The sequence below is a fragment of the Podarcis melisellensis genome (genome assembly GCF_964234715.1).
Source record: "Podarcis melisellensis genome assembly, chromosome: 5".
Taxonomy (NCBI): Eukaryota; Metazoa; Chordata; class Lepidosauria; order Squamata; family Lacertidae; genus Podarcis; species Podarcis melisellensis.
Genome location: NC_138537.1, coordinates 15,688,144 through 15,974,507, shown reverse-complemented (window position 1 = coordinate 15,974,507; position 286,364 = coordinate 15,688,144). Strand labels below are relative to the sequence as shown.

Genomic DNA, 286,364 nt, shown 5'->3' with positions numbered 1-286,364 from the left:
TGCATTCCAAGGGCTTCAGGTGGGGAAAGCCTGGGCTCGAAGGACCAGTGGTCTGACTCAGTGTGAGGATGCTCCATATACAGTATATTTATCTGTGCCCCTCCACTACTCCATTCCCTTCTGTTATCCTGTCCCATGGCCAAGTGCCCAACAAAACTCTGTAAAAAAATCAAAACAGAATAAACTATTCAAATTAAATAAATGTATGTGATGATTATGCTTAATTTGAATAATTCATTCTGGTCACAGGATCTGTGTTTCTTTGATAAAGAATTTGGACTGTTGGCAGGCAGAGATTGCCCACAGCCCTGAAGTATGCTATATATTTATTTGCTTTACATTTTCCATCATCTTGTACCAAATATTTTTGTACTAAAACTGGAACATATGCCTATAAATTATTGCACTCTATGGATTAGGTTTATGGTTTATAAACAAAAAAGAATGTTCAGTGACTTTTTATTCTACTGTTTTATGTTTAATGCTCAGCACATTAGCAAAGTAATAATCAATAGTAGACAAAACGACCAGATATTCTAATGTTCCACACTCCTGTCAACTTCTCTGCAATTAAAGTGGGAAAACTAAATATTTTGAAATGCTATGCATAATTGGAGACTCATTCACCCAAAGCAACCACTTTGCAAAGGTCTCTCCCTTTTGGTTTACAACCGATTACAATCAAAAATTGGCACTCGGCATCGTACTGATATGCTGTTTTGTGGGATGCAAGATTATGTTATGAAGCTATAAAATGAAAGGTTGGTTTTATTCCCGTCATAAATATGATTTGTCATGGTTTTCCAGTCATTGAGAAGGTTTAGAATTTACGCTAAAGCTCTGGAAACCAGTTCAATGGAAATAATATCTCCTTCCCAAAAAATTAGAATTAAATAGAGCCGTAATAGCTTTGGTTTATGTATGATATGAAGTGGAGGAATTGCCTTTTGGTTTTGAGTAGGGCAGAATTTGCAACTAGTTGATTATGGCAATCTAAGCTGCATCAGAGAAAGGAGTCCTTAAACCCTCTGTTGTCCTCACCAACAATGCAGTGATGGAGGGCAGGCTCCTTTGCTGCTCTAAGCAAATGCAACTTGCGCTGGGTTGTGTTTTAATCAATTTGGCTATGTACACATTACTTACTGGCTTAGAACACAGCTAGGTCATTATTTTTCTAAATTTGGAACTCACTGGCATCCATGCATTTGGTGCATCTTTTGAGAGGAGGAACCTATGCAGTTGTAGCTTGTATGCTTTTCTTTTAAGATGCTGCACTGAACATGCAGACAACAGTGGTAGAGAGGCCAGGAAGTGTGGTCCCCCTTAATACATTCAGTAAACACGGGTGTGTGGGTGAACAGAGAAGAAGCAAAAAAAGAAGACGCAAAAGAGGATGTAGAAGACAGAATAAATTAGGATGACAGCAGATGCATAATGCAGATGCATCTGACAGCAGATGCAGAATCAGATCATCGCCAAATCCCATAATGAGTGTGTATGTGACTTAAACCCTATATTGGGTAGTGGGGGGGGAGCGTTACTGAATCTTTCCACTTATAAGAATAAGAATAATTCATTTTTTATATCCCGCCCATCTGGCTGGCTTTCCTCAGTCACTCTGGGCGGCTCCCAACAGAATATTAAAAACACAACAAAACATCAAACATTGAAAACTTCCCTAAACAGGGCTGGCTTCAGATGTCTTCTAAAAGTCAGATAGCTGTTTATTTCCTTGACATCTGATGGCAAGTGCCACTACCAAGAAGGCCCTCTAGTGGTTCCCTGTAACCTCACTTCTTGCAGTGAGGGAGCTGCCAGGAGGCCCTCGGAGCTGGACCTCAGTGTTCGGGCTGATCAATGGGGGTGGAGACTCTCCTTCTGGTATACTGGGCTGAGGCCATTTAGGGCTTTAAAGGTGCTCAGAAACGTACTGGGAGCCAATGTAGGTCTTTCAGGACCAGTGTTATATGATCTCAGCAGCCACTCCCAGTCACCAGTCTAGCTGCCTCATTCTGTAGTTGTAGTTTCCGGGTCACCTTCAAAGGTAGCCCCACATAGTGTGCATACCAGATGGAGCTGGTAGACAACCTCCCTGGACTCAGAATTTATCAATACTTTCCTTTGACACCAACACTCACTGCCTCTCTCCCCTTGTTTTTCTTTCAGTTGGACTCTGAGAACAGAAGTACCCTCTACCGTGAGACATCAATGTGGCATAGTGGTTAGAGTGTTTGATTAGGACCTAGGAGACCATAGTGCAAAACCCCATTCAGCAATGAAGCTCATGAGATTGTCATTGTCTCTCAGCCTAACCAATCTCACAGGCTTGCTGTGAGAATACAGTAAAGAGGGAAAGAAGCATGTGCATTACTTGAACTCTTCTGATGAAATGTGGGATAGAAATATAATACATAAATAAAATGAAATGAAAATAGATGTGAGGAAGCAGCTCAAAAAGGGATCCTTAACCACGATTACTGAGCACTGAATTGCCCAGTCACTTGCTTTATAGCAGGCTTCCTCAACCTTGGCCCTCCAGATGTTTTGAGACTACAATTCCCATCATCCCTCAACACTGGTCCTGCTAGCTAGGGATCATGGGAGTTGTAGGCCGAAAACATCTGGAGGGCAGAGGTTGAGGAAGCCTGCTTTATAAGGATTCATCAATATCACTGTAACATCTAGTTTAGGTTTGAACCCTTATCTTGTGACCACTGGATATATTATTCAGCATCCCATCTAATTACTGAGATTTCACTGCCCATTGTGCCTTGCATTTTACGCACTTTGAAAAATGCATCACATTTCTCAGGAAACAGGATTCCGCAACCAACATCACAGCCTGCACTTGCATAGAACTGCAGCATATCAAAAGCAACCACTTTCACATCACAATGTACTGACCAGAAACACAATTAAGAGAAAGAACAGTTTGTTACTACAGCTGAGTCTGTCTTCCAACATGACCTCTCCCTGTCCCACCTCATAGTTGTTGTTCAGAGAGGAAATATATACAAAGCCTTTCCATGGTGTGCTTAGAAGTAGCAGTTAATAAACTTGTTGAATATAAAATACAATGAGTTGGACAGTTATTCTGTGGAGTTATTCTCATCACTATTATAATTACTGCAGTGACTCTTGTGTTTAAAGCCCTGGCCATTTTGCAAATTAGCACACATAGGATTGCACCATAGACAACTGATGTTTCAGTGGATGGTGTTTGCACAGGAGAACTTCCCAGTGATATATTGGGATTTCACACAGTGTAAGAAATCTTAACAAATTGTGTTTTAATTCATTATGAATATGAATGCATATAAATTAAAGTACTCATCCTGAAGGGGAGGGGATCTCCTTTCTTTTGAATAGAACTGAAACTTTTAACTGATTCATCTATTTGACCAATCTGTTTTTGTTCTGTGTTGTTGTTTTTTAACTTTTTAATTGACTTAACAAAGGTTTTTCTGGTGGGGTTTACTTCAAAACTATTACTTTGGTAATCTGCAAATAAATGAAGATTACATTTATTACTTGACTGACTGAAGAAAACTGATTTGATTAGCTAGTTTTGTTTGTTTATAAAGGGCATCAGCCATAGTTTTTAGAACATTATAATAGGAACACAGTGCTGCAATATTTTATGGTCATTCTGAAACCAAGATGTCAAGCCAACTTGCTCACGAAGTGGTGTGTTGTTTTTTAAGGAAGAAGGAAGAGCAGCATGTCTGTCTGTGCTTGCTGTTGCCGCTGGAATCATTCCTGTTGTGATCCATAAAACACTCCCTCTCTTGAGTACTCGGGAACAGGCTAAGCCAGGGCCTTGAGTATCTTGGATGATGTGGGAGCAGAACCTCTACCCCACTGCTGCTGATACCTTTCCTGCCACCACAAACATAATATACTCACACACTGCTACTCAGGTGAAGTTTTAGAAGAAGGAGTGCCTCTTTTAACAGTTACCTGCCATTTGTTTAGAAGGATGGGTGGTGTCTTGCATCCATGCATAGCATCACAGCAGACACAGTCTTTTCTCTCTGGTTTTTTTAAAAGTGTTTTTCCCCTTCTCTCACACATGACAGAATGCCTCTTCTAATACTGTCATGCAGTGCCCGCCTAGCCCTAACCGTATGTTGGGGGTGCAATACTTGCCTTGCCCTGGGTGCTGGCAACCCATGTTACGACACTGCAAGCTTTCAAGGACCCATCCCAGCCGGGGGCGGGGAAGAGGACACTTGCAGAGAATCCAGAGCAGGGCCATTCAGGGGTTTGTAGCCTGGTAATGGGCATGGCCCAGGAAGAGTCCCAAGGGCCATTTGGAGAGGTAGGTCTTAAGGGGCACATTTGGCCACCGGAACCTGTGATTCCCCCACCCCACTGCAGCCTAACTGTTCTGATCAAATAGTTCTGAGAGGATGGTTTTAAGAAAAGAATTATGCTGACTCTGGTAACAACCTCAGCATTCCCAATTCGTATCAGCAACTCCTGAGCTTGAAACAACAAGAGTGAAACGGACACAAATCACCATTTATGGCAATAGGAATGAACACTGCCCACAGGGCCTGCCTCTTGTTCAGTTATCTGCAGGGTATTGCCAAAGAGATGGCAGACACACAGGTCTCCTTTTCCAAAGGATTAATATTTAACTGACTTTCTGAACCTGTCTCTGGTGTTAGCTCTGACTAGATATGCATCTGACAGCCACACACTGCCCATCCCTCTCTTCACTTCCCACCCTATGCAGTTACAGGTTGGGTTTAAGTATATATCTGCTGCGATTCTCTTTGTTTAGAAAGAGCCTGGAAGAAAAAGCCAGGCAGCAAAGCCAGTGTAACAGGACTCCGTCACTTTTCTACTCTTTTTATTTTTACAAAAGAGGTGAAATAATTTTAAAACACAGACAGACAATGAGTTTATTTATTTAGAAACTTGTTAAATAGAGTCTGGGAATTCAAATAGTCAGTGTGGACATTGTACAGAACTGGCGGGGAGCCAAATATTCAATTCCCAAGGGAGAACCTATGAGCAGGAGCCTTCTCCTCTCCCACAAGTGGGGGAATATACTGCAATTAGTTATACGCACAAGCAATATCTAAATTGGAGCCCAACCCTGCTGCTTCAGCCAGAGAACTTCAAATGCCTGTAAGAGTGTTTAACTTTTTAGTGCTGGAACTAGAGCAATATGTCACACTTTTCAAAGGCCTGTGTAAACAGTTCTTTCCCTTTTGCAGAAACATTTCTTAAGTTTTCCGTACCCCTGTGTAAACAGCATCCATTTACAAGCCTGCCATGTTTCATCTGAAGATAGTGTGGTGGGGAGAAGCCATCCCTGAGCCTTCCTCCCCCACCCCCATTCACCATATAGGTCATTCCAACTTAAAACGAGTGTAAAAGAACAAATGCACATTAAGGAGGATGATTGACAGTAGGCAGCCAAGGCTGGAAGGGGAATCTTGGGGAAAGAACATAGGAGGAAGCTGGCTTGTGCCAAGTGTGAACATTGGTCCGTCCATTCAGCTCACTACTGTTATGTTTACTGGCAGTGGCTCTCCAGGGATTCAGGTGGGAGTCTTTGCCAACCATACCTGAAGATGCCAGAGATTGAAACTGGGACCTTTTGCAAGCAAATCACTGAGCTATAGCCCTTCCACAAAAGGAAAGATGTTGGCAAGGTAATTTAATGTTTAACGTCTGGGAAAATTTACACACACACACACACACACACACAGAGAGAGAGAGAGAGAGAGAGAGAGAGAGAGAGAGAGAGAGAGATATTAGTGTAGAATATATAGGGATATTAGTGTAGAATTAAAGGAGCTATGTCAGCCTCAGTTTCTTCTAGGTGCCTCTGGAAACATACACCAAACCTTTCCACATAGTAATAGAAAGGCTTATTGCCAAGAACCTTGCAAAAAAATGCACAAATTATTATTATTATTATTATTATTATTATTATTATTATTATTATTATTAACATTGGTCTTTATTGTGTTTTTTTAATTAATGAATTAAACAAAATGTGTATACTGCTTAATTTTGACTAAAAATTCTAAATGGCTTACAGATGCTCTCCCTTTTTCATTCAGATACAAAGTTTGCCATGAGAAAATGAGAGGCAGCCAAGGTCAGGGATTGGGGTACCTGTAGCTTTCTGGATGCTGGTGGCTGACATCTCCCAACACCCCTGCCCAGTGGCCATTCTAGCTAAGAACTAATGGGAACTGGAGTCCAATACCTGATGAGCCAAAGATTCCCCACTCCTGGCTAGAGATGAAGGGGCAGTAAGAGAGAGAGAGAGAGAGAGAGAGAGAGAGAGAGAGAGAGAGAGAGAGAGAGAGAGAGAGAGACCATTCTGTTACATCTATCATTCTAGGTGTGCAGTACATTGTGTATCTATGAAATATTCAACTTTCTCTTCCAATAACTCTACACTGTATATGTCTGTTACAATATGCCCATTAAAAAGCACAATAGATCATACAAAAAGGAAAAGTTACTTGTAATATAATTACAAATGCATTCATGGATCAAGAAGATAATTTTATTCGAGTTTCTATGTTTTACACACATACTTCAGAAACACAGTATGGTACTACTTGTACTCTTCAATATTATCTGACTTTCATGAGTCATTTATTCCAAATACCCATGTATGTGTGCAGACCCGTATTATTGTTTCTCAATAAAGTATATGTAACGCAGATGTGTATTTTACGACAGAATAGCTTGCCATGTATTGTATAGTACATTTGCTATATATAGCATATATAGTTCTAATATATGTTATAGGATATAACATCTACCAGGAGGAAGGAAGTCCCAGGGGTGCTTAAAGGGTCAGTTTCCTTGGGAGAATAGAGCACTGGAGATTTGCGGTATTTTTGGCTGTGCCTATTTATTTACAAAGATGCAGGTAGAGCAGATGGGGAGCAAGGCAGCAAATGCAAGGCAGGGCTAATGTTAAAACAACAATAACTTATCAAAAGTTATAGCATACCCCTAAGGCTCCTCAAGGCTGCTTCTTGCCAGGCAGCTCCAATTTTTTAAAAAATTTAATTCAACGTAGTTACTGTTTTCCTAGGATAAAAGTCTAGCCCTGTTTCAACTTGCACCCAGGCAAGTGGGTCTGATCCATGCCTGGCTTTGATGCCTGGCATTCATTATTAGCGGGCAATGCTCGGTCTAAAAGCAGAAGGACAGCATGGTCCATAACAGCTTATATTAATGCACAGCTGTGTTTCGGAGCACATGTGATTATTGTTCAGAAACGAATGTCCCTTGGCCAGCTCACTAGTTCTACACTCTCATAAACAACGAAACAGGTCTGTGTTCTACCTATGCATGTCAAAGGCATACGCCTCTTTGCTTACAGTAAGCTTATTGCTTGGAGAAGAGCCATAGCTCAGTGCAGAGCACACACTTTGTATGCAAATGGCATCAGGTTCAGTCCCTGGTAGGACTGCGAATAACTCTTGTCCAAGATCCTAGAGAGTCGCCGTAAGTCAGTGTAGAATACATACAGTACTGAGATGGATTGGTCAGAATGCTGAGCTGGATTTATCAGTAGCCTGTTTCAGTATAAGGCAGCTTCTTGTGTTCCTTATCATTACATACTTAAGAATGAGTCACAGCAAATACTCTTCCAACACACTACTTTCTTTTGCAGTTTAATATTGAACGTATCCAACAGCAAGCCTTTGAATCTTACTGCAAATATTGATCCTCCCCTCCTGCAATCTCACTTTAACCTCAAATGCCACCCCTGAATTCACACAAGCTAATCTTGCCTGGGCCAGGTTACAACTTTAACAAATGTTGAACCATCTAAAAGACCATGTTGAAATGCATGCATATCACATATCATGTTAATCAGAATGAATTTTAAAATGTTATACAAGTCAGCCCTTGTAGCAGACGTGTGCTAACCTTCCTTCGTGACAAAAGAGGCTTCCCTGTCGCTCAGACTGACTGCTGTCTCACAAACATTACTATTTGAGTGGTTCTTCACATACCAAAAGCAAATGCCAAATCCTGTTAGGTCACAACTCTCTAGTCATCTCTGATTCCCGATACCACCCAATCTAATCTAATCTCACAGCAAAGCGGAATAAATCAAGGGGACAGGCTGAGGATCAGTAGTAGAGCATCTGTTTTTCATGAGGAAAGTCCCAGGTTCAGTCCTGGGCATCTCTGGGTAGGGCTGAAATAGATCCCTGCCTGGAACCCTGAGGAGCTGCTGCCAGTCAGCAGTGGCGTAGCGTGGGTTGTCAGCACCCGGGGCAAGGCAAGTAATTTGTGCCCCCTAACCCATGGATTTGCGCCCCCTAACCCGTGGATTTGCACCCTAACCCGCAGATGTTGCGGCCGGCCCCCCCTGCACCCCCCACGCTACGCCACTGCCAGTCAGACAATACTGAGTTGGATAGACCAATGACCTGGATTCAGTACATACTCTGCTCCTTAGGTTGTTCTCATGGCCCCTTCACTGACTATATTTCTCTATCCACTTTTTCTTGTAGCCTCCTAAACTATATAGTGTACCTGCCCATGTGAATATTCCAGCGCATCCCAGTTTAGGAAAAGGCTAGTCCATGCTCACTTCAGGTCTGTAGGGAGAGCATCATGTACATCAACCTGGATAGCTCAGTTGGTTATAGCGTTTGGCTGATAACGCCAAGGTTGCAGGTTCAAGCCCCGTATGGGACAGCTGCATATTCCTGCATTGTAGAGGACTGGACTACATGATCCTCAGGGTCCCTTCCAACTCTACAGTTCTCTGATTCCATGATTCCAACCATAGCTTTATATAATATGCCCTTGCTAAGCCATATTTACAGTGGGTTACAGTGTGGGACCGAAAGCCAAATCCACTATTTGCCAGTGTATGCTCATTCACATGCTCAGTGTAGCAGCTATACACATTAAAAAAAATACTTCTTAACTACCTATCACCGAAACATGCCGGAGCAGCATGCAAAAGTGTGCATAAAACTTATTTGCAACATAAAAAAATTTAAATCAGCATATAATGAAATACAGCATAGCAGGGGGTAAATACAAACCTGAAAAACTACTAAAACAGAAGAAAGCAAAATTCCAACAATTATTTTTAAATGCCTGGGCAGATAGGAACGTGCTTAAAAACTTGCAAAGTCAGCACCAGACTTGTCTCCTTGGGAAGGACATTCCAAAGTCAGGCCACCACTTCTGAAAAGGCCCTCTCCCTTTTGGAAGGACTGTAGCTGAGTGGAAGGACAGATGTGTTGCATGCAGAAAGTCCCAGGTTCAATGCCCTGGGGTTTCCAGGTAGGGCTGGGAAAAGTTCCTACCTGAAATCCTGGAGAGCCACTGCTGGTCAGAGTAGATGGATGAATGATCTGACTCAGTATAAGGCAGCTTTTTTATATTCCTAATAATATTGTCCCTTGACTAGAGGAGGGAAAAGCAGAGCAGGGCTTCTGAAGAAGGTCTCCAGTGTGCTTGGGAACTCAGGCCAAGCAAAGTTTCTCCCCATGGCTGTCTTGAACCAAATGGGTCATAAAAATAGCCCCAGCAATATCAGAATCTATTTTCAGGTGCTGTCCCTAAAAAGATCCCGCGAACTCCCAGCCCTCACCTCTCAGCATGGCCCTTACAGCATCTCTATTAGTTAGATAGAGTCTTGGTGTTCCTTATTTTTAGTTCCTTCCACTCAAGGTATTCTGCCTCCTCTTGTTTGTAGGGCTTCTCTGCTACCCCTTATTTTAAGGCCCTGGGCTGGAGAGGTTATTAAACTTGTTCCTTAGATCTCCAAAGACTTTACGTAAGGGATCCATGCACACAGCAGTTGTATGTGTGGGATTAAAAGCAGAACGATCTTGCATATGCAAGTCCACTGGCTCAGTTCATAGTCACTCATAGTCAGCCCCACAACCACCAGCATAATTTACCTGCAGTTAATTCAAGATCACTTAACGAAGATGAATTATTTCCTAACAGGCTCAATATTCTGCCATATTCAAATAGGAGCAGCTGGAAAAGGTGGATTCTGCACACACTCACACACTCATTCAGTGCATTCTTATGTGGTTACTATGGCTACTGGGAAAATGCACTTGGGGAAGTAGTTATTCTGGGTTACAGTAATTAAAGTGGAATACAAGAATAGGATTTCACAATATTTTTGCCATTTTTAAAATTGGGAATAAAAGGTAGACGTTCCTGAAGGCAACTGGTTGGCATGAAGAGATCTTAAATATGTTCCACTGTTGCACCTGGGATTTTTGTAGTTTCACCTCCATCTGTCTCTCTTCTGCTCTTCCTTTGAGTTATACATTGCTCTAGCAGCTATACACAGAGAAACAAGCAAACAATAAACCAACACAGATACAGGTCTGTGCCTCAAGGATCATACAGTCTGAACGACCAGAAAGCAGCAATAGGGAACCTTTCTCAACCCTGAAGGCCAGGGACAGAAGTAAAAGTTGGCAGAACAAGGAATCCAAATGTTGCCTTTGTGTTGTAGGCTGATTTCTACACACATTCATGCATTCCTCTTTATTCAGGCAAGCAAGAGGCATTACAGTATCAGAGTTCATGGACACCTCCCAGCCAGGCAGACCCATGTATGGAGGGTGCAGAGCAGAGCCAATGAGGGGCATGGCTGGCCGAGAGAGTCCCAAGGGCCACAGAGGAAGCCCTGAAGGGCCACATTTGCCCCTGCCGCCCTGTGCCTAGGGGTTGCCCACCACACCGCCATAGAGGAAAGAAAAGAAAATGGGAGTCAAGGAATCCCAAGGGAAAGAATTCCTAGGAAAGGTGGGGTTTGAGGATAGCTTTGAGGGAAGAGACAGCCCAGCATGCGATCTGGGCATAAGGAGAAGAGAGGGAGAATAAGCAGGTCCAAGAGACTCTGCGGCGCAAGAAGCAGATTCAACAAGCCTTCAACAGCAAGCAATATAATGGGGGTTGGTTGGGTGAGTGTGGCATTAAAAGACTGGGTTTCCAAGCAGTCTCAACTGGGCTAAGGGGGCGGGGGAGGGCGGAGGCGGATGGTTCAGCTAAGTTCTCGCCCAGTGTGCAAACTAGCGAGGATGCGCGCTGCGGGCGCGAGGTCTTCACGCTAGACGCCTATTGACTGAACGCCTTGGCATCTTGCTAAGCGAAGTGATGTTGACACGGAGGGATGCGCCTCTGACTAGGGACCAAGTTCTCCATCAGCGTGGGAGCCGGCGGTGGCGAAAACACGGGACGCACCCCTCCCTAGTGTCTCGGTCTCTCTCCGCCCCACCAACACCGCCCGCGGTCCATCTTTTGGCCAAGCTCCGCTTTCAAACAGAAAGAGACTAGGAAACCTCCGTCCCCACTTCCAAGCGGCGAAAACCAACAGCAACGCCGGATTGTGTTGTTGTTGCTGCTGCTGCTAGACTTTCTTTGCTTGTTTGTACGAAAGGAGGCTATTTGCACACAAGGTGGCCAATGCAAAGATTTAAAAAAATTAAGCTTGAGAGGATAGCAATGGCAAATAAACAAGCCTTTCCACAAAAGCCTTTGGTCGCGTGTTTGGGACTCATCAGATAGCCCAATATGAGGAGTCCTAACAAAGCGAGGAAATAAAGTCTGGTTCGTCCGCTTTGCTTTTTACTCAAACGAGGTGTGTGTTTTTTCCCTCTTCACCCTTTCCTCTTAAAAAAACCCCCTCACAGGCAGAGGGCAAACTCACAAGCGTCGAGGGGGGGGGGGACTTGTTGAAACTTGGTAAAGTGTTAGCTTACTCTCTCAAAGGGTTGGAGAGACCAGGATCCATCGCGGCTTGTTCCAATTGCCTGGTTTTTTTGGGTGGTGTGTTGCGTGTTTTTTTTTAGACTGGTGATAAAGTGTAAAAGTACAAGTAACTCCTTTTATAAGGCACGGGTGTTCGCCTAATCTGATCACCTTCTGCTTCTTTACGGGGCTATAGGGTGTCTCTAACCACTACCAGCGGGGCTTGCGCTGGCCGCCTAGTTCGCTTGCGCGGAGTGGGATTTTTGTCTGCAGAAAGTCGCGCTCTCCTCCGTAGGGGATTTTAGGCCCGGGCGGGTGGGGAGAAGAAGTGGGGGAGAGCCCTAACCCTCCCTGAGCATCCCCTAGAGCCGGAGCAAGAGCGTCGATTCCAGCTGGTTCTCACGTGCAAGCAGAGGCGCCAGAATAGCCCGCGGGGAGAGCCCGATCCAGCCCAAGTGAGACGCGTTCAAAGTCCCACTGATATTTTTTTTATGGGGGAAGAGATCTGAACACGTGCTGAACTCTGCCGTCGAAGTCAAGACGTCCTACTCTTTGCTTCGCTAGTAAGTGCGTTGTGTGGATTGGCACCTTGCAATCGGAGTAAATTACGCGGACACGTAAAAAGTGCGCCCCACTCTTGTTTGCTTGCTCCCGGGTAAAGTGTAGGCTTGCGACCCCCAAAAGCGCTTCTCTTTGCTCGGATCGTGACCACGTAACGGTAAATGTCACACAGAGGCTGCACATTCTCTGCAACTGTTACAGTCTCAGAGTGGCTAGCATGTTGCGAGTTCATTTTTCAGCGACTTAAAATTATGCTTTTCCAAATAATGCGGCCGTTTCCGACTTGCCCCATCATCCACAAGCTTTGATGCTTTTCTGATGCTTTTAATTTTTTTTAATTAAAAACAGCGAATATCTTTAATATGATCAAGGTTAAAATCAGGCCACATAACCTTAAACTTGCGTTGCTTTCTAAGAACAAACCATTTATCACCTAAAGTGTCTCGCTTTGCTTAAGGAACAGGCCGGACTTGACTGAATTTGGGCATAGACAGCTCGGTTTACATAGAAATAAGTAAACGGGTTTCACGGGTTTCAGTTGAACTTGCTTCCAGGTAAAGCGTGCGTATCTTCCAACCTGAGAATCACATTTACAGAACAGCTTGATCGTGGTTTCTCCCAGCCCCAGGCAACCTCATATAACTTCGTAAATGAATAGTAAGTTTATTTGATGGGGGGGGGGCGTAGGGAGGTGCGCAAACGGAAAAAAGGGAGAAAGCTGAAGACATTTTTAATAAATAAAAATCAACGATTTAATTCTGCAGGCGCCAGCGAAATTGACGTGGTGATCGAAGGCGAAAAGAAACAGGGTTTGTAAACGTGGGAAAGCGGTTTCTGCTGCACTTATTCCCTCCGTTTGCAACCTTTGGGTTGCAGAAGGCGGACCGCGCAGCTTCCTAAGTGTGCATCTGCACTGTCTTGTACATCTCAAGGCACGTCAGAAAGTTTTGGCGAATGCTCTGCGCCGTATCTAAAGGCAGCAACAGACTATCTCACAGCTGCGGTGAACATCAGCCACGGACCGCGCCAGAAATAAGATCCCTGCTGGGTTTGCTACCGGACTTAACTCGGTGCCTTTAGATAAGGGGATCTTTACGCATCTGCTGCGATCGACGCATCTGCAACTTTCCTTTTTTTTATTAAATGAATAACGGATCTGTTTTCAAATTGTGTCGACTGGATACATCTGCTTTTGGGGGGACAAAACCCAGCTAATCAAACGCAGGCGAGGTGGAGGAAGAGCGGGGGGGTGTTGGTCTGTTTCACAGAAAATTAGACAGTAATCCAATGAGATCTTGTGCTTTCCTCTTTCCTCTTTCCTCCCTCCTCCCTCCCCCTCCCCGCGCGCGATTTTCTCCCCAAACAAGCAAATAATCGGCCTTTTAAAAATGTCACACAACTTCTGCAACGTTTTGCCTGCCGTTCTCGCCGCCACCTTTCTCTCTCCCCCCCCCCCAAGTTGGAAATCAAAGTAACAATGCAGGGAAACAAACACAAAAATAGCATGAAATAAATAAAGAGGACTTGTCCAAGGGCTAGGTAAATGGGGTGAGGGGACAGCATGCACAAGAGATCAGCTCTCTTGCAAAAAAACGAAGCAAGGCTGCATCTGTTGCACTGCGAGTTGCAGTCAAGAAAACGATTCTTCCCCAGCAGCGTAAAAGAGGTAAATTTGAAATAACCGCGCGGTTTGCATTCGCACAAAGCCCGATGGTGCTTTGAACGTTTGCTAGGAAGTGAATCCCAATTCCCAACATGTTCAAGTGAGTCTCAAGCCCAAGCTAAAGTACAGGAGTGCAGCCCTGAGCACATTTTGTATGTAAGTTTCCATAGCGGTGGAGTCAATGGAAATTTCAGTAAGTTGTATGTATGGCCGGCTGTGCGAGGGGAGGAGGAGAGATGGAGAATCGCACACATAATGTTTGATCGGCTCGTAAGGATAGATGGAGACTCCGGCTCCAAGATTGCCAGCCGCCACTGCAGTCTGCAGCAAACTGTTAGAGGAGGTCGCGTGAAATTGACACGATCATCGTGGGTCTCCAAAGATGCCAGAGCAAGAAAAGAAAAGTGCGGCCCAATCGCTTCCACCTCACCGAGCTCGCACTTCAAAACATGCCTTGTAACTGCATCAAGTTAAAATTGAAACTGTCCAGCTCTAGCTGCTTCTTGAGTGGATATTATTATTATTATTATTAGTTTTTTAAATATGTGAAATAAACAGACAGGAAATTAAGGAGATTTAGCAGGGAGCTGCCGCTGAGAATCTCAGGCAGGCCAGTTTGGCCACCTCAACCGAGGACTACGAAGCGGAAAGAGCCGGAACTCCCAAGCGAAGGAAAACTTTGTAAGTCTCCCTTCCGCGACGGAACATATTCCTTTTATTATTGCTGCTTTTGTTATTATTTTACGCTTTCAACAAGGAAAAGGAGACCGTTACTGGTAGGGAAGCCGAGATCGCTCGTTCCTGCTTTGTTATGTAACTCATACACTTGCCCCCACTTAAAAAAATATAAATAATAGCACCAGAACTAGAAAAGGAGGACTCGTCGTTGTTTAGGCAACCTTTCCTGGAATAGTATTCCAGCCTGTACACGTGTCTGCTGCGGGTTGTTCCCTTTGCACGTGCCACAGGAACGGGAGACGCGTGTGCACAGGTGGGGGGAGGCAGTTGCACACGTGCGCGCGCCGAAGAAGCAGCGCTCACACGCGCAGAGCGCGAGTTTGTTTGGCTAAGTTGCATGTACGGGGGGGGGGGAGGTCTTTCCGCGCTGACCAGGCCGAGTCGAGCCAAGGAGGTTCACCCAAAAGCCCGGCGGCGGGATCTTGCCCTGGTGTTGTTGGGGGAAGGGGGGGCTCAGCTTGAAATGGACAACCCCCAACTCGAGGAGGAAAAACAAAAAATCCCCATCAGCTGGCGAGGAGCCACCTGCTGCTGCGTTAAGTGCATGCATGATTTCTCCCCCTGTGTCTTCTCCTTTGCACCCAACCTGTCCCAGCAAAGCCATCGCTCCAACTCCTGGGCTGCAGGTTGCTACCACCGTCTCCTCCTGCTGCTGCTGCTGCTTTCGCGGCCTCCCTTCCCTTTCCTTCCCCACGCGCTTGTTTTTAATGTTTATTTCACAGAGCCAGCAGCGCCCACTAGGGGCGCTCGGCGTCCTTGCAGCCTCTGGCTCCCTCCCTCCCTCCCTCGGCGGAGCGAGCGAGCAACTTGCGGCGCTCTTCTTCTTCGGCGCGGCTGAACTTTTCCTCAACTCTTTCGCCGCCTCGGCTGAAGTTCACCAGCGATCCTTCCCCGCCCCCCTCCTCCCTCTCCCCCTCGCCGCCACCCCGGCAGACAAACACACAAACAGCGCCGGGCACAGCCAAGCCGAGCCAGGGAGCCCAGCCCGGACCTCTCCCCCCCCCCGGTCCGGCTCCCCGCGTCCGAGGCGAGGAAGTGGGGAGAAGAGAGAGAGGAGAGAAACCCAACGCGCCGCCGCCGCCGCCACTGCGCACCATCTCTCTCTCTCCGTCTCTCCAGCAAACCAGCCGCGAGGTGGATGGATGTTGGGCAGCGGAGACTCTCGGGGGCCAGTTCTGCGCCGGGGGCGGGCCGGATCTGTGGGGCCAGTGGCTGACCCCCACCCTCCCCGCCCTCTCCATCCCACCCCACCGACCCACATCTTTCCCGGACGTCTAGCGGGGCACAGAAGGGAGCGCGGACGGCGCAGGGGGGGCGCGGGGGGCGCGCAACAGAAAGAGCGATTGCACCTACTTGCGGCCAGTTTCCTCGCTCTGCCTTTGGATCGCATTGCTGCCAAATCCCGCGGACGTTGCTTGGATGGTTGCTTTGGGGGGGATATCTGGGGTCGGGGTGGGGGGGTGGGGATGGAAATCAATGGAGGGGCTTTCCCCCCCGCTATCTCTCTCTCTCTCCCCCTTTCTCTGTTGTTTTTTCCCTTTTCCTTCCTGCTTCCCCCACTCTTTTCTTTCTCTCTTTCTCACTCACTCTGTTTCTCTCTCTCTCTCCCAACCCCAAAGCTTGCTATCTTCTCCAGCATTGTCAGTTTGGACACCTTCGCACATGCGCAAGGGCGGCTTCTCCCTCTCGCTCTCCTCTCGCTCGCCCTCCCCCCGCGCAATTCCCCCCCCCCCACTTTCAACATCTCCCGGGCGCCGCCAAAAAAAAAAAAGTTTGGAGCGATCTTTCACTTTTGGATTTAAGGGATCTTGGGCAGAAGATCGCAGGAAAGGGACTAAGGCGGGGATGTGTGGAGATCTCTCTTTTGCTCGCTTGGGGGAATCTAAGCCAGGCAGAGAAAACCAATTGACATGAGCGCCCATGCAGACTTTTTAAAGAGAGGGATAATGCCGGATGATGAGCGGATACAACCTGCGATTTATTAATTGTGCACGGCGAATCTTCTTCGTGCGCCCTTGGCCCGTGCGCTGCCCCCACCCGCAGACACACACACTTTTCTCACCAGCACAACAATTATTTCGCTTATGTGCAGTGGACCAACCCGGCTTCCCCTGGATACATCCACCCACCCATAGAGACAGAGAGGTTGGGGGTTGCGGGGGGGGGGCTCTCCGATGTCGAGGCTCGCAGCCTCTGTCTTTTCAGACGGACACGGGACCTGCCCGAGTTTCCTCGAGGGAGTCTGGGAGAGTCTCTCCTCCCCGCACCACGCGCGCCCCGCCGCCATCCCGGAGAGGCAGAGAGAGAGGGGAGCCCAGTTTTGTATAACCGCAAAGCCGCTTCCTTCTGACACCTATATATCTAAGCGGAGAGGGAGGAGAATAAATATTTATGATTCTCGGTCATCCCTATAGGCCTGGCGGTGCAAACTCCCGGGCTCTGAGATACACTGCACTGACACTTTCCTGTTAGTGTTTGCAGAAGGCACCGTGAGGCGCGCTAAGTGGTCGCACCGTGACTCCAGAGGAGACCCATTGACTCCAATGGGGTCCGTCCCCCCGTCCTTTAGCCGAGTACAAACGAAGGGGGTTGTATGGGGAAGAGCTGATCGGCAGGACTATCCCTTCCAAGCACATTTCTGGCTCTGATCCTCCGCTCCCCTTACTCTAGAGTAGTCCCTCTCTTATCTCATCCCGGTGGGACTTGCGGTGGTTTCCGCGACCTTGCTTTTCTCGGGTTGCAATGCCGTCCGTCGCATCCCAGTGCTCGGGACCCTTAGGTCCCGATCCTAAACTCGTTTACTTGAAAGTAAGCGGCCTTTTGCTTCAGTCGGACTCGCAGTTGAACGCCGCCTCACTTTGGAAGTCAATTCGGATCGAACTCAGCCAGGAGTAGCCTGATCCTAAGCATATTTACTCAGAAATGCCGTGAGGTTTACTCCCAAGTAAGCGTGCATAGGGACTGTAGGAGAAGTCAGCCTTCTTTAGGGCCGAAAGGTTCGTTCAGTCCCCCGATGAATATACAATTCATAGATGCATTAATATTAAAGCTTACTAGGAGGAAAGTCCCATTGAATTCAGTGGTCTTACTTCCGAGTAAACGTGCTTAGGCTTGTGCTGCGCGGCTGCTGTCCCGGGCCCCCTTGTACCTCCAAGAAAACGTGCAGAATCGCGCAGCAATGCAATTCTGCAATATAAACAACACACCCATGATGTTAAAAAAATAATAATATAAGGGGGTGCATTTAAATCACCTGAAGATACTTCAAAAGTAATAGATGTAGGATCGGGTCAATGGATGCAGATTGGAGCGGGGTGTATTTGCACACCGCTCCTAACCCTTGTTTTGTCACAGGGATCCTATCATATCTTTAATCTTCCCCTGGATACATATTTAACTAGATGGCGATCATGAAATCAGATTCCTTTCATTCGCTTTAATGACAAGGGATGGTTGAAGCGGGGAGCGGCGGCGGGGGCGGGGTGCACATCTATCGAAAACATCCATCGAAAACATGCTTGGGAGAAACTGGCTCCTGTTTGGGGAATGAATCAACCCAAGCAACATAATGATTTTTGCAAAAAAATAAAAATAAAATAAAAAATTGCTCCAGAACAACCTCCTTGCACTAAACAGTTTTGTTCAATACCTTCTCGGCGCTATTTATGTTCCCATTAATATCTGTAGCAAAATCCTGCCAGACGCCATAAAAGAAAATTACGGTCTCTCAGCCCCGATGCTGAGCCAGTTCTGCGCGAGCAAATTGTTTCGGATTTGGGGGTGCACCTTCTCCTCTGGATTCCCCGTCTCTCCACCCGCCTGGGGGTGGCCCCTGCCTGAACCCTAGGACAGGAGAGGCATCCGATCCTAAACACAAGGACTGGAATCCAATCGCTGGAATTTGCTTCTGAATTGATGGTCACAGCCCAGCGTCGGAATCAGTCGCTTTCAAGCCCTGCTCCATTTCCAATAGGATTTAAAGCCACATCGATTTAACGCAGATTGGATCATTTGTGGCCAGCTTTAGCATCCTCTGCATTCTTGACTTGCAAACAAGTGGGACTTGTCTCGGAGTAAGCATACTTAGAGTCAGGTGCATTGGCAGCAAATCTAAGCACTTGCATGGGCCTAGGTTTCATTGAAATCAGTGGGATTGATTTCTGAGCAATTTTAATCGGATCTAGCTGTAAAAGTGGGTCGGGGGTTTTCACTTGTAGCAGCGACCAGCTCGGCAAAAGCGCAAGATCAAAAGCCGAGGGGCGCTTGCTAGGAAAGGACAAGTTTTCTACATTCTTTCCTGAGCGACCTTTGTCGTTTGCTAGCATGGAGACGGCCAAGAGCGCTTCCTAACCCTCAAAGAGGCCGTGGAATATGGGAAGGGTGCTAAATATACATTACTAAAATCCCTGCGAGGTGTTGCTTTTTTAAAAATTGAGAACAGGTGGTCTTGCGGGGGGGAAACGAGGGTTCCTTTTAAAAAAAAAAAGTAAGAATCGCCTTCTCATAAAAAGGAAAAAAATGCATTGGAATTGAAGCCTATTTGTGTACATAAATATATATATATCTCTAAAGGGGAAAAATTAAATGAATTGGCAACTCCCTCTAAAGCGTATTCATTTGAAGTGAAACAAATAAGTCGAGAATAACTCGACCAACGGGGGTTGGGGAGAGGTTGAACGAAGTAAAACCTACATATACAGGGGCATTCTACCTCCGAATAGCAACAACGGGAGGGCTACTGCCTTCAAGCAGGTGAGAGGTGAGTTTCTCAGCGGCATATGGCCTGGCTGCTTTTGAAAAGAGGATGCTGGGCGTGATCCGTCGAAATATGTTAAGGACCACCGCGGGAAAGATGCAAAAAGCAATTGAAAAGGGATCCCCTACAAAGGGAATTATTGAGGGGGGGGGGGAGGAACTGCTGTAGGTAAACCGAAAGTCCCTTTGGTGGGACGTCAGCCCAAGTTCTAGCCTGAGCTGACCTGCGAGCAAAATATTTCCCTTTGGAAAGGCTGCACTTCGTGTCATAATTACAGTGTAAGTTTTTGTGTTGATGTCAAATACTACCCTCCCTAACTTCCAGAATAGAGTTTCTTTATTTATTTATTGGATGTTGTTTTTAAAGAGCTAGATGAGACAGAAATCTACACACCGATTCAGTCTAGAGTAAAAGAGATGGAGGAAAAGGAGACGGCGTGGTCTCCATTTCGGAAGAAATGGGTGACGTCTAAGGTGAGGAGAAGCAAGGAAACAGTTAACTGTGCCCCTCCCTGGCACATCAAAATGCACCTTCTGCTTATCTCTCATTTTTCTTTCTTTTTTTTTACAAGGGATGCTATTGCCACCTTTCAGATTCTCCGAGCGGGACTCGCGTGCCTTTTAACAGCCCAGGGCAGGATGGAGAGAGATTCAAACAGGTGAGGTGTTTCTCTCCATTTCTGCCCTACCAGGATTCCTGGAGCTGCTTCACCTGTTGAATGTGCAGCTCTTAAAGGCACAGGAGGCCAGCCGAAGAGGAGGAGGAGGAGGAGAAGGAGGAGGGGCGGCGACGGAGGCGGAGAGGATGGCCGTCTTTCTTCTGCCTGAGCCGCCGCCACCTGTTGGCTTCCCCCGTCGCCTGTGTAAACGGAGGCAGACTTCCAGGATTATCACCTTGAAAGCCTCCTCTCGCAGCGCCTCTTCCGTTCGCCTCCCTTTCTCTCTCGCTCTCTCCAGGCCCGGGCAGACTTTTGGCTGGAGTCTGCTGCGTGGCCGGGAGAGTGGGGCAGGATCCGTCCACTGAAAGCCCCTCTCCCCTTGCTCTCCTGCGTGCTTCAGCTGCCCAAGCCCATGTTGTCCACCCGGAGGTCTCCTTTGGGGAGAGCGCTTGCCCGGAACGAACCTTATAGACTTCCAGCCTGCGGCGTTCCCGATGTTCCCAAGCGCTGCGCAATAACGCAGTCTGGTTTACGCACCCAGCAAAAGAGCTGGCGGCTGGCGGGCGCGCGTCAGCGGATCGTGGGAGCCCGGAGGCAGTCGGGCATAGTGGGCAGCGTCTTGGGTCTTGACCTAGGAAAGTCGCTGCTTACACGGGAGGCGGGGTGTGGGAGAGATCCGGGTTCAAAGCCCGGTTCAGGCACGACGCTCACTTGGGCCAGTCGCTCCCGCGGCGCTCAACCAGATCTACCTCGCAGGGTTGTTGCGATGATCAAAATGAGGAGGGGGAAAGGCGGGGTGGGTGGGCTCTCTGCCTTGAGCTTCTTGGAATCGGATGAAAGGAGGGACATAGATTCAATAATATATAATTTATGCAGAGAGTCTGACCCCCTTATTGGGTGCTCTTGGCAAACGGGCATTGCCTTTATTTTGACCACGATAGCAAAAGGCTGCAATCTAAGTGCACTGACAGTCGGATCCTATCCATCCTCACCCAGAGGTTCAGTTCAGTGGGCTTACTCGCAAGTAAATGTGCAGGATGGTGGGCAAACCCTGTCGTGGGCACCCTTCGTTACTTGGAAGTTAGACCGGCTGAACTGGAGGGGGCATATTTCTGAGTAATGGTGCACAGGATCTGGCTTTTAGAACCCAATCCTAACCATGTTCTACTCAAGCTCCGTTGAGCTCAATGGGATTTGCTACCAGGAGAATTTTCTTACAAATTTAGCTTTCCTTTGTAGTATGTCACTGAGACCAGTGGGACTTACGTTCTAGTTAACGTGGTTTGCCCTGGTGTGGGGTTGGACTCTGCAGAAATGATTGCGGATATTCTTTCCCCTTAGGCATATTCCAGATACTATACTTGGGAGTTTTTTTTTAAAAAAAAATATGAACATGTCCTTTTGGCTGTGTCCTTAACTATACAGCAACTACGTTTGCAACAGTTGTCGCGTGAGTTACCTAAGCCGACGCCGGCCGAGCCTTCTATTGTTCTGTCATATGGCCCTTATGGACTTATCCACAGCGCTGTTCCTCGAATTTAAGTCCCACTGAATTCAGCTGAGGTTTATACCCGAGTAAGTGTTCACAGAAGTGCAGCACTGGGGCGTGATTTACAATATATTTAATCCGGAGAGTAAATCCCATTCAATTCAATGGGACTTGTAGCGCCTGCAAGACTGGGTTCCTTAACCCAAAGGGCAGGATCCACCCAAAATCAAGTATAGTATATACTCTATACTTTTGCCTCACTGATTCGAGTTCGTGTTTGAAGTTCCCATTGAAATCAGTGGGGCGTGCATCTACTAACACCGAGCATGTTTTACTCAGCAAAAAAGAAGAAAAACAAAACTCTCAATAAGGCTTCCTTGCACGTGGAGCATAAGAAGGTAGCATAAGTGGCCAAAGGTGTCCTCCTTATACTCTCGGGTTTTCTGAACTACCCTTGTGAGCGTTACACTCTTCCCATTTCACAGATGAGGAAACTGAGGCTGGGAGAAAAGTCGCTCGCCGGGGGAGTTTCCGACTTGACAGAGGGGGCCACCTTGCAAAACGTCAAAGGAGGAGGTGGGAGGGGAGCGGGCCTTGAAAGCCCACCCACCTTTCACTTCCCAATCCAAGATCAAAGGTGAGGGGAGGTTGGTGTGGCAGCGCACGCGACGCATTTGTAAAGCGTTTCTTCCGACGGCCGAAACACCCAACCAGGAGGCGGTGGAATGCAAGGGTTATATACATATATAAACTGTCTCAGCTAAATGCGCAAACCCTTGACCTTTCCCCTCGCCCACCCGCTTCCCGGTCCCCCGGGCAGTACAGACCCTCCTGCGGCGCAGAGAGAGGAGAAAACTCGGGTCCAGCTCCAGGCCCCCTGCGCCGGGTCACTTTCACCTGCTCCGAATCTCAGGCGACTTGCAAGCGAGGGAGCCCCAACCAGACGTCGGCGAACCCCTTCATCTCCCCTGCACGACTCTCCCTTTCGATTACAGAGCCATCAGGCGGACCGCTCCGGTCTGCATTTATTTCTCGCGCGCCAGAGCCATATCCTGACGCCTCGAGAGATCCCCAAGCCCCGAGGAACGCGAGGAGGGCGCCGTCCAGCGCCTTCTACCCATCCTTCCAATCTCACCGACCACGAATCCGTTTCCATGCCGCTTTTAGGGCAAGAGAGGCGGCGTGGGTTTTTCTGTTTGTTGTTTGCTTTTAAGAATATAATATATATATATATGTGGCTTATGACGCTACTTCTCAAACGCCCGAATTTGAGAGGGGTGGTTGGGCGGGTGCAAGGAAAGGATCGATGGTGGCGGTCATAAAGGCTGGGCGCGTTTACTGCCCGACCGAAGGAGACACCCCCCTCCCGCCTCCTCGCTTGTAAAAAAAAAAAAAAAATACTCCGCCACGTGGCTTAAAGAACGGTGCGCCGTCTCCCGAGTTATAATCCCAGGTTGTTGGAATTGCGGGTACTGGCGTGCTTTTAAATGCCTGTTACAGGGAAATGGCCCGACGTCCAGAGTTTTCAATGCCTTCTGCTATGGAACAGGAAATTTTTCTTTTCCTCACATTGAACTTAATTGAACATGCCCCGCAGTCTGTTTGGAAAGCGCGGCGGAGAGAAAGCGAGAGAGAGAGAGAGAGAGCCGGTTCTTTTCTCCTCTTTCTTTCTTCCTTTCCTCCCCTTGATCATGGCGTTTGTAGCCCCCCATTGTTTTTGTGCAATGAACTCTACCTGCTGCTATTCAATCTCGTATAGATATATATTCTCCTAGCTACCAACGCAGGGAGATTAATTTAATCGTTGTAAGGCAATTATTAGTACTGTTTACCCAATGCTTGATTTCAGGTTTTTGCTGTTAAGAAATTAAATCTCTCGCGGGCTGATCGCAGCTGATACTGGGAAGCCCCCCCCCCCCAGCCCGGGTAGAAAATAAACTTTTTATTTTTTTAAAAAATGTTTTTATTATTAATATTAATATTAAAAGTCTCGGGACTCCCAGCATTCAGCCATGGGGCTCAATTAGGCAAAATGGAAACAATTTCCAGCCGCTGCAGTAATTCAGTCTCCTACAGATCGCTTTCAAAATACACACTTTTATTATGATATGCTGACCTCAGTGGCGTGAAGTGGCATTGGCTCGGGAGGGGTGGGTGGGAAGGAACTCACCCGCCCCCAAGCCCCCTTGGGCTATAATTATTAGAAATTAATTGGGTTCAGGACCCTGGGTAGCATTGGGTAAATTAATAGCGTGTCTGGTTGCTTACAGTTGAATGTGCAGACCACAGGAGAGAGGGAGAGAGAGTCACAAATGGGCCATTCAGACAACACTTTCACCTCCCCCAGGCTCTGGGGTGGTTAAAAGAATTTTTTTTTTTAAGGGGGTATCTTTTTCCTTTACAAGACCCTCCTCTGTTTTAACCTTACTGATCTGCTTCAATGGGCGTAGAGGGCTGGTGAGGAAGCGGGGTATGAAACGGACCTTAGCTGGCTTTATTTACCTCTGATTTTTCTGCCTCTGCATTGTGGGCTTTTCTCTCTCTCTCCTCCCCCCTCCCTCCCGCCCCCCTACTCTTTTCTCCTCCTTCTTCAGGGGGCTACTTAGGGGTTAAAATCAAAGCGAAGGCCCCTGTATAGTTGGAACTGTCGCGCTCAGAGTCAAAGTGGGAAAAGGGAGCCCTGGGCGAAAGGAAATTACTGCGAGCTTGCGTGACCTTTCCGAGAGGTAATCAATCAAGTGATCAACAGGGATATTTATCATTTCTCGATGGGGCTACTTTACAAATGCACAAGGAAGGGGTGGGGGGAACGAGAAAGGAGTGAGGCGGAGGGGGGGGGGGCGAGAGAGAGAGGAAAGTTTGAATAAACCCCAGATGCCTAAAGACAAATATGGAGATTTTAATCAATGGGAGGAGGACTCCCCCTCCCTCCGTCCGCCGCCATCACCCACATCACTCTGGAAACTTTTGGAGTGGCAAAAACCTCCCGGAATATATGTTGAATCTCCTGCTCCTCCCACCCCGGGTAGCAAACCGGCCTGGTAAAGCCTATAAAAGGATGGAGGCGAGAATCCGATCGGCTGATTCCGCTTTCGCTTCAGACGTTATAAGGACCGGGGCAATGCGAAAAGATACTGCCCTTTAAATACATGCATTTTTCAAAACAAACATGTATGTATATGCGGTATATTAAAGATCCAGGGGCACGATCCCCTCGATTTGAATGGGCAGCCCGGTCCTGGGTTCAAGAGAGCGCTTCGCACCCCGGGAGAAAGCGCGCGTGTGCAGGAAGGGGGTGGCTAGAAGTGCACGCTGCCCTCCCCCGAAAGCAGAGGCCATTAAACAGCCCGATCCTCCTGCCTGCTCAGAAAGTAGTACTCAGTGGGGCTTACTCCCAGGTAAACTAGAGAGCGCACGCTTCCTTCGGAGCAAAGGCCCTTTGAATTGAGCGGGACCTACTCCCGTGCTGCGCCATCCTGTGCGCGGAGCAGCACCTCTCGAATTGTGGCTGGCTGGTGTGTGTTTGTTTTTACTCCCGAGTAAAGCCCGTGCCTGGGCTCGCGTGCACGTGCTTGACTTGGGGCTGGATTGCGGCCTTCAACCTCTCCTCTCCCGCGGAGAGAAAGCGAGCGAGCTTTCATTTGTTCTTGGAGAGGATTGCCTAATCCGGGTTTCAGACTTTCTTTCTCCGCCGCGTGTTTTACCGGCACCGAAACAACGCCCCCGGATTCGCACCCGCGGCCCTCCAGTCCCCGGGAAGCTGGCCATCCCCTGCCGTGCCAGCAGCGCCCCTTCGGCGGAAAGCGGCGCCTCGCCCCGCGCGCTCCCAGGGAAGCCAAACCCGTCAACTGCTTCTTCTTTCTCCGGCGGCTGCGCAAGAAGAGGCCTTCCTGGAGCTGCCCGCCCTTCGCCCGGCTTCCTCTTCGCCCAGGGCCTTCCAATCCCGCCTCACCTTCGGGCCTTCGGGCGAGTCCCATGCCGCTTGTGGGGGCGCAGAATTCATGGCCCCCTTTCCGGGGCTGTTTTTAAAGGTGGAATGAAATAGATGGAGGCTCTGGCAAGGGCAGGTTTCCCCAGAACTTCCCTTGGGCTTCGCGCCAGGCAAATCAGGGGCAGGCTAGGTTTGCAGGCGTGCAATGGGGCCCGAGGTTGGTTTCCTCGACGGCATAGGAGCCAACCCCCCCAATAAAATCTTTGAGGGTGCGGCCCCCCTAAAGTTGATGGGCACTGCCATTCAAACGGTGCATCATGCGCCTGCATCATGTGATCAGTTTGCAGGACGGGGCTTACCTGGGCCACCCCAATATTTTATTCAAATTGGCACCCCCCCAGTCAAGTTGCACGTGGTCCCTGCACGACGCCTGCTCCCCAGTAAGTGCGCGCAGGGTTGACACCTTCGATGCGTACATGTGGCTCGCCGCGTAACAGAAGACGACCGACAGTCGAAATGGACCTTTGGCGAAAACTGGGGCCCCAAAAAGAGGGCGATAGTTAAAAGGGTAAAAGGCGGATCCAGCTGATTTTAAACGGATCCTCATAAATTCATATGATCTTTTCATTCAAATTAAATAAAACCACCATTATACTGTAGACCATGTCTTACTCTGTAGGCAGCATCAAAAAAGTCATGCATCCACTGTTTCGTGGGGCCGCAGTGGCGGAGAAACATGGTTAAAAAACACGGATCCGTTAAAAGCGCCTCCATAGGCTCTTTCTTACAAGACACATTTTCCTGAATCTCGTTTAAAAGCAAAACAAAAAACCAGGGGCACTTACTCCCAAGTAACATTACTTATATTCTGGCCTTGTCTACTCTAATTATTCGAGGTGGAGTGGGGGGAAATGCCTCCGATTGCGATGGTGATTTAGGAATCTCGCCCCCCGCCCCCCCTTTAAGGCGAATGAATAAATCTCGGGCTAAATTATTATGAGAAACGCCCTGTGTACGATTTGCGGCCAAAATTCAATCAAGTGGATATCAGTGCGGGAGAGATTTCAGCTCGTGCTTTAACTCTTCCCTTGGAAGTATAAGAAGCTGAAAAGACCTTAGTTTTATTGCCCTGGGTGATATTTTGAATTTCATATAGAGACCTGGGTTCTTCCCGTGTGTGTGTGTGTAGACGGAGCGAGAGAGATTTCGGGAGCCTCTGTATAATTCGAAGGAAAATGGAGCCCTTCTGATTCGCGGTGCTCGCGATCTGCGCATCCTAGATAGCGAGAAGAGAACCTCGTCCTGTCTGCCCGCCGTGGGAATGATGCCTCGTTGCCAAGTCTGCAATGGATCCCGCCAGATGCGGTTGTGTGGCCCGACTTATTTTCCTTTCCTTTTGCAAGAAACAGAACCGTCTCGGCTTCACACGCTACTGGTTGAGCGCAAACGGGTTGGTCTGCGCTGCCCCCTCCCGGCCACAATGCGGAACTGCAGGTGGAGGGATGGCAGAAGCGTGAGACTTGACGAGGCACCGTCTCTCGCCAGGAAGGGAGTGATTTCTACCCTGTTCCGGTGGGTCTTTCCAGAATTTAATTTCTAAAATGAGTGGTGCTGAAGGCTTCCTAGGGTGGGGGCCAGATGTGTGTGCATTCACAGACGTTATCTTATTTACATTTGCTTCTCAGGTGCTAAAAGGAGGTTTGGAGACAAGGTGGGTGTCTGGACTAATCCTGATTTGTGGCTCTGATAAACCCAACAGTGTCTTTGCATTGTCCCTGCCATGTTTTTCGTCTTCTTAGGCACTTTCTTTTATGCACATAGGAGGAATGGGGGCACATTTCACATATTTGCACAGCAGTGCTTTAATTCGCACTTAACTTTTGCCAGGGGTGTTGAAAAATAAACCAAAAATGGAGAGTGGGGCAACCAACTAGTTACTACGTCAGAGCATTTTCTCTAAAGGACAATATCGCTGGGGTTTTTGTTTTCTTCAGATTTTTTTTTTTTTACAAAGGCAGAGGGACAGAGTTTAAAAAGCGATGTGTGTGGCAGTGCATTGGCATTTAAGCACCGCTTTCCCTACGGTTCTTGTCAAAAGACATTGGAGGGCAATAAATCGTACCCCTTTCCTGATGAAATTCAGTGTTAAGCACATGGTGAAAGCTAGACCTGTCCTCTACCCCATGTTATGAATGTGGTGTGGTACGCAGGCATTTGTGTCAAGTATTCCGCAAAGGTTATTTCTCCCCAGCCCAAATGATGGTGAAGTTCACTCTTGGAGCACATTTAAGAATCTATATTAAGCCAAAGAATTGATGCTTTTGAATTATGGTCCTGGAGGAGACTCTTGAGAGTCCCATGGACTGCAAGAAGATCAAACTCACCCATTCTGAAGGAAATCAGCCCTGAGTGCTCACTGGAAGGAAAAATCGCAAAGCTGAGGCTCCAATACTTTGGCCACCTCATGAGAAGAGAAGACTCCCTGGAAAAGACCCTGATGTTGGGAAAGATGGAGGGCACAAGGAGAAGGGGATGACAGAGGACGAGATGGTTGGACGGTGTTCTCGAAGCTACAAACATGAGCCTGACCAAACTGCGGGAGGCAGTGGAAGACAGGAGTGCCTGGCGTGCTCTTGTCCATGGGGTCACGAAGAGTCGGACATCTAAACGACTAAACAGCAACAAATTAAACCTATCAGTCCACCATGCTCACCTGTTAACCTCTTTCGTTTGCCTGCAAAGCAACGCAAGTCCCAAAGTTCCCTGGGAAGTGGGATTGACTGCTAACCCACTCTGGATGTTGTAGCTCTGTGAGGGAAATAGGCGTCTCCTAACAGTCCTCAGCACCCTTGAAAGACTACCCTTCCCAGGATTCTTTGTGAGAAGGCATGGCTCTTTAAAGTGGTATGATACTTCTTGAAGTGCACAGTGTATATGGGGCCTTTGGTCTAATCCCTTAGAAAAACAAAACACCCCATGTAAGTCTCCAGCTACCACCACATCTTGAGGCAGTAAGTTCCATAGTTTACTTTTATGTCTCTGAATAAGAATGTTCCAGGTTTAGTTTCTGACATCTCCTGTTAAGATGATTGAGTAGCAAGTAACCGGAGTGTTTGCCAGGCATTTGGCAGCTTGCAAGACATGGTTTCTAGGGACACAGGTGGCGCTGTGGGTTAAACCACAGAGCCTAGGACTTGCCGATCAGAAGGTCGGGGGTTCGAATCCCCGCAACGGGGTGAGCTCCCGTTGCTCAGTCCCTGCTCCTGCCAACCTAGCAGTTCGAAAGCACGTCAAAGTGCAAGTAGATAAATAGGTACCACTCCGGCGGGAAGGTAAACGGCGTTTCCGTGCACTGCTCTGGTTCACCAGAAGTGGCTTAGTCATGCTGGCCACATGATCCGGAAGCTGTACGCTGGCTCCCTCGGCCAATAAAGTGAGATGAGCGCCGCAACTCCAGAGTTGGCCACGACTGGACCTAATGGTTAGGGGTCCCTTTACCTTGACCTAAGACATGGTTTAGGGGGGCTTCAAATCAAACTGCAGGCCTCAAACCATGCAAGCTGGTTAGGGTTAAGTGATTAACAGTTTCTCTTTCATTTTTCCAGTATTAAATTCATTTTTCCACATTTCCACTTCAGTTTGCATTAAAAAAAACAAAAATCCTCATGAAAATTCAGCAGCATTTTACTGCAAAATTCTCCTGATATGCACAATTTTGTTTGCAATTCTTCCAAATACAGGGAATTTTGCAACAGTTTTTCCTAATGTAACACATTTCTCCACGTTGTTTTCACGAATATATGCATGAACACTTTCTCCTAGTATCGGTGCCAGATTTAGGGTGATTCCCCCATACAGGTTGTCAAGTCAAGGGGGAGCAAAACTGAGGCGATCCATAATTGGGAAGATGCATTAGGGAGTGCTGAATTTTGGCTTCAAACAGAGCACCATATTATGAAAGATGGTAAAAGTCTGCCTCAGCTGGTATATGCATTTTGTACACATTAGTTGACTAGAAAAGACTACTGAAAATTCAGAGGACATGCAAATTACAACAGTTGTCCGTGTTTTAGTCCTTATTGTTTCAGAAAGTGTGAATTGGTGTAGGTTTGCCTTTAAATGTGAACCAAGTTGAATTTCTCCCCCATTACTACTTAGGCTCTTAAAGTCAGCTGGAAGCCAAATAATGTCTCTGACCAGAATGCCCATTTGAGGATATCACTATTGCAGGCCAAGTAATAGCTTGATGTACTGCAGTCCACCAGGCATAACACCTACAACTACAACTCCCATCATCTCCAGCCATTGGCCATGCTTGCTTGAACTGGTAGCAGTTGTAGTTAAGCAACATCTGTAGGGCCAAAGGTCCAGGGGTGAACGGAGGCGTTGTGACACCCAGGGCAAGCGTCGCTATGTAAGGCACATGAACGGCGTTGCTATATACAATGCATGTGCTGTATGAAGCCTTCATTCGATCCTCCGTTTGTGGCTGTAGCGGTGACAGAGGGATCTGGCACTGACTGTACGGCGCTGGAGCAGTGCTGGTGGCAAACCGCTAAGTACAGTGCATGTGCGGTGTCATTACATACAGCGCATGCGTGCGAAGCCACACATGCACTGTACATAGCGGTTTGCCGCTGGTGCCGGGATCCTTTGCTTGTGGCTGCAGCCACGAATGGAGGATCCTCCACATGCTGCTGCGGTAGCATGATGGCTGCTTGCGCTACTGCGAGCCCCCATGGCGTGCCTTCTTGTCACCCCTGCAGACATGGCACCCGGGGCACACCGCCCCCCCATTGCGATGCCACTGCAAAGGTCCCCTAGACCTGTAATATTTGAAGAAGACATTGTACTAATAAGCACAATCTCAGGGGAAGGCATGCGGACTATACACAGCTTAACAACAAATGCACTCCACAAAAGTGGAGAAAAGCATGGAGTGTCTCCATCTATCCTCTAGTTTCTTTCAGCAGAAGATGAGGGCACTCAGCACCTCTTAAGAAACCATCAGCACCTAATAGATGGGGAGGGTGCAGTTACCCAGTACTGTCTCTGCAGAGTGAGCCTGCTCTTTTTTCCTTCTCTTTTCTTAAATACAGCTAGCCCCAAACTCATTTCACCAGAGGTCAAATTCACATATGTGACCCAGGTGCCCTTTGCTGCTCTCTGGTGATAACATCTAACATAACATAAGTTGAACTCCTGATCCCTCGGCTGTCCGTGAGTCATCTAACAGTTGCAGGAAAGCTCCATAAATAATACAAATGCATAAAGCTTCATGAGATGGATGACAATGGTAATTAAAATGGTCTTGCCACTGGTGGACACCATTAGCCCAGCAACAGCTGTAGGTAAATTGTTAACTGTAGTCAACGTATTAGAGTTTGTCAAATATATTCCTTGTGGCACTAATACATTCTGGAGATTAAGTAGTACCAAATGAGGGTTAATAATCGGGAACATGCTGCAGTCGGTGTTGGTTACGACTTTTCTTCTTCATATTTTGTTCCTGAGGTCTTACTTTCTTTAAAAATTCACTCTTCTGTATGAAAAGAGAAAAACACTTGGAATCCAGCTTCTTCAGCTTACAAATTAAATTGTAATTTTCAGGGGTGACGTACCCCTATTCATCTCTGGAGGCAAAATGGAAAGTGTGGTCCTGCCTTGCTGCTGCTGCCGCCGGCGCCACCATACCTAGTGCCGTCAATGCTGCTCTCCACTTGTCCTGTTGCCTCTTGCTGCTGGTGAAGTGGTGGCCAAAATCGATTTTGGCCAACATCAGTGCCACCTTGAGGGATTCTGCCACCTGAGGCAGGCTCCTCAATCTGCCTAATGGCTGAAGCGGCTTGGGTACTTCCCTAGAATAAGCTTGGAAGCATTCATTGGAGTGGGTAAGAAGTGCTGGATTTCAGAAGCGGAGACCAGGGACCAAATCATCAATAGGGTTTGTTACGTTTTGGGTGAAAGGAGAGTAAGGGGAAACATGATAGAGGAGAAAGTGGTTAGAAAGAACTCCCCCACACCGCCAGTAATAGAACCTGCAGCCATCCAAGAAAGTGGAGTATTGGAAGGTTCAGAACAGTTATAAGTATTTTATCACATAGCATGGTCAAATTAGGGACTCTGCTACCAGAAGATGGACGACAGCTTGTGGCTCTAAAAGGAAGTTAGAGTGATAATGATGATGATGTCGTCTCTATCTTGGCTGAACCCCAAAGTTCATTGAGTGGCCTTGCGCAAATCCTTGTCTTACAGCCTCACCAGCCACAGAGGATTGTGTCAATTCTCTAACTCATTGTCTTCAGCCATCAATATGCAAATCAGAGGCAGGATATAGATAAAGCGTCTTAAACTATACCCAGCGCTTAATCTCGGTACAATCCTAACAAAACAAAAGATGGACCCAACTTTTTACAAACCCGTTCTTGCTCCACTGGAGCCAAAAGAAGCATTAACTGCTTGCTTCAACAACCAGCTGTTATTTTGAAAACAATAGTGCTTTGCTTTTTATTCTTTTCAATAGCATTCTTTTCAGATGCATTTTTTCCCCATATTTATTTTCTGCTTCAAAGGCTAAATTCCAGCCTAGCATAATGTTCATCACTGGAAAAACACACTCAATAGTTGTGATGTGGTTGAAATTGTGTCCATGGTTCATTTAGCATGATCGCTATTTTTTCAGATGAAATAAGTGGTCATAATTAATTACATATCCTTTAGTGCCGTGGCATTATTTACTCTCCTAAATCCATTGAGGCTACTTTGAAGCCACACATTTCACTGTCGCATTGGGTAGTATAAGCAGGATGAGATGGGAGGGGTCTGCTGGCTTTCTTTGAAGAATAAGTCATGTCTATGGTCCTTTACGTGCTTTGACATAATTTGATGTTATTTTGGCACTCAGATACCAGTCACATTTAGAAACATATGCCTTATGCTGAGTCAGGTCATTGGTCCATCTAGCTCAGTATTGTCCACACGGACTGGCAGAAGCTCTCCAGGATTTCAGATTGGAAGTATTTTCCTGCCCTACCTGGGGTTGTTCCTGGGACCTTCCATATGTAAAGCAGATGCTCTACCACTGAGCTATGGTCCTTCATGTTATAGAATCATAGAGTTGGGACTCCAAGGGTCATCTAGTCCAACTCCCTGCAATGCAGGAATCTCAGCTAAAGCATCCATGACAGATGGCCATCCCACCTCTGCTGAAAAACCTCCAAGGAAGGAGAGTCCACAACCTCTCAAGTGAGACCGTTCCACTGGCAAACAGCTCTTACTGTCAGAAAATTCTTCCTGATTTGATCCAGAATCTCCTTTCTTGTAACTTGAAGCCATTGGTTTGTGTCCTACCCTCCAGAGCAGGAGGAAACAATCTTGGCCGTCTTCCATGAGATAGTTGAAGATGGTTATCATATCTCCTCTGTTTCCTCTTGCTAAACAAACTCAGCTCCCTCAACCACTCCTCATAAGGCTTGGTTTCCAGACCCTTGATCATCTTGGTTGCCCTTCTGTGCACACTTTCCAGCTTGTCAACACCCTTATTAAATTGTGGCACCCAGAACTGGGCACAGCACTCTAGCCGTGGTCTTACCAAGGCAGACTAGAGTGGTACTATTACTTCCCTTGATCTGGACTCTGTTGATGCAGCCTAGAATAGCAGACTTACGGAACAGACTGATGATTAAGGCAGTGCTACAAGATTTCAGTGGAAGTGACTCCCACAAAGGCTTGACCTCCCCATGACCAATAGCTGAAAATTCATTTCAGGTCATTGGTAAACAGTGGTTCATTACTGAATCTAATACAGATTCTCACATTTCCCTCCCTGCCCTCACAACACACTCCTTTTAGTCAGTATGGTGTTAGTGTTAGAATTTGAACAAAGAGGCCCTGTTGAACATGAAGCTTACTTGATGACAGAGCTGGCCCAGGATATTTTTTTCCTGCCTGAGGCAAAGGACAGGATGGCAACCACCTCCTCCATTTTCCATGAACAGCAGATGACTGGGTTGACTTTGACAGGACAGCATCCTCCACTGCACCTGATGGCAGCAGGATAGCTGTCTTCCAACAGTGGAAGACAGTGTTGACTCACAACATCTGTTACCTGAGGTGCTTGCCTCATAATGACTAATGGCAGGGCTAGCCCTACTGGGTGACATTAGAATCTTCAGCTTACCTTAACTCATGGGTTGGTGCTAAGCATGAAGAATGAGGACGCCTGACATGCAGTCTTCTTGGGGGAATAGTGGGGTTTCAATGTGATGAACATGAATTGATTTTAAAAGGTGGAGGGGGGGATTGAATATGGGCAAACTGGCTATTCACTGGATCAAACCAGAGCCCACTGGGCTACCATCTGATGGGCTGCAGTGGGACAGAAAATTGATTCCGTACTGCAAAGGAAAGGTCACATCAATTGTGCATGGTACTTTTTTGTGTATGTCTCTTAAAAGGGTAATCAAAATGATTTTATTTTTGAAAGCAACTGGGATCTTGTCCCCTATGTAGTTATTGATACCAATGGAACAGCTTACTTGCAAATAACTTTAACCCCTTTATTTTCAAATAGTCTTACTACAGCAAGATTTGGGCTCAAAACTATCATTGTAATTTGCGGGAATGGGGTGGGGATGTGTGTGAGGATATATATTGCATATGTTCTATGCAACAGAAGCCTGCCAAGCTGGAATGTTAGTCAAGGAGAAATAGGGGATAATGTTTTCATAAAAATAAATAAATAAATAAATATTTCCCTGGTTGCTATATAAAATTCAGTTTTATTAGTCTGAATCTTCTGGGAAGGATCTATTTTAATAAGGCATAAAAGAACTGTCTAGTAGTTGACTCTTGGCATTTGCTTGATACTTAATGTAATCTGTAATTACTCTAGTTGTTTCAGCGTTGGCTAGCATGCTGAGGTCATTGGCAAGCTATACTATGTAGTACTTGACGTACAAGAACATCCTTACATTGATTAATGTTTAGGCTTTACTGAAGTGTTTTGATTTTGTCCTTGAAGTATGTCTTAAGAAATGCTCTCAGTGTGCATCCTTTCCTATCAAATACTGCACAGTACTTGGAAATCTGGAAACAGATTATGAACTATGAGTGCTCCCGCAAGAAAATCAGGATGAATTGCTCTGTATCGTAAAATTAGAAGAAATGCTCAGTTAAGACCTCATATAATCTAACTGCACATAAGCTTTGTACAAGGAAATCAGGATGGATATACAATAGATAGGTCATCTGGAAGGGATCTCAGGTCTTGCTAGCAGTGTTAGTACATGCTACAGTGTACAACACTAGAATTTACAAGACTTTTAAAAAATCAGCAAAGTATACAGCAATGTTTTCCCCTTTAATGTTTAAGAGCATGAGGCCTGTATCTTTCCATTTCATAAAATTAGAATATGGTTATTATTTAACCCAACTAAATCAGTGGCTCTCACTGTTCATTAATCAGGAGCAAAATGTATTGGGCTGATCCTCAGAACTTCCATAGTACCTCAAACACAATGGTGTTTATTCTAGTCAGTTTTCACATGTCCAGGAGTTAGTTGTCAAATGAACAAGTAATCAAAGAAACCACCAAATAAATCCACAAGGTATTTCAAGGATAATTGACTAACCATTTTCTTTCCTTGTTTCCGGATACCAATGATAAAATCTTTCCTATTCTGAATTTCAGAACAATTCTAGTTCTCTTACACCTTGGAAATAAATACCTCAGTCTGGTGAAGGGTTAAACACTTCTTTTTTTTTACACACACAGCTGAATATGTTTTACACACACCCTAATATACCATGACACAGGATGGATGTTTAAGGAGGGCATCTGTGTTTAAACTGTACTTATAAGCAAAGAGTTTATTAGAACAGCAATCAATTAATCTTAGGCCTTATCTTAAGCCTGGACTTGATGCAAGGCCAACACAGATGGAAACGAAATATATTCTTGGTCACCTGTAATGAAAGAGCAGCCCATGTTTACACAATGCTCTATTTAACTTCTAACTAACAATTCTGTGCATGGAAAGCCAACAAGCTTCTGCCCTTGAAGGAACCGTTTGACGGTCTTTGCTGAAAAATGTGTTTTGTTCTGCCTGTCAGCTGTGTTGCATCATTCTCTTCAGGAACTGTGACAGCACCAAGAACAGGCACATCAAAATAATGACATACAATCTCTAGTTAACAGGATCAAGATCAGACATGTCCAAGACTGAAAGATTGCCCATTTTAACACAAAGAAAAATATACTAAAATCAAGGTAATTACAGGAGGGGCGACTTCTACTCAACCCAGCACCGAAGATCTCCCTACTTATCTGTTAAGATTCCTGCTGTAATCCCAGATAATTTTTTGGAACAGGATCAGAGAGGTACACCACTCACTACCAAACGGCCAGGGAAAATATATATTGAAAAAAATGAAAAAATAAAATTTCTTATGTTTGGTTTAGAAGTGCTCAATTAGCACATGAAAAGATCCAGCACAATTTGTCTTACTATTTGAACACTCTCTTGTAAACATGCAGATAAAGACATTTACCTAAGGGAATGGGTTATGGGGCGGGGGAAACAAAATTAGGAGATTTCAGTTAGTTCCTTTAATTTCACTTTTGCAATGATAACTAAAAACATAGTATGAAGCATTTACTAGATTGTAATATAATATAATGTTGGATAATATTTACACATACTTGTCTTTAACCACAGCTACACCTTCCTAGGCAGCACAACAGAGACATTGTGAAAAAAGGCAAGAGTATTTACTTCACAATTTCTAAATTACTCTGGCTGCTTCCTGCAGAGAACATACATCTTGTAAATAAACTACGGGTAAATATGAATAATATTTGAGTGGTTACCTCTTTGGTCTTGAATATAAGCATACATTGGGTTGGACTCAGACATAGCCATGCTTAAATTCACAACCCACTGAGATCAATGAGTTCTATCTACCCCTAAGCATGATGAAGTCTAGATCCAACCTATTACCTTTTTTTTTTAGTTAGGGGGTTAGCATGCTCTATTTTTCAATTATATATCCCAGTGCAACATATCCACACCTTTTCTGAGACAACAGCAGCAGATCATCGCATCGTTCTTTCAGGATGAGACACCTGTTATTTGACAGCTCAAAAAAACCAAAGGCAATGTTTAAATGTCAATACATGCTTACCAGAGCTGCTTTATTGCAGCTGTCCAGTTTTTCACTGAAGATGAACTCCACCCAGCAGTGTTTTTCAATGATGCATTCCACAGTACAATCAATATCTTTATAGCTATGGCAAAAAGAATTATTCCAAAATCTGTTCACTGACATTGTTCAAAGTACCTACTCTTCTGAAGTAAATAAAGTAAATAACTGGGATGGGGTGGGGGAATAGGCAACAAATTCAATTACTCTGCTGTTTATATGTCAGGCCATTCATATAAGCACAACAGAAGTACTTAGACAAGCACTCTTACTATAAAAGCCAGCCTTCACCAACCTGGTGCCCTCCAGATGTTCTGGAGTACAGCTCCCTTCAGCTTTGAGAGTTGTAGCTCCAAACATCTGGAGGGCATCAGATTGGCCAATGCATCTGCCTGCCATACCCTGCACTTTGGAAAGTCTGTCTTGCACACAGACTTGTAAATTCCAAATGACTGGTTGATAATGGACAAGTACAGGCACACAAAATGGAATCCATAGCTCAGAAAACTGGATCAGCAGTGGATCGCACTAATTTGACTTTGCCAAGGTCAGTGCTAGAGATTAAGGTCTGGATATGCTGTTCTAATCCAAGGAATATGTTATATGCAATTCTCTTAAAAGTAAAACACAACTTCTGATTAACTATCATGCTTGCTTGCTCAAGGAAGCAATCCTGCACTACTACACATATAGTAAGGTGGACTTACTATTGCATGATACAATCTAAGGTCGGCAGCTGGAAATAACTGTGCATACATGGAGCAGTCGTGTGATCATAGTTCTTAATCCCACTGCAGTCTATGGATTTTAAGAACAATTTAGCAGGTGCTTCCTTAAGCATGTTATCTTGATATTCACTTAGAATGCATTTATTATTTCTTTTCTGACATTTATATCCTGCCCTTCTTCCTTTATGGAACAAAAATTTGCTTCCCAAGAGGTTAGCCATCACTGGCCAAACTCAGAATGGCTTAGCTTTAGCAAGGGTGTGTGTCTTGTGTGCATTCAGACAATACCTTGTGAATGTATGCATTCATATATATATATATATATATATATATATATATATATATATATATACACATACACACACACACACACACACACACACTCAAATAGACACCTAATTTCAATGGGCAGAAATGGGATTTCATAACAGTGTATTTTCATCTCACTTGTTTTGGAACAGGAGACATAGCAATTATTTTATTATTTGTAGTCTGCAAAAAATACCCCCCAAATCTGAGCTCTTCATAGTTTGCATTAGCAACTACGTAAAGGTTTAGAGGGAAATATGCTATCATGATCAAAGAAATGTATTTTAAATGTTTAACTGTTTTAAGTACTGTACGGTATCTTCAATCTTGCGAGTTCTGTGAGATCTACACTTTATTTCTACTTCTAGTGAAAGTATGTTGCCATCTGCTGTTGGGAAAAAAAAATATGCTCATTCAAAACAGACTGAGTTGAACTTAGTTACCATTGAAATCAACAGGAACAAAATCAATTCGTAACTTGTCCCATTGGTTCAAGGGGAACTAAGAGCAGCTAGTCTTCTGGCTCCAACCCAATGGCATACGAGTGTGATTCTGTTTGCAGGATGGTGCTTCCCCTTCCTCTCCTCCACTCTGTGCACTACCAAAAACTGCTTCCATCCTTCTGAAGCTGGTTTTTACAGGCACATACAGGGTGGTCCAAAAGTAAGTATACTGCTTTAGAATCCACTTTGTTCTTGACTCGTTTGCTGTCATCATTTATGGTATCAGTAAAGAAAAATAATCATTTTATCTGACTCCACTATTCTTTCCACCAGCCTGAAATTTAACTGCCACTTTGTTGTGTGTCAGTTATGTGTACCCATTTCATCTGTTGCTGATGAATTTCGTTGATTCAACTGTATACCTACTTTTGGGCCACCCTGTATAGGAGATTGCAGGAGGTGGTGAGAAATCAGTTATGTCAGTAGTATTCCATTTCACTGGCATATTGGCACTATTGGATTTCACCCATGTTTTTAAAAATGCAGTGTTCCATCATTTCATTAATAGCTATTCCTTTGTTGTTTCATGAATACATGGTACTATCTTACGCTGTCTCAAACCAGTAATCCATGTAGCCCAACATCATTTATAGAGTGGAAGCAAGTCCTGGGCCTCAGGCAAAGATCTTCTCCAAGCCAATTCCACGCCCTCCAACTGGAGATGCCAGACTGAACCTGGACCCTTCTGGTCAGCTGTTGTCTGACACCATGTCAAATGATATACAATCCTGAAATAATGCTAGAGCAGAATGCACCCACTTAAGTTGTTAAACTATTATACTTGCACATGGTATGCCAATCATGGGGTATTCTACTATAAAAGTGCTGTGGTTTTTAGATGAAAGCTAGGCAGACTATGCATAGTGGATATTTACTTAGAAACACAAGGGCCTTGCCCTAAGTTATTTGATGATTAATTTGCACAGTAGATCAGGAGCTTTGCCAAACAAACTTATACACCAGCAGCACAATTTTGTACCTGCTTCCATGGGAGTAAGCTCCGCAGGGGTTGATTGAGTGAACACATGCAGGACTGCGTTGGACAGCACTCAGATGTTTTAGACCAGGCTTCCTCAACCTGGTGCCGTCTCAATGCTTTGGACTATAACCCAAATCTTCCCCAGCCAGCAGTCAAACACAATGATGGAAGTTGCGGATCAAAAATATAGAGAGCACTGTATGGTTTTCCAATTGAGATAAATGTTTATCATTGCCAAAACAGACTATATCTTCCCTGGTATGGCATAACTCTTCTCATGCAAAAGTCAACAAGATTGCTGCTCAGACTCTGTGCCTCACACCTCACCTGTAAAAACAGACAATGGATAATTGAATTGCAGGTGTCCCTCCCCCCACTTACGTGTGATTGACTAACACACGGCACTGGGAAATAAATCTAACCAGGAAATGGAGAAAGAGAGCTGGAGGGTCCTTGTGGCTCACAAGAAGACCCTCTCCAGAGCCTAGAGAGGACTTCAGTGAGGGTGGGAAATGTCTGAAAGAGACTGGAGGTGCAGTGAGGCTTTGTTTAGGCTGCTCAGCTGCCCCGCCTAGCAGCAGCCACTTTTCCGTGTGTCCTCCAGCTGGCTCCTCCAGGGCTTGAATAATCAGGATGTTCATTTTTAAATGTACAGCTCCAACATCAGAGTTGGAATTGAACTGAAACATCATTTGGACTAATCACCTGCAAAAGCAGAAAATCTACAACAGAACCTCTGTTAGGATGCTTTCCAGCCTAGAATTAAAACCAACGAATGAGGTTGCCTGTTCCACTGTCTCCAGTCACTTACGGATTCAATGTTAAGACTGTGTTCATGGAAGACAATCTAACTTGGCTTCGAGTGATCGCCAAAGTAGTAGTAGTCAGTCAACAAGTGCATTCTTTCATTAGCTGAAATTTCCTTCTTGTAATTTGAATCCACTGGTTTGAGTGCCACCCTCTAGAACAGAAAACTAATATAATCCAGCATGTGACAGAAACTTAGAAGAAAATATACACATATTTGGTCTCATTTTCTTTAAGTAAACTGGTTTCCACCTCTTTACTTATGTTAATATTACAGTATACCACTAGATGACAGCATACTCAAGAGCATACTCCTTGCAATTAGTTGTATTTGATTTTTTATTTTTTAAAAAAATACAAGTTAAAGGTGTTGAGACATTAAGTTTGGTATCTTCTAAATAAAATAACACTTTCCTAACTTAAACCAGACCATTCCTAATTGTTCTTAATTCTAAAATTAGCAATTTTTATACTATCTTTCTCCAAATTTTCATATTGATAAATTGGCTGCCAGTATGTCAATGTAACTTTATAATGCATTACACCAGTAGCTTATCATAGCTAACAAGCAGCAAAGTCATTAGGAAAATCACATGAGCCCATAGGGAATTAAGTTTTAGTACTGGTCTGCAGGATCTTGATATACTGTGAAAGAAGTATTCCAACAAGTATCAGACACGGCACAATTTTATATGCATGCACAACTGTCTAAGCACACAATTCACAAGAGCTAATGCCATTTTAACAAACAAAGAGGAACAAACATCAGAAGTGCAGAGAAACAAGTTACAAGTTGGGGCAACAGGGGGACTGAGAATTGACGAAACAGCTCTGGTGTTTTTTGATGATTTTATAAAATTCAAAATATATAAATATATTTGCATAGACTTACAATTTGGTTGCATATGAACATATAACATAAGAAACAAAATTTCAAAATAGCATCATTTTTAACTTGTAGACTGAGTAAAAAGCTCTGTTCTATAGAGATCAGGGGAAGAGAAGGAGCAGGAGAGAGATAAAAATGTACCGTATTTTTCGCTGTATAGGTCGCACCCAACCATAGGACGCACCTTGTTTTAGAGGGGAAGAACAAGGGGGAAAAAATCTCCCCCTCTCTGCTCAGCGAAGATGCAGGAGAAACGGAGCCCCTTCCATTTCTCCTCCCGCTTGGCTGAAGGGGCGCTGCACACTCTCCCTCTCTGGTGAAGCCAGGAGAGTCTTGCTCTCCGGGCTTCAGCAAAAGGAAACTGAAGCCTCCGGAGCGCAGCGCGAGTTCCCGCTATGCTCCGGAGGCTTCAAGCACCTATCCCTGAAGCCTGGAGAGCGAGAGGGGTCGCTGCGCACCGACCCCTCTCGCTCTCCAGGCTTCAGCGAAAGCAACGCAAAGCCTCCAGATTTTCTTCTTTTTAAAAGGCCTTTATTTTGGAAGACTAGTAACTCTCAAGCGCTGTGGCGTTTGCCTCCTAGGATGGGTCAAGGAAAGGGTTAAAATGGGTGTGATGTGATTAGCCAGTGAGAAGGCAAGGGGGGAGTAAAAGATAGAGTGGGAGGTTTTGAAAAGTCAGTTGAGGTTTGGGAGTTGGGAGTTGAGGTTTGTCAGTTGGGAGTGGAGGCTTGGGTGTTGGAGAAGGAAGAGGGTGGAATAGGCAGTGGGTTGGTCGAGTTGTATTGTGAGAGAGTGAGAGGAATTCTTAGGGAGTTAGATAGTTGGGAATAATTCAGATTGAAGTTGTTAGGAACTAAGATTTAAGAAACTGACAAGAGAAAAATAAACCGAAACCATACGCTTATTCCTGCACTTAAAAATAAACTTGATTATTTGTTTATATTAACAACTGTCTGGACTCCGTATGTCCCCATGAGAAGGGGGGTGGTGGCAGCGAAGAAAGCAACCGCAGTGGTGGCACAGGGTCAATAGATCGTGAAACGTCCGGGGGCCCTGTATGATCACAAGCGCCTATACAAGAAAATGTAGAATGCTCACGTCAATGCTCCCCAACCCATCGACGCGCTTCCTATTTAAACGGTGGCAAATTTTCTGAAGTTGCCTCTGCTTGGTGCCCATGCCGGCTGGCTCCGCCCCTTTAGCCGCATGCAGGGCGTGCTCACTCTCCGTGTCACGGGCCTCACGTCGTCAATAGGCGACGGTGATATGTCAACAATGCAGCCCCGCCCTGTCTGAGGGCTTGTCACAATGACCGCCCTAGCAACGGTAGCACTAGGGGTGGTAACCAGGAGCATGCAAGTAAATATCCCCCATCACCCTCAAACTATATTGAGCTTCGTCTCTGCGGGCTTCTGAGTGAGGTTCTGCTTGTGGCTGCGGGAGGAAAGGTGGAGACTGAGGGTTACACGGGACTTTGCTGGTTTCATACACATGTCTGAAAACTACCACCGTTGCTCGATATGCCGTCTGGGCCTCGATTAACGCGTCCATTATTCCCGCAAATAAAGGGATCCAGTACCGTCAGAACCGGCTGAGCCATGGTGCAGCGGGGATCGAGACCCTCTGAAGGCGGCGGATCTGCAACCGCCCACCTCATGGGCCTTGTTCGCAGGAACTATTATGTGCGTGAAAGTTCTGGTGTGCTCTGAGTTTGTCAAATTGCAAGTAGATAAATAGGTACCGCTCTGGCGGGAAGGTAAACGGCGTTTCTGTGCACTGCTTTGATTCGCCAGAAGCATCTTAGTCATGCTGGCCACATGACCCGGAAGCTGTATGCCGGCTCCCTCGGCCAATAAAGCAAGATAAGCGCTGCAACCCCAGAGTCGGCCACAACTGGACGTAATGGTCGGGGGTTCCTTTACCTTTAGTATTTCCTGCTTGCCAGCAAAGGAAAAGAAAGCCATAGCAACAGAGCTAGAGATGAAGAAAAGAGGGTAAACTGTCTCATCGCTTTTGACACAAAGTTGTTAAAATGGCAAACGCTAATTAGCAACATTATCTCACCTCCTTTTTTTGTGCTTCTAAAATCAGAAATTATTGATACCATTTCTCATGCTGCAGAATATCCTCCCTTGTTCTGTCAAGAAGATGATCAAGGACTTCATCAATGTACGATCGTTTTCCTTTATGGTTTGTCCACAGTTTCAAAAATTCTTGGTGATCATATACATCCCAACCTCCTTGCTTCCCCCCGTCTGTTGAAGGAATTTATCAAGCTCAACTACTCCAGGAGGCAGGTGATTTTGTGTCTTTTTATCCACTACAAGCATGCCTTGATAAAGCATATTTCCTGTTGTTGAAGTACTTAATGGCCAGAGCTCAATTTTTCTCTCCAATGAATTAATCTCATTGGTAGCTGTTTTCTCCTCTCTCAGAAGCTCCTCAGATCTTAAATAAAAGCATAATTAATAAACCATTAACAATTAGCAAAATAATTATCCAACAATCCTAAAGGCAGTAAGATCTGGATAACTATGTGACTAGTACCAACCATGCTTGCCTGGAAAAATATGTTTGAAACTGAGTAGATTTGTAAAAGTAGTTTTGGAAGGCATGCTGATCAAAGTCAAAAATCCCACTGAGGATGCCTACATTATTGGATGTGTTCAACAATTGGAGCCTGATATTGGCAGCAAAACGTTGGAATAGTACGTTTTCAGACAGTATTTATGCCAAAAGGTCATATAAACACTCTTGTCTATGTAGATGTAGGAAAGCATGCAATCCTGAAAACTGGGAAATACCGTTTAAAAATCACCAACAATACAATCCTATCCATAGCTACTCAGAAGTCCTACTGAATTCAAACGGACTTACTCCCAGGTAAGTGTGTATAGGACTGTAGCCTTAAAATCTTAGGTAAGGAACCAAATAATAAACAAAGAGTTCTTTTAAAAAAACCTATTTATATACATTTCAATCTTTACAAGATGGTACCAGGTACCGTATTTTTCACTCTATATGACACACCTGACCATAAGACGCACCTAGTTTTTAGAGAACAAGAAAAAAAATATTCTGAATCAAATGTTGTTGAAGAGGCTTTGTGCAACTATCCCTGAAGCCAGAACAGCAAGAGGAATTGCTGCGCAGCAATCCCTCTTGCTGTTCTGGCTTCAGGGATAGTTGCGCAAAGCCTCTTCAGGGAAGCGGGAGAACGTTCCCGCTGTGCTGAAGAGGCTTCACGCAGCTATACCTGATCATGGGCTGCGCAGCCTGCATTCGCTCCATAAGACGCACAAACATTTCCCCTTACTTTTTAGGAGGGAAAAAGTGTGTCTTATAGAGTGAAAAATATGGTAAGTATTATTCTTAATTAAATTTATATACTGCTTTTCATCTTAAGATCAAGTATGGTTTACAGTATAAAAAGGGTGGTTTACAGTATAATGTTAAGAATACAGAAATTGAAGAAGCCTTCGCTGCCGCCCGCCAGCATTTTAAAAAACCCCGGGACAGCGGAGAAGTCCTCTGCTGTCCCGGGGTTTTTTAAAATGCTGGGGGTGGGAAGAAAAGCCCTTCCCCCCCCCAGCCTTCAGAAGAGGTCGGGGGACAGACTGTCCCCGGACCTGGTCGGAAGGCGGTTTCCATAGGAACGCATTGATTGATTTTCAATGCATTCGTATGGGAAACCGTGCTTCGCAAGACGAAAAACTCGCAAGACGAAAAAACTTACGGAACGAATTAATTTCGTCTTGCAAGGCACCACTGTACAATTGCAAGGCGCCTATGAACAATTCCTAAGCACTGAGCCTATATGAACCAGCAAAGCACTCCCTTGCCCATAGACTTTGCTGACAAAGATACAAAAGGAGGAGGAAAGAGAAAAGCTACCAGCAGAGAGCAGCACCTGTACCAAACTTGTCTTCTTACCATCCTGCACCAACAGAGCCTCCCTCCCTTAAACTCTATAGTCCCCCCCCCCATGGTGGGCGTGGGGCTTCTTTTAAGCCAAACTTGAGGGGCTAAGGACACAACTTTCTCCCCGCATTGCTTCTTAAGGCGCATTTATTCCGCGCTCGCCTCCATCATCAGCTCCTTCCCTCTTCCCCTTTCGAGTGGGTGAGACGGGGGGGGGAGCGAGGATAACAGCAATAGCAACAGTTTTGTGTGTCCGGGCGGCGTCGGCCGCGCGCCCCACTGCTCAGGAGCGCGCGGCACCGGCTCGCGGGGAACCGCAGCACCGCCCGGTTGGCTTGTTTTGCTCTGGCGCCGGTCCCCGCCCGCAAGCTCCTCAACCGCCCTTCAGCCGGCCGCGCCGCTCCCCAAGGCTGACAGGGCCGAACCCTTCGCGGCAGCAGCGGCCCAGGGCCAGGCTGACCGCGGCCTCTTTACCGGGGGTCGGGCTCTGGCCGCTTCAGGAGAAAGGAGTTGGGCGAGAAGGCGCGGCAGGCGGAGGAGAAGGCACCTCTCCGTTACACGGGTGACGTTTTTTGAAAAAAGAATTCGAATCGCTGAAAGTCAACGGTCAAAACAGCGAATGTGGGCGAGAGCCGTTAAACGGCTAATTAGGGTTAGAACGGGGGGGGATGAGCCCCACCCGGGGGAGAGAACCTTTCGGCCGCCTGCGGAGTGAATGTTGCCGACATGCGGTTTTATATAGCCGGTCCGCTTCGGGCGCTTGCCCCGCCTTCCCGTCGTTTGATTGGCTTCTTCCGGCGCTTGCGCGGCCTCCGCGGCGCTTGATTGGTTAGCAGGCGGAGCGCGCGCTGCCTCTCATTGGCTGCGGGTCGTGGGCGGGAACATCTTCTGGCGGAAGTTCATGGTGAGGTCGTTCTGCTTGTAGCAGCATGCCAGGACATGCTTGCTTGCTAGTTTACTGTGTGGTGTTGCTCCTATTTTACAGCCCCCCCCCGGTTTTCGTAGGCTTTGCGTTTGGGGCCCTTATTCGAACTGTTCAGACATGCACGGAGGCACGTTGCAGCACGCCCGTCTTTATACCACTGTTCTCCCATTTCCTTCACAAGCAGGCATGGGTCTTGCGAACATAATTTAAAGTCTAACAAACGTATCGCAGTATAAGCTTTACCTCGTTCACCTGATACATTAATGTTAACCTTGATTTGTAGGCATATATACACATCGTTGAAGGCTTCGTCTGCCCTCTTGCTGTATTGATTTATCCCCTCCCCTCTCCTCAGTTAAAAGCCATGTGGACGGTTCTTTTTGTTCAACAACAACAAACATAAAAAGCCACTGTTGTTGCCGAAAGCATTTTGCTTTGCAGTGCTTCATGGTAAGTCCATTCTGGCTTAATGGTAAAACATGCCAAACTGGGATCTTATGCTGAATGAGGTTGTAAGAAAGGACCTGGTGAACTATATGAAAGAAACATTTAATTAAACCTATACTTGAAACAAAAAACTAGTGCCTTAGTTTGCTTTTTACAACCTTCCTCCAAGTCATTTTTTTCCTTATAGATTGCAAGCATGTCATTTTTCATCAATAAACAAGTAGTCTTGAAGGGACAGGATACCCAAATCCTGTCTGGGAAGTCACCCCAGGCTTCAGAATCACCCCAGGCCTAAAACTGTAGCTAGGCCCCAAAATTGCCTTTCCTCTCTTCTAAAATCCACAGCTTCAGCTTTTCTCCCTGTAAGAACTTGTACTTGGTTGTGAGTGATCACACAGGTTCCTTTCCTGTTACTCCAGATAGCAGGAATAAAAAGCTCTTTCTCTGGTTAACCCTTGAGTGTCTGTTTGACTCCCACTTCCCTTCCCGGGTGCAATGCTCTTCCCACCCAAAGACAAAGCCTGAAAAGGCTACAGTCTATTCTACAGACAATCCCAAATTTGTACCCTAAACAAGTATGCATGGAAGTGTTACCTTTATTCATCTTTCAGAAAGCTGTGAGGCTAAAAGCCTCACCAAGGATGCCATGAATTTGTGTTTCTTCCCCACAGCTTTTTAAATAAAAATGTTTCAATACAACAGGAATCTAGAAGCACTTCCTGTGTACTATATTGGCCCCAACTTCAGCATATTCTTCCTTGGATATCCACATCTCTTGGAAGGCAGAGAGAGAAGCCAGGATAGATCCTCCCATCCAGACAGAGATCTTCCTGTCAGAAGGTGCTTGGACTATCACCTCTGTGTCCTTGGGAGCCATACGAATCAACTCCTTTGTGAGGCGATCAGAAATGCCAGGAAAGAGACTTGAACCACCAGAAAGGAGTATGTTGGCATACAAAGTGGTCCTCAAATCGATATCACATTTCATTATAGTGTTGAACAGCAGTTTATCAATACCTGGGGCTTCCATGCCAATGTTAGATGGGCGAAAGAGGGTCTCAGGGCAGCGGAACAATTGGTTGTGGATTTTAATTATTTGCCCATCAGGCAATTTCCAGGTTTTCTCAATTGAAGTAGGTTTTTTAGCCATCTCTTCCTCAGGGTTCAAGCACACGTAACACAGAGCCTCCTTGATGATTCGCACAATTTCCCTCTCAGCTGTACTCACCAACGCAATGCCACTCTCCCTCAGGATCCTCATGAGATATTCTGTAAGATCCCGGCCTGCCAGGTCAAGCCGAAGAACAGCATGAGGCAAGCAGTAGCCCTCAAATATTGGGACAGTGTGGGTGACGCCGTCGCCAGAATCCATCACACAACCTGTTGTGAGACCTGCTGCATAGAGTGCCAAGACAGCCTGGATGGCCACGTAGAGAGCTGGTGCCTCAAATTTTTCAAAGAGCAGCTTTGTCATTTGTTCACGGTTGGCCAGTGGGTTGAGTGGTGCCTCTGTTATCAGAGCTGGTCTTGTGCAGGAGTTTAACCTCAATTCATTATCATAAACGTGCTTCCATATTTTCTCCATGTCAGGCCAGGAAGTGACAATTCCATGTTCCACTGGATATCTATAGAATAAAAGAAGATGGTGGTATTATATTATCATAATCTGTCATGCCCAAAACCTTTAGCATTCCCAGCTTTAAAATGCAGCGTGCCTATGTGCCCTTGTGAAAGCACATAGCAAACTTCTTGTACTACTAAATTTGCCAGCATCTTATGTACTCTCTATGTATTGCATGTGCAAGTGTATGTAAAAACACATTGAATCAGAAAATAACCAAAGTGCTAAGTGTGTCTAGTGTTGCACTTGAATCTGGAACATCAGGTTTCAAATTCTTTATCAGCTGTGTGGTTCATTGGGTGACCTTGGGCCAGTCACTAACTTTACACCTAAACTACCTCTTAGGGTTGTTTTGTGGATGAAATGGAAGGGAAGGAGGAACCATATATGCTGCCTTGAGGACAACTGTAGTAAATGAAAATAAATACCTCATGAAGAGTGTGGCTCCATGCTGAATCAGAAGCAGTTTCAAACTTTTTTTTTTTACTGTCATGGATTTAAGGATTCTTTTCTAGATTGATTGATTTTACTTATATGCCACTTTCCCACAACAAACTATGCCCAAAGCAGCTTACAACAAACATTCAAAACATTAAAATAATACACAACATATGGAACATGTCAGTTAATTAAAAATACAAAAATCAACAATTTAGCAAACACAGAATAAATTCAGCATCCCCCCAATACACCAATTTAGGCTCAAAGCAAAAACAAAAGTTAACCAACAATAAAATTTCTGGTAGTGGTCTTGCTACTTTCCAAAGGAGCCTCAATAAGGTTCAGAGTGGGGATAAAGATGACATACAAGCAGGGCTCCCACATCTCCTGCAGAGGAGGCTGGCGGCACCAAAAGGCTATTGTCAGGCAGAGCAATGGTGGCAAGTCTCTTTTCCAGCCTCCTGGAAGTGCCAACTGCAGTTGCAGGTCTTATTGTACTTCAATGTACACCTCAGCAGCCTGCCGTAGATGCTGTTCAGTAGGGAAGAGTCCTCTGACCAGGTTAGATGACATACAGCTGAATCCCATATCCTTACTCCAGAGGAGACTGACAGCAGCAATGATGGTAAATGCACTAAAATGCTGATGCATTTACATGAGAACTTCATATTTTTTTTTAAATGCCAACTGATGTAGAAATGTGGAGAACTGAATTTAAGACTGGAAAAACTAAAAACTGAGCAAAACCAACATTGATAGATTCACACATCCCTCATGGGCCCTAGCTAATAAACCTTGGGAACTGTACCTGTGCCAGCGTGCTTCTCAGTGGGGTGAGGTAGTCATGACTGTTAAACCAATTTCATTTGTAATATAGATGTGTACCAAAGACCTTTAAGTGCCAGCCCTTCTACCACCATTTTAAACACAGTATGAGAAAACAAAGCCAAACTGATCTTAGCTACCTTATGCCTATCTCATATGTGTGGTGGAGTTAAGGTGAAAAGTTCAGTGTGAAACTGGATACACTGCAAACCATAGAGGAATGCTCCAGATAACCATCAATCCATTATAAGCTGAGCTTTGAAACTCACTCTACCCTGTTACTAGGCATTGCATTGATAGGACCATGACATTTCCAGAACAAATTGCACCCGGACTGTAGATTGCAAAATTAGCTCTTTCCCCCCTGAGTCTGGCCATTTTGAATTTGACTATGAATCTTCGGCAAATAAGTCAGTTTGCATGTCAGATGCTTTTACCTGTGAACTAGTCCTATTCATTTATGTTGACCTAATTAGTGCAGTTAGATGACAGCCTAAATTTTGAATCCTAAACATGTTAACAGAAGCCATGTTGAGGTAGGGCTTCCACACACTGGCTTCAGCCTACAAAATTTGGTTAAGCCTATAGCAGTGGGGCTTTTCATAATTTACCAGACTCATGCATTTGAATAAAATTTCAGGACAACTCTTTGGATCAGGACCAATGTGTTTCTTATGGTGAAGCTCTCCCAAAACCTGTTTATCCCGAATAAGACTATTTTAGCTTTGTTAATTTGGAAAAAAAAAATCTCACAGTGCTCCTATATGTAAAAAATAAAAATATGAAAGTACCAATCAGTGAATAACCTTAAGGTCAAAAAGGAAAATGTAAATTTCAGTTGTATTGGGAGGCTAAGTATTTACAAGTGAGCAGATATCCTGAAGTAATAATCACTGATCCATTTTGATCTCTAATTTGTTCATTTTCAAGAGTGACTCACAACTGCAGATAAAGGGATGCAGCTGTTTCAGCTGATGGGCACAGCCCCTCTCTCATTGCTCTTAAACCCCTCCTCCTGGCCATTTCCCCTGATGCCACTGCCCTCCTCCCTGGGCTGCTCCTATCCTTTTTTTGGTAACCTTCCATGGGCCGCATGCTATGTGTGACTGGAACAAAAGGGAAAAGTGGGTGGAGCAACAAATGCAAACATTTGCCTTTAGCTAGTTTCTGCGCACATTCACACACCTTCTCTCAGGAAAGCAAGAGGCATTATCAGAGTTAAAGGGCACATTCCAGCCAGGCAAAAACACTCAATGCCAGTGTGAAGCAGGGCCAGTGAGGGGGTGTGTGTTCTGGGCAAAGTCCCAGGGGCCAGATAATAGAGGCTTGGAGGGCTGCATTTGGCCCCCAAGCCTGAAATCACCACCACCGTTCTACCCTATTGTGACACTATAGCCTTCATGAGCCTGAATCACTTTTTGCATGACCTGGCCACTCCCCTTCTGTGTACCATCTCAGGCCACTTGTTTCCTCCCTAGACACCCCCACTCCTAAGAAACTAGCTTAGGCAATATGTATTGCTTCCCTACGGTTCAAAATCCCCCACGTCTTCCAAGCACCTGAGGGAGAGGATCCCTCTCTTGGCTTGCGCTTCATCTCCAATGTAGAAGTCCTTCTGGCCAGCGCCCAACATCACAGACTTGGCCTTGGGGCGGCCTATGAGGTTGGTGAAGATGACACGCGGTTCCTTGTCCCCAGCCACGCCAGCCTTGAGCAGACCTGAGCCATTGTCTATCACCACAGCTGGTGGCAGCTCACCCATCCCTGAGAGTTGGTTCTGCTTCTGCCTAGTTCCTGAGCGGTGGTTCCCTGAGTGATGGTTCTGCTGCTGCCTGTTTCTGCTCAGGGCACTTGACTCTCAGTGGGCTTGTCTTATTTTGGGGGAAGAGTAAGGCTAACAATCTTCCCAGGCATGTGTGGCTGGCTCTATTGTGACTTACATGTTGCTATGATACCTTCTCCTGAAGCTTTGTAAGGCTGTGAATATCTATATGAATAGGAAATGGGGAAGGATTTTTGTTTCATTTTGCTTTCTGTGCACATACTGTGAATCATTATTCCAAGCCTCAAGAACCCAGTGGGAGCTGATAATACAATAAGGGTGAACAGGGCAATGCCCCACCAAGTTGTTAATAATAATAATAATAATAATAATAATAATAATAATAATAATAATAATTTATTTATACCCCACCTATCTGCCTGGGTTTCCCCAGCCACTCTGGGCTGCTACCTTCAGCCAGCCGCCATTATGCAATATAAGCAAAAACAAGACTATGTTCTTAACTGTTAATGAATTTTTGTTGCAAACTGCTATACGTAGTTCAGTAGTGTCAAGCATGAAGCTTCTGGGACAAAAGGGATTCCTATGCCTGGGACTACTAGACGAGATACATTTGAAATCGTATCAGGCTCTGTTTAGCTTTGCAAGTGTGCTAGCAATTTTATTGCTGCACCACTAGGAGGCAATATGAGCATACAGTACTTTGAACAATATGTCCTGTCTCCATAATTCAGCTACTTTTGGGGCAGAAATAAAGTTACAGTGATCCAGATTTGCGTTTTGTTTTATGCATCTGTTTACATATTTGTAGATTTTTCTATGAATGAGAGAGCTGTAAAGGTGTTAGGGGAAGGTTCACCTGCTGACTAACATGCTCAGCATATAATGCAGATTTGCATGATCCACAAATGAGAGAAGAAATGAACAAGGTGTTTGAAGATGATGGAGTTTATGGAGCTGACTGACCTCACCGGCAGAATCCGCGACCAGAAAGAAGAGGAACACCAAGAAGACTGGAAGAAATTTAAAGACTATTTGAATAAATATTGTAATATTAAAGATATGTAACCTCTTGAAAGAAACAATTAGGCCTAGGATTAAAATGGAATTAAATTTATAAATAAGAAAATGTACGATAAGGAAAGCTATGTAATATGATTAGGACTGTGATATGGTCTTTTGAAACACTGATATTGGAAACTGCTACATATAATTACTAAGAAATTCGGATGGAAAAGATTTGAGAAAGTCAAATACTATGTCTATGAAGATGGATGGCACTTAATTTTAATTAATTAAGTGGTAATATGTTGTATGTATCTTTTTTCTCTTTTCTCTTTTTCTCCTATTTTTTGTTTGTCTTTATTATTGTTAATCTTTTCTTTTTTATTATGTTTATTTACTGAAAATAATATTTGGGGGGGGGAAAGAAATGAACAATGTGTGACATGATGAAGGAAGGACAACCAACAAACAGTTCTGCACAGAATAACCCTAAATTTACATAGTCAGAATTAAGTTCCAATGAGTTCAATTATAAGCTCTATAGTCTGGAAATTTGCTGAGTGTTTGTCCGGCTTCTGGGTGCAAGCCTCTACCTTGGTCCACTGCAAGGTTCACCTACAAATTTATTAAGGGCTTGCAGTAGGTTATGCCTAGCTCCCTGTAGCTGGATAAAATCACTTTGTGAATGTGTTCTTAATGGCTGCCCAAAACTGCACAAATTCCTCTGTCCTGGAGGATCACCTCCTTCCTGGTCACTGTGCCTTAATTTCTTTGAATGTTTGTGATTTATGCATTAGTTCTTAAAATAATTTATTAGCTGCTTTTCAAGTCCTCAGAGAAGAGAGGCACCACAGGAGAATTTCAATAACTTTTTTCAAAACCGCAAATTTGGTATATTTTTAAAGAACAATGCAGTTTTGGAGATCAAGGTCAATTCAGGCTACTGTCTATGCACACTTAACTGGGAGCAAGCCCAACACAGAATACAACTGAGAGTATAACTCACGAGGAAACATACCGAAGATTGAGCTGTCAAATCTTCCTGCATGGACATGGCTGATTGATCTCCAATGATTTCAAGGAAGAAGTTTTTTTTTATAAAAAAAAAAACCTTTTCCTGTTTCCGCCCGGTTTCGAACCGGGGACCTTTCGCGTGTTAGGCGAACGTGATAACCACTACACTACGGAAACCTGAATACAAGGACATCTGCTTCCTCTTCCTCCAGTAAGTACAATTGCTGTTAATTTCAGTTGCGCGTCCTAAACAAATAAAGAAGATAATTTAAGTGGAGGATTTTGTTATGGGAGAGCTAATAAGCACCATTTCCACAATTAAGATCCCTGGCAAGGTTTTACCTTCTCATTCTGCTTGTGGAGATATATACGTATAAATTAGCATACATCAGGTAACCGCTGGGGTCTGCTGTAGATTGCTACAGCATCCCCTGACAAATGCATTGGTCGTTAAAGCTAGAAAGGAGACAAGAGCAACCTTAGTAGTTTTAACTGTAACCCAGCCTCCCCACCCCCCGGCATGCTGTCCGGGACAGATAGGAGTTGTAGTAAGCCCTTTAGAAATATATGCAATCATAAGTAGAAGGAAAAAAACCTCAAAAGCTGCCATTGCAATGATCTACTGTAATCGTTTCATTTAGAACGCACGCCTGAGATTACAGCAATGGTACTTACTAGGGAAAGAGGAGGCGTGGTGAGCTGTATGCAAGTTTCCGTAGTGTAGTGGTTATCACGTTCGCCTAACACGCGAAAGGTCCCCGGTTCGAAACCGGGCGGAAACAGGAAACGTTTTTTTAAAATATGTGTACACTGTTGGACATCAGCATGTTCACGCAAGGAAATCTGACAGTTCAGTCTTTGGCATGTTTCCTAGGGAGTTGTAATCTCATTGAGTTCTGTGTGGGGCTTGCTCCCCATATGTTTGGGAGTTCTGCGCATATCTATCTTTGGGCTTGGCCATTCAGGATTATAAATGTACTTTTGGAATAATAGTTCAGTATTAAGTACCATGTATTGTGCTGATGTTTCTATTCACAATCTCATTAAGCCACAGGCATATATATAGAATAATTTCAAACGTTTTCCTATAGAGGTTTCCGTAGTGTAGTGGTTATCACGTTCGCCTAACACGCGAAAGGTCCCCGGTTCGAAACCGGGCGGAAACACGCAAGTTTCTTTTTCTTGAATTTAGTTTGAACCGTTTATATTACGGATTTGGGATGACACTTTATTCGCTGCCAAAACGTGTTTTATTTAGTTCAATCTGAAATTGCCTAATACTGGTTTGTGGAGGGAGGGGGCAGAACTGGCTGGTAAATCTATTTCAGATAAACCCGAGTGTGCATTTGTAACCGAACTTTCAACTTTATATCTGCAGCCATGAGGGCCACATTGGAATCACATTTCCTGCAAAACAGCATTTAAATGGCCGTTATATATCTTGATGGCAGTCCAGTCTCGGGATTTTCATTTATTTATTTCCCACTTCTGCCCAGCATTGCAGTGCCTTCAGCATAAAAACCGCAATAAATGTTGGGGAAAATTATCTTATGCAGCTTTGCGGGTGAGGGGACATTCCTTTGCGTGCTCTGCTGATACAACCTACTTCCTAACAAAGCCTATTCCGATCCGTTCTCATTTCATCCTGTCCTTGGCACCCAAGCAGTTAACCTCGGCGAGGCACTTAGGAACTACATTTCCCCTCACGCTGAGGAAAAACTCGGCCGCTGGCAGAGTTCATTTTTGGTGCTAGGCATCATGGGAAAGGTAGTTTTGTCAGGGGAGGTGGGGGGGAAGAACTTCCCGGCCGGAACCTAATTCGGCCCCGCCCTCCATTTCCACCTTATTTTTTTCCCCGCCCCTCCCTCCGCCACTCTTTAGTTGCCAGAGTTCATTTGAGAACGGAAGTGAGATTTCGGCCGCCGGTGCAGGTCGCGTCATCATAAAATGGCGGACTGAGGTGAACAAGGTTCCGCGTCCCCCATCCCCCCACCCCACCCCTGCCCCTCTCCAGGTGTGTTTCCCCCTAGTAGTTCTGAGGGGAGGGAAGAATGGGCGGCTGGACGGGACCAATTTGGCGCGGGGGGGGGGCGGTTCGGGTAGTGGAGAGAAAGGGTGTTTTTATGTGAGGAAAGATATACAGGAGGTGTATAGGAAGGGCTGCCTCGACGAAGTGCAGGAGGAATGGTGCAGCGCAGAGGGCAGGGGAGGCAGGGCTGGGGCAGTAACTGTGCTGAGTGGTCCTCAGACAGTCAAATCTGAGGGGCGGGTGGAAAGGGGCGCTCCTCGCCCGCAGTCTTTTCTTTGGCAAGACTCTGTCCCGACCCTGGAGTAGATCAGTCGGTAGAGCGTGACGCTCTTAATCTCAGGGTTGTGTTTTGAACCCCATGTCGGACAAAAAGATTCCTTCCTCCATTTGGAGGGGGTTGGACTAGATGACCGTAAGGGTCCCTTTCAGCTCTGTGATTCTGGGAAGTAGAGCTGCCATCCTAAGCACGATTATATCTATTTATTTCATCCAATTTATAACCGGTGGATTGGTCAGACAAACAAACCTGCCAAACCCCTCCGAGTGATTTGCAAAAAAGAATTAATAAGGAACAGGAGCCACTGAACACAATGGTGACTGCTGCCTCCAAAGCACTGAGTGAGCTTGTTGGGAAAAGGCATAGTTGGTGTAAGATTACAACATGCGAGTGCAGTTGTGTACACGCTTAGGGCATAGCTGTCCATTTTCCCCTTCTCTTGCGAGGAATCTTATTCGGAATAAGGGGATTTCGCTTTTAAAAAGGGAAACATTGACAGCTATGGCTTAGGGGTCATCTAAGCAAGCTGAGGAATTTACCTGCTAGCTGAGCAGGCTGAAATTTATAGTTCAGTTGTGATGGTAACAGGATTGGACCATGTTGCTCTCCACTCTACAGTATGGGAGGAAAATGATGTGCTAAATGGGTGGTAGAATTGATGTAAGTTTTCAGGAGTAGGCTGGCAGAGGTTATTGGGGGGGTGTCAGTAACCATCCGCACTTGGTTGAACTGGGAAGGCTGGAAGGTTGGTGATAATGATGTATGTACTGTATATAGATAATTGGGTAAAGGGAGAGTGATTTATAGGGAGCCGGCACCAAGGTCTAAATCTTTGGGCATAATAATATGTGGCATAATGACTCCTGAACTCATTCCAACTTCTGTATTGTTTTTATGTTCAAGTGTTGAAAGAGAGGCAAAAGCCCAGAAATATAAGGGATTCTTCTCTCCCCCCACCCCAATTGATATAAGTGATTGTGTATACTGAAGGAGAGTTAAATTACCCCTGGTGGTTTGAGTGTGTAGTTTTAGACAAAGGCAGTGGTCTGTTACATACTGGATTTCTTTTTGTCTTTGGGGATTGTTGAATTAGAGTCCAATTCATATTTTACAAAGGTTCTATTTAGGAAGTACTTATGATTACTTATTTTGAACACTTGTACCCCACTGTTCAGCTCAAAAGGCTCCCAGAGTAGCTTACCTACAGTCAGTTATTCTGGACTAGAAACTACATCTAACACACCTGTAAATATGTGTGTTCTATATGCAGCATAGCCATGCAGATTTGCATCCGATTGGATCTTTATCCTAGCAATTTATAGTTGGATACCATATTATTTTCTTTATGGATGTGCCTTCTTTGTAGGAACTACACGCTGTATAGATAATAACTATGGATAATATTTCTAGTTACAGGTAGGTAGTCGTGTTGGTCTGCTGTAGTCAAACAAAATAAAAAAATTCCTTCCAGTAGCACCTTAGAGACCAGCTAAGTTTGTTATTGGTATGAGCTTTTGTGTGCATGCACATGAAAGCTCATACCAATAACAAACTTAGTTGGTCTCTAAGGTGCTACTGGAGGGACGCAGGTGGCGCTGTGGGTTAAAGCCTCAGCGCCTAGGACTTGCCGATTGAAAGGTCGGCGGTTCGAATCCCTGCGGCGGGGTGCGCTCCTGCTGCTCGGTCCCAGCGCCTGCCAACCTAGCAGTTCGAAAGCACCTCCGGGTGCAAGTAGATAAATAGGGACCGCTTACCAGCGGGAAGGTAAACGGCGTTTCCGTGTGCGGCTCTGGCTCGCCAGAGCAGTGATGTCACGCTGGCCACGTGACCCGGAAGTGTCTCCGGACAGCGCTGGCCCCTGGCCTCTTAAGTGAGATGGGCGCACAACCCCAGAGTCTGTCAAGACTGGCCCGTACGGGCAGGGGTACCTTTACCTTTACCTTTAATGTGCTACTGGAATGATTTTTTTTATATGGATAATAGCTATGAAATACTAATCTTTAATTCTTGACAGAGTAACAAGACCTACATGATGCAGTCTGGGACAAAAAACCCCCACTGAAATGAGGGATATCAAATTTTCAATAAGCTATCATATAAAAATGATAGTTGTGACCCAAACCAGTCTGTGAATTTTAATAATCTGGTTTTAGTGGCAAGTAACAGGAAAACTCACTGCATGTGATGTTATTCACATAATTTGTCCTTAAGTGCAGGATCGCTTAAAAGTTTAAGATCGTTGAGTGGCAACTATAGTACATCTATATTCTATTCTGAGCCTGGCATACTGATACTAAATATGTTCCTTTGCCTTCTCAGACCAAAGCAAGGAAGTTGTGTCTCAATACCCAAAATGCAGTATTCCCATCACTGTGAGCACCTACTGGAGAGACTGAACAAACAGCGAGAGGTGGGCTTCCTTTGTGACTGCACCATCGTTATTGGTGAATGCGAGTTTAAAGCTCACCGAAATGTTCTGGCTTCCTTTAGCGAGTACTTTGGGGCTTTTTACAGGGATACTTCGGAGAGTAACATATTTTTGGATCAGAATCAAGTGAAGGCTGATGGATTTCAGAAACTTCTGGAGTTCATATATACAGGAGATTTAAACCTTGACAGGTAATACAATAAGGCTGGGCATTTGTCTGCAGAGTATTCAAAATAAGACATTCACAGAGAACTAAAAAGACAGGTTGCTGCCTGACAGCTTGCAATTTAAGTAGACATGTCACAAATGGAGAGAGGGCAAAGAGGTCAGAAAATACAACTAGGATATGCAAGGATAATGCCACCCACCTGATAGTTGATGTCGCTGCGGTTTCAGGCTCCTCATTCAAGGGAGTAACTGTTTCATAGGTCAATATTATAATATAAAAGGAGGCAAACACTAATTTTAGTTTTGCCAGAGATTATTTACGGGAACAGTTTCTCACCCTAGCTCTCCCTTGCCCCCCAGAGGGATTTAAATAGCAAATGGAAGGGAACTGAGGGCTAAACTATAAGTGATGCCCTTGAGTGCATTATTTTTCTTTCAGAAATAACCAGCATGATCCACCAGATCCAGATCATGACCCTGGTTTGGGGGGGCTTCAGCCCTTTACTTCCCATGCCTGCAATTTACACAGAATACAGTTCCCATTGGACTGTGATCGTCTCAGGCCTGCACTGCCTCTGTTTTAGTATTATACTGCAACCTCAGTTGTTGCATTGCAAGCAGCTGCTTAAAGACGTTCCCTATTTCCACACCCTCCCCAGGGACACAGGTGGCGCTGTGGTCTAAACCACTGAGCCTCTTGGGCCTGCTGATCAGAAGGTTGGCGGTTTGAATCCACACTGTGGTGGAAAGGTAAACGGTGTTTCCATGCACTCTGGCTTTTTTCATGGTGTTCTGTTGTATCAGAAGCAGTTTAGTCATGCTGGCCACATGATTTGGAAAACGTCGGCTCTCTCGGCCTGAAGCAAGATGGGTGCTGCACCCCATAGTTGCCTTTGGCTGGACTTAACCGTCCAGGGGTCATTGACCTTACCTTTTTTATTACCCTCCCTCCACTGTGCATTTCAGCCATTTTCTTCCATGCATCCTGAGGCAAAGGCAAAAGTTATAAGAAGTAAGCGGTCACTGAGGTAATAGAAAAGGTAAGCAGAATTAGAGGCTTTTGCAAAGACTATTCTTGCCTGAGTCAAGACACAGGGAAATTGTGAAAGGAGGGGTGGGGCTTTTCATGAATTTCAGTTGATGTCACGGTTGTGAAGGAAACGGGCTTAAGGGGTCTTTTGTGCAGCAGCAACGAACCTGTAGGTGAGACGAGTGTTACCTGTCCTTCAGTTTTGATCAGTTTCAAAATATAAACACTTGATCATTTTCAAAATATTAGCATTACTGACTGTGGTCTTGAGTTGTGGTGGCTCATACCTAACACCTTTCCTAGGATTTAATATATTTATTTAAATCAAGTTCTTAACTTTAGTTCTCATGTTTTATTATGGAAATCTTATGTTTCTAATAACCTGGTTATAAACTGCATCTGAAGGGCACCTTTTGGATAGTGGGATCTGAACCTGAGTCTCTGTTGTGCAAATTAAATGTTCAACCACAGCACCACACTGGAAAAGAACAGTGGTTGATGAAAATTCTATTAAATTCAGCTTTTAAACTAGATTATTTTTAAAGGAATATGTAATACATTTGAATTTTTTAAAAAGATGAAAAATCCCAGTCTAAATTATAAAAATCTGATTTCTAGCTTTATCAGTTTTTATCCACTTAGTATTTATACTAATTCTATAAGACAGCCTGTTTTCTTCAGCTGGTACATTCCCATTTAACCTTTTTCCCTTGCAGCTGGAATGTTAAAGAAATACATCAGGCTGCCGACTATCTCAAAGTGGAGGAGGTGGTCACTAAATGTAAAATAAAGATGGAAGACTTTGCTTTTATTGCTAATCCCTCTTCTACAGAAATCTCTAGTATCACTGGGAATATTGCATTGAACCAGCAGACTTGCCTGCTAACCCTTCGTGACTATAACAGCCAAGAAAGATTGGATGCCCCTTCAGTGGACACGGTGCAGTCCCCAGTCTTAATAGCAACCACAGGGAAAAAATCTGTTCAAACCAAAAAGCGAAAGAAGGCCTTCAGCTCTCCCAAAAACCTGCCAAACAAGCCAGCACAATATCCAAGTGATGCTGCAGAGAACTCTGCAGTGGAGATGTTTTTAGATGCAAATAAGCTCGCCACAGAGATCACGGAGCAAGCTGCCCAAGGTGGGGATAATTCTGAGCTGCAGCTTACACCTGTGGTGGAGAGTGAAACCTTTGCTGCGCAGGAGATCCTTGTCCAGACGATGACTATGAAGTCCAAACGTGGTAAAGCGCAGCAGGATTGTGCTTTGAAAGAACACTGCTTGTCCAACATCGCCAGTGACAAGAACTCTTACCAGCTGGAAAGCTCGGGAGAGGAACTGGACCCGAAATACCCCAAGGCCAAGCCAGTGTGTAACACCTGTGGCAAGGTGTTTTCCGAAGCTAGCAGTCTGAGGCGGCACATGAGGATCCACAAAGGAGTCAAACCGTACGTGTGCCAGCTCTGTGGGAAGGCCTTTACGCAGTGCAACCAGCTGAAAACACATGTAAGAACCCATACAGGTAGGCTCCTTGCTTTGTGTTGGGAGTTGCCTCTTGTGAAAGTCAGCAGAAAGACCCTCATTCTCTCCCAGAGAAGTTGCTTTCCCTTCTTCAGTATTGTGAGTTGATAGTTGCTTTTGAACAATTACGGCAATATTATGAGTGGAATATTCTTTCCTGCCAGTGTTTTATTTTTAGCTGTTATCCAATTTCTACAATTACCATTTTTAAAGATTTTTTTTTTCTACACTGGCATTGCAGGGGACTACGTTCTTCCACATCAAGTTACAAATACCCATAGCTTGCTCATTTATTCAAGCCATAAAGGGCCATATCTGTGCAATAGAGAACATGCTCTGCATGCATAAGGTCGATTTCTGACATATCTAAGTAGGGCTGTGGAATACTCTGGTCTGAAACCTAGGTGAGCCAGGGTCTATCACTGTACAGTAACAGATGAAAAATGGTCTTGCTCAGTATAGGTCAGTTTCATATGTTCATTAACCATATTAGGCATGGATTGTGTGACTGTACACCATAAACCATATTCATTTTCTTTTGCCTATAGTACAAGCCTGAAGACTTGTGACCAAGCAGCCACGTGCTGCTGGCTTGATAAACACCTTTTATTGGTGGCCAGCTGCAACTACAAAGGCGGTGGTGTTAACATACCTCTGCGAGGCGTCAGTACGCAACTATGGTGATGTGCTCAGCTTGATGACACACAAGTTATGTTGGCTGGCTCTGGTTTAAGCATTAAGTTTACCATTTGCCACAAAAGAATTTAAGAGACAATCATTTTTTGTGTTTACCTTTTCGATAGTCTTTTAAAACTGTTTGTTGTGGGAGCTGCAATATAACACCACCACCCCGCCCATCTGGGCAGCTCCCAACAGAATATTATTATTAATAATAAAAGCAACAACATCAAACATTAAAAACTTCCCTAAACAGGGCTGCCTTCAGATGTCTTCTAAAAGTCAAATAGTTGCCTATTTCCTTGACATCTGAAGGGAGGGCATTTCACAGGGCGGGCGCCACTACCGAGAAGACTCTACCAAGAAGTATGTAGTCCCCACTTCCATACTTTTCTCATATACACTTAGAATAAAAATAATAATGTGAACTTCCTACTTTTCCTTTCATCCTGTGGCAACCACTGGTGACATTTGGTTTTGAACAGGTATTTCTGGTGGAATCATCAATAAGCTAATAAGCCCATCAAAGTGGACTCTTTCTTTGTTTCTTTTTAGTCTTGGAGAACATGGTGCATTTTAGGAATTCAAATGTGGCAGTGATTATTTATTAAATTTATATCTTGCTGATTCTCCCAGAGGAACCGAAGGCTATATTTACAGTGGTGCCTCACAAGACGAAAAGAATCCGTTCCGTGAGTCTCTTCGTCTTGCGTTTTTTTCGTCTTGCGAAGCAAGCCCATTAGCGGCTTAGCGGATTAGCGGGCTTAGCGGATCAGCTGATAAGCGGCTTAGCGGATCAGGGGATCTAACATTAATGGTTGGCTGGTTTGGAATAGTTATTTAGGGCCCTCCCAGCTTAAATTTAGACATGGTCGAGTAGTCTTTGACATACTTTCCATTTATTCCGAACTTTTTGCCCCCATCCTCCGGTTTGCTGTCAGTTCTCATCTGAAAAACCTCATCCTTCACAAGACACTGCTAAAGCAAGCAGCTCAATTCTCTACACAGGTGAAAAGCCATACAAATGTGAACTCTGCGACAAAGGCTTTGCTCAAAAATGCCAGCTGGTTTTCCACAGCCGCATGCATCACGGGGAGGAGAAACCGTACAAGTGTGATGCCTGCAACCTGCAGTTTGCAACCTCTAGCAATCTGAAGATTCATGCCAGGTGAGTAAAAGGACTTCATCTGAAACTGACCGCTTAAGTTAGGGAGATTAGTTCCCCTCCCAATGCATTCAGAGAATGCATATGGGTATACAATGTGAAGGGGGCACAGGCTGTGTGCATGCACACCATCTGTACCCGTAGTTTCCTTGTCCCCTCTCTGACCTTCCCACATTGAACGGGAAAATCTGAAGGCGGATACTTCCTGCTTTCATCTGAGTGTGTGAATAATCCTTCCCATGGTCACAAATCCTGATAATGCAGGGGTTCCCATTCAAGGGGAGGACTCTCAAGTACATTCACCTGAGCACACAATCCCCCTTCGGACCTTCCTGGTCAATGCAGGAAAGTTGGGGGTAGAGCCAACTGGAACATGGAATACTGGAGCTAGCCTGCGCAGCCTGGCATCCCTTTTGCTATTTATGCCTGCATGTGTTCTTTGACTGTTTTAATAGGGCTGTTGTCCAGGGAAACCAATTGGTGCACCAATAGAATCTTACCAGCTCCTTTTCCTTTTAGGAAGCACAGTGGAGAAAAGCCATATGTCTGCGATAGATGTGGGCAGCGATTTGCACAGGCAAGCACACTGACATATCATGTGCGGCGACATACAGGAGAAAAGCCGTATGTCTGTGACACCTGTGGGAAAGCCTTTGCAGTCTCGAGTTCACTCATCACTCATTCAAGAAAGCATACAGGTGAGATCCAAAATGGAAGACATGAGAGAGGTGGCGCAACCAAGTTTGCATGGAGTGCAAAAATATGGAATGGGAAGAGTATGGCTTTGTAGGGCAGTGCAACAGGCAAGAAAATCTGCAAATTGCAAATGAGTTGACCTGTTCTTGCCTTCTTTATTGCTTGCTGAGAAGAACACCGTGATAAGCCCAGCTTTCAGTTGGCAACCATGCCACTTTGAACACACCTGATATTAAAAGTTAAGGCAGGGTGGAGATAGTTAGACTGTTTGAGAATACCAGGTGCTTTAGATGTTAAGATGAGGTTCCTGAGGTCAACAGCAGAGCTCAGCAAAAGAACACATGCTTTGCATGCATGATTTCCTAGAAATCTCCCGTGAACGAAGCTTAGGCAAAACCTCAGAGATGCTTTAGAACTGCTGCTAGTCTGGGTGGATGTATGTGTGATGTATATCAATCAGACCTTCCAACTGGTGAGCCCAAGGGGCTCAGTGGTTTAGACCACAGCACTAGCCGCATCCGTGTCTACTAATAGGGGAGACTGAAGTGTGTCCATACCCTTGAGATTTCATGATGTCTTCACACGCATTGTTGCTAGGTCGTGTACTGAGTTCATCCACTTCTTTTTCTCTATAGGAGAGAAACCTTATATATGTGGAATTTGTAGCAAAAGCTTCATTTCTTCAGGAGAGCTCAGCAAGCATTTCCGGTCCCATACAGGTTGGTTTTCAGGCGTGCTCCTCCCTCCTTAACTTTTCCATGCCTTGTATGCAGGTATGTGCATACTCAAAGTCATTTAATGTCAAATAGTTAAATGATAGTATACTACACATCATCTAGTTTCAATTAGCATGATCCTCCTACCTGCCTTTCTAATTGTCTGTCTGTATTAGAAGGGCCATAACTTAGAGGTAGAGCATCTGCCTCGCAAGGAGGAGGTCTCAGGTTCAATTCCTGGCATCTCCAGGCAGAGTTGGGAGAAACTTCTGCCTGAAATCCTGCAGCTTCTGCCAGTCAGTGTAGACAATTCTGAGCTAGATGGACCAACAGTCTGACTTTGTATAAGGGAGCTTCCTATATGTATGTGAACTGGGGATTATGACCTTTATATGTAATTCTCTAATAAAGAATTGGGAAATGATAGCCTTTCCACATTAAATGTGCTCTTGTCCTCTGATATTGGACACCAATTTTGAAGGAACCGAAAAGCTTTATGCCTGAGGATCAAAGTCACTTTGTAACTTGTTATTTCCCAAACATGTAGTACAGCCTTAAGCTACTTTCCCATAGAAATCTGGGTGGAGTTTGAGATGCAGTGGCTATAGAAACTTGTGTTTGGTTGTGGGAAGCCCTGGTTTAGATCCTAGGATTGCAATGCACATCTGTGAAGTTTAATTGACATTTTTTGTTGAAGGTGAAAGACCGTTTATCTGTGAGCTGTGTGGAAACTCCTACACAGATATAAAAAACCTAAAGAAACACAAAGCAAAGGTTCATGCGGGTAAGTGCAGCTTATTTAAGAACTAATATCTACTACTCAAAGAATCATAGGTAAAAAGGTTAGCTGTTCAGCAATGCTATCCAAAGGCTAACTTAGCCACACTAAAATGGTGGATTCTTTGGACTGTGGCTCAGTATGCTCTGTGGTTAACCTAGGCTTCAAATTGCTGTCAATGGGAGACCCGCTATCCTTTGTCAAGAGTGTCAACTCCATACGTTAGTAAAGTGATGAAGGAATGGCATTGCCTAGTAGCTGTCATGTATGAAGATGCACTTGGCTTTAGAGGGCAGATACCTGAAATGAGCTAATCTAGTACCAAGTTCTGTCATAATGAAAATATTGGTTTTGAGGTGCTGGTTCTGAGATTCTCTCTCCCTCCACCCAAATCTGTAATGAGATTAGTCCCTGAAGTCAGGGCCATCAGCCATTCAGTTATCAAATTTTGCTGATAATTCTTGTAGCCCAAATGTGAACTTTAAATCCCAGTTATCAGTTTTGTTTTCAGGTTTACAATAAACATCTATGAAGGCTTGAAGACTAGTAAATAGTAGTGAGTGTCCTTGAATCATTTGCAGGGGGAAATCATATCTTCTCTTCCTGTGCCTTCCTGTGCACAACTTTTAGCAATGAATGCAATTTTAGTTCTTTTTGCTTTCACAGGTTCTGAGAACCCCCTGGATCCCATCACACTTGACCATTCCTTCAATGATCAAGACTCCATTCCAAATGAGAAAAGCCCTTTGCTGGAATCTGCTGATGTGAAGCCTTCAGATATAGCATTACCTCTCCCCTTTGGAACAGAGGACCATCAAGTTCTGTTGCCTGTCACAGATAGCCAGTCACCCCAGTCAGACACACTTCTGAGGTCTACCATCACTGGCTATTCAGAACCTCAGTTTATTTTCCTCCAGCAGTTGTATTGACGTCCTGCACATGATGAAAACTTGCAAAAAACTTTGGCCATGAGAGCTTCTTTGGTAAAGGGAACGTAATCATGCAAGCTGTTACTGAGTCATATGGGTTTCAAATAGGGACATTTGAAAATGCACCTGTTTTTCTTCCGTTTATTTTGTTACTCTAGAACAATGGTTGCCATTCTTTTTGTCATGTAACAAAATCAGGATAGAATTACAGTGGTACCTTGGGTTACATACGCTTCAGGTTACAGACTCCGCTAACCCAGAAATATTACCTCGGGTTAAGACCTTTGCTTCAGGATGAGAACAGAAATCGTGCGGCGGCGGCACAGCAGCAGCAGCAGGAGGCCCCATTAGCTAAAGTGGTGCTTCAGGTTAAGAACAGTTTCAGGTTAAGAACGGACCTCTGGAACGAATTAAGTTCTTAACCCGAGGTACCACTGTATTGTATTTCTAGAAGATAGATACTTCCTTTTTTCTTTAGTAACACATGCCTTAAGAATTCTCAGCCAGTTCATGCTGGAGGTCTCCTTCATTGTTCATGCAGAAGCTAATTCTATGTAGCCAAGATGTTTGATCCATGTTGTCCCCCCTCCACCACATTGGCTTCCTTCAAAGTGAAGATTGCAGATGTGCATGATTTCTGTATTTTGTGTAGATTTTGGTTAGTGATGAGGAAGGGCCAGAAACTATATGTGAGCATTAAAACTGTGTCCCAATGCCTGGAAATCTTTAGTAAATTCCCTAACTTTGGATATTTTTGTAGCTATTGCCCCCTACACAGTTTTGAATGTATTTTAATAGCTATAAGGATTTTAAACTTTTTATTTACAAGAAAAAATGAAAGTTGAGATTCTCAGGAAGCTAGATTCTGTACCCAGCACCGTATTTTGACCCTTTCTCACACTCCTCAGCAGATCTGCAGCAAACGCACAACCTTCCGAATATGTAGCTGTTTTATACAGGGATTCAGATTCCTGTAGTTACGATCAATGTTGGATTAGTTTTCTGTTGAATGATTTTTAGGAAACACTTATGGAGTGGTTCTTGGCCTTCAAGTTCAGTATTGTAGGGCATGGAAATGCCCATGTTGTCTCATCATTTTACAGTGCAAATACCTTCTTTTTTCTTTTATGTAACAGCATGTTCAAGGTTTCATATTTCTCACCTTCTGAAGTTCTGGGATTAGAAAGGTCAGTTTTGTTGCAGTGTCAGTGGGAAATCTACCTTCAGAAGGCCCCCCTCCTATGAAAGGGGAGCCTGTTTGAGATCAGGAAGCTCAAAGCAGCTTAAGGGGAGTGCAGGCAGTGGTAGAGTGTTGGCAAAATGTTTCATGGGAAGAAAACAAACACACACTTTGCTATGATAAATCAAGCCCCTGCCCATTATTAAATTCTAAAGTGCCCTGCAAAAAGGGACAGAAAAACGGAAGCCTCATTTGCAAGTAAGAAACATTTTGAGAAGCTGGAGGACAGGTTTTTGCACAGCACTACAGAAAACATTTGTTGGGTTCATATTTTAGAGGAAGTCTGATGGCTCTAGCAAGTTACTATCCCGACTGGTCTAGGATTCTGTTCCTAGTTTTGGCTAGTAAGATGCTTTCCAAGAAGCTTGGAATACCGTGTATAGTTCTGGCCTCTTCGCTGCCAAAATGATATTGTACAGTTGGAAAAGGTTCAGAAAATGTGGAAGGGCTGAATAGAGCGACTCTTCTATGAAGAAAAGTTGCAGCATTTGGTGTTTTAGTTTAGTGCAAAGGCAAGTAAGAGATGGCATTATAGAAGTTTATAAAATGGTGCATGGCATGGAGAAAGAGGATGGAGAAGTTTTGCTTCTGTCATAACACTACAGAGTTTGTGGACATCCGGTGGAGCTGAATGTTGGAAGATTCAGGACAGATAAAAGAAAGTTAGTGCCTCACACAGCGTATAGTTAAACTATGGAACTCATTCCCATAGGAGGCAATGATGGCTACCAGCTTAAATGGCTTTGAAAGAGGATTAGAGAAATTCACGGATAAGGCTATTGATGGCTACTTGCCACGATGGCTATGCTCTGTATCCATGAGCAGAGGCAGAAACATTTCTGAATGCCAGTTGCTAGAAAACTGCAGGAGTGGGAAGTACTCTTGTGCTTGGGTCCTGCTTGTGGGTTTCCCACAGGCCTTTGGTTGACCACTGAGAAAAGGATCCAGCAGGCTTTTGCGTTCTTAAGCTGCACAGCAGGGCCTGACGAAGATGGCTATCCCTTGTTTGTTCCTAGCTTTTGATAATTGGAGGTATACTGCTTCTGAATACGGAGGTTGCATTATCAGCTGTTGTATCCAATAGTTATTGATGGTCCTATTCTCACTCAATTTCCCTGGAGGTACTCTGAATTAAGTATTGCAAAGTGGAAGTGTCGGAATAAATGGATGGTTATTTTTAGTGGTTCATCGGCATCCATACAAGATCACTTAAAAGTTCCAAGTTACACACTGTCTGAGCACCCAAAAGAAACTTTTTGATCTCCCATGAGATATTTTTTTAAGTCGAAAAAGCAATTTTATCATGTAGCTCAGCCAGTTACTATTTACTGTGCTGCTTCATAGGTTCTGCTTCCTAGTCTCTGTTGGGTGTTTAGGAAGCAAACCAGGTGGCCTAATGGGATAGAAAAGCACCCTTGTAGGGTGCAGTTGTTTAAGAGCTAATCCAGTGCAACAAATGCAAGTTCAGTGTAGAATACAAATAATGAAGTTGCCTGTTATGGAGCCAGTTTGGCACTGAAGGGTCTTGAAGCAATCAGCTGGGAAAGAGATAAAATCCAATATCTGTTTGGGACGGGTTAGTGGTGTCCCCTGGAATAGGACCGCATGTATGCTGCCCAAATTAAACGCATTTCTGTTGAAAGGTCACCAAATTCCAACATCTGAATACAAGAAGCTATTTCACCTGACATCTTCCCAGTGGTTTCTCTAGCCTGGCAAGCAAGTAGCAAGAGCCCTTAATCATCGCTGCACCTTCTGTCTCTCTAACTGCATGCCAGCTATTGAACCTGGTTTAATATGCAGAACATACTCTTTGCCATCTGATTGTCTTGCCAATGTTTTCAAGATATTTGGTGACTTTTTGGCATGAGTGAAACCAAGATAAATAGGTGAATGGTTTGAAGCTGTCTGCAAGCATTTCTCTGCAGTCGGGGGGGGGGGGTTATATTTGGAGAGAAAGGCTGTAGCTTAGTGGTGGAGCCCATGTTTTGCATGCAAAAGGTCCCAGGTTCAACCCCTAGCATCTCCAGAGAGGGCTGGGAAAGAACTGTCCAAAATCCTTTAGAGCCACTGCCAGTCAGTGTAGACAACACTGAGCTAGATGGACCAATGATATTAGCCAGCTTCCTATGTTCCTATTCGAGCTAGAAATCCCCCCCTTCTCCCTATGATGCTTCAGAAACCATACCCCATGCATGCTTGCCTAGTAAATCCACAAGGTATGCAGAATCCTCAATAGCCTCTGCCCCTTGCTTCCACAGCTTCAAAAGAGGTTGCAGCGCATGTCAGATAAGACCATCTTGTAGCAGCCCAAGTTCTGTCCTCTTAGGCCACAATGCAAAGACTTCAGCACAGCAGCAGGTTGTTCACCTGTATCTGCTTTTGGGGATACTCTTAACCTCTGCTCTAGTTAAAGCGCTTAGCAACTCTTTTGACATGGTTGGGGGAAGAGAAAGTGGGTTGCATTTACACCAGTTTTCTCCAAACAGGTGATCAGCTGCTGGAGCTGATCATCTTTGTATAGTGCTGGAGTATTATGCATGTGACTCCATGGGGGTTAGTTATGGTTGTATCTTCTTTTCCACACCATTTTCTCCAGCCACTTGCTTTTCTGATGAGGGAAATTAAAAAAACACACACCAAAACCTTAAATTTGGGTGGAATTTTGTTAAGACCTGATAGTACTAAGTTGCTGTTAGCACAGACAGGCTGTGTCTTCTGCAAAATATTCTGGACCTATTTCTCCACAATATGACTGCAACAGCTAACCATCTTCTGAAGAAAGCATACTGTAGTGTATGCATATTTGATATGAATGTTTTGAAATTTTTTGTGTGTCACTTTTAAAAATGGTTTTGGACTTTTAAAAAACCTGTTCTTAGATTTATAGTAGACCTTACTTAGCTATTTAATATTTATAAAGATGTTTTACTTTGTAGAACTCATTTGTCTTTTGTACATGAATATATTTTTTAAGAAACCATTGTTTGACCCCTCTTATAACACTACACAGACTCTGGGAGAGCTAGAATCTATTGCAGCAATAATTGAATAAACAGCGCTTTTTGTTTCTAAACTGTTTACCTGTGATATTAAGAAATCTTGGGCTGTTAAGCTAGAGTGACCTCTTAAAAATACTTATTCATTAAATCATGACCTACTGATAATAAAATACAGTAGTTAAAAGAGTGTGATCAGCTTGGTTCTATAAAAGTTGCATCTTAGTAAGCAATATAGGGGCATGTTACACACATCCTTTCTGTCGTTTATTGCTCCTAAGTTTTGTTTGGGAGTTTCAAGCTTTCCTGCAGTCATGGAGACATGTTTAAGAGAAGGGAATACTTAAAGCTTTTTTTGGTTCTTGGAATGTTACTACTAGTTCTGGCACCATTAACAATTCCAAGACTGGACATTCTGAGGAGCTATTGTGAATCCTCTCTGGTTTAAATTATTTCCGAAGTACTTTGTCATGGGTATTTGCGTGTATATAGCTCACCTCCTGCTTTTATACTCCCTTCTGAGGGATTATGTACATAAATTTGCAACATTTTAATGTTTAGACCTGAATAAAACTTTGTTTTGTAACCCTTCTTTGTTCCTCTTGTTGCTCATTTAGCTATAAATAACTGAAGGGAACAAGTGGTTTGAAAAAGCTTCGTCCCAGAATGATCTATGAGTGAGTCCTAAGCAAAAGCACAACAATAATTTGACAGGAAAGTAGAATAATTTCTTACAGCAGTAAAGTACTACATTCTGTTATTGCTTTGACTGTAACAGGATTTTTCCTCAATCCCATTTAATACCATTGTGGACAGCAGCTGAAGTAAATCAAAGAAACTCTGGCATTTTGGTCTCGTGTTTTGAAAGTGAGTTATTGGGGAACATTGGTTTATAGAGACTTGTATAAACATTACCATTGTGCGGTAGGCTGGTTTCTGCACATACACAGCCAGGCAAGGAAGAAGCAGTATCAAGAGTACAAGCAGGTATGGGGAACCTCTGGCCACTCGCCATGCTTGCTGGGGCCGATGGAACTTGCAGCTCAACATCTGTAGGGACAAAGCTTTCCCATACCGGCAGCCAAGAGCACATTTCAGGCACCCAAAAACCCTTAAAGGACCTGGGGGGGTGGGGAGTGGCCAGATTAGAGAGGCCTAAAGGACTACATTTGGCCCTGATGCTAAACGAGAAGGGTGCCTGTGACCCTGCCAGAGGTCTGGTTCACACATCTAAATATGCAAGTGTTGAAAGAACCACCAATGTTCCAGCACCACAGCTGCATCGCTAACAGTGACCGAAACATGCTTGCCAATGAAGATGGCACATTCAGTATACCAAGGCTTGAGAAATCAAATGATGCATTTGTACCAGTCCATAGATGGCTAATAAAGGTAAAGGGACCCCTGACCATTAGGTCCAGTCGTCACCCACTCTGGGGTTGCGGCGCTCATCTTGCTTTATTGGCCAAGGGAGCTGGCGTACAGCTTCCGGGTCATGTGGCCAGCATGACTAAGCCGCTTCTGGTGAACCAGAGCAGTGCACGGAAACGCTGTTTACCTTCCCATCGGAGCGGTACCTATTTATCTACTTGCACTTTGACGTCCTTTCGAACTGCTAGGTTGGCAGGAGCAGGGACTGAGGAACGGGAACTCACCCCGTCACGGGGATTCGAACCGCCGACCTTCTGATCGGCAAGTCCTAGGCTCTGTGGTTTAACCACAGCGCCACCCGCGTCCCAAATAGATGGCTAATAATTTGGAGTAAATGGGCAGGGACTGTGAAAAAGAAGAGGGTGCTGCAAGCGAGTCTCATTGTACTAATCAGACCCTACCTGGTCTCTTGGAGCCTGTATAGCAGGCGTAGGAAACTTGCCGTCTTCTGGATGTTGTTGGACTCCCAACTGCCATCAGCCCCAGCCAGCATAGGCAATGATCAAGGATGATTGGAGCTGTAGTGCAGCAACACTGAGTAAGTCACAGGTTCGCGCCCTCCCATGCGCTGTTAATGATGGGCTCGTCACTTAAGATCTTGTCTCCAGCCATGAAGTCTATCTTTGTACAATTCTAATAGCTTGCAAAATAGGATTAACGGGAGCATAATGCATTCACTGAAAGCCAGTGTCGATGAATGTATAAAATTCAGTGCAGTTCAGACAACAGATCAGAACAAACTTTATCGAACGTCATTTAGATTACCCCGCCTCCAATGTAGCTCATTTTAAAACAAAATTTGTCATGCATAATACCTGGAGTACCTATATTCTTTGCAAATAATGTTGTGTCTCAGTCTAAGTCATGAGCCATGAGCCTTGCACTGCTGCATTGTCACAACTTCCTTCTTGACATGCTCCCCCACCCCACAGTCAACTTGAATGAATTCATTTGCTTAGAAAAATGTTAATATAAATAATCAACATCTTAAAAACACTTATGTTGGCATCATGTTGATTTATATGGCGTTTTATTTCCAAAGAACCATGCCTAGCATAGGAGCCTTACTTTCAAGTTATCAAACATTCCTTAGTAGTCTTTAAGCGTTGTATGAAATCACTTCTACAGGCTGCTTTGTATTATCACAGTAAGTGTTGCTCATGACAGTCCCAGTGCAGTTAAGAACCTATGGAACTCACTGAAAGCTCTGGAACTAGGGAGTCACAAGTAGTTAAAGTTCTGCTTTCAACAGGACCTGAAATTAGCTGCTGCTAGACTGGGATCCAGCACTTTCCCAGTTCTGTTTAATATAGTATTTATGGTTCAAAACCTTTTAAAATCAGTTCTCCAAGTAACTACATGTAATTGGTTGCAGGTTTGAGGCACACATTATTTTAAAAAAACAACCCCAAGATGCAAAGGCTTAAGAAAAAATATGTTGGCATTTACAAGTTTTCTGCAACAGGAGTTATTGCCAGAGAGGCATTCTCATCGTGGTTATCAGGCTGTCCGTAACTCGGTGTCCAGTAATAGTGCCTCTTAAGGCCATGGGAGACTTCAGCAAAGTACGTGTTCCCATCCACTTCATACGGATCGACATCTGTGCCGGTTGGTTTCAGGCGACCGCTTTTAATTAACTCTGCAAATGCCTGAAACACACAGGGTAGATAGATATCTCTTGATAAGAGATCCTTGTTCTTTTAAGGGGAAATGCAGCCGTGGGTGGCTGCAACACTGGGAGAAGGAGATCAAACCCTCCCCTCACCCCAGCATTGCTTTTCTAATCCAAATCCCTCTTCCTCTATTTTTTTACAGTGTTAGAAGGATGTCAGCTATTTCATTTCATAAGAAGAAAACAGATGTACCACACAGCAGTCTTCATCAAATTTGTTTCCCCATATGTAGATATAGGAAAGAACTAGGTTTGTTTTCATTGACTCTGCAAGGGCCACCAGTCCTTTCCCAGATATGTTGTTGTTTGTCACTGCCAGCCTAGAGAGCACAAGGATTTAAGCAAAAAAACCAAGGTCATTGAGTAGATGCAGACAGCCAAGCAATCATAAATTACATAAATCCATATATGTGAGCCATTCTATTCTTTTCTCCCAGCAGCTACCAGCCATGAAGTCCACCCAGCTCCTCCCTTAACAGCCTCTGCTTCTTCCTGCCCACTAGCGAACCCGGGAGAGGAAGGATGTCCTGTTCCTCGTGACTAGAAAACCCTCTGCTGCTGGTTTTTGAGATTTGAAGCAGTTGTTCTCTTCTGTTTTCAACTTTTCCTGATCTACTGTCATATCTGTTTACTGGGTTCACAGCAGGGATGAGGAAGAAGAGTGATTCAGTTTGCATCTCAAGGCAAACTTAAACGTGCAAGAAGAAATCCTTGCACTGATGGGACTCAAGAATTGACAACTGCCCCAAATTCCTAAGACAGCCCCCCCCCCCCCACGCAGGCTCTGTGACCCAAGAACTTACTTGGGGAGAGCAATACTTTTATGGTAGTTGAAAGCAGCAGGTGATCTGAAAGGTGCAGTGTAACAGAAGTTGCTGTGGTGGGCCTTTTGGATTGGAAACTGCTTTCCCAGTGATGTCACCATCACCTCAACAGTTTTCTGGAGCTAGACCCATGGGTCATTGTTGTGTTTACTGCAGACATATTTTGGTCTGAAGTATGGGCCATTTTGCTTTGAAAATTCTGTGCCGCCTTATCCAAATGCCTGCGCTCACAGTAATGCATTATGGGAGTTAAGAGTTCTGTATACTAACGCTTGAAGAGTCCGATTATGTGTAGTAAGGGCCTCACTCAGATAGAAAGCACCATCGTCCTCTATCCTGTTAAAATTAAGGTCCAGGATTTCCAGGGTGGCGTTGTGTTTTAACAGCTTTCCCAAAAATTTAATACCATCCCGAGTAATTTTGTTGCTGAAAAGAGACAAGCGTACACATTTGTTTTTGTTCAGAAACATCTTTCAGAGGACAAAGTGGACTTTGTTCTACAAAAACTTAGGTTGCTATAAGCGAGCTAGTCTTCGCTGTGCCACAAAACTCTTGTTTCTTTTAACTGTTAAGGGGCATTACTTTTTATTATATTTATCAGTCGCCTTGTAAAATAAATGCTGAAGTCATTGTACAAATAAAATGTGAATAAAAACATGACACTAAAACCATACTAAAGCCACAATAAACTTAAGAGACAACTGGCATAAAAACCCAAATGCAAAATCTGCAAAATAAAATACTATGTATGTGTAGCACTGAGCAAGAACAGCCATCAAATATTTACAATAAAACCACCAACCACATTACAGGGACTTAAAACCAGGAGCCAGTGTAGTAGATATTGTAATTAAGAGCGTGTGCTGGAGAGCTGCCAGTTCAATCCTGTTACTGTCATGAATACATGAGGTGGCCTTAGACCAGATGTGGAAAATCTTTGGCCCTCCAGATGTTGCTGAACTGCAAGCTCCCATCATTCCTGGCCATTGGCCTCACTTGCTAGGGCTGATGGAATTGTAATTTAGAGACATATGGAGAGCCAAAGGTTCGCCATCCCTGCATTAGACAATCCATTATTCTCTCAGACTGACCCTGCTCCCTCCATTCTGCAAAATGGCCCACTGCAAGAATTACCAGAATAATGTATGTGAAGCACTTTGCATATTTAAACTGCATGATCTAAATCTTAAGCATTATTATTAAACATTGTACAGTCGTACCTTGGTTGACAAACGCCTTGTGAGTCAAATGTTTTGGCTCCCAAACACCACAAATCCAGAAGTGAGTGTTCTGGTTTGCGAATGTTCTTTGGAACCCAAACGTCTGACGCGGCTTACGCGGCTTCCAATTGGCTGCAGGAGCATCATGCAGCCAATTGGAAGCTGCGCCTTGGTTTCTGAATGTTTTGGAAGTCGAATAGACTTCCGGAATGGATTCTATTTGACTTCCAAGGTACAGTTGTTTGAAATACTCAGTTAAAAATCGATCTTAGCTTATTTTGAGAAGTAGGTATCAAGTGCATCAGTTTTCATACACTGCATATCATTCTAATAGCTAAAATGCTATCTTTATAACTCAAGCTTCTCTTACCAGCTGAGATCAAGATATCGCAGGGTGCTGTTTTCATACAATGCATCACACAGGCGTTCCATGCCAAAGTTCTTCATTTCGTGTTTACACAAATGCAGTTCAACAAGAGTGCAGTTGACTTTCAACATGAGGGCTGTGTGGACCGTGGTCTCTTCCTAAAGTTCCGTATTATTGAATTACAACTTGAACATAAGATGTTCTAGAGCCAGTGGGGATGTGTACCCTGCTCACATTACAAAATACATCTGGTCACTTCTATGGGGATAAATGCAGGTGTGATGCACATTATCATTTGCTTTGCTCCACAGGACAGGTATATTCCATCCACCAAATTTTATTGTGCGAACATGTAGCATGTAATGCTAAGCCAAACCATTGCTTAGCTTGAATGTGTGAAGATTCCCAGAGAGGAGCTTGTGGCAGCTGTGCCCCTTCCCCAGTCCTTGTGCTCTCACACTGTTCTGAGCTAAGCCATGGTTTGGCTTAGTGTGTCATCTCATGTATTCTGTTGCTCCAGATAAACCATGATAACAGAACAAACCTTGATGACGGCCCGTGAGACAAACCATGAACCTGGGTTCAGAGGGCACACTTAGACAAACCATGGCTTAGTTCAAAGCAGAATAGCATCAGTAGGGCCAGAGAAGAAGCCAAGCAGCTGAAATCTCCTTTCCAGGAGCCCACATGGTTGCACATCTCCGCTAAGCCAGTTTGGCATAGCATTACAGTATGTGCAGACCAGCTCTGTATGTAACTAGCTATCCACAACATGAAGGTGTTTGGAAGTGGAGTTGCCCTGTATTTAAATTCAAATACGCCTAACTCTAGGGTCCTGCTTTATGCTGAACAAAGGTTAATTGAATTGAATATGAAAGCATCCCCTTGTACTGCACCTGAGCATACAACACAGCTCTTGCTGAGATTAACAATAACATCTATATTAAGGAATGGGGAAAAGCAGAACTGGAGACTACTTACAGACAATAGGGTTTGAAAATTCTGCTGCCTAGTTTAATCTTTTGGAGATATGCTTTCTGCCATTTACCTTGCAGTAAGGGTGGGCGGATGTCAGGCTAGTGGTGTGTGTGTGTGTGTGTGTGTGTGTGTGTGTGTGTTTCTAGATCTCTAAGATCCACCCACTAGAGCCAAGAGTTTGCACAGTGGGGCAGATATACACTTCAAATAGAAGGATAAAGGATACCTCTGAGAATTTGTCTTTAATATCAACTGAGCTCTCAGCCATCTCACACAAAAATCTATTCCTTGTTCCCATCCCTGCCAAATTTTCTTCATTTCAGTAGCCACAGAGAGAAAGAGAATTTTAGCTGTTATTGTTAAAACTGTTGAAAAGCTTTGTCAATGCTTATTCTTATTCCCTAGGCTTGTTTTCGATGCATCATTCCTGGCTCCTGGCTCCCCATTTCAAGGGAAACAATGCAAAATGTTGCTTACCTCTTCGCTGTAGAGTATTGGCCGATTTAGATTTATGGCTTTGATTGCACTATTGTAATTCAAAACTGTTGCTAATGCTATGAGACTCTGTGTGCGCTGGAAATAAAAGACAAAAGACACAATCCAGAGTAAGGCAGGTGCATTTAGCTCCCACTGAGTAAACCCTCCATCTACAAGCAAGATTATATTTTGTCCCACCAAACTCACAATGATATGTTTGAAACAGGCTTACATTTCTGTGCCTGTAGACGTGTCCTAAAATGGCAATTTTACTCACCAGATCTGTGTCTCCCAAATCTAACTTCTGTAAAGTGTTGTTAACTTGCAACATTGCTGCAAAATACATTCCTCCCTTGTTGTCGATCTTGTTGCCAGTCATTCTTAAGTGAAGCAGTGTTTCATTCCTCTAGGTGTGAAAAGTCAATTATTTCCAATATAACCGTAATCTAAACTCACCGAAATAGTTATCTCCTAGAATACTGTTTATTTCTATGAAAAATAATAACCTGCTACTGCTACAATCCTGTAACATGCTTAAGAATCATATTTGGGCAGCAGGGGCGGGGAGTACTAGTGTTAAATAATCCCACAGCTGGGAGGCAGCCTGTGGTTTACCTAATTGATCCCCATTTCCTGAAACCAAGACAGCCTACACCCAAAGCACTGCTCTCAGTGGCAATTCTAAATAAATATGCTTCTGACTGCAGCTTTAAGCATTAAACAATTTAGTTCTGCAAGCTGATTTCTGAGTTCCAAAGTATTTTGCTTCAAAGGGGAAACTCGTGTAGTGTTCTTTCTTATCCAGCTGAACAATACTTACATGCAATGATTTAGCTATGAATTCTGCTCCCATGGTACCAATGTCATTAAACATCAAGTTCAGGTACAGAAGAGTATGATTATCCTGGAATAGAAGGAAATTCAGTTTGCTGTCAATGTGTGGGTTCCGCCAGACCCTTCCTTCCCATTCTACCCAAAGCCTGGTCATCTGAAAACTGCAAAGCCATGCCCTTCCCAAGTGGATGTACACTGCATTCCAAGAACACCAAACTCCAGGCAGGCACCAGGACCCGAGAAACCTCTCTGTGCTCTGAGTCTGAGATGCGCGTAGCAATGCCTTACCAACGACATTGATTAAGTCGCCCTGCATTTACACATTTCGCTAAACTCCGTTAAGTTCTTTATAATACGGTTTGTATTTCTTGTTTAAAATAAATTTTTAAAAAAAGATTTACAAAAAAACCCAAAACGATGTCCTGGAAGGAACGCAGCGCATCGTAAAGGAGAAAGTTACACGTATAAAGCTCACTTTTTGAAGAAGGTCAACTTAACAAATTGCAGCTACAAAATCCACAAATATCATTTAGCCCTGCCCCCCCCCCCTGCAAGAAGTACCTGAAGGAAAGCTGCAATGTGTACTGCACCAGCGTCACTCAAAAGATTATATCTCAGGTCAAGTCCTGAAAGAGCCGAGGAATACAGAAATGAGCAGGCTCCATGTTAACCTTAATGGATCACTTTTCGCCCAGTCCTTTTGTCTTAGCCACCAAATTCTCTGCACCTTTTCATCTACTGTAATTGCATTTCCATACATGAGACTTAGGATAACTGTCAAAGGAAAGAATCCTGGGAACCGTAGTTTACCTCTCAAGAGCTACAATTACCAGCACCTTTAATAAACTACACTTTCCGATATTCTTTTTTTGGGGGGTGGGGGGAGGATATGCTTTAAATGCATGGTGAGTACAAAAGTCGTCTTTCAAAGAAGCAGGTTTGTTACACAATACCTCCAAACCAACTGCAATTGCATGCGCTGAATTTGGCATGATGCGCCTGAATCCCACTCGAAAATAGTGACGGTCTGTAAGTGCCCTTCAAGTGGCTCTTGCTTCCTTTAGTTTTCTAATGTGTATATAAAACCCAGCCTCTCTTTTGCTTCCACTTATGCAACCCACATAGGTTGGACACTTTCACTGGAGGAAAAAAACAGAGCTTCATTATTGTGTGACTCTGAAATTCTGGAATGCCCCCCCAAAAGCCTGATGTCAAAGTTTAGTGCTCGTTTAGCGTCATGAGCCCTGTGTTTTGTGCCACCCACAAACAGAGCAATTGACACAGAAAATCGAGGTTACAAGTTAATGCCAAAAAAGTTCAACCTTCCTGCTTTAGTTGGGCTTGTCAACTGAAGGCAAAACCTTCTCCAGGGAAGAACACTCATTCATGCGGCAGGTGGCTCTTCTCTCTTTGTCTATTCAGCATGAAATAATGCCTGCAGCTAATATAAGTAAACTATGGGAAAGACTCAAAGGTGATTTAAGCCTCCCTTGGCAAAATGCCCCATGTCCTGTTTGCACAAGAGCTGGCTTTTGCTCCAGCCCTGGGCTTGTTCTGTAGAGAATTCATAGGAAGAAAACCAACTCTCAGTATCCAAGGCTTAGGTTGTGCCTGCATCACGTTTCATTTCAGTATTAATTGCATCCAGTGCTATTTTCCTAGAAAAAGAGGCGGCAGAGCTCACCATGAACACCTCTCTTCTTCTCTTAAAATGGTAATGGCGCCCACCTGAGAGGTGCCGGAACTGAGTTCCAGCAATTTCCGGCTGAAAAAAGCCCCGATTACATAATAGGTAATACTCTTTTTTTCCTTTTTTGGGCAGGGGGTAAGGAACCATTTCTCACCTGAGCGCCACATGTGCTTCTGGGAAATTTTCCAGGGGCTGCTTGCCCAGAAGCAACAGTGGGAGGAGCAAGGAATATAAATGTTCAACGGTAACATTTATGCTCATTGCTCCACCCACATGCTCCACATGCTTGCATGGCCTCCTCTACCCTCCACCCAGGGAAGCGTGAGGCATTATCAGATTTCAAGGGCATATTCCAGCCAGGCAAAATCACCCGAGGAGGATGCAAAGCAAGGCCAGTAAGTGGTGTGGCTTGGAAGATTCATTAGCGCTAAAAACAGAGGCTTGGAAAGTGGCCCTCAGTAGGTGATGTTGCCTTTGTGCTGAAAAAGGTTCCCTATCCCGGTAAAAGACTTCTGGGAGAAGATTTATAACGCATTGAAAAAAATGTTGAAATATACATTTATTAAGAAACCAGAGGCCTTTCTTCTTGGAATAACAGGTTTGGAATTGCCCAAGAAATATGTCAAATTGTTTTTGTATGCCACAACTGCAGCAAGAATTTTGTTAGCTAAGAACTGGAAAACACAAGAAGTTCCAACAGTGGAAGAATGGCAGATGAAAATGATGAACTTTTTGGAGCTAGCCGACCTGACTGGAAGAGTCCGCGACCAGAAGGAGGAGGAGTACCAGGAGGAATGGATGAAATTTAACGACTATTTAGTTAAATATGTTAAGATAACTTAACTGGAAAAGCTTGCAATTATCAGATAGGCTTAAGCTTTAAATATGTAATGTTAGGAATTAATATGTTTTAAGCTAAAATAGAAAGAAAGAAAGATGTTAAGTGATTAAGTTAATTACTGTATTTTTCGCCCTATAGGACGCACTTTTCCCCCTCCAAAAATGAAGGGGAAATCTGTGTGCGTCCTATGGGGTGAATGCAGGATTTTGCTGAAGCTTGGAGAGTGAGAGGGGTCGGTGTGCACCGACCCCTCTCACTCTCCAGGCTTCAGGAAGCTATCCGCAAGCCTGGAGAACCCGAAACCCTAACCCTAACCCTAACCCTGCTGCCCGGAGCGCGCTGAAGCAGAGCGCCCTGCGCTTCGGGCAGATATCCGCAAGCCTGGGGAGCCCGCGGGAGTTTCTGCAGGGCTCCCTAGGCTGCGGATAGCAGCCTGCTGCTCGGAGCGCGGGGCGCGCTTAAGCTGTGGCAGGGGGGGGATATTTTTTTTTCTTTATTCCCCCCCCCCAAAAAAAACCCCTAGGTGCGTCCTATGGGCCAGTGCGTCCTATAGGGCAAAAAAATACGGTATATGAGAAAATTGGTTTTGGAAAACTGTTAAAATGATATACACTGAAATTCAACTAGGGGGATTTAAGGAAGTCACTTAACAATGTCACTAAGATTGGTTCAAATACAGCTGAGATTTATGTCTGTCTGTTTGTTTGTTAAAATTCTTTTTGGAAAATCAATTTAAAAAAATTGAGGGGGAAAAAGAAAAAGGTTCCCTATTCCTGGCTTAGAGAAAGGGGGGTATGTGAGTCTGAAAGGCAGTTTCTATAGTGGATCTTGTGCACAAAAACTGCTCTGTGGATCAGGTTGCAAATCCAAAATAAAGATTCTTGATGGTTCTTTGTTTGCTCAGTCCTCCACCCTGGGCTAAGTGCAGGCATGGGTGTGATAAGGAATGTTTTCAGTGCTCACCCACAGCACAGAATAAGCAACAGAGAAAAACTGCCTACATTAGTAGCTTAAGATAGTTAGTAGCTTACCCCCTGGAAGGCTGAATATTTCTCAATATGCACGTATGAAAAGGCCGACAAAGGAAGTGGGCAGAGAATGGAACTAAAGCTATCAATTGGTCTGCATTTCAAAGGTTCAAATAAAAACAAGACATACCTGTAAGAAACATATTATTTGTAAAAATTGTAGCCAGGATTTGAAAATCGTCATCTGTCACCTTCTGCACAGGTATCAAGCGGTTATTTCCAGCAATTTTTATAGTGATTTTCTTTTTCAACCTGTTACGATGTAAATGGGAAAGTTGATTGTTGTTGTGGTTTGGTTTTTCTTAGTGCTTCAAAAATTACTTCTGGACTCAAAGAAGCTCCTCTTCAATAAAACTTTTAGTAGAAAGTGATCAGTTTATATAATCACAATGTGGATGGCAGTTTAAAAGGAAACTTTATGTACAGAATTAACAATTTAGCGTAAGGTTACGATTTTTTTCAATGAATTCGGGGACACTTTTCAACTTCCTACTAAATACCGTATTTTTCGTCCCATAGGGCGCACCGGCCCATAGGACGCACCTAGTTTTTTGGGGGGAAAATAAGGGGGGATTTATTTTTCCCCCCCAGGCGCAGGGCTGGGGTGGGGGAAGCCTGAGCTTCCCCCGACCCCAGCCCCCAGAACACGCAGCTCTCTGCAAGCGGTGGGAGAGCTGCGCGAAGCCTGAAGCCTGGGGGATGCTGAGCTCAGCGCCCCCCAGGCTTCTGGGTGCAGGCAGCTCTCTGCAAAGTGGTGGGAGAGCTGTGTGTTCGAGACCAGGGAAGAGAAACCGCGGAAGAGGACTGGGAAAAATTTAAGGACTATTTAAAGAAATATGCAAAAATTGGTGAAAGATAGGTTGGTGCTGAATGGGAAGATAGGGGTTAACTGCGGTAATAGATAAGAGAATGAAAATGAGAGTTATTAAGATTAAGTTGAAACAAGCTGGGGATTTGCTTAAAATTTATTGACAGGAGAATGCAGCAAGGGGAGGTATGAGGAAGTCGAGAAAGTAAGGCACATGAAACTAAGATTCAGAAGTATATCTGTTTTACGTTTAATTGTTTTGTATTTGTTTGTGTTGAAAATGTTGTGGAAACTTTAATAAAAATTAATTTTTTTTAAAAAAAAGGGAGAGCTGTGTGAAGCCCGAAGCCTGGGGGCGCGGAGCTCAGCGCCCCTCAGGCTTCTGGGTCCAGGCAGCTCTCCACAAAGCTGTGGGAGAGCTGCGTGACTTCCTGCAGCTCTCCCACGGCTTGCGGATAGCTTCTTGAAGCCTGGAGAGCGAGAGGGGTCGGTGCGCACCGACCCCTCTCGCTCACCAGGCTTCAGCGAAAGCCTGCATTCGCCCCATAGGACGCACACATATTTCCCCTTCATTTTTGGAGGGGAAAAGGTGCGTCCTATAGGGCGAAAAATACGGTAAATGGGTTTTGTCAGGGGGCTGATTTGTAAATCCGGGGACTGTCACCAGGAAATGGGGACATCTTGTAACCTTAATTTAGCTGCTTCAAGGGGAATGAGACCATGATGCAATCTGCCTCCCTTTCTTTTGCATTTTTATTGTACATTCTAGGAAAACTAAGTGCTTCACATCTCAGTAATGGTAAATATATCTCAATAATTTTACAACAGCCGAGTAAAGAAGCTCAGCAGAATTTTATCCTCATGTTACAGATGGGGAGGAGGCTGAAGCAAGGTTTCTAGTTATCATGACTGCTGTGGTAATACCTGGTGAAATCTCAGAAGCTGGTGGTTGTGTGAAGAGCAAATGTGTGTGTGTGGGTGGGGTGATGGCTTCAGAAAGATGCAAAGTTTCCTCTCTTTCCTCATACCTAGTAGTGTACAAAATAATAAAGTATAGGCAAGTCTGCATAATTTGCATATTCTATAATGTATCTATATGGGTTTTTTTTGTTTTGCTTGGTTGGTTGGCTGGTTGGTAGTAAGTCGCTTTGGGTTGCCTTGGGCAAATAAAGCAACCAATAAATTTAATAACAACAACAACAACAACAACAACAACAACAACAACTTACTGATTGCAGAAGCCAGCTTAATTGCTGCAGATTTTGGTTTTATCTCAGCATATAATGTTTGCATTTTAAAGCACAGCATATAAAAGCCCAACTTAACAGTTCAAAATCGTATTGGTTTAGTCTCCACAACGTAACTATTCACTTACACTTCTTCGTCCTGCTTCACTTCTTGGAGAATGCGGACTATGAAGGGGTTCTCAGGGTGTTTTAGTTCTTCACACGCTAGAGAATATTGCTGGTCAAGGCTTATGTATTTTGGCATAGTATCTACCTGAGGGAGGGGGGAAAGACAATTGACTACACATCATGTATGAAGAGAATAATAACAATGCATACAGCAGCAGGAGAAAACGTCTGTCAGCCTCAGGGCCTCATTTCCTTCTGCACAAGTTTGCAAAGGTCACATGCGGCAGCAAAAGTAGGTGGAGCAATGAATGTACATTTTACCTTTGTACAGTAGGCTAATTTTTACACATGCTCACACATCCGAGACCATATAACACCGGTCTTGAAAGACCTACACTGGCTCCCAGTACGTTTCCGAGCACAATTCAAAGTGTTGGTGCTGACCTTTAAAGCCCTAAACGGCCTCGGTCCACTATATCTGAAGGAGCGTCTCCACCCCCATTGTTCTGCCCGGACACTGAGGACCAGCGTTGAGGGCCTTCTGGCGGTTCCCTCACTGCGAGAGGCCAAGTTACAGGGAACCAGGCAGAGGGCCTTCTTGGTAGTGGCGCCCGCCCTGTGGAATGCCCTCCTACCAGATGTCAAAGAGATAAATAACTACCTGACATTTAGAAGACATATGAAGGAAGCCCTGTTCAGGGAACTTTTTAATATGTGACATTTCAGTGTATCTTTTATCTTTGTTGGAAGCCGCCCAGAGTGGCTGGGGAAACCCAACCAGATGGGCGGGGTACAAATAATCTATTATTATTATTATTATTATTATTATTATTATTATTATTATTATCCCTCTCTGTTCTACATCCAGGGGAGCAAGAGGTATTATCACAGTTCAAGGCTACATTCCAGCCAGGCAAATGAGGCTGGTGAGTGGCAGAGAGAAAGACAAATTAGGAGGCGCTTTCAGAGAGAGAGAGAATGCAGTGGCCCTGCCCATGTCAACATGCGGCCTCCAACAGAGAATGCAATTCCCCTCCCTTCCGTAAGACATAACAACAAGGGAGTTGCTTTTCTATGCAGCCCAATTAGTGCCATCTCTCCAATACAAACTGGGCATTAAAGTCCTGGCGGCAGAGTTATTTTGTGTGCACGCCCACTGCTTCATCCAGGGACATAATAACCCCAGAGGAAGTATGCATAGGGTAGCCAAGATGGTGCCATTCATACGCTGTGGGTCCCAGCTAGCTTGGTCAATAACCAGGGATGATGGGAGTTGTAGTCACCAACACCTGGAGGGCACCGTGTTGGGTAACCCTGAAGCTGACCGGGCAAATGCTGCTTCCAGTTACCAATTCTTCTTCACATAGGAGCCAAGGTCCCTTCCTCCCCCCTCAATAAAATATTTTAAGGGGCTGCCCCCCCATCAAAGTTGATGGGTATTGCCATTCAAACAGTGTGTGTCTGCTGTGTCATGGGATCAATTATGTGGGACGGGGCTTACTTGCCCCCCCCCCATATTTTTTTCAAGTTGGCATTCCTGCTTCTGCATCCATACAAACAAAATGCTAACAGACCAATTCTAAACACAATTGTTTGGAAGAACATAAGCTGGTTCCAGAGGAATTTTTTTTCTAAGTAGCTTTGTTCAGGGTTACACCTAGAGCATGGAAGGAGAAGGAGCGAGAGGAACACTACTAGGGGAACACTACTGGGGGGGGGGTCATATGATCCCAGTTAATCCCTTTGAGCTGAGTAGTAATTGCTTCCAAGTAGGCAAGCAAAAGACTCAGGCTGCCTGCCTGCCCTGGGCTCAATGGGAATATATACCCCGTGGACAAAGGGTTTTTCCAGACAAATGTTCATTGTGGTACAGGTGCTGCTCATGCACACAAGTTTTCTCCCAGCATCCACACAATAATGTCTTCAGCATCAGGATACCAGCTTGTATCCTTCCCCATTCAATCAGGATTTGCCCTATCTGTACACAGAAGCAGTGGGAATAGCCTTTCCCCATGCACCCTTCGTTTAAATATGTCAGGGAGGACCAGGTCACTTTCTGTCAGCTGATGCCACCCACAGGATGACAGAAACCCCATCATCTCCTCTCCTTAATCCCCACCCAAAACCTGAAAATAAATTTATAGCAGCTCCCAACTAAAAATATTGCCCTCCGCTCCGTTCTAATACTGTATTCCGCGTGGCAACGATTTTCAGATTAATCCCACAGGAGCCAATCCTTTGCACAGTTGCTTGTGAGCAAACCCCACGAAAAGCAGTACAGTACTTCTGAGTAAGCGCGCGCAGATTTTGCATACCGACACTGCTTGAAGAAAAATAATCCCTTTTTGTAAATCCAATTCTGCTTTGTCGATCGTAGGGGCAAAAAGTCAGGGCACCGCTGCCCAGAGCCTGGCACCCACCGCGCCTTTGGGGAACCGTGAAACCACAAGATTAAGACCGCCCCCCCCTCCAATTGCGCCACTTACCTCCTGCTGCTGTTGCCGCCGAGACGCTTTTTATTTATTTTTTAATTTTTTGCAGAGCGCGCGCGCCAAGACAACCAACTCCGCCCCGATCGCGGTTGCTATAGTGACTGGGCACGCGCTTCTTTTTTCGCCTGCGTCCCGGGGGATTCCTGAATGCGCCTGCGCCCCTACAGTTCCAGCGTACAAGTTCCCGGGTAAGAAGGGACTTCGCGCCACCCGCCTTTCTCCCTACAAAGGCAACTAGCAAGAGGGCCTGGCGACCGCCTGTTTTCGGGCTCCGTTGTAATTCAGTAAAGCACCACAGCGCGCCTACACCCCGGGTCTCCTTTGCAAAGCATGCAAAGTATTAGCAAAATAATGAGAAAGCGGCATAGCTCAGTGGGTAGAGCATCTGCTCTGCATGCAGAGGATCTCAGGTTTAATCCCGAGCATCTCCAGGTAGGGCTTGGAAATGTTCGTTGTATGGAACATGGTAGATCTGCTGCCAGTCTACCATTTGTTTCGTTACAATGCAGCTTCCTTTGTTCATTGATCCGAGACGTCTTTCCTTCATAATGCATTTCCTTTGGTTAAGGTTGGTGGCATCTGAGCCCCAGTACATGGAAAGCAAAGCTAAATGGTGTCCCTGAACATGTACAAGGGCGCCTTTCCTTTATTAGTGAGTTAGTACAGCTAGTGCCCCTCCTGCCAACCCAGCAGTTCAAAAGCACATCAAAGTGCAAGTAGATAAATAGGTACCGCTCTGGCGGGAAAGTAAACGGCGTTTCCGTGCGCTGCTCTGGTTCGCCGTAACCCCAGAGTCGGTTACGACTGGACCTAATAGTCAGGGGTCCCTTTACCTTTACATTACAGCTAGTGCCCACACAGATGAGGTTAGCAAGAAGTGCTCACGTGAGGTTGAGAGAGGATGACCTCCAAACTACTCATGCTATAAAACACATAAAGGGCTGAGCCCATGCCCTTAGGACTTTTAAGGGCAGGGGTGAGTAGCCTTTTTCTCTCTGGGTACCCTATTCCCTCCGGGGTGGGGTGGGCACGTGGCGGGGGTGTGGGGGGTAGGATGAGATGGAAAAGTGGGCAAAGCAGCAAATGTGATTTTTACCCAGTAGGCTAGTTTCTTCAAACTTGCATGCCCTTCTCTATCCCCTAAATAAATATTCCAAGCAGTCAAATATACTTGATTGTGCAAAGCAGGGCAGGTGAGCGGTGTGGCTCAGGAGGGAGGGTAGAATGGGTAGAACCCCAAGGACCAGATAGCGAGGCTGAAAGGGCTGGATTTTGAGCCCCAGCACCTGGGACCGGAACCCTGTTGCCCTCCAGATGCTGTTGAACATTCTTTGTTGGCATCCGTCTGTCTCTGGAAACTATGGGAGGGAAGTCGAACTGCAGGAGAATCGCAGTGCCTGAAGTGACCTGTGTGGAGTGCAAGCCTGGGCAGTGTGTATGGAGGTCCTGGGCTGTCTAGCCCTAGACAACAAGACCCACCCCCCAGCCTGGCTGATGTGGTCCAAAGGAAATCCAAGCAATACATTTGGCACCAGTATGGCTACAGCTCTCCTTATCCCTCTGACCATTGGCCATGCCAGCTGGGGCTGAGGGAAGTTGAAGTACAACAGCCTCTGTCTGGAGGGCCACTGCTTCCCCATTCCTGCCTTACATGCTTCAGAAGGTTCTGTGAACTATTCCCACAGAGCACATTGAGTTAATGCACTGGGGCTAATCATCACTTGCAAGGGAATATCAGTAATGACAGACAAGGTGCCCATCATGAAGTTTGTCCACAGTTACTTATTTTCAAATTGAGGAACCATTGAGGAACCATAGAGATCCTGGGTTGCACAGTGGGCTAGTATGCCTGGCTCTTAACCAAAAGGTTGGCGGTTTGAGCCCACCCTGGGATGGCTGTGGGCAGGAATTCTGCATTGCAGGAGGTTGGACCAGATGGCTCTCGGGACCCCTTCCAACACACAATTCTATGATAAACATCCAAAGAAGTCAGTCCTCTGGAAAAGTTTGAAACCCACTGTTGCAGACTATTGCCCTGTTTTAGATGGGGGTCTGCTGTGCAAAGACAACCGAGGATGGTTACAGGCTGTGCTTTCAAGTCCAAAGATGGATACTGCACCCCCTTGTAAGTTATGCCAATTTAAGTTACAGATAGGTAGCCGTGTTGGTCTGCCATAGTCAAAACAAAAAAAATTCCTTCCAGTAGCACCTTAAAGACCAACTAAGTTAGTTCTTGGTACTGTATGAGCTTTCGTGTGCATGCACACTTCTTCAGATACCATGCACACGAAAGCTCATACCAAGAACTAACTTAGTTGGTCTTTAAGGTGCTACTGGAAGGAATTTTTTTTGTTATGCCAATTTAACACGTTTGTCCATATTTCTTTATTTGGCACTATTAATGATGCTTCTGTTTGTTGGGAAGCAGCAGTGAAATGATGTGCAAGCCACTGCAGCCACTTATTCTTGGCCACTGAATATTTTTTCCTCTTTCCCTTGCCCTAGCTTGTAGCTGTTAATATAAAATTCCAGTCAAATCTAGACAAAACAGCAGGAGATGCTTGCAAGATAGTATGAATCAGAAGACATACTATGAAGCTGGTGAACAGCAAAAATTTGGACACAGGATGTCTCTTCCTGATTGGGAACTCTTACTCAAAGCTATGAAAGCCAGTCACCAGGGCACAGATTCCTACCATACATTTAAAGCATATCCAACACACATTTAAAGCACACAACTTCCCTCAAAGATTCCTGGGGGCTCTGGTTTCTTAAGGGTGCTGCGGCTTGAAGCTCTGTGAGCAGAAAGGTACAGTTCACAGGATTCTTTGGGGGAAGGCATGTACCGTATTTTTCGCTCTATAGGACGCACTTTTCCCCCTCCAAAAATGAAGGGGAAATGTGTGTGCGTCCTATGGGGCGAATGCAGGCTTTCGCTGAAGCCTGGAGAGCGAGAGGGGTCAGTGAGGTTGCGCAACTCCGCCATCGCTCTCAGACCCGTTCTGGGGGCTGGGGTTGGGGGAAGCTCGGGCTTCCCCCGTCCCCAGCCCCGCAAGCTCCGGGAGCGATGGCGAAGTTGCGCAACCTCACCTTTGCTCCCGGACCTCCAGCCCAAGACTAAATAAACGAAGCCAGGACAGTGAGCAGGATCCATCCTGCTCGCTGTCATGGCTTCTTTGGGGCTGGGGGGGGGAATAATTCCCCCCCTCTATTCCCCCCCCCAATAAGTGCATCCTATGGGCCGGTGCGCCCTATAGGGCGAAAAATATGGTATTTAAAATGTGAATTGGATATGCTTTAAATGAATGGAGTGGATCTTCTACAGGTCCGTTTGTGCCTCCAACATGGACCTGTCTTGGCATTAAACAGTATGCTAATTAATTATTTGTGTTCAGTAGTATAATTAGGTTTGGGTAAACAGAGGAACCTGCTCTTGAGACAACCTGGACAAGAGGTATAAAATAGCCAACAAAAGTTGCGTAATACATTGGCAGCTGTTAAAAGATCACATTAAATTATGTAAGGCTTTCTTTCCTGTTTGTAATAACTGGACCTGTTTTCAAGGTGCCAGATGCAAGGCTGCTTGGAGGTTTCGTACAAGCAAGGAATTCAGGCAAAACAACAAGAAGATTGTGCCTTCTCGTTATGGAGGGTTATTCTCCCATTCCTCCCAGGAAATGAATGTGGTACATATACCTCAAAACCAACCTGTGAAGTAGATTAGGCTAGGAGAACACAACTTTACATAATGCCACAGTGAGTTTCAGGATCTAGACAACGTCTCCGTGGACCAAGGCTCTACCCACTGCACCATATTGCCAGTCATTATGAAGTAAATTAGGCTAGGAGAACACAACTTTACATAATGCCACAGTGAGTTTCAGGATCTAAACAACGTCTCTGTGGGCCAAGGCTCTACCTACTGCACCATACTGCCAGTCATTATGCTGCCGCCAGGATGCAATTTGGTTGCTATATATTAAATTTTCTCTGATCCTACAGCTCCCCACCCCTGCTTTTACTGTTACCTGGGAGGTTGAGGCCAACTCCAAGAGGAAGCTGTCCATGGTCGTGGTGGTGGTATTATTATGATATCTGAGGTAAATGTGAGCTCATCAGCCTCTCCTCCTCACAGCTCTCCTTTCCTCTCATATCGGAGCCTGCCTATTGAAGATCAGACAGAGCCATCCATCCCAAGTACTTTTATGACATCAGAGGTACGTGAACGAATCACATTCACTCCGTTTGAATTTTGACAGTTGGGTCAGAATTCAGGAGGAAACTCTGCGGTTAGGGGAAACTGGGGTGGAAGGCAACCTCTGGATGCTACTGCCAGCGATTCCCAGCGTCGCATCCATATCAGACATTTAAAACACATGGCTCCCCCCCCTGCCCAAAAGAATCCTGGGAACTCTAGTTTAACCCTCACAGAGCTACAGTTCCCAGCACCCTTAACAAACTACAGTTCCCAATACAAAAAGGGTGGCATTCAACTTAAGTTTTGCTCAGAGAAGACCTATTAACATTAATGGATCCCAGTCAGGGTCATTAATTTCAGTGGGGTCTACTCCGAGCAAAATTTATTTGAAGATCATTCCAAGTTTGCAATCAGCCATGCTCCCTCCTCCTCCTCCTCCTTCTTGCCATTGTTTGCTATTTTATACAGTAAAGGTAAAGGTACCCCTGACTGTTAGGTCCAGTTGCGGACAACTCGGGGGTTGCAGCACTCATCTCACTCTATAGGCCGAGGGAGCCGGCATTTGTCCACAGACAGCTTCTGGGTCATGTGGCCAGCATGACTAAGCCGCTTCTGGTGAACCAGAGCAGTGCACGGAAATGCCGTTTACCTTCCCGCCGAAGAGGTGCCTATTTATCTACTTGCACTTTGACATGCTTTCGAACTGCTAGCTTGGCAGGAGCTCACCCTGTCGCGGGGATTTGAACCGCTGACCTTCTGATCGGCAAGCCCTAGGCTCTGTGGTTTAGACCACAGAGCCACCTGCGTCCCTATGTTTATACAGTAGGGTGGCTCAAAAGTAGGTATACTGCTTCAGAAGCCATTTTCTTTTTTCTTGATTCAAGTTCTCATCATTCACAATATCAGTAAAGAAAAAAATATTTATTTATTTGTTCGTTTGTTTGGATATACTTTATAATTTATCCTGCTTCTGCTAGTCACAATGTGGAAGAAACCTACTAAATATTATTGTGGGCCTTCCTTTATTAGTTAATGGTTCAGAATGGTTGGTTGACATTTCCTCAGTGAGAGTGAACGAATGGTTAGGAGATATTTGGAGATTAGCTGGAAGTTGAGGCATTGTGGGGTATATACATCTCTCTTTTGGGATCTGTGATGTTTTCCCAATTTTACTGTATTATTGCTGTCTGGAAGGGAACTCTTGCACTATTATGGAACAAAAGCAAGACAAAACACACACATTTGTGGTATGAAATGTTTACAGAATTTCAGCAGGAAGCTATAGGACCTGCACTGACTGGAAATAAAGCAGAATATATCCACCCTGAAACTCTTGTAGGGACAGACGATATTGAAAGTAAGATTGCATATAATTACCTCAATGGCTTCATGACCACAAATTATCATGAGTGCACTATAAACAGGACACCTGGAGGGGCATCCAATGTTACAAAAATGCTCCCTTCTCAATAATAATAATAATAATAATAATAATAATAATAATAATAAATTTTATTTATATCCCGCCCTCCCCAGCCAAAGCCGGGCTCAGGGCGGCTAACAAAAATAAAACAGTACAAAAGCACAGTACAAACAACACTCGAAAATCATTCATTATAAAATTGATTCAAATCAAGCCACTGGCAACCATTGTGCCAGAGCTCCACGAAGATTGCCGAGAGAGGGAGTCAGGCTGTGCCCTGGCCAAAGGCCTGGTGGAACAGCTCTGTCTTGCAGGCCCTGCGGAAAGATGTCAAGTCCCGCAGGGCCCTAGTCTCTAGTGACAGAGCGTTCCACCAGATCGGAGCCACAGCCGAAAAAGCCCTGGCTCTAGTTGAGGCCAGCCTAACTTCTCTGTGGCCTGGGACCTTCAAGATGTTTTTATTTGAAGACCATAAGTTTCTCTGTGGGGCATACCAGGAGAGGCGGTCCCGTAGGTACGAGGGTCCTAGGCCGTATAGGGCTTTAAAGGTTAAAACCAGCACCTTAAACCTGATCCTGTACTCCACCGGGAGCCAGTGCAGCTGGTATAGCACCGGGTGAATGTGGTCTCGCAGCGAAGACCCCGTAAGGAGTCTCGCTGCAGCATTCTGCACCCGCTGGAGTTTCTGGGTCAGTCTCAAGGGCAGCCCCACGTAGAGCGAGTTACAATAATCCAGTCTGGAGGTGACCGTCGCATGGATCACAGTGGCTAGGTCAGGGCGAGAGAGGTAAGGAGCCAACTGCTTAGCTTGGCGGAGATGAAAAAATGCGGAGATGAACTTTTCACTGCTTGGCAAAGTAGGGAGCATGTAATAATATAACCCAAAAATCTTGATTTGGTTAAGTTCATGTGATTAGATTCTTTTACTTCAGCTCAAGAGTAGGTTAAGTGCCAAAAATTCCTCCTACATTTCTCGCACAACCATTTCTCCACAACAACACTGGTTCAAGCACAACATCCCCAAAATTTGGGAAGAGATTCAAATCCTACCTGAATCTTCCTGGATTCAGCGCCGTATCCTAAACATCATTTACACTGCCCCGTACTCAAGAAATAGTTGGGATTTATGAATGAAAACAACCTATTTTGTTTATTCTTCATAAAACGTGGTTTAAAGGAATGCCTCCAATTTCATTCCACTTTTTTTTGCAGCCAAAACCAGGTTTACAATGATTGCTACCTCTAAGAGTTTTGTTACCACCGAAATAGTGTCCCAACTCTCTGAAAAATGGGCCACCATTCCGGAAGAGGATGACGCGGAAGAGACACAAGAAGAGGTTAATGTTGTTGTTGGTGCTGATGTTGGTGTTGAAGAGGTAATAGAGGAAAGGTTGGCAGATGAAGAACCCAAAGAGGAGGTGGTTGTGCCAGTGCAGATCACAGACCGCATCTTTTTTCTTGATTTGGCCAACAAAAAACTGGAAACCATCCCATGGCAGGTTTTTGAACTGGAAGACTTGGAGGAATTGCATCTGGAGAGAAATATAATCAGTAGTATCCCAGAAAGTATAAATCGGCTTAGAAATGTGAAAGTCCTTTATTTGAATAAGAACAACATACAAGACCTATGTGAGGAACTTGGAGAACTGAAAAGTCTTCACAGCTTGGATTTAAGCAGTAATCCACTCCCTCTGAGTTCACTGAATATCATTAGTAAATTGAGGGCACTTTGCCAGCTCAGATTATATGATGTCAGCCTGGAGGAATTTCCAGTGGAAATTTGCAAACACCTCCATCATCTAGAATTGCTGGGACTCTCTAGTAACAATCTGAATTGCCTTCCCAAGGAAATTGTCAATTTGACCAAACTGAAAGAGATTTATCTAAAGAAGAACAAATTTGAAAATTTCCCACCAGAACTTTTTCAACTCTCTAATTTAGAAATAGTAGACCTAGAAGAAAATAGTCTGAGCCTCATTCCAGAAGAGATTTCCTCCCTGCAGAAATTATCCCAGTTCTTTGTTGCAGTTAACAGCCTAGCATCTTTACCCGATACAATGAGTAAATGCCCGAACCTATCTGTGCTTGATTTGTCCAGTAACCTCCTGCGCAAACTTCCACGATCGTTTAAGGAACTGACAGAGATGAAGGAATTTTCAATGTCTCGGAATAGCCTGGCAACTTTTCCGCGCCAGATTCGCCGCTGGAGGTCGCTCATTGTGGTTTACTTGAAAAATTGTGCCCTGGAAGCGCTGCATCCTTCTTTCGCCAAGCTAACCAGCTTAATAGTACTAGATCTAAGTGAAAATCTTCTAGAGGTGTTTCCAATAGAGATTTGTTCGTTGGAAAATCTGGAAGTGTTGTTACTTGATGACAATTTACTATGTGAGGTAATTGAAATTCAGTTAAAACCTTATTTTAAAAAGCAGGGGCACCAGGGCAAAACAACACATGTTGGCAGCAGATGTCACTCACTGGGATGGGTGGGCCATTATGCTAGCATCCCTGGAGCAGTGTTGCAGAGTGATACAAGCAAAAAGAAGAAGAAGAAAAAGCCTTAGACCAAGGAGTTTATAATTTAAAAATTGTAAACTGCTTTTAGAAATCTCTCTTTAATGTTTGCATGCCTATTTCTTTTCCAGATTACCTGAATCCAGGTAATCCACTTCCCGAACTTCTGTCAGTCTTGGCTTCTCTAAGCAGGCAATTAGACTCTGAGATGCCCTATTATTACAGCACCATCTATGTGGGAGGGGCTCCTCATAGAGATCCCCAACCTTCATCTTCACAGACCTTCCCAACCTTCATCTTCCCAACCTTCCCAACCTTCATCTTCACAGAGTTAAGGATTTGCAGGCTTGGGGAAACCCAATATTTGAGGAGTGGGGTCTTAAGGGGTAGGTTGGTGTGGGGAGAACTCAAACAGCACGCTCTGTGGGCAGGAGATACTGACTTGACCAGGGGATGGCAGGGTTTACCTTGCCTGGGCCGGTTCACTTCAGTGGAGATCCCTCTGTGGGCTGGAGCGTGTGAGCGCATGTGCCCGCGATTTCTGATGTCTGCATCTGCACAGACGTGATTTCCGGCACCGTGCTGTGCCGCGCCGGTTTAGTGCAGCGCGCAGGAACTCGCCAAGCGGGCGGCTCGGTTCAGTTGTGGCTCGTGGGCTGGTTAAACAACCCCCGTGGGCCGCTTGTGGCCCATGGGCCTTAGGTTGCCGACCCCTGGACTTGACAGTTGGTTGTGTGTGTGCATCATAGGTACCAACTCCTTGAAGGGGCCGGGCACCCACAAATTTCTGTGCGAGGGCCATGCATGCTGCATGGCACGCACAGTGGCAGGGCCAAGCTGGCACTCCTTACGTGCATGCATGTGTATAAGTTCAGGGGGAGCCAATAATGGGGGGAAAGGGAGACAGCTGGCTAGCTGGAATTCTGTACAGGAGCAGTCCATTTTGTAACATTTTGTTGCAGGTCCCACTTCAGCATACTAATAGTGATCTAAGTTCCCCCATTGCTGGTCCCGCTATCAGCAGCCATTCTTATTTATATATTTATTGCTTTATGATTAGCGGTGTACATACAAATAAATCATGCATATAATAAAACAATAAGAAATTAGGGAAATGTGGGGAAACTCAAGGTTTGCCTAATTGCAATCAAATGTCTTGTGGTGGTGGAGAAGCCATCTGGGGAGACACTCATCCCTGCAAAACCAGCCCAGGGGGCATGGAATATACTGACAGCTGGGTGTGTGTGGAGTTTTGCAGGTGGAATCCCAAGCAGCAGAATTCCCACTTCTTGTCCTAAAAGGAGTTTGAGGTTTTGTCACAGGAAGATTTGCACGCAGCTTTCTGTACCCTGCTATGGGAGGATAATAACGCTCATTTCTTTGACTTGTAGTGGAGTGTTGCAGTTTGAGAAATCTATATATTTATATGTTTCAATAAATTGTGTGTGAAGCTATCTCCAGCAGTGTTCAGGCTTTGTAAGCTGAAATGCCTTAGTCTGACCGGCAACAAGTTCACCTCGTTCCCGGAAGAAATACTTGTAATTGGATCGCTGGAGAAACTGTACATGGGGCAAGACCAGGGAACCAAACTTACAGCAATACCAGAAGGCATCAGTAAGTTAGAGGTAAGAAAATGAGCAAGTTTCGGATCTCAAAAGTAGCCCTCCCTCGTTGCCCAAAGAAATATATATGTATGTGAATACACAGACAACATATAACATAAAACCTTTTGGGACCAGTGGGCACATTTGAGATTTCAAGAATGCACTGTGGGAGTGAGTCACAAAATGGTTGCCATGGGATGTGCAACAGAAAAGGGCTGCCATGGGGTGTGGCGTAACGCAAAATTGGTTAATGGCACTTCCATAGTGTTATGTATTCAGTGGTCTGTGTTTGCCTGAGCTTGAGTCTGGACTAAGGATTCTGAGCTCCTATGTTCTGGTTCAATACATGATGTCCAATCACAGAACATTTCAGGATTTGGGCCTCTGCCATTGGCCCTTAAACTCTGAGTTATGATTTGCAGCTTGGAAGTTTAGACAGCCAATCACGTTGGAAGTAGGAGTTCCACCTACCCCACCTTAGGTTTCTGATCCAGGCCAGCCCCCATTCCTACTGTATCTGCAATTTACTTTTAAAAAAGCAATTTGTGCAATTGTTATTGATGGTATTATATCTAGATTGGCCCAGAGATGTTAGAAACGGGATATAAAGCATTCCTCCAGGACAGGAGCAGCCAAAGCCTATTTGCTGCCTGAGGCGAAGAACAAAGTGGCACATTCCCCACAAAAAAACTGACTAGACTGGTAGTTGAGTCTTACTTGAGCACTGATGATGGAGCAGAGTCCCCCACTTCATCCCAGGGCAGCAAGTTAGCTTAGGAGCTGCAGACATGACATACCTTTGCAACCACTTTCTGCCCCTCAGAATTTGTTGCCTGAGGCAGCTGCCTCACTTTGTCTCGCTGAAGCCAGAAAGATTAGAAAGACTTCCATGCCATGCAGAAACCTACAATCTGGTACACACATATCTCACAAATAGGGCCAGCCTGGGACGCTTCGCCATTTGATGCAGCTCACCACTGCCACACCCTGGCTGCCTCCTCCATGGCAGATGAGCTGAGGGTGGGGCAAACCTGAGGCAGAGGCACCAGAGGAGCCCCTGAGTCGGCAGGGGCACCCATGGTAGCAGAAGATGTAGGGTGTGCCCATGGCGGAGGCATGGCAGCAGCGAGCCAGGCACTCCTCATGCTGGCCCTGCCCACAACACTGCCTATTTGCAAGGTCTTTAAAAATTGGGGCATTGGTACAGCTAGCTGTCAAAATATGGGAGGCAAATTTTTGCCACTTAATAAAGGCCAGCACTGCAGAACTTGCCAAGCCAAGCCAAAAGAATATTCCTACATTGCAGGCAGTTGGCCTAGGTGATTCTCAGGGTCCCTTCTAACTCTATGATTCTATGAAAACATAAGTAGGGGGCTGGGCTGTTGGATTGGAGAGAATTTGTCCAATAGTCTGTTTGGATCTATGCTTGAAGAACACAAACTGCATTTTCTAGTAGAAATGCTCTGTATACACTAGAATGCATATTTGAAATTCACAGTGATGCTTTAACTACAGTGCCCAGAATCCTTTGAGGGGAAAAAAGTGCTTTGAATGTTCTTCAAAGGTATAGTGTATGCCCTGTTCATGGTTGCAAGTTTTAATTGTTAGAATAATGGTAAACTGATGTTTATTATGGTAAATGGCATTTAAAATCATCACAATAAGTAATGAACCGGTGAGGACCAAAAATTTTAAGCAGTGGGGCCAGCACCTTAAAAGGAACATTTGCTTATTTTTTAATCCTGTTGTGCTTTCGGTGAGACTCTTCAGGAATATCAGAATTTGCTTTATACTGAATCAGACCCATTGGTGCATCTACTAGTATTTCAGTATTGTCTACAGTGACCACCAGAGGCTTTCCAGGGTTTCAGGCAGGGAAAATAGTTAACCATACCTGGAGTTGCTGGCAATGGATTCTGGAGCCTTTGCATGCAAAGCAGATTCTCTACCACTGAGCTACAGCCCCTTCCCCTGCAAAAATAATGGAGAAGAAAAAAAGATTGGAGATGCCTTCTCCGTCTAACAGAGTGGTAGGTAATATTCCATAAATTGTAAGTTACCTTACAGAGAACGCAGGTGAGTCTCTACACAAATATATATTCAAAATGCAAATTACGTGTATTTTCCTCCCCCAGAACCTGAAAGAATTGTACCTTGAGAACAACGATTTGGAGTATCTTCCCTCAAGCATAGGCTCACTGCATAAGTTGGAAGTACTTGACCTTCACAACAACTATCTCATAGAGCTACCTGATCACATATGCGAACTACAAGGTAAAAGGATAGATAAAAGCAGGCTCTGCACGAAGGCAGAATTCACAGCCACAGCTTCCTTTGCCAAGGGTGCCTCTTGTCAACCCCTTATAATGTCTTTCAAGTCCCAATTTCCTCCAAAGCTAAATTTAAAATACATTCTTGCTTTGCATAATTTAGGCTGCAATTCATACTCCTGATTTGCCTTGCTGCAGGTGGAGGGTGAGGTTTCAGTGGGGCAGAGACCTCCCTCTGCCAGCCCAAAACAGCTCATTTGGGGTCAACCCTCCAGTGCACAACTCCTTGTTCCACCTGCCAAAAGTGTGGGCATGAAGAAGTACCCTTCATAGGATTCCCACTGGTGGTAGGCGTACAGGAAGCCTCAAAAAGGGGTATTCCAGGGGAGAATTCCACAGCTGTCACTTGACATCAAACCCAATCTGATTCTGATAGCTCCATCAGCTCGAGGCTGGCATAAAACAGCAAGGTTTTGCCTCCCATCAAACACCTTCTCTCCTAGCTGGCATGTGTCTGGGTGGTGAATAGGTTGCCCTGTCACACCCCACTCTTTGCCTGGGACTAGGATTCCTTTGCCAGACTACTTGTGTAGGACTTATACAGACCACTGAAGCTCCTTGACCTCTGGGGGTTTTGTTCCCCCCTTGCTCCCCTCACCTCTGCATCCTGAAATCCCTCCAGGCATTGCACACACACTTGCTAGCCAGTCTTCTGTACCGTAAGGAGAAAGGTCCATTCCCATGTGGATGGAACACAACCCGTCCCAATGTTGTGTACTTGCAGGAAGGGATCTCTGTAGGTCTTTATTGAGCATTGCTTCCAATTTGCTTGGACTGTTTTTATACATCTTTCAGTTAATCATACATTCATCTCACACTATTCAGTGCATTTCCCTGTCACTAGAGTAATTGTAAAAAAGTGGATTTGTTGTGCTAGGATTACGTAACACTTTTAAATGGGTTTGTTGTGCTAGGATGGCACTAGACTTTGTAAAAAGTGGGTTTGTTGTGCCAGGATGACTGAGCACTTTAATCACCTTTAACTGTGCAAACCTCGATTTCCTGGGATGCACCTGAATCCCTCCCACACAATACTGACAGTTTGGAGGTGCCCAGAGGGAACACAGACCAGAGTGCTTTCCCCCAAGTCTATATGAAGGCCAAACTCAGTGACTCCCAGCATCTTTTTCTTTTACAAAAAGCAGGTTCAGTCCAGACTACGATCACAGCACAAGTGAGTTAACCATTTATTGTTGACTTTTTCTGCTGGAAATCAGTGCCCCCACCCCCCCAAAAAACCTACTATTTGCCACAACTGGGAATAGGGTGGTGGGCCTTACAGACACACGATTGTCTTTGCATTTTTCCAATCAGGGTAAATGACAGCTTTAGGTCAGGAGTTGATTATTAACAAGGAAATTGTTTGGGGGAAAGGATTAACCCCTCCCCCCCACGTTAACTCTCCCAAACTTGGTTGGCGGTTCCTGGACCTGCTTTTTGTAAAATCAAAATTAATTGGGAGATTCAAGCCATAGGAAGCACAGGTCACCATCTTAAACCATCAGACCACTGATCCATCTAACTCAGTATTGTCTGCACTGACTGGTAGTGGTTCTCCTGGATTTTCAGAAAACGGTTTTTTCCCATCCAATCTGGAGATGCAGAGGATTGAACCTGGGACCTTCTGCGTTCAAAGCAGATGCTCTACCACTTAGCATTGGCCTGTTTGTAGTTTGATCTTGAGCCAACTGTTTCTCTCAGCCCTGCTGACTTTGTCTCATTTAATGCATGGCGTTCATGGGCTACCATGCTCCTCTGTTTCTGCCCCTCTTCACAGCAGGGATTACCCTCCTATGCAATCTTTGGCACTCCAATGTTGCTGTAGAACCACCATCATCCCCAAGCATTGGCTTTGTTGGTTAGAGTTGATGGGAGTTGAAGTCCAGCAACACCTGGAGGGAACACAGCTTCCCTAGCTGTCCTCTAAGCTACTTGGTACATAAGGAATCTAGAGTCCTTATTCAATTGAGCCTATTTTTATTGTCAACCAAAGGGGAAAAAAAACCTTGGTAGGTTGGCACTTGTAATATTAATATTAATAACAGTAATAATACTCAAACATTTAGTTTGCAAATAAACATGAAATGGATGTTGCTTATGCATCATATTCACCTTTATCATTCTCTTGTGTTTAGAGTTGCAAAAGCTATTTCTTCATTCCAACCAGTTATTTCAAGTCCCGGAGAATCTGGATAAGCTAGAGAAACTGCAGGTTCTGACACTTGAAGGAAACCCTCTGATGTTCCCAGCGGTGGAAATCTTTAGCCAAGGGTTGCAAGTCACCATGCAGTACTTGCGAGATGAAAGATACGAAAAGGCCTTGACCATAACGGTACAGAGAACACACACAAAAAGCCACATGGGTCTGCAGCATGTTGTAGTGACAATTCAGTGGAACTGTGGGTGGGCCACAGGATTTTAAATAGTGGAAGCAAAGTAGCAGATACCCCCACCGGAAAATATTCCAATTAGGGTGCATTATCTCCCAGTACATTGGTATGACTTAGTATTAGAGAACAGAGAAAAGAACAAGGGGGAAAGGAGCAGGTCTGGTCAGGTAGGAGAGTATTTTCCTCCTGACTTTGAGAAGAAGCTGGTGAGACAAGTCAGGCAGGCAGTAGCAGAACCTTTGAGAGCTCCAAGTGAACATGGCAGCTTTTGCTAATCTGGTGTTTTGGACAACCTGATGGGAGTTCTAGCCCAAAGCATGGAGGGCACGAGGCTGGCAAACACCACCTACTGGCTCCTACAAACTCTAGGACCACTTTTAAAGGGGCAGCCCCCTGGCATATAAGCCAGCATACCTCCTTCTCTTGGTTAATTCCCTCAGGGCTCTGCTGATGGCCCAACATAGTGATGTAAAGGGTCCATGATGTTGAGGAGGACAGTGCTTTGGAGAGAACAAGCACAGAGGTTACTGACTCTGGAGAGCTCCTAATTCAGGAGTCCTAATGGGGTACTGTATGAGGGAGTAGCAAAAGGGGGAGTGGTGCCAGAAGAATTCCTGCAAGGGATTTTTTGTCCACATGACTGAGCCTTGGGAGGAAAGCGGGAACACAGCATCCATTTTATGTGCCAACATTTGAAATCTGAAAAACAAATAGCTAGGAATGGAAAGCACAGCCTAGGTCTGTCCCATTTCAGCTTCATTATTTAATCGTAGGTCTGTTCACCATGAACTTCTCCCTTGTTCTCTTAGAGCGGCCATGGTGCCTACCTGAAAGGTGCCTGAGCTGAGCTCTGGTGAGCTCCAGCTGAAAAAAAGCCCCGGGTCTCTTCCATCCCATATTGTGCATTTTTTAAAAGAATGTATGAAAAGTTCAGTTTAAATTGTATGCCTTATTGTATGTCTTTCCGCTAAAATATATATTTTTTCAATGCATGTCTCCATAACATGCATTTTGGCAGTAAAATACCTATTTCTGTGTGCACTTTTTTCGCACACCAAAACTGCATTGTAAAATCCAGAGAAGCAGAGATGTGCTCCAATCTGGTAGCAAGTTTGCAGCCACCAAACTGGTCAGTCTGCAGTAAGAACAAAATGAACTAATTCTTCTTCCACCCTACAAACAGCTGCTCCCCCCCCCCATTTTAATGCTTATATGGTTGTTTATCCCTCAAAGGTCCAGGCTTGGTGGCGTGGCTTGATGGTGCGCAGAGGGATTGGAGCCTTTGGCGAGATCCTGAAAATGATCAGGAGAGGCAAGAAAGAGAAGAAAGAGAAGAAGAAGGAGAAAGACAAAAAGGGAAAAGACAAAGGAAAAGGAAAAGACAAGGGCAAGGAAAAGGACAAGGGCAAGGGCAAGAAGAAATAACTGCATTCTGTGATACCTTAAAGGGCCAGGGGAATAAATACAAGCAAGAAAAGAAAAGGACTGATAGAAAGTCATTTTCTCAGATCAAGATAGTATTTTCTTTTGCTCAAGCCACAAACTCCTCTTGGTGGGGAGAAATGGTCCAGCAAGGCAAGTCTTGCATCCTGTGTGGCGAAAAATGACTCACAAGGCGGGGCTGAGTAGGATTTTCACTGAGATCAGGGCTTCAGTTTCTCAATTCTGGCGCTTGTCTCTCTCTACCCCACTGCATTCTGTCAGGTAAGGCTATAGGAACTGCGTGCTGAGCCTCTGGGCTACTAGCTATAGATTGTTACACTGGCACAATACATCATGCTCCATACCAAACATCAAAGCGAACATTTCGTTCATTGTCCCGATTAAAATGTTCCAGTTGCTTTTGCTGAACTTCAGAAAGAACCCAGCCTTGCAGCCCTAGCTCCGTGAACTGGGGCAGCTTCAGCAGTGCTGCCAAAAGTTTGCCCAACCATTCACCACAGTTGCCACGCGATGACGGACGACGGCTGACATCCAGTTCAGAAAGCTGCTCAAGGCCAACTATGTCTTGATAGAACATTGTCCATCTTTGGTCAGAGATCTGGTTGTTATAACTCAGGTCCAGTTCTTGTAGTTGAGCCAGATGCCCAGCTTGGATGACCAGGCCTGAAAGAAGCAACCAGTACATAAGTAGGTAACATTGGTTTTCAAAATATACTGTACATGCTTTCAAGTGGTGAAGGGACTTCTGTATCAGAAAAAAAGGAAGTGGTACTTTGGAAGGAGAAAAATCATAGAGAAAAATGAGATTGGGGTGTTCATGCATTACATTTGATGAGTGTAAAGCCTGTGTACCTGTGTTCACCAAAGGTAAGTTGTACACTCATACAGTGGTACCTCAGGTTAAGTACTTAATTCGTTCCGGAGGTCCGTACTTAACCTGAAACACCACTTTAGCTAATGGGGCCTCCTGCTGCTGCTGCGCCGCCAGAGCATGATCTCTGTTCTCATCCTGAAGCAAAGTTCTTAACCTGAAGCACTATTTCTGTGTTAGCGGAGTCTGTAACCTGAAGCGTATGTAACCTGAAGCGTATGTAACCTGAGGTACCACTGTACTAATTCACATGAAATGTTCAATGGGTGTAGAGTCTGTGTACGTATGTACAAAGTTACAGCAGTACAAATTAACAAGTGTACACATTATCACATAAACATTTGTTCATGCATAGACAGCTTGTATATATGTTCAGTGCATTGTGTGGACAAGCCAGAGGGTCTTGAGGGTGACAGCACGAGAACTGGCTTTTCTGCAGTGGCTCCCGGCTTGTGAAATGCTCTCCCCAGGGATGCTTGCCCAGCCTGGCGCCATTGTTATACAGTGGTACCTTGGTTCTCAAACTTCATCAGTTTCGGGAGTCCGTTCGACTCCTGAAACCGTTCAAAAACCAAAGCGCAGCTTTCAATTGGCTGCAGGAGCTTCCTGCACTCAAGTAGAAGCTGCATCAGAAGTTCGGCTTCTGAAAAATGTTTGCAAACTGGAACACTTACTTCCGGGTTTGCGGCATTTGGGAGCCGATATGTTCGGGAGCCAAGCCGTTTGAGTGCCAAGGTATGACTACATATCTTTAGGTGCCAGGCGAAAACTTGCCTCTGTAACTATCTCTGGCCTTTTAGAAGTAGGTGGGATGTTTTTAATGTATTTCTTCCACCACTTGGTTTTAATGTATGTACCTATGTGGGGTTGTTTGGTTGTAAGTTGCTTTGGGTTGCCTTGGGCAAGATAAAGAGACTTAAAAATTTAATAAATAAGCCTATAGTGATCATCACCTGGCATTATTTGCTCTGCATAAACATCGTTAAAATACATTTATTTCATATCTCCCACCTTGGCCCATGATCAATAGTCCACTGAGTTGAGTCCACTATAAAGCAAATAGGCATGGTGAAATATCCCATTTGAAAATATACTACTGGCCAGATTTCCTTCCATTTGTGGAAATGTCTCTCATGTCCAATGAACAAATCAGCTCTGACGTGTGGTCTGAAAACAAGGAGTACTAAGGAGAAGGGAAATACAATTTTATACTAACCAAGGCCACCCAGGTCCTCATCCACCAAGCTGCAGCTGCTTAGTCTTAACACTTTGATCTCAGCTCCAAGGTTTAGCGCTTTCAAAATCAGCTTTAGGTTCCCGCCAACGCATTTATTCCAAGAAAGGTCTAATATCTCCAGTTCAGGAAGGTGAAGGGCAGCATCAGCTGAAAAGATTAGCAACAACATCTTGTGCTTACTGAAATAAATAGGCCTGGTCCACTGCCATTCAACCCTCTGCACCCAGCTGCGTAACTTCAAAATAGATCAGACCGTATACAACATTCTCTCCCTGCTTCTCCCAACATTCTATCACACTTCAGTGCTACCAAGAAGCAAAACCCAGAATGGGTCTGTGAAGTTCAAGTGACTTGAGTCTCAGCAGCTAGGAGTCCCCCTAAAGGGCAGGTTTGACTCCTTTCCCCCTGGAATCGTTGAATGCAATTCTCCCATGCATATAAATGGTTGTCATTTATTCCAGTGCAAAAGTAGAGTGCTGTACTGGAGCACATTGTTGTGGTTAAAGCAAATCTATGTGACTGAGCTTTTCCTGAAAGAAATCGTGCAGGAAGGGTGCCAAGAGGAGCTGCACAATGTACCTCCAAGCATTCTCTGTTCACAACCAGGAGGCCTACCTTCAAAAGTTCATCTGAATTTGCCCAATAATAAATGTTGGAAATGTAATGAGACTGAATGTACTTTTTACCACCTTTGGTGGACCTGCCCGAAGATTAAAGCCTTTTGGGAAATGATCTATAATGAAATTAAGAAAGTCCTTAAGTGGACTTTTCCTAAGAAACCTGAGGCTTTTCTCCTGGGTATGGTTGGCCAATTGGTGCCAAGGAAGGACAGGACGTTTTTCATGTATGCCACCACAGCAGCAAGAATCCTTCTGGCAAAGTATTGGAAGACACAAGAACTACCTACTCTGGAAGAATGGCAGACGAAGGTGATTGACTACATGGGACTGGCAGAGATGACCGGCAGAATCCGCGACCAGGGGAAAGAGACAGTGGAAGAGGACTGGAAGAAATTTAAGATATACCTTAAAAATTGTTGTAAAATTGAGGAGTGTTAAGATGTCAAGGAATAAGAAATAGAGAATTGCAGCTGTAATTAACAAGTTAAAGGAAAAAAATGTAATGAAAATGAATTAAATAATTAGTTAACTGGAGGAGTTGCTAAAGAAATGAAAAACAAGGATGCAGCAAAAGGGAGGTATGGGGAAGTCGGGGAAGTAAGGTGTATGGAAATAAGATTATGAAATTATACATGTTTATATGTTTGTATGTCTCTGTTTTGTTTATTGTTTGTTTTGATTATGTGTTTGGAAAACAAATAAAAATTTATTTTTTTAAAAAAACAAAAGTTCATCTGAAATTAATGGGAGCTCAGCAGCAACATAACTGCTTATGCACAGCTGCTTATGCAGCAAACCTCCCTGGTGATTTGGGCTCTATATTGGCAATCAGAAATGTGCTTTTCCTATACTTTTCTAAGAGGGACCTCCCCTAAACCATGTTCAAACATCGAGAACAAACACATGGGATACAATCCATCCAATGTTGAGTACATTCAACCTCCAATTACTTTCAGTGAGGGATGTGCAACCTAACCATATATGTGTGCGCATGAAATTGTCCTACTGTGCCTTCAATGGGAGTTATCCTCAAGGAAGAGTGCACAGGGTTTTGGCCACAAGTGTGCTAAAATCTCTCTGACAGAAAGAACTGCATATTTTTTTCTTCTTGAAATTAAGATTTCTACAAACATATGGAAGCATCCAAAATGCGGAAGTCCCAGCAAGGGTTACAAAAATTTAAAATTCAGAATTCAGAACAGTTAAATCAGATTACAGTCAAAAGAATAGGGAGGGTCTTGAAAACACACATCTCAGGTGTCAAAGGCCAGTGTAAAGACTGCATCTGTATTAGCAGTCTCCATCCAGCTGCAGGTTGTCACACAGGCCAAGGGATTTTCTCTTTGTTGCATCAAACGTAAAAGGATGCAGAGAAAATATCCCAGTTTGCATGACAAGCTTCTCTGTAGATAGCTGCCAAGGGTGCAGTTTCAAGTGACCACCATATGTGTTGAATGGTCACTTTAAAATGTGAAGGTTCATTATTGTTTCACAAGTTGTGTATGTCTTTAAGGGCCAGGGCCAGGGCAAATAACGAAACCCAGTCTTACAGCTGTGAAACATAGCAGGTGCTGCTGAGTTGTGCTAATCAAGCTGTGTCAGCAATTGGGTATAGTATATAAGGAGCAGCACCTAGCTCTCCCATTGCCCTGGGGGATGGGTTGGTGGTTGGGTCTGGTTTATTGTTGATGTATTTAGTGTATAAGGAGTTTTTGTTTTTGTTATTAAAACCTTGTTTAAGTTATTTTTGAGTCCCTTTTTAATGCATGGTCTCCCCAGCAAGCTCTCTGCAGCGCTACTAAACTGCAAATAGCCAACAATATGAAGTGCACATCATGGACATAATCCAGAGAAAGTTACATGTGCACGTGTTAACTGCATCACAGATAAGCATTACCTATGTGCATAAAGTTCCACTGATTTTAATGGGACTTGGATGTGCCTAATTTTCACCCTGTCTTGCTCCTTTTCCACAGTACAGATATTTGGATAAGAGAACAACTTTATTATAGCTTTCTTATAGGAAGATCAAACAGAACCAGCCTTGTGGGCAACACAAAGATAGGAACAAGCCTACTGAGTTTCTGACAATGGAGCAATGTTTTTGTTAATCTGGGAATCAATAAACGATGCAATCATGTCTTAAGAAAGAGATCATATGGCTTTACAGGACACAGTTAAATGAAGAAAAAGAAAAGAAGTTGCCAACTTCTATAATTAACTGTCAGCAGGACTTGAGATGACAAAAAATATAGCTCTTGATGTCTGGAGACTAGAAGAAAGGGGTTGAAAGCGATTCTTTGGACAGTGGCAAAGCATGGTGCTGCTCTTGGTTTGTAGTGTTTTACATTTTTCAAAGCTTTCATTGTACTTTTGATTTAGTACTCTGAGCTGCCACTAGAAACCTATATGAAGAGTTGGATATTATTTATTGAGTGAATGTATGAATAACGAATAAACAAAAAAATAGCAAAGCCATCTGGGAAAGAGAGAATGAGGGAATGAGAATACTACAATTAAGTATTATCTTATATTGCTCTATGTCTAGCAAAAGATCTTTAATGGAAGGTGGTTATTTCAGTACTGAGAAGCCCTTCAATGAAATGTATTCTCTGCATAGAAATTGAACTTCTGTTCCCCTTTCCATACATTTGATTATATCAGATCTAATGAAAGTAGATGGCTCTGTAATGCACCTCCTGATAAATATTCCCAGGAATGTTTATTCAAATTACTGTCTCTTTCCATTTGACATTCATGCCCAATTGATATACTAGCCCTGTGGATTGGTAAGATGGAGACATAGATAAGGAAAGCTAGAAACATTTTAAGGCATATTCTTACCTAAAGATGCAAATGAATCATGCTTTAAAGAACAATTGCTGAGAAGCACAGATTTCAGTTTTGGTAAAAAACGGAGTCTGCTAAGAAGGTGGTCGGAAGACTTCCCAATGCTTTTATTTAACGATAAATCCAGGTCCTGAAGACTCGACAAAAGGGGAATTACATGGGCTGCAAAAAGATCAAAGGATAGTACAGCTGCAACACAGTAAACATCAACTCCAAAATCAACCTAAAGGAGCTGAAAATATTCAAATATATTCTGCTCAACACTATCACTCCCTTTTCTTGGATATTGATATACTATGTTATTTGAAAACTGAAGAATGGAAGAATGATCAAATTTCATCAAATCCAGTGATGCCACTAAATTAAATAAACCTTAGCCAATAAACTGTCAGTTTTAGTATATTAACCAACTGATTGATTAAATCTGCATAAATTTGAATATGAATAAATATACTTTTGAAGCAAAAAGAATTTTGCTGCTGTGGTTTTCAGATCATGCACTCACATGTAGCAGTAGCCACAAGCTTAGAACAGGCACTACTTCTTCACAGATGCCACCTGTGCCTCCGTATTTTAGAAGTACTATTTACATTCCATTGGATGATGAACTACGTCAGACTGTGCCAACAGCTTTGTAGCAAAACAGTCCCACCAAGAAGCAAATATTGTAATGTTTGGGTGAACTCTGAAGTTTGCAGAAGTGTTTGTGTGTATATCTATATATACACACACACACACGAGTGGCCAACCCTGCTCCCACCACCAAACATACACTTAGGCCCCATTGGCATTATACATTTAAGGCAGCATCATACCACTTTAAACAGTCACAGCTTCCCCCAAACTCTCCTCAGGGAACTTAGAGAATTGTAGCCTCCTGGTTTGTACACAAAACAGAAATCCTGATACTAATTAAGCCATGTTGATGGAAACAGCTGGCGTGGAGGGGAAGCACTGTGGAATGCACCAAAACCAATGTCAGTGTGATCCAAGGTGGCAATGTTGAATACACTCAAGTTCAAAAGTGACTTGAAATGCAGTGGGGAAGGGGAAGAATAAAGTGTACCTAGGCATAGCAGCAAGTTAGAAAATATGTTGGAGAACCCGGGGAGCTGGTGCCAGACAATACTGGGCTGGGCTGCTTATATTGCTTATTATAATACCTATTATTTTGCCAAGTAGTAGCCTTCCAGATATTGTGGGACTTCAGCTGCCATCACTCCCATGTAGCATTGCCAACAGTCAGGGACGATGGGAGTTGTTAACCAACATCAGCTGGAGGGCACCATGTTGGCTAAACTTGCTGTAACTTTAATCAAAGACATGTCCACAGAATGGATCCCCAAGGATGTGCTCCTTATGTGGTCCTCTAGATATTGTTGGACTCCCGCTCACACCAGCGCATGCAAACATAGCTAATGAACATTCTGATATTATGGGATTTGTAGTCCAGCAACATTTGGAGGGCCAGAGGTATTTCTGAGCTAGAGGGAGAGAAGATGGATTGATTGAAGGTAAGATAATCTTCCAATTAAATATTCCACATGATTTTGCAAAAACGATTCTACGATTAAATGATTTTGCAATATCTTACTCAAAACAGTCATGTCCTCTTCTGTAATACAACACTGATGAAGATTCAGGACTTCTAGGTTTCTTAGCTCGGCCAAATGAGCTGCTAAGTACTTGAAACCTCCTCCAATCTCTTTATTACATGACAGATCTAATTCTCTTAGTTCCAGCAGGTGCTGCAAGGCACTAGCTGAAATAAAATAGGCACAGGAAGACAACTTGTCAATAATCAATTTGCCATCAAGGAAATCTGTTGTTAGCATCCGTTAGTCCTTTTGCACATTCCTTCTCTTCATTGGCAGAAGCTGGCAAAAAAAAATTAAATCAAATGTTGAAATTTGGCAATTTGAAAATTCAAATTTGATATTTTTAATTTCAAATGTTTTCAAATTAGACTTAGATAATACTGCCCCAAATCTGATTGATAAGTAGACCTGAAGCACATTTGGGGGAATATTTTCTAGCATTTTTGCCCTATTTTGGATTTGTGGATGTATTTCTAATTCACATTTATTTCAAAATTTCCAGTTACAGATGTTGACAAATGCATACGCAGAATATATTTAAAGCACTTTCAAAGAATTCTGAGTACTGTAGTTTGTTAAGCGTTGCAGGGAATTGTAGCTCTGTGAGGGGCAAACTCTTTGAGGGCGGAAATGTTCTTCAAGTACTTTAAACTTCTACTGTGAACACAGCTTCAGTTTCCCATCTGCAATAGAGGTATAATCATAGAACTTCAGAGTTGGAAGGGACTCAAGGGTCATCTGGTCTAACCCCCTGCAATGCAGAATAATATTAATGTACCTTACAGGGTTGCTGTAAGGATTGCAAGCAGATAATGCATCTGAACAGTCAGAAATTCTGTGCACATGCTAAGTATCATCATTAAAAGTCCCAGCTACCAAATCATCAGAGGGACACAGGTGGCGCTGTGGGTTAAAGCCTCAGCGCCTAGGACTTGCCGATCGAAAGGTCGGCGGTTCGAATCCCTGCGGCGGGGTGCGCTCCCGCTGCTCGGTCCCAGCGCCTGCCAACCTAGCAGTTCGAAAGCACCTCCGGGTGCAAGTAGATAAATAGGGACCGCTTTCTAGCGGGAAGGTAAACGGCGTTTCCGTGTGCGGCTCTGGCTCACCAGAGCAGCGATGTCACGCTGGCTACGTGACCCAGAAGTGTCTTCGGACAGCGCTGGCCCCTGGCCTCTTAAGTGAGATGGGCGCACAACCCCAGAGTCTGGCAAGACTGGCCCGTACGGGCAGGGGTACCTTTACCTTTTACTTACCAAATCATCACCTGCACTTCACCCCCGAAGACACACTCTTGACAGATGCCAACCAACTTACCTAAACACTTGAATCCATCTGGTTTTAACCCACACCTGTTCAGATTAAGTACTTTCAGTCCTGAGACATGCTGTAATTCCTGGGCAATACTCTCCAGGCTATATCCTATCTTTTTGTTAATTGACAGATCCAGTACTTCAAGGCTGTGGATTTTGTAGAGCTGCTGAGCTGAAAAGAAGCCAAGGGATGAACTGGTCACAACATATTCAGAGCAGATAATGGAAGAGAAAGGTAATAAATTTAAAATAGGTTTATTATTAGGAAATCAGGGCACTTGGAATTTAAAACAAAACAAGAAGGTAGTTCTAAATCTAATCGAAAAAGGAAATATTATTTGCCTCATGATAAATAAAGGGGAATAATTTCATTTATCCAGTTTCTAAATATTCTTTTTAAGGTCATGTCCAAGATGTAGTTATCTGGATGTTGTCCACATAACCTTTATGTATGCCTCTCTCTTAATGGGAAGTGGGCAGAGGGAGGGAGGGAGGAAGAGATACTACACATATCTCATTTTAAAATTTAACCCCTTTAGGATTTGAAAAAGGTTATCCTTCTGTAACAAACATGAACCAGTCAATACCTCAGACATCTTGAGAGACTGCCCATGCTTCTCAAAAGCCAATCAGACAACATATGCCGATTATGAAGTTTCCTTCCTCATGCTAATGAATGTTAATTTACCTTAAAGGTAAAGGTAAAGGACCTCTGACAGTTAAGTCCAGTCACAAACAACTCTGGGGTTGCAGCGCTCATCTCGTTTTACTGGCCAAGGGAGCCGGCATTTGTCCGCAGACAGTTTTTCCGGGTCATGTGGCCAGCATGACTAAGCCGCTTCTGTCGAAACCAGAGCAGTGCACGGAAACACTGTTTACCTTCCCACCAGAGCGGTACCTATTTATCTACTTGCACTTTGACATGCTTTCAAACTGCTAGGTTGGCAGGAGCAGGGACCGAACAACAGGAACTCATTTAAATGTTGAACCAGTAAGGGAAAATTTTTCAAATGTTGATTTGATCAGATTAACCATATCTTTTGATACACCTCCCTAGCAATTTGTCATTTATATTGTGCTATTCATTTTCATTACATTAAAATGTTTTAAATTGTTTTTAACAGGTTCTTATTTATAATATTAATATTTCTTGCAAAGTGCTTCGAGGTTTTACACCATACTACAATCAAGCGATATGTAGATTTTATCAAATAAATAAACAATGCTTTCATCTCAATCACTAGTGCAAGAAACCACTGAAATAAGTTACTTGCTGAAAGCCACAATAATGGCCGTATGGGAAAATTTGGGCACGATACAAACCATATTTGAAGACCCCTAACTCATAAATCACAGGGCACAACCTGCCAGTTTTCACACAAATTCTTTAACGCATTCAAGTGCAGCAGGTTTAAAATCTTGATTCCATACAAAGTGGTATTTGGTCTGATATCTAAATAAAATGCTAAAACAGTATTCAAAGCTGCTACATCACTATGCCATGGGCTCTTACCTAGTGATTCACCATCTTCAGAAGTTAGACTGCAATCCATCACTTTTAGTGTTTTGAGTTTATTGTCTTTGGGGATTTTTTGGATTAGAAGAAAAAGCTTCCCACCAATGTTGGTATTCCATGATAAATCTAGTGTTTCAAGCTGAGGAATTACTTCAAGCGCTTCCCCTGTAAATAAGCATTTGATACTATTTTATACATTGATTTGAAGAAGCAGAAGACAATAATGATCGCATCATACTTTTTCACTATTTATACTTTGGTTTAAGAACATGCAAGAATGTAATAATTTCAGGAACATACATACACAGGTTTGTGTCCCCAATTACAGCCCTACTTCAGCAAGCTCATATTTGCATAGTCTGGATGCAGCCTTAGGCCTTATCCACATTTACCTTTCCTCTGCTCTTTGTACGTTAAAGCTCTTTAAAGCTCTGCACTTTAAAGTGTTTGAAAGGGGAGCCCCTTTTTGCTCCAGAGCTTTCCCCACAAAAACCCGCTCTTTTAACATTCGGTAGGAACAAGCGTCAATCCACAGTTAACCAGAACTGACATTTACTCCAACTGAGAGCTGAAGAGGGGTTTTGCTGGGAAAACTCCAGGGCAAAAAAAATCAACACACCTGGGCACGGTGCTTTAAGCGTGGCCTGGAAAGAGCGGGGCAAAAGCTAAGTGTGGACAAGCCCTGTGTCTGAAATGGAATTGCAGGACTAGGTTCCCCCAATCCAGATTAGAAATTACCTAGATCTCTAATGAAATAACCCACTGTAATAACCTCTCAGAGTAAGTTATGCAATTACTGGATGATACCTAAAAACGAAAGATCCATGGCTGTGAGTCTGCAGTTGTTCAGTCGGAGGACTTTCAGCTCTTGCAGACATTTGAACGGAAGGGTAAGAGACTTTAATGTCCCTCCTATTAAATCATTCCAGGAAAGATCAATCTCTTCCAGGCCTGGCAGCAAATGTATTATGGCAACTAAGGGAGAAAGCAGAGTGAGAGATAAACCACTGCTGATATACGTGAAGGCGGCATGACTGAACTGTGTGTGCACATTAAGGTTTATTGAGGCAGATACGAAAAGCTGCAAGGTACTATTGGTACTACAAGTAACTCTGTGTAGCTCTGCTCCTACATCTGCAAAGAAGGATGTGGGGGTTGATATTTTAAGACTAAGATGGCTCCAATCCATTCATCTCCTCCATGCGCCTGGGAAGTCAGGTGGCAGCAGAGAGGTGACCAAAGAAGAGAACCTCCGGCCTGCAGAGGAGGAGTTTTGGATTTGATACCCCGCTTTATCACTACCCGAAGGAGTCTCAAAGCGGCTAACATTCCTTTCCCTTCCTCCCCCACAACAAACACTCTGTGAGGTGAGTGGGGCTGAGAGACTTCAAAGAAGTTTGACTAGCCCAAGGTCACCCAGCAGCTGCATGTGGAGGAGTGGAGACGCGAACCCGGTTCACCAGATTACGAGTCTACTGCTCTTAACCACTACACCACACTGGCAGACCAAACTTCAACCACCAGCCCTCCTCATTTGGTCCGTGAGGTCAACTGAGGCAAGTCGCACCCGTTTGGCTTAACTCTTATATAATGCCATGTGTGTGGGGGGGGGGCAGATATGGCCAGGACTTGGCTGAAAGAGGCTTTGCAGGGGCTACCAATTTATGTAATTGTTTAGATATTTTGATTATATTAAGGGACTATATTTTTAAATAAATAAATAAACACCCATAGCTGTTGCCAACAGATTGCCGAACCTTGTGCCTCCAGATGTTTTTGGCCTACAACTCCCATCATCCCTAGCTAGCAAGACCAGTGGTCAGGGATGATGGGAATTGTAGTTCAAAAACAGCTGGAGGCACAAGGTTGGGAAACACTGGATTAGGGCAGGGGGCCATCTCCATGCACTGTGCACTGAGCTCACAAAATCATTTTGGCACACCACAGTAAATCCCTGACTGCTGAAGCTTGCTTTCCCTTTTGCCAGTGAGCCTAAATTTTCATCTATGCATACAAATGATCACATGTAGATTTTATGTAAATTTGTGCCTTAGGCCTGTGCGCTCAAGTATTTAACACCTCTGAAGCCATTACTAGAGTGAAAAAATACGTATCAAAATGTATACTCACCCAGCTCCATTATATCTGTTGTACTTAATGCACAATTATTTAAGTCCAAAACCTTGCTAGAGGCCTGTTTGCCCAATTTCCCCAGGAAATTCTGGACTCTTTGCGGACACAGCATTGAGTCTGTGGAACCAAGACAATGGAAATGCAGTGACCTGAATGGTTTTCAACAATCCCAACATTTGCTGAAAACCAACCAAACCATGCTTCTGATCATGCAGGAGACTCTCTCCTGGTAGATCATGAACATCTTTTTCATAATCATCATTAACATGGAAAATGCCTTCACATCTGCTGCACAGCAGTTCTACATCTTCACATGATGACTCCAAAATCTTGTTCTGGTCAGTTACTGCCAGTTCACATTCTATTAGTATATATGTGAAATGACTTTTTGCCCCAACGTGCACCACTGTACACTTGCTTACATGGAATTGCATTTGCCAATTGACTGCCCATTCACCCAGTTTGGAGTTCCTCACAATCCCGTTTGCAAAACATTGGGACAATATGGTGGGTGAAAATGTTACATCTGTCTTCACTCACAGATGTTTCATCTGTCTTCACTCACAGAGAGCTACTCTTGGAGCACAGGCCCCCTGGGCAGACAGTCCCTGTTCTTCAAGTGCACTTTCATATCACTATTACCTGGTGCAGGGAAAATCTGCTCCACCATTTGAGTTTCTAAACAGGAATCGTTCATTTTGTGTCCTCTACTTCCTTTTCCACTTTCCTCTTTGGATTCCTCGTGGTCTGAGCCCTGGTACTGTTCACATCCTCCTTTCTCAGCAGAGGGTTTCTTCTTCTGGATCTGACTTCTAAAGAAGTTGAATGGGGATCTCTGAAAAAAGCCGTCTGCAGCCTTTTCTGTGCTTGTCCACTTTGCACCTATCCAAGGAGAGAGAGAAAGAGAGGCAGAAATTGTGTTTCGGATAGCACTTGCTCTTGAGCCTGCCTTAAAAACAAGGTAGAGAAGGCCATGTACTGTGTACTATGTACACCCACACAATTTCATCGTAAGAGAAAGTTCAGAATGTATTCCAACTCCTGCCATGGTATGTACATAGTAATTACTTCCTAGCCATCTCTTCTTATTTTTCTGTATTTCTACACTGTCCAATCATCAAGGTCCTCTGGGCCATTCACAAACAAAAATACATTTAATCACAACAAAACGTTTAGGGAAACCATATCAATATAACCAAAATAAAAGCACGGGCACCAAGAACAGGGAGAAATTCACTTTGTATTTAAAGGCAAACTTTAAATTTTCAAGCTTCAGATTTTTTTACTTTGTGGGGTGTGTGATACTGTGCTTTGAAGCCTGGGTTGTTGGGACTTCAAATTGCAATGCAGAGTTGATTCAAAGCCCTGTTGCAAACAGCCCTAAACTGCTCTTTAAGGCTCTGAAAACCAGCTGAAGGGTGGTGGGAGCACACCTTGTTCTGGCAAAGGAATACTCAAGAAATCACTTTAAGCTCCTGATTCTTCCTTTGCAATACCCTGAAATCACATACTGTATGGCTTCAGGTGTGAGGGAGGTGGGCATGGTTTGGAGACCAAATCTGGCATAAGAGCCAGAGGTTCCCCACCCCTGTCATACAATATTTATGCTTGCTAACTACGGAGCATTTTGATCTGTTGGTTGCACCTGTTTTTAAGCATTGCTCCCTGAGTTCTTGGGGACAGAGCATGCTAAAGCTTAAAATACATAATACAGAATATTTCCAGAGGTTTTTATGAGATACAGTAAAACAACCTACCTTCAGCTTCCATTTTTTTAAACTGAAAGGTTGTTTTATCTTTCGAAGTATTTTCATGGCTTATGAAACAAATCAGCTTTGATACTGATCATCCTTTTGAGTTTGTTCTTGATTCAGTTCCAGTTGCTTTATTGCTTGTCTTCAGACACTTTCTGTTCTTATATTAGCTTTCTCGTGCAAAATTCTTGCTTTAGTGCGATGGTGAAGCAGGGACATATGCTCTTCAGAAGAACTGTGCAGAGTTCAAAAGTATTTTCAAGGGAGATGATGGTCCGGTGGAAAGCATTACCGTAACTTTTTCTTTGATGCGTCTTTTCAACGGTTTTTTTGCCCAACTACCTCCTCGAACATTTCATTTGAACAGTCTGGTCAGCATTTTTTTGTGTAGTGGGGTAGGATCATTCGAAGAGAAAAGAGGAAGTAGTTGTGTAGACTTTGATACCGGAGCCTCTTTACATGTGACGGATTGCTGGCAGCTGGGAAGGCTGAGTCACTTTATAGCTCAAGTTACAAGACTACCTGAAGAAAAAAAGGATCGTTGTGTTCCCTTTTAAAAGTAACACGGATGGAGTCTGTGAAAAGCCGAGAGATCAAATAGCTAGCATACTTTGTGGAGATAAAGCTATGAAGCAATATTATTACAGTGTGTTCGTTTCCCAAAAATATCTTATACCTATTGTGATTTAGTCTTCACAGTTAGTCCTCATAGTTAGGGTAGGATTCATAATGAAATCTGCCAAAATCTTTTGAAGAGAGTGATCTGGCAGAAAAATGCTCTGTTTCTTCTGGCCACAATACTTCTGCCATTAATGTAGCACATTATTTATTTTAAAATTTACAATGGTCTTCGTCATTTCTACTATGTTTGCACGCACAAATTTCTTTTTTTAAAAAATATATTTTTCATTAGGTTTTCACTTAATACATCTTAAGAACATCATACGTTACCATTCTTATTCTTTTGTGACTTCCCATATCACTGCAGTGACAAAATTCCTATTAAGCAGATCACTATCATTCCATTTTACAGATTTAGAATTGAGCCTGAGAAATTAGTGACTTGTCCAAAGGCCAAGACCCATGGTATCTAAACTCAGTGCTTTTTCAAAGACAAAGGCACAATTCTTGCCCAACTAGTGCTTTAGAAGGCAAAATCTGTCCTGTTATGTACCTTCCCAGACCCTTAGATGTTAATCTGTGGTCCTTCTCTAGGTGCCCTCTCTGAGGAAGGTTTGGAGGGTGGTGACAAGGGCCTTTTCAGTTGTAGCTCTCTGCTTGTGGAATGCTTTCCCCAGTGAGATCTGCCTGGTGCCAGCATAAACATCCTTTTGGTGCCAGGTATTTACTTATCTCTTCTCTCATGCATTTGAGAGATTATTTGTTGGATGACATTTTTTGTTGCCAAAGCTTTTGCTGCAGTTTTAACAGGATTTAGGGATTTCTGTATGGTTTTATTGTACAGTAATATATTTGGTACCCCCTTCATTTCTTTTTTATTTCGTATTATGCTTTATGTTTTTAAATCTTTGTAAGCTGCTTAGAAACTTTTTACATAGCAAATGCCTAATAAATTGAATTGTTAATAATAGCAATGCAAAAATGTATCTGTCTTTGAATCTAAGAATAAAAAATAAGAATTACTAGTTGAAGATTCAGGAAAAAATGGGAGTAGCACATCAGATGATCTCACTGGATACGCACTTTTGCACTGCACACCCATGAGATGAAGTGACAGAAAGTCAAGGAACACATCAAAGTATTGGAAAGATTTCAGTGCAGAATAACCAAGAGGTGATGGATTGATGAAGGAGTGTGTACATAGTACACTGGCTGAAAGACGGGTAATGTTGGGTAAATACACCATTCTGCAAATATACAAAGGGTGTGAACACACAGGACAAGAAAAAGTTAACTCTGGTGATGTACAGAGTCATGGAATAGCAAAATACTGAACACAATAGATAGCTGTATTGGGTCTTCAGAACCTCAAGCTTGGCTTAGTCTCTTGCAAGAATCTCCAAGATAACCAGTCCTATTTGGAAGGAATGGAGGTAACAGATGATGTACTTATTTTCTGATGCCTCCAGTTTTGTGGCGGATACTGTATTCATTCAGCTGGTATCATCTTCTCCATTTCACATAGAAATGGTGATCACACAACTTTGCTAGTATGTACTAGATGTTAAAATCCCCAGAACTTTACCATTTGAAAGATGAGATGTGCAGCAATACTAAAATGTGCAGCCTTATATGATATCGCAGTAATCCAGAAACACATTGGACCATCGGTCCAGCCAGCACAATATTGTCTGCACTGACTGGCAGTGTCTCCCCAGAGTTTGAGACCAGGAATTTCTAGTCCTATCTGGAGATGCCAGGGATCAACCTTTTGCCTGCACCTGTTCTGAGCTACGGCTCTTCCTTTTTCGCATGTGAAAATTGGTACCTAATCACTGGAAGTGAGCCACCTAGCCACCAGGTTCATGCAGCACCAGAGCTTTTCATCTCTGGTTGAGGAGGCACTGCCTGGTTAGCCTGTGGCTCCAGCAGTCGTGTGGTGGGAAGGCAATTAAGTTAACTGCCCCTTCCCACGGTTTCAGTTAGTATTGAGCCAGAAGCTGCAGACTATTGAGCTGTCCAAGAGGAGATGCTCCAGCCCCAGAAATGAAACCGTGGCAAGGGAGCTGTTTCCCCATATAATTGTGGAACCTTTAAAAAGCAGCGGTTGTTGGAGTAGTTGTTGAAGACGGGCTGTAGCTCACAGGTAGAGCTTCTGCTTTGCATGAAGAAGGTCCCGAGTTCAATCCTTGGCATCTCCAAGTGGGGCTGGGGGAGACCCCATCTGAAAGCCTGCCAGACATAAGAACAACCTGCTGGATCAGTCCAATGGCCCATCCAGTCTAGCATCCTGTTCTCACAGTGGCCACCCAGATGCCTATGGGAAGCCAGTGAGCAGAGCATGACACACACACAATAGCACTCTTCCCTCTTGTGGTTTCCAGCAGCTGGTGTTCAGAAGCATTGATGCCTACCCACTTGGCCCATGACACCGTTTGAACCAAGCATACCTGCCCTAAACCTAATAATTGAGGCTAGTATTGTACTGTGCTTGGAAGCTCCAACCATCAGCTGTGGATGAAGCTCCAACCATCAGCTGTGGATGACACGGAGTTCGATAGAACAATGGTCTGACTCTATATGGCGTGTTCTACAAGCTAGAGATAGCATAGTGGTCTGGGCATTGCAGCACTCACCTCTGCTTACACTACAGAGGGACAGGACTGGGGGTATATCTGGGTTATCAGGCCATGCTTTTGTAGGAATAATATAGCCAGAAAGGGAATGCTAGTGACTATTTTCCTTTCTCAAAGACATGCGGGACATTGTTTTCCAAAAGCATGTTTGACTCAGGTGCTGATCTCTGCAACTATGATAAGGTCTTGTGCTTTCTTGTGTGATTTTCAGAAGAAAACCTAGCTTCCAAATGCACAAGGAAACAGGTTTCATAAGTTGTCTTGCATTCACATCGTACAAAGCACAGAAGCCTTTACAATGGAAGTTATCAAGTTACTAATGACTGATTTCAAGGAGGGCAGATTCTGGCCATGGAACTGCTTGGGTGTTTCTTGTGTACACACCATCTACAAATATATTCCTTCCACTTCGTCACCATGATATGCCAGAAGGGGAAGGGACTAGGTGGACAGAAGAAGGACCGACCCTTAATGGGGACAACCTCGTTAGCTGCATCCCACGCAGCATCCTCCTTTGAAAGATTAGCGTGGATTTTTGTACTTTGCCTCATCATGACTCCTTAATCCGGCATATAGTCTAAGGGAATAATGCCATTAGAGGATTAATGCCACAAGTTGATTTGAAAAAAAGGATTTGCAAACACCAAAATCCTATATTGCATGCACTTAATCATGAAGTATTATTTTGAGGATTTCCTTTTCAGTTTAGTAGTGAGTCTAGTCCAGCCTAGGTGGTACTTCCCAAGAAGACACTCAATTCTGCCATCTCAACATAAAAGTTTACAGTTCAAAGGCAAAGAGCCCTCTCTAGTATCAGACATACCCTCCAACATTTCTCTGAGGAAAATAGGGACGTCCTATTCTATAATAATAATTTTACTATTTATACCCTGCCGATTTGTCTGGGTTGCCCCAGCCACTCGGGTGGCTTCCAACATATTAAAAAAAATCATTAAATTTTAATCATTAAAAAACCCTTTCTTATATAGGGCTGCCTTCATATGGCTTGGGAGTCGAATAACTCCATACCCTCCAAAATGTCTCTGATGAAAATAGGCTTGTCTTAAGGAAAAGTAGGACATTCTGGGATCAAATCAGAAACTAGGATGGCTTCTGTAAATCTGGGACTATCCCTGGAAAATAGGGAATCTTGAAGGGTTTAATCTGATGCACACATATAGTTCCTGCGCAAAGGTACCTCAATGTAGAGACAGCAGCTCCAGTCATGTATTGATTTGTGCCTATGGGTCTCGCCACCCATGAAAAGAACAAGGAAGATTTCGTTGATGAGAGAGCTCTGTGTATACTCTGCCTATGCATTGAAGTTCAGCCCCACCAAAGGAAACCAGATTGGGGCTCATGGATAAGAGTATCAATATTCCCCATGGGAAGGGCTGTTGCTCAGTTGTAGAGCACATGTTTCGCACGTGAAAGGGCTCTAAGGTTTAGTCACTGGCATCTAGCAGTAGGGCTAGGAAAGGCCCCTGCTTGAGACTCTTGAGCAGGGTGGTCCAACTTTTCATACCAAGTGGGCTGCAAGAGTACTTCAACATGGAACCCATGGGCCACACACTGCCTTGTCGCATTGGACAGCGGGAGCAAGGCCAACATTTGATGCCCCCCCCAATCTTTCCAAAGCTGGCTAAGCGAGGCACAGGGCTATGGGAAGGAGGTGCGAGGATCTGGCAGGGTCCTAGAGCTCTCCTACCTCCTTCACAAAGCTGGGCTTTGGGAAGGAGGCAGGAGGACTTTAGGACCCTATCAGAGCCCTCATGCCGCCTTCCCAAAGCCAGCAGTACAAGGGCTGAAGGCCACAAAAAGAGGCCCTGAGGGCAGCTTGCAGCCCTTGGACCATGCATTGGACCACCCTGCCCTGAAGAGTCACTGCAGGTCAATATAGACCAGTTGGAGAGACTATTAATCTGATTTAATATGAGCAGTGTGTGTGAGAGTGTGGGCTTGAAATGTGAAAAAAGTGCTTAAACTTAAACCCTGTGATGTTTTCCTCTCTTACTTGGAAGTAAATCCCATTACATCTGCAAGATGTACAGCTGCAACTACAGGGCGATGATCTCCAGGGAGCAGACTTGGAAGGATGAAAGCTTCACCAATAGAGAATGAAAACATGGACAGACAGCAGTCAGAATGGAAACACATCAAACTATGATGATGTTTACCAGGAATTGCAAAATCGAATTGAAAAAGAGCAAGAAAACATCCGCACTGCATTTTAAGCCTGTAATGTGTACTTAGCTTTAGTTTAGTCATGCTAAGGAACCTATATGTATTTCCTAGTGTTTCTTTACCAACACTGAAGTGCTGATAGGCACATGAAATCCCCATGCCCACAACTGCTCCTTCATTCACCTTAAGGAATAAAAAGGCTGAGGAAATGAAGGCATTATGCACACGGTACTTTGTCTGACCTTGCATGCCGTCAAATCTGTTCTGGAGAATGTGAGCATGGGGATGGTGTCCCACTGTACATACACTGCTTCCAAGCGATACATCTAAAACAGACCTGATAAATAAATAAATTGGTGGCTAGAAAATATTTTCCACAGAATACATTACTCCCAATTTTACCCGTGGACAGCCATCTGTCCAGATTTTAATTTGCTCTGAACTAATTTTAAGATGTATTTTAATTAATTGATTGCCTGTTTTTATGTTCTTATGTTCTTTGTATACTGTGTTAGTTTTATGATGTTTTATGATGGTTTGCACATAACACTAAGCCAAGCTATGGCTCAGTGTGAGTGTGTGGGTTCTCAAAGGGAAGCTCAAGGCCACTGTACTCTTCATCAGTCCTGTTTCTGCTCCATTAACTGGAGCTAAGCTATGGTTTGGATTGGTGTGCCATCTGAACCCTGGCTCATGGTTTGCCTCATGCCAAACAAACCACAAGCTGTAACCAAGGTTTCTTCTTGGTTTACAAGCTCATGATTTGTCCGGAAGGGACAAACTACGAGTTTGGATGATATACTAAGCCAAACTACAACATATTTTGTGAGGTAGTGGGAGAACCAGAGAAGGAACACAGTGCCCACAATCTCCTCTCCAGGAACCTGCGCTCTCATATGTGTTTGTGCTATGTCATGATTTGAACTGAGTCATTATTTCACTAATCCTTACGACGACCATGTAAAGTAGGTCAATATTATTACCTCCATTGGGGGTATTTTTGAGGCTCATATCCTGAGTTTACAGTCAAGGCAAGCTTTGAAAGAGCTTATTTCCAGCTTCATTGCTCAGCCTGTTAGTTCCTACACTACATTAGCCCTTAATATATCAAAAGTAATCCCCTTGCACTGAAGCATTTGCATGAATAAGTAATCTGATGAGTTCAATCAAGGCCTGCAAGCTACATTAATTGCCAGAGGCTAATTAAAATCATGACTAAGGATCACTGATGCTTCCATCTGGAATACAGATGTTTGGCTTGATTAAGGAGAACTCCACTGCCATGGCTGTTTAATAGGTCACATTTTAAATATTACTTATGATGAATATTAATGCCAGCATCACTTTATTTCCAGTTCATGAATCATTAACTAAATAGAGCAATATTAAATATAATTAATATATGGATTTACAGATCACAGTAAAAATACACAGAGATAATACAGTACTAGAGAATTACTAGAACTTTGTAGTGTTAACACTGAATTGTTTTAAAATATTGGATGCCCCTGACTTAAGCTCTTAAGGACCAGACTGCATGTGACATGAATCACAAGGTTTGACTTGAGTGCATGATCCCTTCCCTCCCAAAATAGATAGTCCAGCAAGGCCTATCCAGATCTGAATCCTTTGATTGGGTTTAGGGGGCTTTAGCCCTTAGCCACTAGCTGTGGCCCTGGTCTCCCTCCCCTCCAATGCACATTGTGGATGAGGGAGAGTCCTGAGGCTTGAAGGGCCATATTTTGCTCTCAGGCCTGAGGTTCCCCACCCCTGACATAAAAGGAGTCCAGCTGGAGTGGGCCCACAGATCTACCTAGTTTAGCATCCTTTTCTCAAGAGCTGCCTGCCAGATGCAGCTGTAAGCACATGAGCCAAGCATGAAGTTGACATTCCTCTTTTGCTCCCTTAGCAGGAAGTGCCCTGGGCAGTATTGTAGAGCAGAGATTCTGATCCTTCTTTTTCACCAATGAACCAGAAGGATAAAGATTATGTTGAACTTTTTGAGAAAGGTTTTAAGACACTGTGACACTGTGGGTTAAACCACAAAGCCTAGGACTTGCTGATCAGAAGGTCGGTGGTTCGAATCCCCGCGACAGGATGAGCTCCCGTTGCTCAGTCCCTTCTCCTGCCAACTAGCAGTTTGAAAGCATGTCAAAGTGCAAGTAGATAAATAGGTACTGCTCTGGCGGGAAGGTAAACGGCGTTTCCGTGCACTGCTCTGGTTCGTAAAGCCCTAAACGGCCTCGGTCCAGTATACCTGAAGGAGCGTCTCCACCCCCATCATTCTGCCCGGATGCTGAGGTCCAGCGCCGAGGGCCTTCTGGCGGTTCCCTCATTGCGAGAAGCAAAGCTACAGGGAACCAGGCAGAGGGCCTTCTCGGTAGTGGCGCCCGCCCTGTGGAACACCCTTCCAGCAGATGTCAAAGCGATAAACAACTACCTGACATTCAGAAGACATCTTAAGGCAGCCCTGTTCAGGGAAGTTTTTAACGTGTGATATTTTACTGTATTTCTGGTTTTTATGGAAGCCGCCCAGAGTGGCTGGGGAGGCCCAGCCAGATGGGCGGAGTATAAATAATAAATTATTATTATTATTATTATTCGTCAGAAGCGGCTAAGTCATGCTGGCCACATGACCCGGAAGCTGTACGCCGGCTCCCTCGGCCAATAAAGCAAGATGAGCACTGCAACCCCAGAGTCAGCCACAACTGGACCTAATGGTCAGGGGTCCCTTTACCTTTACCTTTAAGCAGGTTTAGTGATTTGAACTAAGTTTTAGTGATTGTGCTGAGCAGATGTCAGGTGCTGTCCCTTTCCATAGTTTCAAGTAAAATGTGAATGTGTTCTCTAAGTGTCCCTAGAAACTAAGAAAATGCCCTGGCACTTTTGAAAGAGAAACGTTAAGGAAGCAAATGCAAATATATGGAAAGCGGGTCTGGCACATCAGTAAAGTGCAATGACCAGATCTTTGGACAGAGGCTGGTGTCTCAGTACAGATAGTCAGGAAGAGGATGTTTGAATAAAGTCACCTTTAAAAAAAAAATAGCCACAGGAAAGATCCAAGAATGATAAAAACTGGATCTTAAGCTCTTTTGCAGCAACTCTGTTGCACATGACAACCAGACTGCCACAATTAAGGCAGACAAGAATTAACCTAGGGAGTGTAAAAAAGAAACAGAAAAGCACGCAAGTCCTGCTGGGCTGTTAAGAAGCAATTAATTCAGGTCTCCAGAAAAGCTCATCTGCCTGACATTCCCACCCACATGTATGTTTGAACTTAAGAGCACTGTGGTCACTGATGCCAAGCAGCTTCACAAAGCTTACCCATTGTATCAGATCCAAGCACCATCTAGAATTAAATAAGGTGACTGGAATCAGTAATGGGGGTGGAAGCAGGGCAGTAAACTGAAACTCAGTTCCAAGAAGATGAGGATTTTGTTGATAGCTTTTTGTTCAGGAAGGTGGTGTCCAAGATGTCTTAGATGGGACTGCACTTTCCCTAAAGGGTCAGGTAATAGGGCTGGGCGTACTCCTGGATCCAGCTTTGACACTGGAAGCCTAGGTAAGCTTGGTAGCCTCTGCAACAAAACCGTTTGCATCCTCTCCTGGGTGGAGATAGCCTGTCCACAGTCATACATGCACCTGTATAATCTAGGATTGACGGCTGTAATTTGTTGTACAGTACATGGGGCTGCCTTTGAAGACGATTCAGAAACTCTGGTTAGTTCAAAAAGTGGCCACTAGGCCAGGGGTGGCTAATCTGTGGCCCTCCTGCTGGATTAAAATTCCCACCCCCACCCCTGACTTTTGATCCTGCTGGCTGAGCTAGTTGGAAGTTGGAGCCCAAGAACGCCTGGAAGGCCAGATGCTTCATACCCCTGAGCCAGGCTGTTGACTGGGACCAGTTGGAAGTATATCTCCCCAGTATTGAAAGAACTTCTCTGGGTTCCATTCTGCCTGCCAGTATATAGTGGTGGGTTTGCAAAACTACTGGCTTCATTTCATTATTTATTATTTAGTCCCTGCTCCCCCAATTGCAGCAAATATTATGTGTGTGGAACCTGTTTTAATTCTTCCGGGTCATGCGGCCAGCATGACTAAGCCGTTTCTGGCAAACCAGAGCAGCGCATGGAGATGCTGTTTACCTTCCCGCCGGAGCGGTATCTATTTATTTACTTGCACTTTTCATGCTTTTGAGCTGCTAGGTTAGCAGGAGCAGGGACTGAGCAACGGGAGCTCACCCCGTTGCAGGGATTCAAACCGCCGACTTTCTGATCGGCAAGTCCTAGGCTCTGTGGTTTAACCCACAGCACCACCCACTTCCCTCGCAACTAAGTTAGGTCCATTGATTTCAATGGGTCTATGTTGGGCAAAATTTCATTGAATGCCACCTTGTGGTTCAGTTGGATGCATTCCAAGATGGCATGTATGCATGGAGCACACTTAGGACCGCATTATTATACCAGCAGCTACGTTCTCCTGAATGAATCTACAGGGCCCAAATTTGCATAGCAGCCTTTTAGGCCAGGGAACCAATATCAGGTCAAGGGCCACATTCTCACGTGGGCAACCTTTTGGCATTGGCGGGAGAGGCCAGAGGAAAAAGAAGGCTGAGCAATGGTTGTTACTCTTACAGATTCATACAGTAATTTACATTTTACACCCAAACACCTGTCCATCCTCTAACTGACCAAGCAATAGACATGATGACATTTCAGCACCACTTCCAGCCAGGTAACAACTCCTGAAGAGGGCATGGTGCAGAGCCAGTGAGGGGCATTGCCAGGCAGAGAGGTCTGGAGGGCTGAATTTGGCTTTCAGGCCTGACATTTCCCTGCCCTGCTTTAGGGAGTCAGGAGGGGCACATGATGTCAAAAATTGAGGGCAGGCCTAGCATCATCTGGCATAACAGGTGACCCAGTAGATTAATCTTCTTATTACAGAATGTTTGATTACAAATCCAAGGTACAGTCAGTGAAGCAGTATGCATCATTCCCATGCAAATCTGGTGCATGCATAAGAAGTTTGAGCAGGTACATTAATAGTAGGAAGTGGCATATAACAAGGTATGCAGGTCTTTTCTGGGGAAGGTCAAAGCCAGACTTCAGTTAGTGAATACTGTACTGAGAAAAGGGAGATCAGGGCAGAGTTAGCCTTGCGTGGGCTGGGCCAAGTTGTCTTCAACTGACTGCAGTCTCCAGTTATATGTCCCTGGCAAGGGAATGCTTCTCTGAAACCAGGCAAGGGGGTGTTGTCAGTATTAATCACCCTAGTTCTAATTGTAATGTGTCAGGCTACCTGGAACAGGTAATTTGACCTGTCCCTACATCTCACTAAGAAATGGATAACTTGTGAAGAGGCCCTTAGGATCTCAGTTCAGCCTGAGAGGTGTTAACTAACTGACAGGGAGAATTAAAGAGTAAACTGTGAGCTTGAGCAGTATAACCATCTGATCCTTCTGTTAGCCTCACAGTGTGCTTAACAGCACTTTAATCTTTCCAGCCCAACAGGATAAGTAATTATGGGGCAACAGACCTGTCATGTGGCAGAAGTAAACAGCTTCTTAAAAAATCAATTGTGGACTGATAACAGTCAGAACAATTCTGATCATTTTTCTGCTGCCAAGTGCATAATTTCAGGAACGATTCAGATTTTCAGAGGACGCACCAATTGCCTTAAAGACTAACACCAGCTTAACAGGTTAAATGTTAAAATAGGTTTATCAGCTCAGTGGAATGTGCTACTTGTAAGTAATTATGTGTTGTTTTTTTACAGCCCTCCTGAGAGATGGTCTGGGAGAAGGGCCTGTGATGTCAGAGTGGGGAGGGCTTAAACGCAGGGATGAAGGCTAATCAAGATAAATTGAGTTTGTATTTAAAGCAAAGTCATCGTTAGTTAAGAGTTTTTTGATGGGCTAATCCCAATGTGTCTTAAAAGCCAACCAAGCGACACAACCAGCCTGAAGAAAAGATCCACAGCGAAGTCACAAGCTCTTGGATATTCATACAATCTTGCCCAGTTTCAAAACTGAGGTCTTGGCAATTCCTGTAAGTATATACAATGGTTAATGATCGTAACTTATATGGAACATCAGGGTAATAAAAATGCCAGTTGTTTTAATGTTGCCTGTTGAGAAAGTGGTTGCTTTACATATGGAACCTGGCGACAGAAGTAATGTTCAGATAATCATCTTTGTGAATAATTGACATTAATTTAAAATTGTTATTTGTTTTTATTGTGTTTGAGTTATTTTTAATCTTATAAATGGGATTGGCCAAATGTAGAAAGGCAGGGCACAGATGTTTTAAACAAATAAAGTAACAGCTTGTTGAATTTATATTTCTAATTTTTAGCAATGCTGTAATTATCTCTACATGGTGATGCTATTAGTGGGGTACAAGACAAGCAACCTTTCCACAAGCCAGTTAATTTTGAATCCTTGGACTGGATCATGACAAATTTACATCCCATTGATTGTGATGTGTCTACTGTAAGCATTATTCAAGTCTGGATTCAACCCAATTAATTTAAACCAATGTAACTTTACTAACCACAGAAGCCATTTAAAACCAAGAACTCCAGCTTATGGCTTGAGGATCAATTTGTATGAATTGTATTTTCCCCTGCTTTTTATTGTAAACCACCCTGAGTACTTTGTTATAGGATTGTATGTGAATACACATCATAATAATTCAAGTATTTTTCTGAGAGAAGGCATGAATGAGGTTGGGATAGGTGCAGAAGTAAGTTCTGGAGCTTTTGTTAAAGGCAGCATATTCTCTGTTGATCCCCATGATCTTGCAGGGAATTTGCTGAAGAAGCTACTTAAAATCTCTTTCCCATCAATCTAAACACAAGAAAAAGTACTCTGAACCTCTCTTACCTAATCTACTATAGCATGCTATGATTCTTGGCTTCACTCACTCGCTTTCTGTCTTTGGACAGACACCATACACTTAAAGAACTTCCAACACACATTTAAAACACATGACTTCCCTTAAAGAATCCTGGGAGCTGAGGCTTGGTAAGTATATGCGAATTGTAGTTCTGGGAGGAGAAAACTACACTTTCAAGAATTCTTTGAGGAGGAGCCATGTGCTTTAAATGTATGGTGTGGTCCTGCCCTTTATCTACTACTTCCTGTCTTTGATCAGCATTAGCTCCCTTTTGTTCTGGGAATACACCAGATTCATTATCTTGTTCACAGCAAGGTTCCTTTCCGAAAACATAATAATAATAATAATAATAATAATAATAATAATAATAATGCCTCCGCTGTACTTACATTATACCAGGGCTGATGGGAGTTGTAGTCCAAAATAACTGGAGGGCATCAGGCTGGCTGAACTAGAGCCACAAAGATTGAATGTACAACTATATAAATACAAAGTATGAGTTAGCATTTAAATATGCTCTCTTGCGCTAAAGATTCTAAAAAGGTTTCAGAGATGGACCTTGGCTGTACATATAAAACTGAAAGTTAATTGAAGGGAAAAGAGTAGGCATTTTCAACAGTAGAACATATGTCACCAGATAAAGAGCTTAGACTTTTGTTTATTTTAAAAATCTGTTTCTTCAACCCTCTGCGCAGAATGGACACACACACACACACACACACACACACACACACACACTCTTTTGGGCTCTCATAACATGATTAACTGTATGGAAGTGCTTTTAGTCCATAAAGATTCTGCCCTTCCACCCTTTGCCTAATAAACCGAGACAGAATTAGCACTAGGTGAGTGGTTCTGCCTGCTGCCAAGAAGGGTTTGCTGAGGGTAAAACTCTAAAAGCAGAGATTAACTTGCCTTCATCCCTATAATGTGCTGTACAGTCCGGATTTACGGAATAGGATCAGCAGAGAGTCCTATACAAATGCAGTCTTGGACAGCTGGTGCATATTCTTTTACACAAACCCAGCTTCAAGGTTCTTAGCTATTTCACAGTCCTTATCTATAGGGGCCATAGCTCAGGGAAGATCCCCTCATCTGCAAGCGTAAGGTTCCATTTTCAGTACCTACCATCTGTACCAGAAAGGACCTCCAAAAACTGGAGGTCTATGAGAGACCCATGCCTGAGACCTTAGGTAGTTGCTGCCTGTTGGGCTAGATGGCCCAGTGGACTGGCACAATATAGTCCGGCATCCTGTTTCCCACAGTTGCCAACCTGAGGCCTATGGCAAGAACAAAGCTTGGAGAGGAAAAACCATAAGTTCTGGTTCACATGTAACACTAAGCCACCCTCTCATTTGTTTCTTCACAGCTTTGGAAAAAGGAGCAGTCTAATACCTGCAATTTGACCAGTGTGCAATGCCAGCCTGCTTGTTTGTTCAAGTTCCTCTTACCATGACAAGCACACTGGGTCTGAAAATAACTTTTCATATATAGATGGTACCTCCAGTATTCTTAGCTGATTTCATTCTGGCAGGGCCTGGGAGGTAGTCCTTCAGATAAGCAGGACCTGTACAGTTTTATATTCCTCTCATGTATCATTGATATTTACAACATATCTGTTCTATTATAAATCATGCTTTCTCTTTTATTTTTCCCTCAGCTCGTACCAGTTTCACCAATAACTAGTGGAAAAGCCATCTGCATCCCTCCATAACATGACTCCTCGAGATCACATGAGAAAAATGTCAGTCCTTGGGGAACAGGGAACCTTGGAAGACAAGCATTTATACCGGTTAGCAAGTGGTATGGCAGCAGGCGGTAAGATGGAATACTGACCAACATTTCAGCCCAAAATATATCAAAGGCCACCCATTTCTCTAGTGATCCTCTTGTGTGTTAAGATCAGCAGAAGGGCACCTTATTAGAAGTTCTACCACCCCTAGAAGTGAGGGGAGGCAGTGGCCTGGGAAGGGGCAGCTCCTAGGTTGTGAAATTCCCTCCCCACAGATGTGCCCTCATTATGTAGCTTCTGTTGCATACCCTCCAACTTCCTACTGGTCAACACTGGGACGCTTGTGGGAGCCAGCTGATTCGCATTAGAAGACAAAAAAATTAGCACCATTTGGTCCAGCACTCTGGCATGAGGCAGGTGATTTGTACGAGAGCATGAGACCAAAAAATGGAACATTCCAGGATCCAATCAGAAGTGATGATGGCTTCTGTAATTCTGGGATGTCCCACTCAAATTGGAACGGTTGAGGGGTATGCTATCATATGTTGAAGACAAACATCTTTACCCTGGCTTTTAACACACGAGATATATGTTTTCAGGACCCATCCTAATTTTGTGACTTGTTTCAGTTTTTAATATTTAAGCTCAAACTATTGTCCTGGGACCTAATGGTGAAGAGTGGGTAAAAAATAGAATAGAGATAGATGATATAGATAGATAGATGAGATAGATGATAGACAGATAATCAAATCGAATCGAAGAGAGCTAATGAGAGAACTTTGGCAGGTTGATATTGAGAGCAATGGCTACCATACTACTCCACCTAATTAAAAGTTTCTCCACATTTCATTATAAATTCACTTTGTTTTTAAGTTATATGTGTATTTTATGGGTTTGTGTGCAGTATCACACTGATATCTGTTGTACAAGAACAATATCTAAGTGGAAAAGTGGGAAAAATTGCAAATTCTTTTACTGATTGCAATTAATTCCATAAAATACCATTTATATGGCAGCAAAATATTTTGTCATCCTATTTTTCTTCAACTTTTATTAATGTTAGATACATTTATCAACTGAATTTAGCAATGGAATTCTTAGAACCTTGAAATAAGGGGGTTAAGATACTATTTCAGATAATTTTCTGTTTGGACTCTGATTTCTGGCATCTATGATATATATTTACTCAAAGATACACGGTCTGATTTGTGTTAGAATTGCGACAGAGACAAGAGATTATAATGAGAAACCAGATGATGGCAGTAAATCCACAACTAATGGGAGCAGGTCAGCAGAGAATCCAAGCCATTCCTGCACAGTTTGAGCCTCGGTTCATGGAAAGGTATTTCTCTTTCAACTGTTAAAAGAGGCTTTGTCTATAAACTATTAATTATGAAGGAAAAAACACATCCTCTGCCTGCAGCTATCATAATGCTTAAAGAATACTTATACTAGTTATGGATTATGAGAACTGTCATCCAAAACATCTGGAGAACACCTGGATGGAAAAAGCTAACCTGAAGACTAAACTAAGGTCCCATCTGCACCATATATTTACAGTGGTATCATACTACTTTAAAAAGCATTGGCATATCCAAGGAATCATGGGAACTGTAGTTTGTTACTAAGAGTTGTCAGGAAACCCCCTCCCCACAATTTATCTTATAAAGCTACAATTCTCAAAATTGTTTAACAATGAATCCCTCTTCCCAGAAAGTGCTGGGATTGGAAGCTCTGTGAAGGGAGCAGGGGTATTCTAACAACTCAATGCTAGTGGTGGTTTATGTGTTATTGTTACTGAACTTGCCCTTTATGGGTGGTGGGTAAGAAATGTGAGTCTGGCATACTTAACATAAATTAGCCGTTAAATATGCATTGGTTTTCTACAGAGTATAAGCACTGGATGGTAAAAGAACGGTCTTGTTTGATATCCACAAGTTATTGTATTAGTTGCATAATGTCTAAGCATAAAATAGTATATATTTGATTGGCAGTTCTAAAAATGCTTTAAGCTTTCCTGGTCCTTTCTCCACAGACTCCCCACCCCCCTTTGTAAGCTGTGGCACTGTCTCTTTCTACTCTTATCATGCTCTGTCCATCGGCAGGCAATCTGCTCATCAGTAGGGGCAGTGGCTCTGTCAAGTGTTTATTATAGCTGTATTCCAGGGCTCTGGATTAACCATAGGCTGTCTGGTCTATTTTGCCAATTAGTGTGCCATTTATATGGCAGCAAAATATTTTGCCATCCTGTTTTTCTTCAACTTTTATTAATGTTAGATAAATTTATCAACTGAATAGCTTTCCTCTGCAGTAACTGCTGCAAAGATGTCCCTGCCTTAACAAGATACTTCTCTACCATCCTAGAGATTTGTTACCTTCAACTGAGATGTTGGCACCCGCCGATCCCAGGCAGATTCACGTAGCTTCCCACCTTGGCCCTTCGGTTCCACAGCATGCCACCATGCCAAACCTTTTATCCAACCGCGTTTACCAAGGGGCAGGTAAGAGACAGTGATGGCTGGAGCATTCGCACCCATCAATAACGGTTGTCATAGTGCTTGGCTGGGGAACTTGTGGCCTTCCAGATGCTGAATTACCGTACCTCTGGTCACTGGCCATGCCGGCTGCGAATCCAAGGAATATGGCAAGGTGACACAAGCCCTGAAACAGTTCCTTCCTGCCCATGTCTTCCTCTACATTGGGGGATCAAGACTGAAAAAACAAACTTGTAAGGAAAAGCAGCTACTGCTACATGTAAAAATGAAAATGAAGGCAGCTTACATCTTGCTTCAACTCTATGATTCTGTGATTCAGAGCTACTGTTTAATACATATGCACATCTCATCAATTAGTTAATTAGCTTGAGTACCCCACATGGTACTTCCCATGCACAAGTGGGAGGTGCCAGTGGGCCCAGCAAACCACCATAATTTGCAGAAGTACAATTTTTAAAGAGAAAAAACCCACTAGCCCTCCAGTCAGTTGTTGCTTGTCCAGCCATCTGCAGGTAGTATGCCCAATGATTGAGCATGCTCAGTGGATATGGACTACTGACTGACAGTTGCAGAGGGGGGTTCAGAAACCGAGGTGGGAGGGGGAATGGAATGGAATAGAGGAGGCTGGCTGGAACACTAAACAGGACCACACCATAGTGCAACATTTTGCTGCAGATTCCATTTGTAAATAACATTAGCAGATACGATGAAATATTAAGAACACACTGTCCAACAACCAGAAACAACACCCTGAAAGGTAGGAACCATGAGGGGTTGGACCATGTGAAAAGGCTAGACTGCCATCTATGGGTAGAGATATTAAATACACCATAATCCTTATTACAGGCTGTGGGGAAAGGATGTGCCATGTTAACAAGCAATCAGAATCTGGGTCATTGAGACAGTCCATTCACATGCTTGGAATTCAACTGTCAAACAGATTCCAGAACACATATGCATCTTTCACTTTTCTTCAATGCAATACAAAATATACATTCACTCTTCCTCTTAGCAAACATTTCTATGCCATGTAACATTTTTCAAATAGCTATCTCTCGCAAGATTTGGATTGAAAACTGGCAATGCATGCAGACCTCAACTGTGGAATCTGGTGGCCAGTGTGCTCCACTAAATTATTTTATGCACTGCAAAATTCACAATATTCAGTGGGAGTAAGGGTGGGAAAAACCACTTAACTTTTGTGTTTAAATGCTACAATCCAAACAAGCACTTAACTTGGAAGCAAGTTCTATAATCAATGGGACTTCTTTACAAGTAAAATGTACTTCACATTGTGGTGCCTGTTAATAATGTCAATCTGGTGAGGAACTTAAGAACATCAGAAGAGCCCTGCTGGGTGAGGCTAGTGGCACACCAAGTCCAGCATCCTGTTCTCACAGTGGCCAACCAGATGCCTGTAGGAAGCCTGCAAGCCAGACATGAGTACGACAGCATTCTGCCCACCTGTGATTCCCAGCAACTGGTATTTAGTGGCCAGGGAAAATGCTCCTCACCAATGACTGGGTCAGGACTTTGAGAGGAAGACAGCAGAGCTTTTTTAAGTTTTAAGATTTCCCCATTGCAAAGCCCAGGAATGAAGCCCTCATTTAGGGCACTGCATGAGATGAGGCTGTAAATAGCAATGCTAGGGAAACTGTGGTGTGACACAGCCCTTGGCAGCAAAGTGCCAGGAAGTTTGCTAGATAGTGAACGAGTCTGCAACTGAAATTCACTTGCCCTACTTCTTTTGCAGAAACCCTTGAGAGTTTTTTTTAAAAAATGCACATCACTGCATGATTACATGTTGTAGCTATTCTTCTCTCCAATAGCTGCCCCTTCGTTTGTTTTGTGTGCATTAATCTGCATTTACATGGCATAACTATTCAACTAATAATATTTAACCCTCTACCTTTTTTTTTTTTTTTTTAGGATATAGTTTCCTCCAACCAGAATCCATGGAAGCTGTAACCAGACGGCAGGAATTGGTTCAGAAACAAAATATTGCCAGGTAGAGTAATTTCAATAGAACTTGGAATAATAACGGGGAAAGGCAGGCCTCTTAGTTTTTCTGCTAGTTTTCTTCACTGTCCTACTAGAGTGAATTAAGATAGTGGGCACCTATAACATTTTGACACTTACTCATACTTCACACTTGGGGCTTCCTGGCAGGTTTTCCACAGTCAGCTGGTTGGCCGCTGTGAGAACAGGATGCTGGACTAAATGGGCCATTGGCCTGATCCAGAAGGCTTTCTTATGTTCTCCTTGTAACCTGTTTGTTCAGTATTTATCCTGGTTTGCTTGCACAAAGTTTACATGGTGTTTAAACTATGTCTTGTCTTTACTGAACATTTCTTCTGATTTGTTCATGGGGCAGTTATTCATCTTGATTTGCTTGTTGGGTGCTTACATGCCTTCTTGTTACTCATTTGTTCATCCCACACATTTCTGAGTATTTTCCCAACACTTTCCTGGGCTTTTTTTTAAAAAAAGTGAATTTGTTATTCTTACAGTGACAGCACACTTTAACTGCACAACCCTAAAGTTCCAGTATGGACTTGTATCCCTCCTACAAAAGTAGTGGCAGTCTATCCTCAGTATGAAGTCAGCTAAGCAGTATTATTGGGTTTGTGGGCTGGAATTGGTTAAGAGTTTCAACATGACTGCTCTTCAGGCATTCAGTATGAATCCATGAAGGTGCTCTCAGGCACAACTGGGCGATCCTGCCCCCTAGACGCTGAAGCATATATCAGCCATGCCCCCTGGCTGACATGGTTTGCATTAATCTGAAGGGGGCTCTATGCACACTTAGCTTCCTCCGTGGGGAAATGAAGCATGCTCAGTTGGGAAGGGGGCATATAAGTTGGGTCAATGTTCAAGCATGAGAGCTACTCTTTGTTTTCCTGCCTTGGTGAAGTGATCATGTGATTGCCTAACCATATGCTGAGCTCACATGAAAAGCTGCATTATATAAAGTGGCTCTCCCAAGGCCTCAGGCAGAGAAGGCTAAATAGTTCATCTCCTTTTATGCATTCCTCATTGCTTATACCTTGTTCATTGCACAGGATGGAGATGGAAATGAATGCCATTTTCCAACAAAAAGAAATAGAGAAAGCTCACCGCAAGGGATTGTTGGGGCTGGAAGGCCCCTTTCTTTATCACGGCATGCCGGCTAGCCCAGTTGCTTTCAGAGGGAGGCACAGGGTACCCGAAGGCCATCTTCCTAACGATTTGTATGTTCATCGTACTACTCTTGATGAACTTCACGGCAACACCATGGTGATGGCCACCAGCCCATACCCACCCGTCAGCACTCTGCAAAGAGAGCGAGGCCGTCGGCCTGGCAGAAGAGCAGGGAATCACAAAGCCACCGAGTGTAACACCAATGGCACCAAGAGCCAAGCAGAGGACAAGAGCATAGACCCTTCCTCCGCAACCGCTGAAGAAGAGAAAGACGACAAAAAAGAAACAGAAGCGGAGTTGCTGAGCAAGCATGAACAGAACAAGGTCCAAGCAGAGCCTTCTGCTGCAGCCACCAAAAATGACAAGGAATACGAGCATGGCTTGAGAAAACACTCTGGCAGCCATGAAATGCCCAGCGAAGCAAATGGGTGCAGCAACGGAAATGAGAAAGATCCCAACAGTTCTTGCACAGCCTTTGATGAGAAGTACACTTATCCATCAGCGTTCACATTCTCAGCTCTGCCATATGGCTTCTCTGTACCCAGCAACCCACTGCTACCATCAGGTAAGTTAAATTTACCTGCATTTCACACTTTGGAGACCTTCTTTAAAAAGTGAAAGCACTGTGTTTAGCACTGAGCTGTACATGGGCACCTGCTTTTTCAAAACCTCACCTGAAAGCCATGGACATAGCCAGGATTTAAGTTGGGGGGAGGCGGATCACCCACCTATCATCCTCCTCTGTCTTGCAGATTCGGAATGAAATGTCTCAACAACAGTTGTTTTAAATTTTCTTTTGACCCCAAGTGCTCACAAATACCTGTCAAAATCTTTCTACAATTTCTACTTTTATTTAAGTATTTTGATCTACTTGATGGTGGGGCAGCTGCCCCCCCCCCCGGCTATGCCCAATGTGAAAGCCTTAGGAAAGGATTTTTTTGGACAGTGGTGACAGTAGAAGTATGGGTAAGGAAGGATGGGGAACATTTTTCCACCCATAGTCTGCATTCCCTTCTGAACAACCTTAATGGGGGGGGTGCTAGTGGTAGATGGGAGCAGAGACAAAAGGTAGGCAGAGCAATAAATGTAAATTTTACCTTTTACAGTAGGTTAGTTTCCACCCACTCACACATCCCTCTCTGTCTCCCCATCCAGGCAAGCAGCGGGTATTATCCTAATTTAAGGACATATTCCAGCCAGGCATAAACTCTCAAGGAGAATGACCTGGGGAGAAGCAAGTGGTGGCGGCAGCGGCGGCTGGGGAAACAGGTGGCCCAAGGTTCAGACAGAGAGACCTGGAGGGCAGCTTTTGGCCTCCAGGCCAGAGGCTCATAATCTCTGGAGTGTGGGATGTAGAAGGGAATGGCATCATGACTGGAGACGTAGGAGGAAGACAGGTAGCAACATGCAGTGCAATTCTGCCACTTCAAGAACTAAGCTTTTTACAATAACTACAGGAAGCTTTCTTTTTAAAAAAGTAATCTATTTTTTTTCAGGAAATCTAAATTCTGTGTTACATATAGGTTGTATGTGAAATCCATATGCATGGAATCATAGGTGATAAGGAACAATGGTGATACAGAGTATTGTCATGGATAAACTAAAAGCTGCATCGAAACTGTGTGCAGTGACCCATTTTATTCAAAGCATGACCAGAAAAGGGGAGGCAGAATCCTGGAACCCTGAGGGGGTCAAAAACAGAAGTCAGGAGAAGAACTAAGTCCCCCTCCTCGTCGTCATGCTCTGCTGCAAATCATCTTGTTCCAAGATTTATCTGAAGAGGAGAAATGGCTGTTGTGGTTACTTTACACACAGCTTCAGTGTTATATCTAATTTAACCCCTAGCATACAACATAAATTCAAAACCTGCACGTTAAGATTTGATTTGCTTGCCACTCACTGAACGCAAAAACTCTTTTTTGCTTCCATTCCCATAGCCACTTCCAGCCTGATTCTGAATGGAGAAGACATTTCTGCCATTGAAGATATCCGCAAATGGACTGTTGAAGAAGTATACAGTTTTATCGTCAGCCTTCCAGGATGTTCAGACTATGCACAGGTTATTGCAACAGCTGAGGTTTTCTTAATGAGAATGATGGTTCTTGGAGGCTTGACTTCTTTTATTTAGCCAACAAACTTCACTAACAACAAAAAGAACTCTGGTGTAAGAACTGTAAGGAAAAGGAAGTAAAGCGTAGGAAAATCCCGTTGCATTCACTTCTCATAAGACTCAATGGGAGTTACAAAAAAGCTTTCGGCCTCTCCCTTCCTAAACTATTCCCCGTAAAGGAATAATATAGGTTCAATTCAGGTAGTCATAAAGATTAAATATTTGTTTAATCTTCTACAAAGGGATCTATCAATGGTTTTAAAATATGAAATTGTTGGCTAAGGTTCAGCCAAAAACAAAGATGTTTAAGTCTCATTGGTTTCAGTGGGAGTGTGAGAAACAGGCTTAAGTTGCCCTCTGAAATTTATGGGTCTTAATTTAATCCAGGTTTTGCGGAGTTGTGCCCCTACATTTTTGTATATTTTGATTAAAACATAATTTTTTAAAAAAAAAAAGTACTTAGAAGTACTTGCCATGGAATAAATGTTCCAATAGTGAGAAGAAGAGCTAAAGCTAAAGCGAAGAAGAGCTAAAGCATTATTTACATTGGCACAGCAAATGATCAAAGAGTACCTGATCGTTAGTAAAGCTAAGCAGGTCCAGACCTGGTCAAAACCTTGGATGGGAGAGTAATAGGAACTCCATGCAAGAAGAGCATTGAATGGCTGGGGTAGCCAGTCTGGTACCCACCAAATGTTGTTGGACTCCAGCTCTCATCAGCATAGTCAATGGTCAGAGACCATGGGAGTTGCAGTACAACAATATCTGGAAGGCATTACATTGGCTCTCTCTGGGGTAACTAGGGAAGCATTGGCTAAATTCCTCTCTGAGGGATACCTCTAATGGACACCAACCAAGAGGCACAGAGACTGAAATGCCTGTGGCAAGAAAATGTATTGGTAGACTACTAATAAGATGCTTGCATTGCAGGGGATTGGACCCTTGTGGTCCTTTCCAACTCTACAATTCTAGTAGAAGTTGTGAGCTGTGGCATAGCCTAGCCACCTCCATTCGCTCACTTCTGAAAGTGACACTCCAGGAAAACTAATTGTTGAGATTTGGACAGGTTACAATTTAAATCCAAAACATAAACTAATCAGTAAAATTAAGTTATTTTTTGGCTGTCGGTCTAAGATCTCCCACATCTAAAAGTGGAACTTTACCTATCAAAATCCAGTCAAAATGTGTGGGATGTGAAACACAGGAACAGTCAATTACAACATTCCTAGAGTGTACATGTTTAGACATGTTTGTCCAGCCAGCAGGTAAACTTCCTGTTTCCCTCTGAGCTGGGACAGACTTCCTCCGGTGTGACTAGAGGTGGGTGTGGCCTCACCTGTGAAGGTAATGACAAAAGCACAGGGCAGGGGCAGCCATCTCTCTCTTCTCTTCCTTCGAAGAAGCAATATCTACTAAGCTAAAGATGCCCTCTTGGCTCCCAGCCAAGAGAGGACAAAGGAACTATCTTCTTATAAGATAGATACCAAATGTATATTACTTTATTAAGCCTAAGTCTGCCATTCTGGGATCTGATGTGAACAGAATGTGAGTAAACCCTTTTTATACTTTTGTAAAGGACTGTGTCGTGTCTTGTGTTTTAAGAGGGAATAAAGGGGAAATTACCAGAGTGATTATTATAGAGGTTCTAGCGAACCTGAGCAAACGCTACCGTTGCAAACTTAAGATAAAGGGGAATGTTTTACTCTGCTGATATTTTGGGAACTTGTTAACACAAGTTGGATAAGGATATAATCAGTCAATATATCCTCTCCTGCATCCTCTCCTGCACATTCCCACAAAATGAAATGTTCCGGCACTATTTCTACTCAGACTTCGGTGAATCTCTGAGTGTAGAGTTGCACAGGTATAGGGACAGCATTTGGAATACTTTTCTACAATACCAAAACTCTGGTTTTGGCACACTGATGAAATCATTAAAAGGGTGCTGTTGATTTATCCTGGTGACTGTGACGTATCATTAAACAAATATATTTTCCTCTAGTTAGAGCATGTTTTTGCTACTTTTGATTTGGTAATTGCCACAATGTGGAAAAATTGAAAAGTGTTTTCACCAACCACATTTTCCTTTTTGTTAAAGATATTTAAAGATCATGCCATTGATGGAGAAACCTTACCGCTACTCACAGAAGAACATCTTTTGGAAACAATGGGATTAAAACTTGGACCTGCATTAAAGATTCGGTCTCAGGTACAGCCAGTAGACATAGTGAAAATCAAAATATGGAATGAAAGATGTGTCCTAGAAAATGTGTGTATGTCTAGCATTTTCACTCTCTTGTTGTGGCTTGTGTTGAGCTCTCTGCCTAACCCCAAATGATAGGCAGGAAATTATTTCTGTAACATTTTTAATTCACAACATACTCTGCTGTTTAAAAATGTAACTGGACATAAGACTAGACAGATCTGCTTAAAAAGGCTGGGATATTACTGAGAATACGGAGGGTATCTTAGCGATATCCACATCTGGCTCAAACACTGAGATGCATGCATCTCCACAATAGGTTTTCAGGATATAATTAAAGAACAGCTTCTATGCTCTTGGTTCATTGTTTCCACACCCAACTGGAAGTGCAAAAGTGGAACAAGAGACCCGGAGAGTCACAAGCACAACATGAAGTTCAGAATCCAGTAGCATTCCAAGACTCACAAAATAAGGCTGAAACTGTCCTGAATTTTAATAGCAATCATAGCTAGAAATATTTAACCTAGAGACTGAAACATCACTGAGTGTGCACTGCAAAGCCAATGTTGGAATAGTTAAAATTAGTCCAGTCCAGTAAAATTGACCAAAAATCCCATTTACAACATGGTTAACAATAAAACCTATGTTTAACAGATTATTACAACTGGGAAAGGTACAGGATGTACAGGATTTAGAGCGAAAATCTAATATGTCTCCCATCTATACAACACAATGTGCATGTTGTACAGTATATGCCAATGTCATCAACACTGGCTGTGTGCATGTGTGTTAAGACTGCACTCTAACTTTTATGCAGCACACACATTTGGTAACCCGCATATGATTAAACTGACTTCCAAAACCAAAAAAAGAGACGTGTAAATGTTTTTAAAAGAAGCAGCTTCCCCCTTTCCTTCCTTCCCCAGACTAGGAAAATATTGTTTACTTTAGCCTTTATTTCTCTGGCTGTTCTTTTAAAGAAAAAAGGTTAATAAAAATCCACTTCCCTTTTATCTATACAAACAATTAAGATTTAGTGCAAGTCCATCCTACATACCTATCTTCTGTCAGTTTGAATTAACCTTATTGGTCTTGAAGTACTGTTGTTTTTCATTTTAATCATTGTGCAGCTCTTATTGTCTCCTCAGCTTCTCTCTCCCTTCCTCTCTTTAACCTTATCTGATCAAATCCATGACTTGCACTATTGATGGCTCAGAGCATGATAAATGGCAGTACTTGTAGAGAAGGAAAACACTGAACTATTAAGCAGGGGTGAAGGAAGGGGGTGCGGTGGGGACAGTCCGACCCGGGTGTCACCACTGAGGGGGGTGACAAAATGGCGGGTGGCACTCACCGTGGGGCCTGCAGAGCGCCCGAGCCACGCGTCTCTCCTGGGAGTGACGTGGTGGCCTGGGTGCCCGCAGGCTCCACACTGCCCCAAACAGTTTTCCCTCCACCTCTCCTTCAGCTGTAGGGCGGCTGAGTGGGAGGAGGCAGGCAGACTCCTCGGAGGCCCCACAGAGTGTTCTGCTTGCTCCGCTGCTGCTATTGTGCCACTTTTCCTTTTTCAATATAAATTGTGCCAAAGCACTTCAGCCATGCCTAGATTTGGAGGAGAGGGAGAGTCAATGGAAGACATCCCTGATTAATTTAGTAGTCCAATTTGCTGCCATGAAATGGCTGGATCACCCAGACCTAGAAGGCCCAAATGTCATGTCCTTATCAGTCCTGTGGACAATTTGCTATAGAATGTATGTGTAAAGCTAAGCTGGGCATCAAATGTAATCATTATTTTTAAAAGTAATTACTGTAATTGCTTATCTCTCTAAAGGTGTCCCGGCGTCTGGGCAATGTATTCTACATGATGAATCTTCCTTTGTCCATGCCCACTCCATCTGCTGCGGGCAAGACTTCTGAACCTCCTCCAGATATGCCATTGCCTCTTCAGTGCAACAGTCCTCACGATGCTCTGACCAGTCCTTGCTCCCAGGACCCTGAAACTTCAAAAACAGTTGAACAGATTGTTGCGGAAAGCAGGGAAAATACATCTGATGTAGTTGGAGCTCAGACTGATTTCCAGATGATCAACTACCAGAAAACTTGAAGCAAGTGACACAGTAGAACAGGCATTATAATGAAGCCAGTGGATTTGTAAAAAAAGTTTAAACTTTGGAAATGTGAAGTAACCTGTGTTCACTACAGTTTATTAAATTTATTTTTTTAAAGAACTGAAATCTGTGCAATTTATTTAGTAAATACGAATGCATCAAGGGAGTTTTCCTAAATTCCCAATAGGAACTTTGTATGGGAAGCTTTGTATACTGCTGGCCTCCTACTCCACTGCTGCCCTTAGTATTCCTGGGGTGTGTGTGCTAAGGGCAAGTGGGAGGAGATCAGAAGAGGTATAGATTCTCCCAGGATGATAGTCCATCAAGTGGGTTACAACTGTAAAGACAGGAGGCTCTGCAGATATTATACTTGCTCTCTTCTTGGTCCTCTAGCTATTTTGTTGGACTGCTGACAGGGAAAACAAAACATTATAAAAACAGGACGGGTCAGGGAAAGCCTGGGCAAATAAAAGTCTTCATGAGGCATCTGAAGCAATGAATAGATTATTTGCTCCAGAAGGATGTGGAATCCTTTGGGAGATTGCTTGGAAGAATATATAGAGATGAATGGACAAAAAATCCCTCCCTCCTTCTCATTAGCAAGTCCTTACACAAGCCTGCATCCTTTTTTGCAAACAAAAGGGACCTTCTAAGGATACAAACAAGGATACCTTCTGTCTGGTGAACCCACAATTTTTATGCTGGATATTTGACTCACGTTCAGAGTTGCTGTGTGTCAACAATTGGTTCAGCCTCCTCCTGTCACTGGCCATTCAAAGGTTCTATGAATCTATGCAAAATAATTAGGATAAAAATAAAAACAATAGAATGATTATGTATTTTACAAGCATTTTCCACAAGCTTTAGAAGGATAAGGGCATTGGGAAAATGTACAGAAACCCATGAGGAGAAAGCAAGCTAAACTGCAGTACAGACATGTTTTGTTTTCCTAAAAAGAAATATATTCCCATTATTATTATTATTATTATTATTATTATTATTACTATTATTTTAAGTTGCCTAAGAATAACTGCTGGAAGTGGGTTGTCAAAAGATGTTACAACATATGAAGACTTTGTTCTTTTAAACAACCCAGTCTACCACCACCTTGTATTTACATCACTGCATCTGCCAGCAACATCACTGTGGTTTTAAACACAAATTGGTAAGAGCATTTGCCCACTAAAAATGGGTAAATATGTTATTAAATTACTGTAACTGACAATTCTAATATTTTATTTAGTTTGTGGATATACTGTATGCTGTTATTTCAAGTGGTACATCCTTTTTAGTCTTTGTCTCTGTAAATAAGGATTATTCATTAGGCTGTTCACCACAAGGCTGTTCAGGAACAGGACACACTTATTCAGTTGTGAATTCAGCCTCTGCTAGTCCCCTACCAGTCTATCATGACCATGCTATTTCTTTGCTTCTGGCTGAGCTACTTACAGTTGGTGGCTTATGTTTTCTGTACTTGCTGGACTTGAGGGTCTCAAAGAATGTTGCTTTGTGGCCTGCTATAATCATTTCCCCCTCTGAACTGATATAAACAAAACGATTTTATTACAAGGATTTTAAACAGAACATGGGCTCTCTCTTTCAAAGGAAATTGGCACTACAAAAGTTACCTGATTATTGTGCTGCTCATAGAAGAGTGACCTCATGGAAGAGTGAGCAAAACAGTACCTTTTCCTTTGCTTTTGAAGTAACATTTTTTTATCTGGAAAAGCTTCATGAAAGGTTTTTGGTTCATTATTTCCAAATAATGATGAAATCATGAGGAAAGAGAGGCTGAATACAGATCTACTTACAGCAGGTATAAGAACCTTGTGGCTCTCAAAATGTTTTTGGACTATAACGTTCATCACCATTTCTCATACTGGCTGGAACCAATGGGAGTTAGAATCTAAAAACATCTGAAGGGCCACAGGATTCCCACCTCTGACTTACAACCTTTTCTTTCTCTCTGAAGAAGAGTTTTAAGATTATTACGATTATTATTACATTTGTATGCTGCTTAATGTGGAAATAGCTTTTAAGTGGTTTACAAGTATAAAGCCAATTACACATACATTCAAATATAAACATCCATATTTAACATATGCAAGAAAACAATCCAGCTGAAACAATACATCAATTAAAACAGGTGACTTAGGTCAATAGATCAAAGGAATGCCTGTGTAAACAGGCCCATCTTCCATTCTTCTTTTTAAATGTTTTCATTTCATGAGGAATTGCATTTAGAAATCTTGGGAGTTGTGTGCAAGGACATGCAAATATTTTCTGCCCGTCAGGTCTACATGAAAAGTAAAAATACAGGAAAGCTAAGAACCATGTTCCATTAGTCATAAGTATTAAGTTTGCAGTAAGGGAATGGGCCTCAAGTGGCTTACTTAGGAACACTGGAAACTGCCTTATTCTGAGATAGGCTATTGGTCCATCTAGCTTGGCTTGTTTACACTAACTGGCAGCAGCTCTCCAGTGTTTCAGACTAGGAGCATTCCCAACCCTACCTGGAGATGCTGGGGGCTGAACATGGGACCTTCTGCATACAAAGCAGGTACTCTACCACAAAGCTATAACCCTAAAGGAGATACCACAGCCCCGTCCTTAACGTCTTTAACAGCAAGGCAAGCATTATATACAGTGGTCAAGCAAGACCAAGAGACAGAAGCTGCAAACTACACTTTATTTATATACATGCTACCTGTCAGGCAACACAGTTGTGCATTTTTAACAGTTGTGGAATATTTTATGGTTTCTCCAAAGTCGAGAACAATAAATATCAATATATTGTTTGCTATTCTCTGGGGAATTACCAAGAGCAAGTACCTTTTAACGTAAATTTCCACTGTCTAACCTAGACAGATATTTCAACAAGGTTGTTGGGTTTTAATCAGTTACTTGAGTAAGCTCTTGTAACCACTTCCCGTTACAACTGTTGCTTCAGTTAAAAACCTGCAATTCTTATCGCATTGTATTCCTTCCTGCCCAGCAACAATACATCTCTAGAATGTGAACATTCCTACAATAAACTGCAATGGTTAGGAATAAGCTTTTACATGGGACAGATATTCTATTGCTGTAGAGAACCTCTACAGAGAAATCAAGATTTTTGTTCAAAAACCTGATGGCTAGAATAACAGAAGAACTACCCTATCATCTCTATGAATATTATTTTATTTGTAACTTTTTCTTTACCACCCTTTCTTTAAAAATCCAAGATGATTTACAACACATAGGGTTTAGGATCTTGTGGATCTCTGAGCTGGGAGGTTCTGGGGTAGACAGGTTCTGCTGGTGTAATTCCTTAACTGTGGCTCAGCCAGAGATACATTGACATATTTTCCCCATCTCAGATGCGTCAAGCCCTGGCTGATTTTAAGCTGCCACAAGCACTGCAAGAAGGTGTTCTGGAGGTTCAGTGGGACTGGGAACAGAGAGTGGGAAGTTCATGTGACCTGGGTACTATGGTGTCAGTGGCAGCCCATTCCATTTTGCCTCCCGAGGCGAAATGTGAAGGTGCCCCCCCCCCGCCTACTGGGGTCACATGGCTGCAGCTTGTGGGTTCTTGGTGAGATCCTGCCAGAGGTCGGTGCGATCTTGCAGGAAACTGGAAGCCACATCTCTCTGGCTCTGGCAGCAGGGGACAGAGTGTCCCGCACCATGGGAGACTTGAAAAGCCACAGCAGTGACGAGATCTCGCCGAAGTTCTATGAGATCTTGCTGAAAGCAGCTTTTCAGGGCCGCCCAAACACATTTTTTGCACCTGAGACAAACCACAAAATGGCACTCCCTCCTTTCAAGGGAAGAAGGGGTGAGCAAACACCTACATCAGAATCTGCTGTCCCCATGGATCCTGCTGCCCGAGGCGGTTGCCGCACCTTGCCTCATGGGTGGGCAGGCCCTGCCTTAGATCTGGCAAAAAGGATGTTCAAGTCAAATGCTATTTTAAAGGTTCAGCCACCAGCAGCTCCTCCTTCAGGAGTTAGGAACAGGCATGTACATTGCACCATCCTGTTTTATTCCAGCTTCTCGTGCACATGGATTTTTCTACCAGCAAGCCTATCAAATAATGGTAACTTTAACCCTGAGGCCTAGTTTTAGCACTTATGCTTTAATATGTTTGCTTTTAACGACACTTCGATTAGCATTTTTTTGACTGTTCAAAGTCTTTTGAACCACTAGCCAGCAGTATATAAATTGGTTTAATAACCGAAACAAGTAAAAACGCCGCGAAGGGCGACGCGATGACCCAGCGTCCCCGAGCGGCAGTTGCTGTGGGGAGCAGCGGCTTCCCCTCAGGGACAGACGCCCTCTTGGTCATTCACACCTTCAGGCATATACAACACCACGCCACCCCGGCACATGCAATAAGAAGCGTGAGGGGAAAATAAGTCGCACACAATTTATTCTGAGGCGCCGCATAGTGTTTTGCTTCAACCCTCTCCCTCAGCGACCCCGTCGCTGCCCCTCACCTGCCCTCAGCGCCCCTCCCTTCCCGCGCGAGAGGAAAACCGGAGGGCGGGAAAGAGCCCGGCGGACGCCACGCGCCTCGCCGCCCTCCTTTATCCTCCCCTCCCCTCGAGTTACATAATAGCTCCCGCGGCCTCTCGCGAGGTTGCCGGCCGGCTGTCCCTCCCTCCCCTCCTCCCGTCCCTGTGTCTGTGCTTCCCTTTCTCACTCACACAGACAAAATCTGCCCCCCCCTTCTCCTCCTCTTCTTCCCAGCCCCCCTCCCCGCGCTCGCCTCAGCCCCACGTCACCGGGAGACCAGACGGGGACAACATGGCGGAGCGGAGGAGACACAGGAAGCGGATTCAGGTACCTCGCTCGCTCCTCTCCTCGCCAACCGCCGGCGGGAACCGCTTCCCTTTTTATCGCCGTCCCCCCCGCCTTCCACACGGACTCCCCCTCCCCTCAGTGCCTCTTGTGGTAGTTTCGCCTTCCTTCTTTTCGGCCTCTTTTATTCCCTCTCTTCTCTCGCCCCCCCCCCATCTTCCTTTCGCCACAGGGCCAGCCACGTCACTGCTCTCCCCTTCTCTTCAGGGCATCTCTCTCCCTCCCTCCCCCACCCTCCACTCGCGCCTCTTTCCTTAGTGGGAGACGGAGGGGCGCTCCAGTCCCGCATTCCCACCCCACCCTCCAGTAGCTCCATACTCAGCAGATGTTTCTCCTCAGCCCAGGATGTCTATCTGCCCTTTTCACCCCACCAAACACCTCCTCCCCCCCCACCCCACACACAGAGCAGTCCCTATGATGGTGACACAGGACTGTGGGGCACCCCAGCTCCAAACGCCAGGACGCAGCTGCTCCTTCTCCAGGCGCTGTGCCCCGAGGGAGATATCACTCGCGAGCCCCTCTCCCATCTGCGCCTCCCGCCGTGCTCTTTTTGGGTGCGTCTTGACGGTGTCCCACCACGACTCATCCTTTCCCCATTTCTGTTCTGCGGTTCGGATGGTTTTCCCTCCGCAGAGGGGCATCCCGTCGCATTTCTTGGCTATGTGGTTCGAAGCCTAGTGTTCCCCCAAATGGCAGCCCAGCACTCTTTTCCAGGCTCACCCTACAAACGATGTAAACGTTTCTACCATCACAACAGCTGTTTGCAATCATCTTTCCACTGTTAATTGTCTACACACCCACACCCACCCCTTATTGCACCATGTTGTGGCATGGAACTACCCCCCCCAAAAAAACCCACTTCATTGCCAAATGTACCTGTGAAACCCTGAGGGAATTCCCCAATAAACTGTCTTCTCTTTACACCAGCATAGTAGGCTTTCTATTTCACATACATCCAAAATATACACTTAGCATGCATGGTTATCACACATACAACCTGTAACTGTGAGAATTTCCTATTTGGTGAGCACTATACTTAATGCTGTTTAATCACCTCTGCATCATGTGGAGTTTGCTTGTTGCATGCTAGTGGATGCCACCCTGTTGCATTGCAATATCAGTTTTTCACTTCTGCTCAATCCTGCTAATTCTAGCACGCTCGCTCATTTACACAACCTGTATTCATTATCATCTTCTGCGATGCCCTTAGGTTCACAGGCATCCTCACACACACCTAGAAGAGTGTTTCTTCTTGGATGTTCCAGATGTAGTGACAGCATATGAATGAGTCACTTTTTCTGCAGTCAACTGCAGTAATTATTTTTGGTAGTCTCATTATGAGAGGAAGGGAAGGGAAGTTTTTCTCACTTCAAAGCTATGCTATAAAGTCTTCCACAATAGATGACATATGTTAGGTATGCTACATAGCTATGTGCTCTGTAGTGAACAAATATATATTTAAAAGTATCTGTGTCAATGAAGCAGTGCTATGTTTGTTAAGGTTATTTAATTCAATATCTTCCAAAACTTGTTCAAATGTGGAAAGGCCAAATAGTGACAATATTGATAAAAGTTTAACTTGCGTTGCATTCAGGGTAAGATTATGTAAAGAATATTAACACTATGTGGACCATTGTTTTTACAGTTAACAACGCTTGGCAAAAACAAGATAAGATATTATTAACAGTTATAATTTTGTTCAGCCTAAGCATAATGTTTATTTGATTGAAATAATTATGCCAACAAATATTTGAAAAATGTATTCTAAAATATTCATCCTGTCTCACTGTGGCTTTGGTAAAACTATTCACCAAACCAAACCATAAAGATTGTGAATGAGCTGCAGACACACACTATATGCCTCTCTTCCTCCTGTTTTTTTTTAAAAATTCTGAAATTCCCTCCCCCTCATTGCCTCCAAAATGTGAGGCTTCTCTCAACACCTCCCCAATTAATATATAGTCTAAAGAAGGTTTCAACTGTAGGACAGTTTGAAGCCTGAGTTACTCACAATTAATACTAAAAATAATCTTGCATGTTATCTAGGTTATAGGAGCTCTTCAGTATTGGAAAAGATTCTTTAAAATATTGTTTGTTGTTTTTACATGCCAGCGGAGATAACATTTCACAAACTGTTCCTAGATAAAGCTGGAGTAATCTCTTGCAAGTGTTTATGGACCTTTGCTTTTGAGTGTCACAGTTTGAATATGTTGCATCTTTGATTGCCAGGACGTTGATCTCATGCAAAACATTTACTGACAGCTTTGGATACTTAGCATATGCTTTATTAGTAATATGCTAGTTTAGTGTGCAATACATTGTGCAGTCATCTCTTTCTAAATATATTTTGTTTGGGTGCTGGATGGTTTAAAATTTATTTAACGAGGGAAAAACTAGTTCAAATAAGTTTATATCAAAAAGTAACAGCAATTATTTCTCTTCAAGAGTAGCACTATTTCTTGAATTATGCCCAGTGCCACAACTATTGGGGGGGGTTTAGCTTGGTTTCTCCCCCCAAGGGGTGCCATTGAGGCTCCCGGCCTGTTTGTGCATGTGTGTACACAAATACACATGAGGGGTTCCAAACCAGGTCTTTGACCTGGGTGAAATAAAGCCTACCTAGTTTTGCCCCTGATTACGCCATTTCCTTTTGCCACTTTTCTAATAATTCTATACAGTATTTCAGTTTAAACACCCCGATTGTCACGTTGCTCTGTTCAAGGTTTGGAATATATATATCAATTTTATATTTTGTTTGGTGTCATAATGAATAGCAGGCTGATGAATGATACTTTGCTTCAGGATGAGAGCAGAAATCGGGTTCCGGCGGCACGGCAGCAGCAGGAGGCCCCATTAGCTAAAGTGGTGCTTCAGGTTAAGAACAGTTTCAGGTTAAGTACAGACCTCCAGAACGAATTAAGTACTTAACCTGAGGTACCACTGTAGTCATATATATTGAGCACCTTCACTTAAGATTTAAACATTTTCATTTCTGTCTTGAAAGAACAGGATATATGATTTACAAACATGATTGACTCAAATCTCAAGTCATTTAAGTTAATTTGGTTCTTGGAGGGCAGTTCATCTCACAAGCGGGGAAGTTGGTACAAAAAATGCTCTTTAAGAACAGACTGTGCGTGCCAGCTTCTTGCATGGGTAACTATGTTCAACTGACCTTTGCTTCAAGTTTCTTTGAAGAAACTGTAAAAACAGCTGTGGCAAACAAAGGCAACACTGATATTGGGTAGCTATTTTCTGTTGTTAAGAGACTGGAGAAGCCAAGGCAACATGATCTCTGCCTCAAATTCACAACACTTCCGCAGTTATCACGTGCTTATTAGTCTGAAAGAACCAAAATCTTGTCACTTGGAAAAGTAGGCAGTGGTTGCTTGGACAAGGAAGAGATCTACATGCTCTTTTTCCTATATCTGCATTCCGTTTTAGAGATGTGATCAGGTGCCCTTGGTGCAGTTGACCATGTCCCCTGTAACCATCACCTACATTCAGCTGCTTACCATAAGCACTGCTATTCGTGTGCAAGTGCTTTTGTGTGCAAGCCACTTTCCGATTCAAGTGAAATCTGTTATATGCAGTGCTGCTGAGAGGCAGGCACAGAGGTACTGATGTACTGGACCCTCAGTCAGCAGGTCCTCCAGTTGCTGAGTATTCATTTTTTAAAAAGTGTCTCTAGACTTAAGTTGTAGAGCAAAATGTGCAGGCAGCCTTCTATGCAGTTTCTGTGAGATGAACTATATTTTTAGTGCAGTGGTATGGTAGGCAACTTTGTGATGGAATATATATGGAAATATATATATAGGACAGAATTGTGTTCTGATGATTCTTTATAGGTTGTTAATTGGACCCTAGAAATCTAATAAATTCCTTACATATGGGCTTTAGTGAGTAATGCAAGAGATGAAATTTAATTACATATGGTTATATGTTCAGATGAGCAGTGGTGATCTACCCTGGGCCTGATCCAAACCAGTTCAAGCTTAAACTTGTTATCTAGAACCTATTCCATACCAAATCTAGGGAATCTCACCCATTTCTTTTTTGTTCGTTTGTTTTTTGTTTTTAGAATGTAGATTTTTAATATTGCGTATTGTGTGGAGTGCCTTTGGACACAGAGACCATTTATAAAATATTTTGCATTCAGAAAAGAAATACAGTTAGTCCTAAAGCAGAAAAAAGGAAAAATGCTCCCCATTATTTATTTGTTCGTTTATTCATTACATTTATATCCTACCTTTTTTTCTAAGGAGCTCAAGGTGCTGTACATGGTTCTCTGCCTTCTCATTTCTCCCACAACAACCCTGTGAGTTAGGCTAGGCTGAGAGATAGTGACTGGCCCAACACCCAGTGAGCTTCATGCTCAAGTGAGCTTCAGCCCACCCCCACTTTGAACTCTGGTCTTGTAGGTCCTAGTTGGACACTCTAATTACTGCACTGCGCTGCACTGGCTCTCTAAGTAGGTAGTTAGTAGTCTATCATGTTAATTACATGAACTTAGAATATGCTGAAAAAAACTGCTAATTGTATTTTTCTAATGTGAGCCTCTGTGCATAACAAGTTGCCTACCTTTGACGTACAAAAAGTATTTTCCAAGCAAGTGTAATTAAGTGTCTGAGACAGCAAATTACAGAAACGACTATTGTTTTAGTTAGCCTATCATATTGCACCATTGCTAAACAGCCCTCTTGCAAAAAGAGATTTTAACATACCAAGGTGAACGTGTAAGAATTTAAGATATGATGACATTGGTTCCTTATTTGCATAACATTACTTCCTTACCCGCAGTGGCTTGCGTAGGGAAAAGAATAGGCTCCCAAGTAGCTTCTAGCAGCAGCTGCTGTTGTCTTTGCTACGACTTCAGAGCAAACGTTCCTTCTTTGCTCAGTGTAGTGGTTAACGTTTCATCTGGACATACTTTGTTCCACTGGTTCATTTCTGCACAAAGATTTCATGTGGGGATATGAAGATGAGAGTCCAGAGGACACAGCCCCTTTCTACCCGCAGCTTCCTCCTGATCTATGTGGAAATGAGGTGCTGGTTTTAGTAATTTTATGGGGATTGGGAGGGATTGGCTTTTTGTAGCTGTTCATATATAATTCTATCCAATAGATACTCTTTTAAGATTATTATTACTATTATTGTTATTGTTGTTATTATTTGGTTTTTATTATTTCATTTTATAATTATATAAAACAGAGAAAACAATTATAACAGATAAAAATTAAAATATGAAAAAAACCTATAAAGTAGGCACGTAGAATAAGTTAAAATAACAAAGCCCAAGTAAAGACCATCAACTTAATCAGCTCATCAAATATAGTACTAGATTTGCCAGGCTTGTGACAAGGGTTGTCTTGAAAATGAAGGTTCTGTTGTGTATGTCACAAAGGAATGCCAAATCTCAACTTCTGCGTTATCCCCCTCCCCATTATAACTATATTCCAGAATGATTGGTATGAAGTGTCCAGTTTAAGATTTTTTACTGTTTTCCATTGAGTTGCAGTTACAATTCATGCTGCCAAGATTATATACTGTATAAGACCAATTCTTTTGACAATATTGGTATCTTCAAAAATACTCAGTAACATTAATTTTGGACAAGAAGCAATAGTGTTGGTTTTTTATTAATAATTGTAATTTCTGTCAAAATTACATTCCAAAAATTGTACCAACTAACATTCCCACCATGAATGGCAATAAGTACCAAGTTTATTGCAACCCTTCCAACAATTAGGTGATCTAGAAGGAAATATTTTAGACATTTGCAAAGGAGTGCTATTACCATCTGTGTAATAATTTTAAGGCATTTCCCCCAAGAAAACTGCAAACAGATTTTGAGGTTAATGATTCCCAAGTTTTATTCCAATCATTTGGAAGAATTTGTGTGCCATATCTTTTTAAGGGGTTCCATAGATCCATAAATTACATTAAGCAATTTAGAAACTAACCCTTCTCCCCTCTTACCCATTAGTTTGATTAGCAAAAATTTCCAGGATTTATCTCTCTTAACATTGTATAGTTTTTGGACGCTCCAACCTGTTTGCAAAAAGGGAAGAAACAGCTGTGTCATCAATAAACTTGCTTCACAGGCTCAACATGATTTTTCTGTCTTGTAGCAGGTGGAGAATGTTCTGTAGCTTCAGCGTGGTTGCTTCATTTTAATAGTTTGTTCAAGCAAACAAGAACTGTCCAGTACTATAACTTTTTTATATTATTTAGCAAGTGCGTATGTGTTTTTACCAGCTTGCATGTTCTTTCCATTCCCTCTTACTACTTAGCTGCCTTGTTGTAGGCAAAACATTACAAGGTAGAAAACAGAGCTAAATAAAATCTTGTTAGTTTTAAGAATACCTAATCACATCTTTTTGACAGATATTTAGCTACAGCCCTTTCTGTTTTTATTTATTTATTAGCCATTTATAGGCTTGCATTGCTTCCAAAAGATCACACACCAAAGCAGAGTATGAAACCAATTTAAAGCTACAATCATCAAATAAAATAATTTAAATAAAACACCCATCTGGAGTAATGAAGCAGTTAATAGAAACCATAATGATGATGATAATAATAATAATAATTTATTATTTATACCCTGCCCATCTGGCTGAGTTTCCAGTGCAGCAAAATAAAGAATTTATAACCAGACTAAAAGCAACTGCAATTAAAACACCCAATTAGCTGACACCAGAAGCATTTTGTAAGAGCTGGGGTTTTCATTTACTACTAAAAGACCAACATTATAGGGACCAAATAGCGGTTCATGTTGTGTTCCCCCACAGAGAATATCAAACTCTGCACCTTCACAGTTTTGGTTCCCTAAATGGAGGGGACACTGAGCTTTCCCTGTGAACATGGAGAAAGAGGGCAAGAAATGCTCCTAAAGAGATGCAGGACCTAACCTAGACAGATTAAGGCCTTAAAAACAATCACCAGCATGCCCAAAGCAAAAATGCAGCCAGTAAAGATGAGCAATGACAGGAGTGACATTCTTTTTGCAACGTGGCCCTGTCAGGTAAACTGCAAACCACCTGCAACTTCTGAACTGTTTTCCAGAACACATAGAACACATTGTAATTGGCATTATATGACAGAAGTAGCCTCAATACGCTCACCTGTGTTAAGCTCGTAAAATGGCCTCCTGTTATTAGTACTATTACCTGGGAAGTCCTCAATACCAAAGAGTCCATGTTCATTTCCAGACTATGTACTTTGTCATTAAGGGGGAGTATAAAAGGTAAGGATAAAGGTAAAGGACCCCTGGACAGTTAAGTCCAGTCAAAGGCAACTATGGGGTGGGCCCTCATCTCGGTTCAGGCTGAGAGAGCTGGCATTTGTCCACAGATAGCGTTCCGGGTCATGTGGCCAGCATAACTACAGTGGTACCTCGTGTTAAGTACTTAATTCGTTCCAGAGGTCCGTACTTAACCTGAAACTGTTCTTAACCTGAAGCACCACTTTAGCTAATGGGGCCTCCTGCCGCCGCCATGCTGCTGGAGCCCGATTTCTGTTCTTATCCTGAAGCAAAGTTCTTAACCTGAAGCACTATTTCTGGGTTAGCGGAGTGTGTAACCTGAAGCGTATGTAACCTGAAGCATATGTAACCTGAAGCATATGTAACCTGAGGTACCACTTTAAAACGAGTCTGGTGCAATGGAACACTGTAACAGAAGCCAGAGCGCATGGAAACAACATTTACCTTCCCGCCGCAGCGGTACCTATTTATCAACTTTCACTGCTGTGCTTTTGAACTGCTAGGTTGTCAGAAGCTGGAGCAGAGCAACAGGAGCTCACCCTGTCACACGGATTCACACCACTGATCTTCCGATCAGCGAGGCTCAGTGGTTTAAGACCACAGCACAACTTGTGTCCCAAGGGGAACACATCTAGGGATGACAGAATCACATTTCTCTCCACTTCTCCAAAGCCACCAAATTAGAAAACTGTCCAACATTTTCCCAGTCTTTGAAGTTTCTAAATACAATCAACCAGCTTCATTTGGACACTCTGGTACATAAATTCTGTCAAAAATAAATAAATAAAGCATGGTGGTGTTCAAATATTCTGCCAGCTCTGTTCCCACCTTGTGGTTGCTTCTGTTATGTTCTGATAGCATGCTGTTAGCATGCTGACCTGCTGATAGAGGCAAAGAATCTAGAATAGTGTCCCAATTACAATTGATGTGGTTACCCATCCTTAACTTTTAAACTACAAGGCAACAATATTTGGTCTTGGGAGGTAAATTTCCTATATTTCCTATATCATGCATCTGATGGATGAAAGATTATGCTATGATCAATTTGTTAGTCTTTAAGATTTCACAAGAGTCTTCGTTGATAATGAGGTATTTACAAAATATTATCTGAGGCATCATGTTTCACATGCTATGAAAGTGAGTTGAGGAGCTTTGTAAAATTTGAGTACAAATGAAAATACTGTAGCTTTCTGCTTTAAATTTGCATTTGCTCTGTTTTCTCTTAAAGGAGGTGGGTGAGCCATTCAAGGAGGAAAAGGCTGTTGCTAAATACCTGCGTTTCAACTGTCCAACCAAGTCTACCAATATGATGGGTCACAGAGTGGATTACTTCATTGGTAAGGTTAAATATTATCCAAATCATGTGGCAACCTGATTGTCAATATTTGTAGCACTTGGAGGAAAATGTTTTTATTCTTGCTTTTACCTGGGAGATAAGTGGGGATGAGAATCTAATTAAAACTAATCACAGCCTGATTTCCCCCCCCCCCATTTTTTGTTTTTTAATAAGAGTATTTTATGGTCTGCACTTCACCTCAGTGAATTCCAGGGTAGGAGTAGAATCTTTGTCTTTTGCAGAGTGTAGACGTTTCTGGTTCAGACTGTGTTTATTTTTATTCAGATTTGAAAGCCTGAGTGAGTGACGGTGATTATAACACAACAAACATAATATTCCTATGGTATTAGTCATAATAATCCAGTGGAAAATGGATTGCTGATGGTTTGTGTCCTCTTATGACAACAGCAGTGATAACTGACAAGATAGTTTTGCCTTCTCCCATACTAACCATTGATGCCATCTCATTAACTGTGACAACTTGTATCTAATACTACAATTCTATGGAACTGCTGCACTGTGTAGGACCCTGAATATCTAACTACCACAGGGCAGCAAGTCTGTAAAACAATTCATTTTTATCTTAGAAAAAGAGAAAAGATGTGGAGGAGGCACTCTGCTTTCTGCCAAAATGTCCTCGGCCTACTTAATCCACTAAGCAGTTTATCTTCATAATCACTTGCAGCAGATGGAAGCTTTGGGCTGCACTTCTTGCTCAGTTACCTGGGAGTAAGCTCCACTGAACTCATTGCAACTTACTTTTGAGTAGACATAACAGTGTGTGGTTCAAATAAAAGGCCCTCAGTTTCCCATTCCTTCAAGAGTATAGAAATTTGGACAAACCTAAAAGGCTTCAAATACTTCCAGACATTGGATGTATGTGTACAAGGTTTATTCATGCTGAAGCCAGAAAAAAGTAAAAGTGAAAATGTCTTAATCAATCAAAATCATTTCCTAGGTTTTCTTTGGACTAAAAAAATTGTTGGGTTCTACTGTGGGTGAGCTTTTTAGACAGACGCGTCATCAAATGAGGAACAAAATTATTACTGTTCCAAAATTTCTATTTTCTTTAGGACTGGTCACATTTTTCCAGTGTAGCATTCTTGTAAGAGGTATGGTGTGTTTTTCTTTTTAGCTTCCAAAGCTGTGGATTGCCTTCTGGATTCTAAGTGGGCAAAAGCCAAGAAAGGAGAAGAAGCCCTGTTTACCACTCGAGAGTCTGTAGTTGATTATTGCAACAGGTAGGCCTGGTTGTTTTAATGTTGTTGTAAACACTATGAATACTCCTAAATATAATGTTACAGAATGAATTAAAATGTATTTTCATTGTGTTATTTCCAGGTAATCAGAAAGTATTTTTATATCTGGACTAGTCATGGAACCATAGATCCTCCATAGTTGTCTTTGGTCTTTGCTACTACTGTATGTCTTTACTCATATTCCAACAGCCTATGCAGCTAGGATTATTCTAGTGGAATTACAACATTCAGTTGAAAATTACTTTGTTACTGCAGTTGCAGAACTCCAAAAACTCAGCAACAAGACCTTATTATCTTGTCAGATTATAGTTTTATGCTTTGTAGGAATAGAAGAGCGAGCCAGTGTGGTTTAGTGGTTAAGAGCAGTAGTCTCTTAATCTGGTGAACCAGGTTTGCGTCTCTGCTCCTCCACATGCAGCTGCTGGGTGACCTTGGGCCAGTCACACTTCTTTGAAGTCTCTCAGCCTCACTCACCTCACAGAGTGTTTGTTGTGGGGGAGGAAGGGAAAGGAGAATGTTAGCCGCTTTGAGACTCCTTAAAGGGAGTGAAAGGCGGGATATCAAATCCAAACTCCTCTTCTTCTATAAATGTTAAAGTTGGCTGGTTTTTATTATCAGTATTTTATGAAGAGTTCCCTTGGGTTAGGGTATATTGTCAAAATGTGTTGGAAATAGTGGTCTAATTTTCATTGTCATCTATTACCTTTACCATTTGTCACTGTTTTTTAATTAATAACATGTGCATATATCTAAGTGTGAAATGGCAACCAATAGGGAAGATTGATATTTTATGTGCTTATAAGAAAATAAGTTTATGTATGGCAAGTATTTTTATACTGCTCTTCAATCCTTTTTCCTGAGCAGCTTACAAAAATTTCAAGGAGTAATCAAGCTCTGGCACTATTCTAATGATGACTGTTTTTTAAATACAATTTTTATTTAAGAGATTCGCTCCCCCCAATCTTTCTTAATAACCTGCCAAATGTGATGTAGACTTGGTTTGGTCATAGTTGTGGAATGGATTGCTTATTTGATCAAAGTAGTAGTTTGAGTTTACTTTACCATATGACTCCACTTTAGCAGTGGACTCCCAGATTAAGCATGAACTGAATTTTTCTTCTAAGACTTTTAAAGAAGCAGTTTTTCCACCGAGCTCTAAAAGTGATGAAGATGAAGCCAGACAAGGATGCAAAGAAAGAAAAGGAAAAAGAGAAAGGAAAGGCTGAAAGTGGAAAAGAAGATGAGAAAAAGAGCAAAAAAGATGGCGGAAAAGAAGAAAAAGCTAAGAAGGAGAAAGAGAAGGAAAAGAAGAAGGATGGTGAGAAAGAAGAAGGCAAAAAGGTCAGTGTGAATCCCCAAGTCCAGTTGAGATGAAACCATAATATAAACAGTGGATTAAATAGCATTCCATTCAGAGTGAGAGAAAATTAAAAACTGCAAAAAACTAATATTAAAGATTAATGTTAAAGACTTCTAGTTTGGATTTCTTTACTTACCATAGCTTTTCTCATAATACTTTGGGGTCTTTGTAATATAGTTCCTCATGAGAAAAACTGTACATGTTCAGTGGAGGACATTAACAGTATGGACTTGTTTTTACAGGAAGAAGTGATAAAAGCTAAAAGAAATTAAAGAATACATAGTGCAAGGTACACACTTAAGAGAGTTTTAGCATTTTTGCTGTCCTATTAATAGACATGCTTAATAAAACATTTAATAAGATTAGTATTACAGAGATAGTTCTGTGATTTTTTGGGGGGTGCTCAAAAGGTGTTCAGTAGGTTTCAGTGGCCCCTTTCTATTACTTATTTGTGAAATAGATTTGTGAGAAGTATTTTCTGCAGGGTACAGTAATCTTCATCCCAATTTGTGTATGAATAGATGTGTTTCTGTCGGGGCACTCTAATTTGGGAAGAGGCAGTAGACATGGTTAGACATAATTTCCTTCTCTCTTTTTCATCATTAGGTTCAATATTAAAATTTCAAGAATAAATACTAATATATGTGCTTAAGATTGTACCATATGCATACTGTAAACAGTTTCAAGTTCTAAAAAAGTTACTCTTTTGATAACTACCTCTTTTAGTATTGGTTCCAGATTTAAGTTTAAGGAAACCTGAAATCCTTGGGGTGAATTTAACCATAGATGAATATCAGTTTCATTAAAAATACAAGGTCTCTTTTTTAGAAATACAATATACTCAGGTAGGATGCATAAAATAACTGAGTTTACAATTTGTTTGAAACACATATTCCTGTCCTGGAGTTTTCCTGTTCAGGTGTCAGCCATGCCCTTTTCCATGACACTACATTTCATCTAGTCCTCCCTCTGTTCTCCCCCCACTCCCAGTTGCCCATTCTAACCACCTGCCACCCAACACAATGTGTTGTAGCAACTAAGAATGCTTAGTCCTTATTGGGTGGGCCTGAGAATTTTTCCCTACAGTTTTTTGTTTGTTTTGTATTTCTGCAAAAGATGCAACTGTCAGCTGAAAAAAAAAAATCAGCTGCTAAAATTGATAGTATGAATCTCAAGATAAGTCAGCTAAAAAGGTTTGTGGAAGGAAGGAAAGTTTCTCATCCTGCTATGTGCAGAAAACCCCCTCCAAGCTTTCTGGAGGATCATGCAAATTGTTATATAGCTTTTTCATGCTGTGGCCTCCTTTGGAAATTCCTTTGTTCAAGTATGGCTACTTTAAGATCATTGGCAAAGTGTCCTAGTGGATTGAAGCATTCTCCTACTGGTCTATGAATATTGCTACTTCTTATGTCAGATATGTATTCATTGATTCTTTTGTGTAGGGATGGGCCTGTGTGTCCTATGTAGAATGCAGAAGGGCATTGCTGGCAGATGACATATTGCATTGGAAGATGAGCAGGTGAATGAACTATTGATGTTATTTTAGGTCCTGTAATACTGTTGCCAGAGAAGGTATGTGTCAGGGGTTCAGGAGCAGAGACACAGGAGAGGGAGCAAATGGAGAGCGAGGAGGAGGAATCCGAGGGTGGAGTAGGCAGTGACAGTGGTCAGAGAGATTCCACGAGTCTCACCAGCGAATCGGAAGACTCACAGAAGGGAGCGCCCATGGCCAGGGCGAGGGGGGTGCCAAAGGGGAAGCCCCAGAAGGAAGGGGCCAGCGGGGACTCCTTGAGCAGCAGCTGGAAATCAGGACCAGCTTCCCCACCAGAGCACAGTAGGGGGGAGGAGTCCCAGGAATCGGGAACAGTGTTCTCACCACCAGCGAGAGGAGATGAGTCAGGGTTGACCACGCCCACATCGGAGAGCGGGGGAACGGTCAGGAGGAAGGTTACCGGCTGGGCGCGCACGCCAAGTTCAAATGTACAGGCGAGCGGCACAGCAGGTAGCCCGGATGGGGAGCCAGGTCCTAAAGCCCGCCGGAAGGAAGGGCAAGACTCAGGAGGGTCAGCGTCAGAAGAGTCCAGAAGGGAGGAAACCCCAGGGGGCAGAAGGACCCAGAGGAGGAAAGAACAGCGGAGGAGGTGGACCCGGGCCAGGATCTTAAACTGGTGCGGAAGGGGTAGTGATTCAGAGGGGACTTCGCCGATCTGAAGTCAAGACGTAGGGCTGCACGCTCTGGGGTTTGAAATGGAAACTAAACTTCAATAAAGACTTTTGTACATTAAATCAACTGGGCGTTGGTCCTCTGTGAGCTGGGACCTGGAGGCAGTCCTGACAGTATGGGAAAAGAATTGGCATCTCGGTTTGTTGCAGGGCCTGGTTCCTGTTTTTGTGTTCTGTTATATGAGCTCTTTGTTGGCGCGTAGTTGTTATGGGTGTTGTGTGTAAGCAAGAACAGGCCTACTACCCAAGACCTGTGAGAAGGAAGCAGTATTGTCCAGGATGGGCTGTAGATTATTCATGCTTGAGTGGCTATATCTGGGAGCTGTAGGTGGCTATAAATGGTGGTCTGTTGCTTTCTCTTCCTCATCTGTCCTGTAGTTGATTATTTCTGGAAATTGGTCTGACCTTGCTAATTTGCTCTTTCACTCCATTGGATTTGTATTGTAATCTGAGAAATGCCTGGTGTAAATCCTTAAATCGTGAGTCTGTGTGATGGGTCAGAGCAGATGTAATGCCTTAAGGCTTTGTTGTTTTTGCTGCAACCAACTATCATGGCTATCCTGCTGGAAATGGTTTCCTTCCATGAACTTCGTTAACTTGTTCTAGGATCTAAGATGGATTATGGGCAATTCTGTTGGCTATCTGCAGTTTACTAGCGCTGCAGAGAGCTTGCTGGGGAGACCATGCATTAAAAAGGGACTCAAAAATAACTTAAACAAGGTTTTAATAACAAAAACAAAAACTCCTTATACACTAAATACATCAACAACAAACCAGACCCAACCACCAACCCATCCCCCAGGATAAAGGGAGAGCTAGGTGCTGCTCCTTATATACTATACCCAATTGCTGACACAGCTTGATTAGCACAACTCAGCAGCAGCTGCTATGTTTCACAGCTGTAAGACTGGGTTTCGTTATTTGCCCTGGCCCTGGCCCTTAAAGACATACACAACTTGTGAAACAATAATGAACCTTCACATTTTAAAGTGACCATTCAACAGATTCTCCCCTTCCCTCAGAAGACCCCCCCCCCCAGACATCACAAACTACATTGTTTAGAAGGGCTCACCAATTCTCCAGATAAGCTTATTAGGGGGTGCAAGGTAGGGAAGGGAGAAGAGAGGAGACGGTCATTCTGTGAATGTCTTTCAGAGAATATATCTTAGGATTCATATCATTCAACTAAAATCTGGCAAGTAACAAGTTATGAATCTCACAACCTATATTTGAGCCAGTGAGGTATACCAAATGACAGATAGGTTTAGAGAACTGGACTCCATTTGTCTTGTATTAGAACAACAAGCAGCCTCCAAATTTTCATGAGTAAGAAACCTTTTGCACTGCCTAGCTTTCTTATATACCCTTTCTCCTCACTGCTGTTTTCTGTGTCCTGGAAAAGCTACTCCTGTGGACAGGGAACCCTCAGAATTAGGATGTTATGTGGAAGGTTACAGATGGGGAAATCATCAGACATTGGACAAAAGCAGTTCCACTTCTGTGAGCTCCCTCTGTCTTTTGGCCATGTTTCCCCTCCCAGCACAGCAATGCAGGGTGAACCCTATTTTGAGTGTTCTCTGATTTTACAGAGAATCATTTTTGGGTCACAGTAAGCAGGAGGGTACAGGAAATCAAGCAACCTTCTGCTTGAGTAACGTTTGGCCCAATAAGAACCACAATTACTATACAGTAATTACCCATTCACCTAATTTTCATCATCTTACTTATTCCCCCCACCCCTTTTAGGGCAAATTGTTATACAGCCCCTTACAATAAAAATGTTCAAAAAACCAACTGACAAATAGCCTAATAAACTAGCTACAGATAAAATCATATCTGGGGTAGGAGTGTCACAGGAAAATCAATAGAAAACTTGACAGGATAAGGACACTTTTAGGAGCCATTTAATACAAAAGGGGCCCAAAGCAGACTTTTCAGGGCAGGATATTTCACAGATGTAGGATCATTCCTGAAAGGGTCCTGTTCCTGACTAATCTGATTGTCTTCAATGGCAAGAACAGGTCCTCTAAGGTTGATTTTAGGGCCTGAGCAGCTTTCTGTGAGTTTGGGTAGTCTGTCAAATAATCTGGTCCCAACCCTTTTGATGCTTTGAACGTTAATGGCAGCACATTAAATTGACCCAGGAAACGAATGGCTGACCAATGCAACTGATGCAAAGTTTGTGTGGTGTGGCCGTACTGCCTACCCCACCCCACGCCTTCTGGTGGTTGAATTTTTCACTAGCTGAAGTTTCTGGACTCTCTTCAGAAGCTTCCCTATGTAAATAATATTACAGTAGTGTAGTCTGAATGTTGTGTGTGTAGCTGATGCTTTCTCTAGACAGCATTGCAACTGGTAAAAAGCATTCTTATTATTACTGTATATTAAATTTGTATACCACCCTTCATCCGTTGATCTCAAGGTGGTTCTCAACATAAAAATACAAGATAAAAATACAAAATGCATAATAAAAACAAGAACAAAAAACCCCCACAAACCAACCCATAAACCAATAACCCCCTCTCCTCCCACCCCCTCCATGTCTACCATCTATACTTCCATAGGTAATACTGGATCCATGAGTACTTTCAAACTGCATACCTGATTTTTTAGAGACAGGGTAAGCCTGTCTAAAATTGTTTGCAAACCTCTGTGCAGATCTCAAACTGTATATCCATTTTATCATGATTAAGTTTCCATTTGTTTGACCTCATTTGTTCCATAACTGCCCCAGGATACCTGATAAGGTTTATACTGCTTTCCTGAGATTAGTAGATGGAAACGAGAAGCAGAACTGTGTGTTCTCTGCATTTTAGTGGCACACCAGCCCCACACTCTGGCAGAGCTCATTCAGTGATTAGTCTCCCAACACCATGTTCTAAACCAGGGGTGTCAAACTCAAATTCATTGGGGGGCTGCATAAGCAGTTTGGTCACCCTCAAAGGGCCGGTTGTTCAGGCAGCCGTTGGATCTGTCACATCACAGGACGGCATGCGCTCAATATAAAAACAAGTGGAGGTTTCCTGAATGCATGTAAAGTGGAGGTTTCCTGTGTAGAACGGCCGGCGCCGCTAGAGGGCAGACGTTCTCTGGCTTGTAGGCTGCCGTGCATGCGCTGAAGAGGCGGCTTTCTTGTGTCAAAAAAAAAAAAAGCGAAAATAAAAGGTGAAGGCTGGTGGCCGGCGCCTACACGGGCCACATGACGAGGTCTGGTGGGCCGGATTCGGCTCGCGGACCTTGTGTTTGACACCCGTGTTCTAGACTCACACTTCCGGAAAGAGCCAGAGCCACTGTAACATCGTGTCTCCAAGCCCCATTCAGGCAAGGCAGTTCAGAGGGATGCCATGGTCTGCAGTATCGAAGACATTGGAGAATCAAGAATCAACAGGGTTGTGCTCCTCCTGTCTCTCCTGATGAAGGTCATTAGCTAGAATGATCAAGATAGTTTAAGGGCTATAACTAGGCTGGAAACCAGATTGTAATACTGTACAAGCAAGGCTCAACTTATGTGGGGGTTATGTTCTGGGGATAGTATATAAAGCCAAACTTGTGTGTAGTCAAAATGCATTGGGTGGAATGGCAGGTGGTATTGCCTAAAAGAAATTTTCCCCAGGCAACCCACCCACTTCCAGCCCCTTTTTATTTATATATTTTAAAATTTGCCAAGCGTGTAAAGTTGAATGCGCACAAGTTAAATGAGTGCAAGTTGTGAGTTAACTGTCGTTATTTTGAGCATTCTTCATTTTTTGTCTGCAATTACCGACTGTAAATTATAATTAACAGCATTCAGCTATAGCTAAGCATATAAAAAATCCCTTGATTTTAATAAAATATTTTAACAGGTGCTTAAATCTTTCCTTTTGAAATTGGTGAAAATAAAAAGGGCTTAATTTTGGCTGCATTGTGCACTTATTTTTGTAACACACATACTTGAGAGATTCCATAGCACAGGTAAGAATTCATGGCACCCAGGCAGTCTTTTCAGTCCATAGTGATGGAACATTACTGGGGAATCACAAAGGGATGTGCCAGGGCAAGGACTGTGAGAAGGGGGAGAGTAAGAAGCTAGGCAGACGTGCAGGCAAGAAAGTTTTAAGAATTTATTTGAAAAGATGCACATTAAATAACCTATATTATGTTTGAGTTAAGATCTTTTGGGGGAATTGGTCTAATAAAGAGGAGGTTAAAGTATAAATAGCCTGTTCTAGAACTTGGTGTTCTATGGAAGATGAGAGAATCAGTCAGAACAATTGGTGTCTGTATCTTTCTTTCTGAGTGCTCAGTAATACTAAATAGTAAATTTTAACAAAATGTTTAGCTTTTTGTCAATGTTTTATTCCTTGATTTGCATGTAACTGAAATCAGTGGGAGAATTTTAATGGATTTAAGGCGGGTATGGAGTACCTGTTCAGTTCAGTGGATAAGATCTTTGTATCTCCAGTCCTGGCAGGGCTGACCCACCTGTCAAATTTATCTCTAGGAGATTAAGTGTCAACGTGTTGTAATTCTTTATGGGACAATTTTTCTTTCTTTTAGGGGAGGTTGCATAGCCCCTTTGTCCAGGTACTCAACGCCCAGTGCTTGGGAAGTGTAGCACAAGGGGCATTCCAAACTCTGCTTGCAAAGTGTCTGACAACCTGCTGGTTGTCAGGTGCTTAGGAGCTACTGCAGAAAGGGTTTTGCAGGCACCTTGGATTGGTGGTGCCTGCAAATCCTCATTTGGCCAAACCCCACCTTTACCTGCCTCTCTGTCTGATGTCATATATGAGGTTCCCCAAAAGGAAATGTCTAGTTATAAAGGTTTATCTCAGTCCAAAGACCATGGTCTGAAGTGGAACAATGTCTTTATCCTCAATCTTGCTTTTGAATCAGTATGTGGGAATAAAGGCAGAAGGGAAGACTCTCTTGTATGCCAGCTACATGAGGTGTTCTCATGAGCACAATCTCACTGGCAATTGTTTCCAATATATGTCATTAGGATGAGACTCCTGGCACACCTAAGAAGAAGGAGACAAAGAGAAAATTCAAACTTGAGCCTCATGAAGATCAGGTTTTTCTGGATGGAAATGAGGTACAATATCTGAATAATCTCTGTTGCTGAAATGTTTTCCTGTCTATAATGTTTACCAGTAATAAAAAATGTGGAGAAATCCACTAGTCTGACTAGATTTTTCTTGATGTAGTTGGTCAGAATTGGAGACATCTGCCTCTGGTTTTATGAGTGTTTGGTAATGTTTTAAAATACCTGTTTTAGCTTTTTATCAGTAATTTTTTAAAAAATATATTTTTGTAAACTGCTTAGGGATTTTCTTACAATCAAGTGGCCTATACATTCTGTTAAATAAATAAAAATAGGGGAATTCTTGGTTTTGATTTTTTATTTTTAAAATATATTTTTTTCTGTTCTGTTGTTTTACTGCAGTCTTCTCTAACCTGGTGTCCCAAGTGTTTCAGACTGCAATATGTCACCTTGAACTTCTTGGAGGAAAGGTGCAATAATGCAACAAATAAATAAATAAAATCCCTGACCATTGGCCCTGCTGGCTGAGGCGGATGGTAATTGTAGTCCAAAACATCTAGAGAGTACTAGGTTGGGAGACACTGTTGTGATGTAGTTTACCTGAGTGTAATTTCCTCTGAGACCATTAGGTGAAGAACAGGATATAAATCTTTTAAATAAAATAGGAGTCATAATCTAAGGGCTATTTTCTGTTAAGATTTCATACTTAGTTTACTTATCACATAATCACAACATGCATAAATTCCATACCAAGGCTAGATAGATTTTGGTCTGTTTTAACAGGGCAATTCTTATGTCCTGGTACTGTTGGTTATTGCTTCCCAAAAAGTGTACGCTTATTCAAAAGCACAGGTTTACTGCTGCCATAAAGTCCTGATAAGCTGCTGCCATAGACAGACCATTAGTCTTGCTTGAAATAAGGAACAGCACTTCTTCATAGCCATGACAAGAATTACCTGTTGTGGCTGGATTCAATAGATTGCATCTCTAGGCCTGCCCTTCAAATTGTGGGTGCATTGTGGGTTTATGGGATGTCAGATGTTGTTATAAGGCTAATTGAGCATTTGGTGGTGGAACCACACCACTGTTTCTCTGCTACAAAGGGAAAGGCAGTTTGCAGGGGAGATGTAGCTCTTCACGTGACGCCTCTCTACCCTACACACTACCCACCCTGTCCATTTTGAAACAGTGATGGGCAGGGAGAAGCATCTTCACCCAGCCCACTTTGCAGAGCAGTGCTTATCAGGTTCCCATATCTATCATAATAACCATAAATACTTAGACCTAGTTCTCCTTAAAGAACTAGACCTGTGTCTGAGTTTCATTCCCTCACACTGCAATACTCTAGTGCAGGAGAAGGGAGGGAGGGAGAGCACTAGCTGTCATGGAGAAAGGTTGCAGTTTTCTTCCTGATGCACAGTTTTCTACATGCCAGCAACTTTTTCTATGGAGGAACATTAAAGGATATAAACTTCCATTTGCAGTCTGAAGTGACACAGCCCCAGACATAGAATCGTAGAATTGTAGAGTTGGAAGGGACCTGAGGCTCATCTGTTCCAACCCCCTGCAATGCTTAGATAAAATACATAGATTTATTGTTGCACAGAGAACAAGACTTTAGCTCAGCCCATTAATAAGCTGCCTCAGGTCACGGAGAAAATGTTTAGACTTCTTTACATGCTACAGTGATGAACTATTGCAAGCAGAATATATTATTTCCAATCAGCTTCCTCATAAACCTTTGCTTTCTGAACCTGGTTTAATTTTTACATAATCATTCTCCTTCCAGGTATATGTGTGGATTTATGACCCAGTTCATTTTAAAACATTTGCCATGGGACTCATACTTGGTAAGTAAGTGAGCACTGTTGGGTGAAACTGGCAACCCACCCAACTAACGGTCTGCCTCTTAGCACATCTGTGGCTTTTACGGGGGCAAATTTCCCCCCCTTCCCATTAAAATAAATGGGGCTTGTTAAGTTCCAATAGATGTTAATTGGTTTTGGGCAGGACAAACACTGCAGTGCATTACAGACACAGCATCTACTTTTACAAGGCAATTGTGAGGGCTCAAAACATTCCCCCAAATTAAAGTGGTGCTGTTGTATTTATTGTATTTATTTCAGTCCTAAAGCTCCCAGTATTTCTTATGCTTGTGCTGTCTTTCTTTTAACAGTGACTGCTGTTATAGCTGCAACTCTCTTCCCACTCTGGCCTGCAGAGATGCGAGTAGGCGTTTATTATTTGAGCGTAGGTGCAGGGTGTTTTGTGGCTAGTATTCTCCTCCTGGCTGTTGGTAAGTGTGTGTTTCTCTTCTCTTCCTCTCCATCTCTCACAGTTCAGATTTAAGCATCTCATAGACTTGCCTTGCACCATGTGAATGTTTCCCAGGTGGCCACCATATGTCACCATTGTGCCATTTGTAATAAAGCTGACTGCAAGTGTGCATTCATTCTGGTTGCTTTCACGCAGTGGGAGCAGTTCTGATGTTTGTGTTGCCATTTCTGTCTCATGGGAGAAGCTAAGTGCACCAGTCCCTGTACAGTAGTCTTGCTTACATTTCCTCTGACTGCTCTTGCAGCAATGACTTATTTTAGGACTGTGCTTACCATTTCCCTCTAGCTTTACTGCTTCAATGAGAGACTTTTTGTCTCCTTACTGACAATTAGAAGTGCTAAACCTACAGGAGGGGTACTCTGTGATGCTTTTCTGTGAGGCTTGATTTACAGCATAAAAACGGCATTCTGTGCTTTATTGCACATATGATCACTTCATGGAACCATGTTTTATATGGGGTGGCACCTAGTTGTACAGCTTTATGCTAAACTATCTGCCACTGGCTACAAGCAGTTCATTTACTTACTTGAAAGCATTCACTGCTGAAACTATTTTTGGTAGTAAAAGGAAGCTAGAAGGAAACATATATATGTATAATGAGGCAGGGGGAAAGGTTAAGAGACAGAATGAGATCCCTTTAACATTCTTGAGATTGTAGTGTACAAATTATATAAATTACTTAGCACAGACAGGACAGTAAATACAATTAACTGAAATGGTTCTCTAGAATCAGGTTTTATTCCAAATATTCCTGCATCTGCTCCAGATACCTACAGTCTCTCAGATAGAGGTCTCTCAGATTCTAAAACTTTATAAATGTCTTGGTCCCTGCTTACCTTCATATATTACTATTACTATTATATTTCCAGTTGTGTTGACTGTGATTGTTCAGAATTCCCCCTTGGATCTGCTGTATATGTCTATTCCTCAAGGGCATGTAGAGAGTGGTTGTGGGCTTACTCAAAACAGTGTAATTTCATTCTTCTAGAGACTTGCCAATCAGACTCCTTTTGAATGTGCTTAAGCCACATCATTGGAGCTAGATTGCAGTATCCGCAGCCAAGCAAAAATAGGGCTTAAAATTGTTTGGTAATGATGCAATTTGATTTTAAATGTTTTGTTATATGGTATATGTGTAATGCATGTTTTGTTATCTGCCCTGTGAGGTTTAGTGTGGTCTAGAAATGTAAGTAAATAAAAACCAATGAGCATCTTAACCATTTAGGTATTGCTTGTCGGTGGAATTGAAAGGGAATGCTTACTCAATATTATTATATTTTAATGTTTTCAACCTTTACCTTGTAGCTTAAACTATTAGCCAACAACCAAAGTTGGTCATTAACCGCCGGTAGAGAAGGTACACCATACAGATTTTCAACCATACAGATTCCTAAAGAAGTTTAAGAATGTTAGGGCCTTAATTAGAACTCAACAGTTGAGTTTGCATTTTAACCCTTGATCTTAATGTAATTAATAGATAATGGAAAGCAATTTCTGGAAAAGAATTGGAGGTGGGAGAACCCGGAGCCCTTTAAATTCCTGAGCTGCCTCTTAAGTGTGGGTCCCAAGGTTGCAGTGGCTTACCTAATTTCTCTCACTCAGAATTTTCTGCTTTGCCAGTTCAGGCATTTTGTCATTTGCAAACATAAATGTAGCTCTGTGTTCTGTAAATATTCTGTTTAAGACATTTGGACATTTTCTTCTTGTAGCCCGCTGCATCCTCTTCCTTATCATCTGGCTGATAACTGGCGGAAGACACCACTTCTGGTTCTTGCCAAACCTGACTGCTGACGTTGGCTTCATTGACTCCTTCAGGCCCCTGTATACACATGAGTACAAAGGACCAAAAGCTGATTCAAAGAAAGATGAGAAGTCCGAATCCAAAAAGCAACCAAAATTCGACAGTGAGGAGAAATCTGATAGTGAGAAAAAAGAAGATGAGGACGGCAAAGCTGATCCACTGGGAGGCTTGGGATCAGAAGCTTCTGGCGGAGAGCGGAATTCGGACACAGACAGTGATAGGCGGGAGGATGACCGGTCCCAGCACAGTAGTGGCAATGGAAATGATTTTGAAATGATCACAAAAGAGGAACTTGACCAGCAAACGGATGAAGAGGATTGTGAAGAGGAGGAAGAGGAAGAGGAGGAACAAGATACTAGGCCTTTACATGAACAATCTTAATTCAGCTGTAGTTTGGGACTAAATTTTGTGCAGACAGTTGGATTTTCTATGTTGGCTGCTACACCATATTGACAGCATTCATTTCTTCCTTATTTGCTGAAATATACAGATGCAGCTTAGCCAAACAGCTTTATAACATAGTTCTTAATTTGTTTTACAAACAGAAGAAAACCACTTAACTTGATAGTTGTTGTAAGTAATCTAATATACACTTACAAAAGCCATCTGTTTCACAACTTGTCACTCAGATATTTTGGTTTGCTTAAGTCATCAAATATACGGAGGAATGTAGTTCTTTTAATAATATTTTGGGAAATTGCATGTTGTAAGTAACTACACTTTTCCAGAATAGTAATTTAAAATGGCACTTGTTGCATTTATTCCTAATAGCTTAATTTGATTGAGACTTACAACAAGTGAACTTTTCGGTTCATTCTATTTATATTGTTATTAATCTTCATAAAACTGTAAGACTTTTCTTAGAACTTTTTGTTTAAGAATATTTTTTTTCTTAAGGCATATAAGTTAATGCTGACTTGGCTGTAGGGTTTTAAACTTTTTAACCGTGTGTGACCAACTTAGGAAATCCAGACTGTTCTGTCCATCTGGTTCAGAGCAAAGAAGTCATCTTCAACAGGTGGCGGGGGGGAGAGAGCATAATTTGGAGGTTATAGCTCTTGTCTTGACTTGCCCCATCATAATACAAGAAGTGTATTCTGTACATAACATACAAATAAAGCAACCCCCTTATTTTACCTGTTACTTATTATTTGGAGGATTTATCCAGTTTTCAATTTGTATAATTAAAAGCCATTTCAGAATGTGTGTGTGTGAGGGAAATGCAAGTCACAAGGACCTAACAGAATCAGTGAGATTGGCAGCTGTGTTCACTACTGCTTTAGTTTTGTGCCAACATTCCACGTATTGAAGTCCAAGTAAACTGATTCTAATTCAACAAAAGCAGACAGCGTAGCTCTGTGTATGCCTTAATGTTAGTCTTTTATTTCTTTCTGTCTTCAGAAAGTGGAGTACTGTATTTGATGAGTAGACACTGCCATGAGAGAGGATAGGCTTGGCTTGAACATTAAAAGAAGCTCATAAAAAAAGATTACCAAGACCAAATAATTTCTTGAAATCTTGAAGGAGTTCCGATTGTTCACTTTCTCTCTTATGCATCCCTCATTTGACTGACTTGGAAGACCATTGTGTGTTTAGTTCTATAAACATTTTTAAAGTTAAGACTTTACATCATTCCTCTGAATCATTGAATTTCAGCCTAAAACTGAAATTATGAATACAGATTCAGTTCTTTCTTAGCAAAGTGACTGTGAAGAGATAATGCTAGTTACTTGCTTGCATTTTCGATAGCTGACTTAACAGATCTCTCCTTTTTTCCTTGAACTGCTTTTTCCATCACCAGTGTTTTGACTGAAGATGTTAATTTTTTCTGATTGTGCAAATATATGCATTTTATGTGTGCATTGATAAAAACCATTCACAAATGTGGTCTGACTTGCTTATTACCTATTCCTCTCATTTAACAGCTGGGAAAGTAAAATGGTATGTTGTTTCCATTTTTCTGTTCATCTTGATAGCAGTTTTGAGTTAGCAGCATTCAATTATTTCTCTTTTCAAGAGCCCTGTCGCCACCATCTATTGCTTTAAATGTGTGTGTTTTATTTCTCACTGCACTTGCTCAGAATCCTCTTATTCAGCTGCGCAGTAATTCTCAGTAATTCATGGTGTTCATTCAAAAGGTGTTAGAGTCTTACAACACAGTTTAAATATGGATTTGCTAAAACAATTTCTCTCTTTCTCTCTGCCAGCACACCCTTTTTTTACACTGAGCCATTCATGGGCAGTGCAGTGACCAAGGCTTGATGTGGAACTACAGTAGAGTACAGTAACTGAAATGGCATCTGGATCACTTGCAGCTTGTCAAGTATTCAATTCTGAGTAGTGAATGCTGCCTTGGAAAGATTGCTCTTCATCTTAGTGCAATAAGACAATTGGGCTGAGCTCTTGGAGGTTGATGGCAGATTTTTCACATCAGTGGAGTAAATCACAACTACTTCAGCCAGTTTACCTGGATGTAATCTGATGGGACATACTTGACCTTTTGAGCCCATAGCAGCTGCACTTTCCCCATCTATTCATGCTAACTTATGACAGTATTAACTTGGACTGAGTTTGTTGGTTATTTGTGTTTTGAGTATCGATCAAAACTACTCAGTTGTGACAGTTGGATACCAGCTCCTGACCAATGCTTAGTGTAATATATTTTGTTAACAGACAATTCAGTCCATTGCAACCCTGATGGGGGGAAATGTGGCTGCTATGTGCTTAGATGGTAGTTTCACTAGGCCTTCTTTGAGGACTGTTCTTTACCACCTCACTAAGTACCGATGCTGCTGCATTTAGGTGAACACAGTCCAGATTTCTGCAGGTCTCTGATTAATTATTATTATTGTTTATACCCCACCCATCTGGCTGGTTTTTTTTCCAGCCAGTTAATGTTCTATCTGCATGGTGCTGCAACATTCCACAACAATGTCATGCAGAGTTCAGTGAACGTACATTATTGCAGCTGGATTTGGAGTGCAGGTTAGCAGTGGTAGTGCAGTTTGGGGTTCATCCAACTGGTGTTGCCAGCCAATCTCTGGTCAAAAAGGGCAGAGGCAGAGGACCTGTGGTCCTCAGACATTGCTGAACCAACTCCCATTGGTCCTAGCCAACATGGTTAATGGTTAGAACTAATGTGAGTTGCAGTCCAGTAATGTCAGGAGTGGAATAGGTTCCCCACCCCTGGTTTAGGATATCTGAAAAAGGAAGTAAAACTAGATTCTTAAGTTGTATCTACATTTTAAATAGCATTGGAAGAACAGCAACTATGAAAGCCCCTTATTTTATTTTTTAAGTGCTGTATCAGTCATCATAGTGCTGTATATGTGAAGTCATCAAAACTAAGCAAAAATGAGTTTGCACTGATTATCCAGTGATGGGCAGCAGTGAAACTAATTTTTCATGTAGTTGAATTGTAATTACAAAACTACAAGGAGTAGTACAAATGACAAAGCTAATTACTTGCAGTTTAACTGCTAACAGTAAAAATTATTTCATCTAGTTGAGGGGAGAAGGCGTATTTGAAGTCATCATCTTGTTGAAAACTCAGAGAAACACCAGGATGATTACTAAAAAGAAAATAGGTGTGCTTACAATTCTTTGCAAAGCATGCAGCAACCTTGTGCATTCCTGCAGAATCCAGGTAGCTGCAAGGCGCATGATTAATGTGTAGCACTTCTAAGGGGGCTGGTTTTACTCTGAATATTGTAGCAGTTCAACCAGGCTTAGGCAGAGAGTGGTTGTACCACAAGGGTGGGAAGAACTGTGTGGAATCGGCTGTGTACGAGCCTAGTTTGACTACTTACAGGTAAGTGCTAGTATTCAATACTACTTTTAAAAGATGTTGGTGCCCAATAGTATGTTTGTCCACCCAGACTCAGGTTCATTTGGACTGATATTAAAATTGTCTGGTCAGAAATTCTGTCACATAGTTTTGACCCTCTGGGGATTAATAGAGCCACGATAAAGTCAACAGGGAAATGAGGCTCCTTGTACTCAAGCTGGCCCTCTCGTCTGAGGAGCCAAAGCAAAAGGTCAAGTACAACTGCAAAGAACAATTAATGGTAAGACAATATAAAAAGAATGGCAGGACCATACTCAAAATTGCAGAGGAAATGACAAAGCAGATGTTGAAAGCCTGAAAACTCACAGGCCTGAAACAAACTGTTAAAAGTACCTAGAGGGCAGAAGATGCTAAATATCTGCCCAGCAACAACTAAAAGTGCCTGGTGACAAAAAAAATTCCGCCTAACAGTAAGTCCTAGAACCCCTAGCAAGGTAACTGCTACGAAAACTGCCAAACCCCAAAAGTACCAAAGGGGGGGAGCAAAAAGCCTTAAACCTCTAAATGGCCAATTACACTCCCAAAAATGTCCCACCCAAAACAGCTCCCCAGCCCAATTTGCCAAAAAGGCTGCAGGCCCACTGGTGCCTTATAACTTTACACCTGAGACAAAGTGTGAAGGCACTCAGGCCCAGATCATCCATGAGGCACGGTAAGGCTGTGGCCTTAAGAAAGCAGGCTCCCAGGGGTGGCATTGCTGCTGCTACATGCCACCAACTGCTGATCGCTGCTGCGCACCCCTGCTTTTCCACTGCCAGGTGCTGCTCCTCCACTACATTGCTTCCTCAATGAATGAAGGTTGCTTGGGGAAGCTCTGGTGTGCTGGCTTCAAGGGTGCATAGCCCTGGGTGGGTGGGTTTGCGGCTGTAGCAGTGGAGGAGCGGAGCACCAGGCAGCAGCAAATGCTTGGTAGTAGAGGACTTGCCGATCAGAAGGTTGGTGGTTCAAATCCCCGCAATGGGGTGAGCTCCCGTTGTTCTATCCCAGCTCCTCCCAACCTAGCAGTTTGAAAGCACGTCAAAGTGCAAATAGATAAATAGATACCGCTCCGGTGGGAAGGTAAACGGCGTTTCCGTGTGCTGCTCTGGTTCGCCAGAAGCGGCTTAACATGACCCGGAAGCTGTACACTGGCTCCCTCGGCCAATAAAGCGAGATGAGTGCTGCAACCCCAGAGTCGGTCACAACTGGACCTAATGGTCAGGGGTCGCTTTACCTTTAGTGGCTGTCAGGTGGTGACTGGGTGGAGGGCAGCTCCAGTGCCTTTGCCTCTAGCAGCAAAATGTCTTGGGCCACCCCTGAAGGCACCCTCCGGTAATTCCCTCCAAAGCTGGTAATTCCCACCAGCAACAAGTGGGGTGGGCAGTAAAGTTGAAGCACAGGCTAAATGCACCAGCCTCAAAAGGAGATGTGTTTATTAGCATTTTAAAAAGGGTTTGCAAAGCAGCTGCAAAGCTTCCACAACTTTCAATACCATACTGTAGAGGAGAAGATGAAATGCATGAGAATACAGCCAACAAGCCGTGATTTTGTTGAGAGACTTCACTCTTGGGAAAAACAATTTCCTGCATTCTAATTACTAGGACACCTTTGTATGAGACAGGTATAATGTGTCAGATGACAGCAGAGGGTGCTGGCTCGAATAGTGTCATAAAGCAAGTCAAATAATATTTTTTTTTTGTAACTTTTACCTTGTATTTTAACAGTTTTTCATTCCAACACAACTACACCCAAAGGTTTAGCAACCCTTCAGGATAGATTTGCAATGCTGTTAGTATAGGACTCATTTTGTTGCACATAATATTTACAAATAATTCATAAAACAGAAAGGTGGTACAGAAACATACTGTTGCCAGATGAGGTGCTTCCATTTGGTATGTCTGCAGGCTAGTCAATGCCTTATTTCAAGATACTCCATTCCAGTCTCCCTCTGTCATATCACACCCCAGCTTCACACTGTTGCAAAGCCATCCTTGCAGGTTCACTTAACATCTGGGGGCCTAAGGCTGAAAAAGGATGCCTTAATAAGTATGATTATCATTGCAACTTAACACCAACATTATCTGCAAAATATTTTTTAAAAATCAAAGTACTGCCTTTGAAGTCAAAGTGCAACTGGTGCAGAATGATACGGCCAGAGTGTTAACAGCTGCCTGTTTATCAGAGTGTGTTATCCTGCTATTATTTGATATCTGTTGGTTCCTGGTTTGTTTCATAGTCCAAATCGAAGCGCTGCTTGTCAGTTTTTAAGCCCTAAACCAGGGGTGGCTAACCTGGACTGTAGCTTAGTGGTGATATGTTACTGAACTACAGCTCAGATAATCTGTGCTGGTTGATTCACCTTTGGCCGACCACAGGCTAGCCACTGTGCCCTAAATGGTTTGGGACTAGGGTATTTATTAAATGGCTGCCTGCTTCTACATCACCCTGCCTCACTGCAGATACCTACAGAACTGTCCTGCTTCACATCCCAACACTGTCAGAAGTGCAGTTGTCAGGAATGCAGCACATGAAGTTATTGGTTTTAGCCCCCAAGCTGTGGAAGTCCCTCCCTAAGGGAGCTAATCTCATCCTTCGTTGAGGGTTTTGCTCCTGTTTTCTGCTGGTCTTTTGACATTTGTTGTATTTTGTTTTCTTGAGGGATCTTCATCAACATTTTAATTGCCTCTATTGTATGCCACTTTTAGGCAGTATAACAGCTTTATTATTTTATTTATTTCATAAAATTTATACACCGCTTGATTGTTATCCTATGCCAGGGGTCGGCAACCTGCGGCCCATGGGAGTCGTTTAACTGACCCATGAGCTGCCCCTGAACCAAGCTGCCCACTCGGTGAGTCCCCGCCCGCTGCGCTAAACCGACACAGTGTGGCACGGGTACTCACTTCCGCAGCACCGGAAATCGCGTCTGCGCAGACGCCGGAAATTGCGGCCCACGGAGGGATCTCTGCTGGAGTGAACTGCCCCAGGCGAGGTAAACCTTGCCGACCCCTGTCCTATGCCCTTTTAAATGTGTTTGTGGGAGGGTGCGGGGAGGGATTATTGTCTTGTTTTTATTATGTATTTTGTGTTTTTAATCTTGTATTTTTATGCTGAGATCTATGAATGAAGGGCTGTATGCAAATTTAATAAATAGAAGAAGAAGCTCAAAGCAGCTTACAAAAGCAACAAAATAAAATCAGGAAAAAACAAACATAAAACTACTGTTTAAAACGTTCAAAATATGAAAGAAGAAATAAACTGAGAACATATTAAAACACTAATTCACATTCTACAGGCCTGCCTGATGTCATTTAATATATATAAATAAGTAAATAAATACAAATGTAACCTACTGTAGCAGTTAACTCAAGGCTTCAATAGATTTATGAGCAGCAGTGCACTTTCTCTGTGACTGAAAGCTTTTTTCGCTTACCAAGGCTACTGATTCATGCTTTGCACGCACACAAGCCATTAGGTTCCTCTGTCAATACACATGAACCCTTGCACTGGCCAGCTGTGGAGATGAGCATTCTGAACAGAGTTGCCTGGCAGTGGTTGGTGCTATAATTTCATGCGTCTTTAAAAAAATAAAAATTAGCAATTGAATGATTTTATTTGTAGCATAGCAACATTTCTCTCCATTTCCAACAGGTTCATCATACACAGGCACTCAAAGTCCATATTTGCACATCACATTCTTTAGGGAAGATGCTAATTGGTCATTTATTTAGAATAAAACTTAAATCCTATGCCTTCCATCCCAAACGGGATGAAATAATGTATTTAACCTGCTTTCTCCCTCCAAATGAAGATGAAAGGGTTAGCTCTGTTCACCAGATATCCCTGTTGCTGTTTTCATGTGATTCCCTGTAAGTGGGAATGGTAGGGAGACAAAATAATGGATAGATTTCTGGAGAAAATGTGTTTTGCTGACATACTCCACTGGGTGCAAATTCTTCAGAAGCCATCCTTTGAGCTGATTCTATGAGACTGGATTCTTTGGATTACAATCTGGAGCCCCAAACAGAATGAAATGTGTCTGAATATGCTTGAAAAATAAGTGCGGGGACGGGAATGGAATTCTCCGTTTCTAATGTTCTAAAGGCACTGTTCTTTATGTAACCAGAGTGGCACTACTCATCAACAAGAGGGAGATAAGAACAGACAGGTCTGAGGGAATCTCTATGTTTCCAGAAATAATACAACACAAACATCTTTAGGCGGGAAAACAAACAGCCAAATGAGGGCTAAGCATGCTCAGTGGCTATGGAATGCTTACTGAGTAATGGACTGGCAGAAGAATGAAGTGGATGGCATCCTAAAGAGTAGAACTTCGCTCTAGGGATGGACAAACTGTTAATTTGCACGTGCAGGGCTTTCTGCTCCTTACATTTTTAATTTTTTTATTTGCAATTAAATAATAATCATCATGAAAATTCATCAGCATTTCAGTGCAGATTTCTCTTAACACACTTTTGTATGCGGTTTTGACTATTAACACATTTTTGCAATCAATTTCCCCGAATGTATTCCTTTGAGTATAAATGGTTAGATGTACCTTGTTAGCCTGGAGAAGTAGGACTGGATCCATTGAAGAATTATTGACTATGCAGAGTTGGAAAGATTAACCAACTGCAATATCATATGATGTTTCAATACCGTCCCACTTCTCAGTAATTGGCTTGGGAAGAGAATGCAGAGCTATCACAGATAGCAGGCTGTTTACATTATTTGAGATGTTTCTGAGCTCTTTAAAAACATTTTGGACTGTTGCAGCCACCAAATTACATTGTGCAGTACCCTATCACTTTGAGAAGAGATGGAATTTTTAAAACCTTCCTCTCCACTTCAACTTGTATGATTGATATCATTAGTGTTATTAGTATTCCTGACATAATTGCTGGGGCTCTGGCCTTTCCATTTCTATAATGTCAAATCTATTAAAGATAGGAATTGTAGGTTTACTATCATCTGGTATTGACCTACTGGGTCTAAAAATAATATAATAATAAGAATATATTCACAGATACATTCACATATAAATATATATATAGGTACATATAATCAAATGCTGTATCTAGAAAAATTAAATTTAAAACTAACAAATTGTTCAGGAAGAAATGCATTAAGTCTGTTACTTCAGCTTAGGTCTATCCATCAGAGGAGAAACAATTAGTAATAAATGCAAAAGACAGGGCTATAGGACCTGAGCATATGAAAGGAGTGGTTTTGCCTGTATGGAGCTGGCCAGTTCGGGTTTAAGTCCTAGTGTTTGTCTTCAGAAGACTGCTTAGTGGTTTGAAAGTCTCGTAGAAAACATTGGGGGCTCAAAGCTAGAATAGACAGGTGTGCTTTCTTCTTCCAAACTTCTTGAAGTTTCCTTTCACCCCAAAGATTGAATTTCTGTTAACATCTTCCTGTCCCAGGAATCAGTTAGGCATGGTCTTTCCCTGCTCAGGATGTCAACTCAGTCTTTAAAGCAGCAACCACAATCCATGGAACTCAGTTCGATATCTTTAACTGGTTACCAGCTACCAGGGAGTAGGGAGTGGTTCCAATTGTCCTATTTTGGGTCCTAATCCCACTGGGGACTCAGCTATACAGCTGCAAATACAGTAAAATGTTTTGAATGTGTTGCAAAGTGCAATATACAATTGTGACACTAGATGGAGACTGTGAGCTATAGCAAATTCAAAGCATTTTTCAAAACGATTGTTTAAAAAGCATTTTCACAACGATTTTAACATGTGTGTTCTTCCTTTTCGACCAGACCACAGATCCACACATCAGTCTGGAGCTCTGACCACCTGTTTACCACCTCCTCCACAAGTCTCAGCAAGTAGGTTCTCAATAGTTATAAGTCAAAGGAGTAAATACTTTGTGAAGCTTAGATTGTAAACATTCCAGGGAGTGGTGACAGCTCTTTTTTCTGGGGCTTTTTAAGTTCATTGGCCAGAGAGTAGAAGAAAGGGTGGGGGGAGAAGAAACCAAATAGCTCCACAGCTTTTAAAATAAAATAAAGCATAAGGCACAGGCAGCTAAAATATATAACTGCTTAAAAGCAGAGGGCGTATCCTACTATAGGTGTGGGCTCGTTTCAGCTAAAACAGATCAAAGTACACCTGTTAACTGAATCCTCAAAGGAGAAAGGGGGGGCACTGGATAAAATGTAGCTGCTGCTTACTGCAAACCAGCAAACTCAGGCATTTGAAAACAAAACTTTTGAAGTACTAATAAAAACTAAGATAAGCTGTGGAGCTGCCTCTAACAGGGTGGTGACCCAGTCCTCCTGGAAGTTTCAGTCTTGCCAACTATATTCAGTTTTATGTGTGTTATGATGTTATGTTATGTTATGTTATGTTATGTTATGTTATGTTATGTACACACACACACTCCTCATAGTGGGGTAGGAGAGCTGGATTTTTTTTTTACATCTGGCAACCCTTTGGTTTCAGATCATATATGGGTAGACGAGCCTAAAAAGCCTGGTACACAAATTTTCACGGCCCTCTTAGCAGCTATGGTGCCTCATTTACCAAAAGTAATGTATCTACCATTAACTCTGGAAGTGTATACAAGAATCTGACCTAACTAAGCTGCCTAGAGCAAAATAAATATCAGAGGCTTACACTTCCAGAGTTAATGCAAAGTACATTACTTATGGTAAATGGGCCACCATAGCTGCTAGAGGGCCATGAAATTTTTTAGACACGTCTACCCATATATGGGGGATGCGGATGGCGCTGTGGGTAAAACCTCAGCGCCTAGGACTTGCCGATCGCATGGTCGGCGGTTCAAATCCCCGCGGCGGGGTGAGCTCCCGTCGTTCGGTCCCAGCTCCTGCCCACCTAGCAGTTCGAAAGCACCCTTAAAGTGCAAGTAGATAAATAGGTACCGCTTTATAGCGGGAAGGTAAACGGCGTATCCGTGTGCTGCGCTGGTGCCGGCTCGCCAGAGCAGCTTTGCCCCGCTGGCCACGTGACCCGGAAGTGTCCTCGGACAGCGCTGGCCCCCGGCCTCTTAAGTGAGATGGGCGCACAACCCTAGAGTCAGACATGACCAGCCCGTACGGGCAGGGGTACCTTTACCTTTACCCATATATGATCAGAAACCAAAGGGACGCATTGGTTGCCAGATGTGAATTTCCCCCCAGCTCTCCTACCCCACTATTAAGCTTTCTCCAGGCGATGCTAAATGGTTATTACAGAGAGGAGGAAACTTCACACTACAGTAAGCAAATGTATGTAACACAATCCCAATGTCTGCTTCTACTACAGTAAATCGGATTCAGGAAGAGGCGATTTGGAGCAGAGTAATCAAGCGAGTGGGTGTTCCAGTGCTTAATGCCCCCTTCTGTTTTCATAGAAGCCATAGCTGGCACCAGGAAGTACTATAAACCGTTGAGGCAATCCTATGGCAAGATCAGGGCCTGCCCAGTATATGTGAAAGTAGAACACATGGCCACCCTACCAGTTCAACAGGAAGATGAGGGTTTCTTGTGTGGTGGGAGATGGTTCCTAGAGTCTCTGGAGATCCCAGCTGTGTGGTGATTAGCTCAGAAGCTGCTGATTCAATGGGATCTGGCTGCACCACAATGAGGCCTGTTGCTCTACCACCAGTGACACTGGCCTGCTGGATCTGGCCCCATTCATCAAAGTGAGAGCCCAAACAGGTCCTGACAATTTTAAAGAAAACATGGAAATGTGAATCCTGTAAAGTCAGAAAGCAAGTACTGTGCAAACTTCTTTTTAAAGTGTTGTCTCTGGCTAGCTATGACTAGATTCTTTTCATGTTGGAATGAGAACTATTTTGCACCTTGATACTCATTCCGGATGTGGATTAATCTTGAGTAAAGAAAATAATGCCTTACAGACCTGCCTTGGAAAGGTTATGGAATTTGGAACTGTGCAAAAGAATCCACCAGGGTGTTTAACTGAGTGATTACAATGGATGAGAACTAACAAGGAACAGAGTGGAAATTCAACAAAATATATAAATAACTCCTCCCCTTACAGAAAGTCCAGGTGCAACTACAAGGAAACAGAGCATTCAAAATCTCAAAAGGTGCCTCAGACTGCAGAGGTGAGGAAAATCAGTGCTTGGAATGAACCAATTTGGTTTAACAAAGTTCACTGAATTAGTTCAAAAATCTGAACTACTACTGAACATGTAGTTCCCATAATTGCCAGGTGAACCAAACATAAGTTTGCTTTGGGTAGAACTTTGTACAATATCTAGTTCATATTCACATAAATTCTCTAACATGTTTTTTTTAAAAAAAACAACACGTTTTAGAGTTTAGATTCTTTGGACCTTTAAGTTCAAAGATCATTATTGTTGGGGGAAACGTATTAAACCATTCACATTCTACTGTGTGAGAGTTTTGATATTTTATTAGTCTTAAGTATACTTAAGCACAGCAGCTTGGTAACATTCTGAATGCTGGAAAGAAAGAAAGAAAAATTGCTGGACTCGAACTGTGAACTGAATGTGAGCTGAATTGGTTTGTTTTGTAAAGGGGTGAACAACTCGAGTAAATTCTGATTGGGACATATCAAAGTACTTTTTAAAACAAACTTTGCAAGTTCTGAAGAAAGCAAAGTTACATACCGACGGGAAAATATTTGACTGCAAGTCTCTGCTAGCCATCGCTGGCTTCAGGAAGTATATTCCTCCTGAGGAAGGGACAACTAATACAGCTGTATGAAAGCACCAAATCCTCACACAACAGAAAGGCATCCATGAGGGAGCAGCTGAGGGCTGCACACATCAAGTGAGCAACAAAGGTGACAACCCCCAACCCCCCAGATCAGATGGTGAGGAAAGGTCCTAAAACATTTTTGAGGAGCTACTTAGGGGCAGAATCTTACCTTATACTGGTTAAACAGGTATTTTATATAAACTTTCCTTTCTAGCTTAATCACTACCTCCCCCTGTGGGTTCATGCAAAAGTAGTAAGTGTAAGCAAAACCTCATTTGAGAGAGAGTACAAAAATATATAAAGTCGTAACCCAGGGCAGTTTCCCATTGTTTGTGTCTTCAGGGTCACCTAAAGAGCATTAATTTCACTAGCATTCAGCTACATTTTCATCTTAAAGCAGACAGCCTAATCGGGATAGGTTTGCCAACTAATGAGGAGAAAAAATGGCCTGACCTTCCATTTTGACGGGTGCGGAGCCTTTGGCCCTCACAATGTTGCTGGACTACAACTCCCATCAGCCCTAGCAAGCATGGCCATTGACCAGGGATGATGGGAGTGTAGTTCAGCAACGTCTGGAGGGCCAAAGGCTCCCAGGCCTTGTCTTATGACTTAAAAAAAGAAGCCACATGTCTCGTCTTAGCAGATGCCATAATTTTTTGCTGAAATGGGCATCCATTACCCTCATTTAGGCTGCAGTCTTAACCCCAGTGACCTGGGAGTAAACCTCATTGAATTCAATGAGACTTCTTTCTGAGTAGACCTGGTTACAATTCTGTTTGTTGCCTCCACCTAAAAGATAAAAATAAGTGTAGGAGGAGATGAGATGAGATCCAGGTTCTCACTTTATCCCTCTTAAACATAATGCTCTTTGCCTTAGATGCGGGCAACTCATAATAAATAAACTTTCAATGTCGATTTTTAACACACACTTCTTTTGAGATAGAGTACCTTTCCTCCTTTAAATTTTTTTGATTTCTTTGTCTTCTGTGCAAGGGCAAAGAGACAATGCAATCTCCTGCTCCATTTTCTCTAAAATCCATTTATTTGTTCAAACTATTATTCCATCTATTGGTTTGATAACATGGGTTTGAAGTCCAGTAAGAACAAATACCATTTTGGCATTACTTAGCACTTATATCTTGTTTTTCAACCTTCAAAGTGTTTCAGATACATTATCTTGCGATTATCCTTACAACAACCCTGTAAAGGTGATGGATTTGAACAAAGGGAAAAGCTTCAGAAGTAATCAGATTTCAGCTTTGCTCTGTAAATGAAATTAGAACCAGGAAGATTTGTTGCTCATATTTTATGTCTACAGTATAGTTAATTGTTTTTGTATATGTGTCGGTATGCAGAGGGCTGCGGCTAACAGCTTTCCTTTATCTAATAAGCTTAGATGTTTGAAGATTGCAGCTTTACACATCCCGTAAAATACACTCATTTTCTTTGCTGCAGTTGTGACACTCTGCATTTGCACAGGTACAATAACAGTGATGTTTATAGCTATGTGCCCTGAAGCAGTGTCCCACAGGCACTCTGTGCTGAGGGTCAGCAGCCTATGTGCCATGCTGATCTCAGGGGTGTTCTCAGTCCCAGCAGCACAGCTGGTGGCTCCTATACACCAGCTAGCTACACGGGTGGTCCCTACATGTTGGCAACAATGGTTTCCCTTGCTTTCGCATCCTCCTCCTGTCCAGGATCACAGCAACTTCCTGGCACGACCCACATACACCTCTGCTGTTCAGGCAATACTTGCCTCGCTTCCCTCTTTCACTGTTGCCTCTGCCTACTCTCCCTTTCCTGTACAACCTTCATGTCAAGCAAGCATCCACCCTGGTAAGTTACTCTCTTCTTATATAGCCCTTATGTGATGGCCTGGGAATCCGATTCAGAGGCTGAACCTGAGGAATCCCAGCCTGCACAGGAGTCCCGGCCTCCAGGGCCAGCTGAACTGGGGCAGGGCCTTCATTCTGAAGTGCCTGCACCTGTGCCGGATCCTCAGGAGCAGGCACCAGGTGAATCCACTCTGGCTCCGGAGGTGGGTGAGGACTCAGTGCCTACAGGTGAGTCTCCCCCTGGGTCCAGTAACCCTTCAGCCTCTCCTGAACTGCAGAGGCTCAGGGCAGAGAGGCGGAGGGAACTGGTTTCTCCCAGGAGAAGTGCTCGCCTTAAGGCCTGGAGAGGCAGGTCTCCTGGGGGCCGGGACCGCCCCTGGCCTCAGAGAAGATAAAGGCCAGTCAGCCCGGTCCCAGGTTGTGGGAGCAACGTCGTTGAAGAGCTGTTTCAGCCAGCATCCAGTCCTGTTCCCCCAGAGTTCCTGTCCTTGCCCGGCTTCTCACTGTGGACCCCGCTTCGCTTGAGGAGGACTGTCTGCTGACCCTCGACTCAGGTCCTGGACCTCGCCCCACGATAACCTCCCCCCTGGACCAGCACACCTTAGTTGATGGGGGCGGAGACTCACCACCTGAGTTTTGACTCCATTGGTTCCAGGTGTTGACTCTTAATTGGTTTCAGGTGGTGAGTCGTGTGCTCTCAATCCTGCACTCCTTTGTACCAGCCATGGCAGTTGTTCTGCCCTCCTAATCCTCCTCCTGGCTCTCAGAGAGTCGGGATAGCAAATAGTCCTGTTCCTTCAGGGTTCTAGTTCCCTCTGTGCTGGAAGGCTGTTTGATCTCTTCTTCCCTGTATTCCTGGTGTTCTGTGCTGTCTGCCTGCTCTTACAATGGTCCCTCTTCCACCAGCTCCTATGATGTGTCCACAGTAGTGTTGAGATCTCCTGAACTAAGTCCCAAGGACCTCCAGTAGCTGCTGGTGGCCTCCTCTGGTCTGTCCTTGACCTGGCGCCCCCACCACCCCACAACAAGTATTTAATTATTTGGGAGTCATCCACTTAAGTGTACAAGGGTGTTTGTTTTTGTATAAACGGAGCCAGGTGGTGCATTCTTAACAATTGTTCACAAGGACTTACTTGGTGGCCTTAGGCATGAGTATTTCTCTCTTTCACATCTGCACTATGGGACTAATATTTAAGTCTTTTCTGCTTCAAAGCCATCTTTCTTTCGCGTGCCTTCTGAGAAAATATGAATTGGTTTAGGTTGCACCATGCTTGGCATGCAGAGGGGCTGTAGTTGTAGATGCAGACAAGAAGGCTTCCTGTTTCTCAAGTTAGGTAAAGTTTGAACTATTTCTCCTTTGAGAACTTGTTTACCAAATTTTGAAGTGACTTACGCAATACTCAATACCATTAAAAGCGGGTGGGGTTGGGGCTGTAAAACCATTAAGTCTCCAGAGCCTAAAATCCCTTAATTACAACACTGCTCCAATATGGAGGAGGACTCTCAGTAAGGAAGCTTGTGTTTGAGCCACACCTTAGATAATGTAGTTGCTTGTAGCAGCAAAGTATATCAGGCAAGTCCAAGCTGTGCCTTGTGCAATTTCATCTTTCTGTCTCTGAGAGTACCAAACGGGAAGACCTTTGCAAGAATATTCAAGCAGGCTGTAACTTTCACACCAACAGGCTTGGTGATTCAGCAATGGCATTTTTGCACAAGCTCTGGCTTGATTGATTGCTGTGGTTCCTACACAACATTCCATACAGCAGAAATGAATTTGTTTCACCTGGGTCAGTTTAGCTGCTGTCATGCCTAGCCCTGACCTGGTACCAAACACTGACACATCGGAGGCCAAACTGGACACCCCACAGGTTTGAGTGCTGAGAATCCCCTTGAGGGGCCTACTGAAGAACCCATGAAGCTGTCAGAGGAAGTGTTGGATCCATCCTTCAATTCTGGAGAACGCTGGTGCCAAAAGGCCTGGGCCTGAAGAGCAATATCATAGCATGCATTGATAGACTCAGTGTTTTTGCATGGCTCATGAGTAAGGAATCCCTGGAACACCTTCACTACCAGTAACTGGGGTTAGGTACCACAGAGGTCTCCCTCTTCAGCCGCCTTGTTGCTGCCAACAGAACTGGTTCCTGGTACTTTGGCACCTTGCTCCCAATTCCCCCTCCTGGCTGTGTTGTACAGTCAAACCTCAGTTGTTGGATGGCTCCATTTTCAAACATTTCAGCTCTTGAATGCTGAAAACCCAGAAGTAAATGCTCCAGTTCTCTGTTTTTTTGGAAGCCAAACATCCGACATGGCTTCCATTTGAGTGCATGAAGCTCTTGCAACCAATCAGAAGCCATGCCTCGGTTGTCAAACATTTTGGAAGCCGGGCGGGCTTCCAGAACAGATTGTGTTTGACAACCAAGGTTTGACTGTACCTTGAGTATCAGTGGACTGTAAAAGTAATTACAGTGGTACCTTGGTTCAAGAACAGTCCTGTTCATGAATGATTCGGTTTACGAACGCCACAAAACCGGAAGTAGTGCCCTGGTTTGCGAACTTTACCTTGGTCTAAGAACGGAATCTGAATGGTGGAAGAGTACCAGTGGTAGGAGGCCCCATTAGGGAAAGTGTGCCTCGGTTTAAGAACAGTTTCGGTTTAAGAACGGACTTCCAGAACAGATTAAGTTTGTAAACCGAGGTACCACTGTAATTAATTTGACCCTGCACTATTGACCTTGTACTGTTGTCTGACCTAGTCTCCACATCAGTTTGTATCATCCACACCACACCTTTAAAGCATTCTTATACCATGCTAACTTGCATGAATAATCTTGTAAACTGTAGTTGCTAAGGATACTGGTAATTGTAACTCTACAAGGTCAGTATCCTTAACAAATTACAGTTTCCAGGATTCTTTCGGGGACTCTGTTGCTGTTAAACTGATTCCCTGTGCTTGACCTGGGCTTGTTGAGGTTACACTGCTCTTTGAACCCTGCTGACCTGGATAAGTGTTCACATAATGCTGTTGGCATCAAACAGCAAAAATGGGCCAGCCCATTTTCCCCGATTTAATCTGGATCTGTCCTTTCCAGGGAGTAATTTGGTAAGTTGAAAGAACCTGCTGTCCTAAAACCAGTTTGTGCTGGCTGAACAACCCATTTGCAATATTAAACCTTCATCTGGAAACAACTATTTTCTGAAGAAAAACTGCTTGGGGATGATCCCATTTTTAGCAGAGAAACAGCAGGTGGGAAGTGTTGCATTATAAGCCTTCCCCGTCACTAATTTTCCTGCTGTGAATTGCTTCCCTCCAGCTGCTTCCCTCCCATGGTATTCCTAATGCAAGTGGACATGTACTTAGAACCATGCATCTCATGGGATGCATCAGCCTGGAACTTTACCCAGTTTTGCATCTACATACTACGAAAAGCTTCACTGGCTGAATTTCTGCTTAGCACATTTCAACAAAGGCGGGGGTGAGGAATTCCACTGGGAATTCTAGTGGAGCATGAAAACAACCAGTCTCAGGGGAGCACCAAAAGTAAGGCAAAGAGAAGAAGCCTCATTAGAAATTATCGAGAAACTTCTGAACTCCCAAGACAGCAATCTGGAACTTCCATCAAAATGGATTCTCTGGGAGTGTTTGGCAGCAGATCCTACTGAGGAGGAGGCAACTCTCATTTCCCACAGTGTGGTACTAATGCAGAATCTTAAAATATTGCCACCTTGCCTAGATAGCATAGCTGTTCTCTCAACTGCTGTATTCCACTTCTGCACTCCTTCTTCCAGAGAGCTGCTTTTCAGGAAATGAGCTCCACCTCCTGCTCTGCATGCTTTTGTCCAACCTCCTTCTCCCCTACCTGGACTCTGCCCTTCTTTTTTCACTTGTAAACTGGCACTCATTACACAGACAAGCAGGAGCTTGTTCTCAGATGCTACCTTGGTCACCTTCCCATCTGCTGCTTGCTCAAGTCCACATTCAAAGTTCTTCTGTATTAGGCTTTGAGACCATCTGGCTGGAAAACCCTGGAATGACCTGACTTGCTCCCACCTGAGGATGGTCGCTTCAGTCCCACCCTGCTGTGACAGTGAGTAGCAGAAGCAATATTGGGAATAGTCCAGAACACTTGTCATTACCTGATCATGCCAAAAGTCATTTGGACATTCAAAATGTCATGAAATGGAATCCCCTGAATCTGTCAGGTATTATGTGGGTTGAGATCTTTTATTTTGCTACTGTAAATCTGATACAGTACCTGTTGTGGGTTCTGTTTCCTGTGGGCTGTTTTTGTAAGCTTGCCAGACTTATTACATCTCAGCCGCCTCTGACTTTTTAATGTCTCCACTTCTCATGTTCTCAGAAGTGCACACTGTACATTTAAAGCACACACACCCAGAAAGAGTTATCTGGGAACTGCACTTTATCTCAACATAGGTATAATTCCCAGCACCCTTAACAAATTTAAGCTTCCAAGATTCTTTGGAGGAATGTGCTTTAAATGTATGATGCATGTGCAGTAATATGTTGGGGAAGAAAATTAACAGAAAACTGGTTGTGCTATCTAATTGCAATATTGTTGAGCTCTCTTGATATTTTTTTTTTTTTTAAGGAAATGCTTACCAAATTGTGAGGTTAGCAATACTGCTGCCCTTGAAAGATTCAGATCTAAAACTTAAATCACACTAATAATGTCTAATAACATCAAGGCAAGACTTATATATGTATATTTATTATACTCACTCCACCTCTCCAAGAAGTGAGATGTTCCAGGGCTAGAGTATGACCGAGTTTTATTTACATTTTGAAGGAGATCGCTTGGAAGGAGCCTTATTGGCACTTCATAATATTCACATCCATTTACAAATCTGCAGATTCATCATAGGTGATGGCACAGCTTAAATCAGGGGTAGGCAATCTAAGGCCCGGGGGCCGGATACGGCCCAATCGCCTTCTCAATCCGGCCTGCGGACTGTCTGGGTATCAGCGTGTTTTTACATGAGTAGAATGTGTGCTTTTCTTTAAAATGCATCTCTGGGTTATTTGTGGGGCATAGGAATTTGTTCATGTTTCCTCCCCCCCCCCCAAAAAAAATATAGTCCGGCCCACCACATGGTCTGAGGGATGGTGGACCGGCCCTTGGCTGAAAAAGATTGCTGACCCCTGGCTTAAACATTTCAGCAGACAACCATGGCCAACTGCTTCTACACTGGAGCTCTAGAGAAAGCACTGTAAGATGCTCACAGACACTGAATTCAGCTCTGTGTGTCTGTGTCTTTCTCAGTCTCTCTTAACTTCCAGCCTGCTTCCTTCACAAGCTCCTAGGGTGTGTTCACATTACCCCACTTAGAGCACAGTGAACCCCCCAGTGTGTTTCAGCTCTTCCCCACCGCCAGCTGTTCAAATCAGCCCAACTTCCTCAAACTGTAGTATTTTGTAATAAAGTAAAGGATGCATATGCACTTTGGATAAATTTCCTGTGAACTCAGATTGAAAATTCAGCACTTAAAACACAATGAATGCACAGTAAATGGATGTGTGACCACAGCCTTAGATGACATATTCCTTAGCTAAAGGTGGGGAGCATGTCCCTGTGCCAAAATAGCCCTCTCCTTCTAAAAGAGTCTCAGGGATGGGCAACCTGTGACCCTGCCTTACAGGGGGTTGGTCTAGATGACCCCTGGGGTCCCTTCCATCTCTACAATTCTATGATCCCTAAACACTGGCCACACAGGCTGGGGCTGATGAAATCTGTAATCCAACAACATCTGGCAGACCTCGGTTCCCTACCCCGCACTATTTGCAAGCCACTGTCAACAGTTTACCTGTAATTTCCCACAAAGGAGATACTTGGCAAATTTGCCAGGACTATTAAGACACCCTTCAGCTCCATTAACCTTCTGCTAGCCAACCCTTCAATTTTAGAAACTTACAGAACAATGGCTGTGACGCAGCAACATCTTGGCAAGGTACATAGAAATACAATTGTATATAAAGCGCGCTCTTGTGGGTGCTATGCGACATTTCCTTAATTTCTTTCTGGGTTATTTTGGACCATTCTGGGATGTGGTAACAGGAAATGTTAATGAACTGAAGTAGGTTTTGGCAGGAGATATGGGGCAAAATGAAATAGGGCGGTGTTTATGTCAACTCTCTAAACTCTGATTTCAGCATGACAGGCTTCCTTTGTAGTTTGGTGTGCATGGTTAAATCAAGAGTGTAAAACTATGGTAAGGTTTATCAAGCTGGGCAGAAATATGACTCCAGAAATCTGATAATCTAATAATAAAGAAACACACTGGTTTAATTTATAAACATAAAGAAGAGTTATCACAAATGGTATGTGTGTATATGGTTGCTCTTTGAGATCATGCCAACACCATTGATAAGCTCCATTTGCTAACTAGGGTTGCCATATGTCCTCTCTTTCCAGGACATGTCCTCTTTTTCATGGGTAGAGTCGTCATAGCGATCCATAGTTAAAAGTAGAAGTCGGCAAATGTGTCCTCTTTTTTGGTCCTCAAAATATGGCAACTGTAGAATGCTAAAACAATTTTTTTTTCTTCCAGTAGCACCTTAAAGACCAACTAAGTTAGTTCTTGGTATGAGCTTTCGTGTGCATGCACACTTCTTCAGATACACTGTGTATCTGAAGAAGTGTGCATGCACACGAAAGCTCATACCAAGAACTAACTTAGTTGGTCTTTTTTTTTTTTTAATTACATTTTTATTGAAATTTTCCATTAAGAACACCAAACATATCCATTTACATATCACATAATTTATCTTATTTGGACCTCCCTCAACTTCTCTGATAATCATTCGTAGTTCAAATCCTATCTTCACATTCCTTTATTTCAATATTTCCATTAAATTTTTTATTTCTATTCTTGTTTGCCTTTTGGTAATATTTCCTTATATTTTCACAAAGCTTCTTTAAAACACACTAGCGTTGTACAATCCTCACATATATTTTTCAAATACTCCGTAAATTTCCCCCAGTCCTCAAAAAATCTTTGGTCTTTTTGGTATCTAATTTTCCCAGTTAATTTGTCCAGTTCTGCATAATCTGTTAGTTTTGTCCTCCATTCCTCCAGGGTCGGAACCTCTTCTTGTTTCCATTTTTGGGCCAACAGTGTCCTTGCTGCGGTGATTGCATACTGGAACAGTTTACAGTCTCTCCTACTTATATCCATTCTTGTTATTCCCAACAGGAAGGTCTCTGGTTTCTTAGCAAAGCTATACTTTAGCATTTTCTTTAGCTCATTGTATATCATCTCCCAGAACCCCCTTACTTTCCTACAGTCCCACCACATATGCATAATGTACCTTCTTTCTCCCTTAGTTGGTCTTTAAGGTGCTACTGGAAGAAAAAAAATTGTTTTGACTATGGCAGACCAACACGGCTACCTATCTGTAACTGTAGAATGCTAATTTGTCAAAACTGCAGACTTTCCATACTAACCTCTAGAGATTTATGGCTTTCTAAGATGTGGGGAGCAGCATATATTGTCAATATTACTTATCTAATCAAGTAAGAGAAGGCAGATTGAGAGATAAGGTTGAAGAAAAACTGAGTTTGCTTTATCATTGATTGGAATGATAAATTGCCAGCCGTACCTGAGAGATGTTGGAGGTTGAACCCAAGACCACCTTCTATGTGCAGAGCAGATGCTCTACCACTCAGCTATGACCTTGCCCCATGATTTAGACCAAAGCTCTGCCAACTGTACTCTGAGACAACTTTGCAAAATTGTGGCTTTTCTTGTGCCATCTGTTCTTCTCCCTCACCTGTGCTTTAAAACAAGTACAAAGATCAAGCACAGAAAAATCTCTCTTCCTATCAGGGCCAGAATATCATTTGCTTTTGTCATATGTCCTGCTACATTTTTCTTAGGCATATAGCATACGGTGACAAAAGAAATCCAAAGAATAAACAAGCCTTGGAAATTGTGGCTTGGGTTACCTCTGTAACAGGGTGTGTCAAGCTGGAAAATGATTGTTGCTTAGTGTAGATGATGTTCTTAGTGGAGGGTGGGGAAATTACTTTTTCTCAGCTACGCAAGTCCAACATAGCTTTTTATTGTGCGTTGCCATGAAGGTAATGAGAATATGGAAGGGTGTGTGCAGCCAAATACATGTATACTAAAGAAGCTTTTCAGCTTCTTTCCCTTGGTGGATGTGCAACTGAAAGCATGCCTGAAAGATAGAAATGCATTTTTATTAGGGTTTTTTAAAAACTGGCTACGCAAGAATGTAGATTTACAATTCAATTGCAACTTGCAATTTGCAAAATGCACAACATTTTTGAATAGGTGGTGTTCTATACAAAGCACATTTTTAGTCTTTCATCCACTTTCCCCTCCTCCCAGTAAAGAAGTTCACATTTCGGCATGGCCTTTTTTCACAGTTTAAGTTCTCTTTCCTATGTGACAGAACTGTTTTTATGGTCACCATTCACAGTTATAACCCAATTCCTCCTATTCCTCCTTTTTGTTTTTTTGAAACAACTCAATTTATCAACAAAGAACACATGCCACATCCATTATGAGACCCTGAACACTAAACAAAGAACTGTGGTTTCCCCATCCCCCTGAAGAACCAGTTGAACTGCCTGGCAGGAAATGGATATTAGTACCTTTTAATTGGGTAAATAAAAATGCTCCTTCTTTCTGTGGGAGCAGTCAAGTCCAACATTTCCTTTTTTTTTAAGCTTCCCTTTTTTATATATATAATTTTTTATTAAGGTTTTTGAATTACAAAATAGAAAAAGGAAAAAGGAAAAAAATACAAAATAAGAATTGTTAAAAACAATCAGTCTTCTCATCATATTATTTTTCATTTACTTGTTTCTCGGACCTCCTCATACCTCCCTTTTTTGTATTCCAATTCTATATATTAGCTCAGCAATTTCTTTCTCCCTCTTTATTCTACCCTCCTATTCCTCCTTTTTGAATGAATGAATGAATGAATGAATGAATGAATGAATGTGACGGGCATCTGTTCAACACCTTTTCCATTGCCTTGCCTCCCTTTTGAAATAAAACTGACAAGGTCCATGAGAAAGCCCACTAATTTCATTTGCATGTTGTTCTTATGCATATACACCAGTGGCAATACACATAGTAATAGCTCAGTTGTGTGTGTATGTGTGTGTGTGTGTGTGTGTTTTTAATCCAAACCCTAAGGAGGCATGGGTGAAATTGGCAAGGCTTTCCCCAAACTTGTAAGTTTCAGCAGACGGGGGATAATTACCAACTAGGTCAGGGTGGGATTGCATAGGAATCTAATTGTAGGCCAGGAATAGCCAACTCGGTACACTCCTGATGTTGTTGGACTACAATTCCCAACATCCTTGACTATTGCCCACTGTTACAAGGCAATCTAGGGTTCCTCACTTGGGGGGAGTCTACAGTTCAAGTGCCTCTGACAATGTCCTATCATCCCCACTGGCCTCACATTTCAGCAGGTGGGCATGGAAGTAGAATGAAATAGAATCATTTAGAAGGCTGTGATTCTACATGCATGCATACATACATACATACATACATACATACATACATACATACACACACACATACGTTGCTGTTCAGGTGGGTACAATTAAGAAATTAAGTGTTGGGAAATGTAAAAAGATACCTTAGACCATGCTGAGGACCCCATCACCAGACCTGGTCAGCCAAGGCTGCTAAAGCTACTCCTTTGGCTCATAATGAATTATTTTAGAGCTCTAGATTAGTGAAAAAACACCTCTGAGAGGGGAAAAGGCATTAAGGGTTACAATATATTGTCTTTCATTTGTTTCAAGCTTGTAAATTCCTAATTGCCTAATTGCCTACAGTGGGTAATAACCATTGGGCAACCAGATAGGGGAGCTTCTATATATTGGAAATAATTGGTGATTTTTAAAAATTCTGTCTCCCCCCCCCTGCATTTTTATTCACTGTTCCTTCAAGGAGCTCAGGATGGCATACATACGTACTCCCCCTTACTTTATCCTCACAATAACTATGTGAGGCAGATTAAGCTGAAAGTGAATGGAGGACTCATGCAGTGAGCTCATATTCTAGCAGGAATGTGAACCCATGGTCTCCCTCATTTAGGTACCTACACTTCAGTCACTAAATCACACCACCTCCCCCCCCCCCCAATTTTTAAAAGGGTACCAATGTATGTGTGTGTGAGTTGGCTAGTAAAATTTATTGTGCACTACTTTTGGAAACATGTGCGAGGTCACTTATTTCTTTTCTCCTCCCCTTTTGCCTTTATGTGCATGTGCACATAAATACATGTGAATGTAAATATTTGCCTAATCTCATTGGATTTTTATGGTGCAAGACTTCTGAGAAAACCTGTGGGGGTGGAGATAGGGGGCATGCCTATTATGTACGGCCTTACAGTAATATGGCGCTGTTGCTAGGATCTCCGTTCCAAAGAGCAGTGCAGATGAGAGTAAAGGTTTATTGGGTCAGTTGCTGATGAAAAGGTGTTTTAGCTACTTTACGAGGTGGTGTGCACACCTATAAAGGCATAAAGATAAGGGGCCCTATATCTTCAGCACACAGCAGTTCCAGGAACAAGCTGTTTTCATTTGACACACACAGCTTCAAAGACTAGTTGAATGGAAGGTAAACGGAATTATCTCTTCCTTACCAGAATAGGAAGTGAGTAGGGCCCCTGCCTTCTATAAGGGAGTGAGCTTCAAACAAAAGTGTGCCTCTACACATCTCTTCTCCCACAGCCCATCCACATGGAATTCATTCCTGTAACATCCACTTGGGGCCACCTCTTGCCCCTGCCCCATCAAATCCCTATAACAGAGGTGTGGAACCTTTAACCCTCCAGATGTTGAACTACAGCTCCTGTTACCCCCAGCAAGTTTAGCCAGTGGTCAGGGATGATGGCAGTTGTAGTTCAGCAGCATGATAGAAAGCATGGTAGAAGTTTCTAAGATTGTGCACGGCATGGAGGAAATGGATAGAGTAGAGTTTTTCTCCCTCTCTCATAACACTAGGACTTGTGGACATCCAGTGATGCTGAATGTGGGAAGATTCAGGGCAGACAGAAGCGAGTGCTTAATCACATAGCATAGTTAAAATAAGGAACTCACTCCCACAGGAGACAGTGATGGCCACCAGCTTGGATGGCTTTAAAGGAGGATAAGACAAATTATTGCAGGGCAAGGCTATCAACAGCTACCAGCCATGATGACTATGCTCTACCACCTTCATTGTTAGAGCACTGTAATCATGCTGAAACGCAAGCTTAAGAGAGGGACAGAGAAAGTGCAAACCACAAGGAAAGTTTTAAGAACGTGCAAGGGTATGACTTTTATAACAAGATTATAAACAGGAAAAAGCTGAGCTAGCTGAGTTGTGGAAACATCTGTATTTGTGGTTAAGCTGGGGTAAAACTGTAGCACTGGGTGTCTTGCATGCATAACTTATATTACTATAAAAACTGTGTAAACAGAGATCTGGATTCGGCCTCTCAATGCCTTACTGATCACTTGCTGAAACCTTTCCTGCTCGGCAAGAAATATATTTTTTCTTGGGTGTGATTCATCATCATTGTTATTGAGTAAAGCAGTGTTTCCCAACCGGTGTGCCGCGGCACACTAGTGTGCCGCGAGAGGTTGCCTAGTGTGCCGTGGGAGGGAGGCGGGCGAGTCGGGCGGCGAGAGGCGGGGCGGCGGCAGTGGTGGTGTTATTCGGGCTGAAACTCTGCCAGAGGAGGCTGGGCCCGCTTCCCTTCGCTCCCGCCCGCCCTCCGCGTCGTCGCTGTGAGGCTTCGGGCTGGGCGACAGGAGGAGGAGAAGCAGCAGCAGGCCGCGCGGGGGCGGTTGCTATGGCAACGCCCCTCCTGCCTCCGTCAAGATGGCCGCCAGGACCGCTCGCCGCTCGCGCGCGCTGGAGAGGTGGGCCCGTCTGGTGCGCTCCTTGTCGCGCGGCAATGACGTGCTCCGGCGGGCCAGCGGAGGCTTCCCTCAGCAGCAGCCGCCGCCTCCGCCGCGCGGAGCGGAGTTTGTGGCTGCCGCTCACGTGAAGATGGCGGGCGTCGCCGATGCCGCCTCCACCGGGAGCGGGGAAGGCGGGCGGTGGGGGGGCGGCGGCGGCGGCCCCCCGGAGCTCTCCCTGCTCCTGCCGGGCTCCGGGCAGCAGCGGCGGAGCAGCTTCACGGGCGGCGAGTGCCGCTCCCCTCAGCCGTCCCCGGCTCGCTCCGCGCCGCCCGCCTCCAGCCCGCCGTCGCCCGGCCCCGGGAAGCAGCAGCAGCAGCGCACCGCCGAGACGCTCGGCTTCTACGAGAGCGACCACCGCAGGCAGCAGAAGCGCGGCGGGGCCTCAGGTGAGCCGGGGGGGCCCTGCGGGGGCTGGAAAGACAGGCAGGCGCGCCCGCGAGCATGTACAGAGTGCATCGCGGCGGGCTCAGAAAGAAAAGCGGAGTGCCTCTGGGCACGTGCAGAGTGTTTCTTCTTCTCACGCGAACTCGAGCCCATGCCGCTTCTCGGTTGTTTGGGGGCGGCAGGAGTCAAATTTAGATTTTCCCAAGAGGTGGGAGCAAAAAGGGGCTGCTGTGGTTACGGCGCCAGTTTCTCTCCGGGAATGTCTTGGCGGCACCAAGGAAAATAAATGCACCTTGCACTTAGTCGGGGGTTTTTCGTGGTTGTTCATAGGTGGCGAGGTGGGTCTTGCGCAGGGTGCAAGGGCAAGACCTCGCAGGCGGCCTTCCCACCAGATGTCAAAGAGAAAAATAACTACCAAACTTTCAGAAGACATCTGAAGGCAGCCCTGTTTAGGGAAGCTTTTCATGTTTAATAGGTTATTGTATTTTAGTGTTTTGTTGCAAGCCGCCCAGAGTGGCCGGGGAAACCGAGCCAGATGGGTGGGGTACAAATAATAAATTATTATTATTTAGTTTTTTTCCTCCCTAGAAATGAAGGGCTGAGTGCATTCAGGAGCATGGAGAGATTTGGGTGGCGAGTGACTTTTGGCAGACAGCATTTGGAGCGGGGGGGGGGGCAGGAGGAAGTGAGTGAGCAAGCAGAAATCAAAGCTGAAAGTTGTCTTCTCTCAGCCAAGTGTTGCTGCTCTTTTAAATCAAAAGGTGGCAAGGAGGTTGTAGAAGTAGAAATAGCATTCCTGCTGCGTGCGTGTTTTGTGCACCAAGAAGTGAATCCGGCAGTTCTACTCTGGAAGACAGTACAAGAGTTCCTCTGAAGTCAAGTACTTAAGAGGGTTTCTCTCTCTCTCTCTCTCATGACAGCCTTGCCAACTGCTCTCTGATTGGCTCTGCTGTTCTTGCCTTTTCCAAGTTTGAGATTCGGTGCTGTCAAAAGTTTGGAGGAATTTAGTTTTACAAGCACCTAAGCCTTTTTTACAAGCTAGTTTTACAAGCACCTAACCAAAATCGTGGTTTCAAGCTGAGATTTGCTGATCTACCTTTGGACAGTTTTTGGTTGGAAACTGCCAAGGAGTTCCCCCTTCTGGCAAACAAAGCTATTTTGCCATTGCTCCCATTTTCCAGTACATATCTCTGTGAGTTGAGCTTTTCAAGCATGATTGCTATAAAAACTAAATACAGAGAGAGACTGAGAGCTGTTGACGAAGAGCTACGTGTGTGTCTTTCTTTGATTCCAGCCAGAATATCAGCTTTGTGTTCAGCCAAACAGGCCCAGGTTGCGCACTGAATAAAGTATTTTATAATTTTTCATATTTCTGTTTACTTACTATTTCATAATAATGTAATTATAAAATACTTTCTTTGTGTTTATTTGATTCCTATTAAAGAGAGTTACTTTATATATAGTCAATATAGGCACAGAGTTAATTTTTTAAACATTTTCTAATGGTGGTGTGCCTCGAGATTTTTTTCATGAAAAAAGTGTGCCTTGGCCCAAAAAAGGTTGGGAAACACTGGAGTAAAGGACTCAATTGTGCAACATCAGTGCTTAATTTAAATGAACTCATGGGCAGAAAACTATTGTTACATGTTCCCCACTGGGCTGTCAACTCCCTAAAATCCAAACTCTTGTACCTGGTCAGGGCCTAGGATAGAGCCTGTTCAGAAGGCAGTAGGAGAGCTAAAGGTGGAGCTCAATGGGGCCACAGCCCATAGAAAACATACTAATCTAAGACAGGCTTCACCAACCTGGTGCCCTCTAGTTCTTATTGGAGCGTTCTGAAGGAGCGTCTCCTTCCCCTTTGTTCAGCCCAGACACTGAGGTCCAGCTATGAGGGCCTTCTGGCAGTTCCCAGGGAGGTTACAGGGAGCTAGGCAGAGGGCCTTCTCAGTAATGGCACCCCTTTGTGGAACGCGCTCCCATCAGATGTCAAGGAAATAAATAAATATCTGAAGTCAACCCTGTATTGGGAAATTTTTAATGTCTAATCCATTCTGAAGGAAATCAGCCCTGAGTGCTCACTGGAAGGACATATCCTGAAGCTGAGGCTCCAATACTTTGGCCACCTCACAAGAAAAGAAGATTCCCTGGAAAAGACCCTGGTGTTGGGAAAGATTGAGGGCACAAGGAGAAACGGACGACAGAGGACGAGATGGTTTAGACAGTGTTTTCAAAGCTACCAACATGAGTTTGACCAAACTGCAGGAGGCAGTGAAAGACAGGAGTGCCTGGCGTGCTCTGGTCCATGGGGTCATGAAGAGTTGGACATGACTAAATGACTAAACAACAACAACGTTTTACAATTTTTTAATGCCCAGAGTGGCTGGGGAAACCCAGCTGGATGGGTGGGGTATAAATAATAAAGTTATTATTTTTATTATCATAACTCCTATTAGCCCCAGACAACACTTTAGGAAAGAATAAAACCCTCAACAGAAAAAAAAAAATCCACAACAGCACAATGAGGACTAAGCATGTTTAGTGGGCACAAAATCCTGGCTGTTAAGGGGGAAGACGGTAGGAGTGGAGGGGAAATGGAATGGAGTATTCTGCAAGAGGTGGTGGCTGGAATTATGAACAGAAGCACCCCACAGCACAACATTTTGTTGCTTTTCCTACTTGTATGAATATATGATGAACAAATATAACATTTAGAAGAGAGGAGGTTGTAAAAAAAATTTTTTGCTCACTTTACAGATGAGAGACATTGAGGCATGGAGGCAGTAGTCTGAAAGGCAATCTGTAAGTAACTTCATAGAAGAAAATGCAAACCCCATGCAAAGCAGATCACACAAGAAAGTGAGCCTGCTTAGCCCAAGATTATACATTAAGTCATTGTTTCACTGTGCACAACATCTCCCTCCCCAACACACCAGTCTCTCTCTGCATTTTTATGCCCCCGACTCTGGCTGATCTCCACTACTAGGTGGTTCCTTCTTGGGTGTATTAGGTCTTGTTACTGGTTGCAAGCTGGGGCTGGAAGACTGATACACACTCCTTTCCTGCAACAATCTCCTTGGCTGCAGGGATCACTGCGCATGTGACGACACTTGCTCAGAACCCTCCCAAAGGCCTTTCTATTCCATGGGAAGCATGAATGTGCAATGCACATTAGAAAAGCACTGTGTGTGTGTGGTGGTGAGCAGCTAGAGTGGGGGGCGGGGAGAATGGCCTCCTTTATAAAAAAAATCCTGACCTTTCAACCTGTTCCAAACTTGAAGAACTAGCTAAGCTTTTTTAAAAATAAGGTGGTAACTTTTTGTGTTTTTTAAAGATGATAACATTTTAAAACAAATTGTTTGAAATGCTGTAATTGACAATCTCTTTATTAGCACCAACCACATTGCCACAAATTAGTGAGCAGGCTTTCCGGTTTTCCAGAACTCTGCATCAAAGTGGATGTTAAACAAAGCTGGAAGGGAGGGAGAGAAAGCAAGAAAACCCCTTCAGCCATCTAGGAAAATCATTAAACTAATAAATGAGAGGGAGAGGTGGGAATGAGCAAGCTTTTCTGCATAGCATTGGGGTTGGGCTAGATGACCCCCAGGATCCCTTCCGACTCTATACATGTATCATCAGCCCTCCATGTAGAACCCTGATTTCCCAGGCCTGCACACAATGCAGGGCCAACCTCATGAATAAAAGTTGACTCCCTGTGGCACACAATTGCCCTCCACCTGACAAAGGGCAGTGGGAATGGGGTGGACTACGGCACCTCATTTCAATGCCCGCTGCCACACATGTTAACCACTTTCCTCAACACTTGCAGAGGACAAGTCAGTCTAAAAACTGAGTGTTGCGAGTTGATAGCAAACCTTATTGGATTAGTTTCTACGCAGATGTAAGGTTGCAGCAAGAAAACTGCTCTCTAGGTCTTTGACAAATGTGAAGGTCCCTACCACTAAAGTGCATATTTTGAGAAAAGCCCTGGGGCTGATGTGCCATAAATGAGGAAGAGAAAGTGTAGCCAGTTTGGGGGAGGGGCACACAGCTTCCCCTATTCTTGTAGCTTTTAAAAGAGCTTGGTATGCAGGAATTAGCCGATGAAAGCTTTTCACGGCAGGGATTAAGGTAAAGGTACCCCTGCCCGAACGGGCCAGTCTTGCCAGACTCTAGGGTTGTGCGCTCATCTCACTCTAGAGGCCAGGAGCCAGCGCTGTCCGGAGACACTTCCGGGTCACGTGGCCAGCGTGACAAGCTGCATCTGGCGAGCCAGCGCAGCACACAGAACGCCGTTTACCTTCCCGCTGGTAAGCGGTCCCTATTTATCTACTTGCACCCAGGGGTGCTTTCGAACTGCTAGGTTGGCAGGCGCTGGGACCGAACGACGGGAGCGCACCCCGCCGCGGGGATTCGAACCGCCGACCATGTGATCGGCAAGTCCTAGGCGCTGAGGTTTTACCCACAGCGCCACCCGCATCCCCACCACAGCAGGGATTATGACCTGCTAATTGATGCAAATCAAATGGGACTAGTTCAAAAGCTGGCAACTCTAGAAACAAGTGTGTGTTTATTTTGCTTCTCAAAAATAGTGTCTTGGTGAAATTTGGTGACCAGGAGATTTGTTTCCAGTGAGGCAGAGCCACATGTACTTCTGTAACCCAATAAAATATTTAATAAAAACAATAAAAAGAGTTTTCTATATACTTTCTTATTGCAGCATGATTCACAATTGCAGAATTCTTTAGGGACTTGGCAGGAGCTAATCTGAATTACTATGCGATGTTGTGTCACTTGGAAATTTGACATTCAAATTTAGAGTCATTGGAGGCCAAAATCAAAAATATAAATTTATTTCAGTATGGTATGATTTTGTGATGTATGCTAAATTACAGAAACACAGATGGTGTCCATCTTTTAAGCAGTTTGGATGATTTGAGTTTTGTAAATATTTGTCAATATTCATATCTCCTTTATAGTGTTCTCAAATTTGTTTTTGGGGAAAAAAATCAGATGCTTATTTGATGTACTTACCTCAGCAGATGCTTCACATCATAAAAATGTTTATTATGTGCCTGCCCGGAAAGTTAACTTTAATCCAAATTTTATTTGTTGCAATTAGATTTTGCTTTCTTTTTTATATAGCTCATATTAAAATGTATCTTATTTTCCAGAATGGTGAGGAAGGGAGGGAGGGGAATGAGGCATCAGCAATGTTTGAACTGAACGCTTCACCAATGGAGCCAATCTGGAGCTCCCAACCTCATCCCTCCCACTAAGCAGCCATGATCCTGTTGCCAGGAAGCTATTGCTATGGCTCTGCCCACCGCCAGGCAGCGCGCTGCTGTGTTGCCAACCTTATTTTTGAAAGCGGTTTTCTTTTAACAATGGGAGAGGAAGAAGTGCATTTTCTTTGTTTCTGTTTGCTAAAAGAAATTTAGCATCTCTGCAGTATTCTAATTTCTATCATTTAAATTACATCATAGCCACAAAGTTCAGTGAACTTGAATATTCAGTGTCTCTGCTTTGGTGGGGATTGCATCACCACCACCAACATCATCATTATTATTTTCTAAATAAAAACTTATCTTATTCTTTTAGACGTCTTTGGAGAGGCTCCTCAGGCTAATGTGGAATTTTTGCATGCTGTGGTTGAGTTTCAGACGTGAAAGCTATTTGTATATTAGTAATTCAGTATAGGAAATCGCTCCTAGAACAGCACATTTGGCAGCAGCTAGGGGCAGGTGCCTTTGAAAATACGTAAATTGGGAAAAACACAAGGGAGAGGAAATTTGGGTATGTTCATACCTGCCCTCTCAAACAGTAGTAGTAGTAGTTTCATTATTAAACACTTCCTTCTGATCTGTTCATGCTGACATTGCAGTGAGGAATACATTGCCCCCTGTTCACATCAATGTGTCTGCAGAGTTGCATCTGGACTGCCAATATTTTGCAAGAGGCATTCAGTCACATTCTCAAAATTTAGGTTTCCACAATCGAAGTGGGTTGAAGTGCTCTGGCACAACACATTCACATATTTATTTATTTAGAGAAAAGCATACTTTTTGCAATTAGGGGAAATGCACTAAAAAGCATGAGATACTAATAGATGGACAGGAAGACATATAACCTCCAGGCAAACAAACTGGGATGAGTGCTGCTTGTTGTACAAGCTCCCCACAAACCAGTCAGAATGAATGCTCAATAAAGGGTGGACACTGTATAGTCTCCACACAAGTTTTGTGCAAGCAAATCAGAATGAATGCTCAATAAACATATCAGCTGGAGGACTTCTGCATCAACCAAGATGAGGCATATTATTACTGAAGTTACTAATGGAGTAACTATTGCTGTTTGAGGGGATACAGTAAATGCAGAAGTACCCTTAACTTGCCCATATCCTGATTTTCAGAGAAGCACTGTGGGACTGCATTAGAGTAGGTAGGTTTGATGTGTGCATAAAAAGGGTTGCCAATTTCTTTTTTGACAGTGCTTCCTGCAGACATTCTGTCTCTTTTAACAGGTCAATGGGCTGTATCCAACTATGTCATGCTCAGGTAGGTTAATTGAAATCAATGAACTTGACTAATGTATCTAATATATCTAGTTTGGCCCACAACTAGTAGTTTTCACATCAACTTCACAGAGTGCATAGTCCTAGTTAAATGCTTAATATATGTTTGTATCAGTCAGACACACCTATGCAGCTGGTTCATGGTTTACTTGTTTATGCAAACTGTGAGGTGGTGTTGATTTCAAGAACAAAATACAACTTCATTTCCTTCAACAACAAATCAGGAAGAGTGCTTTTGACATAGTGTTGTTCCCATAGGACATTCTGCTGCCCAGCTACGAAGGTGAAGCTTCCCCTGTTGTTTTTTAAAGAATATATCCTTAAAAGTACCCCCCCCTTTTTCAGAACTTGCTCTCCCTTAACGATTAATCCAATTTTTAGGGAGCCGTGCAGTTTCAAACCCTCCCCCAAGGCCATCAGAAATCTGGACCAAGTAATTTTACTCAGTGATAATTAATGACACAGGGTTATTATCTGAATACAAGACAGGGATCCCAAGCAGTTGAAGGATTATCTGGGTTACTTTCAGATCTCAGGTATGCTCGTTCAGTACATCTGAACTGCTGAGAGCATCTTTGTATCTCCCCCTTGCTTATTGCAGATAGGGAGAGTGCTGCACTGACCTGAGCATGGATGCTACATTTTAAAAAGAAATATTAGCAAGAGAAAATCAATGCTACATCATACTTTCTTTCCACTATCTTATTGGATTTCCGTGCTCCTAGGGAGGCATCTGAAGCATGGGAAGGAAAAGTTCTATACTTGCCAACCTTTTTCTGAATTTTTCTTTGTTCATTCATACCATTGGAGCACATGGTATTTACCCAGTTACAAAGGCAAAATAGGTAGGTCCCTGCTCTCAATGAGCTTATACTCTAAGACAGACTGTGGAGCAGCAATGGAAAGAAGGGACAGACAAAAGAAAGCAAGGATGACCATAGGCAAACTGCATGTAAATGAGGGTGATGAGGACAAACAAAAGACTATATGGAAAAAGTGAGTTTTGGATTGTTGTGGACTTTAACTGTGTGTTATCAATACTTTTTCTATGTATACCACTCAGGGATCTCTTTAAATGATTTATAAATTTTCTGTACATATATATATATTACTGAATATATATATATATATATATATATATATATATATATATATATATATATATGCAGGTTTTGGTGTCCTCGGGTGTCTTCCCGTGTAAAAGTTGGGGTGTCTAGGCGACGTTTCGACGAGGTCTCACTCGTCATCTTCAGGCTGGTGCTTTCGGCTTCTTGTTACTGGAACAGAGCAGGATCTCAGTGTTTGAGTTCCTATAAATACTGTTGAGGGGGTGTGGTGTATAGCCTCCAATGTTCTGGGCAGAGAGGAAGTTCCCAGGCTAGTGTGCCTTTTCTTCTTTTGTTCCTTAATTACTTGAGGGATATCTTGAGTGATTTCTTGAGTGATATCCTGAGTACCACTTAGGTGGGTCATTAGGTGTGGATTAGTTGCTAAAGTCTTTGTGTCTTGACCTCTTGAACTTTGTGAAGAGTTTTTCTGAGAAGATGGCTGTACTGCACTTAGTTGTGCTCTGGCTTGGCTTCGTGTATAGGGGCGAGCTGTGGTTTTGTGGCCTGTGTCAGCCAGATCTGTGTAGGGATTGCAGGGGGGTGCAGCATCCGGAGGTGCCACCATGGTTTGGCTACTGGATGGTGTCTGTAATTTATCTGTGGAGAGGGTCTGGGTTTGGGTCTGGTGTGGTTGATTGGTGATGGCGTTCTGTGTGCCTCTGGATCTGGTGTCAGTTTTTGTGGGGAGGGCTAATTTCCAGATGTCTGGCAAGCGGGATGTGTCGTCACGCTTGTTCATGTTGTGAGGGTGTTTCTCTATCTCGATGGCTTCCATGATTATTCTCTTTTGGTGATGTTCCATGTTAAAGAGCAATTTGGAATCTGCAAAATTAATTTCGTGTCCTGTTTCTTTCATGTGTTGGAAAAGAGAGGAAGTTTTTTCTTCTTTTTTGACGGCATTCTTGTGTTCTGCGATACGTGCATTTATTCGTCTGTTTGTTTGTCCAATGTACGTGGCTGGGCAGACTTTGCAGGGTATTTCATAGACCCCTTGGTTTTCCAACTGGATTTTATCCTTGGGGTTTCTGAGGATATTGGCTATTTTTTGGTTGGTGCAAAAGGCTGTTTTGATATTGTGTTTATGGAGGATTTTGCTAATTTTATCTGTAGTGCCCTTGATATAAGGAAGGAGGGCCATGCCATTGTTTTCTTCTGTGTCTTGGTTTTTGGGGGGTGTTTCTTTTTGGATTAGCTTCGTAACCCTGTTTTGCTGGTATCCATTGGCAATTAACACATTTGAGAGATTCTGTAACTCAGTTGTCAAGTGGTCTTTGTCAGCCAGGCGTTTGGTTCTGGAGATGAGAGTCTTGGCTACGGAGTTTATTTGTGCATGGTGGTGGTGTGATTGTGCATGTAAGTAGCGGTTGGTGTGTGTTTTTTTCCGGTAGATAGTGTGTCCTAGGGAGCCATCAGGTTTTTTGTAGATTAGGACGTCAAGGAAGGGAAGTTGGTTGTTGGCTTCTATTTCCATAGTGAATTGTATTTTGGGGTGTAGGCTGTTGAGATGTGTGAGGAAGCTATCCAGTTTTTCCTTCCCGTGTGGCCAAATTACAAAGGTGTCGTCAACATATCTGAGCCAAAGTTTGGGTTTGTGTTCTGACTTGTCTAAAGCATTGGTTTCAAAGTGTTCCATGTACAGGTTTGCGATGACCGGTGAGAGGGGTGATCCCATAGGTGCTCCTTCTATCTGTTTGTATCTTTGTCCATTGTGGATGAAGTACGTGTTGGTTAGGCAGTGGTTGGTCAGGTCCAAGATGTATTCGGGGGGATTGTATTTGTTTTGAATGGCTGTCAAGGCTTCATTAATGGGCACTTGTGTGAAGAGAGATACAACATCGAAGCTCACAAGTAGGTCATTAGGATGTAGGTTTTGCTTCTTTATTGTTTCTATGAACTGGAAGGAGTTTGGAACGTGTGAAGAGATGGATTCTGCATAGGGCTGAAGTTGCTTGGCGAGAAATTTAGCGAGATTTTGTAGAGGTGAGCCTATGGAGCTGACTATTGGTCTGAGTGGTGTTCCTTCTTTGTGTATCTTGGGGAGGCCGTAGAGTTTGGGGCATCTGGATGATTTTTCTCTGGGGATGATTCTTAGCTGGATTTCTTCACTGATAGGAGAGGCTTTTATTTTGGATTTGGTGGTTTTTTCCAGATAGGTGGTGGGATCTGTTTTTATAGGTTGGTAGGTAGGATCTTGGAGTAGATTTGATAGTTTTGCTTGGTAGTCCGATGTGTTCATCACAACAGTGGCATTACCTTTGTCTGCTGGGAGAATGATTATGTTGTTGTCTTTCCTCAGGTTGGTGAGTGCTTTCTGTTCTTCTTTGTGTAAATTGCTTCTGGGTGGTTTGCTGGAGCAGAGGATGTTGGTGACTTCAAGTCTGATTTTATTGGCTTCATCTGGCTTGATTTTGGTTAGGCTAGCTTCGACTCCGCATATGATGTTTTCTGTGGGGATGCGTCTCGGGGCGACTGCAAAGTTGAAACCTTTGGAGAGTACTTTGGTTTCAGTTGTGGTGAGGATCCTGTCTGATATGTTATGTACTGTTTGTTTCATGGGTTGTTGTGGAGGGTGGCTGGGCTTCTGGCGTTTCTCTAGTTTGTGGAGTTTGTTGGTGTGTGTGTCTGTCTTATGTGAGGTCTCCGTTTCAGCTCTCCAAGGATAAAATCCAGTTGGAAAACCAAGGGGTCTATGAAATACCCTGCAAAGTCTGCCCAGCCACGTACATTGGACAAACAAACAGACGAATAAATGCACGTATCGCAGAACACAAGAATGCCGTCAAAAAAGAAGAAAAAACTTCCTCTCTTTTCCAACACATGAAAGAAACAGGACACGAAATTAATTTTGCAGATTCCAAATTGCTCTTTAACATGGAACATCACCAAAAGAGAATAATCATGGAAGCCATCGAGATAGAGAAACACCCTCACAACATGAACAAGCGTGACGACACATCCCGCTTGCCAGACATCTGGAAATTAGCCCTCCCCACAAAAACTGACACCAGATCCAGAGGCACACAGAACGCCATCACCAATCAACCACACCAGACCCAAACCCAGACCCTCTCCACAGATAAATTACAGACACCATCCAGTAGCCAAACCATGGTGGCACCTCCGGATGCTGCACCCCCCTGCAATCCCTACACAGATCTGGCTGACACAGGCCACAAAACCACAGCTCGCCCCTATACACGAAGCCAAGCCAGAGCACAACTAAGTGCAGTACAGCCATCTTCTCAGAAAAACTCTTCACAAAGTTCAAGAGGTCAAGACACAAAGACTTTAGCAACTAATCCACACCTAATGACCCACCTAAGTGGTACTCAGGATATCACTCAAGAAATCACTCAAGATATCCCTCAAGTAATTAAGGAACAAAAGAAGAAAAGGCACACTAGCCTGGGAACTTCCTCTCTGCCCAGAACATTGGAGGCTATACACCACACCCCCTCAACAGTATTTATAGGAACTCAAACACTGAGATCCTGCTCTGTTCCAGTAACAAGAAGCCGAAAGCACCAGCCTGAAGATGACGAGTGAGACCTCGTCGAAACGTCGCCTAGACACCCCAACTTTTACACGGGAAGACACCCGAGGACACCAAAACCTGCATTCCTGTACCCGTGAAAATCTACGAAAGCATATATATATATATATATATATATATATATATATATATATATATATATATATCATCATGAGCTAAACTGAAGCATGAAAAACAACATGCTGTGCAGCGGAATATTCAAAACACACCATCAGCTTAAATAGCAGGAAATGAGCAGAGGTCTGTTCATTGCATTAGGCTAATCACCAGGGCTGGGTATGGTGCAATCTAGTAGTTGACACAAAGTATGAACAATTCCAGAGAACCTCCGGTTTAATTTTGAAAAGGAGAAAAAGTTCATTTTTAGAACTGCTGTGGAAAAAAACCTAGCATGTTTCATGTTGTGTCAGACTGTTCATGTACACTATCTGCTTGCTGCTGCCTGCTCTGACTGGCAGCAACTCTCTAAGATACCAAGGCCACACTAACTGGGATGGTGTGTCTTGTTTTGGGAGATGATGATGATAATAATAATAATAATTTATATACTGAAAGATGGAGGGCACAGGGAGAAGGAGACGACAGAGGACGAGGTGGTTGGACAGTGTTCTTGAAGCTATGAACATGAGTTTGACCAAACTGCGGGAAGCAGTGGAAGACAGGAGTGCCTGGCGTGTGCTCTGGTCCATGGGGTCACAAAGAGTTGGACACAGCTAAAGGACTAAACAACAACAACGTATATTGCCGTATACCTGGGGGTCTCAGGGCAGTTCACAGAATAAATGCCGCACTGCCCTGCGACCTCCACTTTGTTCATCCCACTGTCCCTGCCACTGGTAGAGAAGAAGAAGCAGTGCTGATTTCCAGCAAGATCTCACCAGAAATTAGGGCTGCTTCTCTACCAGAGTGGTGGATGCCTGTGTGGCGTCACCTTGGAAGCTTCCACCATCTGAGGCAGTTGCTTCACCCCGCCTCATGGATGGGATGGGCTTGCACACTATAAATTACAAGGGGAACTCTGTTTCCAGTGTAACATTACTAGAAAGCTTGGGACTATTTGTAGGAAGGATTGTGGGCAGGAAGTGGGTGCTTAACTTGTCCTTGGCTTATTGATTTATCCCTGCAAATGCCATTTAGAAAAGTTTTGTCTTCAGTTTTTTTAAACCTGTCGTGTGGGGAGAACCCTATAATAATAAATGGGGAGGGGATAGGAAACCTGGGGTTTTGACATAGGGGTGGCATATAATGATTGGATAGGAGTCTGTAAATAAACAACAGCTGTCCCTCAGCTCTCCTTTCAGAGGTAAGAGCTGAAAGGCAAGTTCAGGAAACTGATCCGAACATGAGTAATAAAATTAAGTTGTATGCTAGTGATGTAGTTTTTAATCCAGCATAATCTTTTTTTGCCCTTATGGATCTATTGAACAATTTTAACTCTCTCAAGATACAAAATTGATTAATCAAAGTCCACATTACTGAATATACTTGATTTGATTAAAAAAATGAAATTGAAGAATTGAAGAGCATAGCCCAGCCCAGCCCAGTGGTACAGTGACTGACTATGACCAGGACTACCCAGATATTCTTTCCTTTGTTTGATGTGTATCCCCCCTTTTTTATTTGAAAAACGGCTTTATCTGAAATAATGGTTACAGCAATAGCTGAAGAGTATTTGGTAAAACTTGCTCAATATATTTTGTAGTAGCATGTTGCATTTTTAAATGTTTCAGTTTTTGCATTTCTTTTGACATTTAGGCTTGTGTGCATACACACCTGAGTCTCCTAGGCTGCTTAGCCACAGACAAAAATCTCCTGACCTGAACTCCAACCTATGTTTCTGGGCCTCTCACATACAGAAAGAGGAGGAGCAGAGCCACTTTCTTGGCTTTTGCATTCTAGTAAATTCTTCCCTTATAGGTATTTAGGGCTACCTGCTTGTTATGGAACTAAGAGGAAGTCCAACTTCCAGGCGGGTTAGGGAGTTACATAGCTCCTGGAACTACTTTATAATGTAATACTGTATATGAAAACATGGTATTAAATGACCACTTGAATAATTTTCTGTCTTAAAACAGGAAGAGCGCTGTAGAGTAGCTTTGGAAAGCAGCAGTTAAACTAGTCCCTGCTATGCACCCATGCTTTTTGTATGGATCTATTTCCAGGTGCTACAAGGGAGTTGTGTTTGTGTGTGGGCAGATTCTTACTCTGCCGTACTAAATTCATAATTAGTAAGAGTGTACCTTAGAGGCCAAGTGCAGGAGAAGAGGATATTAGCTTGCTTTCATCTATTTTGTGGATTTTCATCATGGAGAAAACTTGGGCAGCACGGGCAGAGAAACAAGCAGATTCCGCTCAGAGCTACGAAAGAGAAAAAAACAGCAGATTTTAGATGCCTCCTCAGTTATCAGAGAAGCACAGGGCTGCTAACAATATAATATAATAAACATTGTAATAGTTTAATCACTGGCAAATCCAACACTGATAATTCTATACATAAAACAGCAGCAGCACTCAGCAGTACCTTGACCAAGAGACTTGGCTCCTGTAACGTCTATAAGGCCTGGACAAATAAATGTATCTAAAGCAGGCAACAATGGAATTACAGTTCTGACCTAGTCACCATGTGTCATTTGGCAGGTGCTGAAAAGTTCGCTTTTTAGGAAAGCTTTTAAAACTGCTGCTACTACCACCACTTTTGCTGTGTTCAATATACTTTGCTTTGATTATGGTGATGTGTTTACTTTGTTTCTTCACCTCCTTGCTGCTTGTGTGGTTTGTGGTTTTTTAAAAAATGGTTTATTCCCCCCCACTCCGTTTTATTTTTGTATTTGCTATTTGTAAATTGCCTTTGAGACCCTTTGAATCTCAATCAATCAATAAATATTGGGTTTACATACTAAAGGATGATGTGCAGCTTTTCCGCTCCCCTCCTGTAGTGTCTAGCAACAGCTGTCACATAACTCTTTCCATTTTTAAAATATATTTCTATTAATATGTTTTTTTTTCTATTATTCCCTTCCTTTGATGAGCATAGGGTGGTATACATAGGTTTTCTCCTTTAAACATTTATCTCCATAACAACCCTGTGATGCAGATCAAGCTAACTGAGATGTGTGTTTTCAGGACCCACTCTATTCCAATGTCTGTAATTTGTATTTACTGTTTAATACTAAATTTCAAATTGTTGTAGCCTGCCCTGGGACTTGCTGGTGAAGGGTGGGTAATAAATCTAGTAGCTGTGGTTGTAGTAGTTGTAGTTGTAGTAGTAGTATAGTAGTAGTAATAATAATAATAAAAATAAAAAATCACTGGCCCAAGTTTCATAGCTGAGTGACACTTTGAGCCTGAGTCAGTTTTAGTCCCTACAAATTGTGTGAAGAAAGTCATTTCCTGTAGTTTGTTCTCTGTGCAATGCAATCCTAGTTGCGTCTTAACTGAGTAGAGCTATTCAGTGAGGAAGGAACTTTATACATACTCATAAGCAGACTCGTCTTTTCTGTTTAGGATGAACACTAGTGCTGAAAAGAAGTTTTGACACTAAACCCTCATAAGCCTGGATTGAATTATGTCTTGTATTCTGGTATCCTTTTAACGTGCCACTCACCCACTTTCCTTATCTCTATGCCTTCCTGCGTTTCATCTGGGTTCTGTAACATCACAACAAATAAGGCAGTGGTTATAAAGAAGATGAAATTAAATGGACCAGAAAAAAACAAAAACAGTACAGTAAGGAATGGATGGTTTCTGTCACCAGTCAATTCTGTAACCTGTACAAGTTGTGCAAATCAAGGAAATGTGCATGATTTACTTTCTTCTCTAAAATATTTTTTGGTTATGGAGATAAGCAAGGACCTTTGCAGACTCCTTTGGCTTAGGAGGCATTTGCCCATACACATTGCACCCATCCCCGCCTGCCATGGGACATATATAGTCTATAGCAGCTAGGGGAGGGTAATGGGCAGGCCATAGTCAGTGTACAGTTCCAGCTTACGTACTATTAATAAATCAAATTATCATTCAAAGTAAGGGGAATGTAAGGAAAAAATAGAAATGATAGAAAAAAGTAAATATCTATTAAAAATACCAGTCAAGTTATCCTGAAGGATTTATGATAAGGAACTCACTAGTGATGCTGACAAGGTGCAATAGCAATTTCTGTTCAAGCACAAAATAATCTATGGCAGAAAAAGGCTCAGGTGTTTGAAAAATAGGGTGTAAGTGCCAAGCAAAAACTCAAGAACAATTCTGGAATATGTCCAATTAACCCTGCAGGTTAAGGAGTGGACATTTCTGATAACTAGGTGGGAAAATGGGAGTGAAAAGTTTCCTCAGTGTTGTTTGCTGCTGTAATGGCTTTAGAGTACAAAGGACTACACTAAATTTATGAAGGAAGTTTTGCTTTGTTCAATGGAAATTATTCCTATGCATAATTATTTGGAAGTAACATCAACCAAGTTCAAGGGGACATAGTAAGTGTGATTAAACTTGCATCCTAGACATCAGCCTTCCAGAACCTGATAGTGAAGTTTGGGACTAGGATACTGAAATTAGGGATAGGGGTAGTGCCCCCTTCCTAGTATTTACAAATATATTTACAAAAAAAGTAACAACTTCACAGGTTAGCTGCCCAAAGATGATTATTCTTGTCAGACATTTATTCCAGTTTTCCCTTGCCGGAGGGACTCCTTTGCTCTTGGATTGAAATTCTAAAACTGAATCAAATCCAGTTGCAACTTGTTAAATACCGGTAATTTGTTGGAGGACAACAGATGAGAGTTTTGCCAGTTTGGTTCTGCCAGCTCCACATTTGAAAATGGAAATGTGTAACACTATGAGGGGACTTTGTTTAGAAGATCTGGCCAAGTTATTCAAAGAGCCACATGAGGTCTTTTGGGGAAAGAGCTTCAGCTTGGGAGATAAAAGTTAGGCATAGCAAAGGGACATGGCTAAATGAGGTGCAAAAATGTGCGATAGAAACACTGGTCCCCAGGCCAGGACTTAGGTCCTGGACCCCTTTGAAATAATAAAGTCTGGGCAAAGTTGATGAAGCAGCAATATTTTATTGAAAATAAACACTTGCAAGTGGGTGACCTGAAAAGGCAGGCACACACTTTCTTATCAAAAACATGAATATTTAAACCCTTTTCCTGAGCGCAAGTCCCTCCTTTGCCGCCCACTAGGAAGGGGCATTCAAAATGCAACACCTATCGCGTCCGTCTATTGCAATGTAAAATCCAACCCCCCAACCCTTCTTTCATCCCCCAAAGCCCCTTATTTGGTTAATTTTTCCCATTCCCCAGAGCCCCTAATTTGGTCAAGCCTCTGTCCCCTTCATACTGTTTTAGCAGTAAGGCTAGCTTTCTTTATTTCACTGAAGTGTGTGACACCGTGACCTGTTTTGCAAAAAGCCCCTGGCCACGGTTGCTAAAGATACTCTATTTCTTCAGAACTTATCTTTCTCGAAAAGTTCCCAGCCTCAAGATTTCGAAAGAAACAACACCCTATAGAACATGTGACCACAGCTAGTTTGAAATATGCTAGCAATAGCCACGCCACATCCTGGCTGCAATATTCCTATAGCCTTACACATCCCTGCTGCAATTTTCTTAAAGCCCTATGATTTACATGATTAATAAAAACATTTTCCTTTTCTGCAAGAGCAAACTGAAAAGACAACATATACATTTCTCACAAAAAGTCTCAGTCTATAATATTTGAATATTTCAACTATAAAGATTACCGCATAGCTGGGGCAAGTTGCTCATTCTCCCAACTGATATTATATCTCCTTATCTCACTCTGCACACCCACATCCTTCTGCTTTTCTCTCAGATAAAAATGATGGGTGTGCTGCTGATGGGATCCAGCAAGCAATTTTATTGTTAAGGAGAGGGTGAGGTGGGAGATCAGGGCTTCCAAAACATACCCATTGCTTTCTTATTACAGTATAGCTGTAATGCAAGGCTGGCCCACCCATTAGGCAAGGTGAGGCAACCGCCTCTGGCGGCAGGATCCACAGGGGCGGCAGCAGCAGCAGAGCCCCATGATGTAGATATTTATTTCCCACCTACCCACCCCCTTTTTCCTGATGTAAAAAAGGTAAAGGTCCTGATGTGGATCTTCCCCCATGCCTTCTCCCCTGGTGCTCAGAAGGGCGCCATTTTGTGGTTTGCCCCAGGTGCCAAAATGCCTTGGGCCGGTGACATTTATGCCAGAGAGGCTTTGTTGCGAACGGCGTTCCCTCAGGGGTGAGGTAAAACCTATGAAAAGTGGGCAGAGAGCAGGTTGTCGGGGGGGGGGATGTATTCGTTATATTTCCTCCCCACCCGTCTGTGGCGGCGAAGGCCACCAGAAGCGGCTCAAGACCACGGCAGAGACGAACAAGTGCTGAGGGAACGTGTGGGGAACGTCTTTCCCTCCTTTAAAAATAAAAAAATTAATAATAATAATAATAATATCCATGCGAGACGGCTAATGCGATATAAACTGACCAAGACGTGAGCCCCCTTAGGGGCGCTCAATATCAGACGGCGGCTTCGATGGACGGGTCAGATTAAACGCCACATTGGTGAAACAGGCCGTGAGGGCTCTGAGGGCGCTTCCCTCCCTGCCTCCGAGCCTCCACCGTCAGACCGGTTCTGCCCGCGGAGCGAGGCCCGCGAAGCCCCACCCAGGGCCGCCTTGGGGAGTGGCCGCCAGTCAAGCGGCGGGCACCTTTATCCTCGGCAGGCAGTCCGACCGCCTGCTGGCTCGCTCGCCCTCCCGCCGAGCCCAGCGTCTTGCTGGGTCATGGCGTGGGGCTTGGGCGGGTGGCTGCCTGCAAGTTAAAAGTGGCCGCCGAAGGAGCTCGCCTGCCTGCCTTCCCGCCCCACGCGAGCTGAACTCTGAAGCCCGCCCTTAATCCAAAGGCTCGCTTTAAGAGATGACAGCGGAAGATCGCTTGCGTGTTTGACAGGGTTTCCTCTGAGTCGGGAACCTCCTTTGGGCGCGAGGGATTCGTGAAGAGGAGAGTGCTTCTGAGCGTGTGTAGAGTGCGTCTCTCTCTTTCCAGGGAGCCTAGGTTCGCGTGTGAATTCTGATATAGACAGGCATGAGCCTCTAAATTTAGAAACTTAAGGATTTATGGAAGGCGGGGGTGAGGGGGAAATGTCCTTTTTTTTTGGTCCAGCCCTCCTCCTGATGTGCTATCTTGCCTAGAAACTGAAGGACGCTTAAGACAGGTGAGTTCCTGCTTTATGCTCTTTAACCAGCTGCGCAGCAGGCAGAAACGGCAATAGGTTAAGCTTCTGTGTGGATCGTGAGAGTTAAATCGGTTAGATTTCTGCTTGCCAGGCAATGGCTGAATATGCATCACCTCTGGAAGGAAAAGGTTGCTTACCAGTTAAGTTGTGGCAATGAAGGTGAAAACAAAAGGAGATGATCTGACAAAATAACAGTCAGGAAATGTGATCACAAAGGTGTGATTAGGGTCAAATCACATTTGATGGGTAGTTGTAACTTTGTTTAGGTTTGATTTTTATTTTTTAAAGGGACCCCTGACCATTAGGTCCAGTTGTGGCTGACTCTGGGGTTGCGGCGCTCATCTCACTTTACTGGCACAGCTTCCGGGTCATGTGGCCAGCATGACTAAGCCACTTCAGGCGAACCAGAGCAGAGCACGGAAACGCTGTTTACCTTACCGCCGGAGCAGTACCTATTTATCTACTTGCACTTTGAGGTGCTTTCGAACTGCTAGGTTGGCAGGAGCTGGGACCGAGCAACGGGAGCTCACCCCGTCGCAGGGATTTGAAGCGCCAACCTTCTAATCGGCAAGTCCTAGGCTCTGTGGTTTAACCCACAGCGCCACCCGCGTCCCTCTGACCCCTGTATAGCAAAGCTGTATTTATGAATCTGCCTTAGTTCAGTAACTAACCAGCACAAAAAAAATCAGAGTCCTTTAAGGGTATTTACCTGGATGAGTTGAAGCGTCACCTGTCGGAAGGTGAAGAAGAGGCCCAAACAAAGGTGTTATAATGTGGTTTGAGTCGTTTGTAATAAGTAAGAAAACTGAGTGCATTCTACCGGTATATAATTTGTATACATTCTGTCCTTGACATGGCCTGTTATTTAAATGCTTAATAAACACAAAAAACTAAAGTGCCTGATCCTCCTTTTTCAAAACTGCATTTTATCAGCTGTCCAACTGCACAATTCGCCCCCCCCACCTCTACCTTTTGTGCCAAACTACACTAACCCCACCTGCTTGGAGACTGCTTTACTCTTCCAGCTGCTTTTCTATTGAAAAATCACCCACCTCCACTTCAGCTGCTTTTCTTGGTGTGGGGAGAGCAAGCTAGACTTGAACCTTTCTCCCTGGTCATTTTTGTGTGCACACAATATGATTTTGTATGGATGGAAATTGTTAGCCCCCGCCTTGCAGTCTGAAATAGTATTCCCCGTACACAAATTTTATCACCTCAGAGAGAACAAGATACTGTATTTGGTCTACATGAGGCCCTATTATCACCGCATCTGCCTTGATGTGAGACCCAGTGTTGTCTTATTTTGTGGCTCCCAATTGCACACTTAGCTCTTTAACTCCCCTCCACTGATATGAAAATAACCTCCACTTCTCCCTCCCACTCCCCTGACTCCTCCTTCACTTCATTCATAGGCGTGTATTCCCCTTTCTCCTTTACACAACTGAGGCAAGATCACTTCCTTACACTTCATGTTATGATGGTTGCTTCAAACGTCATGAAAACTCACAATTTACATAAGTACTTTCTATTTAAGACCTTTTCTAGGTAACTGTTAGTAAGTAGGTTGTTTCTAAAAATTAGTTTGCAACTTGCTTGGTGTCTGACACTCCCACGAGTGGCTTCTTGCATGTGCTGTACACGCATGTCATGCTTTCCTTGGAGGAATCAGAATAATCACAATATGGAATAAGAAAACGGTGTAAAGCGCATGACTTGAAGAAAATACTGCTGGCCAGTCTTATGAGCTTCTGAAAATTTGATGTTGACATCAACAACCCTTTTCTAGTCAAGGGAGTTTAGTTTGTGTGGCAGTGAGAAATTTATTTATTTTACAAGCCATGTACAACAAGAGAAAATGAGTTAAAATACAAGTTTTAAAAACAATAAAACCATCCCTGCAAACTCTAAAAACAACTCTTTCTACATATGTGCAATTAATATTCCATAAATGACTGAGTCACACCTCAGGGAAAGCCTTCTTAAACAAAAATGTCTTCAGTAGGCACCATTGTGCTCTAGGTTAACAGTAATGTCTGATTGCCCCATCAAGGGCTCTTAATGATTGGGTTCTTCATGTTATGACTTATTAATGTGAATGTTGGCCTCTATTGAGATTTGAATCTATTTCTCCAGTTTAACATTGCAAACTCAAAACAGCTTATTGCCCTATAATGAGCAAGCTAATTAAGCAATTGGCTAAGGGTGAGACTCCATCCCACTTTTGAAAGGTTTAGTGGGGTGCTGCAGTACCCATGTGGAGAAGCTGCATGAGGTCCTCTACAGATAGGTTTCTTTGTGACCACCGGTTTTGGTCGAGCTCTGATTCGCATAGTGAATAGCTCTGATTCACCACCATAGCTCTGATTCACCAGACAACCAACTGGAAAATTTGTATGAGTTTAAATTTGTATGAGTTTATACTATTGTGGTTTTAACTAACCTTTTTAGTGGTAATTTTATTGTTTTATTTTATTTTTTTGTAAACCACTTCAAAGTTCTTTCTTACAATCAAGTGGTATATAAATTTTATGAAAAGAATACAAAAATAAAACTGGAGGGAAATCATGTGAAGTGGGCACACATGGCTTTCTTGCAGAGGACCCAGTTTCAGACTATTGGCTCACACTTCAGTGTCTGTCAATCAGGATGGCCGTTTATCACCCTCAGTACTGAAGGCAACATGTGGGGGAGTGCTGTCACACTCCTATTTGTGAGCTTCTCATAGGTATCTGGTTGGTTACAGTGGGAGCATAAACCTGGACTTTATAGGCATTTGGCCTGATCCAGCAGAGCTTTTCTTATTTTCTTAACAAAAAAAATTCCTTCCAGTAGCACCTTAAAGACCAACTAAGTTAGTTCTTGGTATGAGCTTTCGTGTGCATGCACACTTCTTCATGCACACGAAAGCTCATACCAAGAACTAACTTAGTTGGTCTTTAAGGTGCTACTGGAAGGATTTTTTTTTGTTTTGACTATGGCAGACCAACATGGCTACCTATCTGTAACTTATTTTCTTAATTTATCTGTTTGGTGAATGGAGGGACTCGCACCACTTTTTCACAAGGCTAGTGTAGGATGGCCCTGGGTAAAAGTATGAACCATATCTATGTTCATGGGTGTAGTGGGTAGTCTGGATTACTTAACCTGAACTAAAAATGCCACATCTTGTGTAGGCGCCCCAAGGACACATACTCAGAATTGCATAACATTCTGTTCCATAGTCTTCTGTATCCATGTGTGGTTGAAGACTGAATTTTTCCAACTCTTTCAGTGCCTGCTTTTGAAGCGATTATACCAGCTGTTGGATTTGAGCATGGGACTAAGACTATAATCCTGTACCCATTTACTGGTACCTGTACCTCGTTGAACTCAATGGGACATTGCAGAACTGTTTTCTGGAATATGAAATGTGTGTATGTAGTATTGTTTATTTGTGGTGTTCTATGGCATAAGTAGTCTTTCAGCACATATTATGCATTGTATGCAACTAAATTCTACTCAGAGTAGGACCATTCAAATTAATGGATCTAAATTAACCATGTCCATTAATTTTAGTGGGTCTGTGAGTATGATTAATGCCGGAAACAACCCTATGAGTATAATATGTTCACATTTATTTACTGCTTTTTAATCATACATTTGTGAGGTGGGAAAGATATCAGTAGTGTCTTTCTGTAAAAGTTTTGTCTTGTATTTCCTCTTCAGTTTCTTTGCTTGATGTTTTAGTTAGGTAAGTGGTCCTTTAAAAAAACATTCTAAATATGTATCTTTAAAAATGAGACATAGTAATAATAATCATATATATTGCACACATACCCTGGCCTTGACAGTAATTTGGCTTAGAAAGGAATCAGTACATCCAATGGTTATTTGGTGTCATTCCTTTTAGAATGTCCTATTAGATGCTGTGTTGAATTATTCAGTATCAGCAGCCACTGAATAGTTAAAGCCTGATGGATTGTTTTTTGGCTGAGATTACATATTCATTTCCCAAAGGATTCCAACAGGTTGCATAGCAAATTCCTTGCATTGCTAATGTAATTGCAGTTTGCCCATTGTCCCCAATCCTATCTACAGGCTTCACTTCTTATACCCCAGAACATCCTACTATGTGACTGACTTTCCAATTGCATAACATGCCCATTTGTGGAAAGTGTGATCTTTTCTGTGAGATCACTTGTTTGTGTAAGATTCAGTCCTTCTTCCCAGAAAGGCATTATTTTTGTACAAATCCAAAAAAATGTATTAAATACACCTTAATTCTGTTATACCTCCAGCAATGCATGTTTTGGCCAAAGGTTTTACTAATCCTGTGTGGAATTTTTATATATATATATATATATATATATATATATATATATATATATATTTGCTTTCGTAGATTTTCACGGGTACAGGAATGCAGGTTTTGGTGTCCTCGGGTGTCTTCCCGTGTAAAAGTTGGGGTGTCTAGGCGACGTTTCGACGAGGTCTCACTCGTCATCTTCAGGCTGGTGCTTTCGGCTTCTTGTTACTGGAACAGAGCAGGATCTGTGTTTGAGTTCCTATAAATACTGTTGAGGGGGTGTGGTGTATAGCCTCCAATGTTCTGGGCAGAGAGGAAGTTCCCAGGCTAGTGTGCCTTTTCTTCTTTTGTTCCTTAATTACTTGAGGGATATCTTGAGTGATTTCTTGAGTGATATCCTGAGTACCACTTAGGTGGGTCATTAGGTGTGGATTAGTTGCTAAAGTCTTTGTGTCTTGACCTCTTGAACTTTGTGAAGAGTTTTTCTGAGAAGATGGCTGTACTGCAAGGATAAAATCCAGTTGGAAAACCAAGGGGTCTATGAAATACCCTGCAAAGTCTGCCCAGCCACGTACATTGGACAAACAAACAGACGAATAAATGCACGTATCGCAGAACACAAGAATGCCGTCAAAAAAGAAGAAAAAACTTCCTCTCTTTTCCAACACATGAAAGAAACAGGACACGAAATTAATTTTGCAGATTCCAAATTGCTCTTTAACATGGAACATCACCACAAGAGAATAATCATGGAAGCCATCGAGATAGAGAAACACCCTCACAACATGAACAAGCGTGACGACACATCCCGCTTGCCAGACATCTGGAAATTAGCCCTCCCCACAAAAACTGACACCAGATCCAGAGGCACACAGAACGCCATCACCAATCAACCACACCAGACCCAAACCCAGACCCTCTCCACAGATAAATTACAGACACCATCCAGTAGCCAAACCATGGTGGCACCTCCGGATGCTGCACCCCCCTGCAATCCCTACACAGATCTGGCTGACACAGGCCACAAAACCACAGCTCGCCCCTATACACGAAGCCAAGCCAGAGCACAACTAAGTGCAGTACAGCCATCTTCTCAGAAAAACTCTTCACAAAGTTCAAGAGGTCAAGACACAAAGACTTTAGCAACTAATCCACACCTAATGACCCACCTAAGTGGTACTCAGGATATCACTCAAGAAATCACTCAAGATATCCCTCAAGTAATTAAGGAACAAAAGAAGAAAAGGCACACTAGCCTGGGAACTTCCTCTCTGCCCAGAACATTGGAGGCTATACACCACACCCCCTCAACAGTATTTATAGGAACTCAAACACAGATCCTGCTCTGTTCCAGTAACAAGAAGCCGAAAGCACCAGCCTGAAGATGACGAGTGAGACCTCGTCGAAACGTCGCCTAGACACCCCAACTTTTACACGGGAAGACACCCGAGGACACCAAAACCTGCATATATATATATATATATATGCTTTCGTAGATTTTCACGGGTACAGGAATGCAGGTTTTGGTGTCCTCGGGTGTCTTCCCGTGTAAAAGTTGGGGTGTCTAGGCAACGTTTCGACGAGGTCTCACTCGTCATCTTCAGGCTGGTGCTTTCGGCTTCTTGTTACTAATATATATCAAAACATCTACTTCAAGACAACACCCAACAATTCTACTTTCTCTAAATCAATATTCAATCCTCAAATATCATAAGTTGATTTCCTTTTTCACACAAAAAGTCTATAAGGAGTTTCCAATCTTCAGTAAATATTAACAATGATTTTTCTCTGATTAAACATGCCAACTTCGCCATCTCAATTAAGTCCAATAATGTTAACAATCATTCCTCCATGGTAGGTAATGATGAATAATTCCATCTTGTGCATATAAAAGTCTAGCCACATTTTTGGAATATTTTTAATGCCCACATCCATTCTGCTTCAAGGATTATTAATCCAATATTTGTTAATTCCCATTCCTTTCCTTTTATGTGAAGGACAAATATATTATTTTGCATATATTGAGAGTATTAAATACTCTGGTTTCTCTTCTGATCGTTTAAATCTTTCACCATTTCCCTCCTATTATATCTAGAAACAGCCATATCTCACTGGTTCTCTCCATTCTACCAGGTGTCTAAGACCAATGTATTTTGTTTTGGCCTCTCTAAATTGCTAACTTGTGCCCTTGCACTCACAGTGGTGGGTTCTATGTCTCCTGATTTAAATTAACATTAATTTTATCATCTTCATCATGGGGGCCCCCCCGGAGATGGGTTCTGAGCTGGACCCTCCTCAGTTCCTGATGACTTCCCTCCAGAGCAGGTAAAATAAAAAAGGTCGCAGAGCAGGTTTAAGTGCCAATGGTGTTTCCATCCTAGTGCAAATGGAGCCATCCCTTTTATGCAGGCCTAGTCTGCCCTAGAATATTCCCCATTGCCTAACAAATCCAAACCTTTCCTCATAACACCATTCTCACATCCATTGCACTGAGACTGAAAAGTTGTGTCTGTGTAGCTCGCCCTATGTATGGAAGCAGTAGCATTGCATAGAAAGCTACCTTGGAGAACCTTGTTTTTAAACACACTTGGTCCTTGGAGTTCCTTATATAAAATGCTGGAGGCCTTACCAGGGTGAAGATCAAAATGGTCTCAATCAGCTACCGTACTTCTTATGACATTTACCCAGCATTGAGATGTTAATATAAATGAAAGCACAGGAACCATCATGTGCTGTGTGTAATGTAAGCGTTCATTCTCATCTAGTAAATAGACCATTTTCTCTAAAAAGGAGGATATCTAGTAAAACGTCCAAAATCTTGCCTGGTCAGGTCAACTGTCTTTCCCTATCCAACAAGTTAATTCAGAGCCTATCCATACAGTCAGTATACAATGAGATAACCTTTGATTTGTTTAAACATTCAAGAGATGAATCAGAAGTTAAAGTAAACTGAAGAAAAATTGACAGCTGCAAACTCGGTCATAACCAATCTGCTTTAGCCATGAAAGCAACAGATTGAATGTATCCAGCCTCTTCCTACTCCCCTACAATCTGCTTGCAAATCAAATCAAACAAAACAAAACAAGGCAAAACAAAATAAGCATTTGGTCAGGATCCAAAGAAGTGATACATGCATGCCAAGGAGACAACATAGCTGGAGCCTCATTTGTTGCTTTTGCAGCGGCTGATCATATTGGTGAAGAAAAGACAAGCCACAATCATTTGCTTTTTCACTATGGAAATTTATGGTGACAGCCATGAATGATGATGCTATTCCATAATGGCTCTTACACATGATAGTCTTTGTCTGTCATGGATCACTTTCTTATTTCTCCTTAGGACAGGGAGACCCTGAGTTCAGCAGTAGGGCAAAGAGAATAATAAATACTAGAGCATCAAAAATACTAAACGCAATTACAATAAACACAATAAATAAACACAGAAGGCTTTATAAGTTAAATCAGCACTTTAAATTGAGCCAGGAAACTAACTGGTAGCTAATGCAGTTGTTCCAGAATTGGTATTATATGTCCAGACTGTTCTGTCCCTGTCAACAATCTAGCTGCCAAATTCTGTGCCATCTGCAATTGCTGCAATGTCTTCAAAGGCAGCCCAACATAGAATGCATTGCAGCAATCCAACCTAGAGGATACCAGAGCATAGACAACTGATGTTAAGACTATCCCAGTCCAGATAGGGGCACAGCTGCATCATCACTAAAAAGCTGGTGGAAGGCATTCTGTGCCACTGAGGCCACCTGAACCTTAAGCAACCGTAACAGGTCTAGAAGTACATGCAAGCTATGTACCTACTCATTTGGAGGGAATGTTACCCCACCCAGAGCCGGCCGTATCCAACCCCTCTGGTTTAGAGAACCACTTACTAACAGTGCCTCAGTCTTGTCTGGAGTTTAAGTTTTGTTAAATAAAATAAATGGGGAAAATTTAAAGTCAATGTTTCATCATTATTCACCCTATCTAGAGTATGGGAATAGTCATACTGAACTGCTTTGTTGAAAGGGTTATTGTGTGGCCCTGCTTTGGACAGTAATGCTTCTGTTTAATAATGGTAAATTTGTAAGCTGCCTTGAATTTTAAGAGACACAAGGTGGTGTGGGTATGAGGAAGGAAGCTTTGGTTGATCGTTTGACTCTGAGAAGGTACTTTCCCTCTAGGTTAGACTGCCTAGTAGTCCTGTTTTGTTTGCTCCCCACTCCCCAGCTGTTCACAGTCCTCTATTTTTATGCATATTAAAGAACTTTTCATGCTGTGAAACTCATCAAATCAAGAGAATTGTACACTTGCTTTTTAAAAAGTGTAAGACTGCAATATTGAGGGAAACAGAATTCTGCAGCGGAACGGGACTTGAAAATACTCAGTTTTGCTGCCTTCAAGAGTACAAACACCTGATGTTTCCATTTTAAGCCTTCCAACACAATGGCATTCCTCTAATAGGAATAATCTATGCAAATAAAATGGCTCTTGTGCTTTGACCTCGTGAACAGAGTTTTAATGCTGCCCAGGCCTTTTAGGCTGAGTCATAACATTTTAAAAGATAGGAGCGAGGAGCAGGATGGGGGGCGGGGAAGGTTTATAATAGAAATGCTGACACAAGATTGGCTGAAAACAACTGTTTGAGCCAGAGGTGGTGGGGTCCAGGTCTTTCTTTGGATAAAGGCTGCATTATTCAAGAGTTAATGCCACTGACCTCGTTCCTGCTGACTGCAGGTTCTGACTGATAAGGCTGCACCCACCCAGATCAGTGACTTGGTTGAACAGTGGCTACATCATGATGTTCTGCTGGCCTGCAGGATGTGCATCACAATGTATTTTGGTTGACCAAGGGTCTGATTCAGTATAAAGCTGAGAGGTATACATAAATTCATAGGCTAGATGATATACATGTCCTTCTCTTGCTTCCAAACCCTTCCATGGTTCTATTGCCTTGTGATCTCATGATGCTGGTCAATACTAGGTCAGTGAATGGACTCTGGTCTTGGTTTTCTGCACTGAATTAGATTAGGGTGATCTTAGAGTGAAGGAACTTTCTATTGTTCAGTTGTCATGGTCAGATTACTACCTGGTAAAGTTTAGACTTGCTGGAACTCAGGGGTGGGGGACTGAATAAGTGTTGCACCCCAGGAGGCTGATGGATCTGGATGGTTTCCTGATGACTCATACAAACCTGCCTGGGTTTTGAGATCTTGTTCCCACCACCCTCACAGGCATGCTTTGTGGGATCATGGGAGAGGGACTTCTCGGTAGCTGCTCCCAGTCTTTGAAATTCCCTCCCCAGATAAGCTAGACTGGCTCCCTCCTTGTCCTTCCGCTGGCAGGTGAATACTGTTTTGTTCCATCAGGCTTTTGTGAACCGACTGCCTTTAATAGTAACTTTGTTAATAAGTTTGGTGTCTAGCTCTGAGCCTTACAGTCAAGATTGCATGTACAGAGCTGTTTCCCACTTGGGGCTATGGTTTCTTTGTTGAGAAACAAAACCATCATTTCTGACAGTGCACGTCAAGAAACAGGGCAGTGGTGTTTTCAGTACAGTGGTACCTTGGGTTAAGTACTTAATTCGTTCCGGAGGTCCGTTCTTAACCTGAAACTGTTCTTAACCTGAAGCACCACTTTAGCTAATGGGATCTTCTGCTGCCACCGTGCCGCCGGAGCCCAATTTCTGTTCTTATCCAGAAGCAAAGTTCTTTACCTGAAGCACTATTTCTGGGTTAGCGGAGTCTGTCTCAGCCTAGCATTGTTTGTTTTGATTGGCAATGTCTCTTAAAGGTCTGAGGCAGAGGTGTTTCTAGCGGTGCTACTTGACTTTAAAATGGAGATGCCAGGGATTTAATATGTGACTGCATACATGCAAAAGTTTCACCACTATACTTTCCTAAATGTGATGAAAGCAAAACACAAGACATCTTGGTTTTCTGTGTTCATTCTCCTGACAAGTGAGGAAGGCAGAGAAAATGGAAGAATGGCAACATATGAATATGGCATGATTTAAAGCCTGCTGGATAAGAAAATGAAACATTTTTATATGGATTCCTCTGGCAGTGGGTTGATTGTGCAATATCTTTTAATATGGATAGGTATACCCAATTTGGTGGAGTCGTCACAGTAGTGGGATCCCTTCCCTGGAGGTATTGATCAGCATCCCTCTTTGTTGTTAGGAAGTCTTTGAAAACATATTTTATTCCAGAGGACTTCCGGTTCCGGTCGCGGCAGCGAGGAAGCGCGGAAAACCCCAGCTCGGGTTTTTTCGATCACCACGGAGGCTTGGGGTTTCGTAAGGGCTCTACGTACCCCAAAAACCCCAAGGGGGAGACCCTGGGGGGATAGGTCGCCTGGCAGCGCGGGGAGCGGGACCGCCGACTTTTCGGGCTTTTCGTCAGAGAGGTCACGAGAGTGGCGGATCTGCGAGCGCAAGCAGGGAAAGACCGACTCCGTGGTGAGAAGCCTCTAGCTTCCACTGAGAAAAGCGACGGACTACCATAGGATTTTGACGGATTCCCCAGTGTGTATACTTAGAAAAAGACGCTGGTTAAAGCTGGGAGAACCCTGGATGTCGTTGGATTTTATTTGTTTGGTGTCCTCCCGGCGGACGGATAAAATGGCGCTGATACGAAGTCGCAGGAATGAGGAAGGAGATACACGCCAGTCCGACTGAGTGAGTAGAACAAACCCACGACGAGAGAAGAGACTATGGATTTTAAATTTTGATTTAATTTAAAAGAAGAGGAGGACGCGGTTTGGTTACTTTATTCAGCATTCAGTCAAGCAGGGATTTTGTTCTTTGTACTTTCCGTTGAAGCGCCAGAAGACCTGCTGGAGCTTCTAGTGTACTAAGCCCAGTATTACTGGTGAAGAATTAGGAGAAAGAGAACTTTAGACTTAGATTTTGTGGCTACAATATCACAGACTGGTGCCATAAGGTGTACAGAGGTTTCTAGGTCAGCCCCCACAGCGCTAATGTTTCTTTTTAAACTGATGCGCAGGGGCTTATTAGCTGCCTTATTTGAATATAGACTTGAATACAGACTTGAATATAGACTCTCGGACATTCCTTTATATTCGGACAATCTATTGGACTGTATATCGGACATTCTATTGGATGTGCTACGGGACATACTATTGGAAAACTAAAGGGGGGTAGTTTATTGTTTTACTTCATTAATATTTTACTGCTGCTGGATTACCTCACCCCCTGGTGGACGGGTCGGCGTATATAAGAGAATTGATAAGAGACCTCCCGAAGACCCCGAAGAGTGTGGCTGGTGGATTCGGCGGGAGACGGTGATGGTACTCTAAGACTTTACCCATTAACCTTATCCACTAACAGCTACAGGGGGAGTTTATTTGCTAATCCTCCCCCCCCTCCATTCATTCAACCGGACGGGAAACACCCCACTTTACCCCATCCTACCCTCCCCTTCCTTGGGTTAATTCTATTGATCGCTGTTTAATTTTTTATCGGCCCTGGTCCCTCTTTATTGCACCTGGTCCCCGGCCCCTTCTCTCTGTAACCTATCCCTGCCTTCAACAGTAGTGGATTTAATCCCCCCCCCTCCCCTCTCCGTTACATGAGAGTAAAGAGTGTGAGCCCGATAAGGGAGAGATAAGGGAGAGATTTAGCGATGATGGGGAGAGATGGGAAAAGGGGAGGAGGGACTCCTGGAGATAGGAAACCCTCAAAACAGGAAGAGATCAGAGACTTGGACTGCCTCTGGATTAAAATTAAAGAGGAATTCAAACAAAATGAGGTACACATAGAAACCAAACTGGAAGAAATACAGGAGATGATTGATAAGAAAATAGAATGTGCAGTAGGAGAACTTTCAGTTAAGATTCAAGAGTTAACAACTAAATCTAAAATAATTGAAGAATCCAACAAAAAAATGCAGAAAGAGATAAGGGAACAGAAAAGGGAGTCAGCAAAGATGAAAGAAGATCTGAGGGATTTAAACAAAGAACAAGAGCGGATCTGGGATAACCTAGCCATGACTGAACTAAGACAAAAACAACTCCATCTAAAATTTAGGGGAGTGGAAGAGGAAAGGAACGAGGATATAAAAGGAAAAATGGTTAAGGAATTATCAAATTGGCTGGGTTTAAAAGAAGAAGAAGTGGCCCTTACCATTGAGAATGCATTTAGAATTAAAACAAAACCCCAACACCTAAAAGCAAATAAATTTATAGGGGACTGTCTAGTAATTTTCAACTCGTTGGAAATGAAAAATCTGATCTTAAAAACAAGTTACCGGAATAAATTAAAAATTGGCGGGAGGCCCATTATTATATACAAAGAAATACCAACAAGACTGTTGCGTAAAAGAGAAGGATTTAGACAGGTGGTGGGCATTTTGAAAAGAAACGACATACAGTATAGATGGGAATTCCCGGAAGGGATCACCTTTTTCTATAAAGATAAGAAATTTAGACTACTGGATTCCCAGGAAGCTGAAAAATTCATGAGAAGATATGAGAAGGAGCTTGGCAGGATAGAAAGCAAGTTACTAGATGGGGAGGTGGATGAAAAACAAGAGAGATGGAGAGGGAGGGGACCGGGAAGGGAAGAGGGAGGGACCGAGGATGAAAATGAAAAGAGTGAAGCCGCAGTGGGAAGGGAAGCGGCAGGAGAGGAGGAGGTCCTAGAGAACAAGGGCGCCAGACTTTAAGCTGGTAGAACGGTTCTGAGAGTTTATTGTATTGCAAACTTAAACGATAACTTCTTCACTGAAATTTTTATCCTGGAATGTGAACGGACTGAACGAGAAACATAAAAGGAATAAAATCGAGAAAGTTTTGAAAAACAAGAACTATGACGTAATATGTTTTCAAGAGACGCACATAGCAAAAAAACATAGACATATTTTGGTAAATAAAAAATTAGGAGTAGAATTTGTCAACTCGGGAATAAATAAGAAAAAGGGAGTAGTGATATATGTTAAAGAAAAATGGGACCCGACTTTAATTTGTAAAGATGATGAAGGAAGAATAGTAGGAATTCAACTCAACTGTCAGGGAGAAAAATTAAATGTGGTAACGGTGTATGCCCCTAATACAAACAAAGCCGAATTCTTTGAAAAATTAGAGCAAATATTATTAGAATTGGAAGATCATAAATTAATACTGCTCGGAGACCTAAACGGGGTACCTATACCGAATATGGATAGAAACATAAAAAAGGGGAAAATAAACCAAGGGAAGTTACCAAGATCTTTTACAAATCTTGAGGAAAACCTCGACCTAATTGATATATGGAGGTATAGAAACCCGGCAGTAAAACAATTCACTTTTTTCTCAGAACCCCACCAGAGCTGGGGTAGAATAGACCAGATATGGGTATCTAGAGCAATTGTGACGAGAGTAGGGGAATGCGAAATTCACCCTAGAACCCTATCAGACCACTGCCCAATAACTGTGGAAATAAAAAAGAAGCCTTCAGGCCCATACAGATGGAGGATGAATGATTACCTCCTTGAAAATGAGGAGGTTATGGACAAAGCCAAAGACACCCTTAAGAATTTTTTAGAGTTAAATTTGAATAAGGGTACGACCATCGACATAGTCTGGGACGCCAGTAAGGCGGTCATGAGAGGCCTCCTGATACAACAAAATAGCTACAGGAAGAGATTGAGAAATCAAAAGAAAGAAGAGATCCTCACTCAACTAAAAGATTGTGAAAAAAAACAAGCGATAAAACCAGGAGACGATAGAGTTAAACAAACCCTTAACATACTACAGGCACAATATTCAGCTTTACTAGAACAGGAGGTGGAGTGGAAAATTAAATATATGAAGCAGAGATATTTCGAGTCAGCTAATAAACCTGGAAAGCTGCTGGCGTGGCAGTTAAGGAAAAGAAAAAAGCAAAATGTGATAAATAAACTTATAATAGATGATCAAAGAGTGGAAGAGACAGCTGAAATAGAAAAAAGATTTGTCCAATTTTATGGAAAGTTGTACGAAAAGGGAGAGGAAGAGGAAGCAGAAATAGAAAGATACCTGGTAGAATGTGGAGGGATTTGCTTAACCGAAGAGGAAAAAAAACATCTAAATAAGAGGATCACGATAGAGGAAACAAAAGAGGCCATTAAGAAAATGAAAATCGGGAAAGCCCCTGGCCCGGACGGATTAACTGCCAAATATTATAAGTCATTAGGAGACTACATTGCACCGGTACTTACTGAGGTCATTAATAACATCTTGCAGGGAGGGACGATTCCCGAGTCATGGAGGGAAGCACATATTACGTTAATACCAAAATCCGAAACAGAGAAAACAGACATAAGAAATTACAGACCAATCTCCCTGCTTAATAATGACTATAAGATCTTTGCAGAGATCTTGGCGAATAGGATTAAAAAGTCCCTAATGAGGATCATTCATAAAGATCAAGTGGGATTTCTACCGAATAGACAACTAAAAGACAATGTCAGACATGTAGTGAACATCATTGAATATTTAGATATGAAGATTGATATCCCGGCCGCATTGATATTTATTGATGCTGAAAAAGCATTCGATAATGTTTCTTGGAATTTCCTAATACGGTGCATGAAGACATTGGGAATAGAGGGCCCTTTTCTCGAAGGAATAAAAGCAATTTACTCAGGACAAAGGGCCAGCCTGATCATAAATGACAATCTCTCCAGCCCCTTCCCAATAAGAAAAGGCACAAGACAAGGTTGCCCCTTGTCCCCCCTTCTATTTATCACGGTTTTAGAGATATTGGCAAATAAGATAAGGGAATCATTAAGAATAAGGGGAATAAAAATTGGGGAGAAGGAATACAAGTTGAAGGCTTACGCCGACGACCTGGTGTTAACCCTAGAGGAGCCAATGGACAGCGTTAGTAACACTGTAAAGATTATAGAAGAATTCGGTAAGCTGTCGGGGTTCAAACTGAATAAAAATAAAACTAAAATTTTAGTGAAGAACCTAGATGGACCCGCCAAGAACCAGCTGGAACAATCGGTAGGCATTAAAGTAGTGAAAAAAGTTAAATACTTGGGAATATGGATCTCGCCAAAGAATATAAATTTATTAGAAGACAATTATACCAAGGTCTGGAAGGAAATTAAAAAAGACTTAGATACCTGGAGTAGATTAAAGTTGTCATGGTCTGGCAGGATGTCCGCGATCAAGATGAACATCCTACCAAAATTACTGTTTCTTTTCCAGAGTATCCCCATAATTAGAGGAACAGCCTGCTTTAAGACCTGGCAGAGAACTTTGGCGAGGTTCATATGGCAAGGAAAAAGGGCCAGAATTAAGTTTAAACACCTGACAGATGCAAGAGAGAGGGGGGGCTTTGCAGTCCCAGATTTGAGGCTCTACTATGATGCCGCCTGCCTCTGCTGGGTAAAGGAATGGGCGACCCTAAAAAACCCAGACTTATTAGATCTTGAAGGTTTTGATGCCAGATTTGGATGGCATGCCTACTTGTGGCAGGATAAGGGAAAAGCCCATAAGAGTTTTTCAAATCATATCATCAGGGGTGCCTTGCTTGAAGCTTGGAATAGGAATAAAAAAGTGATAGAAAACAACACGCCCTGGTGGCTATCCCCAATCGACATCATAACACTTAAAAAAATAAATCAAGAAGGGGAAAGATGGACATATGAAGATCTATTAGTTAAACGGGAAGGGGGCTGGAGGATTAGACCTTATGATGAGTTAAAAGGGAAATTAAACAGTTGGCTTCAATACCATCAGATTAATGCACTGTGGCTGGAACATAAAAAAACTGGCATGAGTGAGAGAAAATCGAAATATCAGGTAGAAATATTGGACTCAAATAGTAAACTCCTCTCTAAAATGTATAAGCAGTTGCTGTCCTGGGAAACCAAAGATGAGATAGTTAAGGGGGTAATGGTTAAATGGGACAGAGATTTGGGACATAAGTTGGAACAGGAGAAATGGCAGGAATTATGGACGAAAGGAATGAAGTTTACGGCTTGTGCTGCCCTTATAGAGAACTTAGAAAAGATGATGTACCGTTGGTACATCACCCCGGCTAGTCTGGGGAAGATGTATAAAACCGGAGACAGCAATTGCTGGAGGTGTAAGAACAGGGTAGGAAACTTCTTCCACATGTGGTGGACCTGTGAGGCGGTGAAAGGATTTTGGGACCAAATCTACGACGAATTAAAGAAAATATTAAAGTATAATTTCCCAAAGACACCGGAGGCGTTCCTGTTGGGAATGGTAGGGGGCGTGATAAAGAGAGAGGATGAAACCCTGTTCCAGTATGCCACGGCAGCGGCTAGGCTCTTACTGGCACAGAATTGGAAAACATCTTATACACCTACAGTTGAAGAATGGCAGTTAAAACTATTCCAATACATGGAACTAGCGAGACTGACACAGAGACTTAGACATCATAATAACACCAAACTAAAAAATGACTGGAGTAAATTCCTGGGTTATGTTGAGGTAAATTTAGGGGTGAAAAAAACCTCAGTGGATGGACTTTAATACCTGCAACGTTTAAACAACAGATTTAATTTTGTAAGCAGTGACTAAGCTATAAGAATTTCTGTAACCCAAACCGGGTTGGATGGAAGTTAACATGTATGTAATATTTGTTTTTCTTATTTTCTTTTTGCTTATTTTATTCCAACAAGCTTTTAATGTATAGCTTGTACTGCTATTTTAATTATGTATCTAAGAATCTTGAAATAACTAACAAACCTTTGTTTTTATCTTTTAGGTATGCGTTGGAAATAAAGTTCAATAATACTCAACTCCATCCAAAATAATGGCTGCCATTTTCTGTGAGAACTGTTCCTTTTCATATTTTCAACATGGCCAAGCCTCCCATCATTCGGAAGCTAGTGGAGCTCTTCTGCTCATCATGCTTGGGAAAGTCATGCTCAATCTATTTTTGTTACAAGTCCGAAAACCAAATCTCCGTGAGAGTTATATGGGCTATTTCTGCAATTCACTAGCCTTTGTTGACTTTGTGCTTCTAGCGACTATGTCCTTCATCGCCTGTTTTCAGGATTTCATGCTTTTAGGCGTCCGGTTTACTGTGTATCATATCTGTCTTCTGGCTCAGATAGCAGCCCTTGCCTATGGAATCTTATTTTACCCAGTTTCTTTTGTAGCTGGTTTGGATTACTACCTTACAATAACCCAAACTTCCAAGCGTCCTAACATGTGTTGGCGATCACTATACACAGTTGCTGTTGCCTTCACGTGGATCTCAGTTCTCTTTTATGTTCTGAATCTTCCAGGCAGCTCTATAGGACTTGAGGTAAGCCATTCCAATTCTGCCTACCAGTGCCCTTTCTACACCAGCAGCCAGAGCTACTGGCTGACGGTAGGCATGCTGTTTATCATATGCCTGGTTCTTGTATTCTGTTGGTCAGAAGTTGTGGACATGGTAAAGTCAATTAAACTAATTTCCATCGAGAGAGAGGTTGTTTTGTTCTTCCCTTACATGCCTGAGTGCAGCCTCAGAGACTCCGCGAAGCATTTTTTGACAAGACTTCTTATCTGCTTTATTGGCACTTGGGCACCTTTTGTGCTCCTTCAAATGCTAATCCTGTTCCTTGGTGCAGAGATTCCTGCTTGCATAGAGATGAACGTTCCCTGGCTTTATTTTGCCAACAGCTTTATTATTGGAATCGCATTTTGGGTCAGGCGCCACCAGATTGAAATGACAGAAGAGACTTGGGAAGTGGATCCATTTGTCAGCTGGAAATTCTGCTTTGCCCCATTCAGCTGCCAAGAGGAAGAGAAAACTCAAAAGCCCAACACTCAAAGTTTAATCTGTTAGCAAGCAGCTGCGATAGGTGAATATTGAGTTACCATAATAGCTTGGGGGAAGTTTGTATTATTCTAAGACATTTGTAAACTTTTGTAGGTTTTGTGGGGGGAGCGATCACCAATATGTGAGTGGTGCTGTAATGTAATTGTGTGCTGTTTACCAAGTTGGATTTCTAGTATGGGTGCTTACTTCAAAATAATGACAAATTACTGTCAAAGGTGCCCAACCGTGTTGTTTGTAACAATAACCAAATTCTGCCCTCATCTCATTCAAGGCTCTCATATCCACTGGAGGCTACTATGGATGGAAGGAGGCAGTTGTTGCAATTTCCACCTTTCTCTTGCAGCCCTCAATACCACCTTACCTGCTCCCACCAAATGCTGTCCCAAAGGTTTCCTCAACCCTTGGAACAGATTTGGGGATGGGGGCAAGGGCTGCAGAAGGGGGAATAATAGAAAATTGCCTCCTAGCGCCCCTCCATGGAAGCCTCCACTGGATCAAAGAGCTTCTATGAATGGTTGCAATTGGGAAAAACACCAATGGCTAAAATGTTTTGATCTGAAAGACAGTTAAATTGATCTTTTAATCCTTGATGATACCTGATGGGAGCGTATTTTTATATGTTTTATTACAAATATTGTGTATGTGTGTTTTAAATTCTATTTTCCCTCTCTGATTATTTGCAGGGTTGTTCTTGCTTTTATTTTTATTATATATTTTGTGTTTTTATATTGTATAGGGCGGTATATAAATAATTTTATTTCACAGTGTTAGAGCAACATACTTGAAATAAAGTAATCAGTGGCTGTCACTCTTTCCTCAACGTGAAAAACGACATCAAACTAGACAAATGGAAGTAGCTTTTATTTCTGCAGCACTGTATTCACACTTTCAATGTAAAGTTCAACTATAAACCAAGTTGGTGATGCTGTAGGTCAAATATTTAACCCCACAGGAAGCAAATATTACCACATAAGAATGCTCAATTAAAAAAAAAGGGTGTGCCAATAACAAAAGGTGCAATTACAAGCAAATTGAAGCAGCAATAGTATAAGGTGCTTTGATTCATCCTTTGTATAATCTGATTATTCATGGACAGATTTAATAACAAGTAAATTTTACATCACTCCTACAGACCATAACAAATATGAGAATCTAAAATTCATCCACATGCTATGTAAATATGAAAGTGCTTTTTATATAAAAAGGATACATATAGATCAATTTTTACCGAAATCACTGTGTGGCTTATTCTTTAAATGTAAAAATGATACAGCTTAATTAGGGGAGGGATAATTTTTCAAAACTTTCACTGGAAACAATGAAAGTGCCAAATTGTTGCTACATATGCTTAAACCACTTGTTTAGGAAAATCGAAGTACCATTCCATGATACAAACACAGACGTACATATATTATTATTATTTATCGAATTTATATACCGCCCTGTACCCAGAGGTCTCAGGGCGGTTCACAGAATAAAATCAAAATATAAAACCACAAAATACATAATCAAAATAAAAGCAACAACCCAATAACCCCCCCAAAAAACCCCACATTTTAAAAGGGCATAGGATGTCAATCAAATCAACCAAAGGCCTGGTTAAAAAGGAACATTTTTACCTTGCGCCTAAAGATGTATAATGAAGGCGCCAGGCGAACTTCCCTGGAGAGAACATTCCACAGATGGGGAGCCACTGCAGAGAAGGCCCGTTCTTGTGTTGGCACCCTCTGGGCCTCTCGAGGAGGCACACAAGGAAGTGTGATTAATCTTACACGAATTTATATGGAAACATACTCAAAGTCCCATTGTCTCTCAGCCTCACACAAATTTGCTAATTCCTCACATAACCCTTGTCTCTGTGTTGGCTTTCATAGATGTAACAAAAGAGAAGAGAGGGAGAAATTACCCTGGATAAATACAAAAACGGGGTTCAGAACATAAAGAATTTAGTTTACAAGCTTATAAATTGTAGTTAAGTACTTTATCTGCTTAAACAGCATTTTCAGATATTAGTGCAATAGAAGAGGCAGTAAAGTTAAGATTATGTTTCATCCATTTACTGGTTTACGTAACAGAAATATTATTTCATCCATTATGAAAAGGGTAAAGAACACAAAATGGTCATTTTTCAGAGTCAGAAATGTTTAAGGCCATAGGGCCAATTTTATCCTATAGGTTTTTTTGGAGGGCACAGTACTTTTGTCAATCTATATAACTAGACACCCATAGAGAGGAATTATTAACATATTTATAAACCCAACAGATTTATGAAAGGCAGTATAACAGAGGTACTCTAGCATCAGATGTTTTAAAAGACTATGAATATTAACAAAAATTCCAGAAAAGAAAAATCCAGAAGAAATATTTCCTAATACAAATGAGATTTTATATATATAATAAAGAGTTAATATATGTATTCAGGTTTTCCCCAATGGCACTGATTCCATATGATCTTGCTTAATTAAGGTGCCAGTTTGAACATATTGATCCTGGCATCAGAAAACCATATTTAGCTGGAACCAACATTGGGCCAACATTCTCCCCCTTCCTCCAACTGCATGCCAACTTTAGTACTTTGATCATAGGATCTTTAATCACAATTTCCCATAAGGTCTGAAATGGGGAAGGATTACTGAAATGTCCGTTTGCTAACCAAGATCTAAAACAACAGGAAAAAGTCGAGAAAGGCTACGGCTACTTAGGGAACAGCTTGTAGACCACTTATATGGGGTTCTTTTATCTTTTAGTTGTTAGGACACAACAAAGGTTGAAATCTTGTGCTATATGAGGCTTTCATTTACTGTAACTGACTAGTTTCAGACATACGCAGGGAACTTTCTCCTACTATTGCAAACAAATCTGTTTTTCATGCCTTCATTAGAATCATATTTACTGAAATGTAAACTGTTCATGTTTACTTAGATTTCACTGATAACATCAGAAAGAACATATTTTAGCATAAGCATTTTTGGTTAAAAAAATTACATGCAAATGTTATGGGAAGAATATGTCAAGTTTGCATTTCAGGAGTGAATATTTACTTAATAAGATTTGTGTGAAGAGCTAATAACACTGGTGATGAAATATGATGTAAGCTGCTTGTTTATATCTAACTTAGTGCTGCAAGGGAGCTGCAGTTTAAAGGACTGTTCCATCCTGTTAGAGAAAATGAAGGATGTGAAGTAACTTCCATAAAAACTGCACCCAGGACTTGCTTTGCCATCACTCCATTGCTAATGTCCTTTCCCCATTCTCATAAAATACTGCCTGAGTCAAGTATGACACTTCTCTTCTCCATATACAAGAGCTTTAGCCAAGCTTTGTTAGTCTGTGTTTAAATCCCTCACATGTCCTTACTCCCAGGATGTCAGCAGGCATTGATCCTTGGCTATCTTAACTGCCCAACAAGAAGGTGATCCCATGGAATTACTCAAACATAACAAGCATCACTTGGTGCATCACTGATGGGGAGATTATGTAGGTGAATCATCAAATGATTCTCAAACACTGAAAGGCACTTGAGCCCTCCGGCTCATGTCCTTAATTTTGTTTTAAATATATAAAAAGGCAGTTTTCTATGCCCTTTTCCTGCAGATGACTCCTGATGCATATACCTGATGCATATTTACACTGCACACTTCTGAAGTCTACTGTCAAGTCTCCATGGCTGTTTACAATCATGGGATTTTAGCCCACGTCAGTACAAAAAGGTTGAACATTGTGACAAGTCATTAAACCGACAGCGATGAGGGCTGGCTGCTACTACTACATCTGGCGCCATTGGACGTTTCTAATTCTATTACAGCTTGGTATATGGAAAATAGCCATCTAATGTAAAAGTGATCTGGAGTGTCAGGAGTATAATTTTGTGCAGTCTGTGCCTGAAACCCACATGGGAAATATGCTTTGTCCTTGTGCAGATGCTTGCTAATCTATGAGGAAGACCTGAGGTGTGGCCAGCTCAGGTGGCACAGTCTATAAATGATAAGATTGCCCAGAATAGTAGTGCAAGTTTCTGTGTGACTTGGTAGGTGCTTCCCCCAAACACCCTCAAGCAAACTGTTTCCTGTAGTTCCCATTAGATTCTAAACCTTGCAACTAACAGTGACTGGACACAGCCCAAGTACGACTCAGATTTCTAACTTCTATAAATGCCATCACTTGACTAGAATCAAGGATGTGACCCAAAGAGGCAGGGGATTTTATTAAAAGGAGAAGAAAACATTGTATTTACCTTAGGACTAAAATTTAAAATACTCCATTCTAAGCCTGTAGCTTCAGTAAATAGTTCCTAAACTATCAATGCAACCAATCAACCAACCAATGCAAATTACCACTCCCCATTTCACATCCTGTTCTTTTAGAAGCTGTACTTGAGTACAAAATGTAAAGTGAAATTAGCCCTGAAATGCTGACGCTGATAATGGTGCTGATAATTGCAAGAAAATAATGTGCTTCCACTTGCTGCTGTTTTCACACAAGCACTGAAGATCACTTTTAACAAGCCTTGTGCAATTATTTCTGGGCATCCCCTAAATGCTACAAGCCACTACTAAAGGAATCTGAAATCCAAGTGCTATTCCTAACTGTAGGGCAGGATTGAAGCTCAATACCATGTAGTCCATACATGTCCATGTTGCTCCATACAGTGTTAAAATGTCTTCAAGATCACAAACCTGCCCCCTAACAAATTAGCCATCTTAAAGAATAAATATTAATTATATCCATTTCATGCTAAGAAAGACTTAAAGGCAAACTGAAATGAATTCATTCACTCAGGGTCCAAACTAGCCTATTAAGCTCTGAAAACCACTTTAGTTTCTCACTTGCTTGTGCTCCTTTTCATGCTGTTAGGAATCAGTGTTTTAGAGTGGCAATTCCCAGACTCTGGGAACTTCCTGCCCATTGCCTTTAGGCAGGTGCCTACACTGCCTCTTTTCAGAGCCTAAAAACCTTTCTGTTTAAGCAAGCCTACCTAGACATGCAAAGTTGATGTGTATTTTAAGTAGTAATTATAGCTTATAATGTATATTTTTAACTCCTTAATTATAATTTTATTTTTTTAAAAAAGAATTATTTTAAGCCTTACCTTTATTAACTAATTAGTGTATAATTCTGTAACCTGCTTAGGGGTTTCATTTATAATTAAGTGGCATACAAACTTGGTTAAATTAAGGAGGGAACTCCAGAGGATACACTGGAATGGCTTGTGAAACATTACCTTCTATGGTGGGCGGGGGCAGGAATGCTATTGCCATAAAGAGACAAGCTGAGTTGTAGGGGATGAACAAGGAGGAGATGATGTGCTTTCTTTATCTGTCCCAAAGTCTAAGTTTACTGTCCCGAGGTCAATGCTGAGAGCAACAGGCACTGCCTTTTGGCAATAACCAGTCCGCTGTTGCATACTACAGAAACTTCTCTGTATAGCTTTTGCAATTAGTTCAGAGAGGCGGCGGCTTGGCAATTGTATCAGGCTGCTATTGCCAGGGGTGGTGGTGCTATGACAGCAGCTTGCCACAGCACCAGTCTTCTTTGCCGCTCTGTCTGGTCTGCCACCATTGCCACAGTCTGAGTGGGAGGGGAGAGAAAGGACCCGATCAAACTGATAGGCTGATATATTAGGATAAGGTAAGCGCCTGGTTCTTTGAGCAATACATCTTGTAGGACAAACTGGTTTGTTGGAGACAGCTCAAACAAATGTTTCTATTCAGGGCAGAATTATCTGTGCTTCTGTTCTTACTTTTTATCCTCAGGCCCACAGTACTTTAATATACTATATTATTCTATAATTATTGTCAGGATTCTCTGTGAACCTATACATAGTGCAGCTAATGAAAGTAACTGAGCATTTGGTACAATTTATATAATGTTTATGTAATAATTACTTGGCCATGGATATGAATTTGTGCTCTATTTATAATTACAGGAGATGTAACATTGTTCCAGTTCCCAGTTGCTTAAAATAAGAGACTTAAAATAAAAAAAAATAATAATAGCAATTTACAAAACAAAATAAGCATTGTGTAGCACTCAGTTAAATTGAAATATTTTGATTCGTATGATTTACAGCCCAGTACACATTTACTGAGAACTGTCACACAGAATTAAAACGGGACTTTCTCCCACATAAATACGCATCATACTTCAGCCTTAATCTCTGTGAAGTAAATGAGACTAAAATGGCTCAAATGTTCCCCACCTAAATCCCATGTGAGTAGGACTGAACAACTAATGTCTGTCCATCCTCCAAAATGTGGAAGAAAGCTCTTAATTCTGAAATCCTCCTGTTGTGCTTTCTCAAAAAAACACCTTTACCAGTTTTCTGAACTTACAGTTACCAATACTGTTTAGGCAAAGAACCAGTTCAGTTAGCTTTTCACAACTACTATTTCGGTAAAGAACCAGACTATATGATTTGGAGGCAGCTTTAACTACTTTGCATCCTATAACATGTTTGCATGTTTCATATGCAAAAGAATCGATGCGCAGTAAATACGAGGAGTTGGAGAATGATTAATACTTTGTAATTCTCGAACCTTTACCATACACACCTGTAAATGTTTGGTAGCTCTCCTTAACACTATAAAGAATTTACTTACTTTGAGCTTCTGATAATAATTAACGGATTAATTGCTGAAGGTTAACTATAATACCTTTCTGAACGCATTCCTAAATTTGAGATTTAAAAAACCAATAGGGCTAAAACCAGTAGTCTTAAGTATTTTTGCTAATTAAACCACCCTTAAATCAACAGATACAATGTTAATGCCCAATAAAACAAACAACATTTTACTGAGCCATAAGCCCTTGTGGAAGATTCACATTCAGTTAAATGATGATCACAATCTATAAGACATTTCTTTTGAACAAGCTCTATTAAAATGAACAGAGATCCCTTAGTCTTATGACACACTCATTCATGTTAATGGGTCTGGCTTAGGAGAAGTACTCAGTGAACTGGGCCCCATTTCACTGAAGCATCATGCTAACTTAACGGTGGGGTAGAAGATCTTCCAAAGAATGATTCAAACTCCTACTCAGATATAGAGGACAAACTTCTGAACACTTACTCTTAATACTTTGGTGCCATTGGTTTAGGGTCCTTGCTGTAACATGAATAACTGCTGCAGATAACACTGGGCTGCGAGGAAATGTTACAAAGAAAAACCATTGTGATTTCAAAAAGTGCTTATTCCCTATGGAGAGGGAAGAACAACGTCCCCAGCAGCGTCCACCAGAACACCTGCAAATGGAGAGGCGAGAGAACTATAGAAAGAAAGCGAAGTCTAGAAACGTCTGCTGATCCAATTTGCCCTTGAGAATTATTCAATAATTCGGAGTTGCACACCAGCGTATGGGCGACACATTTCCATTGAACAGGTGTACATTAACTCCTTTGGTCTAAACCAGCAAAAAGAAGGGGGAAAAAACCAGAACAATAACAACATAATGCCCTCTTCAGTGCATAGCAGCATACAAATAATCATCATGTATGTGCTTTTTACTATCGTCTGGGAAGTGTGCCACACCGCCGTTCCAGCTCTCAGCAGTTTTGCCATTATGTGCATCACACCTAACTGTACAACTTCATTTATCAAGAATACCCCCCACCCCTTCCCCCCCCACCCCCCCAAAAAACATTCATAGGTTTGTACACATGAGAGGGATGCTTATGCTGACATGGAATTCAAGTGACCAAGGTTCTGACAGTGGAAGGTATACTGCATTTACAAAATATCTTGCATGTTCACAGAAAAGCTTCAGCACTTAAAAGAGAATGCTACAGTGGTGGGGCAGCTGTAGGGTTATGAGAGAAGAGGAAGTCAGTTGCAAGTTCCCTTCAAACTATACGCTCAGGATTAATTGAAACTCAAAAGAGCACAATTAAATGCATAGCATTTTACCATAATCAGTGCTTCCACAGACTCTGTGGACTCTTCTGTTAATCCATATTCTTAAAAAGCTTTCTACAAAGGAAAAAGTGTATAGAAACACAATTTGAAACTGTAATCAAGGTTATATCAAGGTTACATTTTCTAAAAAAAGCTTAAATCTTGAATGTTAAATAATCACCTTTTTGGAATAAGCATCACTCGCAACATATTACAGAAGCCTCATAGAGCTTTCCACTGACTCTCCTTGCCCTGCATTTGACTACTACAACAACTTGCCAACACAGCTTATGCTTCCCGATAAGCTGGATAACTACTGGAAGGTTTGGAAGATTACATTAGATATGCTCCTCCAACAGTCTTTATGTGGAAAAGGATGCTTAGCAAAACACAGCAGTAATCATCATATCAAACGTTAAGATGCTGTTTTATTACAAGTCTGTCATATGGTGGAAGCTGTGATTTAAAGCCTTATTTTCCACTAGGATTCCTTCAAGGAGTTGATTCGTGCACAGATTTTCAGTGCAGGTCCTAGCTTAATATTCATTGCACTCATGAGATGGTCCTCTTTTAATAAGAGGAGAGCCTGCCCATCAATCTCCTGGGCTCGAAATTCATCGGCAATATCTTGGCAACCTGCAAGGAAATGACATATATTAATTTAAAAATAGGCAGCGTGATCTTGAAATAAGATTTCCTCCCCCAAAGCTTGGCTTAATGACTTCCACTTTTAGCTAAATATTGCCTATAATTCCATCCTTGTTTGCATTATTGTTGGTAGAAAAGAGCGCACATTCTTAAGGGCTTCAGCCCTTCATCAACCTGGGCCTTCTCTTTCTACTGTTGTAAAACCACTGAAATATTGCAGCAGACACTTCCTGTTCCTTCACATCTCTGCCTGCTCTGAAATAAAATTTAAAAATTCCTTCCATAGACCAACTAAGTAAGTTATTGGTATGAGCTTTCATGTGCATGCACACTTCTTCAGATACACTGAAACAGAAGTCACCAGACCCTTATACATAGTGAGAGGGTGGGGAGCGATATTACTCAGAAGGGTGGTGGGAATGGGTGATTGGCTGATAGGTGTGGTAGAGCTGTTAACAACTGCTATTGGTCTTACAGGAAAAAGCAAGGGGTGAGATGGCTAAAAATAACTTTATCATGCGTAATGAGATAAGAAATAGACCTGAAATGCTCTGAAATAGACCATTTATGTCTTCTGGGGTGTGAAACACTAATATTCTACTTCAGATGAGACACAGATGCAACAGAACGGGAATCACGTAACACTGTAGTGTCTGAAGTGTTCACAGATTACAGCTTGATCTTTGAGAATAGGAACCAAAGCACCGACCACAACACAAGGATTGGGGGGGGGGACACCCCCTCTTCCTCCTGCTTGGTGGTGTGAATTAGCCCTGTTGACTGGAGACTTCTTGGCAGTGGAGCGTGGGTGAAACTGGGTCCCTCTCAGGATCCTAGCTGCTACCTAAGCAAACACATTCAGCCAATGCAGTGTTATTTCAACAAGAGATATCTGAGATGTTTAAAAGGAAAACAGGGTTCAGTTGAATAGGGAGGTGTTCAGTTGAATAGGGAGGTTGTAGCACAAACCTCTCACTACACAACAGGCTCAATGATGTACCAAGGGATACTGAACAATGCCATAGTGATTATGAAAGAAGAAGAAGAGGAGTTTGGATTTGATATCCCGCCTTTCACTCCCTTTAAGGAGTCTCAAAGCGGCTAACATTCTCCTTTCCCTTCCTCCCCCACAACAAACACTCTGTGAGGTGAGTGGGGCTGAGAGACTTCAGAGAAGTGTGACTAGCCCAAGGTCACCCAGCAGCTGCATGTGGAGGAGCGGGGAATTGAACCCGGTTCAACAGATTACGAGACTACCGCTCTTAACCACTACACCACACTGGCTCTCAAGTGTGTACTGGTGGACATACTAAGGTGTGTGGAAGCAAAAGAAAAAGATTTAAGAACTGAAAATAAACCAGCTATTTTTGAAAACTGTCACAACAGTTTCCATCTGAGTGGTTTTAAGTGGCTGCGAGAGAAAAGGCCTACTTAGTGGTGGCACCCTGACTGTAGCAGGCTCACTTGGGACCTACCCTGATATCATTTTGGCAAATGTCTTTTTTATTGTTCCAGTTTTTAAAAACTTAACTTTCCCCACTACAAATCACTTTAATGTTTGCATTTAATTTGTTTGGACCGAGATTTTATTTTATTTTTGGTAAGCCTGAGAACTTGCTGGAAGTCACCTTATAAATACCGAAACCCCCCTCTGCTGCCAAGGATTCTGAAAGTAAACTCTAGAAGCACAAGAGGAAATAGGTGTGATATTAACCCTGTTTCTTTGCAACCCAAACCAGCCCTCCTACGCCTCCTCTGCCTCTCCCCTCAAAGTAGTAATATTGCCATCGGACATTCTTAACAAACAAATGTGCTCCATCTCCATACCAGGCAAAGAATGGATGAAGGCCCAAACATCTTCCACAGTCCATCCGGAGGGATCAGATTGTATCGCTGGTAACAAATCCATGTTGTCTGTTGTTTTCCTAATTCTCAGTTCCCTAAGTTCACGCTCTCTTTCCCTTTCACTTTGCCTTCGCAAGCGAGTGGTCATGGCAACCGGTACATTGTCTTCCTGAGAAGCCAAGTCTTCTTCTGCAGATGGATAAGTAATTGGAAGCTGGAAAATGCAGTACAGATAAACCACAGTATAACCATTTTCCTTGATTAACTCTTACAAAAGGACACCGTGGGGTTTAGTTAGCATTCCACAGACCTGTCTTAGGAAGTGTTCCCTGGGAGCTCCATCAGAGCTGCTTGGCCGTCGCCCGCGTCGCCCAAGGCTCCGGCTCCAACGACTGCTTTTGTCTGAGCCATATAATCCAAATTTCTTACTGCAGCTGACGTTGTACCTAAAATTTTTTTAAAAAATTAAACACTCTGAAAAATTGCTTCTGGGAGTAGAATGTCAATGCTCAGTGAGAACTAACCTTTTTAAAAAAGCAATAGAGCCTTTGGTTCCATAATGCAAGAAGGAAATAAATATCATAAACAAATAATTCTTTTCTTATCAGAAGACATCTGAAGGCAGCCCTGTTTAGGGAAGCTTTTAATGTTTGATGTATTACAGTATTTTAATATTTTGTTGGAAGCCCAGAGTGGCTGGGGAAGCCCAGCCAGATGGGCGGGGTATATTTTTATATATATATATATATATATATATATATATATATATATATATATATATATATATATATATGCAGGTTTTGGTGTCCTCGGGTGTCTTCCCGTGTAACAGTTGGGGTGTCTAGGCGACGTTTCGACGAGGTCTCACTCGTCATCTTCAGGCTGGTGCTTTCGGCTTCTTGTTACTGGAACAGAGCAGGATCTCAGTGTTTGAGTTCCTATAAATACTGTTGAGGGGGTGTGGTGTATAGCCTCCAATGTTCTGGGCAGAGAGGAAGTTCCCAGGCTAGTGTGCCTTTTCTTCTTTTGTTCCTTAATTACTTGAGGGATATCTTGAGTGATTTCTTGAGTGATATCCTGAGTACCACTTAGGTGGGTCATTAGGTGTGGATTAGTTGCTAAAGTCTTTGTGTCTTGACCTCTTGAACTTTGTGAAGAGTTTTTCTGAGAAGATGGTTGTACTGCACTTAGTTGTGCTCTGGCTTGGCTTCGTGTATAGGGGCGAGCTGTGGTTTTGTGGCCTGTGTCAGCCAGATCTGTGTAGGGATTGCAGGGGGGTGCAGCATCCGGAGGTGCCACCATGGTTTGGCTACTGGATGGTGTCTGTAATTTATCTGTGGAGAGGGTCTGGGTTTGGGTCTGGTGTGGTTGATTGGTGATGGCGTTCTGTGTGCCTCTGGATCTGGTGTCAGTTTTTGTGGGGAGGGCTAATTTCCAGATGTCTGGCAAGCGGGATGTGTCGTCACGCTTGTTCATGTTGTGAGGGTGTTTCTCTATCTCGATGGCTTCCATGATTATTCTCTTGTGGTGATGTTCCATGTTAAAGAGCAATTTGGAATCTGCAAAATTAATTTCGTGTCCTGTTTCTTTCATGTGTTGGAAAAGAGAGGAAGTTCTTAATTTTGGACCAGAGAACGCCAGGCACCTCTGTCCTCCACTGCCTCCCGCAGTGGAGCCAAGGGTAATAGGAAGTATTATATCTTCTCTGAGGGTGGGGAGAGTTCTGACTTCAGATTCAGATTCCCCTCCTCCTCTTGTCATTACCTCTACAGTCCATACCCTACCAGTGTTGGAGCTCTAATACAGGTGCAGCTGAAAAGGGGACATGCCAGAGGAGGACTGAAGCATGACAGGGGCAAATCCAGGCTATGGCTTGGATCAAGTGCCCCAAACTACCCCCGTCATTCCACATATCCATGACCCACACCAAAAATAATTTCTGCCCAGGGGCTAGTATAGTTCAGTATTGTTTCTTTTCCTCCGTTCCAAATTTCCAACTATGTGCTACATGAAGAAATACTTTTATTTATTTCAACATTCAGCTTCACTGGAGGCTCATGAGCTCTGCTATTATGAGACGGGGAAAAACTTTTCTCTATCCGCTTTTTCCATGAGTCGCTGGTGGTTGTGTTGTTAATTTCTTTACATTGCTTTTAGAGCACAATAAGTAGCATGTTTGGGGTTAATTGGTTTTTTTAAAACAACAACAACAACAACAGCAACAACTACTATGATAAATGTTTTAATCAATCATACTGATAAATTGGGGTCTTATTTCCATAAGTCGTGAAACTGGAGTAAGAATGAATTCCTTTGGTAATTAATTATGATTAAAGTATCTGTAATTACATGTCAAGCAGTACCCTGTGACCCCAAATGTAAGCTTGTTTATCGATTATTTGAAAGACTTGATGTTTAAAGAAGTGTTAATCCTTTTTATGACTGAAGCCAGACAAGTTATAGCAAGGCACTGGAAAACATCTGTTAATTTGACCCTGGAGACTTGGTTGGAAAGGGCATGGAACGCTGCTCTTATGGAAAAGTTATCAGAACAACTTACACCTCTAAAAAACACGAGAGCTAAGGATGGTTTTGGAGAAACATGGTACATGTTTATTCAGCACGTCAGAAGAGACAGTACAATAACAAAACCACCAGCAGTGCATGGCTCTCTCTGGAACAACTTGTTAAGGTGAGAATAGAAAACAATGCCCAACAATCACAACTGTCCAAAATCCAAGATGTGAAATTCACTGTAACGTATTTTGGGAGAGAAGGGAAATGGAAATTTGTGTTACATGCTTCATAAACTTGTAGTTTTTTAATACAGTACACCAGGGGTCTGCAAACTTTTTCAGCAGGGGGCTGGTCCACTGTTCCTCAGACCTTGTGGGGGGGGGACTATATTTTGAAGGGGGGGAAAGAACAAATTCCTATGCCCCACAAATAACACAGAGATGCATTTTAAATAAAGAAACACGTTCTACTCATGTAAAAACATGCTGATTCCCAGACCATCCATGGGCCGGATTTAGAAGGCAATTGGGCTGGATCTGGCCGTCAGGCCTTAGTTTGCCTACCCATGCAGTAGACTCTCAACTTACATGGGGCTTAAGTTCCAGGGATAGAGCATAAAGCCAAAATTGCACATAGCAAAAACAACACTTTTAAAACTGTAAAAAGCACAGTGCAGCACTCTCCAACCACCTCCACGCTCTCTTTGAAGGTGGTATGCACTCTTGCCAAGGCTGCTGTAGACTTTCCCTGCACTCTAGATGCTCTCCCAGGGTGAGTGCAGTGGCAGGTGGGATTGCCAACGTTCCCCAGCCCATTATCCTGTCCCCTTCCAGTGTTTTTCCGCTCTCTCCTGACTCCACCCCCTTTTCCCAGACAAGAATGCAAAACTGTGATTGTGCCAGTTAAATATGTGTAAATTGCAAGTTGACTATATTTTTGAAAATGTAAAAATAAAGTTTATTTAAAAAACAAACTGATAAACACCACTAGCAAAACTGGAACAAAGAGACACTAGGCTGGGTAAATCCTATGCTGGGGTCTCACTGAAGAAGAGTTTGGATTTGATATCCCGCTTTATCACTACCCTAAGGAGTCTCAAAGCGGCCAACATTCTCCTTTCCCTTCCTCCCCCACAACAAACACTCTGTGAGGTAAGTGTGGCTGAGAGACTTCAGAGAAGTGTGACTAGCCCAAGGTCACTGCATGTGGAGGAGCAGGGACTCGAACCCCGTTCACCAGATTATGAGTCCACCGCTCTTAACCACTGAACTATTTGGTTCATAAGATTTTGATCCCAAATCCAGCGCTATGTTTAAAAAGCGGGCCTATACACAATTTTTGGAATATTTGAAATTATAACTAATGAAGAATACCTCTTGGCACAGGACATGGTGCAGAATCGCTTTGACCGCAGAAACTTATTTGCATATCCCATTTTCCCACAAAACTCGCACTTGAGGAGATCCGTTTCCATCTCATCCAGCCCCTCTAAAGGGAAACAGCAACATAAATTCAGTCAGTCTGAGCCACTCAGTTATAAAAACATTTTCAAAAGTCCGACAGAAGCTGTGATGAACTGTCAAAGAAAAGATACTCCAAACCGTATTGCCAAGAGAAACGGTATTTGATGGCTTGTATAAATTATGTAGGGACGCGGGTGGTGCTGTGGGTTAAACCACAGAGCCTAGGGTTTGCCGATCAGAAGATCAGCGGTTTGAATCCCCGCAATGGGGTGAGCTCCTGTTGCTCGGTCCCTGCTCCTGCCAACCTAGCAGTTCGAAAGCACGTCAAAGTGCAAGTAGATAAATAGGTACTGTTCCGGCGGGAAGGTAAACGGCGTTTCTGTGCGCTGCTCTGGTTCGCCAGAAGCGGCTTAGTCATGCTGGCCACATGACCCGGAAGCTGTACACCGGCTCTCTCGGCCAATAATGCGAGATGAGTGCCGCAACCCCAGAGTCAGTCACGACTGGACCTAATGGTCAGGGGTCCTTTTATCTTTACCTTATAAATTAATTTAGATCAAGTGAGTTTGCCTGTAAACATACTTATTTTGCATAATTTAACGAACATTTAAAAGTGCCTGAACCTGAGTCAGCTCCATTCAGCTCAACTGCTTTGACTAGCAAAGGACTGGATAGGCTGCAGCCTGAACCTAGGATCTTCATGCAAAACATGCATTACCACCCAGAGCTCCAATGCAGCACAAAGACCCTATGCAGGCAATGGGAAATCGAAAGCTAAGAACACAAAATTTGTCTTGCTAGATCAGGGATGGGGAACCACTGGCCCATGACCCAATCCTGACCCACCGTGTCGGCGCATGAGGCCACCCTCCTGTCAAAAACTCCCCAGAACTGGATGAGCCAGTTCTTTATCTAGTCCTTGGGATGAAAACGTTTTCCTCACTCCTGGCACAGAACAAGTTGCCAGCTGCTGCCTTTAAGCAAATTCGTTGTTTGAGTAAATGTTGGCTGAACCAGTTAACGGTAGCATTTGATCACCAGGCAAACACCACTTGTGAGTAAAGTCCAAACCAAAGAGAAAACAAGGATGCAAATACTTGAGACACCACAAAAGAACAGAAACACTATTTCTTGCAGGTTCATTGAAGAAAAGCGGCTATTAAAACAGAAGCAAATAAATAAATAAATAAATAAATAAATAAATCATATCGGAAAATATAATACATTCATGTGGATTACAACAAGCACAGCAAGGCTCATTGTTTTCAGTTCCTCCAATGTCTTAGTTAAGACTGAAATGTAAGACTGAGAAATAACTGTAAGAGTGGGGTGCGTAATAGCATACGTATAAATTTTGGCACAAAACACGAGGAAATGCTTAACACAATGCTACTTTTTTATTTTAAAAAACATAATTTGAGAACTACTTGTCCTTTATGAGAAAGGCCACATGGAATTTTAGTCCAATAAAGTACAACAGGTGACCAACAGCTTATCTTGGAAATATAAAGAGATTATTGCATCTTATTTTACTTTTGCTAAACACTACCTGCAGAACAGCTTCTGTAGTATAAAAGCTGTTAACTCTTTGAAATATCCAATAGCTGAACAAAAGGAACTGCTCAATGGCTTATCTGGTGGTGTTTGCAAAATACGGAGGAATTTAATGACGACACAAAATGCTGCTTTTCAGTGGTATGAAAGCTGAATACCTGTAAATTCAGTTCCCTGTACAGACAGGAGTGGCTCTGTGAAGATATTTCAGCATAAATCAGGTTATGTCGTATTTTTGGCCTATGCTTGCCGTTTTGTTGTAGTGCTCTCCAACCCTATTTCTGCACCAAAGAGATTTACTTGGCTCAGTATATAAATTTGGAATCTCTCTTGTCTATGCTTGTTATTTCACCTGGGATTCTAGCCATGAAAATTCCCTATTGTCAGCTTGATGAAAAGGGGGAGGGCTTGTCTATAAATCAATGTAGTTCTTACTACGCTGTACTAGGCAGACTGGAATCTGGCTGTGTACCACCAAAATTGCAATTATTTTACATAATGGAGCCTACTGTAATGCACAGTTGCCTGATCAAGCAACGAAGGGAAGTCCATACATGCTGCTGATGCATATGTGTTATCATTTGAAGGGGATAAGGATATGCATCTGCAGTCAGGGCTGTGACCTCCATGCAACAAAAAGAAGGACAACAGCTGGATCAGGTGCTAAAACATTTATTTACAACTTCGGCATCCACACAAAATATGGCATTGGGTGACAACGTCTGGGAAACTCTCTTTCCTAACATACAGTGGTACCTTGGGTTACATGCACTTCAGGTTGCATACGCTTCAGGTTACAGATTCCGCTAACCCAGAAATAGTGCTTCAGGTTAAGAACTTTGCTTCAGGATGAGAACAGAAATCGTGCTCCAGCAGCACGGCAGCAGCAGGAGGCCCCAAGAGCTAAAGTGATGCTTCAGGTTAAGAACAGTTTCAGGTTAAGAACGGACCTCCGGAACGAATTAAGTACTTAACCCGAGGTACCACTGTACTGTATTATTCTGTGTATAAGACGCCCCCATGTATAAGACGCCCCCTATTTTTTGAGCCCAAAATTAAGAAATAAATATTTTAAACACCAAACAGAACTTTGATATTTTATTAAATTTTCAAAACACTGGTATATTTAGTACCATATATTTAAACATCAAACAGTGAGGCAAGCTGTGTAATGGCGGCTGCTCCTGTCAGCTCAGTGTAACTCCACCATAGCTACAGCTACAGCTCTCCCACCTGTATGTGGCACTTTTGTCTCAGTATTTACGGTATGTACTGTATTTACTCCACGAGCGCTGGCAGACGCGAACGCTGATCGAGGAGCTGTGATTGCCAGAGCTGCCTGAGTGAGTGCGCTTGGGGAATGGGGGGGTCTGGGTAGCCAGGGGGCGGCTGAGGGAACTGGGTGGAAGGGACAATGTCTGGAGTGGGGGCTGCTGGGGGGGGGAGAGTATCAGACCAGGGTTTGTCGTGAGGGAAGGCTGGGTGAGGTAAGAATATGGATGGCGGCATGTATTTATTTACATATTTAATTGCAACAATCCGTTGTATAAGACAACCCCCAATTTGAAACTTTAAAAAATTGGGGGGAAATCTCGTCTTATAGATGGGAAAATGTGGTAATTAGAAATCTCAGGAAACAGTCTCTGGCAGAAAAATAGAATAGGCTCAGGTTTCAGAAAATACAGTTGCTCAGCATATGTTAAATAAGATGCACAAACCTTCCGTAATTATATCCTCCAATTCTGTGTCTGAGGAGTTGTCTACGTGCTTTGCATTGTTCTGCAGCTCTGGCTCCACACACATAACGTTCATTGCCTGGCCCTCCACCAGCAGCCTCTTTTTTGCAGGCTGCTCAACTAGAAGAGATGAACAACTTACCTGTTACAAGAGAAAAGAAGGAAATCATGATACAAGAAAATAATACACATAACCTTGCAAGGTCAGGGCATGCGTTCATTAGACTTATTGCTACACATAGAGACAAAGAATAGGTGTGTGCCTTTTGTTGTCTACGGTCCAACTCCGAACCAACGTAACAATCAAAACAGATGAAATGAGAATGGAAGAATGAGAAGAGAAGCAAAGAAATATATTTTTCATTTGAAATAAATAGTTGCTTATTTTAGACTTCTATCTGTGGCTTCGGAAATCTCAAAACATAGGGGAAAGTATCAAAAGAAGACACCGCAGAAAATATATATGCTATTTTCAATTCATCCAATGCCTGTTATATCGAAAATATCTTCCCACTCCTTTTCTGATAGATTACCTTCCATTGTCTTGCATTGTCTATTTTCTGTCTTTAAATGTGTACAAAGGAAAGAAAAGAGACTCAGGAAGATAATCTGCCTGTTATGAAGGTAGAAGAATTCTGCTGGATGTTATACGTGGAGCTGCCTCTAATGTAACACCAATCCTGGTCCAGCTGCACTGGCTGCTGTTTAGCTTCTGCATCCAATTCAAAGTGATGGTTTCAACCTATGATGTCTTATGCTGCTCAGGATGCCAATAGCTCATATGAACAGACCCTGTGATCTGTGATGAGGCCTTCCCAGAGAACGGGCCTTTTCTGCGGTGGCTCCCCATTTGTGGAACGCTGTCCCCAGGGAAATAGAATCATAGAATCATAGAGTTGGAAGAGACCAGAAGGGCCATCGAGTCCAACCCCCTGCCAAGCAGGAAACACCATCAGAGCACTCCTGACATATGGCTGTCAAGCCTCTGCTTAAAGACCTCCAAAGAAGGAGACTCCACCACACTCCTTGGCAGCATATTCCACTGTCGAACAGCTCTTATAATAAGTTTAGGCAAAAGCATTCCTCTTCAACCAGGCCTGCAGCTGTTAATCAACCTATAGCCTTTTCAAGGGGGAGGTGGGGACGATGACACAGTATAATAATAATAATAATAATAATAATAATAATAATAATAATATAAAAATGGCTTGGAATCTATCTACAAGTATCTTTCTATCCTCTTTGCTTATTCTTTCCTCTCTGAAGTTCAATAGATGGACTGAACATAAGTTGTATTTAACAGCTGACAACAATAACAGTGTGGTATAGGCAAAAAAACCTGCCCATTCAGGCTCAGCCTATCCAGAAGTGAATCCATTTAGAAGATTGTGGCAGGATTTGGATTGGGTAAATCAGTCTGTTTCTAGTCCATGACCGTTTTGCATGTTTTGGCATCAATTACAGTACTGGTTCATAATCTTTGCTTTAATGGTTGCCCCCGAGGAAGAGTCAATTGACTCAGAAGGTCTTGGGACAAATACATAATCTTATCTACCTTTGAGCTCTCCTCTCTACATCCTGACATCAGATGCCTTCCCATTTTCTGCCCCCTTTTTTATACTGAGTCAACGCATTGGTCCACTGAACCCTGAATTACATAATCTGAAGGGCAGGGGTCTTTTGGGACTCATGCAGAGGGCCTTCCTAGCTCTGCTACTTTATGTTCAGAATTGCAGGGAGGAAACACATCTAAACCAAGAAAAAACAGACCCCATTGACCACAGTGAAAGAGTTTCTAATAAGCTATTTGACAGACAGCAGTTACTGGAATCAAGTGATTTGGAGCGAAAAGCTTTAGAGAAGCAATAGCCCCAAATAACCACAACACATTGCCTCCTAAATCAAACCAACCAACCAACCAACCAACCAACCAACTAACAAGATACAAATATGGCTCAACATCGCACACTTACAGGAAATGGCTCTAACCCCTCTTGGATCACAAAGCCCTCAATAACATGGGTCAGGATTTGTGGCTTAACGATAGCCTGTGGAGGTTTGTTTTCTATGCTGGGGTTCTTATGAGACACTGATGCACTGTTACTCCTTGTTGGGATTGCTGGAAGCAAAAGAGGTGGTTGTGGAACAGAGGCATGCGAAGGGTCTGATGGTGATTTAATTACAGAAGCGCTAACTGATGAGGCCATTGAGGGATGTCCGTCTTGTTCTGGAAAAAAAGTATTATTATTTTTAAAAAACAACTCAAGCATTATTTACATTCACGGCTTCACCACTACAGAATTCCTTCCTAATTCTTGTTTCCTCAACTGACAAATTGACAAAATAATCTGGTCTTTTTGTCCAGTGCGCTCTTATTTTAGACAAGAGCCTACCAGTATCACAAATGCACTGTTGGGAGTGGGAACTGCACAACATAGCAATTTGCATAATGTGATTTATCACAATATTGTTTAACTAGCACAGAAATCCAGTTCCACTGGCATGAAATTTATTGGTGCAAGGAGGACAATATGCTAGCAGCCTGTTGTGCATAATAATTATCCTTCTTTCTTGCCTAAAGCATTTTTCTAGTCCATTAAACATTATTGTAACATTAAAGGAATCACACTCATATTTTTATTTTTAATAAGCAGAAGATAAATTGTATACCCTAATTTGTGTACATGCTGAGAAACTGAGAAACAACCAGCAAGCCTGCCTCCTTCTATGTTTCTGTTCCTTAACTATTACTGCTACTTCTTCAATTCTATGGTCCATCTTGCCCAATATTCTGCCTGTGACATATTCCATTTCTGGATACTTTTGAGGAAATGCACACCAATGACAGTTTACCTATAGCTAAATAGCTACTGACATTCTTGTCTTCTGTTATCTTGTGCTGACAGAGGTTAACAGAAGTGACCAACAATTGTGAAGTCTGGCTTTGTGACATTTTTCACCAAATCTGATGAATCTGTGGCCTGGGATGGGGACTGGAATACAATGTAAGGTGTGGGGGGTTAAAATGCAATGATTATTGAGTTACACCTATTGCCATGACATGTTTTAAGATAGCTGGCTTACAGATGTTAGAGACTGGTAGTTCTAGAGATCTGGGGATCTTAGGGCGGATGAACATTGCTAGTCATGGCCTCTGAGCAAGCAGCAAAAAAACGCATTAGGCAAAAGACTCAATCCTATATCCACCTCAAGTCAATAATGCCTGGCTTTGGGATCTGTGAAACCCTAAGAGGGTGGCCCTGCACCCCACCCCAACTCCACAATCATGTCAGCCATTGGTTGTACTTCCGTGGCTATGTGGCTGCTCACTTATGCTTCCCCTCATATAGAAACTGTTTAGCTCCTTCCTCCTCTGTTCCTACTGACGTTGGATCTGCCTGGCTTCCTCATGTCTGCCTACTGTAACAGGCCCTTGAATTCTCTCTTTTTCCTTCAGGGTTCTGAGTTGCAGAAGCACATGTGGGGGGGAAAAAAAGCAGAGGCTCTTGCCATTTCCTTCTGCCTTAAGCTACAAACCAGCAGGCTGCCTGCTACTAAGGTGAACTAGTTGGCGACTGATCAGTTTCCCCCCTGTCCTCTCCCCACCTTGAATCTAAATTGGTTTCAGCAATCTGCTGAATCCAAGATACAATTCAGACATTCAAGTACCGTATTTTTCGCGCCATAGGACGCACCGGCCCATAGGACGCACCACGTTTTTTGGGGGGGAAATAAAGAAAAAAAAATTATTTCCCCCCCAGGCGCTTGTGGGGCCGGCAGCGGGGAGAAGCGCTCTTCTCCCCGCCGCCTGCCTGCAGACCAGGTCCGGGGACAGCGGGAAGACACGCTGCGCCTCCCAGCTGTCTTCCGAGCTTGCGGGGCTGGCGGCGGGGAAAAGCACGCATCTCCCCGCCGTCAGCCTCCAAACCACATCGGGAGAAAGCGGGATGGCGGTGTTCCGCCTCCCCGCTGTCCCCCGACCTTGTGGGGCTGGCGCTGCGGCTCTCCTGAAGCCTGGAGAGTGAGAGGGGTCGGTGCGCACCGACCCCTCTCGCTCTCCAGGCTTCAGCGAAAGCCTGCATTCGCCCCATAGGACGCACACACATTTCCCCTTCAATTTTGGAGGGGGAAAAGTGCGTCCTATAGGGCGAAAAATACGGTATACTGAGTGAGATTCTATCCCATTATCTTGCAGCACAATCAAAACTGCACAAAGAAAAAGAAAGGCATGGGCACCACACCAGAATCTGCCCTAAATAATTACGCACCTCCATATTCCTTCTTACCTGAAAAAGGTTCCTCATAGCCAAGCTCATCTCTGTTTCTTAAAGTTATAGCAGGAGGTGACAAGGTGGGAGGAGTGGGGGTCCTAGCCATACGCACACAGTCCGATTCTTCTGGCATCTCCTCCTCACACATGTCTTCCACTTGATAAATCTGCATTGAAGAGATAAGCACTTTTAGAAGCAAACCCGACAGATATTTTATGGAATTGTTAGTTGCCCTGGGTCTTCATTTTTTTGAAAGGAAATGCAGGACAGCCATACTGAAATAAAGGTTTTGCCAACTTAATCAAAAAAAGGCTATTATCAATGTAACTTTAGCAAAGATTACAGTCATACCTCGGGTTACAGATGCTTCAGGTTGCGCATTTTCAGGCTGTGAACCGCCCCGAACCCAGAAGTACCGGAACGGGTTACTTCCAGGTTTCAGGGCATGCGCAGAAGCGCCAAATCATGACCCGCGCAGATGCGCACTGCGGGTTGCAAACGTGCCTCCCGCACGGATCACATCCGCAACCTGAGTATCCACTGTATAGTGATTACTGCTTCATCATGAAAAAACAGCTGGTGCATACATGACAGGGTTAGGATGCTTTGATTTGCATATGCATTCATTCCTTTAGCTATTTCCACCTTGCTCTTGGCCGAGACCTAACAACTTTTAAGTCAAATGTATAATCTTTCACATCAAAATTGTAAAACCAGCCAACGCTTTTGAGAAAAACACTATTCTCAATCCTGAAGAGCTGTAAGAAAACAAATATCTAACATCCACCCAGTTTAAACTTGTCAGTGTTTCACCTCCCATTTCAAAACTGGAGAGGGAAGTTATCAGATGCTCACCACCGGGGTCTCAACAGGAACAGCTTGTTGCACTTGAAGATTCACTGCAACCGTCTGAGGAGGAGGAAGAGTCTGAAACGGCAGCTGGACCAACGCTTCGGCAGCAGGAAGCTCCTCCTCAGAAACCAACGTGTTCTGCACCAAAACCTGACCCTGGGACAAAATGTCAGGCTGCACTTGTAAAGACTGAACAGGCGGGAGAGGAAGTGGCTGGCTGTGGGCTGGAGATGTTGGCAGCTGGGGAGAGGCTGCCACTGGGATTGGCGTGGGCTGCAAAGCTGGATACTGCTGGTGAGGTGTTGGAGATGTTATATGTTGGCCCGTGGACACCATGGCAGGCTGATCCGGTGACCCAATGTGAACTATTGGGGAAGGTGGCAGCTGGGCTGGAAGATTAGAAGGCTGCGAGGTTGCTTCAGCTGGCCTATCATCGGCCTGCGCTGGGTGATGCTCTGACTGAAGTGCTGATGATGCTAGCGGATGGGTTTGTGACTGAATAAGAGCCTGGGGGTGTATAATTATTGTTGGCGACTGGCTGGGCGAAGGAGGTGGTGGAGGAGATACCACGACTGACTGCTGGGAGGACTGGGATGGAGTTGGAGAAAGTGGAGGAGGAAGTGGCGGGGGATGGATGTGGACAGGTGTGCAGTGCTGCGATGAGGCGCTGCTGGGGGCTGGAGGAAGAGCATGGCCTTGGAGAGGGGCACAGTGTTGCGACACAGATGCTTCCTGGTTGGGAGGCAGCTGGAGCGTGATTGGTTGCACTTGTTGCTGCTGGAAGATCAGCTGGTGGTGGGAAATTTTTGAAGGTGGTGAGTGAAGAGGGGACTGCTGGTGCTTTAACAGAGAATGAGGCTGAATAGCAGAATATGAAGCTGCACAGTGAAAAGGAAAATAAAAAGAGAGAATCAATAATCATTTCCTTAAATCCGCAAAAAATAAGAATGCATGGTTTTAGAGTCACGTCCACCCGGCATTTGACCAAATCAAGCAAATAGATCCATTATCTTTATAAATGGCAACTAATATATACAATACAATACCCAGAATTTGACAAATCCTTAGAGAAACACACCTATGAACAATAATATGAGAGTTGGGGGACTATTTTTCAATAGAAAATTCTTCATTTTTAGAATTAATTTGGGCAACTGTAACAGACAAAACACTAGTCAAATCTAAAATCAAAGTTGTAGCTAACTTTTTTCCAGTGACTATCCCTAGGAAGCAGTTCTTCAGGCATACTACAATAATTTGTATGTTAACATTTGGTATCTGAAGAAGTGTGCATGAACACAAAAGCTCATACCAATAACAAACTTAGTTGGTCTCTACGGTGCTATTGGATTTTAAATTTTTTTTTGTATGTTAACAGTTTTCACTGCCGTTCGCTGCCTTAAAATCTATATAATTCATTTATGGAAGGGCATGTGTTATTGTGCCATCATGTATTAAAATACTTACAAATATCCTAATAAAAATAATTCCCCGGTAAAGCTTCGAGTTTGTTTCACTGTAACATTCAAATGCTACCCCTAAAATCCTATGGGTCCCTGGGATGGCAACCCATGGGATAGAGGAAGATCAGCTCTCCAGTAGTGGAAAGAGACATCTAACCTTGGAGAGGGAGACCATATGCCGGCTGCTCCCTTCCTGAAGCTGTGGAAACTGCCATGGCCCTATGCTTTGCTGACGTCAGAGTTCTGGTGCTTGTAGGGTTGACAAGGGTGTTTTGGGGCCAGACCAGGGCATGGCTTGGGTATGAATGATCCATTGCTGTCCCAGTTCCCCGACATGCCCCAAACCAGGAGGACAAGTATATTAGCCCTGGGGCTGACATATTTGATCCCAACGAGAATGGGAGGGAAATTTAAAACAAAAACAGATAGGTGCACAAGAGCAATCCTTTACCCAGTAGAGCGCTGGATTCAGATGTTCTGTTCTGTTCTCCTCTCACCCTCAGGAATAGCACAAAGTGAAGTTTATTGAAATGCTTCCCTCTCATCAAATACTTCAGTTCAACTACTGTTGGTAACAGGAAGAAACCTTCCCAGATAGATATACAGTGATGTACCACTAATGTGCCACGCTGTTTCTTCAGTATATGTAAAATGAATATGTACGTCACATTTCAATGACTTTAGGCAGAATTTTTCAGTCCAGAATGTGATGGAACACTGTCGTGTCAGTATATGAGTGATTATTTTAATGTTCCCACTTACCTAGAGCTTCCTAGAATTTCCTGGGGCTTCAGATTTTGTGGTGCATTCCACACAAGTGACTGGACACAGAAAATATGCACAAAAATCAAACAATACATTGTATTTAAAATGAACATTCTTTGAAGAAGGTGACCTCTCTATCCTACCTGGTGCCATGAGCTGATGAATACTTGATGTGCGTGTGACGGCTGGGCTTCGAGGCTCTGCTGTTGGGCTGTCACCTTTCCGTTTGCTTTCTAGAGGATCTGACTGGCTGGCTTTGGTACTGGTTACGGGTTTATTAGGGCACACAGCTAGTGTCTGGGCATGACTACTGCTTTTTGGAGAGCCGTTCTGTGAACTAGATAATACACCCAACTTCTGGCTGCGCAGTGTCAAATTCTGGACCTAAAGAAAGTGATTAAAAAATAAACCCAACATGAAATTTAATAACCAGCTTGATGGCAAGCTTTCCATTTGACGATACCAAAATCAGAAAAGCACCACAATGAAGCCCAGTAAGTTCCATGGGAAAAGCAGGTCAGAACTGAGCTTCTCAATATCTACTGTTTACACAGTGCTAGAGATGTTAATAATACCAAAGTCCATACTATCTTGGTTAGAGAGCAATATTAAAATTTACATGATATTACTATTAGACTGACAATAAATAGTGGAATTCAAATCCATTCACAGTTCCCCCAAGGAAATTATTTTGCTTGGTTTTCTGTCACATCTATGATAGGCTATACAGATCTGGTTGGGGTAGTGGCAGGATAAAATGAAAAGAGGGAGCAAACATAAATACCCCAATAATACCATACAGAAAGGCCACCTCAAAGTGTATCTAACAAACCATTTAAATATATTGCAAAAAGGGATGTAAAATATTTGTATAGAACACTAGTTGTAAAAGTGAAACACAGCACAGAGGTACGAGATTCTTATAGTTCCACATGATGCTAATTGAATCCTAAAAAGATGACGTTTCCCACTGATAAATAAAATAAAAACACTGCAGGCACTTCACTAGACTGCATCTGGGTCAAAGTCAATGCTCCTCAAATCAGAATGACTTCTCACATTCCAGGAAACTGTTAGATACCTGCACCTAGCTTGAAATGCCAGGCTGTAAGGTGCTATACTTATAATACAAAGGGAAGGGAAGTCCAACTATATCTGTTTTGAACACTTACATAATCATGTTGATCAAACAGACAATAAATAAATTTATACTCTTAAGGCCCTGCATAGCTTCACACGAACCACTGTTAACTGGCATCCCAAGACATTCCTGTGACCTTTGGGGTCCCTTCCAACGCTACAAATCTATGGTTCTATGAAAAGACTGGAAGAACATGGGAGCAATTCTGTCTTCACAAAAGAGGAATACTGAACATTAAGAAAATTATCAGACCTGCCTGGAAAGAATTTGAATTGTGCTTATCTAAAGGAAAACCAATTCACAATGATAACCAGCAGGAAATTAGGCGAGAAGAACAATACTGTATTGGTGACAGATCTTAGAATACTTGACTGCTTTGGTCAGAGTTCTTGGCGTGTAAAACTTGGCATTCCGTGGTACAACTGAAAAAATTCCAGCAGCTACAACAATACAATTCCCTATTTGGCTTCCTGTATGATATACAGTCAAACCTCGGATCGTGAACGCCTCCATTTTGGAACGTTTCGACTCCCGAACGCCAAAACCTGGAAGTAAATGCTCCGGTTTTGAATACTTTTCGGAAGCTGAATGTCTGAAGCAGCTTCCATTTGAGTCCAGGAAGCTCCTGCTACCAATTGGAAGCTGTGCCTCGGTTGTCAAACATTTCAGAAACCAAACGGATTACCTTCGACAGCAGAGGTTTGACTGTATACAGTATGAACACAAAATCTACTGATGATGTACTGAAGGTCTGCAAAAAATTGGAAAAATCATAGATGCACAATGGAAACAAAGATACTATACTGATGCTGAATATCTTTGCTGTGAACTTATAGCAATAGCTCAAAGACTTCCAAAGTCTATGCTGCCACAAGGAGTACTTCTTTTCATACTGAAACAAAAACTCCTGGATAATGTACCTAATGTTACTGACACTGCAAGTGTCAGTGGCAAGTGGCAAATGCAGTTTCTCAAAGCTCAAACTTATAAAAACTTACATATGCTCAATCATGTTGCAAAAGAGACTAGCTGGCTTGAGAACTATAACAATTGAACATGCCCAAGCATCAGCACTTGACCTGAAGGAATTGGTGGCAAAATTAGTAAAGGAAAAGGGACTCAAAGCAAGATACCGATGTGCATGAAATTGAAATTTATGAGACTTACATCTTAATATCATAATTCACAAGATTATTATTCAAAATGATTTGGCTAAAACATTTGCTATTTGAGAAACATAATCAAATATGGATGTATTACATATTCTTTCAATTTAAGATAAATTTAGCAGTTTCAAGTTTGTGCTTTTCATTTGTTCTGCAAGACATCTGTTTCTGAAAACTGAAGTTAGCATTTTTTTGAGGTAGTTAGCCTTGCCTAGGGTACAAAATAGCCTGGCACTCGCACTGCCTATATGTTACTTCCAAGTAGTAGCTTAAAAATAGCAGAACTACCCTGCTCTTTCCTAGAAGGCATAGCCTAAAACAGGCTTCCTCAAACTCGGCCCTCCAGATGTTTTTGGCCTACAACTCCCATGATCCCTAGCTAGCAGGACCAAGAGTCAGGAATGATAGGAATTGTAGTATCAAAACATCTGGAAGGCCGAATTTGAGGAAGCTTGGCCTAAAAGATGAAATATTCCTTCTCTCCAGGAAGGACAAAAACTCCCCACCTTCATCTTGAAGAGGAATGAACTTTTTGCTGTTTGCTCTGTTACATATTGAGATGGATGATTTTTCTTTTATTTTCTTCTGTTCATTTCTCTGTCTGTCTTTTACACAAAACAGTGTCTATGACTAGGTTCCTGACCCTAATATGGTCAAAGTCACAGTCTCACTTTTAAGAAATAATAATACATTGGGGTATTTAAAAACTACAGAGGACAATGAACAATGACAAGAAAACTATAAATGAAAATATGAAGACAAGCACTCAAAGGTAACATGCCACAGTAAGACTGAAGCTAGTGGTAGAAAAAAGAGGCAGCAGAAAAGCAAGCAGATCAAAAAATTGAGAGGATAGGGTTATTGATGTGGCAACAGTTCTTTGTGAGGTCACTGGAAGCCTTGAGGCCAAAGATCCTACATGAGAAAAGATTGCCCTTAAGCTCTTAATTCTCATACACGCTCAAATATGGGGCACACTGAGCTAATGCAAATGCAATATATTTATTTGTACAAAAACAAAAGCTTATATTGGAACAGTTGGCTGCCTGCTTCCTTGCTTGTGTTCTGAAAAGGGGGATTACTTAGGAAGCAAACCAATACACGCCCTTATTTTTCAACCTGACTACTAAAATCAATACTTTAATCTTTTGGGTATGCTTTTAGTACAGGTTAATAGGGGGAAAATACAGAACAATCTTATGTTAAGCAGGGCCAAGGCATCACTGGTTGGTGGATGATATCCATGCTTTATGATGTCACTGCTGTCATAGAAACCATGTGTGCACACAAATGAAAATGCCATCAGCCAGTACAAGAGCATGGAAAGCTGAGAGAGGAGGCAACATCTTGAGTGGGGCAGGGTCAGCGAAAACCGAAACAAGAACGCTCCACAACCTGGGGCACAATTCAGATTCTGGGCACATAGTATGGAACAGGAGTTTGACTGGCTACAGAGTCAGTCAGCCCTTTGCAAAGTAGACCTCTACAGTCCCGACGAGTCAAGAAACCAAGACCGCAAAGTTATCTGTTTCGTTGATGTTGGCAACCTCAAAGTAACAGACAAACACAAACACAACAGAGGATTATCTGGTGCCGCTGACCCTTGTCTTGACCTTCGTAATCTTGAAGAAAAGGAAGTAATTGTAATAAAGGACAACGAGAACGATCCCCATTCTAATACCGAAGGCGCTGTCTGCCTTTTCAAGCAAGGCTCTTCTGAAGAACTCAACGTTGTTAGCTGGCTCAGCAACGACCTTCAGAAATACGCAGTTGGATTCCAGCATGCACTAACCCCCTCAGGCCCTCGTAAATCTGCTTACAATTCACCTGCGCTTGAGAAGATGTCCCAGACCAGTGATACTTCCTTCCGGGGCAATGGTTGCCCAAGAGGAGGAGATGATCTTTCCTATTATGTTAACAAACTCTGTTCTTTAGTGGTTCAAATGGCACAGAAGGAAATGAAGGATAAATTTGACAGTAGTAAATGCATTCGGCAATCCATCAATCCCCGCGGATCAAACAGCAGCGCAGACTATGGCAAGCTGTCCCCCAAATCATCTCACGATGACCCCAGAAAAGCTTCTGTCTTTTATGGAGAGATGTGCAATCAGAACGGCTACAGGAATGGTCAGGGAGCAGACAGACAAATGTTGGAAAGGAAACAGTCGTGTCCTGGACAGGATGATGGCTCTGTAAGCAAAGGGTTGATGGTATATGCAAACCAGGTTGCTTCAGATATGATGTTCTCATTCATGAAGACAATGAAAGTCCAAAAAGGCAAGCATCCACCACCAGCTTGCGTGGTGTTAAAGAAGGTGCTTTTGAAACACACCAGGGATGTCATATCTGACTTAATTGACTCCACTATGAAAAATCTACACAACGTCACAGGAGTGCTCATGACAGACTCTGACTTTGTCAATACAGTAAAGAAGAACCTTTTCAATGCCGGAACCCAAAAGTCAACTGAGATTCTGGAAGCAATGGTGAAACGTTTATTCAAAGCACTGTCAGGAGACGATAAAAAGCAATGCCTAGCTTTTACAGCACTAAAAGCAGGTACACACACAGACTCCAGAACTCAAGGATTGCAGTTTGCATCACTTAAAGGTGAAATGCAGGGCAGAGGAGGAAATGGACAAATGAGGCCCCATCCCGGTGGAAGCAAAGGTGCAGACAAGCACTGTTCAATGGATGTGTACGCTAAAGACCTTATTGTAACAGCGTTAATGTTAATACAGCAACACCTCTTAGAAAAAAACAAAGATCAAGCACCCACCCGCGAGACAACTACCACATCGTTTTGCTGTTCCCATGACAGAAGCGGTGGGTCCAAATATGGTTCAAGGCCAGGCGGGGGCAGACAGGAAAGCCTGGAATCCCAAAAATGTGATATCTCAAGTATTCTCTTGTCCATCATCCAGAAAGTACTAAGAGAAGCTGGTGTTGCAGATGAGTGTCCCCCTGACAGAGGCTATAAGCAGCCTTCCTTTGCCGAGTGCAGACCACAGAGGGCCTCATCAAAATCATATGGGGGGCCTGATATGAATGACAACATGGAACAGATAAACAAGCAGTTTATTGACCAACTGGTGGAATCGGTGATGAAGCTGTGCATGCTGATGGCTAAAGGTGGCGATGACGGAAAATGTAACGGAATGCCATTGGGTGTGGGCTCTGAGGTGATTGTGAATAACCAGAACTGCAACAACAGTACACAAAACAAAGAACTGCAAGCTGTGCTCCAGTGGTTAGTTGCTTCGCAATTCAATGTGCCAAACCTGACATTCATGAACGATCAAGATGGAGAATTGGCAAGGCTTCCTCAGCTGGCTGACAAAGCAGCCAAGAAGGGCTACAGCGTAGGCGACATTGTTCAGGAGGTAATGAGGTATTATGAAAAACAACAGGTGGATGCCATGTCGGGACAAATGCCTCGGTGTGGACTAGTCGACTGGCTGCTTGCTAACTTGTAAGAACTAACTCTTCCCTCTCATGTTACTCTCGTGAGCCCAGTCCAGGCGCCGAAACCACTCTTTGCTGGCGCAACTGAAACCACCAATACAGCCCCACTGCAAGCAACAGTGCACTGAACTGAACTGGGGTAGCTGGGCAAGCTCATCAATAAAAAAGAATAAAAAAAACGTGAGAGGGGAGACAGGCTGTTTATTGATCACTTCAAACAAATAACCAGGTCCTAATTAGCTGCAACATTATACATAATCCAAGGAGCCCAGAAACAGCATTAAAAAAAATAAATCAAAATGCAGGATGTGTTCAAGGCCTTTCTACTACTCCTGTAGGCTGCTAATGAAAATTAGTGATAAGGCACAGAAATGTGGGGGAAAGAAGGGAGAGGGAGTCGAAGTTTCCGGTCACAGTAGATGAGAAAGTATCAGTTGTGGCAACCGCCTCAACGCGTTACAAATCAGAATGTGGTAAAATTTAAAAGCTTATATTCACTTCTGCTTTGTGACATCCACTTTGTGCTTTGTACATTCCACCCTCATCTACCTACTGATGTAAAGAAGTATTCTGTCTCCAAAAGGGAGTGCTCCAGAAAATAAATGTTAGGACAATGCATTTACGTTGTGTTCACTTCCAGGCCAGTTTATTTTAAAGGAATCTCCGTGCTTCTCCTTTGCTGCTGCCCATAACTTTAATAGGGAAGTAGAATGCAATTAACAAACTACTGGGGGCAACCTCTGGCAATATAAGTCAGTTGCCTCTTACATGGTTGCATCCAGGATGTCTGTAACCAAAGACAGACACACGCTAAGCTGTATACTGCTGAGGTGGAATCATAGAATATCAAGTATTGGTAGATCTTGCTGACCAATTCAGGGTCTCATAAATTAATGTATCTGAAATCAGGAATACTCCCCCCCCCCGCAAATGCACACAACCCCATGACAGAAAGTTCACGACAATGGGATGAATAGGAGGTCCTCATCTTGAGCATCACGTTATATAGCTAGCTTCGGTCAGTCACCTGGCTAGACCCTTGTTGCAGTTCGAATGGTCCATCTTTTTTTGCATGTCCTTTCTAAATGACTATCCTGCAATTTTGAGTGTGGTGAGTATTGTTTTAATGCCTTAGTCTCAGCAAGGTAATTTTGGTGTTACTTCTAGCTTAACAAAGTTTAGGATTTTAGACAAGTAACAATAAAAGTAGACCTGCGTCTTCTTTCTACATAATGAAGGACAAAGATGTACCAGTTGCAAGGACTGGTTTTGTGATTACACGAAAAATAAGTGTTTTACTTTCTGTAATTTAAGCTCTACCCATTCTGAATTGGTGGATCTCTACAAGGGTATGTCACAACACATGGCAGAAAAATAAAAAAGTCCCTGTCACTTGATTATGGAAAGATGAAGAACGTAAGATTGCACCATAAAATGCTTAAGAAATTTTCACCGTTAAAAAACCCCCAAGTATCTTCTTGAGTCTGCATTTAATAATGTTAAAAGAAAATGCAGATCTTTCTGTTATAAAATATAATCCTACATGCACACGCATTATCTTTTAGGACGAACAGTAAGAATAACTTGCAACTACTTTCTCTCTTGGGGCCCAGGCCTCCATCCAAGAACTCTCTCTGCACATTGCTTTTGACCTTACCAGCCCCACATCAAGTACAGTAGTTGTGCATGGTAGAGGATTTTTCTGTTTACACAATCCCTCCTCCTCGAGATATCTCTCACTGCACAGGGTGCCAAAAGGCTTATCAAACCTGGAACCACCCCTTACCAGAACCAAGGAAAAAAGTTCTTTTAAACTATATGATGTGAAGACCAATTATTTGCTGCTACAAAACTGATGGAAGCAAACATGAGGTGAAGAGCAGTAATAATCAGCACATGGTAAGGAACTGGAGAAATGTTAGGCAATGCTTTGTACTATATTGCAAGAGACACTACATAGAGCATGCAAGTAGAGGCAATATAGTAATCTTATACAGGCTGCTGATATCCTTGAAAGAGTTCTGTTTGCAAATTCAGCACTACACACATTGCCAGCTTGCCCTTAGCCAGCCTGCTGATATGTGAATGATTTCAATATAATTAGCAGCATAAATTCATTAAAAATACTATGTTTCACACACACTTCCCAAACCTCATCAAGCTCACTGAAAGCTTGCTAGAATTAAAAGGTTTACAGTGTTTTGGGAACTGCATCTTCTTAGACTCTGGTAGACCTCCTCAAAGCAAGCCTGAGGGGTGACCCTCATAAAAGAAAACATAGTCTCAAGGCTAATGTTTTCAAAATGTGGGGCAAGTCTCACTGGGGGAGAAGGATGGGACACCTGGAGGGTAAACAAAGTTTCAAGAGGAGACTGGTATACAAGTGTTTATGCTAGAAGTCTCCAAGCCAAGATGGGTCAACTGGAGCGCTTGGACTTAGGGAATGGCATTGATATAGTGAACATCACAATTACCTGGTGGAATGGAGAAAACCAGTGGGACATGGTTATCTTTGGATATAAATGCTACAGGAAGGACAGATAAGGGCAGACCAGAGGTGGTGTCACTCTGCACCTCAAAGACAGCACTGAATCCAGCAAGCTAGAAATCTCAAAATGGGCAGACTCCACCACAGAATCATTGTGGGTGGCGATACTGGGTCCCCAAAATAATTTAGTACTGGGGATGTGCTCTCAAAATGCTCAACGAGACCTTGAGATGATGAATGAAATCAAGGAAGTATCTAAAAGAGGAGACATTGCAATAATGTATAGAATGTCTACATATGTGTACCAGTCATGACAAAGAGGTAATATTTCTAGATGCCCTAAATGACATCTAGGTGTTGGAATTGACCGGGGGTGTGTGACCTTGGACTTAATATTGAGTGGCACCCAGGACCTGGTAAGCGTTGTTAAGCGAACTGGAAGCAGTGCCTATAGTGCTCTTAAATCTACATGCAAACGGTCAGTTGCTTAGAAGGCTCATCTTTTGTTCTTGTGACCTTTAGTAAGGTAATGTGTACCTCCCTTAACAGCTGAAATGTGGGTATTGTTGCCACTGGTGTCTCCAAGTAAGTTTGACCTAGTACAAACCAATTCTGTGGGGCATGGTCAGTCACTTTTGGAGTGTGTGGTGAGAATGGACTGGGGAAGCTGATCAGACACAATTAAGATCACATATGCCACTGCTTGGTGATCGTTCGCATGTGTGGGGTAGTACATTTTTCAGCCAGTGTGTTCACTTGCATCACCATCAGTTAAGAGGCTCAGTAACCATGGATGGGCCTGGTCAGATGTTACTTCACACATATGTATCCATAGGACCACTCCACTTGGAGGATTTTCCTGTGGTTGAATCAGACCTATAAGTTACCCAGGAGGAAAAATGAAAAGAAGGGAGGATGCTTGCTGAGCCAGATACACAAAGAAACTAGAATGTGTGCTCCTTCTTGCAGTGCAACTCTGTAACTCATTCCTCAGATTAGCTTCCGTACCCAAGGACTGGAAAACTGTCAATGCAACACTAGGTTGTGTTTTTTTAAGCAATCAAGGCAGATGGGTAGGAATCCAAGAAATTAGACCAGCTAGTTTAACATGTGTTCCAGGAAAAGTAATGGAATGCACTTAAAGATAAAAACACTAAGCATATAGAAGAACAAGTCTTGCTGAAGAAGAATCAGCATAGCTTCCACAAAGGAAAGTTATGTCTAATTTTTCGAAGTTCTTTGTGAGTGTCACTTAGTCCAATAGTATCAATAAGCAGCAGACATTTGGAACTTTTGACTTTCAAGGAGCTTGATACAGTCCTTCATGAAAGACCCCCTAAGTAAGCCTAGAAATCACTGGATAAGAGGAGATGCCCTCTTATGGACCAGTAACTGGGTAAGCAAGAAGCAGAAAGTAGGAATAAATAGATAGTTCTCTTGTGGAGGCATGTGGAAAGTAAGATTCTGGTGCTTTTTAACCTATTCATAAATGATCTGGAGTTAGGAGTGAGCAGTGAGGTGGCCAATTTTGCTGATGACATAAAACTGGTAAAATAAAAAGAGGGCTGTGAGGAGCTCCAAAAGAATATTTCCAAACTAGCCGAGTTGGCATTAAAACGGCAAATATTGTTCAATGTAAGCAAGCATAAAATGATACACAATAGGGTAAAAAATCCTAAATTCACATATTTACTAAATAAACTGGAGGTGACTGACCAGAAAAGAGAACTTGGGGTTGTAGTGCATAGGTTGGTGCAAATGTTGTCCAATTGTGCAGCAGCTGTGAAAAAGGTGAATTGCATGCTTGGTACCATTCAGAAAGATAGTAAAAATAAAACGGTCAGTATCATAATATCACATCTAAGATGCAACTGCACTTGGGATACAGTTCTGTATTAAAAATAATATTGCAGAGTTGGGGCATAGAAAACTGCCTTCTACTGAATCAGACCATTGGTCCATCTAGCTCAATACTGTCTACTCTGACTGGCAGCTGCTCTCCAGGGTTTCAGGCAAGGGGCATTTCCAACCCTCCATGGAGATGCTGGGGATTGAAACTGGAGCAAAAAAATTACACACAATGTGGAGAAAATGAATAGAGGTTTTCCCATCCTCTCACAACGCAAGAAATCATGATTATCCAATCAAGTTGAATACTGGGAAATTCAGGAAGTACTTCTTCACGTAGCAAACAGTTAAACTATGGAATCTGCTGCCACCAACTATAGTGATGGGTCCCAACTTGGATAGCTTTAAAATGCAGTTAGGCAAATTCATGGATAAGGCTATCAATGGCTACTAGCCATGATGACTGTATCTCCAGTACACTAGTTCCTGAGGAACACAGGGGTGCAGAGTGCTGTTGGCACTTTCCAAAGCATCTAGTTGAAAACTCATAAATGTTCTTCTCCACGGAAATCTTTAGTAAAAGGCGAAAGATTTATATGATCTGAAGAGAAACCAAATTATCTGGCTAATTTACAAATACCTAAGTACAGACACTCCTTTACCCTGGCCAGATTCAACGTTCTGCCCTCTGCCCTGCTGCTAGGCAGATATGAGGGCAAACCATATGAGTCACGTGTTTGCCCATGTGGCTCATCGGAAGTGGAAACAAGTCTGCATGTATTGCTGCACTGTAGTTACTACGAGGATTTACGCCTGACCTTTATTGCCCCAGTTCTACAAAAGCTTAAAAATGAACCAGAACTCCAACGTATGAGAGCCTTGGTAGAAGATAAGGTTCCTGAAATTACGATCAACGTTGCCAAATTCTGTGTAGCCGCTATTAGGCGTAGGAAACAAGAGCTTTCCAATGTCAATATGCAGGTGAAGGCAAATACTTAATTTTATTTATGCTGTCTAATTTTAAATTGCTGTTATGGCCTAATCTGTATTGAAATTGTCCTTTGTCCTTTGTTTTTTCCGGTGTTATGCTTCGCTGACTAGCTGTACGAGTTAATCTGGTCTGTGACCGTTTAATAAAATTTGATTTGATTTGAAGCATCTAGTTGGCCACTATGAGAACAGGATGCTGGACTAAATGGGCCCTTAATGTGAACCAGAATGGCTCTTACGTTTTATAAACCTTCAGAGTGGATGTAGCATGGGACCTATTACATGATACTTGAGCTACCAGCATTGTTTGGCTTGCATCAAAGTCGATCTGGGCTGGTCCATTTAACAGATTCCCAAATTCATCAGACAGGTGTGTAAGAGGGATGCTGAGCCCTACTGTATGGCTTGATTCTTCTACTCAGGAGGAGCTCCATGAAGTCATTACTATGACTTCAGTTCAAAGTGTCTGAATTTTTTTCACCATTGAAGGCTGCAATCCTATACCCCTACCCAGGATGAAGTGCCACAGAATTTGTTGCTAATGCCACAGCTCCCTTCTTGCCGTTCTCTCTTTGTCCAATCTGACCACCTCCCAGAATGCTGACATGGTATTCAGCGGTGGAGCTAACTGCTCGGGCACCCGGAGCAGCGCACATGCCGTGCACCTGGGGGCGGCGCGATCCGCCCAAGGGGGCAGTGCAATTGCGATGTGGTGGTGCAAACCATATTGTGGTGTGGCAGTGTGATTCTCCCAGCAGGGGTCCGATTGCGGTGCAGTGGTGTGATCTGCCCAGGGTGGATTTTGTCATCCCCGTCTGGGATGACACCTGGGGCGACCGCCCCTGCCACCCCCTTCCTATGCCCCTGATGTAGAAATTACAACTCCTCCTAATTCATGTTAATGCTCACTCACCCATAGTGAGCAGGAGGCAGGCAACAATAGCAGTAGTATGAGAAGGCACAGGCCTCAGCGAAATGTCCAGTGATGCCAACCAAAGGTTATAACCCTGCTCATCAACCAGAGATCTAATGATATTCTGGGTTTCATATGTGTATGTGAGATCATGACCTAAATCCTGAGAACATGCCTTTTAAGCAGCAGCGGCGGAAGCCTCTCAGGCACCTGGGGCGGCGCGCCCAGGGGCAGCGTGAACTGCCCATAGGGGTGGGGCGCTCTGAGGGACGGGGTGTGCCACAGGGCCTCATCTGCCCTACAGCTGGGGGGGGAGGCAGCGGGTGGACAGTGCAGCGTCTGCGGCCGGTGCCCACTGGGTGGTGCTCAGGGGGTGGGGTGGCGATCTGCCCTGGGGGCATTTGCCACCCCCCTCAGAGATGATACCCAATGCCCCTGCTTTTAAGTGTGTGGGTTCCTGGATCTAGGAATTCGGTAGATCATGTAATGTAGACAGGGTTGCACTCCATCTGAAGGAACAACGCTCCAGGATCCAGCAGTGGCAGCGGAGGCACAAGTGGTTTTCACCACTAGGAGTGTCTGCTGTCAGTTTTGGCTTGTGTATGAGTTACAGCTATTCTTGGACAAAGGATAGCATGGCAACAGAGACCCATGCATTGGTAACCTCAAAGTTGGGTTACTTTAGCACACTGTAGCACTGCAGGGAGCTGACTTCAGGAAGCAGGCCCGCGGCAGACAAATCCTGTCTTACAAAGATGTCTGCAAATGAGACGTGAAGGCTAGCATTGTTAACTCTGCCGCACAGGAATCCTATGCAGATGACTGCAGGGCCTGAAGACAATCAGGTCACGTATCCACAGAAGTGCCCAGAGGAGGAAGGACTGCTGGGAGGAGTGCAGAGGGAAGAAGAACCATGGTGCATTTGCAGCAGCACAACAAGACATCTTTATCTGCCCCAGCTGCAACAAAACATGTCTCTTCCATATTAATCTCTACAGCCACAGCAGACGCTTCCAACAGTTTGACTTCATCCTGAAAGGCACACTCCTTCATTGTCTCTTGAGACAGACAGATGACAACCAAGTGCCTCAAGTATTTTGAAGTTGTGACACTTCCTTTGTGGCTATGTTTAGAAACCTATTATGATTAAATCACTGTGGAAGCTTTACTTAAGGTCTGCATAGATTATTTTTTATAGTAAAATAAATGTAGAAAATAACCATTCTTAATTTTCCATTACAGTGGTACCTCTGGTTGCGAACGGGATCGGTTCCAGAGGCCTGTTCGCAACATGAAAAGAGCGCAACCTGAAGCGCCATATCTGCGCAGGTGTGTGGTGCGATTTGGCGCTTGTGCGCATGCGCAAGTGGCAAAACCTGGAAGTAACCCTTTCCGGTACTTCTGGGTTGCGGCGGGACGAAACCGGAAAGAACATAACATGAAGCAAATGTAACATGAGGTATGACTGTATTAGGTTTGAAAATGCACCATTAATTTCCCCCTACACACAACAAATTTCTCATAGACCATGTAGGATAGATAAGGAGAAAAGTTGGGCAACAATATCTTGTTAAATAACTGAAATCAGACCACTGGTGGGTGGCAGTGCTGCTTCTTTGTGATGTCATTGCTGCCATAGAAACCATGTGTGCACACAAGTGAAAATGACATCTGGCAGCAGAAGAGCATGGAAAGTTGAGAGAGGAGGCAACATCTTCAGTCTGGCAGGGTCACCAAAGCAGCTGAGCTGAGAAAGAACACCCACTACGGTCCTAGGTGCAATTCCAGTTGTAAACTTCAAAGGATGTCTCAAGAAGTTGACTGGTTACACAGCCAAGCAGGCGTGTGTAAGGTAGACCTCTACAATCCTGATGGAGGGAAGGACCAGGAGCGAAAAGTTATCTGTTTTGTTGATGTCTCCAGCCTGAACATAAAAAACACAGACGATACAGGCAAAGATGCTGCTGGCCAGTCTAAAGGCAATGAAACTGCCACAGGACTTGATCTGGGGAAAATGCAGGACAAAGAGGTAATTGTAATAAAGGATAGTGAGACACCAGAACAGTCTAAGACTGAAGGAGCAGTCTGTCTGTTCAAACAAGGTTCAACTGAAGAACTGAATGTTGTGTCCTGGCTCTTTGACGACCTGCAGAAATATGCATGTGGATTCCAACATGCACTGACCCCTTCTACTGCCCCTCGTCAACAAAAGCCATCAGCGGCTGACAAGATGTCCCAGAACAACAACAACACAGCTTTCAAATCTGCTGAAGGTCAGAAAGGACCTGCAGATGAAGTAGCAAGCACTGTTCAAAAGTTGTGCTCCTTGGTTATGCAAATGGCAAGTAAAGAGATCTCTGAAAATCTGGAAGATGCTGCCAATAAATGTATACGCCAGGCAATTTATGCCACCAAAGATGGGAAAGCCCTCAATCCTGGTTCTGTAAGTAAAGTTGCATCCAAGATGGTGAACGAGGTGATGGAAAATGCCCAGGATCCTGGTGTTAAATCATCTCAGGAACAGGTTACGGGCAAGAAGGAAGAGGGTAAAGGAAGTCCCAAGAAAACCTCTCTCTTTTATGGTGAGGTATGCTCCAACCAAAGTGAATCCATGCCAGAATGTGATGACGGAAAGCCAACGTCACATGCTCATTTGATACATCCAAGGAAACAGTCAGGTCGCAATGACTGCGGTTCTTTTAACAAAGGGCTAATGGTTTATGCAAATAAAAATGCTAAGGATATGACATTCTCATTTGTGAATGCCACAAAGATTCACAAGAGTAGGCAACCACTTCCAGCTTGTGTGATTTTGAAAAGAGTGTTTCTCAAACACACAAAGGATGTCATATCAGACTTAATTGACTCTACTATGAAAAATCTACATAATGTCACTGGGGTCCTCATGACAGACTCTGACTTTGTTACCACAGTGAAGAAGAATCTCTTCAATGCAGGGACCCAGAAGTCAACGGAGATTTTAGAAGCAATGGTACTAAGAATGTACAACGCTTTGATGTCGGAAACTAAGGAGAAAGGGCATAGTCTTGTATACTCTTTATTGAAGACAGGATGTTCGTTAGATCCTAATGCTCCAAATATGCATTTCGCATCTTTGAAAGGTGGATTACACACGAGGGAGAAAGTCAAGCAAGATCCAGCTCAGTCTGCAGCTCAGAAAGTAGGCGAGACAATAATTAAGGATGGAATCAGCATGCTGCGATCAAAAACAGGATGCAAAGGTCCAGACAGGGGATGCCATGACAAGAGACCAGAAAAAAGTAGCTCCACAACTGAGTTTCTAGCAAAAGACCTCATTTTGACAGCTTTAATGTTGATACAGCAGCACCTGCTAACTCAATACAAGGACCCATGTCATGACTCAAACACATCTTCATTTGGGTTCTGTGAAAAGGGAGGCAAACATGGTTCCAAATCTCATGGTTGCAAGGGTGATCCACAACAGCAAGATTACCAGAGGGGAGAAATACAAAGTGCTCTCCTATCAATCATCCAGAAGGTCCTTCAAGAGGCTGGTTTCAACGTGGATGAGTGCGAAATAAGCACCAAGAATTGCAAACCAAGCTCATATGATGATAGGTCTAGCAGAAAATCCTCAACCAAACACTGCAATCCAGAAATGGATTCTGAAAACATGGACCAAATAAACAAGAAATTCATTGATCAGCTGATGGAATCTGTGATGAAGCTGTGTATGTACATGACTAAAAGCCCTGATTTTGTTGTTGAAGATTACTCTGATGATCAAGCTACATACTTTACCGCAAGAAACAAAGGTGTATCAAGTCCAGATTCGATGGCATCCCAGAAACCTCCACAACCTACTAATATTGGAAAGCCACTTGTGCCCGCTGGTTCTGAGGTGATAGTAAACAACCAGTGTGCCAATACCAGCTCACAGAACAAAGAGCTCCAGGCTATCCTCCAATGGATGGCGGCCTCTCACTTCCAAGTGCCCAATCTCACATTCATGAATGAGAATGATGAGGAACTGAAGAAGCTTCCTCAACTGGCTGACAAAGCAGCCAAGAAGGGTGCGAGTGTGGGGGATATTTTGCAGGAGGTAATGAAGTATTTCGAAAAACAACAGGTTGATGCCGCTGTGGGAAACATGCCTCGTGGCGGACTTCTTGACTGGTTGCTTGCTAATCTGTAGACAAGTGCCAACACCTCCCTCTCATTAATTCCACCCAGCGAAGTGCCATCTTAATTACCAGATGGAATAACAATACAGCTCATTTTCCATAGACAACAGTTCATCAAATTCCACAGGCTGTCACACTAGCTGGGCAAAATCATCAATAAAAAAAATACAAATGTCAACTGTCATTGATTTGTTTATTAATTCATATGTAGATACTATTTATGAGATGGAAAGACGATACGAAAGCTAGAGGTTGTTTTACTGGAGATTGTTACCAGTGTAGTCGATAGACCATTTGGGTGGTTTTGCCTTTTGACATCTGTTTTTTACTATTAGGGAGATTCTTTCTGGATTCAAGACTGATCACAGATTCTTTCCCTCTTCTTTCCCTTCCCCTTCGACAGACGTCGCAAAGCATTTAAAGTTAGGTGAAAAGTTTTACGTTGCTAAACAGTACTCCTTGTACTGTTTCCACTTTCTGTCAAGCAAAACCCATGAAGTTTAATAGTTTTGTTAGTAAGATGAAGAAAATTGGTTGGGTTTTGATTTAGCAGTGTTCAGTTTCTCCAACTACACTATCCATAATTTCACATTGGTATTGACTAGTTAAGCAAAGACAGGAAGGTAAATATTTTGATCCACAAAAAGATCACTGATTTATATATTCTGAATCTGCAAAGCTTCTCCCACACCCCTGATATTTCTAAAGATGTAGCTTTTTGTAAAACTGGCAGTCACTCACAGGCTACAAAAGCCCTATTTTCAAAAGCTATTGTAACTGATTCTGCTGAACCTACAACCTTGCTTATATAAACATGGAAGAAAAAGAGGCATTTTAACTGCAAGAATGATCAGACGACTCAGGACTTACATTCAGGACTTACAGTAAAATGTAAACTTGACATCTGTCTTTGGAATGGGATTCACCAAGGCTGCGTATCGTGTGAGATTTCTACACATAACAGTATCTGATGCAGATGCCTTCATGCTGCTATTACCCAAACTCTGCACATTCCACTCCCAATGTCTCTGCCACTGCTCCCAAGTCTGAATGTGCAACCTTGTTAGACTACACATTTGTTTCATTGCCCTTTTAACACCACTCTGATCTGCTCAAAGGGAAATTAGAGAAGGTGTAGAAATAATACTTTACTGATTGCACCCGGTTCTTTTTATACTAAAGTACAGTATTTCTGTTGATGGATTTTTTTTCATATTTCTTCACACACAAACACACATATATATATATACATACATATACGATGGTACCTCTGATTACGGATTTAATTCATTTCGGGGTGCCATGCACACCCTAAAAAATCCGTAACTAGAGGCACTGCTGCTGTGCACGCGTGCAGAGCACTTCTGCACATGCGGCGAAATCCGGAAGTATACACTTTTGGGTTTGCCGCAGTCATAATCCGAAGATTCCGTAACCTGGAGGTTACGCAACACGAGTTACCACTGTATACATACACAGTGCTTTTTTTCTAAAAAAAATGTTTAGGGGTACTTTCATTTTGACTCAAAAAAATGACCATTCTATAGTTCAAATCGGGGGAAGTGAATACAGTAAATGGACAAAAGTGCAAAGATTCATAAAATGTTTAGGGGTATACGTACCCCTGCATCCCACCAGAAAAAAACACTGTATATGTGAGTGTGTGTGACATGAGGCCCATTAACTCATGGCTGTATCCAACTAGGCTATATTCAGAGCAAACCCATTGCAATTAATGGACCTAAGTTAGCCATCTACATTATTTTCAGTGGGTCTACTCTAAGTAGGATCAGCATTAACTGTGACCCTCAGTTTCAAGTAAGTGTGTTTAGGATCATCGTTTATGCAGAAATAAATTCAGTTATCAATTTGAGCCGACATACGGAATTGCCATGTTAAAAGCTTATAAAACTTTATTATTCTTCATAGTGAATGCTTTATTTCTTTCAAAGGCTCTTTGGCATTAATATGCACTGATTAAGTCTGATCTTGTACATCAAATCTGGGAGCAAAGGGCTTCATCATTACTGCAATATTATTTAGCCATTAGGATTAAAGTCATTCTACATTGTCATCTTAAAAAAGCATCTACATCTGCCTCTTTGGGGAAATGTATCAAAATGTACCAACCTACAGTACAACTTTTTTCTAACAGGTTAAAGAGGGTAAGAGGTCATTGAAATTTAAGCGACACATGTTTTAGATACATGCTTCTTGGGATCAAGAATATGTTACTGCTAACATAGACTGGCCATGTAATATGGCAAAATACTAATGTCGCTGTAGCAGTTCAAAGTTTTAAGGTAAAGATATAGATAACAGTTGAATGAGTGGCCCTATAGTGGCTGTGGTTCAACAGTCATCTTGCTCTGTGAGGAGGAGAAAGATGGAACACCCTGGAGAATTGCCATCATCCAGCTCTCAGTGTTTCAGCTGGGGAGACCTCTCCCACTCCCAACTACCACTACAGTGGTACCTCGGGTTAAGTACTTAAATCGTTCTGGAGGTCCGTACTTAACCTGAAACTGTTCTTAACCTGAAGCACCACTTTAGCTAATGGGGCCTCCTGCTGCCGCCGCGCCGCTGCTGCACGGTTTCTGTTCTCATCCTGAAGCAAAGTTCTTAACCTGAGGTACTATTTCTGGGTTAGCAGAGTCTGTAACCTGAAGCGTATGTAACCCGAGGTACCACTGTACAGAGAAACTCAAGAAGCACCTTGCCCTGAAGGTAAATGGGATCTAGCATTCACAGGTTTCTACACCCCCCCTACCCCATAGCTTGTCTTTGCTGTTGTTGTTTTTAAATTTTATTTATCTTACAGTTTTAATACTTTTATATAAACCCCTTTGCGAGGTCCGCTTGAAAAGCAGCATATAAATAATGCAGCATTAGATACAAAGAGTAGAACAGCATGCCAACCACTCACAATGGATCTGGAAATGGATACACACACACGCTCACACAACCCACGTGAGCTCACCTGAGTAGCTGCAGACTGACAGGGAAACGAAGAGGAGGACGACACAACAGGAATGTCAGACTGGACAGCCGCCACAGTGGTAGCAGGTGTAAAAATCAGCTGTGGAAGGTAGCAAAAAAGAAAATTGAGACACACACTGTACCATGAATACACACAAACAAACAAAAGCTTAGATAGAAAATTCTCTCAGTTGTTTTTTTTTTTAAAGCTGCAAAGATTTGCTGCAGTATTCCAGAATAATGCAGCTTTCTAGCCTTTTACCAAGTAGCTCAGCCACAGGAGGGGTAAAGCAGAGAACAGCACCAGGACTGCAGGGAGTGGAAAGGAAGAGTTTTAACCCTTCCGACTCACCTGCGATGCTCCTGATGAAAATCCCTCCTTCCTCAGAAGCTGCTCTTTGCATCGGAACACAGAGAGGAAAGGGAGGCAAACAACTGATTTGCTCACACTCTCCAAAATGAGGGAGAAATGCAGAACCAGCAGATCCCCGCATTAATTTATTTATGTGGAGTTGCAAAGTGATATCCAATTCCAAGGAGAGGCAGAGAGGCCAGTGAGATCACAAAGCCTTTTCAAGGGATGGCACATTAGGAATCAGCAGGCTTGACTGGGAATGGAAGAAGCACATGCAACAAGTCCACAAAAGCCATGACCAGAGGATGACAGAAGGAACTGTAAACCGGGCCATTGGAGCTGCTTCTCCAGATACATCTGAGACATGACTGGTGAGGAGCTGCAGCCAACATCTCTAAAATCCCACAGGTGAAAAAACACAAACTCGGGGATGTCTACAGCAAGAGATGGTGTGCTCCCTTCAGAAATATTCCCCACTATCCTAAGTCTAGCAAGAAAAGTAGCATAGTTATTTTAATTACAGGCCTGAACCAGATAATCCTCTAACAAAACAAGCAAACAAAAAACAAAACACTTGCTGACCCCACAGATCATCTTTGCCAACTCTTTGTTCCTTCAAATGAATTATTCTAGTCATGCCCCACAACAAACTGGATCAGAGAGATTGATTTAACAAAAACAGAACAGCGTATTTCCCCCCGTTAATGCTTAAAATCATTCTCAAAGAGAATCATCATCATCAGAAATCAAAAAGTCTCAACAGCACAAACTTTTTTTTAAACAGTTCTTTGCCAATGATTTTACACATCATTTTCAAAGGTTTCCAATTCATACTCATAGAAGTCTTTCACTCATAAGCAACCGGGTTTAAAGATAAGCAATCATGGAACTAGCCCTGGTGGATGAACATCCTGGCCTGATGCTACTTAAGAAACAGCTTACTCCATTTAGTATCTAAGAAAAAGTTATACAGAGGAAGTGGATCAGGGGTATTCATGCCCACGCAACAGTATGATATCACACAATGTGGAGGGCTAGGCAAAAGTTCTTCCCTTAATATACTCCAACTGTTCTATGGCACTTTCTTCTATATAGAACAGGGGTGCAGAACATATGGCCCAGCACAAGCCCCAATATGGCACATGAGGCTATTTCCCCAAGCCATTTCCATCTGCCACACAGCTCACATCACGTGTGGAATCAAGTGTGGGGTAAGCAGCAACATAGCTGCAAAGGAACAAACGAGATCCCCAATTTTTCCTTGACAAGCGGGGCTTGCTGTCTTAACTATGGATTTGCTTAACCATCGTTTGTTGGGTTACCCTACACCAGATGTTCACCAAGCTACAGAGGAAGAGCAGCTAAAAAAACAAAACTGCTGGCAAGGCTAAGTGACTCTCACTTGTGTCCGTCCTGAAAACGCCCTACTATAAACACCAGAGCACATATACTTTGCAAGCAGAGGGAGTAATTTAAAAGGCCCATTCTTCTACTTTAAGAATATCTAAGAACATAAGAAGAGCATCCTGGATGAAGCCAATGACTCATCTAGTCCAGCTTTTCACAGAGGCCAACCAGACGCCTGTGAGAAACCCACTAGAAGGATTCAAGCACAAGGACACTCTCCCCTCCTGCTGTTTCCAGCTACTAGTACTGGTTCCAGCACTGCTGGCTCCAACTGTGGCAGCAGAGAATAGCCATCTTAGCTAGTAACCACTGATTGCCCTCTCCCTCCATGAATTTGTCGAATCCTCTTTTACGTTCGAGGTCATCACTGCCTACCTGTGGGAGCGAGTTCTACAGTTTAACTATGTGTCACATGAACAAGTATTTTCTTTTATCTCTCCTGAACCTTCCAACACTAAGCTTCATTGGATGTCCATGAATTCTAGTATCTGAAGAAGTCTGCATGCACATGAAAGCTCATACCAATAACAAACTTAGTTGGTCTCTAAGGTGCTACTGGAAGGAATTTTTTAATTTTGTTTCGACTACGGCAGACCAACCGACCTGTAACATGAATTCTAGTGTTAGGGGAAGAGGGAAGGGTAAAATTCTGTATCCACTTTCTCTGCACCATGAATAATTTTATAAACTCAATCATGTCACCTCTCACTTGTCTTTTCTCTAAACTTAAATATCCCAACACTGCAACCTTTCTTCATAGGGGAGTTGCTTCCCCCACTTGATCATTTTGGCTGCCCTTTTCTGAACCTTTTCTAACTCTACAATATCCTTTTTGAGGAAATGCATGCAGGGCTGTTATGTCAAAACCACCAATTATCCAGTACCCACAGAAATGTTCTTGAGATTTCAGCAGGATTCTGCTCCTTTGTGGCCTAGTGATATTTAAACAAGATGCAATTACAAAACTTAACTGCTAAATTACAGTCACTGTTGGAAACTCAGAAGGGATAAGGAACCATTAGCCACGAAACAGAAAAGAACAACTAAGCCTTAGCAACCATTCAAAAAATAATAATAAAATATAAACTAGCAAGACTTACCATTTGGGCTCGGAGGTACATCTGAGCCTGGCTTGCAGTCAGAGTAGGAGAGGTGCTCCCCAGAAGCATGGTCTGTTGGGTAAGACTGCTGCTACTACTGTTGGAGGTCTGTGAACGGCTTATTAGCTGCGCGGGTGTAGGAGAAGGAGAAAGATTAATCTATGGAAGCAAAAATATTGTTTTATTAACTACCTTCATTCCACAATTTCAAAAGAGCCCCACAGAAAACAGCGGAACTTGCTTCCAAGTAAACATGCCCAGGGTTGCCAGGCAATATATTAGACTTGCAGTTGTACTCTGAGCCACAGAATCTAGGTTTGTAAAAAAAATTATGTCATCTGTCAAAGTTGCATCCTTAAGCACCTGTTTGTTCATCAGGAAGATCTTTGCGCAAAGCAATAAATTTTTAACTATTGCTAACACGTTAAGAAAAATATTTAAGTTTAAATATGTAACTTAAACAGCCACCAATTCTGATACAGCAGATCTTGCATTTGTCTTATGATATACTTGATCATAAGGAGGTGTTTCATTTTTATACTCGAGTTTAAAATTATGATTGCAATAAAATGTTCAGCCACATTGCAGAAGATCTGCCTTCTTAGATTTGCCATTTTACTTTTTCCAAATTGCAATTAAAATGTCCAGAATAAGGCTTAATTTAGCCCACACTAAACTCAGCGTTTTATTAGTAACTGATGTTATCCACCTGTAAAAGTCATGGACACTTATGCTCAAACATTATCATTGATTAAGCCTCTAATTGGTATTCTGCAAAAATTCCTGTTTTAAGAGATCTGGCAAAATCCACACAAGTACAATCCATGAACATTAAGTTATTCTTGCAAAACACAATGTCAGGGGTTCACCATAGAGCTTCTTCAATGGCAAATTTATATTTATGTGTCTGTTATTGTTTTTCAAACTATTAACGCTCTGAGATTCCATTGCGGACAATTTTTAAAATTGAAGCTTCTGCTCCTCCAGCTATTTGCATGTAAATGTGATCACACAGCTACATTCCTAACTTTCCGAGAACCCACATGGTAACTTAAGCTGGGTCAAAAGAAAGCACTTTGTTTCGCTACTTACCGATGTCTCCGACATACTTGACTGCTGAGTGACACTGCCATTGGGGGATGCGCACTGCCTCCCACCTGACAGGTTTGCCTAAATAGCAAGCACATCTGTCAAATGTGTCATTTACACTGCAATAAAAAGTATTTAAATAATGTTGAATATGATAAATTGAACATCTAGGCTCAATGGCATTTGCTAGGCAGTCCAATGCCCACATGAAACCCACAATGGTTTTCTCTGTGGCCCGCAGTCTCGTTAACCCTGCGGCCAACTCTCTACTTTTTAAGAGGCTGCCAAGTACCGGATCTGTTATTTTCACTGTGCTGTCTAGAGACCCCAATAAAAGGTTTAGTTTGATGATGGGGCAGGTCCTATTTAAAAGTCACACAAATTTAAAAGAGGATCTAGTTGTTGTTATTAGATCAAATTTCAAGAGCATGAGACGCTTAATTTCAGGGTTGTAGGCTCGAGCCGCAGGTCGGGCAAAAGATTCCTGCACTGCAAGGGTTTGCACTAGATGATCCTCGTGGCCTCTTCCAATTACACAATTTGATGACTCTTACAATTTTGTGAAGGGCTGCGCCCCATGGCAGCCATTTTGTGGGAGGAGCAACAACACTTCCAAATGCTCACAAAGGCCCAGAAAGGTTAGAGACCCATGATTCATGGGAATGCCACAACCAAGAATGTGATATAAGGCTAAAACTGGCACGTTAAATATACATCTCTGATTAAAAACTGACCAGTCACATAGTTAAAATGATTTGGCAAATATTGATTTGATTATTTTGAAGTAGCTGCTGAACTAGCTCAGTCTTCTGTTCCAGATACCCTCTTTACAACATAAAATTGCAAAGTTGAAAAGTCTTTTTAGAAACATATCCCCTTGGACACAACAACACGGTATTGGTTGGCGGTATGATGATCTAGAAGGAGAGAACACTGTCCCTTTTCCCTGGCTGACCCTCATCCTGCCAGGTAAAATTGTGAACTGAAGCTTTCGCTGATGATTAAAAAAACCTGGGGTAAAAAGAAAATCTGTCAAAAACTGTCATTAAGACGAAAGCAGTATTCTGATAAGGCATTTTGTGGCACTTTAAGCTTAATTCCCAGATGGTTGCTGTATTTTCTGTTTCAATCTCACCTGTGGGACACTGGCCAGGCTCTGGAACTGGGTGCTACTTAAATGCTGTTGTTGCAAAGCAGCTGTTTGTAACATGAGATGCTGCTGCTGAGCTGCATACATCTGCTGAAGATACTGCGCTGCTGAGCTTGGCGGACGATGCAAGGCCTGCTGAATAACCTGTGGATTTTAAAGTAACATCATCACTGGGACAGAAATAGAAAACGTGCTGATGATAGCACATTAAACCATTCAAGAACCTGTGGCTGGTCAGATATACAGGATGCATTTAAAATTAACATATATCAACTCAACAGTGACCAGTAATACACTACAACTGCTATAAATTACTTTATGGATGTTACCGAAAAAGCAGATTTCTTCTCCCACAAAAGGACTTCCCCTCCTTCACTCCCTGCCCCCCCCCACACTTTGAAAGAGGCTTAGTTGACTGTCAGCTTCTAGAAGCCCCTTTCAAAGCACCATCTCATGGACCACATTGAAAGGGACTCTGCAAGTGTGGGGCAAAACCATCATCTGAGGTCTCGCCCACCTGTCGAATCTGCAACAGGTTGGAGAAATAAAGATCTGGATTTCCAGCCAGATCCAGTTCCTCACCAGATATACAGAAATTACCATTGCTTGTCGGTGCTTTTGAATCATCCGTATTTTTTTATTATTATTGTCAACTACAAAATACCTGCACAGCATGTCGATCTGCACCACTATAGACAGATATCTGAGGTGGCTGAGTACGGGAAGGGGAGGATGTGGTGGTGATAGTGGTTGTGCATGTAGAACATGTTGTTGTGCTCGGTTCATTCTCCATAGCTGTGAAATTATTCTTCCACCTGGTAAGGAAAAACAAAAGAAGAACCAACAGCTCAAGGTAAGCAACATCCTAGTGTTTGGAAACCAGAGAGGAACATAGAAGCTGCTGTGATTCGAATAAGAATGTGTGCTGGGCATTGCCCTGGGAAATGCAAGTTCAAACCGTGGGTCATCCAAGAATGCAAGTTACAATCGCTCACTTGCAGCTCTTCATTTGCAGAACAGGAAAATGGCTTGCCTCAAAAGACTGCTGTGGCTATTACTTCAGGAAGGAAATCACACCCCTTTGAAGACTGAGAGAGGGTGTTACCAGAGTAAGCTATTCAAACTAGTAATTACTGAGTAAGTTTATTTCAGAGTCATAATATTAAAGAAACCAAGTGAAGTTGCCTTATTAATTTGCACTGTACACCCAAAAAGTAACAAATAAAGAACTATTCCAGTTCTTCTGAGCCTAGACTACCTCAAAACCTTTTTTAAAAAAAATCCAGAAGGGATTTGCACTTGATTGGGAATTCTAGATTCTCACCATGGTTCCAATTTCTGAAGATGGAGCATTTAAGAGCATTTTATTTGACCAAATTCATGCCTGCTGTCTTAAGAAATGCCTTTATGGAGCTCCGATATGAAGTGATGCTCACAGCAGTCTTGGATAGCCACTACAATAAGGTTGTTAATCTGCCCTTCATATCGGGATCCAAGATATCAATTCCTGAAACCTTACTATGGCAGAAATGGTTTGCTTTCTTTTGTATGACGCTAACAGATCTGTGACACATAAAGAGGCGCTTTCTGCTCTGGCTGACAGAAAGATTGGAAAAAGAGAGGTAGACAATATTGCAATAAGTTGCACTGGAGATTCAGAGGTGTAATGGAAGTTAAACTTAGTATGAGCTAGCAGATGATACTTAAGAATTCTTACTCCCTTTCTTTAAATCACTGATGCACTGCTGTTGTATGCTGTATGTTATGATTTGCAGTTTGGCAAACTATAATGAAATTGTTATGCTCTTTGGTTAATGCAATACACTCTTTGATATGGATTGACCTTTTAAAAATCATATTGCCTTAGAGGGGGAAATATGATAAAGCAGATACTGCTATTAACTTGCATATGCTGGATGAATCACCCCACTGTAGTGCTGGATTTAGAGGAGACACTTAAATTTCTCCTTTCAGTCTAGCACTATGATGGGGATGAGTGTGTGTGTGTGTGTGTGTGTGTGTGTGAGAGAGAGAGAGAGAGAGAGAGAGAGAGTGTAGTGTGCCGTGAAATGGACAGTACTGTGTACTTGCATATATGGTGAATGCTGTTAGTGCTGTATGTGTGGCAAGTATGTCTGTGTGCTGCATGAGTGCAAGAGTGCCTTTGGTGCTGGCACACCTGTGCAATACACCATGTGAAAGAATATAGATCATTTAACACATAACTCAGCGAGTAACTCAGATACACCTCAGAATGTACACTCAACCAGGAGCTCCAGTTAATCCAAGCTGACAGATGTGCCTGTATCATACGTGTATTCTAAACTACCTGTCTGATGTATCCACGCTACAGATTTAAGTATATACTTGAAAAGTAAGAGGTATAACACAAGCAGCAACCCTAACTGTTCATAAAAGGATACCAAGCAGCACGAGCCAATCACTTTGATGGGACCTGCTGGCTAGCATAGTCTATTAAATATAGCTGAAAATTCCGATTTCCAATTTATAAATTCCGACTCTGTCTAGAAAACACAATTTTCCAGTTTGCACCTCTTTGGTATCTTATACTTATCTAAGTCCTGTATACAGAAAAACAGAAAACTACAGAATTCCTACACTTTTATTAACATTTCAAATTTTATACTACTAAGCCAAGAAAGCTGTTTCTTACTAGTTATAAACATATACATTATATATTACTCTCTACACACCAGCAACTACCAGTCTGCTCATTTTTTAAAAAAACCTATACATTATCTTCTTGCATTAAGCATTAGCATATATGGAAACACTGGTCCAAGGTTGTTTATAAATTTGTCCTTCTTCCCAAGGAGCTCAGAAAGGTGTTCATCTCAGGACTGCCCTTTGAGGAAGGATGGGCAATACACTGTGGCCTTTTGAACCTGGGTTTTGTGCATTTGTTTTTCCAGAGACTCTATAACCAAAGGTTGTAACTGAGTGAATGAGGCTAAACAAGCTGATGCTGAATCCAGATTAAGATGGAAGTGATGCTTCTGGGTAAACTTACTGCTCTAAAAAGGGATGTGTTATGCCTGTGATAGATGGACTGGTAATCTCTCCAACCGACTAGAGGGGTACCTTTGGATCAGGACACAAAAGTGTATTATCAGGCTCTGACTTGTTTTCAGAGCACTGTTCCACAATTTTGTTTTATGCGGGTTAGGGCTGAAGCTGACTCAGAAGCTACAGTTGGCTCAGGAGGTCTGTAGCATACCTTTTGATAAATATGGGAATGCAAGACATATTGTATACAAGATGAAAACATCACCTTCAAAGAGTGGGACCATTTTTTCTGCAATTGTCTCAAGGCTGTAGAATGGTCTCCCTAACAAAGTCAAAAGCCGCTCTCTTCTCATTCTGAAGGGGTTGAAAAACTTGCATCCTAGTGGAATTTGGTTGCTGCTTGTTTGTACACAGCAATAATTATGTTTAATGGTGAATTAAACTTTTTGATGCATATTTGTTTTATTATTTTCCAAATACGGTTTTATCTTATTTAACTTAACATTTGGATAGCACTTTCAAGTGTTCAAAGCACTCCACGTGCATAATTAAGTGCTAACCCATGCAAAAAAACCCCCAAACGCTGCCAGTATTATTATACCCCCACATAGCAGGTGGGGTGGCCCAGATAAGAGCGGCTTCCCTAAGGCCACCTACTGCGAGTTCATGGAAAAGGCAAGAGTCAACTTAAGAGACTTCCTGTTTCGTAGCTCCGTCACGACACCAGCACCTCCCGCGTGTCGCTTGGGATGATTGGGGGTGGGACCTGAATAATTTAAATAAATAAAAACGCACAGCCTGCAGAAACACAGAGCTGGAAGGCACCCCAATACCTAGTCCAACCTCCTGCAATGCAAGAATATTTCCCCCAAAGTGGGACCCGAACCCAAAACCCTGATGTTCTACCGACTGAGCTATTCCAACAGCGGCAGCTTTTCCCCAGAGCAAGAGGGGCCGAGCTTGGTGCAAATCCGCACCTGTTGGATTTCCACCTGCCAAGAGTTTTTCATCCATTTTGCAGAGGGAGAAGCCTCTCTGCTCTAACCACTAACACACGCCGCAGGAAAATGCGTAGACACGGATAGATATACAGAAGGATGGATATAGAACTGAAGGGAGCACCAGCTTCCAGCCAGTCAGCAGGGCCCAGCCTCCCGCTCCCCTCCCGTCCTTAGGCTGGGCCAGGGCACTCCAGGGGTCGTCCAGTCGAGGCAGCCCTCGGTCTTGGCTGCCAGCGCCAGGAGAAACCGGTGTCTGGGCCCAGGACCTTCCCCATTCCCTACCTGACAAAGCCCAAGGGGAGGCTGCGGCCTCCACCCGCGGGCCCCGGAGCCAGCAGTCGCCGCGCAGCAGCAGCAGCAGCCCCTCAGCAGGCCTCTCCTTTCCCCGCGCACAGCGCCGCCCGCCCGCGAGAAGACGCGCCCGCTTGGCGTACAGACCCTTCACACCGCTTCCGCCATGTTCTTGCCTCCCTCACAGGGAGGTACCGCGCATGCGCCCCTCGGCCGGGAGGCCGGACTCGGCTCGCGCCAAAAGGTCGCGGCGTAGGAATGGGGTGCGCGAGGGTTCTTGCGGCGCCGTTTCGGCCGTCGCTTTTGAAGCGCGACCCTCTTTGTGTAGACATATGCTGGTATACAGTTGTGTAAGGCGGCGGTGCGGGTTGCGGGGAGGCAAAAGCATTCGGAGGTGTGTTTTTTTGTTTAGCTTAGGGAAAGGGATGTCTAACAGCGAACGCTGTACATGTCTACTCGGAGGTATGTCCTATTGATTTCAGGTAAGCGGGTGCAGGGTTGCAGTGTGCAAGGGGAAGTGGTAGAGGCTTTTAAAAACTAG

General features: G+C 43.0%; 12 protein-coding genes, 2 long non-coding RNA genes and 1 pseudogene across 54 annotated transcripts in view; 9 read left to right on the top strand and 6 right to left on the bottom strand.

The window, feature by feature from the left end:
* Positions 1–16,112, bottom strand: part of MECOM (MDS1 and EVI1 complex locus) — a 457,986-nt gene extending 441,874 nt beyond the window's left edge. For 4 of the 13 annotated variants that reach the window (XM_081910755.1, XM_081910754.1, XM_081910759.1 and 1 more), the window contains exon 1: positions 16,055–16,110. In XM_081910755.1, the coding sequence (XP_081766881.1) occupies positions 16,055–16,091 (37 nt within the window). In that variant the 5' untranslated portion in view covers positions 16,092–16,110. Of the gene's footprint in view, positions 1–16,054 lie in introns of all 13 variants that reach the window. The other 9 variants (XM_081910743.1, XM_081910756.1, XM_081910752.1 and 6 more) reach the window with 4 other exon arrangements.
* On the top strand, positions 12,103–13,379 carry LOC309369462. The gene is made up of 3 exons (XR_014168155.1): positions 12,103–12,302; positions 12,855–12,957; positions 13,065–13,379. It is a non-coding gene; the product is annotated as an uncharacterized lncRNA (long non-coding RNA).
* Positions 16,113–35,390: 19,278 nt separating the features above from the next.
* Positions 35,391–45,857, bottom strand: LOC309369943 (uncharacterized protein). Its single transcript, XM_081911430.1, has 6 exons — positions 44,886–45,857; positions 42,051–43,400; positions 40,109–40,217; positions 37,445–37,535; positions 36,720–36,822; positions 35,391–35,501 (listed from the first exon to the last, which is right to left on the bottom strand). Exons 2-6 carry the CDS (start codon positions 42,129–42,131, stop codon positions 35,421–35,423), a joined length of 465 nt encoding a protein of 154 aa, XP_081767556.1. The 5' UTR covers positions 42,132–43,400; positions 44,886–45,857; the 3' UTR covers positions 35,391–35,420.
* Positions 45,858–46,823: 966 nt separating this feature from the next.
* ACTRT3 (actin related protein T3) lies at positions 46,824–51,036 on the bottom strand. 2 transcript variants are annotated; one of them, XM_081911315.1, is made up of 2 exons: positions 50,692–51,036; positions 46,824–47,870 (listed from the first exon to the last, which is right to left on the bottom strand). In XM_081911315.1, exons 1-2 carry the CDS (start codon positions 50,892–50,894, stop codon positions 46,952–46,954), a joined length of 1,122 nt encoding a protein of 373 aa, XP_081767441.1. In that variant the 5' UTR covers positions 50,895–51,036; the 3' UTR covers positions 46,824–46,951. The 2 variants fall into 2 exon arrangements, with proteins under 2 accessions (XP_081767441.1, XP_081767442.1); XM_081911316.1 differs by having other exon boundaries at positions 50,891–51,031.
* A 3,759-nt stretch (positions 51,037–54,795) lies between these two features.
* Positions 54,796–70,176, top strand: MYNN (myoneurin). 3 transcript variants are annotated; one of them, XM_081912900.1, is made up of 8 exons: positions 54,796–54,894; positions 57,560–57,859; positions 59,583–60,385; positions 62,071–62,230; positions 62,747–62,925; positions 63,559–63,642; positions 64,337–64,423; positions 65,084–70,176. In XM_081912900.1, the coding sequence occupies exons 2-8, from the start codon at positions 57,594–57,596 to the stop codon at positions 65,344–65,346; spliced, it is 1,842 nt and encodes a 613-aa protein (XP_081769026.1). In that variant the 5' UTR covers positions 54,796–54,894; positions 57,560–57,593; the 3' UTR covers positions 65,347–70,176. The 3 variants fall into 3 exon arrangements, with proteins under 3 accessions (XP_081769026.1, XP_081769027.1, XP_081769028.1); XM_081912901.1 differs by having other exon boundaries at positions 54,869–54,948; XM_081912902.1 differs by having other exon boundaries at positions 54,876–54,894; positions 57,560–57,650.
* Positions 70,177–72,029: 1,853 nt separating this feature from the next.
* On the bottom strand, positions 72,030–89,769 carry LRRC34 (leucine rich repeat containing 34). Of its 3 annotated transcripts, none has more exons than XM_081911239.1 (11): positions 89,631–89,769; positions 83,131–83,255; positions 81,078–81,199; positions 77,950–78,014; positions 77,375–77,458; positions 76,832–76,960; positions 76,555–76,650; positions 75,103–75,257; positions 73,783–73,938; positions 72,882–73,008; positions 72,030–72,665 (listed from the first exon to the last, which is right to left on the bottom strand). In XM_081911239.1, exons 1-11 carry the CDS (start codon positions 89,667–89,669, stop codon positions 72,462–72,464), a joined length of 1,302 nt encoding a protein of 433 aa, XP_081767365.1. In that variant the 5' UTR covers positions 89,670–89,769; the 3' UTR covers positions 72,030–72,461. The 3 variants fall into 3 exon arrangements, with proteins under 3 accessions (XP_081767365.1, XP_081767366.1, XP_081767367.1); XM_081911240.1 differs by lacking the exon at positions 89,631–89,769 and adding an exon at positions 85,597–85,703; XM_081911241.1 differs by lacking the exon at positions 77,375–77,458.
* LRRIQ4 (leucine rich repeats and IQ motif containing 4) lies at positions 89,719–101,483 on the top strand (the record flags this gene model as incomplete). Its single annotated transcript, XM_081911048.1, has 6 exons — positions 89,719–89,819; positions 92,436–93,613; positions 95,186–95,359; positions 97,474–97,612; positions 99,804–100,000; positions 101,292–101,483. Exons 2-6 carry the CDS (start codon positions 92,453–92,455, stop codon positions 101,481–101,483), a joined length of 1,863 nt encoding a protein of 620 aa, XP_081767174.1. The 5' UTR covers positions 89,719–89,819; positions 92,436–92,452.
* Positions 101,484–101,831: 348 nt separating this feature from the next.
* On the bottom strand, positions 101,832–213,514 carry LRRC31 (leucine rich repeat containing 31). 13 transcript variants are annotated; one of them, XM_081911042.1, is made up of 14 exons: positions 141,256–141,386; positions 131,993–132,171; positions 128,117–128,205; positions 119,130–119,224; positions 117,095–117,258; positions 114,279–114,518; positions 113,634–113,753; positions 112,311–112,478; positions 111,501–111,668; positions 109,992–110,159; positions 108,674–108,841; positions 107,074–107,241; positions 103,589–103,756; positions 101,832–102,164 (listed from the first exon to the last, which is right to left on the bottom strand). In XM_081911042.1, the coding sequence occupies exons 4-14, from the start codon at positions 119,153–119,155 to the stop codon at positions 101,833–101,835; spliced, it is 1,890 nt and encodes a 629-aa protein (XP_081767168.1). In that variant the 5' UTR covers positions 119,156–119,224; positions 128,117–128,205; positions 131,993–132,171; positions 141,256–141,386; the 3' UTR covers position 101,832. The 13 variants fall into 13 exon arrangements, 11 of the variants coding, with proteins under 11 accessions (XP_081767168.1, XP_081767167.1, XP_081767169.1 ...); XM_081911041.1 differs by having other exon boundaries at positions 132,062–132,171; XM_081911043.1 differs by lacking the exon at positions 131,993–132,171 and having other exon boundaries at positions 141,256–141,351.
* SAMD7 (sterile alpha motif domain containing 7) lies at positions 129,443–141,992 on the top strand (the record flags this gene model as incomplete). The annotated part of the gene is made up of 8 exons (XM_081911455.1): positions 129,443–129,545; positions 130,675–130,801; positions 131,824–131,960; positions 133,884–133,962; positions 135,017–135,699; positions 137,072–137,193; positions 139,343–139,453; positions 141,279–141,992. 8 exons carry the CDS (start codon positions 129,443–129,445, stop codon positions 141,549–141,551), a joined length of 1,635 nt encoding a protein of 544 aa, XP_081767581.1. The 3' UTR covers positions 141,552–141,992.
* On the top strand, positions 135,763–136,550 carry LOC309369968. The gene is made up of 2 exons (XR_014168289.1): positions 135,763–136,413; positions 136,462–136,550. It is a non-coding gene; the product is annotated as an uncharacterized lncRNA (long non-coding RNA).
* On the top strand, positions 146,204–170,883 carry SEC62 (SEC62 homolog, preprotein translocation factor). Of its 2 annotated transcripts, none has more exons than XM_081911251.1 (8): positions 146,204–146,379; positions 154,893–155,001; positions 156,136–156,241; positions 157,384–157,600; positions 164,821–164,913; positions 166,652–166,712; positions 167,039–167,158; positions 168,909–170,883. In XM_081911251.1, exons 1-8 carry the CDS (start codon positions 146,344–146,346, stop codon positions 169,379–169,381), a joined length of 1,215 nt encoding a protein of 404 aa, XP_081767377.1. In that variant the 5' UTR covers positions 146,204–146,343; the 3' UTR covers positions 169,382–170,883. The 2 variants fall into 2 exon arrangements, with proteins under 2 accessions (XP_081767377.1, XP_081767376.1); XM_081911250.1 differs by lacking the exon at positions 146,204–146,379 and adding an exon at positions 151,252–151,443.
* Positions 187,244–239,861, top strand: GPR160 (G protein-coupled receptor 160). Of its 3 annotated transcripts, none has more exons than XM_081911337.1 (2): positions 187,244–187,447; positions 231,177–239,861. In XM_081911337.1, exon 2 carries the CDS (start codon positions 231,225–231,227, stop codon positions 232,245–232,247), a length of 1,023 nt encoding a protein of 340 aa, XP_081767463.1. In that variant the 5' UTR covers positions 187,244–187,447; positions 231,177–231,224; the 3' UTR covers positions 232,248–239,861. The 3 variants fall into 3 exon arrangements, with proteins under 3 accessions (XP_081767463.1, XP_081767462.1, XP_081767464.1); XM_081911336.1 differs by lacking the exon at positions 187,244–187,447 and adding an exon at positions 213,522–214,153; XM_081911338.1 differs by lacking the exon at positions 187,244–187,447 and adding an exon at positions 217,562–217,583.
* On the bottom strand, positions 233,082–286,008 carry PHC3 (polyhomeotic homolog 3). Of its 8 annotated transcripts, none has more exons than XM_081910868.1 (15): positions 285,971–286,008; positions 282,169–282,319; positions 281,490–281,648; positions 280,358–280,435; positions 279,266–279,424; positions 276,405–276,503; positions 257,391–257,631; positions 255,023–255,897; positions 254,183–254,333; positions 251,870–252,123; positions 249,879–250,038; positions 246,517–246,631; positions 242,937–243,072; positions 242,609–242,840; positions 233,082–240,769 (listed from the first exon to the last, which is right to left on the bottom strand). In XM_081910868.1, exons 2-15 carry the CDS (start codon positions 282,295–282,297, stop codon positions 240,615–240,617), a joined length of 2,943 nt encoding a protein of 980 aa, XP_081766994.1. In that variant the 5' UTR covers positions 282,298–282,319; positions 285,971–286,008; the 3' UTR covers positions 233,082–240,614. The 8 variants fall into 8 exon arrangements, with proteins under 8 accessions (XP_081766994.1, XP_081766993.1, XP_081766995.1 ...); XM_081910867.1 differs by lacking the exon at positions 285,971–286,008 and adding an exon at positions 285,815–285,964; XM_081910869.1 differs by lacking the exon at positions 285,971–286,008 and adding an exon at positions 285,815–285,964 and having other exon boundaries at positions 279,266–279,391.
* Positions 260,839–263,637, top strand: LOC309369761 (A-kinase anchor protein 4-like). The gene has a single exon (XM_081911005.1). It carries the CDS (start codon positions 260,982–260,984, stop codon positions 263,028–263,030), a length of 2,049 nt encoding a protein of 682 aa, XP_081767131.1. The 5' UTR covers positions 260,839–260,981; the 3' UTR covers positions 263,031–263,637.
* On the top strand, positions 270,924–273,602 carry LOC309369733 (A-kinase anchor protein 4 pseudogene; annotated as a pseudogene). Its single transcript has one exon. The product of its transcript is annotated as an A-kinase anchor protein 4 pseudogene (transcript).
* Positions 286,009–286,364: the final 356 nt, after the last annotated feature.

Excerpts from the sequence above, each read along its gene's own strand:
- LRRC34 (XM_081911239.1), bottom strand. The coding sequence starts at position 89,669 with ATGGACAGCTTCCTCTTGGAGTTGGCCTCAACCTCCCAG. Across the intron at positions 77,459-77,949 it reads ACATTGCAGCTTTCCTTCAG|GATAATCATACTCTTCTGTA; the intron begins GTACTTCTTGCA and ends CTTCTATTCCAG. Across the intron at positions 75,258-76,554 it reads CAATACTCTACAGCGAAGAG|GAAGAGACCACGGTCCACAC; the intron begins GTAAGCAACATT and ends ACGGAACTTTAG.
- LRRC31 (XM_081911042.1), bottom strand. The coding sequence starts at position 119,155 with ATGCTGCGTGGGATGCAGCTAACGAG. Across the intron at positions 111,669-112,310 it reads CATGGATCTTTCGTTTTTAG|GGGAAGCGCTTGAAGTAATT; the intron begins GTATCATCCAGT and ends GCTTATTTACAG. Across the intron at positions 107,242-108,673 it reads AGAGGACATGACTGTTTTGA|CCCATGTAATTCCCCTTTTG; the intron begins GTAAGATATTGC and ends ATCTTTTTGCAG.
- LOC309369761 (XM_081911005.1), top strand. The coding sequence starts at position 260,982 with ATGGAACAGGAGTTTGACTGGCTACAGAGTCAGTCAGCCCTTTGCAAA.
- PHC3 (XM_081910868.1), bottom strand. The coding sequence starts at position 282,297 with ATGGAGAATGAACCGAGCACAACAACATGTTCTACATGCACAACCACT. Across the intron at positions 279,425-280,357 it reads CAAGTATGTCGGAGACATCG|ATTAATCTTTCTCCTTCTCC; the intron begins GTAAGTAGCGAA and ends TTGCTTCCATAG. Across the intron at positions 246,632-249,878 it reads GGAGGATATAATTACGGAAG|AGGGGCTGGATGAGATGGAA; the intron begins GTTTGTGCATCT and ends GTTTCCCTTTAG.
- ACTRT3 (XM_081911315.1), bottom strand. The coding sequence starts at position 50,894 with ATGGGTGAGCTGCCACCAGCTGTGGTGATAGACAATGGCTCAGGTCTG. Across the intron at positions 47,871-50,691 it reads AGAGGGATCCTCTCCCTCAG|ATATCCAGTGGAACATGGAA; the intron begins GTGCTTGGAAGA and ends TTTATTCTATAG.
- GPR160 (XM_081911337.1), top strand. The coding sequence starts at position 231,225 with ATGGCTGCCATTTTCTGTGAGAACTGTTCCTTTTCATATTTTCAACAT.
- MYNN (XM_081912900.1), top strand. The coding sequence starts at position 57,594 with ATGCAGTATTCCCATCACTGTGAGCACCTACTGGAGAGACTGAACAAA. Across the intron at positions 60,386-62,070 it reads ACATGTAAGAACCCATACAG|GTGAAAAGCCATACAAATGT; the intron begins GTAGGCTCCTTG and ends TTCTCTACACAG. Across the intron at positions 62,231-62,746 it reads AATCTGAAGATTCATGCCAG|GAAGCACAGTGGAGAAAAGC; the intron begins GTGAGTAAAAGG and ends TTTTCCTTTTAG.
- LOC309369943 (XM_081911430.1), bottom strand. The coding sequence starts at position 42,131 with ATGGGCACCAAGCAGAGGCAACTTCAGAAAATTTGCCACCGTTTAAAT. Across the intron at positions 40,218-42,050 it reads ATGGGTTGGGGAGCATTGAC|AGGGTGGCACTCAAACCAGT; the intron begins GTGAGCATTCTA and ends TTTCTGTTCTAG. Across the intron at positions 37,536-40,108 it reads TGGCGATCACTCGAAGCCAA|ACTGCAGTGGGATTAAGAAC; the intron begins GTTAGATTGTCT and ends TAAAATCCATAG.
- SEC62 (XM_081911250.1), top strand. The coding sequence starts at position 151,363 with ATGTGGGGATATGAAGATGAGAGTCCAGAGGACACAGCCCCTTTCTAC. Across the intron at positions 156,242-157,383 it reads GTAGTTGATTATTGCAACAG|ACTTTTAAAGAAGCAGTTTT; the intron begins GTAGGCCTGGTT and ends TTTTCTTCTAAG. Across the intron at positions 166,713-167,038 it reads TGCCATGGGACTCATACTTG|TGACTGCTGTTATAGCTGCA; the intron begins GTAAGTAAGTGA and ends TTCTTTTAACAG.